Source organism: Oncorhynchus tshawytscha, linkage group LG02 (genome assembly GCF_018296145.1).
Source record: "Oncorhynchus tshawytscha isolate Ot180627B linkage group LG02, Otsh_v2.0, whole genome shotgun sequence".
Classification (NCBI taxonomy): domain Eukaryota; kingdom Metazoa; phylum Chordata; class Actinopteri; order Salmoniformes; family Salmonidae; genus Oncorhynchus; species Oncorhynchus tshawytscha.
The window spans coordinates 13,406,964-13,695,321 of NC_056430.1; the positions used below are offsets into that span (position 1 = coordinate 13,406,964).

The window sequence follows — 288,358 nt, forward strand, 5'->3', positions numbered from 1 at the left end:
GAAGGGTGGGGTAAGCTACATGGGTACCACAGCTCACTGCATCTTGATGCCTCAGGGGAGATGCTCAGCCTGTAGGACTGACTGACTGACTGACTGACTGACCGACTGACTGACTGCCTGACTGCCTGACTGCCTGTGTTCACAAGACTATTATCTATAAACCAATGAGCTAAAATGAGGTAATAGTATCACAATAAAAACAGTAATTTGAGTCCTAAGGTGACTACAAGGACACACTATGAGAGGGATACATTTAATTTTTTTTTTAACCTTAATTTAACTAGGCAAGTCAGTTAACAACAAATTATTATTTTCAATTACGGCCTAGGAACAGTGGGTTAACTGCCTTGTTCAGGGGCAGAACGACAGATTTTTACCTTGCAACCTTTTGGTCCAAGTCCAACGCTTTAACCAATAGGCTACCTGCCAGCCCATGGTTGCTAAACCGTTTGCTTTCTGTACAATTGTGAATAATGGTCTTAGTCTTCATCAATAATTAATTTCTTCATATGCCTTATATTTGTAGAAAGACATTTGGCAGTGGTCATGCATAGCATCACACTTTATTCCGGTCAAGCATGCAGTACGCTACGTGCACCTCACAACCTCCTTGCTTCTCTCTACTTGCTTTGCTCTTCCCCTTAGTGCTAATTAAATGGACTTGATGGAAGTCGAACTCCGCCATCTGAAAACAATGAGTTATGTTTGTTCCTACCCTGGCTGGCTGGACAGACGGCAGGCTGAGCAGGGCTATCCCTGATCACATGCACTGCAGTGTTTCTGGAAGTCTGGAAGAGAGATCCCTACTCAGGCCTGGCCTGTCTGCCATCACACAGTTCAACAGCCAATGGTGCGGCAGGGGTACTGTAAACCAGATTCAGATTGGCAACTGACACGTTTCTTCACATTCTTGGGTAGAATATTCACATTTCCATTTATCACATTATTTGGAATTGTTATAATGTGTAACATTAAACTAATTTAATGGTAGACTCAGCAAAATGACACCATCGTACAACTTCCTTCTTACAGACAACAACAACATTATTCCCTATTAGTTCAGTCACTTATCCAGTTTGTCCTATAGACTTTCTGATGTCACAGGTTCTCGGCCCATTGACAGTCGGATGCAGCTACAGTTGAAGTCGGAAGTTTACATACACTTAGGTTGGAGTCATTAAAACTAGTTTCCATACACTTAGGTTGGAGTCATTAAAACTAGTTTACATACACTTCGGTTGGAGTCATTAAAACTAGTTTGCCACAACTTTGGAAGTATGCTTTGGGTCATTGTCCATTTGGAAGACCCATTTGCGACCAAGCTTTAACGACCTGACTGATGTCTTGAGATATTGTTTCTATATATATCCACATAAGTTTCCATCCTCATGATGCCATCTATTTTGTGAAGTGCAGCAGTCCCTCCTGCAGCAAAGCACCCCCACAACATGATGCTGCCACCCCCGTGCTTCACTCCCGTGCTGCATCCCCCTTTTTCCTCCAAACATACAGGTGGTCATTATGGCCAAACAGTTCTGTTCTTGTTTTATCAGACCAGAGGACATTTCTCCAAAAAGTACAATCTTTGTTCCCATGTGCAGTTGCAAACTGTAGTCTGGCTTTTTTATCGCGTTTTTCTAGCAGTAACTTCTTCCTTGCTGAGCGGCCTTTCAGGTTATGTCGATATAGGACTCGTTTTAGTGTGGATATAGATACTGTTGTGCCTGTTTCCTCCCGCATCTTCACAAGGTCCTTTGCTGTCTATTTTCGCACCAAAGTACGCTCATCTCTAGGAGACAGAACACGTCTCCTTCCTGAGCGGTATGACGGCTGTGTGGTCCCATGGTGTTTATACTTGCGTACTATTGTTTGTACAGATGAACGTGGTACCTTCAGGCGTTGTGGAGGTCTACAATTTTTTTCTGAGGTCTTGGCTGATTTCTTTTGATTTTCCCATGATATCAAGCAAAGAGGCACTGAGTTTGTAGGCCTTGAAATACATCCACAGGTACACCAATTGACTCAAATTACTAGATGTCCTCCGGCTACACCATGGTGCTACCCTACAGAGTGCTGTTGAGGCTACTGCAGACAGTGTTTTTAATCACGTGAAGATATTTAGTATACTTTTATCTAAAAGCTATTGGAGTGGCCATCACAAAGTCCTGACCTCAATCCTATAGAACATTTGCGGGCAGAATTGAAAAAGTGTTTGCGAGCAAGGAGGCCTACAAACCTGACTCGGTTACACCAGCTCTGTCAGGAGGAATGGGCCATAAATCATCCGACCTATTGTGGGAATCTTGTGGAAGGCTACCCAAAATGTTTGACCCAAGTTAAACAATTTAAAGGCAATGCTACCAAATACTAATTGAGTGTATGTAAACTTCCTACCCATTGGGAATGTGATGAATGAAATAAAAGCTGAAATAAATAATTCTCTCTACTATTATTCTGACATTTCACATTCTTAAAATAACGCGGTGATCCTAACTGACCTAAAACAGGGATTTTTTTAAATGTCAGGAATTGTGAAAAACTGAGTTGAAATGTATTTGGCTAAGGTGTATGTAAAACTTCCGACTTCAACTGTATATTCAATATATAATAAATGAATAACACCAAAAGCTTACCTTGACTTGGAATAGTTCCAGTGTTGGATAGCCATAGCCAGCTAGCTAACATAGCATCCCTCTCTGTTTGAGATGGGTGTTTGAGTAAACTAAACTAGCTAGCTGCATTCACTAGTTAAGTAAGTGAAAGTGAAACATTTTGAAAATCTCTCTCTTTCTTGCTTCTTCATTTTTTGAAGAAATGAATTTGTTAAAAACTGTTCAACTATTGTCTTTCTCTTTGAGTCAATTACTCACAACAGTTTATGCACTGCAGTGCTAGTTAGCGGTAGCTTATGCTTTCAGTGATATATTAATTCTCTTATCCTTTGATTCGGTGGACGACATGTCAGTTCATGCTGCAAGAGCTCTGATAGGATGGAGGACGTCCTCCAGAAGTTATCACAATTACTGTGTAAGTCTATAAAAGGTGGTGAGAACCACAAGCCTCCTAGGTTTTGTATTACGGTAATTGTACCCAGAGGAGGCTGGAAACTAGATGTCCTCCGGCTACACCATGGTGCTACCCTACAGAGTGCTGTTGAGGCTACTGTGTTTTTAATCACGTTTTTAATCACGTGAAGATATTTAGTATACTTTTATCTAAAAAGGATAACTTTTTTAATGTTGCACTATTTTTATTTTCATTAAATTCACTGAGGAGGATGATATATAACAAGCACAACAGGCTTCTTTGGTCTTACTTCCACTGAAATAAGTGCTTCAGTGCTTTAAACAAACACTGATTCAGATAAACCAACATATCGTCTCAACACATTTGACCTCTCACCAACCAATTTATTTAAGACAACATTTATGGTCCTCACCTAAAATAGACTAGTAAAGCAATGCCACAGAAAACATACTCTGCACAAGACATTCAGTACAAACGCTCTCCTCTCACCTTATCCACTGTTTGTAAATAATTGCTGTACTCTAGGAAACACTGACCAAAACTAAGGTTCCTTCTTACCCTTACCCCTGACCCTGTTTTGTCTGAAGCAAAACCTTATAATCAGGATTCTGCATTCATGGGAGTGCAGTCATCAATGATAGATTGTGTCTTTACAAACTACTGTGTATAAGACATTGAAGGCAACAATGGCTTAGAGCTACAAGTTGTTTCAACAGCTGGCAACCAACTTGACAATATCGTCATAATGCAGCTCACAGGCTGATCTTCATCAATGTATTGACAACAACACATGGAATATTACTCAAATAGAGTGCCCTACGTGATTCGGCTCTTCATATAGCAGCCAGTGTTCCAGCTACAGTACTTTTTTATGGAAGATAAATACACGGGCATTGGTTTGACCGCCAGCTTCACCATTAGACTTATTACATCGCCTGGGCACAGTGCCAGAGCCTTAAGCAAATGGCAGGCAGGCAGGCAGCCTTCTAGGTCCAGGATGGACCAGGCCATTTCATTGCCTTTAGAGATACCCTTGACGCAGCAGCCATCAGCCCTGGCCTACTGCATTACCAGTGATTGAAACTATGTAACACAGTGTTACACAGCTACATTTGAAACAAAATGGAGTCCCCATTCCACAGCGATCGCCATAGTACATTTTGTGTCTTGAACTAGCTTGTTTCTAAAGGTAAAGTAGGCGGACTCATTTAGGGAAGAGGGAGCACTAGTACAAAACCATTTTAGTGCGTGTGTCAAGGACCTTTCCTTACCAATCAATCATGCAGCACTTTAATAAATAATGTAGCATGTTAGACACTGGCTGAACTGTAATCGATCAACATTAAGATTATCCACAGACATTTGATAGATGAAACCATTTGTTTACCAATCCACTGGTTTATGGTTTTTCTGTTGACATGGGATACAGAGAGAGAGAGAGAGAGATGGTGAGAGAGAGCGGGCAAGAGAGAGAGAGCAAGAAAGAGAGAGAGAACCTCCTTATAGCAGTTGGGGCTGCTGAGGGGAGAACAGCTCACAATAATGGCTGGAGTGGAGTAAATGGAATGGCATCAAACACATGGAAACCATGTGTTTACCATTCCACCCATTCCGCTCCAGCCATTACTACGAGCCCGTTCTCCCAAATCAAGGTGGCACCATCCTCCTGTGCCTTATAGCTCCTTCACAGCGATATAAATAACCTCTGTGCATCTTGTCATTTGCAAGTAAGGACACTAGAGGGAGCTGTTGTAATAGTGGTGCTCTTGTGCCTTCCATGCCTTCAGTCTGGTTCCTTTCCCCCCTGCTACGTTAGGTTAGTCCGGTTGTGAATAAAGACACTGCAACTGCATTCTCTCTCTTCAAATCTCATGAAGACACATTGTCATCCGGCCACTGTGTGGACTGACATCCAAACTCTTCATATTGTTATCGTTGGCAACAATCTACATATCTCTGGCAACACAGCCTCTTATCACTATGCCAATAACTCCATGACTGTGTGATAAGACAGTTACAGGAGGGTCAGTCATACTACACACTGTTGTTTCACTTGTATATTGTTGTGTGTGAGCCAGACAGAGCCCAAAGGCAGGACAAGTTATTCTGCCTCTTGATTTACTGGTTCTATTGCCCTGGTTATTTCAGTTCTCTCAGTTCTACTGTCTGTTACTCTCATGTCAATCCAGCCAAAGTGCCCAGACTGTGTATACTGATATCTGATCATCTTGGATTCAACCTTTCAAATGCCACTCTAATGTCATGTCATGTCATAACCAGCTACCAGCTACAGGAAGGCCATAAAGATCATCAAGGACATCAACCACCCGAGCCACTGCCTGTTCACCCCGCTGCCATCCAGAAGGCGAGGTCAGTACAGGTGCATCAAAGCTGGGACCGAGAGACTGAAAAACAGCTTCTATCTCAAGGCCATCAGACTGTTAAACAGCCACCACTAACATTGAGTGGCTACTGTCAACACACTGTCAATGACACTGACTCTACTCCAGCCACTTTAATCATGGGAATTGATGGGAAATGATGTAAATATATCACTAGCCACTTTAAACAATGCTACCTTATATAATGTTACTTACCCTACATTGTTCATCTCATATGCATACGTTGATACTGTACTCTATATCATCGACTGCATCCTTATGTAATACATGTATCACTAGCCACTTTAACTATGCCACTTGGTTTACATACTTATCTCATATGTATATACTGTACTCGATATCATCTACTGTATCTTGCCTATGCTGCTCTGTACCATCACTCATTCATATATCCTTATGTACATATTCTTTATCCCCTTACACTGTGTATGACAGTAGTTTTTTTTGGAATTGTTAGTTAGATTACTTGCTCGTTATTACTGCATTGTCGGAACTAGAAGCACAAGCATTTCGCTACACTCGCATTAACATCTGCTAACCATGTGTATGTGACAAATAAAATTTGATTTGATTTGATTTGATTTAGTCCATAACTAACTAGTCCTCTCTCACATCAGTAAGTACAGTAGGTTTCCGTCGACAACATTGTCATTTTTACTTCAGGTTAGAGAAGGTTTATTCAACCAAACAAAAACATGAATCAAAATCTTTATTGTAACAAACATTCCGAGGTTTTACATCTGAGTTGTGGACATGGATATGAACTATTTCAGAGAGTAAGTACTAAGGGAAAAAAATACAAATAAAGGGGACACATGTTTAATCTTCATTAAAATAGGATAGGGTGGGATAGGTTAGGATACAGCGGTTGTAGGTAATAACAATTTGATTGTATGTTCTTTCCAGTTATATGTACATGTTTTTCCAGCATCCAGCTCCGTCCTGTAGAAAAACAAGAGGTTTTTATAACTTTCAAACTCACAGAATCTTACCAAAAACCTATTTCACATCAAAAGAGAGAGATAGAGTACAGTTTTAGAGCACATAAAGTGGGCCTCACCTTTTCTTATAAAGGCCTCATTTAGCTTGCTTCTAACTTGGGACTGTAACAGGTGTAAATAACAGAACAGCTGTCAATTCACATGCCATATTTAGCCAACTGTGGTGGCTAGAACTGCAGTAGCAGGCCTACAAAAGGCATATTCCAACAGCTTAAGTAGGCTACTAATAGATAAACAGTGTACAGATGTAGGATCTTAATTTGAGCCTGATTCCTACAAGGGGGAAATAATATTACAGCAACAGGAAATGTGCAGGAAATTCTCAGCAACAAAAGTGATCAAATTAAGATCCTACATCTGTATGACAAAGTAAATATATATTTTGTAAGACTACAGCCAGTATAAATATTGATGATATCACACATAAATTGTTATTTTGTAGTGTCCACTGTGGAAATTCAACACCCTGGGGGGTGACAAGCTGCTTGCATTACAGTGGATCCTGGTAGTAAATCACGCCATCTCGCTGGTCCCTAATGGGCCCCCTGCTGCTGAGTCAAGGAAATGTGATTTAGTTCCCCAACTGAGTACATGTGGAGCCATTACAGGAGTAATTTATGAGCAGCAGCTAGTACTGGCACTCAGACTCTTGCAACGGCAGAGGCTCTGTTTAGGGCTCTCCATGTAAGTCCAGCCTTGGAGAAGATGTACCAGGACACAAATAGACTCTGATACATATTAAAATAAACTTTGGTGCTAAATTCTCAGGTTTCATAGGTATTTTTTTATTACTAAGTGACAATATGATGGATAAATATAAACTTACTCTCCTTACCTCTCTACTCTTCTACATTTACACACACTGTACATAGATTTTTCTATTGTGTTATTGACTGTACGTTTGTTTATGTGTAACTCTGTGTTGTTGTTTTTGTCGCACTGCTTTGTTTTATCTTGGCCAGGTCGCATCAAAGCGCCCTTTATTTGTTGATTCACACTCAACTTCTGAATTCAAGCCAATTTTGTAAATTGAAGCCCATTTTCCATATGAACCTTAAAATATGTCAACAAGAGTGACTGACCTGTATGCATGTTCATTCACTCTGCCTCCTTGTCTTTGTCAGCATCTGCATAAACAGGCTCTGTTGAGGTAAATATCATTATTTTAGTGGTCATGAACCAATGGCAATATTTCCACAGTCTGATTCAAATACAACAAATAACGAGATCTAAATTTGCATGGAAAATGCTAAATGTAAAAACATCACCGAAACGAACGCTAAAGCAGAAATACATTTGATTGCAAAAGCAGTGTCTATATTATAGATGAACTCGGTTCATACTTTGGTGAGGCTTCTTCCTCGGATAAACCCATGTATAAGAAAGGACTTAAGTTACATTGTACATTGTAGTTGTTTAGCAGACACTCTTATCTAGAGTTGCATTAGTCTTAAGATAACAAGGTGAGACAACCAGGGCCTAAAATTGACTTTTTGGTCCACCAGCCACAGTCACTCAGATATTTTACCGGACAAATGTTTTGTAGTTGCCATAATTACACACAAAATAAATAAACGGATAAGCATGCTTTGTAATGTTTCTAAAACAGCAAATGTGTCACTAGTAAGAAGTTTCGTTAAATGTTTTGTGACCTGAGTCTTAATTAATCAAATCAAATCAAAATCATATCAAATTTATTTGTCACATACACATGGTTAGCAGATTTTAATGCGAGTGTAGCGAAATGCTTGTGCTTCTAGTTCCGACAATGCAGTAATAACCAATGAATTAATGAATGTTAAAAAAAACCTCTGGATTATAAAGGGAAAACCAGCCACGTCGCGGATACCGACGCCCCACTCAAAGGCAAGCTTAACACCTTTTTCACCTGCTTCCAGGAAAACAACACAGAGCCTCCGTCGGGGGCCCCGCTGCTCACAAGGACTGCAGGCTCCCGATCTCTGTAGCTGACGGGAGTAGAACTTTTAAACATGTTAACCCTCGCAAGGCTTCTGGCCCAGATGGCATCCCAAGCTGCATCCTCAGTGCAGGCGCAGACCAGCTGGCTGGAGTGTTTACGGACAAATTTAATCTCTCCCTATCATAGTCTGTTGTCCCCACTTGCTTCAAGATGTCCACCATTGTTCCTGCATGCAAGAAAACAAAGGTAACTGAACTCAATGACTATCGCCCAGTACGCTCACTTCTGTCATCATGAAGTGTTTAAACAAGCTAGTCAAGGGCCATATCTCTACCTTGCCCGACACCCTAGACCCACTACAATTTGCATACCTCCCCAACAGATCCATGGACAACGGAATTGCCTTTGCACTGCACACCGCCCTATCCCACCTGGACAAGAGGAATACCTATGTGAGAATGCTCGCTGTGCAACCAGAGACTCTGGGTTCGCGCCCAGGCTCTGTCGCAGCCGGCCGCGACTGGGAGGTCCGTGGGGAGACGCACAATTGGCCTTGCGTCATCCGGGTTAGGGAGGGTTTGGCCGGTAGGGATATCCTTGTCTCATCGCACACCAGCGACTCCTGTGGCGGGCCGGGCACAGTGCGCGCTAACCAAGGTTGCCAGGTGCATGGTGTTTCATGGTTTTCCGGATGCACGCTGTGTTAAGAAGCAGTGCGGCTTGGTTGGGTTGTGTATCGGAGGATGACTTTCAACCTTCGTCTCTCCCAAGCACGTACGGGAGTTGTAGCGATGAGACAAGATAGTAAGTACTAATAACTGGATACTACGAAATTGGGGAGGAAAAAGGGGTCAAATAAAAAATAAATTTAAAAAAAGAGACTAGTGATACATTTATAACATCCAATGTAAAATTCTAAACAAAAAAAAGAATGCTGATAATTGACTACAGCTTTGCTTTCAACATCATAGTGGCTCACTCATGACTCAGCTCAGGGCCCTGGGTCTGAACTCCTCCCTGTGCATCTGGATCCAAGACTTCCTGACATGCTGAGCCCAGGTGGAGAGGGGACTATACTCCCTGTTCACCCATGACTGCGTGGCTACGCACATTTCCAACTCAGTCATCAAGTTTGCTTGACAAACTTGGTGATAGTTTGCCTGATTACCAACAACGACGAGGCAGCCCACAGGGAGCAGGTTAGAGTCCTGACGGAGTGGTGCCAGGGAAATAACCTCTCCCTCAATGTAAAAAAACAAATCGTTGACTAAAGGAGTCTGCTCGGAGAGCGTGTTCACACAGTCGTCCGGAACAGCTGATGCTCTCATGCATGCCTCAGTGTTGCTTGCCTCGAAGCGAGCATAGAAGTGATTTAGCTCGTCTGGTAGCCTCGTGTCACTGGGCAGATCGTGGCTGTGCTTCCCTTTGTAGTCTGTAATAGATTGTAAGCCCTGCCACATCCGACGAGCGTCAGAGCCGGTGTAGTATTCTGTTTCTATACTGTTGTTTCCTCGCTGTGTATGTATATACTGTGTTCACCACATAGCTCATCTTAATATACCTTTCACTGTCCATACTTTACCATTTTATTTTCCAAATTATATTCTGTTTTCTGTCTATACACACCAAGTATTTATATTCTCACACAAATAAATCTACTTGGAATGTTAGTTCTTGATTTCTTGTTTAGATTTTTTTCAATATTGTGTATTTGTGAGACATTTTACTGCACTGTTGGAGTTAGAAGCACAAGCATTTCGCTTCACCTTAACACCTGTAAATTTGTGTATGCGATCAATCAACTTTGATTTGATTTACCAAAATTCATGTCATTGCTTCTTCATAAAATTGCAGGAAATGAGAATCATTTATATATTCTGTTCATGTTTTACGAGAAACTTATGCAAATTAATATTCTTAATTTTGCTCTGTGTGACCACCTGCCAACGTGGCTGCTGAAATAAACATTCTACCTGCCTATACCAAAATCTACCCACATTTGGCGGGTGGCGGGTGTTAATGTTAGACCCTGGAGACAACCACATACCACAGTCGTAGTAAGTACATTTTTTCTCAATAGTACAGAAGTTATCAGCATTACTATTAGGAAAAATATATTATTATTATTATTATTTCTCTTCTTACCACCACTAGTACTTACTTTTGACCTCCAGCTTGCAGCCAGTGTCGACCTTCCCCAGTTGGTTCTCAGCTCTGCAGACATACTCTCCACCGTCATATTGGCCAGGCTTACGGATCTCCAGGGTGCAGATGCCCCCTGTGCTGATCATCCTGTACTTGGGGTTATCCATGTTGTTGAGGATCATCTTGTTCTTCATCCACATAATCTTAGGCTGCAATGACATAGTAAGTACATGTTTCAGATCAATTGTTTCAAGTTTCAAGTTTCATAGTCAGCAGCTATGTTTCCATCCAATCATGCAAATATTCTAAAATCTGCATTACAAATATGCACATTTTCCTGACTTGCTGGGGATAAAAATCAGTGTACCGAATAAAAATCGAATGTTCAATGTTTTTCCATCGCATTTTCAACTCTACCGATAGTTTTGTGAGATAAGAGCGAGAATATTTTTATTTGTCAAATGGCAGTCAAGAATCGATCATCATGTCACCAGAGTAAAGGAGCATCAAGCTCATCACTCTGTACCTTCCCCACCCTATGCAGTTCAACACAACTTATTTCATCTGTAGCCTAATCAACTGCAGGCTTTCCTGAGATGTAGTGGGAGGACCACAACCACCATATCATCATGTGACTCCCAAAATGATTTGTTATGATGGTTATTATATCAATATTTGAGCATTAAGGCATTTCCACAGCCATTTCTCACATCATTCATTTTACCGGCACAAAAAGTGGTATGACTTTAATCATAAAAACTGTGGATAGAAACATGATTACAGTCACAATTGTTTACTTCAGTTTTTGTGTACTTGGAGTATTTTACTATGCACCCTACTAAATCTGATCCGCGCATTGAAAGTGGACATACCTCTATAAAAAATCGAATTCCCCAATAAAGGAACATCACATTTTAGTAAATTATCACCCGGCAGAGCGACTTACAGTAGTGAGTGAATACTGATCCCCATGGGAATGGAACCCACAACCCTAGCTTTGCAGGTACCATGCTCTACCAACAAAGCCACATACACTCACACTCACTCACTTAGCTATATTGGTTTCTAAGGCCTTTCCTTTGATGGTAACAGCTATTCGGAAGACACACTCTGTCTAGGGTACATGAAACAGAGGGTCCAGTTACAGGGGCACCGTTTGACTCCGTGTAAATGACCCCCATGGTCCCCTCAAGGCAGGAATGTCACACATTTGACCCTTCAACCCCCTCCTCTCTGTCATCCACCCACCCAGCTGGCCAGGGGTCCAGGGCTCCGCTCAGAGACTCAGAACCTAATCCTGTACGGAGGTAAATTCCCAACCCCCCTATGCCAAATCCTGCTTTGCTGTGACAACTGGCAACCCAGTGTATCTGGTGGGAGGGAAGGAGACAGGCTGGAAGCCGGAGGTTCAGACAGCAGGCTGACAAGGAGACTAAAGATCCCTCTCATTCCAGCTCTGCTATGAGTAAATATATTGACAGGGATGGATGGACAGGAGTATGTGTGTGTGTGTGTGTGTGTGCGCATGCGTGTGTGACATATATGTATATCCACATCCATTAATATTTTCCAGGGAAAAAGTGAGGGCGCGCAGAAAGGTGTGTAATCGGTCCGCACTCAAAAAGTGGAGCATAAAGCCTACTCCATTATTTAATGTTTTTAAGTCTTTTCACTGCATCAGAGATAGCGTTCACAGACGTTTCAGCTTCACAGCCTTCTTCAGTATGTAGGAGAAGTGAAGGCGCAACTGGCAGCTGTCTGTGTGCATGGGCCTGGCATGTTGAGCCATCGGCATTACAATCTCACCCAACAAACAACGAGTGGGTGGGTTTAGAATCATAGCAGTTTTGCTAGCCTAGCCTACAAGGTCCATGAAGATCCTTCAGTACTGAGCTGGTATGAGAGTTTGAGAGAGGGAAGGTTTACCTTGGGGGATCCCCTCACAGAGCACAGCAGCTTGGTGCTGTAGCCAACAGTGGTGGACCTGTCGTTCAGAACAGTGGTGAACTTGGGAGCCTCGGTGAAGTCACGCTCCACGAACGGGGTAGGTTTATAGTCAATAACTGATGAAAAAAAATTAGACACGAGCATGGATTAGGTCTTAAATAGGGACATCTAGCTAAAAGGAGACTTTACTGTCCCACTCCTTCTAACATTCTCCACATTTTAACGTTGCAGGGGGATATTTTTAGAAAGGGGTGGTGTGGAGAATGTCTCACCCTCCTTCACAATGGTGGCTTCTTCCTTGGTCCTGGCACATTCCTCACTGAGTCCACACTTGTTCTCTGCAAAGATCCTGAAGGTGTAGGTGTTGCCCATGATGAGGTCTGAGATGGTGGCATTTAGTCTGGTGTAGTGCTCCAGAATGTTGAACCAGTCCTGGGCAAAACACCATATGAGAATTAATTATTTTTTAAAGTCTTATTACAGGAATTTTCTTTTCTTTTGGGGTCTATTTTTTGTGTAAAGTGTACTGAGATGTACCTTTAAATAAAGTTTGTTTGAATTGGATGTGATTACGGGCGGTAGGTAGCCTAGTGGTTAGAGCATTGGGCCAGTAACTGAAAGGTTGCTTGATTGAATCCCTGAGATGACAAGGTAAAAATCTGTCGTTTTGCTACTGAACAAGGCACTGTTCCTAGGCCGTCAGTGTAAATAAGAATTTGTTCTTAAATGACTTGCCTAGTTAAATAAAAGGTAATAAATCAAAAATTACAGGGATGTGACAGGTTTCTCACCCCGGTTTTCTTGTCAGCCTTCTGGACGGTGTAGCCTGTGATCTCTGTGTTTCCGTTATCTTTAGGTGCGGTCCACTCAAGGGCAACATTGAATCCCCAGACATCCGCAACCTTAATGCTGGCTGGTGGCCCAGGCAGCTCTGTGGGTGAGCAGACACAGAGATAGAAGGTTCAATATGGGTTGCATCATTAGAATCAATCAACTCACAACAACTCAATCGCTCTCCAGATCAGTTCTTCCTGATCACATGACCTGACCAGGAACAACACCTGGCCCTAGTTATTATCAAAATATACCATGACAGTCAGAGGCTAATGCTACGTCATGATCTGTTTGGAAATGAAAACAAGGTTGGATAGTCTAATACAATTTGACTTACCAATAATCTGGATGATGATAGCAGCTTTGTCTTCAAAGTCTTCCACCTTCACGCACATCTCGTATGAGCCAGAGTCCACTCTCTCTGCTTGACGGACGAACAGGATGCTGTCTGTGTCAGATGTACGGATGTTGGCCCTCTTTGGGTCAAGGGGCTCTCCATCCTTTAACCAGGTAACCACTGGCTTAGGCTTGCCCTAGGACAGTAAAGAATACAAGGTTGGGCTCAATCAATAGCCTTACTTAAAACTGTATGGACATGCTACAACATCAAATTATTTTACATCATCATGCCCAGGAGACTTTAATGACAATGCGATAAAACTCTAGCCCCTAGTAACATTAAATAGTAAATGTGCCTATAGCTAGGGTCCAATTAAAAAAAAAATCCTGCTCAGGTCATGTTGTCTAGACAAACTCCCAGGCCTACTCATCATCTCATAATGCAAACTCACAGAGAAGGGGATGACAAGGTTAATCTTCTCACCGACTTTCTTGACATACCTCTGCCTCAGGAAACGAGGCAGGCGGACTTTGGGGCGAGCTACAGACGGAACAAACATAGTTTATAAATAATAATAATCAACCTGTTCAAATAAGTAAAATGACTGAAACACTTTATGGATAGGACACTTTAGAACAAGCATTTGAATATGTATCAGAAAGAATTAAAAAACAAATCCTCAAAACCCACTCTGTACCTTGGAGACAGATTATCCTGTACTCCAGACCATATCTAGTTGGGAACCAACCACCTGCTGAGTCTAGCAGAGTTACACTCATTAGAGCTCTAAATTGGTCCCATCTGAATTCAGACCATCTCAGAGCTCTAAATTGGTCCCATCTGAACTCAGACCATCTCAAAGCTCTAAATTGGTCCCATCTGAACTCAGACCATCTCAAAGCTCTAAATTGGTCCCATCTGAACTCAGACCATCTCAGAACTCTAAATAGGTCCAATCTGAACTCACACCATCGCATCAGAACTCTAAATAGGTCCAATCTGAACTCACACCATCGCATCAGAAATATAAATAGAACACATGATGGAGATCTATAGTTACCCCAGCTCACACTGTTAAACAGGCTGCAATAAGAATTACACTCAACTTGATACTGTACTGTAGATTCTCCTCGACCATAGGGTTCCCCACAAATACATCAGTCACAGCAAATGGCTTGCTGTATGTCTTAAAACATGGACAGAACGGTTGATATTTGTAACTAACTAATAACAGAACATAGAAACTATAATTGAAAACCCACTACTAAAAAAATCTATGCACTATTGCCATGGGATGTCCAGTGCTATAGGCAGAAATATGTGCTGCTATCAGAAAATGGATGGAAAAAAACAACCAACCCACCGGGTAACGGTCATGATAGAGTTAGGTGTGTTTCTCTGTGGAGCCTTCCGACTTGACACTCCTTATGAGGGGATCAGGTCAATAGAGAACTGCCCTGTCCCTGTCAGAGTCTGTGGCATATTTAAAAATAAACACTGAGTCCATGGTCGTCTCAAAGGACTTAGAAGGCATACAAGACATTAGATCCCTCCCCTGTCCCCACCCACTCTGTGTAGACTGGAACTTTGGAATGTCCCCAACCCCCAATGATTACACTTGTCACCATCGCACTATCGCTGGCTTGACACCTCTCCAGCACACATTCTGACTTGGGAATCAACCCAATGCCAAACCTTCCAAATTGAATCTGTGTTAATTAGCAGACAAATCCTAACAATTTTTCTAAGGATTTGTGGGAAAGTTAGAGGTTTTTCCATTGTGTGGGAAACCTGATGCATCTATTGGTGGACTAATGGCTAATTTTGACAGTGCGACTTGGACATTGACAGTCCTTGTGGTTCAGGTTTCATTCACCTCCACTAAATATCTCCATTACACATTTGATGATCTCTCTTTACATGAATTACTTTTTAATCGACTCAGTCTTTTTTTTGTAGCTCTACCTATTATTTACAATTTTACTGTATGTTTAGACATTTTGACTCTGAATAAAACACAACATCCAGGGCCTACCACTGTATACAGTCAATTAACTTGATTCCATGATGAATGATGAAATTCAGCCAGATCGCACAAGATTGACTTCGAAATTGGACGTCTGTCCATGTCCTGAGGATGTAGGGAAATGCCTTCAAAACCAGTCACTAGGGGCAACAGTGAACGCTATTACCATTAAGGCTTGGGCATTGTGGATGAGGGGTGGCAGATTAATGTAATACCATGACTCCGGATTGTTTGGCATAGGGATTTTTTCCCCTAAACCTTAACCCTTAACTAACGAAACAATGCGTAGCAGGAGAAGCGACCCAGCATGTCAAAAACACTTTGAAATTTGGAGCAACTTTGCAATTTGACGTTTGGAGAAAAGTGCAAGAACATGTATAATTCCGCAGTGAGACTATGAGAGCTTGTTGGTAAATGAAGATGCTTGACTCACCATTAGCAGTTATCATTGAGGAAGACTAAAAATGACTTTTTCTGAATGCACAGTAAGAAGACACCGGTGAAAACATGCATCCAAAAGGTGTCAAAGGTAGTACTTTAGGCACTTAACAACTGGGGAGCTGCTCCATGCTTGGACTGAGGAGTTCTACCACCCTCTTGGTGGGAATAATCTGAGAAGACCACCGTTGCATTACTCTAACAGGCCAGGGAGGTGCCAAGCCAACGGCATTTGGATATCTGAGATGGAAAATATGCTGAGCTGGTTCTCCCTGGCTGTTTCAACGTCTGCTGTTTTGAAAAACTATTTCAACAATAAAGACAGACACCGCCCATCACAAACAGTTTGGACTTGCTGCTATGGCCACCCGGTAATACAGTACTGTCCACTTGAAGTACACTGAAGAAAATCAATTTTGGAATAAAGCTGTGGAAAATGTGGAAGAAGTCAAGGGGTCTGAATATTTCCCGAATGCACTGTATTGTCCATGCTTTGCTTACCCCCAACCTCCTTGACCAGAATGGGATCGGCGATGGTAGCAGGGGGACTGCGGCCACCGGAGTTCACAGCCACCACCCGGACCAGCAGACGGTCGCCGGTAGTCTGGTTCTTGATAGCATAACGACAGGACACGGTCAGGTCCTCATTGACTGCTTTCCAGTCTTCGGCTGTGACAGGAAAGAGGACAATATAGAACAGTGACTGAACAGTTAACACACTGAGGACAATATGGAACAGTGGCAGGAGAATGAAAACAGTGAGGACAATAAGCAGCAGCTAACAGCTGATTTTAAAAATCCTTATTTAACTAGGCAAGTCAGTTAGGAACAAATTCTTATTAATAATGACAGCCTACCCCCGGCCAATTGTGCACTGGGACTCCCAATCATGGCCAGATGTGATACAGCCTGGATTCGAAGCAGTTACTGTAAGGACATCTCTTGAATTAAGCCCAAAAGTTGAAGTCCTGTCATTTTATTGCACCATGCATTCATACATGCAGTACTTATTATCCTATCTGGGCCCAAAACAATATTTGTTATATAGACGAAACAAGAAGATTCATGAATAAAAATATATTCTGTTGTGTTTTCAGGGTGCATTACCGCATGTGCAAGGTCAACTGTGTAGTTGCATAACTTGAGGTATCTTCTCTTCTCTGTCATTTGACTTGAGTCTGTTACTGACATAAGCATTAGGTTGGAATCTAAAAGCAGGCACCAGTTAGTTCATGACACTGCCAGAAATGCCTCTCTCCTTATAGGGAGAGGTTAGGTACGGTATAAATCAACAAGTGACATGCAGGGAAGAGGCGCAACTGATAGGTCTGACCAACCAATAAAATATCATTTACAATTGTACCGGCTTAAAGTGGAACGGAGCCTCATCGTAGGGTGTTAGGTAAAACAATCAATAAATATTTTCATACGGTTGTGAATAATTCTCAATTTTACCTTAGATAATTCTCTATTTTACATCAGAGATGGACATAATCCAATTGGACAACATAACAGCATTCAAGAACTTGGTCACTGGCTTTATCAATAAGTGCATTGAGGACGTCGTCCCCACAGTGACTGTACGTACATACCCCAACCAGAAGCCATGGATTACAGGCAACATTCACACTGAGCTAAAGGGTAGAGCTGCCACCTTCAAGGTGCGGGACTCTAACCCGGAAGCTTACAAATCCCACTATGCCCTGCGATGAACCATCAAACAGGCAAAGCATCAATACAGGGCTAAGATTGAATCACAATACACTGGCTCCAACGCTCGTCGGATGTGGCAGGGCTTGCAAACTATTACAGACTACAAAGGGAAGCACAGCCACGAGCTGCCCAGTGACACAAGCCTACCAGATGAGCTAAATCGCTTCTATGCTCGCTTCGACGCAAGCAACACCAAGGCATGCATGAGAGCATCAGCTGTTCCGGGCGACTGTGTGATCACGCTCACCGTAGCCGACGTGAGTAAGACCTTTAAGCAGGTCAACATACAAAAGGCTGCGGGGCCAGACGGATAACCAGGACGTGTGCTCCGGGCATGTGCTGACCAACTGGCAGGTGTCTTCACTGACATTTTCAACATGTCCCTGATTGAGTCTGTAATACCAATATGCTTCAAGCAGCCCACCATAGTCCCTGTGCCCAAGAACAAAAAGGCAACCTGCCTAAATGACTACAGACACGTAGCACTCACGTCCGTAGCCATGAAGTGCTTTGAAAGGCTGGTAATGGCTCACATCAAGACCACTCCAATTTGACCCACTCCAATTTGTATACCGCCCAAACAGATCCACAGATAATGCAATCTCTATTGCACTCCACACTGCCCTTTCCCACCTGGACAAAAGGAACACCCATGTGAGAATGCTGTTCATTGACTACAGCTCAACACCATAGTACCCTCAAAGCTCATCACTAAGCCAAGGATCCTGGGACTAGAAACCTCCCTCTGCAACTGGATCCTGGACTTCCTGACAAGCCGCCCCCAGGTGGTCAGGGTAGGGAGCAACACATCTGCCACGCTGATCCTCAATACTGGAGCTCCGCAGGGGTGCGTGCTCAGTCTCCTCCTGTACTCCCTGTTCACCCACGACTGCATGGCCAGGCACGACTCCAACACCATCATTAAGTTTGCTGACGAAACAACAGTGGTAGGCATGATCACCGCAACGACGAGACAGCCTATAGCGAGGAGGTCAGAGACCTGGCCGGGTGGTGCCAGAATAACAACCTATCCCTCAATGTAACCAAGACTAAGGAGATTATTGTGGACTATAGGAAAAGGAGCACCGAGCACATCCCCATTCTCATCGACGGGGCTGTAGTGGAGCAGGTTGAGAGCTTTGAATTCCTTGGTGTCCACATCAACAACAAACTAGATTGGTCCAAACACACCAAGACAGTCGTGAAGAGGGCACGACAAAGCCTATTCCCCCTCAGGAAACTAAAAAGATTTAGTATGGGTCCTGAGATCCTCGAAAGGTTCTACAGCCTCAACATCAAGAGCATCCTGACTGGTTGCATCACTGCCTGGCAAGGCAATTGCTCGGCATCCGACCGCAAGGCACTTCAGAGGGTAGTGTGCACGGCCCAGTACATCACTGGGGCAAAGCTGCCTGCCATCCAGGACCTCTACACCAGGCGGTGTCAGAGGAAGGCCCTAAAAATTGTCAAAGGCCCCAGCGACCCCAGTCATAGACTGTTCTCTCTACTACCGCATGGCAAGCGGTACCGGAGTGCCAAGTCTAGGACAAAAAGGCTTCTCAACAGTTTTTACCCACAAGCCATAAGACTCCTGAACAGGTAAACAATGGTTACCCGGATTTTTTGCATTGTGTGCCTCCCCACCCCACCCCAACCCCTCTTTTACGCTGCTGCTACTCTCTGTTTGTCTTATATGCATCGTCACTTTAACTATACATTCATGTACATACTACTCAATTGGGCCAACCAACCAGTGCTCCCGCACATTGGCTAACCGGGCTATCAGCATTGTGTCCCACCACCCGCCAACCCCTCTTTTTATGCTTCTGCTACACTCTGTTCATCATATACTGTATGCACAGTCACTTTAACGATACCTACATGTACATACTACCTCAATAAGCATGACTAACAGGTGTCTGTATATAGCCTTGCTACTCTTTTTTCAAATGTCTTTCGACTTTTGTTTTATTTCTTTACTTACTTACCTACACACACACACACACAAACACACACACACACACACACACACACACACACACACACACACACACGTATACCTTTTTTTTGGCACCATTGGTTAGAGCCTGTAAGTAAGTTAAGGACTGTAAGCTAGTTAAGTTAAGGACTGTAAGCTAGTTAAGGACTGAAGTGGGCTTTAAGGACTTACTTCCCTCCTTGGTGATTTCCACAGTGTATCCATCCAGGCCAGAGTTGGCCGGAATGGTCTTTGGAGGCCTCCAGGTGATGGTCACTGAAGAGTCACTCTTGTCCTCCACTGTCACTTCCAGGGGCTCGCTGGTGGGCTCTGCAGTTTGGAAACGTTAACACAATTCAGACAATGTACAGCTCAAGATGCAACAGGAAATAATTCGCCTTTTTGGATTAGCATTTCAAAGGAAACATGGCAATAGGGCTCAACAGGTTTGAAACGCAAACACAATTCAGACAACGTACAACTTGAGGACATGATATTGGGTTATCATATGAATGATAAAAATGGTAATAGGAGGATGTGTGAAGAGCTCCATAACGGTTTGACCCATTTTTTTTCAGACCGTCGGGTTGATTTACCCTTTGGGGGTGGGGGTGGAGTTGGGGTGGAGTGAGGGTGCTTTGTGCGGGGTTCCTCTGCGCAGGCCACATCAGCAGGAGCAGATGATGTTAAATGTGCATTCATTTAAAGGTTAGAGGCAGCAGGTATGAGAGCAGTGTTCTAGAATCACTTCCAGCCAATCCCATCTCTTTCTGAATACCTCTTGGTTGACCAGTAGAGAGATGAAAACAGTCTACACGTATACAATGCTCTATGGTACACTGTAGTCTTTAACTAGTGCCGGGAGTGTTTCCTGGTACACTGTACTCTTTAACTAGGACCCTGAGTGAGTGTTACCTGGTGCACTGTAATATTTATCTAGGGACCGGATCATTCCCTGGTACACAAATCTTTATCTAAGGCCCGGATTATTCCCTGGTACACTGTTATCATTAACTAGGGCTGCGAGTGTTCCCTGTTCAGGTCAACGGGGACAGGAAAAACCTGTTCCCTATATGTATACCAAACTACATACACCTTAACGTGATCCCATAATGGAATGGATTGGACATATTCAGATGTGAAGGTATCAGTGATCCATTTCACTTGACAAGGTCTACCTGTCGGCAGCAGCAGCATCAGCTAGTGTTAAATGTTAGAGATTCATCTAATGTATTAGTTCAAAAGACATAAGAGCCTGGTCCCAGATCTACTTGTGCTGTCTTTTATGTCAACTCCTATAAAAATGAGCATAGCAATTTTCAAGAAAGAAAGCAACAAAACATATCTGGGGCCAGACTTATAAGGGCCTAACATGATGGTGAAAAGGCTCAAATATCATTGAGATCTTTTAGCGCTATTAAGTTAGGGCTCTATTCAATCTGTAAAGCTGAAGAATGACAAATTCTGCGATATCTTTTTAAAGGTAATTTCCTGACTGAGCCCACATATGCAGCTAAAGCAGGAACATTGCCTTTAACTTAAGGATAAGAACCTTTTTTCAATTTTCGTCTAAAATGACATACCCAAATCTAACTGTCTGTAGCTCAGGACCTGAAGCATATTCTTGATACCATTTGAAAGGAAACACTTTGAATTTTGTGGAAATGTGAAATTAATGTAGGAGAATATAACACATTAGATCTGGTAAAAGATAATACAATGAAAAAAAAATATATATTTTTTCCCCCATCATCTTTGAAATGCAAGAGAAAAGCCACAATGTATTATTCCAGTTAAGGCACAATTTAGATATTGGCCACTAGATGGCAGCAGTGTATGTGTAACGTTTTAGACTGATCCAATGAACACTTGCATTTCTGATCAAAATGTTGTATCAAGTCTGCCCAAATGTGCCCAATTGGTTTATTAATAGATTTTCAAGTTTATAACTTTACACTCTCCTCAAAAGATAGCATGGTATTCTTTCACTGTAATAGCTACTGTAAATTGTACAGTGCAGCTAGATTAACAAGAATTTAAGCTTTCTGCCTGAGAAATGTTCTTGTTACGTACAACCTCATGCTAATCACATCAGCGCACATTAGCTCAACCGTCCTGTGGGGGGGAACACTGATCCCGTAGAGGTTTTTAACCTCTTCACTGTAACATCTTTATCTCTTTACTCACATACCGGCACTTTCTATCCACATACTTTAAGCTTGTCATTTTGTAACATCTAGTAAGATATTTTGAAACCTTTAAAATCAGCTTTTGTTCTAACATCTCTCTAGCATTTAATGAATATCAGCCGCTTTGATGCTGCTGCTGAGGGCGAAGCCCCCACTGCTGGTAATAGTCTCACTACCAATCCACAAGGCGCCAGGTGACATCTCCATCATCATATGCCGCTCAATATGGATATACCTATTTAAAAAAATCGCAAATCACTTTTGGCTAACAACACCTAAGAGCTCTATTCAATCCGCATCGCGGAAGTTCAGCTTTACACCGTGATTGGAATTTAAGTAGCCTAATCAAGACAAACATCTCTTCATCTTGGCTTTACCCTTGACAGGTGCCTCAGCGATGGCTCAATTCTGAATTGAGTTGTGAATTTAATTTGAATTGGCCACCCCACACAACACAGGAAGCAACATTTGAATTGAATTTGAATTAAAGGAAGAATAATTGAATTAAATTAAATTCAAATTGGTTATTTATTATTCTATCACAATCAACAACAAAAAAGGTACATCATATGTGGTTACCAATACCATTTAGCGTAAGATTTTTTTAACTCATTCTCCAAAATAAAAATGTTAAAATTACAGTGGTATGGAAATGCTCTAAGATCATGATGTGGGTTGTCTATAATAATTCAAAATTCCATGAATGTTTTTAAATGTTTTTAAATGTTTTTAAATCAGGAGAAAAATTAAATCCACAGAATGCAATAGGTCAAACACTGCAGAATGGGTGGGAACAATCACTTATAATCGTATAATTAAACAATGCCACTTAATATAATGTTTACATACATATGAGATGAGGAATGTAGGGTATATGTATATACTGTACTCTATACCATCTACTGCATCTTGCCTATGCCGTTCTGTACCATCACTCATTCATATATCTTTATGTACATATTCTTTATCCCTTTACACTTGTGTGTATAGGTAGTAGTTATGGAATTGTTAGGTTAGATTACTCGTTGGTTATTACTGCATTGTCGGAACTAGAAGCACAAACATTTCGCTAAACTCGCATTAACGTCTGCTAACCATGTGTATGTGACAAATAAAATGTGATGTGATTTGAAACTCCATTTTGAAATGGTATGCCTATGTGAATTCTTTGCGTTAATAAGTGGCATATCCTTTTGATAAAATATTTGTCAAATGAATTAGACTTTCATGTTTCATGTCTCAGTTGAATTGCTTTGAATGTAGTTATACTTATTTTTAACTTCCATGGGGGAGCCTGGTGGGCGGAGCTATAGGCTCACAGTCATGGCTTGAATGGAATAAATGGAACTCAGTCATTAATATGGTTTCCATATGTTTGAGATGGTTGATTCTATTCAGTAATTGACTTGGACTGAAATAGTTTCCAGTACTCATTTTGGGTGCCGGCACTGTTTATATTTAGGTGCAGGAGCTCCACAATACTTTTTAGCTAATATTCTATAAGAGGAACAGGAGCTCAAGCAGTAGACAATGTGATGTGCCGGTACTTAGCTCCATTTCCCCATTGATTCCATTCCAGCCATCACAATGAGTCTGTCCTCCTATAGGTCATCCCATCAGCCTCCTCTGTTCTTTAGAGTTACCTTTAAAGAGTAGCCTACTCCTGAACACAATAGTTTATCCAGGGAATCAGGGCAGGCAAGGATGCACAAAGGATGGAGCACTAATATAAACTGAAGAAAGTTAATCAATATCTCTTATATACAGTGAGATATCGAGCAATCAGCATGCAATTGGGTAGAATAAGCAAGCATGGGATACTTGACCCTGTAGTCAGGCTATCAAGTGCCTTACACAACCACTTACACGACACGTTGTAGGCTTGTAGTTAAAGGGCATGAAGCCCGCAAATATTCTTTTACACATTGGCCTCTCCAAAGTAGGGGCTTCAGTGCTTTACTGTTATCTCATATGAACTGACCGTGGACGACTGTTGCTTATTTTCTTTGTAAATGGTGTAGAAAAATAGATTCTCTCAAAATACATGTAAAGGAATGCTTCGCAGGGTTTGGCAGCGCGCAATGGATGCAAGTGAAATTTTGGACCAAAAATGGAGAGGCTATTTATAGAAAGCGGGCCTTGAAGAGATCCAGTGACAAAGGGACCAACATAAGACCCATTATCTCCATCGAAATATTTGATGTATAAAGACCCATTAACAAACAATATCAAAGTTTTGTTATACTGTCATCTTATGAAAATGTCACTTATGCCCCTTGCGCACCAAACAAACGTAGCCATGGATCATCCATCCAGTCCAGAGAGATCAATGATATTGACAAAGTAGCCTACATGTGTTTCTGCAAAAAGCCCAACCAAGACTTATTTTATGAAGCATTATCTCATTACCATCTGGAGGAGGGGGTGTGGGGGCTTTGGGCTCCTCAGGCGCGGGTTCAGCCGGAGCTTCTCCTTCAGCTGGAGCGGCCTCCGCTGGGGCCTTTCCCTCGGCAGGTGCAGTCTCTGCCGGTAGAGCTTCGCCCTCGGCAGTGGAAGTAGCCTCAGCAGGTGCGGCTTCAGCGGGTGCAGCGTTAGACATGGTGGCGGTTTCTGCTGCTACTCCCAAAGTCATTAAGTCCTCAAAGACTCATCACTCTAGAGGAAGTGGCAGGCTATGTAGTCCGTGGTAGCGGACTCCACCCCCTAATGCATTTTATGTAACATATACTTACTTGACTGAATCTTGGATCTTATTATAGGCCTAGTAGGAATACGGACCCCTATATACAGTTGCCTATGTGGTCAGAGAAGTTTAATCTCCGTGTTTCACCCAGTTTCCTTTTTCTGATAAACCACGCTTATGAACACTGATATTCATTACGCATTTGTTTGCATACTTTTTTTATGAAGAGCAAGTAAAAATATATTCGCAATTATGAGACAAATCATATATATTACATTATTTTATTGACCCCGACGAACAGTGATAAGTGTATGGAAATGTTGTTTCAGAAGCATGCCTATATTCCACACAATTCTGGAGGGATAAAGTTATTCATCTTGTAGTAGGCCTATATGGAGTTTTCTTTTCCTGAATGATTGTTGTCGCTTACAGTATGCTGAAGTATTTACAAGGTTTACAATTATGATGTCATGTACAAAATAGATCAATGAGATTTACAAAGGATTCATTAGAAAAAGAAATCTCAAATATCAGCGTATTAAAAAGGAAAAGCTTAATCTATATAGTGAACCCCTAACGATAACGTAATGCTATTACATGTGCTGTTCACACACTCATCTACAACATTTAGAAATCCATCACAATTGCACGTCACTGACATTAGAGACCATTATTACCATTTTTATTTTGAGTCAATAACAAGCTTTGCAAAAATAATTATGACTATTCAGCAACCTGTATTGGCCTTCATCAAGTGGAAATACTTCATTTAGAATCAATTCATATTCGTTACGTTTTTACGAGGAACCTGCTTATATAGAAACATTGATTTATCTTCGATTTCTTGAAAATCTAGTTTCATTTTGAACTATGAACTTTGTTCTTGGATAATAGTTAAATTGTGCCGAACTGCAATTAGGGCCTAATCCGTTTTGACAACAACCTGTAGAACCTCTAGAACCTAGGCTTACACTGTCATATCCCTCTTGTGCCACAAAGGTACAGCCCAGTGATCTAAAGCAGAGGTTCTACCACTTCCAATTCAGTCAAGTGGTGTCTTGTGGGACCAATGATTTCATCACACATATTCTAACAACCTTCACATAGTCAGTGTACTCATAACACAAGGCATCCCTTACATTTTTGAAGGTCACATACTCACTCACTCTCTCTCATAATGCAACACTTGCATCACAATTCACATTAAGGCATAGTCAAGCATATCTGGTAACATTTCATTTGGTCCAACTTACTGCAAGACTGGGGCAATGCAAATCAGAAGTAAACTGTGTCTGTTAGCTTTCAAAACAAATTTAAACTGTTTTTTTCTTTCTTCTGATTGCCAAAACCAGTAAAAGTTGCTGCATAGTCCTGATACACAAGATTGTTATCAAACACACAGCACAGCCACTACAGAGCAACAGCCACAACGACCAGTGAGTGAGATGAAGAACAAACAGAATGGCATTTGTTTACCTGCATACATAGATACAGGATATACTGTACTATACTTTCATACTCTTCTGAATAGTAAAACAATGCAGTGTTTGTACAATGGCAGATTGGGAGCCTACATGATAGTTTTGTTTAAATTAATGAGGCTAATTATTTAGATTATAGAAGGTCCAGATGGGTCTCATGGTGTCATTGTAAAATGGATAGACCAAAGGGGCATTTTCCCCACATATGATTCATCACAGAATTCTTTCAATTTGTAAAAATGTGTCAGGTTGACATTTATTGGGTCTAGTCTTTGTGCCAGAACTGAGAGACTTCCACTAGATGGGCCAGCTGCATAGTCAAAATTGGCTACATCATAAAAATTAATGTACAAATAAAAAATACCTTTTGAATTTAATTTATTAAGGTTAGGGTTAGGACATTAGGTTAGTAGTGTGGTTAATGTTAGAGGTTAGGTTAAACATTAGAGTTAATGACTTTGTGGCTGTGCTAGCTAGTAACCACTCTGCAGAGCTGCCACCAGAACAAGATTCATAACACGAAACGCAAACCTGCATTAATGTGACCACACAGAGAGGCAAAAGCCATTTACTTCAAGTCATTAACAGTTTGATGTCATCAGATTGACTTTGGACTCATTAACAGTTTGATGTCATCAGATGGACTTTGGACTCATTAATAGTTTGATGTCATCAGATGGACTTTGGACTCATTAATAGTTTGATGTCATCAGATGGACTTTGGACTCATTAATAGTTTGATGTCATCAGATGGACTTTGGACTCATTAATAGTTTGATGTCATCAGATTGACTTTGGACTCATTAATAGTTTGATGTCATCATATGGACTTTGGACTCATTAATAGTTTGATGTCATCAGATTGACTTTGGACTCATTAATAGTTTGATGTCATCATATGGACTTTGGACTCATTAATAGTTTGATGTCATCAGGTGGACTTTGGGCTCATTAACAGTTTGACGTCATCAGATGGACTTTGGACTTAGTTTGATGTCATTGATTTGATTAACAGTTTGATGAAAAAGCAAAACAACAAAAAAGTATCATGTTTTAACGTAATCATGGTGGTTTAGTTCCACTTTGCTTAATAATGACCTTTAATGGTTTGCAACATTTCTTTCTGTTGTGATAACTATTGTACAAAGAAAGCAATTGAACATTCATTTCACAGTTTATATACAGGTGACTTATGATCAAGAGATTATACATTATTAATGTGAAGAGACCAAAACAGAGACATTCTCCTACATTGTTTCAGCATCAGTCAGTATGGCTAGATGTATCTTTTGAAAACACTAATGTAACCCACGCTACTTTACAATTTCATTTTTTTCCGATCTTATTTTCATACATTTATCTTCCTATATGTATGACTCTGAACTGGGAAATGGCCCTTGATCATTGCTGATGAGCAAATAGATTTGTCATCCATTTTATGCTGTGTCTGAATGGTCATTAACTAAACCGAAGATGAGCAAAGCAATATTACCAGTCAAAAAGTGGACAGCACCATTGGCAGCTACAATAGATGTAAGATTGTTAACCTGTGTCTGATTACAATGGTTTGTGGGGTGCAACAGAGAACTCATCCGTTCATTCACCCATCTTGGTGTAGGTCTAAAAACATGTTTCTGCAAGGAATGAGACAGTAGCTTTGTAAAACGTCTACATTCAAAAGCACCTAAATGATCTGCAATGTTACATGGCCAACATATTGAGGAAAATATCTACATGTTCATTCTTTTAAGCACTTTTATGCTCTGACCCCTAACCAGACAGTCAATATGCAAGATTACAGTAAAATATTTGGTTCAGCATATAAGATATTTGCACCATGCAACTAGTGTAGATAAAACTGAAATCAATATCTACATAAAGAATTGAGCACAGTAACTATGTTGGATAATTGCGTGGAATATATTAGATGATACCTCACCATCTTAAAAATAGAAGTTGAGAAATATCTAAGCTATAAGCAAATAGCAGTTGCTCAAGCATTATTCATACAAAATAACTTTCTTAGTAATACCTGATTTATATGAAAGTAGTACTGTCATGGCCTTATTTCTTCAAAACAGGTAGTTAGATTTGAAATATATGTTCAGTCAAATAAATATAATGTATGCTGCCTGCAACAAACCAATGAACTAGTACCACAGAAGCTGAGATTAGTATGTACTGATTTTTTCCCCCCTGTTTTAGTAATGAGTATGACAGCGTTTGTAATTTTGCACAGATTTTGCCGTGAATAATAATGAAAGATATTAACCATAGGAAATAATTGTGTGTCTGTGTTCTGCTCTGTTCAACCCTATATTTTCTCACTTGACAAAGAAACCCTGATCATCACCATCTACCCTACCTGCAACATAGTTATCTGTCAAATATATCTTAGATGACATTTAAAATCACCCCGGAACCATGTGACCCCAGAACCATGTGAGGGAGGGACAAGTGAATGTCCTCGCACTACTCTGCTCTGAGGCGATGGTGATGAAAGCAAAGCACCACGATTGAATACTGCTGTCCATCTCGAGGTGACCATCAGGAATAGATGTATTAATTAAGGCATTCAGTTTGTTAGAGCACAAAACAGAGTCAAAACAGTTCACCTGGTTATGTATAACAGTTGCATATGTCTAAGATTTGGCCTTCAAAGAGTGATAGATATGTATTCAGGACCAGGACACTACACAACCTGACATGCCAACAACATGCCGTCATACTCTTTCTAATAAGCCGAAAACAGGTTTCAAACTGACTTGATTTTACAGACACATTGCAGGCCATGTTGCTGTTGTTGAGCAAAAGCAGATAAGCAAGAATGTGTTTTTTTTGTCTTTTAAATGTGCTGTTGGAAGAATCACCTGCTTAGACCAATGAGAGATGAGGATGAATTTCTAAAGAGTAATACTTATTATCTAGATAATTAGCACCTGTTTCTATTGAGGGCAGAAGTGATAGAGATACGTCTTCTGTAAAGAGAAAGACACTTTATACTGTGAATATAACCTCTAGTTCAAGAAAAATCGACAGAAATAGAAAATCTAAACATCGCTATAATGTCTTTTGGAATGACTTGGCATGATTGAATAAAGTTTCAAAACAACATAACAAAACGGCTTCTCAATCAATCAACCATATGGAGTATGATTGTTTTTTGCTAAGGTTCAAGATAAGTTAGAAAATTAGCAGAAAACTATATTGGAAAGTTTTTGTTCCTGAATTTTATACACTGAAGTTCACATAGGGGAAAGAAGTAGGGCTATTTGAAGTGCTAGGTTTTGAGTCTACAGATGAAGTTGATGTTCAAAGTGTAGGGAGGCTGGGGTCCATTGTTTCTCTGTCTGGAGATTCAATGTAGTTGGCTGCCTCTTGCAACTTCAACAACATCGCCATCTGAATCAAAAGACAGAGGAGAGAAGGGTCAGGAAAGATGAATCATTTCAACTTAACGCTACACTACGTTCAGTATGGTGACAAAGATACCTTCCAAGCACATACAGTAATAGAATTGCGACACAGACAAGGCCAGAGAAGGCCTTACAGCAGGGCTGGGAAACAGGTGCCCCACAGTGTGTTTCAGGGTTTTGTTCCAGCCCTGCTCGTGCTGTATTCACCAGACTCAACTAATAATGCTCCTCAAGTGTATCGTTGCTGGACTACAACCAAATCTTGCACACACTGTGGTAGCTTCATGACCACAGTCGCCTACCCCCAGAGTATCTCACCAGAGGGTCCAGGGTGTCCATGGAGCTGGGTGGGGTTTCCTTATTAAGAGGCCTGGCTGAGGCCTCGCTGGGCTGGCCGGGGACTCCAGAGGTCATGCTGGGGGGAGGCAGGTGGAACAGCTTGGCCTGGTCCTGTTGGGCTGAGGGCCAGGGTAGGGTGCCCCTCACCCACTCCACTGGGTCCTCCCACACTGCCTTCTGACCATGCACCTGTGGCACAAAGCCACAACACCGTCATACACTGACCCAACCACTGTCCTATCCACTTTTTTTCAGGACAAATTTGTAATTCATCTTGCCTGGTCCCAGATCTGGTTGTGCCATTATGCTAAATGTTTGACGTGGCAATGACAATAGGAATTGGCAATTACAGCACAGATCTGGGACCAGCCTATAATTGATCTACCGGGATAGTAAAACCTGTCTGACCTTAATGCCATCTTTGGCTCCTTCCTGCAGGTAGGGGATAATGGAGAGGTTCCACAGGTCAATGAACCAGGAGCGGAACTCCTCCACAGTCACAGGACAGGACAGGAAGAAGCACGGGCCTAGAGAGACGGAGAGAGAAGAGAGAGAGAGACAGAAAGAGAGAGAGAAACAGAGACAGAGAGAGAGGAAATAAAAGATAATAAATCATATTAAAGATATCTTTCAATGACCACATCCAATCAAACACAGTCTGTGACCACAGACTACAGACAGATCTCCAATATCTAACTAACTTTAGGCATCACTTGATTTGGATAAGATGTAGATTTAGACCTGTAGACCATCCATAGAGGACTATCCAAATTAAGTGTGACCTACCTTTATATTCCTGTATTACTTCTCCCGTAAAACAAAATGTTTTCCTACCGATGAGGAAGTCAGAGGTGCTGTGTTTCTCCAGGAAGGTGTGCAGGTGGTACCACAGCTTGGGTACCCAGTCCAGCACCCTGAGGAGGTCCTCGTTGGCCAGGCTCCTCTCGTCCTCCGCCTCCATCAACTTCCTATGCAAGTAACGCACCAGGAAGCCATTGGCTGGCTCCACGTTATTGGAGAAGGTCACCATCCTGGGGGTCAGGGGAGGGTCAAAGGTCAGGTCATGCGGTACGTATCCTAAGGCACATTATTTAATGTACTTACATATTAGACGTCCAATATCCCAATTTAAATAACTATCAAAGCATAGATTCATGGCAGGGATATAGCCTTCAATGAGGAGTTTTAAGACTCGGTCAAAACAATAACAAAACATGATTTGTCTGTTCAATTACCTGAAGCTGAGGTGCAGGCCGTGGTTCGGGGTCATCTTCACTGGCTGGTTGGTAGTTCCAATTATGTAAGGACTGAAATAGACACATAATCATCACAGATCAGACTAGAAACATAAATGTACCATAAATGTCGCTATAGATGTTTGATAAAAGGTTCCATTTCAGCTTCTGTTCAGTGTGTTAGTCCGCTCACCATTTGTGGTATTTGCAGGTGAGGGCCCCATTGACAAGCTCACTGATGGAAGTGGCATCATGTATATCATCCAGGATAACCACCAATGGGATATCAGCTGTGCTGGTTTCCCGATCGATCTGATTGGCCAGGTTGGACAGGTAGAGTTGGAGATCCTGTTGAGAGGTATGGGTGTGAAAGAAATAATTCTATGGTGTTAAATCACAAACCCAATGACAGTTGACTGTTTTCTAATATTCTTGAGCTGTAAGGTGTACAGGCTTTTGTGCCAGCCCAGCAATAACACATCTTATTATTAGTGATATTAGTGCCTAAATGATTAGTTCATAATGACCCTGTTCCTGTCCCTACCTTGCATGACTGGCGGTGCATGTTGAAGGTGACCACGATGCTGTCGGTGAGGTCTCGGCCGCTGCGGTCCACCAGGTACTCTGCCAGGTGGGAAGTGAGGTAGGTCTTGCCGGTGCCGCTGGGCCCAGACAGGATGAGGCGGCGGTGCTTCAGCAGCAGGCTGATGTAGTGCTGGCTCATGGGCTTGGGGATGAGCGTCTCAAACACCAGGCTGTCCACACACTTTTCCTTCAGACCTGCAGGACGTAGAGGTCAAACTTCAAAAGTTTAACATAGTAAAGATTTACCGTCTGTTTAGTTTAAACACACAGTATTAAACAGAACAAACATGGACATTGGCATCCTAACAAATAAAGTGTATGACAACACAGGTACAACGATTGGTTGGGTGTACAGCATTCCAAACAGCCCTCCATTCAGCTGCTCACAGAGACCTCAGAGACATACCGTAATTCAAGAGAAACACCAAAACTATCAAGCCATTTCTCCTGACATTGAGAGAATACACTAAACCAGAGTTTGAATGTTTGTAGTTAAAACAAGAAGTCCATCCATGTGAATGAAAATGTTCTGCTCAACGATTTACCACATCACACATCATGTCACCCTTCATAAACAACTAGGAGTGCAGAAATAATGTTCTGAAAATAACTGTGCTCCTCCTTCTCCTCCTCCCTCATGACTCCGCCTCCTCCTCCATTCCTTCTCCCCCTCCATTCCTTCTCCTCCCTCATGCCTTCTCCCCCACCTTAATACATTCTCCTCCCTCATTCCTTCTCCCCCTCCTCCATCCTACAGTGTGACATACCACCCCACATGTATAGGGTATTATGTGTGTGTGGTGTGTGTGTACATATGTCTGAGGCCTGGGCCAGCTGGTCAAAATGCTTCAGCTGCTTGACACACAAGCTGCAACAGGATATTTCTCTGAACCCCTCCTTCTAGCCCACCCATCCCTACTGCATTCCTTCCTAGCCAGGAGGAACAGACTGCCTACCCCTGCACCTCTACATTGGTTTAAAATCACTAATGGGCTTGGATACATATAGATTATAGTGGAAGGGATCTATGTACACCACTGTTCTAGGAAAATGTGCTCCAAGAAAACTAATCGGTCCAAGAAAATCTAATTGCCAAATGCCTGTCTGAGCTTATGTTTTCCTCTGGCTCTCCTGGGGGATGGAGGGAAGCTGCACATTCTCTTATTTCAATAATAAGGTAATCTGGAACATGGCGATAAGGGAGAGGTAGGGAGAGCTAGATACCACAAATCAGTCCTAGCCTGGCCCAGGCTGAGACCCCGACGCTAAAGGGTACCAGGGGTCAGAGACAGGGGGAGATAGAGTTGAGGCGATAACGAGGCAGACAAAATGAATTATGACACTTCACAGCGAAACATCCATCCCACTTGATATTTAACATGACATGTTAGTATTAAACATGACAAGCAGTCCAAATGTCTGGATAGTGTGAGTACCCTGGCCATAAATCATTCTGGATCTTAAGAAAACATCCCTTTCGTCATTGTTCTATGTGGAATGATGTGGATACTGTTTGGTTTCTGAAACAAATGGCATGCTTTGAAAGTGGAATGGGAAACTTCCAAACATAACAGGAGATCAGAAGAGAGTGGACAGAAAATCCAGAGCGGAGATAAGGAGGTGAATGTCCATTAGACCAGATAGACGGACTCAGAACCTAAAACATGTGTTGAAATTACCTGTGGGGTGAACAATAAGTCTGTTGACTGTTTGCTGACCCCAAATGGATCTAAGACAGGCTAGGCACAAGCTGCTATGTATTTTCCGTTCACAAAAAAAAATTGTTGCTCAAAGAAAACACACACACACACACAAAAAAATAACTTCTACTGTGATAATCAGCTAATAGCACATAAACAAATACCCTCTCCCTCAGAGGGATAGTGTTCCTCACCAGAAACAAACTGCAGATTGCAGTTTACCCTTCTAACTATTATTTTGATCGTCACATTAAATATAAAGAGTGATAAAGGGCACCCTTTTCTTACCTACCAATTCATAAATAATGTTTTGTTCCCAGAAATATAAACATTGAGTAAATCCATTTGAGGTCGGTCGGTGGCAGGTCGGTCGGTGGCAGGTCGGTCGGTGGCAGGTCGGTCGGTGGCAGGTCGGTCGGTGGCAGGTCGGTCGGTGGCAGGTCGGTCGGTGGCAGGTCGGTCGGTGGCAGGTCGGTCGGTGGCAGGTCGGTCGGTGGCAGGTCGGTCGGTGGCAGGTCGGTCGGTGGCAGGTCGGGAGAACGTGCTTGTATTAATGACTGGAGCGGAATAAGTGGAATGGTATCAAATACATCAAATACATGGATTCCAGGTGTTTGATGCCATTCCATTTGCGCCATTATGTAAATTATTATGAGCCGTTCTCCTTTCAGCAGCCTCCTGTGCCGTCCATACATGTTTGCCCAAGAAGCGGTCAGAAAGACCTGGACCTGAATCCTAAATGCCAAAACTTTCAGGAGATAAAGGTGCTCAAAGTTGACCCATTTAGCATTACCCACCATACCATGAGACATCTTCACTGGAAAAGATGAATGGTTGAGTGTGATGTCATTTAAATGACACAGGGTTGTCAAACTACTTTAGAATTTCTTGAAAACATTTGTTTCACATTTTACATCATCTAAGGTTTTTGTCTTGTGCCCATCATTGGTTGAGACACAACATGCTCTTGAATACAGGGTGGGAGTCATTTCAATTAGAGAAATAGCAGCAGCGTTGCAGTTCTTGACACACTGAAATCGGTGCTCCTGGCATCTACTACCATACGCCGTTAAAATGCACTTAAAAATGTTGTTTTGCCCATTCACCCTCTGAATGGTACATAGGCACGATCCCTGTCTCAATTCTCTCAAAGCTTAAAAATTCTTCTTTAACCTGTCCCCTCACCTTCATCTACACTGATTTATCGACGGTGCTGAAAGTAGGCAAATTCGAGTAGCGATAATTCATTTAAACCGTCTTCATTTGAATTAGACTTAACAAGAGGGCTTTATGTTGGAGCCTATTCATTCCTATTGAACAAATAAGAGGTAGACTACCTGTTTGACAGATGAAAGTAGGCTATAGGCTTCTTTCTTAGTCAATTCCTCACCCACCATGAACTCTATAAATAGCCTACTGTACCTCTGTGTCAGTGAAGGGCTGTTAAGTTCAAAACAGGACTTGAATTGAGGGTGTATGACTGGATATGCCATAGGCCTACCTTTTATAAAAGAAATGGCAAAAAAGCACAGAACTACCCATTGTTAACTTAAGATTTTGAAGTAAATTCAACAGATTTGATTATATAAAGTGATCTAAGACAACGCTTTGGTCCGCAGTGATTTATGCTAGAAACAAGCTTTAAAATACCTGGGAAATATGTGACTCCGATACAGAAGTGGTATCATTGTTTTGTATCTTTGACATTCAGAAAACATTTACTTTGCTTGGGAAGTAATCTAATTCTGTCACTATCATTTGATTAAGCTATTGACTTTCTGTACAGTACAGTAGATGCTTAAACCCAGGCAGCTTTTAGGGAAACACTTGTAATCTTCTCTCGTTGGGTTGAGCCACAGAAGAAGAGCGGCCAGCAGTTGAAGCTTACATTTTTCACCGTCGGTCGGCCTAATCTGTCTGGAGTGGAAAGGTAGGCCTGACTTTGGAAAGTACCATGCTCAGATTCCTAATGACGTCTCAGATTTAAATTTTTTGGAAACAGGGACAGTTTTGTTGCAAACAAGTCACACTGATTTAGCACTGGAGAAATATGATAAGATGAACACAGGCCTATCTCTCTGTCCATTCTTAGCCTGTCATTTCAGTCATTTGCGTGGTATTAAAAAAGTTTAGCTATTATGTAAAATGACGTAGAATTGTATGAAATGTTTAAAGGCTATTTTTTCTCGGACTTGCAAATACGATGCTAATTTCATCCAATGCTTTTACGATAAAGGAGATCTTTCCACCAATACTCTTGCTCACGGTTGTCTGTGAACCCACAACCTTCTGGCCCGCAGCCATGTGCGCTATCAAAATTCCTGCAATGCTTACAGGACGAAGAACAGTTTCTAAAACTGCATATCTAAGGCTCTGGTCTGTCCAAGAGGTGAGAGTAAGGATTTTCTCTGCTGTCCACTTTATGTTTTAATTATTATTTTGGGGGAGGGGAGGGTCACTTGGGTTTTTTTCACGAGTTCAGAGAAGGTAAAGTATATTTTGATGAAGGGAGGTCCAATATTCTCCATGTAACCCTTATCATAAATAATTATTACCACAAAAATGGCTGCCAGTTCACCCAGTATCGAATGTCAACTTAAATGGTAATTTTGATTATATTATCTATATTACTATGATTTCAATAGGTTCCCTATGGAGGATTGACAGTGCAATTTAAAAGAACAGATATTCCCATTGAAGTCAATATTGTCTGTGGACCTCCAACCATCTTTGTTGTACCATTTGTACCATATATTTGATTACATATATCAGTCAAAACATGACACACACCCTGTATTCAAGAACAACCGATGTCGGGCACAACACCAAAACCTCCGATGGTATAAAACTGACACATTTTATAAAAATGTATTATAAAATAGGTTTGACAACCTTGTTTGTAAGCTTTTAAATTATATCAATCTCAACCGTTGGATGTCTCATGGTATGGTTGGGTATGCAAAATAGGTCAACTTTGAGCACTTCTACAATGGTGATTGAATTAAAATGGATTAGGCCATTATTGATAATTGTACCATTATAATCCTGGTTACCTTTGAGTGTAACAGTGACGCCGCTGGGCCCCTTGGATACACAGTGTGAGGGTTGGCTCTCTGGCAACTCTCCTCCCAGCACCCTCCTGATGTGGTTCATACTGTAGCTGTAGATAGAGTCTGTAGACAGGCCCAGGCTGGAGGTGGGGTCCACCTTGGCTATGTACACCTAGGAGGAGGTGAGAGGAGAAAGAGGAGAGAGCGAGAATAGAGGAGAGGTACATTCGTGGTGGTGAGGAACATTAGTGGTGGAGGGGAACATTAGTGATGAAGGAGAACATTAGTGATGAAGGGGAACATTAATGGTGGAGGGGAACATTCGTGGTGGAGGGGAACATTAGTGGTGGAGGGGAACATTAGTGGTGGAGGGGAACATTGGTGGTGGAGGGGAACATTAGTGGTGGAGGGGAACATTAGTGGTGAAAGGGAACATTAATGGTGAAGGGAACTTAGTGGTGGAGGGGAACATTAGTGGTGAAGGGGAACATTAGTGGTGGAGGGGAACATTAGTGGTGGAGGGGAACATTAGTGGTGGAGGGGAACATTAATTGTGAAGGTGAACATTAGTGGTGGAAGGGAACATTAGTGGTGGAGGGGAACATTAGTGGTGGAGGGGAACATTAGTGGTGGAGGGGAACATTAATGGTGGAGGGGAACATTAGTGGTGGAGGGGAATATTAATGGTGGAGGGGAACATTAGTGGTGGAGGGGAACATTAGTGGTGGAGGGGAACATTAGTGATGAAGGAGAACATTAGTGATGGAGGGGAACATTAATGGTGGAGGGGAACATTAGTGATGAAGGAGAACATTAGTGATGAAGGGGAACATTAGTGGTGGAGGGGAACATTAGTGATGAAGGAGAACATTAGTGATGAAGGGGAAACATTAGTGATGAAGGGGAACATTAGTGGTGGAAGGGAACATTAGTGGTGGAGGGGAACATTGGTGATGAAGGGGAACATTAGTGATGAAGGGGAACATTAGTGATGGAGGGGAACATTAGTGATGAAGGAGAACATTAGTGGTGAAAGGGAACATTAGTGATGAAGGGGAACATTAATGGTGGAGGGGAACATTAGTGGTGGAGGGGAACATTAGTGGTGGAGGGGAATATTACTGGTGGAGGGGAACATTAGTGGTGGAGGGGAACATTAGTGGTGGAGGGGAACATTAGTGGTGGAAGGGAACATTAGTGGTGGAGGGGAACATTAGTGGTGAAAGGGAACATTAGTGGTGGAGGGGAACATTAGTGGTGAAAGGGAACATTAATGGTGAAGGGGAACATTAGTGGTGGAGGGGAACATTAGTGGTGGAGGGGAACATTAATGGTGGAGGGGAACATTAGTGGTGGAGGGAACATTAGTGGTGGAAGGAACATTAGTGGTGGAGGGGAACATTAGTGGTGAAAGGGAACATTAATGGTGAAGGGGAACATTAGTGGTGGAGGGGAACATTAGTGGTGGAGGGGAACATTAATGGTGGAGGGGAACATTAGTGGTGGAGGGGAACATTAATGTTGGAGGGGAACATTAGTGTTGGAGGGGAACATTAATGGTGGAGGGGAACATTAGTGGTGGAGGGGAACATTAGTGGTGGAGGGGAACATTAATGGTGAAGGGAAACATTAGTGGTGGAGGGGAACATTAGTGGTGGAGGGGAACATTAGTGGTGAAGGAGAACATTAGTGGTGGAGGGGAACATTAGTGGTGGAGGGGAACATTAGTGGTGGAGGGGAACATTAATGGTGAAGGGGAACATTAGTGGTGAAGGGGAACATTAGTGGTGGAGGGGAACATTAGTGGTGGAGGGGAACATTAGTGGTGGAGGGAAACATTAGTGGTGGAGGGGAACATTAGTGGTGGAGGGGAACATTAGTGGTGAAAGGGAACATTAGTGGTGGAGGGGAACATTAGTGGTGAAAGGGAACATTAATGGTGAAGGGGAACATTAGTGGTGGAGGGGAACATTAGTGGTGGAGGGGAACATTAATGGTGGAGGGGAACATTAGTGGTGGAGGGGAACATTAATGGTGGAGGGGAACATTAGTGGTGGAGGGGAACATTAGTGGTGGAGGGGAACATTAGTGATGGAGGGGAACATTAATGGTGAAGGGAAACATTAGTGGTGGAGGGGAACATTAGTGGTGGAGGGGAACATTAGTGTTGAAGGGGAACATTAGTGGTGGAGGGGAACATTAGTGCTGGAGGGGAACATTAGTGGTGGAGGGGAACATTAATGGTGAAAGGGAACATTAGTGGTGGAGGGGAACATTAGTGGTGAAAGGGAACATTAATGGTGAAGGGGAACATTAGTGGTGGAGGGGAACATTAGTGGTGGAGGGGAACATTAATGGTGGAGGGGAACATTAGTGGTGGAGGGGAACATTAATGGTGTAGGGGAACATTAGTGGTGGAGGGGAACATTAGTGGTGGAGGGGAACATTAGTGATGGAGGGGAACATTAATGGTGAAGGGAAACATTAGTGGTGGAGGGGAACATTAGTGGTGGAGGGGACCATTAGTGTTGAAGGGGAACATTAGTGGTGGAGGGGAACATTAGTGCTGGAGGGGAACATTAGTGGTGAAGGGGAACATTAGTGGTGAAGGGGAACATTAGTGGTGGAAGGGAACATTAGTGGTGGAGGGGAACATTAGTGGTGGAGGGGAACATTAGTGGTGGAGGGGAAAGCAGACTGAGAACTTACAGTATAAGATGTGAAGGTTAAGTACAGACCCTTGCCAAAACCATGTCCACATGGAGAAGAAAAGTGCTCCCATATTTATGTGTTTACTGTTTGTTGACATTATGATCCTACACAGAACCCCACAACCTACCTTTGCATTACTGTTGAAGGTTAAACATTTGGCATTTTTAGGGTACATTTACAGCAACAATGTATCCACTTTTGAAGGAAGAGCAGGGTTTTTGTCAGTCGAGGTGCCTGTTGAGACTCACCTTAAAAGCCTGGCCGACAGCCAAATCCAACATAGGCCAGTCCATTCTGCCGTTAACCCTCACAGTACCGATGAAGAAGTCCTGCTGTTTCACCTCCTGTTGAACAAGGACCAACAGTACTGGATAGGTTAAAAGGTTAACCATCACTTTTATTATAGAGGTCTACTGAACTGAATAAGTCTGGCACATTCATCATGAATTGTAATAAAAAGGCTCACATCTTTGAAGATGCGCAGGTTGGCCACACGAACCACCACTCTGACACGTGGGTCGTCTCTGTGAGAGGGGAGACTGGCGGCTTCTGTCTGGAACAGGTCTGTTCAGAGAGAGAGAGGCAGAGAGATAAAGAAAGAAATGGAGAGAGAGGAAGGGGGGAACAAAAAGAGAGAGTGAGGTCAAGGAATAATCTAATGAGTGCTTGCCATGACTACTTTAACTACATTGTCCTTGTGTTAATTCTTACAGTTAAAATGAGGTGAAGTGAGATCACTACTGGTTGTGAATAGACTCCTGGGTGGTTGTTGGGTCGTTTTGTAAAAACTGTTAGGTTTCATATACACGCTTTAAGGAGGGTTATTTAGCTGACATGTTTTGTGATAATTATCTCTAGTTTCATATTTAAAATTAAAGCTAATTCATGGAAGTCATTCAGTCTTAAACTTGTTCAGTGATGCCGGTGTTCCTCTAGTTACTGTATACTGACGCCAGCCCTCACCAGGGGAGCTGCCCTCTCCCAGGCTCATGCTTAAGGTCTTGGTCAGAGATATGGCAACAGATTGACGTGGCGAGGCAGTGCCCAGTGATGCCAAGCTGGAGGACTGGGAGGTGGAGGTTGAGGGACCGCCTGTCTTCAACTGGTCATTCTCTGCCTTCAGGTTCTCCACCGTCATCTGCAGGCAGGGACACACAGTGTAGGATTAAGGGGGGATACTAATAAAGATAGCTACTTAGTGAGGGGAGTCCTGTAGGGCCCTAATGGGGTCAGGTTCAGGGGTCAAACCATATCTACGTTACAGTTGACATCATTAGGTAACACAAAAACACAAATACACACAGGCAGACACACACACATACACACACACAGGCAGACACACACACACCTGCATGTTGTTCATGGCCTCCTGCAGTTGCTCCAGCTGGTGGGCGGAGCTAAGGGCTTCCAGGCGGATGTCCGTCAGCTTCCTCTCCTTCTCCCAGAGGGCCGAGCGCAACGTAGACACAACCTTCTCATCCTCCGGGGGATCCTCGCCTCCTTCACACAGCCTGAGGGAGAAAAACACACGATGCAAATACTGAACAGAGGCATCATGTCCATTGAAACTGATGTGGCACATGTCTAATCTATTCCATTAAACTGATGGAGATAAATAAGACACATAAATAAAATAGAGCTAGATACTGATAGATTAAATTAGTGATAGACACTAATACATGATATAGAGATAGATACTGATAGATTAAATTAGAGATAGATACTGATAGATGAAATAGAGATAGATACTGATACATGAAATAGAGATAGATACTGATACATGAAATAGAGATAGATACTGATACATGAAATAGAGATAGATACTGATACATGAAATAGAGATAGATACTGATACATGATATAGAGATAGATACTGATACATGATATAGAGATAGATACTGATACATGAAATAGAGATAGATATGAATACATGATATAGGGATAGATACTGATAAATGAAATAGAGATAGATACTGATACATGATATAGAGATAGATACTGATAAATGAAACAGAGATAGATACTGATACATTAAATTCATACATACCATTTGTTGCCCCTCAATGTTTTAAATATGTATTTTATGGAATAGAAACATGGTTCAGACTAGAGGGGCACCAAGGGGGATCAGGATGTGTGAGGCCTTACCCAGAGGAGGATGCAGAGACACAGGACCTCATCACGGAGGGAGGGTTGTCCCCGTCCCCATCCCTGTCCCCGTGGTGGATGGTGATCTTAGGAGAGGAGGGAGCCGAGGAATCTGGAGTGGCGATCTCCTCGATGTCAGCGTACGAAGCAGAGAGCTTTGAACCCTTCTTACTGAACGCCTTGTTGAAGGAACTCCTCAGCTGTACAACAGGAGTACATAGATAACAGAGAGAAAGAGTGAGGATCCCCTTCTGGAACAGAATTAAAGTTGTAAGAATGATAGAGTACCCAGAGAGAACCACAGTGAACAATTCCTCAGTCTGACCCCTATAACCATCCCGTACTCGTTGATGTGTCTCAAATGGCACCCTATTCCCTGCATAGTGCACTAAATCAAATCAAATCAAATGTATTTGTCACATACACATGGTTAGCAGATGTTAATGCAAGTGTCACATATACATGGTTAGCATGTAAGATTCATAAAAAATCCTACAATGTGATTTTCTGGATTTTTTTCCTCATTTTGTCTGTCATAGTTGAAGTGTACCTATGATGAAAATTACAGGCCTCTCAGAACTTGCACAATTGGTGGCTGACTAAATACTTTTTGCAGCATGTATATGGCATAGCTGTCAGTTTGTTGGTCCTTAAATGAAATTGGTATATGTTTTTATTTATCACACTTTTCTTTAACCATTTATGTTCTTTAATACAGGGCCGACATACAAGTTCCTTACTTTTTTCCCCTTCTACTTGCCTCTTCCATTTTTGTGGTAATGCTGCAATTAATTGGTTGTAATTTTGGGTAGAGCAGACATTTCCATATGTCTGTGTTAGCTGCATGTGTGACATAACTCCACCAGTCCTATTTATGATATTATTCACAAAATTATAATTTTTTTAAACATTTCTTCGAAAAATAGTTTTTTTAATCAATTAGTATATTTGAATTTAACCACAATATTTGTTGTATTATTTATTCTGTCTTTTCAGGTGAATTAAACTGAAATTGCAACCAACTTTCTAAGGCTTGTTTAAAAAATAAAGATATTTTGGAGATTATTTCCTTCCTGCATGTCCCCAGGCACCCTCATTTGTTGACTTCTGTGATCGAAAAAGCCTTGGTTTCATGCATGTCAACATCAGAAGCCTCCTCCCTAAGTTTGTTTTACTCACTGCTTTAGCACACTCTGCTAACCCTGATGTCCTTGCCGTGTCTGAATCCTGGCAAAGGAAGGCCACCAAAAATTCAGAGATTTCCATACCCAACTATAACATTTTCCATCAAGATAGAACTGCCAAAGGGGGAGGAGTTGCAGTCTACTGCAGAGATAGCCTGCAAAGTAATGTCATACTTTCCAGGTCCATACCCAAACAGTTCGAACTACTAATTTTAAAAATTACTCTCTCCAGAAATAAGTCTCTCACTGTTGCCACCTGCTACCGACCCCCCTCAGCGCCCAGCTGTGCCCTGGACACCATTTGTGAATTGATTGCCCCCCATCTAGCTTCAGAGTTTGTTCTGTTAGGTGACCTAAACTGGGATATGCTTAACACCCCGGCAGTCCTACAATCTAAGCTAGATGCCCTCAATCTCACACAAATCATCAAGGAACCCACTAGGTACAACCCTAAATCTGTAAACAAGGGCACCCTCATAGACGTCATCTTGACCAACTGGCCCTCCAAATATACCTCCGCTGTCTTCAACCAGGATCTCAGCGATCACTGCCTCATTGCCTGCATCCGCTACGGATCCGCAGTCAAACAACCACCCCTCATCACTATCAAACGCTCCCTAAAACACTTCTGTGAGCAGGCCTTTCTAATCGACCTGGCCCGGGTATCCTGAAAGGACATTGACCTCATCCCGTCAGTTGAGGATGCCTGGTCATTCTTTAAAAGTAACTTCCTCACCATTTTAGATAAGCATGCTCCGTTCAAAAAATGCAGAACTAAGAACAGATATAGCCCTTGGTTCACTCCAGACCTGACTGCCCTCGACCAGCACAAACACATCCTGTGGCGGACTGCAATAGCATCGAATAGTCCCCGCGATATGCAGCTGTTCAGGGAAGTCAGGAACCAATACACGCAGTCAGTCAGGAAAGAAAAGGCCAGCTTCTTCAGGCAGAAATTTGCATCCTGTAGCTCTAACTCCAAAAAGTTCTGGGACACTGTGAAGTCCATGGAGAACAAGAGCACCTCCTCCCAGCTGCCCACTGCACTGAGGCTCGGTAACACAGTCACCACCGATAAATCCATGATTATCGAAAACTTCAACAAGCATTTCTCAACGGCTGGCCAAGCCTTCCTCCAGGCTACTCCAACCTCGGCCAACAGCCCCCCCAGCTACTCAGCCAAGCCTTTACAGGTTCTCCTTTACCCAAATCCAGACAGCAGATGTTCTGAAAGAGCTGTAAACCTGGACCCGTACAAATCAGCTGGGCTTGACAATCTGGACCCTCTATTTCTGAAACTATCCGCCGCCATTGTCGCAACCCCTATTACCAGCCTGTTCAACCTCTCTTTCATATCGTCTGAGATCCCCAAGGATTGGAAAGCTGCCGCAGTCATCCCCCTCTTCAAAGGGGGAGACACCCTGGACCCAAACTGTTACAGACCTAAATCCATCCTGCCCTGCCTTTCTAAGGTCTTCAAAAGCCAAGTCAACAAACAGGTCACTGACCATCTCGAATCCCACCGTACCTTCTCCGCTGTGCAATCTGGTTTCCGAGCTGGTCACGGGTGCACCTCAGCCACGCTCAAGGTACTAAACGATATCATAACCGCCATCGATAAAAGACAGTACTGTGCAGCCGTCTTCATCGACCTTGCCAAGGCTTTCGACTCTGTCAATCACCATATTCTTATCGGCAGACTCAGTAGCCTCGGTTTTTCTGATGACTGCCTTGCCTGGTTCACCAACTACTTTGCAGACAGAGTTCAGTGTGTCAAATCGGAGGGCATGCTGTCCGGTCCTCTGGCAGTCTCTATGGGGGTGCCACAGGGTTCAATTCTCGGGCCGACTCTTTTCTCTGTATATACCAATGATGTTGCTCTTGCTGCGGGCGATTCCCTGATCCACCTCTACGCAGACGACACCATTCTGTATACTTCCAGCCCGTCCTTGGACACTGTGCTATCTAACCTCCAAACGAGCTTCAATGCCATACAACACTCCTTCCGTGGCCTCCAACTGCTCTTAAACGCTAGTAAAACCAAATGCATGCTTTTCAACCATTCGCTGCCTGCACCCGCACGCCCGACTAGCATCACCACCCTGGATGTTTCCGACCTAGAATATGTGGACATCTATAAGTACCTAGGTGTCTGGCTAGACTGTAAACTCTCCTTCCAGACTCATATCAAACATCTCCAATCTAAAATCAAATCTAGAGTCGGCTTTCTATTCCGCAACAAAGCCTCCTTCACTCACGCCGCCAAACTTACCCTAGTAAAACTGACTATCCTACCGATCCTCGACTTCGGCGATGTCATCTACAAAATAGCTTCCAACACTCTACTCAGCAAACTGGATGCAGTTTATCACAGTGCCATCCGTTTTGTTACTAAAGCACCTTATACCACCCACCACTGCGACCTGTATGCTCTAGTCAGCTGGCCCTTGCTACATATTCGTCGCCAGACCCACTGGCTCCAGGTCATCTACAAGTCCATGCTAGGTAAAGCTCCTCCTTATCTCAGTTCACTGGTCACGATAGCAACACCCACCCGTAGCACGCGCTCCAGCAGGTGTCCCTAAAGCCAACACCTCATTTGGCCGCCTTTCGTTCCAGTTCTCTGCTGCCTGTGACTGGAACGAATTGCAAAAATCGCTGAAGTTGGAGACTTTTATCTCCCTCACCAACTTCAACCATCTGCTATCTGAGCAGCTAACCGATCGCTGCAGCTGTACATAGTCTATCGGTAAGTAGCCCACCCAATTTTACCTACCTCTTCCCCTGTTTATATTTATATTTATTTACTTTTCTGCTCTTTTGCACACCAATATCTCTACCTGTACATGACCATCTGATCATTTATCACTCCAGTGTTAATCTGCAAAATTGTAACTATTCGCCTACCTCCTCATGCCTTTTGCACACAATGTATATAGACTCTCTTTTTTCTCTACTGTGTCATTGACTTGTTAATCGTTTACTCCATGTGTAACTCTGTGTTGTTGTCTGTTCACACTGCTATGCTTTATCTTGGCCAGGTCGCAGTTGCAAATGAGAACTTGTTCTCAACTAGCCTACCTGGTTAAATAAAGGGGAAATAAATAAAATAAAATACAAATTATTTCCTTTTCAAACAATCGAAAGTGGGCCGGTGTAATCTGAATAAAGGGAAAAAGGCCCTTCTTGAACATAGGATGAGACATTCGTACCAATTTACTAGAGAACCAGTTTGGATTTAAGTATAACTTTTGTATGACTGATACCTTTAGTTAGAGGTCTAATGCTTTAATATTGAATAATTTCTGCCCTCCGAATTCATATTCGTTATATAAATAGGCCCTTTTAATTTCATCTGGCTTGCCATTCCAAATAAAATTGAATATTTTATGTTCATATAATTTAAAAAGCAGGTCACTAGGTATAGGCAAAACCATAAGCAAATAGATAAACTGTGATATGACTAAAGAGTTAATCAGGGTGATTTTCCCACAAATAGACAGGTATTTTCCTTTCCAATGTAGCAAGATCTTATCTATTTTTGCTAACTTTCTATAAAAATGTATTGGAGTGAGATCATTTCTTTTGGGATTTGTATACCGAGTATGTCCACATCTCCGTCAGACCATTTTATTGGTAATGTCACGTTCATCATAGTGAGGAGACCAAGGCGCAGCGTGATTTGAAGACATTCTTCTTTTAATAACGAAGAACACAAAGAACACCTAAACAAACTAACCAAAAAAAACAAAACAAACGTGACGCTATATAACACGAGTGCTGAAACAGGCAACTAGACATAGACAATAACCCACCAACTATCCAAGGCATATGGCTACCTAAATATGGTCCCCAATCAGAGACAACGATAAACAGCTGCCTCTGATTGAGAACCAATCTAGGCAACTATAGACATAAAAACAGCTAGACTGGACAAACCCCATAAACATACAAAAACCATAGACAGGACAAAAACACATACATCACCCTCGTCACACCCTGACCTAACCAAAACAATAAAGAAAACAAAGATAACTAAGGTCAGGGCGTGACAGGTAAACTACATGGTGATGTAAAATTTGCATTTTTTAGTGATCCATTACGTAATATAGTAATATTATTTGGTAATAATTTGGTTTTAATCCAGAGAGAATAGCCAAAGTATCCAGATCCTCAATGAGGCCGTGGAGAGACTCTAATTGTGGTTTTAAAAGAAAACATGAATCATCAGCGTACAATGACACCTTAGTTTTTAAGCCACAGATTTCTAATCCCTTAATATTATTGTTTGATCTAATCTTAACAGCTAACATTCCGATGGCAATAATAAATAGATATGCCGATAGGGGACAACCTTGTTTTACTCCTCCAGAGAGGAGTACTATATAGGGTTAATGGTGCCATTTGAGACACACTCCTTTGCTTCATCAAAATATCACAGTCGGGGATCTGGGGGGGGGGGGACTGTTAGCCTGTCGGTTGGGAGCTTTGGCCGATGGCAGATAGGTCGCAGGTTCGGGTCCCAGTTTTTTGACCTTGTGGGAGATCTGTCGACTTGCCCGTGAGCAGGGAATTGACCCTGGTTGCTTCTGTGGGTCGCTCTGGATGGGAGTCTGTTAGATCACTAATGTGATGTAGATGTTGAGCGGCTTCCCTACAAGTAGATTGTATGTTTTAATATTAAAAACTAGAAATAATACAAAAATCACAGCAGTAACTACTGCCTCTGATTTTCTAGACTTGAATATAACCAGTAGGAAAACAATATTGTCCTCAAAATCCCCAAATCTCGCCACCCCTATATTGGTGTTGTTCCTGCTGAGGTGAAGCGGGACAATGTGAGAACCCAAGGCTAATCTGGCAGAGTGAAACAACAATAGTCACGGGCTGCAGCACACACAACATGGAAATAACCTAACAGCTTAGTCTGCAGGGAAACTGTAAAAATTAGCACCCGGTAATGAGACAGAGATTCCCATTAGACTTTGTAAGTATGTTCCAAAGAGGGGCAAGGAATAGAGACGAGCACTGTCAAATAAGGTGGACAGAATGGAGAAGAGCACTGTTCAATGGTGGGAAGAGCAGCTGGAAATTGCATTGATGAGCCTTGAGTGCTGCACAGACCGTACAGATTTGAGTTGCTGCAAGAATAATGATTTTATTTATTGTCAAATCCTAAAGTACACTTATTTTTTACTTTACAGATAGTACAGACACTTAAGAAATGTGGAGAATTCCTCATATAGGGTTTTACTGTCAACAAACCCAAAATAATCATACAAGCCTTGCTCCTTATTTAATGATATTCAAGGACGACCACCAAACAAAACAACACAATGGTTTGGGTGACAATAAATCAATCACAAAAAGTTTATATTGTCATCTGACAGAAAAAAAATCTCTATATCACTTCTCTGACACTGAACCAAACAGAATTCTCTGACACTGAACCAAACAGAATTTAACTGCAGGTTTTGAGAACATCTGAATTCAATTTGTTAACGATTTATTTACTTGTGATTTAGAAATAATTTATCTGGCATATCTTTAATGTAAATGGTATGCTTATGTAACATACAGTTAGTGAATGAAGTGGAGTTAGCTAGGTTTAATATGAGATTAGAAATTAGACAGCTTCCAAATATCTTAACAAGAATACACATCAGTGTACGGTGGGAGGGAGGGATGTAGGGACGGGGGACTTGCAGCTCTCACAATATCTACTACTCACCTCCACCTCAAAGACCTGAGTAAAATACAGAGAGAGAGAGAGAGAGAGAGAGAGAGGGAGAGAGAGAGACAGAGACAGAGACAGAGACAGAGACAGAGACAGAGACAGAGACAGAGACAGACAGACAGACAGAGAAACTCCAGACAGTTTCTGGTACTTGGACTGAATTCGGCAAGACAGTACCACTACCCTGGCCACAGTGAGTGGGTTCTCTCATAGAACCAGGATCTCAATAAGAATCCTAATTCTAATGATATATTCTATTTACAGCAGGCGGTTCTGTGCTCTCACCCAGCTCTTCTTCTTCTTCTTGGCCTCCTGCTCCTTCAGACTGCTCAAGCTGGAGTGGCTGGTGATACTGTTCAGGCTGGAGATGCTCTCGGACGAGTTCTGCCTCTTCATCTGAAGCTCTGGAGAGACAAGAGGAGCTGGTGAGAAGAACTGATCTGGACAGAGGAGAGGAGCTGATGAGAATAACTGTTCTGGAGTGAGGAGAGGAGCAGGTGAAAAGAAGTGTTCTGGACAGAGGAGAGGAGATTGTGAGAAGAACTGTTCTGGAGATAGGAGAGGAGCGAGGGAGAAGAACTGTTCAGGAGAGAGGAGAGGAGCTAGTGAGAAAAACTGTTCAGGAGAGAGGAGAGGAGCTAGGGAGAAGTTCTGGAGAGAGGAGAGGAGCTAGTGAGAAGAACTGTTCTGCAGAGAGGAGAGGAGCTAGTGAGAAGAACTGTTCAGGAGAGAGGAGAGGAGCTAGTGAGAAGAACTGTTCAGGAGAGAGGAGAGGAGCTAGGGAGAAGAACTGTCTGGAGAGAGGAGAGGAGAGGAGATTGTGAAAATAGAGAGAGGAGAGAGGAGAGGAGCTAGGGAGAAGTTCTGGAGACAGGACAGGGCTAGGGAGAACTGTTCTGAGAGAGGTGAGGAGCTAGAGAGAACAACTGTTCTGAGAGAGGTGAGGAGCTAGTGAGAAGAACTGTCTGGAGAGAGGAGAGAAGATTGTGAGAAGAACTGTTCTAGAGAGAGGAGAGGAGCTAGTGAGAGGAACTGTTCTGGAGAGAGGAGAGGAGCTGGTGAGATTAACTGTTCTGGAGACAGGAGCTAGTGAGAAGAACTGTTCTGGAGAGAGGAGGAGCTAGAGAGAAGAACTGTTCTGGAGGGAGGAGAGGAGCTAGAGAGAAGAATTCTTGTGGAGAGAGGAGCTAGTGAGGAGGGTGAATAAGGGTTGGGCGGTCTCCAGATTTTCACATCTTCATACCATCCTTTTCTCTTCCCGGGAGTATCGACTGATGGTCACTGAATGTTGATGCTAGCAAATATGACCAGTTGTCAAACTCAACTCCGCCTCATTATGAGAGAATGGAGTTGAGCACTCATCAGCTACGGGAATATTTTTGACGGTATTTTGACAATAGTTTGACGGTATTGAAAAACCATCCCGTGAATATTTACTGGTGAAAGTAGAGAAGAGAGAGATCAAAATGGTTCTGGAGAGAGAAGAGGAGAGAGAGAAGGTATGTGGGGAGTGATTATGGTAAAATAACTTTGGGCCTTTGGTTGGCTCTCTACCTTCAGGAGGGATTTCAGGGTTGCTGAGGGCCACATGGATGATATCTTGGGCCTCTGTGTTCTTCGTCTTCAGGATCTCTATGGTCTCCTTCAGATCAGTCAGCTCAGAGTCCTATGGGGAAACAGGCTCAATACATAAACACACTGACAAAATGTTAGTTGTCTTTAGGAACTTTCTCAAAATTACCAGATTTTCCAGAAATCCTGGTTGGAAGATTCTCGGAATCAGAAGTGATTAAGCAGGAATCTGGGAATTCTCCAAAACTCAATAGAACAGCGCTGATAGATGAATCCTAATCAAAGCAACATTTATTTGTTGTGTACACAGATAAGCAGATGTTAAAGCAGGTGCAACGAAATGCTCATGTTTCTAGTTCCAGCAGCGCAGTGTCTATAATCCCCCCAAAAGAGAAGAAGAAATTAATGAATATCAGAATGAGCAATATCAGATGGAGATTGACTATGGAATTTCTATGGTGTCTCGGAGGTCCTGAAGGTTTGAAGGATCGTGTTGAGTGGCTTGTGAAAACACAACCTTAGCACCATGTCAAGCTTTGACTAGATTTCATTTCCTGTCAGGAGGACCAATGGCAGCGGTGCTGAGTCCCTGTCCTCTGCTCTCTAACAGGATGACACAGCAGTTAGATGGTGCCCGGGGGGGGGGGGGTCTGGTGGATCAGGCTCAGGGGTTGACTGTCAACGCACATTGATGAGGTCGGACTGTCTACACTCTAGGCTCACTATGCTCTCAGATTTTCATTGAGCAAAAGTAAATTGGGTCATTTGTTTGAAAAACTGTAGGTTAATATGAATTCCCCACACACATTTTTTTAAATGAATTTCTCACAACCAGAAGATACTGAATGTTTGCTACATCTAATTATAGTAAACTAGAAAGAGTTATGAATAATAAACATTTATTTTACATTGATTGGAAATAGCTGGATAGTAAATGAATAGAACAAAACTCAGCTCCACTGAAGTTTCTGAAAGTAAACAAATGTAAGAGACGGTAGCATAATGCAGCTGCATTTACCGGTACCTTCTGCTCCTGGCTGACCGACAGGGTCTGTAGACGTGACGTCATCAGTTGCAGGCTCTGCTCGAACGCTGCTACCAAATTAGCCTTCAGAGAGAGAGAGAGAGAGAGAGAGAGAGAGAGGATGTAGGGTAGAGAGGTGGTAGAGAGGGAGGGTGAGAGAGAGAAAGAGAAGAGGTGGGGTAGAGAGAGAGAGAGAGAGAGAGAGAGAGAAAGAAAGAAAGAAAGAAAGAAAGAAAAGAAAGAAAGAAAGAAAGAAAGAAAGAAAGAAAGAAAGAAAGAAAGAAAGAAAGAAAGAAAGAAAAAGAAAGAAAGAGGTAGGGTAGAGAGGTGGTAGAGAGGGAGAGAGAGAGAGAGAGGACACAGAGGTGAGTCACTGTACCACAGGCATACTACACATCAAGCAAATGGCCTTCTCCAGGAGGAGTGGGAGTGGTGAAGGTTTGGACAGCTGTGGAAGGTGAGGAAGATGAAAGAAATGGAGGAGAGGAGGGGGAGGGGGAGCGAGGGATGACTGGAGTATAGTAATGGGGCACAGGCCTCTCCAACCTTGTGTACAGTAGCATGGGAGACCTTTCTGAACGGTGGCAGAAAGGCTAGCGGTTAAGAGCATTGAGCCAGTAACCGAAAAGTTGCTTGTTGGAATCCCTGAGCTGACTTGTTGAAAAATCTGTTGGTGTGCCCTTAAGCAAGGCACTTAACCCTAATTGCTCCTGTAAATCGCTCTAGATGAGAGCATCTGCTTAGTGACTAAAATGAACTCGCATAGTGGTGTGTGTGGCTGTAATTTAATATGGTAACAATATCTACAGCCAGATGTTTTCACTTATATGGTATTTGTAGATACAGTGTATTGAGAAAGTACTCATACACATTGACTTATTCCACATGTCGTTGTGTTACAGCCTGAAATCAAAATGGATTACATTGATATACCCATCTACACACAACACCCCATAATAACAAAGTGAAAACACGTTTTTAGAATTTTTAGCAAATGAAGTACAGCAATATCTCATTTAAATATGTATTCACAACCCTGAGTCAATACATGTTAGAATCACCATTGGCAGTGATTACAGCTCTGACTATTCCTGGGTAAGTTTCTAAGAGCCTTGCACACCCAGACTTTACAATATTTGCTCATTATTATTTTTTTAAGATTGAAGCTCTGTCAAGTTGGATGTTTATTATTGCTAGACAGCCATTTTCAAGTCTTGCCATAGATTTTTAAGACCATTTAAGTCAAACCTGTAACTACACCACTCAGGAACATTCAATGTCATCTTGGTAAGCAACACCAGTATATATTTGGCCTTTTGTTTTAGGTTATTGTCCTGCTGAAAGGTGAATTAATCTCCCTGTGTGTGTTGGAAAGCAGAGTGAACCAGGTTTTCGTCTAGGATTTTGCCTGTGCTTAACTCTATTCTGTTTATTTTTATCCTTAAAAACTATCCAGTCCTTGCCAATGAAAAGCATACCCATAGCATGATACAGCCACCACCATGCTTGAAAATATGAAGAGTGGTATTTGCCCCAAACATTTTATATTCAGGACATACATTTAATTTCTTTACCACATTTTTTTTATTTTTTATTTTTTAGTCACTTATTGCAAACAGGATGCATGTTTCAGAATATTTGTATTCTGTACAATCTACCTTCGTTTCACTATGTTATTTAGGTTCGTATTTTGGAGTACCTACAATGTTGTTGATTCATCCTCGGTTTTCTCCTATCACAGCCATTAAACTCTGTTTTAAATGGGCCTCATGGTGAAATCCCTGAGCAGTTTCCTTTGTCTCCGGCAACTGAGTTAAGGAGAATGCCTGTGTCTTTCAAGTAACTGGGTGTATTAATACACCATCCAAAGTGCATTTAATAACTTCACCATGCTCAAAGGGATATTCAATGTCTGCTTTTTTTATGCTATTATAGACATGCTTCAAGGTAGATGCCGAGACCTAGCTGGCGGCACCACACAGTGACTCAGACAGGAACCGTATCACCGGGTTAGCCTGTCAGTCAAGCGGGACGGGATGGGCGATCAAAGAGTCATGTGACAGCGAAGAACAGAGAAGGGATCTGGAAGCAACAGACATTCCAACAAACCTGTCCTAGCTGCTACACCCAGTATCCAGAGGTGTGGGTCAGCGGCCAGCAGGCAGGGGGCAGCAGAGTTTCCAGAACCAGCAGTCAATACAGCCAACAGTGGAGGAGAGATGGACAGTGGCATTAGGCGGGGTCACACTATTTGCACACATTCACACACACGCACAACCTAGACACACACAGACACAGACATTGGGCCAGAGGGCTGGCTATTCAATATCAATTATTACAAATTGCAGTAATAATCAACTACAGTGAAGAGCAACATCATACAATTTAACACATGATAAAGATAACAACACAGTGGGTAAGGGCTGAAGGAAAACATATTCAATAATATGATACTATATTTTTTTATTAGTGGTTTATAAATACTGTTAATTAATGTATTATTACTGAACCAAGGTCCGTGTTCATCTCACATTCAATCACACAGTATCAGTAACATACTCAGGTCAGAGGGTTGGAGAATGTTAAAGGGTATTGCCAATGGATAGTGTTAGTACTGTAGTGGCCTTTGACTTGCTAAAACAACATGCAACACATAGTAATCAAGTGAATTTCCTGAAAAGAAGGTTTTGGTTTTAGACTGGTATCTCCACAGCCTTGAGAAAATGGTCTCTTTCAACAAATACAGTGCATGGCGGCAGAATTTCACTCACTCTCTCAACACATGTAATATACTGTAGGAAGCATCTGATAGCAGGAGTGTCAGGCTGAGGTAAAGAGAGGTGAGGAGAGGGGCGGGAAGGAGGTTGATAGGGGTGAGGGGCGGATGGGGTGTGGAGGAGGAGTACGGAGAGAGTAGAAGAGGTTGTGTCAGTACAGGGGAGAGAAGGGCTTGATAACGTGGTGGGGGTGCAGCGTGTATAATGTAACCCCCTGTAATGCCTAGGGTTCATAAATCTCAACCACTATCGCTGGTGTTACTCACTCCCTAGGTATGGGTACTGCGCGGGGGCCACAGCCAGCCTCTAGTAGGGTTCATTATGGCTGGCATGGGCCAACTTTATCCTCCATCTTGTTCAGCTATGACTGGGCCAAGGAGGGCAGGAATAGCCCCTCCAGGAGAGGTTATGGTTACCTACCTGCACAGTGACTACAACTATGGCCAGGGGATTTGTCCTAGTAAGGTCACATGGCCAGGGACAACTCTGGAACCAAACTCTAACTAACCAATACACAACTATAGAATTATTAACATTATCATTCAGTGGTTTTTGGTCAGCGAGTAAGATTGCGTTCTATGCTTTCAACACTGGGCAATAAAGTCACAGATAGATTTATGCCTCTATCACAGCCAGCACCATTTCTGATCCCACCCTCTACGGCATGTTTTCCTATCGTAGCTCAACATCAGAGTAATCAACGCCTGACGATTCAGGCACTCTAAATAGCTTCATAATATCTTTATCAATATATCAGAATCTTTCAGACATGGTTTTTGTGTTGGCTAGTGTGGCAAAAACCCCATCATCACCTCTCATGTTTTACAATTAATAATGTCTGGCATCCAGAGACATCCATCCATCATACTGTATGTCCCAACACAGACATTAAGAAATGTGTTTGTTATGGATGCTGCTACTGGGACAAGTTGTGAGGCTGCTGTTGACGGAGACTCTCACAATCAATCCTAATAGAATCATGGTAGAACATCATGGAATCATGGTAGAACAAAGGTGTGTCATAGGCACATAATAAATGAGGTGAAAATGACAGACAGCCAGGGAGAAATCCAAACCCAGTCTAATAGAAATGATTAGCAGTAGAGGCATAATCCAGATTTGATTTATGCAAGAAAATAAAAGGCATGTGATATATCAGAAATTGTGTAATATAATAATATAATATAACCTAAAATATTGTCATATACAGACCATAAATGTTCAACATTTTGTTTTCTTGGAAAGCTGTGAGTGTTATTATATAATACAATATCAGTACTTGTTGCATTTACATCTTGTCTATTTTTTTAAATTTAATCTTTATTTAACTAGGCAAGTCAGTTAAAAACAAATTCTTATTTACAATGACGACCTAGGAACAGTGTGTTAAATGCCTTGTTAGACTTTTACCTTGTGTGTTTGGGGATTCAATCTAGCAACCTTTCAGTTACTGGCCAAACACTCTAACCACTAGGCTACCTGCCACCCAAGTCCTAAATCTAAGTCTTTTCATCAACTGATTTCAGTCAGTGTATGGCTGCGGATTGACTGCATTGTTTGAATGTTGTTAATTTGAAAAATGTATGGAATTATTCCTCTAAAACTGGCTGCCTAGTTAGCTAACAAACATACAGTGCAGATACATTCTTCAAATTCATGATTTTGGGGAATATCTTATCACAGCACAGGCAAACCATGGTTGACCAACTCCCTGACCAAAATGGCTGCCCTTAATCCCATCATAAGAAGCTGCATGTCCATTCTTGCCAGACCGGTTGCTGCTTTAGCCAACTCCATTGTCATTTAGCCAACAATAAAATAATAGCATACAGTACCATAGTTTTGATTTGTCCAGACTTAGGCTACATAACAATGCAACGTGCGCCTAGCAACTCAAGAATAGATAACCCCAGAAACAAATATGGCCACCATATAGAGGCTCAGAGGTTGAAACTTGAGAAGCATGTTCTACATACGTTGGCAGACAGCTGGGTAGTCAGGTTGGCCACTTTTTCCTGGGAGTTCTCCAGCTCGCGTCTCAGCTTGCGGATTTGCTGTGAAGAAAATGACAACAACAAGGTCCTTTAGACAGGCAGTGCAGGATAACATATAATTTAACATAACTCCATACTGTGCTTTTCCCCACATCTCAAAGCGCCTTACACTGTATGGTGATATATGGCATTGGGTATTGGCTGGGTAAGGTGCATGACACAAAGTAAGCTTATAAAAAATGTACATTTATATAACGTTTTCCGGATGGGAGAGGATGAGATTATAATGTAGGAAACTTGATGAAAAACAATAGGCACATGGTTGCTGTAGAGCAATATCACTGCATGTCGAGTTACTCTGAACATGCTAAATAAATCAATTAAAAACACTGGAAAACAACAATGTTTCAGATCCTAAAGCACCGCTGAATGGATGGACGTGAACAGTACGGATGGACGTGAACAGTACGGATGGACGTGAACAGTACGGATGGATGTGAACAGTACGGATGGACGAAAGCGAATGAGATGATATTTGGAAGATGAAGACAAGGCGAGAGTGGAACAGCAGATCAGCCTTACCTCTCCTTGTATCCGCTCCTCGGTCTTAGAGAGCATAGTAGGACGGAAAGAAGAAACAACAAGAAAGAGAGAGAGTGAACTTGGGAGAGAGAACTTGGGGGCAGTGGATGATACGGTTGGTTAAGTTAGTTTCACAGTAGCTCTGTAAGTCTGGCCTTAGGTTGAAGGCACTATCCTGGGTTTACAGAGGGTAATGGGTTCAGACTGCATCCTATAGGAGTTCAGCAGGGTAAAAGCAGGGTAGAATAGCAGGGTTACCCAAATTCGGCCTGCGGGAATTGTTATAATTGTTTTAATACTTTTCGTTGTTGGACATGAAAGACCGTAAACTCACCAGGAAATCAGGTTAAAGTTATTTTAATTTAGGAAATGTGTTCCCAAGTATTCCTACGCATAAATAGATAGGCATATGTGATCGTATCCCTATAGAACGATATCTGTTTGGGTGTCTTGCGGTCAATTTGCAGCGTACAAATGATTTAAAACTAGGTTCTGCCCTCCGGACCATCCATTCAAGGAAATATCGGCCCGTGGCTGAATGTAATTGGGGACCTCTGGCCTATATTGGGGACCTCTGGCCTATATTGGGGACCCCTATGCTATATTGGGGACCCATGGCCTATATTGGGAACCCCTGGCTTATATTGGGGACCCCTGGCCTATATTGGGGAACCCTGGCCTATATTGGGGAACCCTATGCTATAATGGGGACCCCTGACCTATATTGGGGACCCCTGGCCTATATTGGGGACCCCTGGCTTATATTGGGGACCCCTGGCCTATATTGGGGACCCCTGGCCTGTATTGGGGACCCCTGGCCTATATTGGGGACCCCTGGCTTATATTGGGGACCCCTATGCTATAATGGGGACCCCTGACCTCTATTGGGGACCCCTGGCATATATTGAGGACCCCTGGCCTATATTGGGGACCCCTGGCCTATATTGGGGACCCCTAGCCTATATTGGGGACCCCTGGCCTATATTGGAGACCCCTGGCCTATATTGGGGACCCCTGGCCTATACTGGCGACCCCTGGCTTATATTGGGGACCCCTGGCCTATAGGAATTATATAAGGACACCAATTGTGAATTGTTATCTGGCATGTGTTTGTGTATCAGTAGCAGTCAAATCCCTTTATATAAACATGTATATAATGTAAACATAATGGTAAAGAGCTGGGTAAACAATGAAGTAATCTATAAACCATGGACAAAGTTGGAAAAGGAGAGAAAAGCCCATGTTTTGAGGTAAAAAGTCGTCGTTGACAGCTCTGGAACTCATCAATGACATGGCACAACATGTCACCTCACTTCAGGCATGTTTTTAATCCAAGAGAGAAACACTACATGGTTGTATTTCTACAGTTGGCAGGCCAGGCCTATATCACACACAGTCATGTCATTGTGAATGGAGCAACTGTTATAATCGTGAAAGTATATCCTGTAGGCACACAACAGCTGAGCCCAATAACTGTTTCTGGATGATTTAATAATTCTAGTACTCACCGAGGAATAGTTGGATGAAGTGTTTGATGCCAAGGAGAGGACAGAGCCGTGGACTGAACACAGAAGAGACAGAGAGAGCAGAATCATTTAACATGGTTTAATACTGACATATGCCATATTCACACTTCACAGAATATGCTACAAAGTGATCAATCTATCGTATTCAGATTTGTAAAAATACTTTATAGCCAGTAAACCTGCTACTGTGAGTGTAGATATACAACAAGGTATGAATTACAGTTGACCTGTGGCAGTATATAAGTACTTCATAGAAAACAACATAAAACATAACTCAACGCTGACAATGTTGAAGAGGAGATGAATGATTATAGAGGAGTGACAGAGAAAACTGGGTCACCTCATTACACCTTTACATAACGCACATCTAACATGGAGGCACTCTCTCTTTCTCTCGCTTCCTCTCTCTCTCTGTATTGAGAACCCAGCCTCAAGGAGACCATTAGAGGGTTGTCTAGGCTGGGGGCCTGCAACATCACGGGAATGTGTTCCACAGGGTTGGAATAAGATCAGTTTCCCTTTAGTCGATTCAGGGAGTGAATAAATAGACATTTCAAGTCATGAAAACTCAACAGTCACTCAAATGGAAATGGTGAAGGTGCATAAAGATGGCGGTTCCCATGTACCCACCACAAACGCCACATTTTCTAAGTTCTCCGTATTGTACAGTGCTCTCCGTTACAATGTTGTTGTATGTTCATTAGCACAATATACATAATCCCAATTCAAGCTTCAACACGGGCACAATTTGAATTTAAATAAAAAGTAGATTGTGCTGATTGGGAAATTGAACCACATCGCGCTGATTGTGCTGATAGGCACATTGAACCATATCGCGCAATAGTTTAAAAAGTCTGTGGATAGTGATCAAACGAAGACGTCATATTATCATTTATTACATCTTTATCCACCTTCGCTATTGGAATTTCAATGAATTTCCTGAATTGAAATGGAGCTGACCTCAGACCTGGTTTCTTTATTAACTGAGGGCCTCAATTGAAGAAGGACAAGCCAACATGGGCCAGCCATAGAAATGGAGCCATAGGGCTAGCAATAGAAACGGAGCCATAGGTTCCAGCTTTAGAAATGGAGCCATAGGGCTAGCAATAGAAACGAAGACATAGGGTCCAGCTTTAGAAATGGAGCCATAGGGCTAGCCATAGAAACGGAGCCATAGGGTCCAGCTTTAGAAATGGAGCCATAGGGCTAGCAATAGAAACAAAGCCATAGGGTCCAGCTTTAGAAATGGAGCCATAGGGCTAGCCATAGAAACGGAGCCATAGGGTCCAGCTTTAGAAATGGAGCCACAGGGCTAGCCATAGAAACGGAGCCATAGGGTCCAGCTTTAGATATGGAGCCATAGGGATAGCCATAGAAATGGAGCCATATAGGCCAGCTTTAGAAATGGAATGATATATTTGTATACAGGTTACTTACATGTGCTAGCTGTCTCACAGTCATCCCCAGGCTCGCGGAAGGATCCAGAGCGCATCATGCTCTTGGGCCGGTCGGCCAGTGACATGGTGCTGCCCAGTGGAGAGGTGCCATACAGGTCGAAGGCCATGTCGTTGGTGGGGATACTGTTGGAGCGGGTTATCCTGGGGGCACCGCTCGGGATGGGGGCAACTGGGAGGGCAGGAAGGTTGGCATGAGTAAGAGGCAGGCTGGCACAGAAACTGTATGAGGCACGCACGTACACTACATACTCACACACTCACACATACCTGCACTCACACTCAGTCACTCACACGCACACACCGACACACACACACACACCAACACACACACCGACACACACACACACTCCCGAGGGGAACCTCACCCTGATGACTCAGTGTAAGGAGACACTCAGGTTCCACAAACAGTTAATGATATACAGTATGTATATACATACATAGCATTGCTTTACTCACAGCGTCTTTTATATCTCCTGCTTATTCACGCTTCATCAGTACACATATAAGAGATCATCATATTTTACTGACACAGCCAAATCTCAACTATAAAATAAATATTTAACTATTTAACTTGATTAGTTCTGAATATGATTAGAACAATTTCTGAACTATAACGTCAACAGGGTCTTAATGTACTTCAGTGGATACACATTAACTGTATTCACAGGAACTATAACGTCAACAGGGTGTTAATGTACTTCAGTGGATACACATTTACTGTATTCACAGGAACTATAACGTCAACAGGGTGTTAATGTACTTCAGTGGATACACATTTACTGTATTCACAGGAACTATAACGTCAACAGGGTGTTAATGTACTTCAGTGGATACACATTTACTGTATTCACAGGAACTATAACGTCAACAGGGTGTTAATGTACTTCAGTGGATACACATTTACTGTATTCACAGGAACTATAACGTCAACAGGGTGTTAATGTACTTCAGTGGATACACATTTACTGTATTCACAGGAACTATAACGTCAACAGGGTGTTAATGTACTTCAGTGGATACACATTTACTGTATTCACAGGAACTATAACGTCAACAGGGTGTTAATGTACTTCAGTGGATACACATTTACTGTATTCACAGGCTCATTCTAAATGAGCGTTATGTGTTTCTATAATTCAACACGACCAACATCACACGGACTCAAAGTAAATGCATCCGCTGCTGCCAGGCTGTTACTGCTGCTTTCAACCTGTGCCTTAAACCTTTCAAATGTGTCTGTGTTGAAATACAGACCAGCAGGACGATTAGTCTGAATGAGAGTTTATAGTTCCAGTCAGTCTTCAGACCCGCAGGGCGATTAGTCTGAATGAGAGTTTATAGTTCCAGTCAGTCTTCAGACCAGCAGGACGATTAGTCTGAATGAGAGTTTAGAGTTCCAGTCAGTCTTCAGACCCGCAGGGCTATGGATGGATAAAGGTGCAGTAGACTGAGACTCACCCACGTTAGTGAGGACAGCCTTGCCAGAGGAGAGGTGGGGAATGTGGGTGGGCGATGGCAGCTGAGGGGGGCTCTCGCTCTCCATCAGGCTCACTGCGGTGTGAGAGTGACGCCTCTCCTTCCCCTCCGACTGATCCTCTGACAGACCAGAGCTGTAGCGACTGGAGCAGGGCATGGAGAAGAAAGCAACAATTAAACATGTGCCTCGGACGAGAAAAATATACTACATCATTTGTACATTGGATACAGCAAATGTGTCATAAAACAATGAAAAACTTACTTGACATACCCTAATCCTTTCTTGGGTAAGGTGTTCCTGTCTGTTTGCAAACTTGTAGAGAAAGAACAAGACAACAATAATGACCTTTTCTGCAATCAAACAATCAATGATAGTAGAACATCTTGTTATTAATAATATCTCAGATGCAGTAGAAAGATGGCAACAGTTTGATCATAGTATGTTCCTACATACAGATACTGACTGGTGAAGTACAGGGTTCCGAAACCTATTCCACCTCATCATCAGGGTCTTGCTCCTGTCTAGACCCACCTGTCTGGGAGATTGAGGGAGGTCCTGCTCCCAGCACCCCAGGTCCCCGTGCTCCTCGTCTCCTCCCTGTCCCTGTCTCTGTAGCTGTCCCTGTCCCTGTCTCTGGACTCTGCCCGGATATATCCTCCACTGGGAGGGACACTCATGGTGAGGGGAAGTGACTCCATGCTGCGGTGTAGGCCAGACAGTTTGGGGTAGAGCAGTGGAGAGCCGCCCATGGACAGGGTCTGGCTGGGGTAGCAGCTGGGGGAGTCGAGGTGCAGGATGGGTGCTGGGCTGGGGGTGAGGCCCCGGGGGATGGTGCTGCGTGGCACGGACCCAGCCAGGTCCTGGAGCTTGGAGTAGGGGGGCACTTTAGGAGGGAGGTCCTGAATGGTCACGCACGAGTCCAGGCTGTTGGAGTTGACCTTGTCCAGGTGTGCCAGGCTGGGAGGCCGACCCAGAGATTTGCAGCTCAGCATCCTATGAATTAGACATGAGACACAGAATGTCAGATCCAGCACCATCCAGAACAGCGAAGGCTCCAGAGACCCTGCTTTTCTGGACTTGTTCTCAGGCCTGGCATGAAAAAGACATGAAAACACGGCACGCAAAATGACAGTGACTTGTTTTCTTTCTGTGTTGTTCTCTTATGTCTATAAAGTGGTTTGAGTAGTTAAAAAAATTACACAGTAACTCATCCTAAAATATCTTAGAACATTCAGCTGAGCAAACTGGGTCGACACTAACTGAGTAATATATGTAGCTGGTTCTATAAACCCCAAACCACCGCAAAATGAGTACTGTAACTAAATATTGCACAATTGTAATGTACTATAGGAATGTATCTGGATGGTGACTTTACCTCTGAGTGGTGGGTGATGAGAGCTCAGGGTATTTGCTGCTGCTGGCCCTACGCAGCCCATGCAGTTTGGCGCTAGCCTCCCCAGTAGAATCACCCTGACAGTCTGCCATCTTCAGAGAGCCACACAGGGAGCCCATATCAGACGCCACTGCCTTGGCCTTAGCCCTCTCCTTCTCCTTCTCCCTGTCTGTCTGGTTGACAGGGCCTGTGCTCCCTCCTCGACTGCCCCCCTTAGTGCTTCCACTGCCAGTCTCTTTCCCCCTGGGGCCGGGGCAGGCCATGGAGATAGGCTTCAGGCTGAGCAGGCCGGGGTCCATGCTGCTGCTGGCGGGCCGGGCCGACCCAGGGCGGCCGATCAGGCTGAGGGTGCTGGACTTGGCGGGGCGTGGCAGGCTGCGGTACTGGAGGCTGTTACGGGCGCTGGGCCCCAGGAAGCCCCCCTCCTCACCGCCGGTGGCGTCAAAGCTATTCTTACGTCCCGCTCTTCCTCCTCCTCCTCCAACTCCCAGAGGCTTCACTGGAATGCCAGAAGACTTGGGCATCTTGCCCAAGGTGGCAGAGCCACTAGAGATGGTACTGCCCCCTGCTGTCATTATGGTGGCAGTGCTGGTGGTCGGGAGCCTCTTGTAGCCGAACGAGGCCCCGGCAGAGGGCTTGACCAGGCCGGATGGGGGCTTGCGGAGTTCCCGGTGCTGCGGAAGATGATCCCTCCCTGCGTCAGAACGAGATCGCTGCAGCCCAGCAGCCTTCACAGACATCTTTGTCTTGTCCACCGCCCTGTGGTCACTCTTTGGTGCTGCGGAGAGAGAGAGAGATAAATGTCTTCATTCTTTTGGAACTTTTGTGAATGTAATGTTTAATGTAAAAAAAAGAGCTTTATTTCACTTTTGTTTATTATCTACTTCACTTGCATTGGCAATGTTAACATATGTTTCCCATGCCAATAAAGCCCTTGAATTGAGAGAGATTAGATTCAACCATACCATTGTCATTAGTCATGATTAGTCAGCTACCAGCTGTAATAATGTGTGAAGCTGAAAGTGGACCATTGCATATAGATCAAGAGTGAAAGAAAGCATCAGTCAACTGGCTGGATGTGGATGACAGCATCATTACTAATGTTGGACGACCATAACCATACCCTATGGCTTAATGGCTACTTGGTCACATAAAAGCAGCTGTATATAACAAGAAACATGTGTATTTACTTAGAGATGGTTAATGTTCCCTAGATGAAGACAACTAGTCACCAACATACAGCCACAAACATCTCAGAGGTACTGCAGACATGTCTGTGTGACAAACTGGGCCCTTGACCAAGACGTAATGAGATGCAATGGGCAAATACTTTGGTGACTGACAAAATTAGGGAAAGGCTTAGTTTTTATTAATCGCACTCTGTAACTTGTGCATTCATATTATTCTGGAATTTTGACATGTACAAGTCACAAAAATGTTTCTCAGACACATTTATAAATGCATGCATTATTGGGGGGTCGACTAAGCTAACATATGAAATTGTTTTAAGATGGTCACACCATGGATCATTTTAGGACCCCTGTAGGTATACATTTGTTTTATTTAATGTGGTCTTTATTACTATAGCCCATAGAAACACATTGAATAACAAACACATTCATAAATGGCAATACAGACAGTAAAAAAACGATCATAAGGAAGGATCATAAGGAGTGTCTGTCCTATATTTAGGAGATAGGAAAGCTCAGGAAATATTTTAGTTTTTTAGACACATATTTAACCCCTTTTTCTGTTGTTACAACACTACCTTCATACTCCCACTCGCTTTTTACACGGGTCCCGGGTTACCTTCAGATGAGTCTCATGACATTTGTGAGGGTTGTAAAAGCAGAATATCCCCTTTCCATAGTGGGATCATAATAGTTTGTAGCCCAAACGGTTCGGTACCTGCAGACAGAAGCTGGCACATCGGCTGAACCGACTTCCCACTGTGATCGTGTGGGTCTCCTCTTTCCATAGAGTGGTCATTAGTTTTGTAGGGCAAAATGTTCGGACGCTAAAGACATTTTCATCAGAAGGCAGATTTTCTGGATGTCTCATGGTCTGACAAACATCTCTGTATCCCGGCCACCTTCCACCGCAGGTGTGGAAGGATGATAACGGCGGATTGAGACGCTGCCCATGGAAAATGATTTCTCTAGCTTAAACTGACACATTTTAATGGCTATTTGTTTTTAAATTATGTTACTTAGATTGACGAACGGGCGCGTCAATAGACTCTTCAGGAATAACAGAGGTGTTATAAAGTAACAGTGCATGTCACTCAGTCAGGGAGAAAAGGTGAATGTTAGTTAAGAAAGCAAAAGCAAAGAGCAGTAAAATAGCTGCCAGTCTTTCCCATGTGACATAGCCTCAATTGGACACCGTCAATGGAATTGAAAGCAGCATAACTGATTGGGGAAATTAAAAAGAAAATAGTGTCTGTTTGGGAATATCACAAGACTGCATTTTCAGCCCAGAGAATGATGCCAAAAAACATAGAGCCTCCTAATCAGCCACATTAATCAGACGAATAAGCGGTCGAGTGCATTACAATAAATTGCATCAGTCAGGAAATTGAACTGCAGTTTGATTGTTTCCTCTATTGTTCAATCATAATTAGATTGCGAGGAATTAAATAACCCCTAAACACAACATTATTGATGTGATCAGATGGATGAGTCACTACACATCATTGTAATCCGCTGCATTTCATTACTGGCAAACAATAGATCCATAGAACTGCCTTTAGGCTGAATAAAAGGTAATGCAATACATTGCACACCAGTCTAGGTTGCTGAGAGGAGGACGGCTCATAATAATGGATGAAATGGAGTGAATGGAATGGTATGGAAAGTGTGTGATACCATTCCATTCACTCAATTCCAGCCATTGTACTCTGTTCCAGCCATTATAAAGAGCCATCCTCCCCTCAGCAGCCTCCACTGCTGCACACTCTTGCTACTACATCTTAGTCTGAAAAATATGCATTTTTACTTGAACTATGAATCAGAGAAAAATATAATTAAAAAAAGAGTTAATTAAGAAACAAGTCACACTTGAAATGCCATACTGCACTTTGTACTGTTTGAAAGGAAACCTTATGTTGCTGTTTAAATGTCCTTTTCCTACTGATACTGCCCATAAAGTTTAATGTGGTATCTGTAGTCCTCAAACTCAGGTATGGAGCGAAAATATGTTCAAATTCATTATACATTTTTCCCCCTTCATTGAACCAGGTAGGCCAGTTGAGAACAAGTTCTCATTTACAACTGCGACCTGGCCAAGGTAAAGCAAAGCAGTGCGACAAAAACAACAACACAGACTTACACATAAACAAACGTACAGTCAATAACACAATAGAAAAAATATATGTACAGTGTGTGCAAATGTAGAACAGTAGGGAGGTAAGGCAATAAATAGACAATAGAGGCGAAATAATTACAATTTAGCGTTAACACTGGAGTGATAGATGTGCAGATGATGATGTGCAAGTAGAGATACTAGGGTGCAAAAGAGCAAGAAGATAAATAACAATATGGGGATGAGGTAGTAGGGTGGGCTATTTACAGATTGGCTGTCTACAGGTACAGTGATCGGTAAGCTGCTCTGACAGCTGATCCTCAAAGTTAGAGAGGGAGATATAAGACAAAGAATGCTTCGCAGACAGTGTTTTACAGTGAGTTTGTCTTTGATGAGAAGCATGGGAAGATTAACCAAGAGAGAAACCCAAAGAGATGATCCTTGTTCTGTATGGAATACACTGGCATTTCTTCTCAGTGTTCTTGTACAGTACTAGGCCTTCCAATCAAACTCTGGCACAGACTTTCAACATTTCATTTGGTATCAAGCAGATATCTGCTGGCCGTGGCTACTCTCCATGTGGAATCCATTTAGGGGAGGTTATGGATGACAAAGATATCTTGCAAAACAAGTTAACAATCATGTTTCCTCCCCCGAAGATGTCACGCCATTCATACTTCTACTTTAACACAAACACACTCTTTATGAATGCAAGCAGTAAAAACCCTTTCATGTATAGCAGTCACTTGGAATAATGATTTCAATATAATCATCAAATTGCTAAATTACTCCCAACTCAACAGGACTGGACCGACAACAAGGTGTATAGTGTAGAGAGAGAGAGAGAGAGAGAGAGAGAGAGAGAGAGAGAGAGAGAGAGAGAGAGAGAGAGAGAGAGAGAGAGAGGTTGGCCTTGGCAGTAAACACCCAAAATACTAAAATAATGATTTTCCATAGAAGATCCAGATCTCAGGGAATTAGACCAAAGTTCACAATTGGTACAAAATATATATAGTACTGCACACACTACAATTACTTAGGTTTAAAAATAAGCTAAACTGGGCACATTAATGATGCAGTGAATGAACTGAGAGACAAAACCAGCAGGGCATTCTACGCCATTAAAAAACAAACTCAAATTGAATGTGTCATTGAACCAATTGCACTTTATGGCAGCGAGGTGTGGGGTCAACTTGCAAAACAATATTTCAACCAATGGGACAAACACCCCATTGAAACCCTGCATGCAGAGTTCTGTAATATTCTCCTACGTGTCCACAGGAAAACTACAAACAATGCATGCAGGGCATGGTTAGGCCAATATCCACTAATAAACTCCAAAAAGAGCAATTCAGTTTTAGAAACATCTAAAATACAGTGACCCCCTCTCATATCATTACCAAGCCCTGCAATACCAAGAGCTGAGCAAAAAATATAGTCCCCTCATCCAGCTGGTCCTGGGGCTGAGTTCACAAACCTGTTCTACTAACACACTGAAGCCTCAGGACCAGAACATCCAGTCAATCAGATCAAAACAATTTACAACACAGTCCAAACAAAACCTCATTATTTATTGGGAAACACAAGCACAAAGCAAAATGCTGTGCTATCTGGCGCTAAATCGACTATACACCGTCGCAAACTATTTGACCATGGTTACTGATCAAAATCTTAGAAAACCCTTGATGGGGGCCTCCCAAGTGGGGCAGTGGTCTTGGGCACTGCATAAAAGTTCTAGCTGGCCCTCTATAGATCCTGGTTCGAGTCCAGGCTCTGTCGCAGCCGGCCGCAACCGGGGGGTTTGGCTGGGTCGTGTTTTGGAGGACACGGCTCTCGACCTTTGACTCTCCCGAGAAGCAGCAATGGGACAAGACTGTAACTACTAATTGGATATCACGAAATTGGGGAGAAAATGGGATTAAAAAATATTTAAATTAAACATTTTTAAAAACTTGAGAAAGTACAGGCTTGCCATTGAGAAGGGTAGACACAGGAAAACAAAGGCTGTGCAACCACTTCACTACAGCAGAACCCGAGACAGAGAGTTTAATTTCCCCTCATTCAATGTTTCAAAGACCTCTCTGATAAGGATAGGCTATATGTGCTGTTGGGTCGGGGACACAGAGAGCTGTGGGTTGGCAGCGCACTACATTGCTGCCTGCCATAGGATCAGGGACAGTGTCTGACAGACCAAGCAACCTGGACATGTCCTTTATGCTTATTGTTATTGTTCAATGTATGGTTATTTTGACCCTTGGTTATTGTTGTTACTGTTGATTATTATTATTAATTATGTTAATATTGTAAATCTTCAAAGTAAGCTTTGGCAATACGTACATTGTTACATCATGACAATAAAGCACACTGAATTGAATTGAGAGAGAGAGGGGAGAAAGACCTTAGAGCGAGAGAAGCAGAGCGAGAGAGGCAGAGTGAGAAAGGCAGAGCAAGAGAGGCAGAGCGAGAGAGAGTCAGAGATAGAGAGAGATAACACATGTTATTCAATCTGACCTGCCACTTTGAGCACGCTCTGAGAGGTGTGGGTAATGGGTGAGGTCACGCCCACAGGAGGGTGGCGCCCCTTCTTATTAAAGTTCCCTGGCTGACCCAGGATCTGGGGCTTCCTCAGTTCCCCTTTGACCCCTGCGTCCTCACTAGCACCCTCCATGGGTCTCGAGGACTTCCTCCACTTGCTGGGGGTCTCGGTCTTGAGGCTCCCAGTTTCGTAGCTGCCCCCGTCCATCTTGCGTGCGGCCTTGGCATCCTCACTGTACCAGGACAGGCCACTCTCCACCAGGGAGCGCTTCTCAGCATCGGTGCGGAGCTGTATAAGGACATAGGGACATAACCATTGAGATATGAAGTATTCTGCAAATGGAAAAATTATATTTGTATGGTCACAATGGTAAACACAGTGTTGAAGTTAATTCCATTTCAGTTCAATCAATGAAGAAAAATAATCGAAATTCAGATTTAGGAATTCTTGAATTTTCTGAATTTAACATTTTTATTGTAGGGGTCATGTGAGAGGCAGCCAGGTGTGTGTGCGTGTGTGCGTACATATGAGACACTGTGTTTGTTATCTCTGCCAGAACCTCAGTTTACGCTCAGTAATCTCTGCTGTCCCGTCTGAGTGCCTGTCTGCATTTCAGAGAAAGAGCATGTGGGAGGAACTGATAAGCCTGTACTGTTTAACATCAGAGATTCACTGCAGTCACTATGGTATGATCTGCGGAGTCTTTCAGCGCAGTAGTCACTAATAGAAATAATGAATCAAGGATGAATCATGTTCTCCTTTAAATCCCATAATGGATGATCAGTCTTTTTGACTTGGCGTTCTGAAGCCACATTACATACTCATGACATGCATTGTGGATGACGTGCTACATGAAAGGTTGGTCAATCTGGGCTGATTTAACAGTGTACTCGATTCCAAATGCCCCAGTCTTGCTTCAGCTATTTTCACAATGTTTTTCAACGCCCTCCCCTTTCTAGGCCACTGCTACCATATTACGTAACGCCTGCTCTTTCGTGGTCTGCGGGGCAGGCACAATATTAACTGTCCAATTAAACTAGAACCAGCTGAGAATGATTAACTCTGACCTTTCCTTACAATAACGTTCAGCACGGTGGCCAAGGATGGGAATGGCTAAAACAATATAGTACCTTCCTGTAGGGCACAATTCACCTACTCTATTGAATCACCTCTGCTCTCCTCTTTGTTGAGCAGCGCAAGACTCATTCATCAAAACAACAAGGACACAATGCTGTTTCACCTAACGCGTCCCTGAGCAGAAGTCTGTTAATACAAGGTGGACACTGGTTTAGTGGGTAAGTCCATAGATAGAAACTAAAACAGGACACAACCGTGCTCAGGTCTGTTCAATGCTGGTCTGACGAATCTGATTCCACGCTTCAAGATTGCTTTGATCATGTGGACTGGGATATGTTCCGCATTGCGGCGAACAACAACATTGATGAATACGCTGATTCGGTGAGCGAGTTTATTAGCAAGTGCATCAGTGATATTGTACCCATGTTGACTATTAAAACCTTCCCCAACCAGAAACCATTGATTGATGGCAGCATTCGCGCAAAACTGAAAGCGCGAACCACTGCTTTTAATCATGGCAAGGTGACCAGAAACATGACCAAATATAAACAGTGTAGCTATTCCCTCCGCAAGGCAATCAAACAAGCTAAGCGTCAGTAGAGAGACAAAGTAGAGTCACAATTCTACAGCTCAGACACGAGACGTATGTGGCAGGTTCTACAGTCAATCACGGATTACAAAAAGAAAACCAGCCCCGCCGGGGACACCGACGTCTTGCTCCCAGACAAACTAAACAACTTCTTTGCTCGCTTTGAGGACAATACAGTGCAACTGACACGGCCCACTACCAAAACCTTCGGGCTCTCCTTCACCATAGCCAACGTGAGTAAAACATTTAAACGTGTTATTAACCCTTGCAAGGCAGCCGGCCCAGGCGGCATACCTAGCCGTGTCCCCAGAGCATGCACAGACCAGCAAGCTGGTGTGTTTAAGGACATATTCAATCCATCCCTGTCCCAGTCTGCTGTTCCCACATGCTTCAAGAGGGCCACCATTGTTCCTGTTCCCAAGAAAGCTAAGGTAACTGAGCTAAATGACTATTCATGACGATGCATTCACTTCCGTCATCATGAAGTGCTTTGAGAGACTAGTCAAGGATCAGATCACCTCCACCCTACCTGACACCCTAGACCCACTCCAATTTGCTTTCCGCCCCAATAGGTCCACAGATGAAGCAATCACAATCAAACTGCACACTGTCCTAACCCATCTGGACAAGAGGAATGCCTATGTAAGAATGCTGTTCATCGATTACAGCTCAGCATTTAACATCATAATACCATCCAAATTCGTCATTAAGCTCAAGACCCTGGGTCTCGACCACACCCTGTGCAACTGGGTCCTGGACTTTCTGAAGGACCGCCCCAAGGTGGAGAGGGTAGGAAACAACATCTCCACCCCGCTACTCCTCAACACTGGGGCCCCACAAGGGTGCGTTCTCAGCCCTCTCCTGTACTCCCTGTACACCCATGACCGCGTGGCCATGCACGCCAACTCAATCATCAAGTTTGCAGACGACACTACAGTGGTAGGCTTGATTACCAACAATGATGAAACGACCTACAGGGAGGAGGTGAGGGCCCTCGGACTGTGGTGTCAGGAAAATAACCTACATTACTCATCTCATATGTATATACTGTACTCTGTATCATCTACTGCATCTTGCCTATGCCGCACGGCCATCACTCATCCATATATTTATATGTACATATTCTTATTCATTCCTTTACACTTGTGTGTATAAGGTAGTTGTGAAATTGTTAGATTACTTGTTAGATATTACTGCACAGTCGGAACTAGAAGCACAAGCATTTCGCTACACTCGCATTAACATCTGCTAACCATATGTATGTGACCAAGTAGCTACAACATTATACCAAGCGATAAGATGGAAATACTGTACTTGGCTATTATGTCGAAATATGACCAATTGATTGTAGGTACTATGTCGCTGCTTTGAGAGCACCATACCGTATCTAATGGGTTATCCTGTTGTGAATTGGGGGGCTGCGAGGATAAAAAATTGGGCACAGTAGACCTTGGCAGCACACCTACTTAATGTGATATAGTCACAGATGGCTCAGTCAGCTATACTAATCCCCATGATTCATCACTCTCTTCTCTCTGGGATGAGGACAAGGACAGCAGGAAGAAGCAGTGTTGCCACAGTAACACCAGGAGTGACAAGATGCCTGCAAAGCATTTTTCACCTGTGGACAAAGACCTATGCTACGCATGCCTCTCCCCAATGTCAATATGCCTTGTTCATTGCTGTTTTGGTTAGTGATTATTGTCTTATTTCACAGTGGAACCTCCACCCCTGCTCAATATGCCTCAGCTAACCCTCTTGTCCCACCTCCCACACATGCGATGACCTCACCTGGTTTAATTGATGTCTCTAGAGACAAAACCTTTCTCATCGTCAATCAATGCCAGGGTTTACCACCACTGTATTCACATCCTACCATACCTTTGTCTGTGCATTATGCCTTGAATCTATTCTACCGTGCCCAGAAACCTGCTCATTTTACTCTCTGTTCCGAACGACCTAGATGACCAGTTTTTATAGCCTTTAGCCGTATCCTTATCCTACTCCCCCTCTGCTCCTCTGGTGATGTAGAGGTTAAGCCAGGCCCTGCAGTGCCTAGCTCCACTCCCATTCCCCAGGCGCTCTCATTTGTTGACATTTGTAACAGTAAAAGCCTTGGTTTCATGCATGTTAATATTAGAAGCCTACTCCCTAAGTTTGTGCTATAGCAGTGAATAAAACACTCTGCCAACCGTGTCTCTTCCTAGCCGTGTCTGAATCCTGGCTTAGGAAGGCCACCAAAAACCCTGAAATTCCCATCCCTAACTATAACATTTTCCGACGAGATAGAACTGCCAAAGGGTGCGGAGTTGCAATCTACTGCAGAGATAGCCTACAGAGTTAAGTCTTACTATCCAGGTCTGTGCCCAAACAATTTGAGCTTCTACTTTTAAAAACCCACCTTTCCAGAAACAAGTCTCTCACCATTGCCCCTTGCTATAGACCACATTCTGCCCCCAGCTGTGCCATGTACACCATATGTGAATTGATTGCCCCCCCATCTATCTTCAGAGCTTGTGCTGTTAGGTGACCTAAACTGGGACATGCTTAACACCCCGGCCATCCTACAATCTAAGCTTAATGCCCTCAATCTCACACAAATGATCAATGAACCTACCAGGTACAACCCCAAATCCGTAAACACAGGCACCCTCATAGATATCATCCTAACTAACCGGCCCTCTAAATACACCTCTACTGCCTTCAACCAGGATCTCAGCGATCACTGCCTCATTGCTTGTGTCCGTAATGAGTCTGCGGTCAAATGACCACCCCTAATCACTGTCAAATGCTCCCTAGAACACTTCAGTGAGCAGGCCTTTCTATTCGACCTGGCCCGGTTATCTTGGAAGGATTATGACCTCATTCCGGTCAGTAGAAGATGCCTGGTTATTCTTTAAAAGTGTATTGTTCACAATCTTATATAAGCATGCACGTTTCCAAAAAAATGGATCCAGGAACAGATATAGCCCTTGGTTCACTCCAGCCTTGACTGCCATTCAACTGTTCTGCCTTCGGCTATGGAAACCTGACCTCTTCACCGGACGTGCTACCTGTCCTAGACCTGCTGTTTTCAACTCTCTAGAGACAGCAGGAGCGGTAGAGATACTCTTAATGATCGGCTATGAAAAGCCAACTGACATTTACTCCTGAGGTGCTGACTTGCTGCACCCTCGACAACTATTGTGATTATTATTATTTGACCATGCTGGTCATTTATGAACATAATCTCTACCGGGCACAGCCAGAAGAGGGCTGGCCACCCCTCATAGCCTGGTTCTTCTCAAGGTTTCTTCATAGGTTTTGGCCTTTCTTGTGAGTTTTGCTAGCCACCATGCTTCTACACCTGCATTGCTTGCTGTTTGTGGTTTTAGGACTGGGTTTCTGTACAGCACTTTGAAATATCAGCTGATGTACGAAGGGCTATATAAATACATTTGATTTGATTTGATTGACCAGCACAAAAACATCCTGTGGCGTACTGCATTAGCATTGAATAGCCCCCGCGATATGCAACCAATAGGAACCAATATACACAGGCAGTTAGGAATGTGAAGGCTAGCTTTTTCAAACAGAAATTTGCATCCTGCAGCACAAACTCCAAAAGGTTCTGGGAGAATAAAGAAGTCCATGGAGAATAAAAGCACCTCCTCCCAGCTACCCACTACACTGAGGCTAGGATACACTGTCATCACCGATAAATCCAAGATAATTGGTTTCCAAGATGGTCATGGGTCCACCTCCGCCACGCTCAAGGTCCTGAACGATATCATAACCTCCATCAATAAGAGACAATACAGTGCAGTTGTATTCATAGACCTGGCCAAGGCTTTCGACTCTGTCAATCACCATATTCTTATCGGCAGACTAAACAGCCTTGGTTTCTCGAATGACTGCCTCACCTGGTTCACCAACTACTTCTCAGACAGAGTTCAGTGTGTCAAATCGGAGGGCCTGTTGTTCAGACCTCTGGCTCTCTCTATGGGGGTGCCACAGGGTTCAATTCTCGGGCCGACTCTTTTCTCTGTATACTTCAATGATGTCGCTCTTGCTGCTGGGGATTCTCTGATCCACATCTACGCAGATGATACCATTCTGTATACATTCTGCCCTTTGTTGGACACTGTGTTTAATTAACCTCCAGACAAGCTTCAATGCCATATAACTCTCCTTCCGTGGCCTCCAACTAGAGGTCGACCGATTATGATTTTTCAACACCGATACCGATACCGATTATTGGAGTACCAAAAAATGCCGATACCCATTAATCGGCCAATTGTTTTATTTATTTATTTGTAATAATGACAATTACAGCAATACTGAATGAACACTTATTTTAACTTAATATAATACATCAATAAAAATCCATTTAGCCTAAAATAAATAATGAAACATGTTCAATTTGGTTTAAATAATGCAAAAACAAAGTGTTGGAGAAGTAAAAGTGCAATATGTGCCATGTAGAAAAGCTAACGTTTGAGTTCCTTGCTCAGAACATGAGAACATATGAAAGTTGGTGGTTCCTGTAAACATGAGACTTATATTCCAAGGTAAGAGATTTTGGGTAGTAGTTAATATAGTATTTGTAGGACTATTTCTCTCTATACCATTTGTATTTCATATACAGTACCTTTGATTATTGGATGTTCTTATAGGCACTTTAGTATTGTAACAGTATTGCTTCCGTCCCTCTCCTCACCCCTATCTGGGCTCGAACCAGGAACACATCGACAACAGCCACACTCGAACCAGCATTACCCATCGCTCCACAACAGCCGCGGCCCTTGCAGAGCAAGGGGAATAACTACTCCAAGTCTAAGAGCGAGTGACATGTGTAGTTAACTAGTGATTATGATTGATTGTTTTTTTATAAGATAAGTTTAATGCAAGCTAGCAACTTACCTTGGCTTCTACTGCATTCACGTAACAGGCAGGCTCCTCGTGGAGTGCAATGAGAGGCAGGTGGTTATTGCGTTGGACTAGTTAACCGTAAGGTTGCAAGATTGAATCCCAGAGCTGACAAGGTAAAAATCTGTCGTTCTGCCCCTGAACAAGGCAGTTAACCCACCGTTCCTAGGCCGTTATTGAAAATAAGAGTGTGTTCTTAACTGACTTGCCTAGTTAAATAAAGGTGTAAAAATAATAATAATAAAGAAAATGGCAAAATCAGCGTCCAAAAATATCGACTTCGATTGTTATGAAAACTTGAAATCGGCCCTAATTAATCGGCCATTCCGATTAATCGGTCGACCTCCACCTCTGCTCTTAAATGGAAGTAAAACTAAATGCATGCTGTCCCCCCTTCCAGCATCACTACTTTGGACGGTTCTGACTTATGGATGGTTCTGAATATGTGGACATCTACAAATACCTAGGTGTCTGGTTAGAATGTAAACTCTCCTTCCAGATTCACATTAAGCATCTCCAATCCAAAATTAAATCTAGAATCGGCGTCATATTCCGCAACAAAGCATCCTTCACTCATGCTGCCAAACATACCCTCGTAAAACTACCTACCGATCCTGACTTCGGCAATGTCATTTACAAAATAGCCTCCAACACTCTACTCAAATTGGATGCAGTCTATCACAGTGCCATCTGTTTTGTCACCAAAGCCCCATATACTACACAGCACTGAGACCTGTATGCTCTCGTTGGCTGGCCCTTGCTTCATTTTCATCGCCAAACCCACTGGCTCCAGGTCATCTATAAGTCTTTGCTAGGTAAAGCCCCACCTTATCTCAGCTCACCATAGCAGCACTCACCCGTAGCACTCGCTCCAGCAGGTATATTTCACTGGTCACCCCCAAAGCCAAATCCTTCTTTGGCCACCTTTCCTTCCAGTTCTTTGCTGACAATGACTGGAACGAATTGCAAAAATCACTGAAGCTGGAGACTCATATCTCCCTCACTAACTTTAAGCACCAGCTGTCAGAGCAGCTCACAGATCACTGCACCAGTACATAGCCCATCTGTAAATAGCCCATCCAACTACCTCATCCCCATACTGTTTTTTTCCCCCCTCCTTTGCACCCCAGTATCTCTACTCGCACATTCATTTTCTGCACATCTATCACTCCAGTGTTTAATTGCTAAATTGTAATTATTTTCTATTTATTGCCTTACCTCCCTTGCACACACTGTATATAGACTATTTTTTCCCTTTTGTGTTATTGACTGTATGTTTGTTTATTCCATGTGTAACTCTGTGTTGTTGTATGTGTCGAATTGCTACGCGTTTATCTTGGCCAGGTCGCAGTTTTAAATGAGAACTTGTTCTCAACTAGCCTACCTGGTTAAATAAAGGTGAAATAAAATACAAATTTAAAATAAAGAGAACCTCTGTACTTACCACGCCACACTGATACAGAAGAACATCTGAATTCTCAAAACATAATTGATTCCTGAAAGTTGATGTGATCATTTGTGTTGTAAGGATAAGCGAAGGGGTCACTAAAGGGCTATCAGAAGAGCCGTATGAAGCGATATCAGTGACAGTTTTTCCACCTGAGAGATCACCTACTAAAAGTGTCACCTTTCAACCAAATTGACTTTCAATCCAATGTAGATGTCCACAGACTAAGTTGGATGAATGATTTTGCAGTGTTAAATGAAATGTAAAATATCACATTGATTTCCAGTGACTGGATAATGGGGAAAACAAGTGCTGCACAATGACATCATCATCTTCATCCATGTCTGATTGATTGACATTGTGGTGTTGGCCGTGTGAACTGTTTCTTTGGGACCCAAATGACATATTTGACAAGCTTCTGCAGAGGGTGAATCATACACACAGGCAGGCAGGGAGACAGGCAGGCAGGGGGACAAAGAGACAGGAAATGGGTGCAATGTAAATCATGAAATACAAACCTGAACTATGAGGACAAAGAACTTAGGTAATTGTAATCTTATATAAATAACTTAGCAAGAGTCATACACTGCCCTCACAAGGTAGACTGCTCTCATCTGTTCCCAGTTACAGCAGTGAGACAGTGTGTGTGTGCATGTGCATACAGTAGTTTGTCAAACAAAGCAGGTAGACAGGGAAATAGATTCACTGTCAGTCATGAAATACTGACCTAAACTTATAGAGGAAAAATGGTGTTCTTCCATAACTCACACTGATAAAGATGTTCCTTTTATCTGCTGGAATATGCTTTCAGGTCTTGTCAAATACCAGGTATACTGCTCTGCCATCACAGGGTATCTGCTTACAGCTTCTCCAGTAAGATCTGTGTGTGTGCAGGCAGTGGCCTATATAGTCTACAGAGATACAACAGAAACATCGCTAAGGCTGTTGTGGTTGAATGTGCCCTTCACTCACCATGACAGAGGAATTGCGTCTGGATCCGAGGGGTGTGGTGGGTAGAGAGTTGAGCGAGGAGCTGGCGTTGAACTCCTCGGAGCTGAGGTTGTCTACAGAGCCATCACTGAGCCCACTGCTGATGGAGCTGCTCTCTTCCCAGCTGAGAAGAGAAGGGGTCAAAGGTCATAATAAAGCATGGTACTGTTTAGAAGGGAATATATAGTTACTGTGTATTAACAGTTATAAAGCTATCTAACAGTAAAGGAAAGGGGGATACCTAGCCAGTTGTAAAACTGAAAGCATTCAACTGAAATGTGTCTTCTACATTTAACCCAATCCCTCGTAGTTAAAGAGAAGGTTATTAAAGGATAAGACAAAGGTAGGTCTAAATTGGCAACAGCTTTGACTGTCCATCTGTCCTCCTGTAGGGATACCATGGTAACGGCCAGCTACAAGCTGTTCGATCAGAGAAGGGATGCCTAGGTTACACCACACAGCTGCTTTGATTCTAACACAACTAGGAACTCTTTATCCTCTCAGTCACAAACTACAGCTCCATGAGTGGCACTTTGACTGAAGTTTCCTCAGCACGGGACGTTTATGTTAAATCAAGTTGACTGGGCGAGGCCACGGGTGGCGGTGGGTTGACAAGTAGCTCAGGGATGGCGTGCTCCAAGGAGCGATAGAACAGGGGAGTTAGAGAAGAAGTGGAAATCCCAGTGACAGCTGCCTGTGGGTCTGGGCTGTCATCCCGCCACCCGCCTGCCTGACCTGGCCCGGCCTGTCCTGGGACAGATGATGCTGGAGAGGCCCATACGTGAGAGGAGGGAGGGAGGGAGGTGGACACACAGATGAGCAGTTACAGTATGGTACTGTAACCCAAAAATCTGTTGCTCGCTCACAAGACAGCAACTAATATTTGGACCAAATGGATCCCTGAATAAATCTGAATATGAGTGAATTTGAATTTCACATTCTGAAAATACAGGTCATTGAATTTCACACTGAAAGTACAGGTCATTGAATGTAACTGAATGTGAGAAGGGGTGGAGGATGTAGTCGAAACGATTATTGTCATGTAAGGCTCAGAACAGGACAAAACAGACTTTTTAAATGGAGACCCGGGTTCTAAAGCGAGCTTTGTATGCCTTTATTGTTTCAATAGAAACATCTCAAGAGTGCTGTAATGTTAAGTACCTCTTAGATGTATGTAACTGTTATGTTCTCTCACAAACGTGTCAGATAGCAAAAGGTAGATACTGTAATAAGTCCCTTAGAAACCCGAGTCATTCCTGACTTCTGTTCTCTGTCTGTGCTTTCCTGCCCCGGCTGAGTTGAAATGGCTCTTTGTGGGTTCCTACTCTGCAATTAACAGGGTGATGGAACATGGAATTGCATATGTAGAATACACTGGTAGAAAAAAACGGCCTATAGAAAGTCTGAAGCAGAGGAGGCAATTGGACTTAATCACATGGCTACGGAGAAATGAGTCCCCCCAAAAAAGGGCATTGGGTAAAACTTAGAATCTACCAGTCACTGGAACACTTCAGTATATAATTTTGCGCACTGAAGGGAACTACTACCATAAATGTACAGGACAAAAAGCATATGTTGGTGTCGGTCACAAAATTGTATAAAGTCCCTTAAATTAATCTTGCATTTCTCAGAAGCACCAATCACCTTAAGTGGATACATGAATCTAAAAAGAAGTTTATAAACTAGGGGTTTTATTTCCTTCCCATCCCTCATTAGGTAGACATATAAAACAGACACACAGAACTGTTGGCCAACACAGAGACAGGGTGTTGAGTGATGTTTTAATTGGCGGTTGTGGAGCTAAGAGTTCTAAGCCTGATCTGAGTTGCTGCACTGCAGTGCTCTCCGTAGGTGGTTGTCATACACAACCATCTCATTAAAGATAGCCCACAGAAATGAGTGGCAATTATGAGTTCATATCCTTTCCAAACCTCTAAATATCCTTTTAATATCCTTTCAAAAATAGTAGGAATATTGCATCCGTCTGATCTGTTAGCTTTATGTCTAGCTGGCTTGCAGAAAATAGATATTGAAGATGGCAAGATTGGGGGTTTATATATTGAATGCTAAACAGAGTTTTGTGATGTGCAATGGTTGAAATGTACTTCTTGGTCTATAAACTTTGTACAGAGGACTGAGGTGAGCCGCATTTGTCGCCACTCTAAGCAGCAATGCTATAAACAGCAGTCTTGGAACAACCACAGACCAGCAAGGATTCATCACGGGACTAGGCTGAACAGCATGGATCTCAGCTCACAGTAATACTACAACTTGGCCTAAATGTGTGATGAGTTGATGTCCAAGTAAAGGTTCCATCTTCTACATTGTGATTTGAAAATATTATCCTCATACACACTGGTTAAACCAGCATGTTTGTTACTTGATAAAGATCACATTTTGAGGGAGAGCCTGTTCTTTAAGGCAAGTCATTCAGTGTTCTGGCATTATTGAACTAATTAACAGAGATCCACAGGTACTCACCCCGGACTTTTATATTTGAAAAGTCACACCTTATGCAGTAGTTTATGGACAGTGGTTTGTTACAAAGGAATGACCCTGGCGTGTCCAGTATCTCCCCAAGGGGGTGGCAAATCCAGGAGAGACCAGGAGGGTCTGCAACTCTGAATAGCCTGTAGTCTGTTGATATTGCAACATGTGTCTACTTTGGAGCTTACATTACAGAGTTAAAACTCAGACAAGGATGGGTGGGAGGAACATAACCACTTACTGTACATACTTCATACATCGGGGTGGAAATGAGCTTTTTGTTGTCCGTGGCACTGCTCCAAGCTTATCGGCTGATTCATGCGTTAGTGCTAGTATTTGAATTTCTGTTGTTGAGAAAATGTTTTGCTTTGAAAGATTGAGGGAGGGGTCATGTGGTGGGTGAAGGAGGGAAGGGGGGGGGACAATATGATCTACATTCTCCCCTCCTCCCTAGCGGGGCACAAACTGGGACCAGCTGTGTGCAACAAGAGGACTCTTCTTGGTTACCAAAAGCTTGTCATTGTGTAATGCACTAGATGTTCATGACTAGACTACTAGATGATCTGACTGCTAAAACACAACTTTCTGCATACTGTAGGGATACTAAACCTAACAATGATTTCACTTGATTCAATCAATCATAATACATTGAAAACATCAACAATCATGCAGAGAAATGTGTGACATTTTGCGCTATAATGATTTATGTCAACCATATTCATATAGCTGTGACTACATAAACAAACCACTAGCATTCTCATACAGAGAAAGATCAACACTACCATAAGACTTTGATGTCATTCCTGCAAAGCTAATAAGTGGTCCATTTGGATAAGCACCCAGGCATCACACCTAATAAAACAACATAGAACTTCCTCCACACACATACAGTACACAGGGATACATTGAACAGGTTTAAAGCCACTGTCGCTGCACCACACTATTGGAGAGTCCCACTATTGATGTGTGTGGTAACATGTGGATCGCCTGACCCGATAGATATCACGAGATAGTAAAAGGTGCGTAAACCATTAATGGTCAAGTCCTTGAAACAACCAGACCTGTGTCATATAATCCCAAATACTTTAGCTGCACTTGATTTAGATTGCCCAATATATGGAAACAATGGGAAAGCCCCAAAAGTGCAAACTCCAAGCTAAATCAAGTGCACCTCCAATATTTTCAATTTACAGGGCCTTATGAAAGTATTCACACTCCTTGCCTTTTCCAGATTTTGTTGTGTTAATTCAAGATTTTTAAATGGATAATATTTAGATGTTTTGTCAGTGGCTTACATACAATACCTCATTATATCAAAGTGGAAATATGTTTATTAATTAATAATAAAATTAATAAAAAATGATTCAATAAGTCAATAAGTATTCAACCCCTTTGTTATGCCAATACTAAATGAGTTCAGGAAAAATGTGCTTAACAAGTCACGTAATAAGTTGCATCTACTCATTCTGTGTGGAATGATAGTGTTTAACATGATTTTTTAATGAGTACCTCATCTCTGTACCCCACACATACAACTATCTAAAAGGTCCCTCAGTCGAGCAGTGAATTTCAAACAAAGATTTAACCACAACATTTTCCAATGCCTTGAAAAGGACACCTACTGGTAGATGGGTAAAGCAGACATTGAATATCCCTTAAAGCATGGTGAAGTTATTCATTACACTTAGGATGGTGTATCAATACACCCATTCACGACAAAGATACAGGCCTCCTTCTTAACTCAGTTGCCAGAGAGGAAGGAAACCAAGCCAATGGTGACTTTAAACAGTTACAGAGTATAATGGATGTGATAGGAGAAAACTGAGGACGGAGCAACAACATTGTAGTTACTCCACAATACTAACCTAATTGACAGAGTGAAAGAAGGAAGCCTGTACAGAATATAAATATTCCAAAACGTGCTTCCTGTTTGCAATAATACACTAAAGTAATACCTCAAATAATGTGGCAAAGCAATTCACTTTTTGTCCTGAATAAAAAGGACTGGGGAGTTTTTCAGGATAAAAAAATAAATGTAATGGAGCTAAGCACCTAAAACCTGGATTAGTCTGCTTCCACCAGACACTGGGAGACAAATGCACCTTTCAGTAAGGCCAAATTCACCTAAAACATGAGGCCAAATCTTCACTGGATTTGCTGTTTACCATGAAGACAGTAAATGTTCCCGAGAGGCAGAGTTACAGTTTGGACTTAAATCTGCTTGAAAATTTATGGCAAGACCTGAAAATTGTTGTCTAGCAATGATCAACAACCAATTTGACAGATCTTGAAGCATTTCTAAAAGAACAGTGTGCAAATATTGTACAATCCAGGTGTGCAAAGCTCTTAGAGACTTACCCAGAAAGAGTCACTGTTGTAATCACTGCCAAATGTGATTCTAAAATGTATTGACTCATGGGGTTGAATACTTCTCTAATCAAAATACATCAGTGCTTCATTTATTTTTGACAAATGTTAGAATTTTTCTTCCACTTTGACAGAGTATTAGAGTATTTGGTGTAGATCGTTGACAAAAATGACAATTTAATCCATTTTAATCCCACTTTGTAACACAACAAAATGTGCAAAAAATAAAGGGGTGTGAACACATTCTGAATGCACTGTATGTATTTGGCCTGAAAGAAGGACTGAAAGAAGGACAGCAGACAGTACAGCCAGGCAAAACACAGTTCATGACTCTTGGGAGCGCATACCTGTGGCTGAACGCTCAATGAATCTTCAATTACCCAGATACTGTAGCTGTGGTACTGTTGCCACAATTCCACCATGGAGGGTGTTCTTTTAACCAATCCCATAATTGCTTGTGAAAAACAAGTGCCAACTCTCCATCTAGCAAGACCTCAGTGCTTACTTGCCAAAGTATAGAGCTTTGCTTAATAAGAAGAATGTTGACTGTCTGCCTCTGAGTCACTTGCTCTAGATCCATTTCAACAATTGACCCAGCAGGTAGCCTATATACAGATATATCATTTTTTTTTTTTTGAAAATGTCAGTATTTATATAGCCTATAAGCTAGTAATTGTTATCAAAACTCTATGACATTAGCAGGTATTTTTTTTAAATCAAGATTCGAAATGTCCCATGGGAAAGCTGCTGTGGATAGATAAAATAAACTGATGAGTGTTTTTTTTATTTTAAACTGCAACTATGCATTTCAGTTGATTGATTCAATAACATAACAAAATTCACATAATTTTCAATTAGAAAAAAAACAACATTTTCAATGTCTCTTTTCAATGCTTTTGTTTGTTTTTCAACAGTTGCCAGCCTAATTCCCATCATTTCATCAGGTTAGCAAGCTACAATGGATACATTCTAAAAAGTTCATTGGTCAACTCTTGAGTCATACACACACCTTTCAAATTCAATGCATTCACAGTATTGAGAATAATTTACAGAGCTACGGTACATCGTCTGATGGTGTTACACGCTGTTCTGTATTGTTATAATCATAATCGCTTAGTGCCTACCTTGGACCCGAAGTAAAATGTATTGTCCTTTTCGCACCGGGCGCAGTCCGCTGCCGCATTGGCGGCACTTTCCCAATTAGCACACGTCCGCTCATTTTCCCGCAATTCTGACATAAAAAAGCATTTAGAAGAAAAATAATCACGTAACGTCATGAAGCCTCAAGGAAGGCTCAACGCTCCATTCAAATCTGTATTGCAGCAACCTCCTATTCCCCATACAGTCAGGACTGCGAACCAGTTGGGAAACACCCCCAAGTAAGAGGCTAAAAAGTGACCCCCCTACTCTCCCTCTCCTGATGGCTAACAGCTGTTCCCAAAACTGCCACATGTAAACCCACATCATATCATCAACACCATCATTATAGCTACTTGAATAAACTAATCGTTCGATAACCCTTGAATATTGCCCTCTAGGGTTAACATGGATATGACATAAGATGGCATATATATACATCAAATGTACAGATAAATAATTGTACAGAATGAATCTGGAAGTTAGGGGGGTGCCTTGTCTTGCTGTAGGCCATATATGTCAACATTACATACGCTTAAAATATTCAGAGGATATAAATCTAATCAATATAACCGACTATAAGCTCTTTAAATACTCTCTCTGGGCTAAGTTTTGTTCTCTCTGCTCCCCCTCCTGCTAAGCTGGAACACTGGAGCGGTAAGGGACACCGCCTCACTGTCTGTCTTTCTGTCTTCCAGGAAGACAGCTTGACTGAGTATCCTCCCTGCTTGACCTTCAGTCAGAGGACCACCAGGGAGGAGAGATGAGAATATATATATATATAAATGTTTTTTTAAACATTTATTGAACCTTTCTTTAATAGGCATGAGAACACAGAGAAGCAGCTAAGCAGCTTAGACCACTACACTAATAGGCTACAATAAATACACCCATTGTGTTACTGGAGCTAAATCCTTACTGCTCCACAGCCTATTCCAAGGCTCTACTGTGTTCCTGGAGAGCTAAATCCTTACTGCTCCACAGCCTATTCCAAGGCTCTACTGTGTTCCTGGAGAGCTAAATCCTTACTGCTCCACAGCCTATTCCAAGGCTCTACTGTGTTCCTGGAGAGCTAAATCCTTACTGCTCCACAGCCTATTCCAAGGCTCTACTGTGTTCCTGGAGAGCTAACATCCCGGGTCCGGTTCCTGATAGCATTGGAACTTGGAGTTATGAGTGTTTTGAGGATGTATCATTCTTACAACGGCCAAAGATGGGACATGTGTTTCTCAAAACACGCAGAAAGAACATTCTGTAACACTTAATTTTAAAGTGTACCATCTGGGTAACTTAGTTCAGCTGGTAAAAACATGATCAGTAGGTCAACCTCACTGACTGGGATCGAATAAGAGTGTCATCCCAGATGTAGAAAAATACAGTTTCAAAGCATAGTACATGTAATTACTAGTTTCAAAGCATCTGGAAGTTCCACTTCATTTCTTATTTATTTTATTGAACCTTTATTTAACTAGGCAGGTCAGTTATGAACAAACTCTTATTTACAATGAAGGCCTACCCCGGGCCAAATCCTAACCCGGATGACACTGGACCAATTGTGCGCCGCCTATGGGACTCCCAATCACGGCCGGTTGTGATACAGCCTGGAATCGATCCAGGGTCTGTAGTGACGCTTCAAGCACTGAGATGCAGTTCCTTAAACTACTGCGTCACTCGAGAGCCCAATTGGCATGTCTGCTGTTGGATCAGCTTTCTCCATTCACATCTTACCTTAACACTATAATTATTCCTCAGTACTGACAACAGATCAGCTTCTAGAGATGTATTATCATAATTTCACAATAAGGTACAGAAATTAAGTGAAACTTCCAGAAGCTTTAAATTGAAGGCCAGGTTGAAAGGGTGGGTAATGTATTGTATGAGTACACATTAATAACAAGTAAGTACCCCTCAAGGTACACTTCATTGTAACTAGTGTCACGAACCGGCTCAAAGCCCGTAACAAAAGGGAGACAACGTGGAGATAAGGAGTAACAAAATATATATTTATTAACTAAAGCAACTAAGGAAAATATACAATGGTGTGTGTAATCAGTAATCAGTAGTATAAGTGAGTGTTTTGCATGCATGAATGTGATAATGCAGGGTGTTGAAAGGTGCCAACGCAAACAAACAAAAGGCCACCAAGAACCACAACACAATCTACAAAGGTGTCTGCATGGAGAGAGTCTCCTCCATGAATGTGGAAGAGGTCTATTTATCCTGGGAGACACCTGGCCCAGCTGACGACCCTCCCAACTCCGCCCACCGGCATCCTAATAAGGAAACAAGAACAAAGACAGAATACGGCAGACAGAGTGGGAGGGTCGTCACATTCCCCCCCATAAAACCGGGGACCAATAAGGACCCCGGAACATCATACCAGCCTCTGCGTCCCAAATTGACACAGCCTCTGCGTCCCAAATTGACACAGCCTCTGCGTCCCAAATTGATGAGGGGTTATGTGTTCACACCTCCACCTGCACCAACCAACCTCCTCCTCCCCAGACCTCAGCAACCTTTGCACATAGGAAGCAATATTTAAGAGGAAAGAAGAACACAAGACCAGGAGGGAACAGACAGGAAAGATAGAACATGACAACCCAAAACAATGGTCAGTCACGTAAACATTCAGGAACATGGCACAAAAGACCAACAGCTACAAACTCCAACAAAAAGAACATCAGGGTCCTTCTTAATTTGTACAACTCCCAACAATTCATAGTCACTTCCAACGATTCATAGTCACTTCCAACGATTCATAGTCACTTCCAACGATTCATAGTCACTTCCAACGAAACAGAATTTCACTAATTTCAATCATTTAACCTTGTAGTGTTCAGCGATCTTCAACAGCTGTTCTTTAGTACATAATTCTAACAGGTCCTCTGATGGAAAGCGAATGAACCCGTCTACATGAGACACCATAGTCATAAGTAAATAATCTTGCTCAACAACTCTGCTGAGCCATCAGAGCACAACCAGAGAAATGACAATCACCCTGAGCACCACAGAAGAGAGATGAGATACGGAGCTTCCCCAAAACCTACAATAGCTCAACCCTAGTCTTCGTGCAGATTTGCGGTGGGTATTTACGCACTGTAGCCCGCTGGCAAGGAAATAGAACTCCCCAGCATGCTGGCAAATTCCACCAAGCCACGGATGTGCCCCCGAGACAACTGCTCAGTCCACAGACACCACACAAAAATAAGAAACATTTAACCATGCCCAACATGTCCAAAATCGCTAAGCCTATCAGGGAAAAAAGGCTATAGCTCCGGGTAGCGAGTTCCACTACCCTACACAATCTACACAGCCGATTTACTCACCTCAGACTGACTTCCCAACAGAAAGTAGAACAAGAGTTTCCAGGCTAGGCAGGGCCTGGAAACTAACCATTATCTCTCTCCAACGCAGCACACAAACCAAACAACAAAGGCAACCAATACTGGGCCTATCAAACTCAAACTCAATATGCAAACCAAACACGTACCTCCACGGTCTCCCAAACCAATAGTTCAAAGATCCCGGATGAGCCCCCACTTGTCACGAACCGGCTCAAAGCCCGTAACAAAAGGGAGACAACGTGGAGATAAGGAGTAACAAAATATATATTTATTAACTAAAGCAACTAAGGAAAATATACAATGGTGTGTGTAATCAGTAATCAGTAGTATAAGTGAGTGTTTTGCACACTAGCTACATCCTGTGTAACACCTAGTAATTACACTGTACTTAGGCAAACATGACATGCACTATGCTTTGAAACAGTGTGTTTATTCTGATGACCAAGTTAACCCCGATCGTACACTTTATTTTGGTGGAAAGTGCTAGCAATAACATTGAGTGGAGATATATTTTCAATGATGCACATTCATAGGTCAGTAAAGACAGCCTATTGAACAAAATCTATCGGACACCGAGCTTGACCACCAGGGGTCACAACCTTTGTGACAGTTGTTACTGAATCGGAAGCATCTGAGAAGAAACAAAACAGTAAGTTGGTGAATGTACTGGAAACCTGCCCATTCTTAACAAGCCTGGTAACACTTTTGTAATTACAGACCTCAATTACTACCGGCTACATGCTGTTATTACAGTGTAACTATTGGTTGTTACAGTTAACTACAATACTTGTTTCAGTGTAATTACACATGTAATATAATAATAAGGACCGCTTCAAATGAAGTGTTACCAAACGTTTGCTAATTGTGTCGTGTCAATCGTGATAGGATCGAAAGAAATTGGCATGGCTGTTCTTGGATCAGCTTTCTCCATTCATATCTTACCGTAACATGATAATTATTCCTCAATACTGACGACGGATCAGCTTCTAGAGATATATTATCATCTATATGTATGCAAATATCCAGGCGGCTTATTTGAATGCTTAGCCTACCCTATAATAATGCAGAAAATCAGATTTGGCACATCATTGAACACACTACCCATCATGAAATATATTGAGGCAACAATTACAGACAGTAGCCTACAATTAGCAAAATAGAACTCAATTGAATGAACATGAAAGTGCTTTCAATATGATTGAAATATATAGGACTATGTAGCCTACTGTGTTTACCTTTTAATGCAATCATTCATTATTCATTTAAAGGATCATTTTATCCTCTGCTTGAAACAATTTCCATTTGAGTCATTTAGCAGATGATTTTATCCAGAGCAACTTACAGTAGTGAGTGCAGACATTTTCACCCTTTTTTCCTCCCATACTGATCCCCATGGGAATGGAACCCACAATCCTAGCATTGGAAGTGCCATGCTCTATCAACTCAGCCACGGTGGGCTATTGCGAAGACATATGCTACTTTAAAAGTGTAGTAAACTACGTTCTGAAATGATCTTTGGTCACAGAGAAACAGATAAACAGCTTGTTTCTATGTTTAGCGGAGATCTTCTGTGTATAAATGGATGTGGATGGGCAAACAATTATCTAACGATGCACTTAGCTGTTCTACAAGTGGTCTGAGCCCCTTGATAAATAACAAGCGTTTTCAAGTGAAACAGCTTGGATATTTAAAGATGCTCCTACGAAGGTTTTTATGATGCTTTTGGGAAACCGGGCACTCCAACCCTAATCTAGTGCACCTGATTCTAATAATGAACTGGTTGATAAACTGAATCAGGTTAGTTGCAACTGGGGTTGGACAGAGTAACTTTACAGGAGGGTAGCTCTCCAGGAACAGGGTTGGAGAGTAAACCTACACGAGGGTAGCTCTCCAAGAACAGGGTTGGAGAGTAAACCTACACGAGGGTAGCTCTCCAGGAACAGGGTTGGATAGTAAACCTACACGAGGGTAGCTCTCCAGGAACAGGGTTGGATAGTAAACCTACACGAGGGTAGCTCTCCAGGAACAGGGTTGGAGAGTAAACCTACATGAGGGTAGCTCTCTAGAAACAGGGTTGGAGAGTAAAACTACACGAGGGTAGCTCTCTAGAAACAGGGTTGGAGAGTAAACCTACACGAGGGTAGCTCTCCAGGAACAGGGTTGGAGAGTAAAACTACACGAGGGTAGCTCTCCAGGAACAGGGTTGGAGAGTAAAACTACACGAGGGTAGCTCTCCAGGAACAGGGTTGGTGAGTAAAACTACACGAGGGTAGCTCTCCAGGAACAGGGTTGGAGAGTAAACCTACACGAGGGTAGCTCTCCAGGAACAGGGTTGGAGAGTAAAACTACACGAAGGTAGCTCTCCAGGAACAGGGTTGGAGAGTAAAACTACACGAGGGTAGCTCTTTAGAAACAGGGTTGGAGGGCCCTGGCCTATTCTTTTTAACCTATTTTAAAACATTATTCACTTTCTGAGACCAGGGTGGAAAGTCCAGGCATGGGCTGAGTAGACTAGCATCCAGTAACTCTGTGTACTGAATGACTCACAAGGCTAAGTCAACCACAACATAATCTAACCTCCAGCAGGGCATGAGGAACCTCGGAAAATGTTATCCTGGTCCCTCCCCTCATTAGTAACAGAGCATTCTCAACGTGATGTCATCAGGTCAGAAGAGCGACGGGCCAACAACTTTGGGAGGTGCACTGTGCGGGCCAAGAAGTTTCCTCCCCAACAAAAGGGCTTACCAAGAAAAACTTCAAAAATGACTAATTTGAGACAGAAAGAAGTTGGAGCACTGAACAAAAAAGCCAGAGATTCATGTATTATTTGTTCAGGCTTTAATCTAGGCATGGGCAACTGGTGGACTGTGGGTCGGGATCAATTATCCCTCCTACCCATTTTTTTGAAATACAAAAATATGAATACAGTCTCGGGGATCATCATCATCACATTAACTAAGCTAGCTAGATATTTTTGCATGCAACCTATTTCCACATGTTTTTTTTTTCATTGTGACAACCTTCGAGATTTTACACATAGAAGGAGCAAGCGTGTGTAAATAAATGTCATGGGTACACAGTGGGTACACAAGATATCTGCCATGGTAGTTCCTGAGTTGAGACAGACTAAACAGTGATCTGTTATCAGCTAGCACCAGCCACACAACAGATCTGTTATCAGCTAGCACCAGCCACACAACTGGCAATGGGAAGATTTCTGTCCAAAGAGAAAACAAAAGATATGTCCCAAACAGATGAACTGTGGTGATGATAGTAGAATAGGAGACTGTTGTCTCCCTGGATCTCTTGATACTCATACCCTGATCTTTAAGTACAAATTATCTGATAAAAAAAATCTGTTTCCCTGTTGCTGTTTTTGTTTATTCAGTCAGCGACCATCATCCCTTCCTCATCCATAACGACTGTAATGACTGTAACGACTGTAACGACTGTAACGACTGTAATCAAATTGAATTTCTATTGTAATAAAGATAATAACTGTATTTGTGAAGTGCTTTTCAAACATTATGCTCATACAGAAAGCCCTTCCCAGGAGACATATTTCCTGCTTCCTTTGAAAGGTGCTGCAGTATAACAGGCATGAATACAAGTACTATACATGCTTTCTGTCTCCTGTTTATCTGAGCATTTCAGAGTGCTGTGAAACAAACTGTCAACTATCCTCTACGTAACCTTTACTAAGGTGTACGTGTGACTACTAATATTGTCATTACCTCTTGACCAAATGGCTGAAATGTGTGTCTGAAATAACCTCTCCAAAATGTTTGCTTAGGTCATAACTCACCATTCAATAACGTAGCGGTATTGACTGGGATATGTACAAGCTGTTTGAACACTGAATTCCACTGTCAGTGAGAACGACCGTGTAGGCAACGGCCGTAACAAACAACATGTGCTGTTCTCTCTTTGCTTTGGTTAACTGCTGTTCTCTGTAGGTTGCATGAGAGCAGACAGGAAGCTGCATTCATATCCTGACCTTCATATGGCTGTGGCCTTTATCTATCTGTGTCTGTCAGCTCTTCCTGCTGGACCAGATCAAAAGGTAGAGAGCAAAGCTCTCTGTTCAACTTAACATTTTTGCAAATCCAAGTTTGATGTTTCGTTGAAATTAGTAGGTATACCCCCTGCCTTTAATCGTCTAAAAAGAGAGACTTTAATGTTGTTCTAAATGAAACGGTACAGGGGTACAAGAGATAGAGCGCTGTACTTCCTTCCCTCAGAATGATTCTTAAATATTAATCTAGAATTGGCATTGGCTGAGATAGTGCATTAAAGCACAGCTAAAATATTGATAGGTGGCAGCTGAGCCTCTTCATCTACACTGTACAGTACTATGGAATAAAACCTTTCATCTTCAGCCCAGTCCAGAGTAAAAACCAGGTATCCAGACACTGTTGTAGATCGCTATAGAAAGCTATATCCACTGCTCTTTGACAACACTTTGATTTGATTACCCTGTGGAGTACCATTCAGTCATCCAGGAAGCGACTGCTACTTAAAAAGACTTGACTCAACAACCTGGATAAAGATCATATGAGCTCAATCCATTTTCCTAAATAATAGAATTGTTCACATCTCTACTCCATAATGACTCCCAAGCCTAATGGTGCAACGACACAATCATTCCAGCAGACGGCACAATGAGTCCAGAGTGAGGGGGATTGATATGGCATGGACAATGCCACGGATTGGCACAATGGCTTGGGTCTCATTGCTGTATTTGTCTGCAGATGGTGTCTAGCCAGTACAGTCTTTCTATATTGTATTCTATTTGTGCACAATTTGTCCACACACTTTATTTAATCAGTTTATATTCAAGAACTTCATCATGAGGAGTGGAATAATTTAATGCATTAGAAAAGGCATAAAAGTGTCTAAGAGGTGCTCGGAGGATCAAAGTCAGTGTCCGGAGGCTCACCCTGCAGTTCAGTTAGTGTATTATGTCCATTTATCCTCTTATTCAATCAATAGATGAATGAGAAAGACAGTGATGCACTGCACCAGTAGATCACTGATCTTACATTAACCCTGGCATAGCTAACAGGATTGTTTTGGCATCGGCAAGTCAAGACAAGGCAAGGAGGTACAGCTCAGCAAAGCAGGTCCATTAACAGTAGCAGTAAAACAGTAATGGTTCTGAAATGCATCAGTGAGTCCATCTGAAACTGGAACCCTGTAGCTATATCCCTGTGGAAATGTCCTCTGTCCAACCACTGGGCTGGAAAACAAGAGCAACACAGCAGTCTCCATGAGTCAGACTAGACCTCAGACAGTACAGGAGAGTTCCCTCACCTAACATCCACATCACAGGGACACACGGCTTGTAAATATTGGGTTTTTATGTTTTTGCTACATTGTATTTGTAAATGTTATATGATTGGTGTACATGCAGGGCTTCCTTGCAACAGAGGTATTGGTCTCAATGGGATATCCTTGATAAAAAAATATTAAAAATATGTCAAATAAATAAACCTAGCCCTGATATGCTAATGAAGACTGTCTGCCTTCTTTATTTTTCATTTAATTAGGCAAATCAGTTAAGAAAAAAGTCTTATTTACAATGATGGCCTAGGAACAGTGGGTTAACTGTCTTGTTCAGGGAGCAGAATGACAGATATTTACTATGTCAGCTCAGGGATTTGAATAGCAACCTTTCAATGACTGACCCAACGCTCTAAACTCTAGGCTACCCGCCACCCCCTTCTGTGAGTAATATACATAATTTAGTAGACTCTTTGATTCAAAACATACATTGTACGTATGGGTTGCCCCTGTGGGAATTGAGTTACGACATGACATCATTGACATGATACAGAGACGGTTCACAGTCATATCGTTAGTTACTGGTCTGTTTATCAGACATGCCCCCAGGGCTACAGTCATATCATTAGTTACTGGTCTGTTTATCAGACATGCCCCCAGGGCTACAGTCATATCATTAGTTACTGGTCTGTTTATCAGACATGCCCCCAGGGCTACAGTCATATCATTAGTAACTGGTCTGTTTATCAGACATGCCCCCAGGCCTACAGTCATATCATTAGTTACTGGTCTGTTTATCAGACATGCCCCCAGGGCTACAGTCATATCATTAGTTACTGGTCTGTTTATCAGACATGCCCCCAGGGCTACAGTCATATCATTAGTTACTGGTCTGTTTATCAGACATGCCCCCAGGGCTACAGTCATATCATTAGTTACTGTTATGTTCATTAGTCATGTATGTGGATGTGATACTGTAGGGGTTGTCTTCTTGATCCTGTTAAATATACCTTTACTAGTGACCCCTCCAGTGATGGAGGCCTCCCACATTGTCCACAGCTTGCATAAATTATCTATTTATTTTTCAAGAGATTTTGTGTGTGTGTGTGTGTGTGTGTGTGTGTGTGTGTGTGTGTGTATGTGTAGGTCCTCCTCTGTTCACATGTGGCCCCAGACTCGTCCTGGCCTTGGTGAGGATATATAGAATAGAGTACCCCTCCCTCTTCACTGAGCCGTGACCCATAAAGTCTTGACCCCGAGAAGTGGTCCTACAAAACTATAATCCCTGCAGGACTTTTTGAAGGCCCGGCCAACCAGGCCCAGACCCAATCACTCTGCACATGCTTTATGTGGGTCAGGAAGGCATTGCACTAGGCTGGCCAGGAAAGCAGAAACTGACTGTGGAGAATTGTCCAATGTATGAAGGAAAGATAAATTGAAGGCAGAGGACCAGTATTAGATGACTAAAGGCAAATACACCTACTGTACTATACGCGTTCCCTTACGGGTGTGTAGATGCTTAGTGGGGGGATGCAATAATAACTTATTGCATTCTAATGACCTCAATCAATTTAAATTGTAATGACCTCCTGCAAGTCTTTGTGCCGCGATTATTGATAGCAGCTCAGAAACCATCAAACATGTCTGCCATAGAGGGATTCAGAGATGATTTCTATCAATAGCCACTTCATCCTCCACACACACAGCCACATACAGCTACACACAGCTACACACACACAGCTACACACACACACACGCTCACTACCGCACACTGATACACAATGCACAGCCGAACAGTGGGTCAGAGGAGGAGGGTTGCCATGGCAGCACATCCTGATCCATGTGCCGCATGATGAGAGGCGTGTTGCTGCACCAGCCTTCCTTTCCCCTTATCTTTCCTGAACTGCTTTCACTCACACACGCACACGGACACACACACACACACACACACACACACACACACACACACACACACACACACACACACACACACACACACACACACACACACACACACCTAGCTGGCTATAGTCCACCAGCCCTGCACCACCACGTTCCCACACACATGACATTACCTAACCTTACACAATGGGAAAGAGTGTGTGTGTGTGTGTGTGTGTGTGTGTGGGGGGCATAGATAGCCTTATATTTACTCCTGTTCCACACAATAGTCTTGTCTACTCATTGATGCTGGTAGGCACTGCCATAATCGATACCATGCTGTGCAGTCAAGTGCTTTAGAGCTGGTTCTGTAAACAGGGCAGAATCTGAATCCAAATAAAATGCTGACAGTCATTAGTTTTCTGTCTGAAAGTCTAAATAAGCTTTCAGTAATGTTTTGAGTTAATCAACATCTGCCAGGAAAAGAGAGTAAATCCCTTGGTCGTGATAAACAGAGAGCATTCTGGGTGGGCCTCCTTTAGAAAATCTCCATGTTTGCATGTCCTGTTTAAAGCATTAAACCATTCGCTTCATCAATCAAAGAACGAATGACCAAACAGATTATTCTCCTTTGAAATGAAGCGATTGGACATGAGAAAGTACCCATCAGGTTGCAACTGAACACTGATGGCGCCACTTGGTGGGTCCGAGTGTGTAACCATAATTGACAGAGGGGTGCACCACGTAAATCTATGTTTGTTGAGATGGCATTGAATAGTGGGACCTTGATCACTTCTCTATCGGCTTTGGAAAATAAAAACAAACACATATTCAATAATAATGTCATTATTTATGTGTAACCCAATCAGTGGAATATGATTCACGGAGACCAAAACATGTAGAAAGTGTTTCAAATGGCTGCTAATACTATAATACGATACTGGTAACGGTTAAACCACCTTAAGCCTCCATTATTATCTGGTGTGAAGAGGATAACTATTCTGTCATTATAAAGACATTATGATTGTACCATACAGATTCCTACAGACTTAACAAAGAGAAGCATAATTCAAATGGAAATGTATTTTGTAGAACATAGAGTACCTTCCTTGGGGAATAATAGAGCCTGTCAGCTCTATGCATCATATTTCTATCTGAACTTCACCTGTTCTGAACACACCCCTGTGTGTTACACCCTTCCCTTCCATCTCTCTCTATCCTCATCACACAGAGGAACATACGTCAGTAAAGTGTAGACCAGCTGTAGATATCAAACAGCCATCAATCAGTAAAGTGTAGACCAGCTGTAGATATCAAACAGCCATCAATCAGTAAAGTGTAGACCAGCTGTAGATATCACACAGCCATCAATCAGTAAAGTGTAGACCAGCTGTAGATATCACACAGCCATCAATCAGTAATGTGTAGACCAGCTGTAGATATCAAACAGCCATCAATCAGTAAAGTGTAGACCAGCTGTAGATATCAAACAGCCATCAATCAGTCAAGTGTAGACCAGCTGTAGATATCAAACAGCCATCAATCAGTAAAGTGTAGACCAGCTGTAGATATCAAACAGCCATCAGTCAGTAATGTGTAGACCAGCTGTAGATATCAAACAGCCATCAGTCAGTAATGTGTAGACCAGCTGTATATATCAAACAGCCATCAATCAGTAAAGTGTAGACTAGCTGTAGATATCACACAGCCATCAATCAGTAAAGTGTAGACCAGCTGTAGATATCAAACAGTCATCAGTCAGTAATGTGTAGACCAGCTGTAGATATCAAACAGCCATCAGTCAGTAATGTGTAGACCAGCTGTAGATATCACACAGCCATCAGTCAGTAATGTGTAGACCAGCTGTAGATATCAAACAGCCATCAATCAGTAAAGTGTAGACCAGCTGTAGATATCACACAGCCATCAGTCAGTAATGTGTAGACCAGCTGTAGATATCACACAGCCATCAATCAGTAAAGTGTAGACCAGCTGTAGATATCACACAGCCATCAATCAGTAAAGTGTAGACCAGCTGTAGATATCAAACAGCCATCAGTCAGTAATGTGTAGACCAGCTGTAGATATCAAACAGCCATCAATCAGTAAAGTGTAGACCAGCTGTAGATATCACACAGCCATCAGTCAGTAATGTGTAGACCAGCTGTAGATATCAAACAGCCATCAATCAGTCAAGTGTAGACCAGCTGTAGATATCAAACAGCCATCAATCAGTCAAGTGTAGACCAGCTGTAGATATCAAACAGCCATCAATCAGTAAAGTGTAGACCAGCTGTAGATATCACACAGCCATCAATCAGTAAAGTGTAGACCAGCTGTAGATATCAAACAGCCATCAATCAGTAAAGTGTAGACCAGCTGTAGATATCAAACAGCCATCAATCAGTCAAGTGTAGACCAGCTGTAGATATCACACAGCCATCAATCAGTAAAGTGTAGACCAGCTGTAGATATCACACAGCCATCAATCAGTAAAGTGTAGACCAGCTGTAGATATCACACAGCCATCAATCAGTAAAGTGTAGACCAGCTGTAGATATCACACAGCCATCAATCAGTAAAGTGTAGACCAGCTGTAGATATCACACAGCCATCAATCAGTAAAGTGTAGACCAGCTGTAGATATCACACAGCCATCAGTCAGTAATGTGTAGACCAGCTGTAGATATCAAACAGCCATCAATCAGTAAAGTGTAGACCAGCTGTAGATATCACACAGCCATCAATCAGTAAAGTGTAGACCAGCTGTAGATATCACACAGCCATCAATCAGTAAAGTGTAGACCAGCTGTAGATATCACACAGCCATCAATCAGTAATGTGTAGACCAGCTGTAGATATCACACAGCCATCAATCAGTAAAGTGTAGACCAGCTGTAGATATCAAACAGCCATCAGTCAGTAATGTGTAGACCAGCTGTAGATATCACACAGACATCAGTCAGTACATTAAGGGTACAGTAGTTAGTGTAGCAGTAATCAATAGACATTAGGCCACCAGCAATGTGCTGTAGGTCCAGTGGCTCCCTAGAACCCAAATCCCACAGAGACCATCCACAGCCACATGCTCTGAATGTATGACTAGACCATCTGGATTGGTAGCATGTAAACTATACATACAAAAGTTTATACACACCATCAAATTAAGCTCACAGAACCGGACCACAGAGTGGTGAAGTGCATAGCACCAAAAATTGTCTGTCCTTGGTTGCAACACTCACTACCAAGTTCCAAACTGCCTCTGGAAGCAACTTCAGCACAAAAACTGTTCATCAATAAAAGGTTAAAATCCTTACAGCCAACCAGGAATCAGAATACAGAACCACCAGAATAATAGATGTGAAAATTATATTTAATTTCAAGAACCATTTTAGCTCAACATTCCCATGTTACCCATGCAAGTCAAACTTCCCTTTGGATATGATTGACATTATTACTATAGCTTCGATTCAGATAAAGAAGACTATACTAGGGATGATGGTGGAAGAGCTGGAGAAATGTTCCCTTTCCCCACCATCACATTGGAGCTGGTTGCTATGGTGACGCAAGAGAGGCTTGCAGAAATGATCTATTTTCAAGAGATGGGTGGAGGCTAATGGTTTCCAAAGAGCTCAACTGTGTGTGTGTTTGATTGTGTGTGTGTATTTAGAGTGCTGTCAGCATTGTGGATTCTTTTTGCATTTGAGTGTACAGTACCATTCAGATTAAATGAATTAATGGTTGCCAACAAGGACAGTAGTGTTACCAAAAAATGCTAATGTGTTCAGAGGTATGCTGAGCAGTGTATTATAGAGGAAAACTAAAGCATGAGTTATCTCTTCCATTTTTCAGACCTGGATTAGCTTCTCTCCTGGTAGATTAGCCTCTCCCCTCAATTAAATTCTGACAGATAAAGAGTGTGTGCTAGTGTGTGTGCTAGTGTGTGTGTGTCCGTGTGTGTGTGTGTGTGTGTGTGTGTGTGTGTGTGTGTGTGTGTGTGTGTGTGTGTGTGTGTGTGTGTGTGTGTGTGTGTGTGTGTGTGTGTGTGTGTGTGTGTGTGTGTGTGTGTGTGTGTGTGTGTGTGTGTCTCTCTCTCTCTCTCTCTCAGTTGGTAGAGCATGGAGCTTGCAACGCTAGGGTTGTGGGTTTGGTTCCCATGGGGGACCAGTATGAAAAAACTTTGGAAATGTATACACTCACTACTGTAAGTTGCACTGGAGAAGACTGTCTGCTAAATTACTAAAATGCCCTTAGTCCTGGGTATGGACTGACCTTGGAATAGGTGGCACAGCACAGGAGGTATAGGGACTCTCATCATGGTCACCTTGAAATACTCACCTAGTGATTATTATTTCATTTTTGTTTAACCTTTATTTAGTGATTGAGGACATGGGTGGCCCAATGCTGAGCACTCACTATCAAGTATTTCTAAAATCAGACATACTATCTCACTCTCACGCTCTATTTTACTTCAATCTGCCCAAGAAGCTGCAGATTAAATCCCAGTGCATGTGGAGCAGAGATAAAGCTGCTCACATCACACCAGAGAACTGGCCTGGATTCCCTCAGCCTTTCCTTTCCCTGCCTACTGACTGTCAACTTGGGAGAGGGAATTAAAGAGAGGATGTGACACAAAGGAAATGAGGAGAGAGAGAGAGATGGATGGGGGAGAGTGAGAGGGAGAGAGAGAGATGGATGGGGGAGAATGAAAGGGAGAGAGATGGATGGGAGGTAAGAGGGGGAATTCTAAGAGGGCGAGAGAGAGAGAATGAGAGAGTTTTGAGTTTGAAAGAGAGTGAGAAAGAGATATTAAAGGAGAGAATGCTGCAGCTGGCAGACAGAACACCTGACAGCCTGACACAGCCTGACACACATTGACGACACATCTTCACACACCTTGACATCGTGACACACCCTGACCTAGGATCTGACTGATGCCGTACCATGGCATTGATCGTTAGGCTACTGTTACTAATGGGCAGTTAGTATTAGTAAGTTAGTGGGTTATGACTCTGTTAAAAATGTAGGGGAGTACTTTAAACCTATGTCAGTACTTTTTGCTTCTGTTTTTTTTTGGTAGCACCAAGGGACTTGCTAAAACACATTTAGTGCAGGGGCAGGCAGTGATTGGCTCTGTGTGTGAGTTTGTGTAAGTCACACCGTCCTCGGTTTCTGCAGTGGGATGTGGGTGTGAATGAATGAATGCCCACAGCTGTCTGTGACATGGCCAGCTCTGCAAGAGGCATGTAATGAATGTCATTACTGCACAACTCAGACGTGATCTGCACTCATTTAGAACCATTTAGAATTCCAGCTCTGGTTTCCTGCCAATCGGCCATCTTGGTTTACTATCACTATAAAATGGAAGATTCCGTTGAAAAACGGGTCAGGCAAAATGTCTGGTTTCAGCACATCATTTCCCTAGTTCTTGGAGTGGCTAAGAACAGAGATTAAATAGTGAAGCTGAATCTTTGGAATTACTCTGGATTCTAGACGATTTTTTAAACCTTGTGTTTGCACATGTGTTCATTCACTAGTTGCCATATCCACCCAAAAACAAACAACCACAACATATTTCATAGAACAATGAGTTTCAGCCAGAGGGGGATCCACATTACTAATACCAGATAACTCATCTGAGAATAATAGCTGATGATTCACATGCAAGTCAATACTCATCACAGCTACCCTCAAGGAATACTGCAGGACTTTATTGCCAGGGTCTCTACTCAGCAGAAAGGTTTGAACAAAATCCAGATACGTCTCAGCAGAATCAGCCTGAGATGGTTGCTGCATGAAGCATGAAGCCCTGACAGACCCATGAAGCCCTGACAGACCCACAAAGCCCTGACAGACCCATGAAGCCCTGACAGACCCACAAAGCCCTGACAGACCCATGAAGCCCTGACAGACCCACGAAGCCCTGACAGACCCACGAAGCCCTGACAGACCCATGAAGCCCTGACAGACCCATGAAGCCCTGACAGACCCACGAAGCCCTGACAGACCCACGAAGCCCTGACAGACCCACGAAGCCCTGACAGACCCACGAAGCCCTGACAGACCCATGAAGCCCTGACAGACCCATGAAGCCCTGACAGACCCATGAAGCCCTGACAGACCCACGAAGCCCTGACAGACCCACGAAGCCCTGACAGACCCATGAAGCCCTGACAGACCCATGAAGCCCTGACAGACCCATGAAGACCTAACAGACCCATCCAGGAACAAAAGTTACACTAGATAGACTGCTGAGGACAGCTCTATGAGAGGGCTACTCCAAGCACAAGTGCCAACGCAAAGCCATTTTTTCTCATCCAAATGTATGCTTGATTGATGATTGCTTTATAACATGCTTTATGTTTTAGGATAGTTATGGTCCAAAGAACAAGTGACCACAACTACCATAGTATTCACAAGGACTACATTAAATATCATTTAACAGTAGGATGCAAAGTGAGTGTTACTGCAGAACTGTTACTGCAGCCTTCACCACGACTAGAGTAGGAGAACCCCCCCACACGCACGACCAGAGTAGGAGGAACCATACCCACACACCTACGACCAGAGTAGGAGTCCCCCCCACACACCCACGACCAGAGTAGGAGGAACCCCCCACACACCCACGACCAGAGTAGGAGATGCCCCACCACGACCAGAGTAGGAGAACCCACCCCACACCCATGACCAGAGTAGGAGAACCCCACACCCACACCCAAGAACAGACTAGGAGATGCCACACCATGACCAGAGTAGGAGAACCCCCACGACCAGAGTAGGAGAACGCACACCCACGACCAGAGTAGGAGATGTCACACCATGATCAGAGTAGGAGAACCTCCCCACAACCAGAGTAGGAGAACCACCCCAACACTAGAGTAGAAGAACCCCACCATGACCAGAGTAGGAGAACCCCCCCCACGACCAGAGAAGGAGAAACCCTCACAATCAGAGTAGGAGAACCCCCCACAACCAGAATAGGAGAACCCTGAGTTAGACAACATAATAGACCACAGGTGTCGAACTCATTCCATGGAGGTCCAAGTACTTAATTGATCAATAAGGTCACTGATTGGTTAGGAACTCCCCTCACCTGGTTTTTCTAGTTCTTATTTGGATACTCGGTCATCTATGGAATGAGTTGACACCCCTGGTATAGACTCTTACCCATTGGCCAGGTTGTCGTCGTCATCCTCTGGCATGCTCTTGCCCAGCAGGTCGGTGTCGCTCAGGTAACCAGACTTGAGGTCCGCATCATCCACATCCAGCCCTTCGATGAGCTCCATTCGGGAGGAGTGGCTGAAACGGCTGGAGACTCGGGCAGGCATTGTGTGGGCCGTGTACTGGGACCCGGCCTTGCCCCCCTGGTACCCACCGCTGCCTGTGGAAGAAGGAGCATCTCCAGCCTGCATCCGGGGGCTGGATTGGCCGTGGCGCCAGGAGAGAGGAGAGGAGCGGTTGGACTGACTGGACATGCTGCGGCCGTTCGTCTCGTCACTGTCGTAGCAAACAGTACTGCTGTCCAGACAGCTGGGGAGAGAAGGTGAGGGAGAGGTTATAGAATTGTAGAAATGGAATGGGTGAGAGAGGACAGAAAGGGAAGGAAAATGTAGAGTTTGAGGGACTATGATATTATTATTATATTATTATAAAGAGAAAGAATTCTAGAGAGAGAAAAGCTACTTTTTCTATATTTTTCCCTCTCTGTCAGTCGGCATTTAAAGGAATCCATCCAGCCATATAGTCTCTGCTGACCTAGATACGACTGTAACATTCACTCTCAGCCTTCAGCCATGACAGCAAAGATCTCAGAACTCAAGTCACTAGCTACAATGTAAGGATATATTATCGTTGCGTGAAAAGAGAAGCGTCTAGTTTCTCCCCTCTCTCCCTTTGACAGGATCATTCATAACCCTCAGCATATGTTCACAACATCATTACCAGCTGGGATTTACAGACCTAGGGCAATCAGTGCTTAATCACACACCCCAACTGAAAAAATGTATGATTGCTCAAGCGGGCCAGAACTTTTTCATGACTACTCTGGACCGGTGTCAGCTAGTGAAAGGTGAGCCAATGTGTACATGTAGAGCGAGAGCTCAGACTAGACAGTAGTTCTAGATTAGAGACTAGTTCTAGTTTAGATTAGAGAATAGTTCTAGTTTAGATTTGAGACTTGTTCTAGTTTAGATTAGAGAATATTTCTAGTTTAGATTAAAAAGTAGTTATAGTCTAGACTAGAGAGTAGTTTCTGCTGAGTCTGGCCATGACATAACCATATTCACCAACCAGCCCAGATGAATAATGCAATGCCTGCCTGAGACCATGTGGGTGTTTTTTCCTCCTGCTATTTCTGTACTTCTGTAGATGGATAATTAATCAATAGACACTGTTAATTCTTTAGAGTCTAAGGGTGGGGGGTTCTAAACTGACATACAGTTGACTTGTTACACATTTTGTTAAAAAAAATGGATTCAATTAAATGTTTTCCTCATCAATCGCCATCAAGGTTTTGAGAAATGTTTGCAAATGTATAAACGATACATGAACAGAAATACCTTATTTACATAAATATTCAGACACTTTGCTATAAGACTTGAAATTGAGCTCATGTGCATCCTGTTTCCATTGTTCATCCTTGAGATGTTTCTACAATTTTATTGGAGTCCACGTGTGTTAAAATAAATTGATTGGACATGATTTGGAAAGGCACACACCTGTCTATATAAAGGTGCCACACTTGACAGTGCATGTCAGAGCAAAAACCAAGACATGAGGTCGAAGGAATTGTCCGTAGTGATCCAAGACGGGATTGTGGCGAGGCACAGATCTGGGAAGGGTACCAAAACATTTCAGCAGCATTGAAGCTAAGTTAAATTGATTGGATCTGGGGAAGGGGGACCCTGGTACCCTGGGGAAGGGGGACCCTGGTACCCTGGCGAAGGGTACCAAAAAATGTCTCAAGCATTGAAGATCTCCAAGAACACATTGGCCTCCATCATTCTAAAATGGAAGAAGTTTAGAACCACCAAGACTATTTCTAGAGCTGGCCGCCTGGCCAAACTGAGCAATCAGGGGAGAAGGGCCTTGGGCAGGGAGGTGACCAAGAGCCAGATGGTCACTCTGACAGACCTCCAGAGTTCCTCTGTGGAGATGGGAAAACTTTCCAGAAGGACAACCAGCTCTGCAGCACTCCACCAATCAAGCCTTAATGGTAGCGGCCAGACAAAAGTCACTCCTCAGTAAAAGGCACGTGGCAGCCCACTTGGAGTTTGCCAAAAGGCACCTAAAGGACTCTCAGACCATGAGAAACAAGATTCTCTGGCCTGAATGCCAAGCGTCAAGTCTGGAGGAAACCTGGCACCATCCCTACGGTGAAGCACGGTGGTGGCAGCTGGAAGACTAGTCTGGATCAAGGGAAAGATGAACAAAGTAATGTACAGAAAGATCCTTGATGGAAACCTGCTCCAGAGTGCTCAGGAGCTCAGACAGGGCCGCAGATTCACCTTCCAAAAGGACAACGACCCTGACATTTAAGCCTAGTACAAATTCCCTCTCTGGTCAGTTAGGATCACCACTTTATTTTAAGAAAGTGAAATTTCAGAATAATAGTAGAGAGAAAGATTTATTTCATCTTTAATTTCTTCCGCCACATTCCCAGTGGGTCATAAGTTTACATACACAGAATTGATATTTGGTAGCATTGCCTTTAAATTGTTTAACTTGGGTCAAACGTTTTGGGTAGCCTTCCACAAGCTTCCCACAATAAATTGGGTGAATGTTGGCTCATTCCTCCTGACAGAGCTGGTGTAACTGAGTCAGGTTTCTAGGCCTCCTTGCTCGCACATGCTTTTTTAGTTCTGCCCACAAATTTTATATAGGATTGAGGTCAGGGCTCGGTGATGGCCACTCCAATACCTTGACTTTGTTGTCCTTAAGCCATTGTGCCACAACTTTGGAAGTATGCTTGGGGTCATTGTCCATTTGTAAGACCCATTTGCGACCAAGCTTTAACTTCCTATCTAATGTCTTGAAGTGTTGCTTCAATATATCCACATAATGTTCCTGCCTCATTATGCTATCTATTTGGTTAAGTGCACCAGTCCCTCCTGCAGCAATGCACCCCCACAACATGATGCCGCCACCCCCGTTCTCCATGGTTGGGATGGTGTTCTTCTGATTGCAAGCCTCCCCCTTTTTCCTCCAAACATGACAATGGTCATTATGGCTAAACAGTTCTATTTTTGTTTCATGAGACCAGAGGGCATTTCTCAAAGTATGATCTTTGTCCCCATGTGCAGTTGCAAACCGCAGTCTGGCTTTTTTATGGTGGTTTTGGAGCAGTGGCTTCTCCCTTGCTGAGCTGCCTTTCAGCTTATGTCAATATAGGACTCATTTTACTGTGGATATAGATACTTTTGCACCTGTTTCCTCCAGCATCTTCACAAGCTCCTTTACTGTTTTTCTTGGATTGATTTGCACTTTTCGCACCAAAGTACGTTCATCTATAGGAGACAGAACCCGTCTCCTTCCTGAGCGGTATGATGGCTGCGTGGTCCCATGGTGTTTATACATGTGTACTATTGTTTGTACAGATGAAAGTGGTACCTTCAGGCATTTGGAAATTGCGCCCAAGGATGAACCAGACTTTTGGAGGTCTACAATGTTTTTCTGAGGTCTTGGCTGATTTCTTTTGATTTTCTCATGATGTCAAGCAAAGAGGCACTGAGTTTGAAGGTAGGCCTTGAAATACGTCCACAGATACACCTCCAATTGACTCAAATGATGTCAATTAGCCAATCAGAAGCTTCTAAAGCCATGACATAATTTTCTGGAATTTTCCAAGCTGTTTAAAGGCACAGTCAACTTAGTATATGTAAACTTCTGACCCACTGGAATTGTGATACAGTGAATTATAAGTGAAATAATCTGTCTGTAAACAATTGTTGGAGAAATGACTTGTGTCAACTTTATAGAAATGCATTGAATAGCACATGGCAAAAATAAATACATATATTTTATAAGAATCGTAACAAACAAAGGTATTGAAGTAAGTGTCTGTCCTATATCTAGGAGATATTAAAAAAACATTTTACACATATTTAACCCCCTTTTTTTGGGTCGGCACAAAACTACCTTCGTACTTCCATTGGTTTTTGTAAACCGGTACCAGTTACCTTCAGACAAGTCTCCTGACACTTGTGGTCGTAGATCACAACGGAGAACACCGTAGTGTTCATGACAATCTCCCCTTCCCACAGTTGGGTCCCATTAGTTTGTGATAGAGACAGTAAACAGCAGCCAAAATGGCAGGCATACAGTCTTTGAATGCAGAATGACTTTTTGTTTTTAAAAAAAATGGTTTCTGCCAGTTTCTCCGGTATCCTGTGGGGCTAAACTCTGGTGTTTTTGTTATTGTTTGTGTCTCATCGTGATAGAGACAGTCTGAAACGTGTACCGAACGTGATTGTCTTGAAAAATAAAGTCTGTTTGAGAGGGATTGACAGAACATGTTAGCCCAAATGGTTCGGACGCTACCAAACAGAAGTTGGCACATCCACGGTACCGACTTCAGACGAGTCTCCTGACACTTGTGGGGGTCGTAGAACAAAACAGAGGATGCCTCCATCATGTTCATGAGTGTCTCTCCTTTCCATAATAAACTAAAAGATTTATATGAATATTTTTTTGTTATGTAACTTAGTTTGACGAACCGGTGCATCAATCGACTCTAGGGGGTTAAAGACATTCTCTGGTACATTTGAATACTTTTTACCTGGTAGTTCTGAAAGTAGTGCCCACAAGCCAAAAGTAACTACGTTACATACAGTATGTCCAGATATGTGAAGCACATCTTGGCTCTCTCTCTCTTTTGCTCTGCTGTTTGTGCATCTTGCTAGCTGTCACTTATATGGCGAGGGGCTGAAGCTCATTGGCTGGACCTCTAATTGCTACGCGGCTGGCCCACATGGGGGAAAACATTTGGGAAAATAGCACAGCACAGTTTCCAGAAAAACAACCCCTTTCAAACTAGGGATTTCGGGGCTAATTGAGGTAAAACAGTCATTCTGCTCATAGATTATGCATGTATGAACTACACAAAGCATAAGGTTTAAAAAAGACAGGTCAACTCTCACAATGCTTCGGTGAAATGATAAACTATCTCACATTAGTACAGTACTTCCTTGAGAGTTTTTGAAATGTAGCTTCAATTGAGGTAGTTTAAACGTATAGATGCACATCAAACAATTCCATACATTAGGGTATATGTTTGGGAGTTATGACAGGGAGCTGAACTATTAAAGTCATTAGAAGATGAGGATTAGTAGTAGCACTGAATGTGGGTGTTACCTATAGTAGATTTTGATCAGTGCCTAGAAGTTCGGTGGCCAAGGTCAAAGTTTTTGTGTAAAGTCACTGAACAGTCTGTCAGTCTCTAGAGGCCAGGGCTGTGGAAATTCAGAGCTCATGTGTGGGATGGAATCCCCTAGCACATCAACAGTACACACCTCACAGAGAGACCTAAAGGCAAGGAACATTGGTAGGCAGAGCACATACTGTTGAGCTGGGGATAAGCAGCAGCCAAAATGGCAGGCATACAGGCTTTGAATGCAGAATGACTTTCTGTTAACAAATGTTTCAGTTTCTGCCAGTTTCTTCAGTATCCTGTGGGGCTAAACTCTGGTGTTTTTTGTTATTGTTTGTGTCTCACGGTGATAGTCTGACAGTCTGAAACGTGTACCGAACATGATGGTCTTGCAAAATAAAGTCTGTTTGAGAGGGATTGACAGCACATGTTTACCAGGTGGCAGGTTGCCAAGATGACAGAGGATGAGAATTAACATTGAGTGTAAACATTGATTACGTGTGTACCCCATCAATCTGTCCACTGTGTTTCATGTGTGTATGATTATATTACATGTCTCAAACAAATCCACAGCTTTCTTCTAAGTTTACACACATATCTACTTGTGATCAATGCAACTATTATATATACAGTGGGGCGAACAAGTATTTGATACACTGCTGATTTTGCAGGTTTTCCTACTTACAAAGCATGTAGAGGTCTGTAATTTTTTATCATAGGTACACTTCAACTGTGAGAGACGGAATCTAAAACAAAAATCCAGAAAATCGCATTGTATGATTTTTAAGTCATTCATTTGCATTTTAAAGCATGACATACAGTAAGTATTTGATCACCTACCAACCAGTAAGAATTCCGGCTCTCACAGACCTGTTAGTTTTTCTTTAAGAAGCCTTCCTGTTATCCACTCATTACCTGTATTAACTGCACCTGTTTGAACTCGTTACCTGTATATGTGTGGGTGCGAAGTAACGTTTGAGCAGATGGAAAGAGATGGAAACAGATGGAAAAAAGGAGAATGCTTTTTAACATTATGCCCCACTCACACCAGTACATAACATCAGAAACACCCCAGTATTTATTGTCTATTATAAAATGGGTGGTTGGAGCCCTGAATGCTGATTGGCTAAAAGCTGTGGTATATCATACCGGATACCACAGGTATGACAAAACATGTATTTTACTGCTCTAATTACGTTGGTAACCAGTTTATAATAGTAATAAGGCAGCTTGGGGGGTTGTGGTATATTGCCAATATACCACCGCTAAGGGCTGTATCCAAGAACTATGCGTTGCGTCGTGCATAAGAACAGCCCATAGCCATGGTATATTGGCCATATACCACACCCCCTCGGGCCTTATTGCTCAACTATAATCTATGAACTTAGTGTATGGTAAAATACTCACCCATGGCTGAGTTGGGCTCCCCGTAGACTGGACATGGTATCTTCCAGGTTCTGTCTGAGGTCAAGGACGTTCTGCACCGTACGTTTCCTCTGAGACTCTGGGTCTGTTGGGACATTACATCAGTCACTATGGTGAGACTCTGGGTCTGTGGGGACCTCACCCCAGTCACTATGGTGTGACTCTGGGTCTGTGGGGACATCACCCCAGTCACTATGGTCAGATACAAAATGAATTCACATATCCCATGTATCACTGTTAATCTGTTGTGTCTTTATACCTTGAGATATCCCAAATATTCGAGTTCCAGTTATTGAATATATTAAACATAACGTTGATTTCCCAAAGATTGAATTAGACTGTACTGAATAAATGGCACTCATTAAAAGCATAACCCATCAGAGTCTAAGCCCTGTCTTAGCCAGGGGAAGGGTGGGGTTCTTCTAAGCAATATGGATTTGATTTAAGAAGGTCATACACAGAATATTTTAGCTATTTGATTTTGAATTTTAAGACCCCATTTTCTACTATACAGTAAAATAGCTACAGGCAAAACCTCACGACAGTTGAAAAAATGATCATCTATTGAATTAATTGGAGGTGTTGGCTGAGAGTCAACCATAGCAGAGGAAACACATCTCAAATAATGGGCCATATACCGTATTCATTAGTTCTTCACTCTGAGCGGAGTGCTAATTACACTGTGATTGCATGCATGCACAATTTCCTTTATGGGCCTAATAGTGAAGATGTAATTCATTTTTTTACCGTTAAATGACCTTTAATTATCTGATTGCCATCAAAAAGTAGGCTGCCTGGTGCATGTTTGTCTACTACAAATTAATGGATGATATCAACTGTTAGAAAACACCAAAAAGTGTGCTTAATGACATTCGCCGAATGCCATTGATTCGACCTACATTAATTGATGCGTCTTGCTAACAAATTGCCCTTTTTTTAGCCTGAAAAGTAGGGACTCGGTATGGTCACCATAACACACACAGTCAATGTAATAGACTAGGCTACATGACAATGTATATTATCATGGACCAAACAGGCCCACCTGTATCCAGTCATGTAGCCTAGTGTGCTAAAAAGAAAAATGGTGGGTAAACTCTGATTGCAGGTCGCGGTGGAAAAAGTTACACTCCCTATACTTTCAATGCATTTTCAGAAAAAGGTGGGACTGCACCACTGGCGGTAGCCTACCCTATCAACCGAGGCAATGCTACACACACACACACACACACACAGGCTTCATATAAAGCTGCTTATGCCGAGTTCAAAACAACTGGGAATGCAGAAATGTCCGACTTCAGAGCGTTCAAGACAACTGGGAATGCAGAAATGTCCGACTTCAGAGCGTTCAAGACAACTGGGAATGCAGAAATGTCCGACTTCAGAGCGTTCAAGACAACTGGGAATGCAGAAATGTCCGACTTCAGAGCGTTCAAGACGACGGCAAAAAAACGAGCTACGTTTTAAATGGTCATCCAACTTGGAATTCCAAATCGGAAACTTGGGCATCTATCTAGAACTCCAACTTTCCGACCTGAAGATCACTGACGTACTGTAATGATTCCCAGTTGTCAGTTGAAAGCTCCGTTAAGATATCACATTGTTTGTAGTTTTTATCCTGTCATCACACAATCACCGTGTAGAAACAGAAACAATGAATTGCATTGTAAACAGTAAAATATGCTTAGAGCCTTCGCAGATCGTGTGTCATAAAACACTACCTTTATTTCCTTACATTAATGACATTTATGGCCGCATTATTTGTCAAGTGAAGCATTAACAATTGCATTAGAACACTGAGCTTATTTAAACTCTGTAGGAATCCTGGATCTTGGAGATCTCAGAAAATGTCATGTAAGTAACTATGCCTACATAACATTTCATTATGTTTTGCTGTGAAAACATGTCTCATGGGCACACAAATCCAAAATAATGAAGGCCTATGTCATTGAAAAATCAAATGATCCTAACCCGAAAGAGTCAATTATAGCCAATATAGGCCTACTGTCATTAACTTATAGCCTACTTATTGGATGTGCATTGAGGTCTAGGCTAGGTGTCTAGTAATTATTGCCGACCTTCATCAGCTGATCCAGGAAAGAAAACAAATATCGATAGAAAATAAAAAAGCTAAATATATGGTTTACTTCTTGTGGCGACAGAAAGCATGGAGAATACCAATAAATGCACGCACCTGAAAAACAAAACAACGAGCGCTCTACACAGCTGACTGACAAAAGCAAACAATGATAACTCAACCAATACATCTAATGCATTGGAATAAAGCCTTTTTTTAATCAAGGACGCATGGCCAACAAATTGGGAACATGTGGAAGTACAAAGTAAAATCTATCCGTTTAAGGTATCTCAGCTGGGGCCGAAATTCAGCAACCTATAGGACGTATACCATTCCTGAACAGGGTGACGGTTTGTCCAGCCACGTAGAAATACATATTTTAAACCAAATCAAATCAAATGTATTTGTCACATACACATGGTTAGCAGATGTTAATGCGAGTGTAGCGAAATACTTGTGCTTCTAGTTCCGACCATGCAGTAATATCTAACAAGTAATATAACCTAACAATTTCACAACAACTACCTAAAACACACAAGTGGAAAGTAATTAATACAAATATGTACAGAAAAATATATGAATGAGTGATGCCCGAACGGCATAGGCAAGATGCAGTAGATGGTATAGACTACAGTATATACATATGAGATGAGTAATGTAGGGTATGAAAACATTATATAAAGTGGCTAGTGATACATTTAATTACATCAAGATGGCAAGATGCAGTAGATGGTATAGCGTAAAGTATATACATATGAGATGAGTAATGTATGGTGTGTAAGCATTATATAAAGTGGCTAGTGATAAATTGATTACATCAATTTTTCCATTATTAAATTGGCTAGAGTTGAGTCAGTATGTTGGCAGCAGCCACTCGATGTTAGTGGTGGCTGTTTAACAGTCTGATGGCCTTGAGATAGAAGCTGTTTTTCAGTCTCTCGGTCCCCACTTTGATGCACCTGTACTGACCTCGCCTTCTGGATGATAGCGGGGTGAACACGCTATCATGGCTCCGGTGGTTGTTGTCCTTGATGATCTTTTTGGCCTTCCTGTGACATCGGCTAGTGTAGGTGTCCTGGAGGGCAGGTAGTTTGCACCCGGTTTGCACTACCCTCTGGAGAGCCTTACGGTTATGGGCGGAGCAGTTGCCGTACCAGGTGGTGATACAGCCGACAAGATGCTGTCCCGTGGATGTGGATAGGGGGGTGCTCCCTCTGCTGTTTCCTGAAGTCCACGATCATCTCCTTTGTTTTGTTGACATTCAGTGTGAGGTTATTTTCCTGACACCACACTCCAAGGGCCCCTCCCTGTAAGCTGTCTCGTCGTTGTTGGTAATCAAGCCTACCACTCTTGTGTCGTCTGCAAACTTGGCCACGCAGTCATGGGTGAACAGGGAGTACAGGAGAACACTGAGAACGCCCCCTTGTGGGGACCCAGTCTTGAGGATCAGTGGAGTGGAGATGTTGTTACCTACCCTCACCACCTGGGGGCGGCCTATCAGGAAGTCCAGGACCCAGTTGCACAGGGCGGGTCGAGAGCCAGGGTCGAGAGCTTATTGACAAGTTTGGAGAGTACTATGGTGTTAAATGCTGAGCTGTAATTGATGAACAGCATTCTTACATCGGTATTCCTCTTGTCCAGATGGATTAGGGCAGTGTTCAGTGTGATGGCGATTGCGTCGTCTGTGGACCTATTGGGGCGGTAAGCAAATTGGAGTGGGTCTAGGGTGTCAGGTAGGGTGGAGGTGATATGGTCCTTGACTAGTCTCTCAAAGCACTTCATGATGACGGAAGTGAGTGCTACAGGGCGGTAGTCATTTAGTTCAGTTACCTTAGTTTCTTGGGAACAGGAACAATGGTGGCCCTCTTGAAGCATGTGGGAACAGCAGACTGGGATTAGGATTGATTGAATATGTCCGTAAACACACCAGCCAGCTGGTCTGCGCATGCTCTGAGGATGCGGCCGGGGATGCCATCTGAGCCTGCAGCCTTGCGAGGGTTAACATGTTTAAATGTTTTACTCACGTTGGCTACAGCGGAGGAGAGCCCGCAGGTTTTTGTAGCGGGAGCGAGACATCGTGGTTTTTCTTTTATAGTCCGTGATTGACTGTAGACCCTGCCACATACCTCTCGTGGCTGGGCCGTTGAATTGCGACTCCACTTTGTCTCTATACTGACGCATAGCTTGTTTGATTGCCTTGCGTAGGGAATGGCTACACTGTTTGTATTCGGTCATGTTTCCGGTCACCTTGCCCTGATTTAAAGCAATGGTTTGCGCTTTCAGTTTTGCGTGATTGCTGCCATCAATCCACGGTTTCTGGTTGGGGAATGTTTAAATAGACACTGTGGGTACAACATCACTGATGCACTTGCTAATAAACTCGCTCACCGAATCAGCGTATTCATCAATGATGTTGTTCTCCGCAATTCGGAACATATCCCAGTCCACGTGATCGAAGCAATCTTGAAGCGTGGAATCCGATTGGTCGGACCAGCGTTGAACAGACCTGAGCCCGGGAGCTTCTTGTTTTAGTCTGTCTGTAGGCTGGGAGCAACAAAATGGAGTCGTGGTCAGCTTTTCCAAAGGGAGGGCGGGGGAGGGCCTTATATGCTTCGCGGAAGTTAGAATAACAATGGTCTAGGGTTTTGCCGGCCCTGGTAGCACAATCGATATGCTGATAGAATTTAGGGAGCCTTGTTTTCAGATTAGCCTTGTTAAAATCCCCAGCTACAATAAATGCAGCCTCGGGATATGTGGTTTCCAGTTTACTCAGAGTCGAATGAAGTTCTTTCAGGGCCATCGATGTGTCTGCTTGGGGGGGATATACACAACTGTGAATACGATCGAAGAGAATTGTCTTGGTAGATAATGTGGTCGGAATTTGATTGTGAGGAATTCTAAGTCAGGTGAACAAAAGGAATTGAGTTCCTGTATGTTATTATGATCACACCACGTCTCTTTAATCATAAGGCATACACCCCCGCCCTTCTTCTTACCAGAGAGATGCTTATTTCTGTCGGCGTGATGCGTGAAGAACCCAGGTGACTGTACCAACTCAGATAGCGTGTCTCGAGTGAGCCATGTTTCCGTGAAACAAAGAACGTTACAGTCTCTGATGTCTCTCTGGAATGCTACCCTTGCTCGGATTTCGTCTACCTTGTTGTCAAGAGACTGGACATTGGCGAGTAGTATGCTCGGGAGCGGTGCGTGATGTGCCCGTCTATGGAGCCTGACCAGAAGACGCTCCGTCTGCCCCTTCTACGGCGCCGTTGTTTTGGGTCGCCGGCTGGGATCCGATCCATTGTCCTGGGTGGTAGGCCAAACAGAGGATCCGCTTCGGGAAAGTTGTATTCCTATGGTATTGGTGGTGAGTTGACTTTGCTATTACATCCAATAGTTCCTCCCGACTGTATGTAATAAAACCTAAGATTTTCTGGGGTAACATTGTAAGAAATAACACATAAAAAAACAAAATACTGCATAGTTTCCTAGGAATGCGAAGTGAGGCGGCCATCTGTCGGTGCTGGAAGTACTATAGAAAGGTGAGGGTGTTCAATTAATTTGGAAGCTTTCAAAAAAACATTTACCACTGTAAAACGTATTTAGCACTGCATTTTAAAGACATAGGAGAATAGTTAAATTAGCATGATTTAGAGACCCCTCCAAGTTTGACTTTTGTTGCATTTAGAGGAGCTGATCCCCCTGGCCCCCTCCTATTTTGCACCCTGACTCTGAGGCAATGCAGTAGAACAATGCAGTAGAACAATGCAGTAGAACAATGCAGTAGAACAATGCAGTAGAACAATGCAGTAGAACTTGAAGAGTAAATTAGTGTGCAGCATTAAATAGAAATACATGGCCTTTCACACCTCTTTCACTGTCATGAAAGACTGTATACAGAAAAATGTCTGTCATGTTAATGTTCTGAGAAGTGCTATTGTCTTGTGCAATTACACTGTCTGATCCTTTTCACCATCACTGAATTGAAAATAAGCATCTCTGCAGCTCTCAGTATTTCAAACATTTTAAGGTTACACCTGGGTTCATATCAGCTTACATCACCTCAAACTGATATAGCCTAGCTATCTCCTTAAAAACCAGTTTAGATGGACTTCACCACCATTTTGCAAATAGCTGTGACAAGCACCTTTCCATAGCATTCATCCATCCTCCTTAGTATTTAGCCTCACAACAGACACACCCTTTAAGAAGGCCCCATTAGTCTGACAGAGCATGAAGAGTTATTTATTTACTTTTAACCCTACAAAGCCTGCTGATATATTGGATCTTTACAGTAAAAATAACGATTATGGAAATGGTGAATGTGATCTAAAGGGGATTATAAACTGGGAGGTTCGAGCCCTGAATGCTGTTTGGCTGAAAGACGTGGTGTATCCGACTGTATACCATGGGTATGACAAAAAATGGCTATGTACTTCTCTAATTATGTGGTAATCAGCAATAAGGCACCTCGGGGTGTTGTGGTATATGGCCAATATACCACGGCTAAGGGTTGTATCCATTCACTCCACCCTGCATCGCACATAAGAACAGCCCTTTGCCATGGTATATTGACCATATACCACACCCTTATTGGTTAATTCTAGCTAGCATTATAGTTTTGATATTATTTCCACTCATGGCATGTATAGTCAAACAAGGTAACATTGAAATGTATTTGCCAATTTAATCTACGATGCCATTTGATTTAATATCATCCTAACCATAAAATGTATGTACTTCATGTCATCAATCACTTTTCACAAACTCAGAGCACCAGTGCCATGGACCTACTGTCAAGATGTGATCTACTGTCAGTGCCTCCATCATAGAGCTATAAGGAAAACATCCATCTCTTTGTAGTGGCAGACACCAAAGGGGGTAGATGCTAGTGACCTTCATATAGGCCCAAAACAGGAAGCTGAGGCAGCCAGCAAACCAAATAGCAGACATGCATGCAGGCAGGCAGGCTACGCACCACATCTGCTGAGGAAATACATGCTAAAGTGATTGACAGGTCCCTGGTGCCCTGCATTGCAGTGATCTGTGAGAGGGAGGGCAATCCACCTCACTCACACACAGACAGATACAACGCTAAAGCAGATCTCAATGCAAAGACCACGGACATTATGAATGTCATATAAATCTCCACAACTCTTCACCTACTGTTTAAATGATTACTTTTCCGTAAAAAAAAGAAAAATGAGGGAGGAGAATAATTAACAGATTGCTAAATTCATCTGTTCAGTGCTCTCGGGTCTAAGACAGACAGGATGAAGGTGTATAGATTAGTTAATCAAGACTTATGTGACAGTTCGTCCCTTTAAGGTCCACTCAATAGATTAGCCTGTTCACTGAGAAGAAGATAGAATGGCAGTGAAAGGCCTTTATATTGTTTCCCACAGCAAACACCCCACTCCAACTCTACAAACACCCCACTCCAACTCTACAAACACCCCACTCCAACTCTACAAACACCCCACTCCAACTCTACAAACACCCCACTCCAACTCTACAAACACCCCACTCCAACTCTACAAACACCCCACTCCAACTCTACAAACAGCCCACTCCAACTCTACAAACACCCCACTCCAACTCTACAAACACCCCACTCCAACTCTACAAACACCCCACTCCAACTCTACAAACACCCCACTCCAACTCTACAAACACCACTCCAACTCTACAAACACCCCACTCCAACTCTACAAACACCCCACTCCAACTCTACAAACAGCCCACTCCAACTCTACAAACAGCCCACTCCAACTCTACAAACAGCCCACAAACACCCCACTCCAACTCTACAAACAGCCCACTCCAACTCTACAAACACCCCACTCCAACTCTACAAACACCCCACTCCAACTGTACAAACAGCCCACTCCAACTCTATAAACACCCCACTCCAACTCTACAAACACCCCACTCCAACTCTACAAACAGCCCACTCCAACTCTACAAACAGCCCACTCCAACTCTATAAACACCCCACTCCAACTCTACAAACACCCCACTCCAACTCTACAAACACCCCACTCCAACTCTACAAACAGCCCACTCCAACTCTATAAACACCCCACTCCAACTCTACAAACACCCCACTCCAACTCTACAAACACCCCACTCCAACTCTACAAACACCCCTCTACTCCAACTCTACAAACAGCCCACTCCAACTCTACAAACAGCCCACTCCAACTCTACAAACACCCCCTCCAACTCTACAAACACCCCACTCCAACTCTACAAACACCCCACTCCAACTCTACAAACAGCCCACTCCAACTCTACAAACACCCCACTCTACAACTCTACAAACAACCCAAACAGCCCAGAGGATCCAACTCTACAAACACCCCACTCCAACTCTACAAACACCCCACTCCAACTCTACAAACAGCCCACTCCAACTCTACAAACACCCCACTCCAACTCTACAAACAGCCCAGAGGATAGGAAATAGGACACTAGCATTTGGTTATCGCACAATATAATGGTACCTTCTTCCAAACTCGATGAGAGCAAGGGTTGAGAAATCCTACAGCAAAATAAATCCCATCACTTTCATCTATTTCATCTGTGTGTACACACTCTTCCATTATCAATCTTCTCCAGTGCCATGAGAGTGTTTTAAATGTTCTCCTAGTGGAACAGCATGACCAGATAGGTTTGCCCAGTGGTGGAAAAAGTACCCAATTGTAGAAATAGAAAATGAGTCAAGTCAAAGGCACCCAATAAAATACTACTTGAGTAAAAGTCAAATAGTATTTGGTTTTAAATATAATTAAGTATCAAAATGAAATGTAATTACTCAAATAAGCTTACATTAAGTATCCAAAGTAAAAGAATAAATCATTTAAAATTCCTTATATGAAGCAAATCAGATGGCACCATTTTCTTTTTTTCTTTTTATTCATAGATAGCCAGGGGAACACTCCAACACTCAGACATAATTTACAAACGAAGCATGTTTGTTTAGTGAATCAACCACATCAGAGGCAGTAGGGATGAACAGGGATGTTCTCTTGATAGGTGTGTGAATTGGACCATTTTCCTACCCTACTAAGCATTCAAAATGTAACCTTTAAATTAGTAGTTTTGGGTGTCAAGTAAAATGTATGGAGTAAAACATACATTACTCTCTTTAGGAATGTAGTGAAGTAAATGTAAAAGTAGTAGTAGTACTTTAAAGTATTTTTATTGAATTACTTTACACCACTGGGTTTGCCGCACCCATTATACCCTACATACCTATTTCACCGCTACTCTATGGCAGTGAATTCTATTGTCACAGTCATGGAGGGCTTGCATGACGGTTCACATCCAATGGGCTCTATGGCAGCGTTTCCCAAACTCGGTCCTCGGGACCCCAAGGAGTGTACGTTTTGGTTTTTGCCGTAACACTACACAACTGATTCAAATGATCAAAGCTTGATGATTAGTTGATTATTTGAATCAGCTGTGTGGTGTTAGGGTACCCCGAGGACCAAGTCGGGGAACCCTGCTCTATGGCGACCGTGACATAGCGAAACTGCAAAACTTTGTTGTTTACTTCTGGCGAAGACGTGCAAAACTCTGAGAATCTCTTTTAGTAAATACGGAAGTAACGTTCTGCAACAAGCCAATTACTGCAATAATTCATGGATGCTGCCTCCGCCCCGTCAGCTAGTTCTCTCGCAGTAGTCGTAATAACCCAGAGCTCTGCTTACCAACCTGACCTGCTGTCCTCGTGGACTTGGTTATTAGAGGAATTCATATTGAATCTGCCATACAGAACGAGTCAAATCTCCCTTAGTTATGTTCATGTGCACTTATTCTCCAGCCCCCTTTATGCATAACAGCATGTCCACATTACTATATTCCTCTTGAATAAGTTGAATCCTGGCAATTGTCGATTGCTATTGAGGTTCCTTCCGCTTGCTTGTCCATTAGAGTTGCACTCTGTACAATAGAGGTAATATAGTGGGAGAACCAGTCTATCTCCAGCTCTTATGATGAGTTGTTCCGGTAATTGAGCGAGGTTGCATTACACAAACTGACTTCATAAATAAGTCTATTATGACATCCAGAGGACTATTGTACCACCGAATCAGAATGAAGTCATAGGATGTGTCCCACAAATAGAGACTATATTTATGAATCAAAACAACAGTCCTTTCATTATTCCTGTAATGAGCAAAAAAAATAATGAATGAAAAGTGGGTTACTGCTGCATTATGCAGAATATGAATGCACAAGACCATGAATAAATGTATCTGTCCAATAAGGAGGGCTATTGTAGTATACCATGCAGTAGGGAAGGGGAATTGTCTCAAAGAAAGACATTTTCTGCAATGAATGTTATGACCTGGAATAAGGAGAAGTGTGCTGGACCATAGAATGTGAATGCTATCTGTATGTGCTGGACACTCATAGACGATTGGCTACCCCTTATAGTCTGTTACATCAATGAAGAAAATTCCTCCTGCAAACAGCTTGCCTCTGCACATTTATTTGTTGACGTTTCGGTCAAGCTGCCCTTTATTGTAAACATGCAGAGGTAATCGCCTGTAGCTTTAATTCCCAGCGCCACAAAGAGAAATAGTTTTATGTGTGTGTGTTATAATATTTGCTCTCATGGGCTGTTTGATATTACATGGGAAGGCGAGTCATGACTCGTATATGATAGTTCATCCTGTCTGAAATTCTGCCTGGTTTTACCATTCATGAAACAAAGCTGTTTGTTCATTGCAATGCTGTCTCATGAGGGATTATAAAATCCTGTAAAATAATAAATCCTGTAAAATAATAAATAATTCATTAAGCAGATGTTATAAATGACATTACCTCATTTTAAAATAATTACTTCAATGGATTTTAACTAAAATCTCCATTCCTTAGAAAATCTAGGAGGGTGAGAATTGAGTGCATTTCTGAAAATGTGTCACAAGTGGTTGCTATGCAACCAAATGCATGATTGTAAACACACATACACACACAATGGACTCACAATGTTCACAATGTGATTGTTTACTGACACTGTTTACTTGGTTCTAAGCGTGACAGGCACAAGAGGTCAACCTCCCGTCATATAAACTAATGAAGCATGGCCATGAAGTCGGATCAGCGAATATGTATCCATTAAGTTGAGATAGGGGATGTCAACAAAATATATCTCTACGGGTGTGTTTCGTAAATTTAATCTGGAGTGCCAGTGCTCTGGGCATTCGTAAATTCATCAGTTATTCTGCGCTCTGGCACATTCAGATGAGAGTGCTCTGAAGTTGGAATAGATAGCCAGAGTGAATCTACAAACACACCTATATTGCCTAGCTGGGATGTCAACAAAATACAGACTTCTTTGATATTGGCTAGCTGGAATGTTCATTGACTGGCTTGTTCATAAAACCTCTTGATATCAATAACGGCCATTCAGATACATATTGAAATGCTATAGAAATGAAGCGATTCTAAACAGCAAGTATGATTATTGTAGTCAACAATTGTCTTGTTTGAATCAGTCTCTAGGCTATATGATTCAGGACAGAGCTCACTAACATTAGACTTTAACGCCCTTGGAGCAATCTCTAGATCCAGTCAAAGCAATGGCCTAATCTTCTCAAACCATCCAGTACCATCTTAAATTACTGTCCAGAGAAGAGCTGACCCTTTCAGAAGCCTGCAGAGAAAAATACACCCCAAAATGAGCATCCTATGAAACAACAGTGACGGTCTGGCACTGAGGTCTCTACATCCAAGATGTCCGACCATTGTTTTCAACGTAATCTACAGTACTCACACTAGCAAAAGCAGATTCATGGACTGTCTATATCCGGGTTGCATCCGGTTTACATGGCCCAACTTCACATGAGCATTAGCACACAATGCATACAGGGATCAGTGTGAGCAGCGACAACATCACACCACCATCATCACCGAAAACATAGCAGACATTGAAAGAATATAGAATGTGAATATAATGGGCTGTGAGTGATGGAGAAAAACAAATCAGCCTCAGCGACAAATATTTGAATAACTCAATGGTTGTTTTGTTTTGTGCACGAAGGTGGTGACTAAAGTCTCTTTCTTATGAGTTAGAAATGTTCTAATCTAACTTCTCTATAGAACCCCACAGTAGAGGTGTCATAATACCCCTAAAATCTTGCGATCAGGGAAAATAATAATAATAATAATTTTTCCTATAGGGGTTTTAGAAACACTTAAAATAATGGCTGTGTTTCATTTATGCTTACCCTGGCGTGATGTTTTGATAACCGTGTAAATCTCTCTCAGACAAGGTGACTTTCAATATATTTTGCTCTATTTACTCTCAGGTTCGAAAACGCTAATTAGCATCAAAGTAGACATCATGCAAAACTACAAATCTCTGCTAGTTTCTGCATGCCATCTCTTGCTGACACCTTTGCTAACAGGTACAGTGTTTCCTCCTTTAAAAGTTGCGAGCTTTCACCGCGTGACTTAGAGGTACTCAGCGCCACGCCTTTATTGCTCCAGACCACCACAAGGGGGAGTTAGAGAACTCATTATGCTTTTGGGTCCCAACGTTTTTATATGACCAATCATATTGAGTGGTTACAATGACAAAATTGACGTGAACCAACCGTCCCTGGTGACTTTGTTCAGCAAAGATGGCTGACAAAACATTACAGAGGAAGCAAATGTAAGTACTTATAACATCATAACAAGTCAAGCAAAAAATGTACAATTGAGAGGAATATGTTAGTTAATGCAGAGAAAAACATATGCATATTTTTTTGTCATAAAGTTCATTTGTGAAAATTGCTATTTAGCAAGTTGTTTTTCAGTCATATCCAATACCAGGTGTATCAAACTCCATTATTTGAATGATGCTGTGTCTGCATGTATGTATTACAATTATACACTTCAACAGTGTTTACCACTCCTGCTCCTGGGACATCAATGATTACACATTGTAACAATGCAATAAACTTGAATTAAGTAAAGGCTGATTTGTAATTCATATATATAGAATAAAAAACAGTACATCCTCCCAGCACGCCCACAATCATGCTGAATGACGCGTGGAAGAGAGCGAGGGACGAAATGGGAGTAACAATCCAGGCTATTTGCTCTGAGACCACCATAATAATTTAATTAAACAAGTGAAGTCCAGCACGCTATCGATTGTGCCCAAATGTATCAATTGTGGTTAACGCGATTGTGGCTAAAAACACTTTATCAATTGAAGTTAGAAGCAAAAGCCTACAATTACTTTAGCACCGTTTTGTGCTGCTCTGAGACAAGCATGGGGACTCTGAGAGAAGTCTACTCCTTCCTCCCCACCGGGGATTTGAACCCTTGTCTCTCGTCTGCACGACACAGGGATTTTCTTTAGCTAAATAGCCCAGTACTGTACTGCTGACCGTCACGTGGTACAGCGACATATTTTCCATTCCATCCTAACAGAAACCCAGAGGGTTTTTTGGTTTTCATTGAAAAGAAACGCCATAATATTAATCAAATGAATTAAGCAAGGACCAGTCAAAAGATGGGACACACCTACTCATTCCACGATTTTTCTGTATTTACCATTTTCTACATTGTAGAATAATAGTGAAGACATCACAACTATGAAATAACACCGGTCTCCCGCATGCCCTGCATTCTGTAGTACAGACATGGCCTGCTCTCCCTTATGTAAGGAATTAGGCACTGTCCCATGTTAACTACGGTATGTATTGTAGACTGCACAATAGCCTAATAAACAAATAAATACATTTTGTTAATAAAATAATGATAAAAAATACTCTTTCAGAATGAAAATGTTTATTTAGTTATGGATCCGTAATGAATTACTATGGGAATAAATATCACTGATCTACAGAAATATTGTAACAAAGTTGTCTTATGAAGGTAAATAATTTAGAATCCTCCAATCCTGTAGTCACGTTGTACAGCGCCATATTTTCCATTCCATCCTAATGGAAACCGTGAGGGTTTGTTTTTCATTTTTCTCTGAATAGAAACACCATAATATTATTCAAATTAATTAAGCCAAATTTCTTAAAATCAATCCCATATACTATGTTATTATAAAAAAGGATTTAAATTCTCTGGTAATGCCCATACGGAATACTATCAAATGCTTCTCAAAGATGCCCTCTGGTGGTCAAACTATCAATAACTGGCAGTAACAGAAAAAATGGCTGACAATTAAATGACTTGCCACAGAATGCTGCGGCAGCACACAAAGTGTGCCACAGTATGACGCAACTTTTAAAGGAAGAATTTAAAACTTGCACAAGACAGTTCACAGAATTGTCCATTTTGAGAAACTTTGCCAATGTATTATTTACTACATTTAGGTAACGTTAGATAGTTAATCCAGAGATTCTTACCTTTGCCTCGATTCGGCAGTCTCGTCCAGATCATCATGGCATTTTGTAGTTCCTTTTGATAGCCCCATTAGCACATTAGAAGCAAATATATTGATAAAACTCACCTTGTCCTAGAGAGATTTACATGGTTATGAAACATTTACGTCAGGGTAAATCTGTACGAAATGCAGCCCTTATTTTAAGTTTCTAAAATCCCTTATGGGAAAATGTTATGTTGGAAAAATTATTGGAACCATTTCCCTGTTTGACTGCTTTATGGGTATTATGACTCATACTGTGGAACTCTATGTGGCCGTCTATAGAAATTGTCATTCTGGGCCTTGTGTCAGCAAGACTTTAGGAACAGTAGAAACCGTGCTTCAAGACTGGATCCCTGGTCCCTTGGGGTGTGGTACTTAAAATTGGCAATCTAATAAAGCCAGCGGCACAATTTAAAATGAGGTCAACAATTCAGCAGCTGATTCACAAACTAGAGTACAGTGGGATGTATGACAGTCAAGGTTTGAGTTGGATATTTGGTTCTTGGTCTTAAGCTAAAACTGATGTGCTCTTGTTTCTGATCAATGTCAACGTCAATTAACCAATTAACTCAACACACTAATCAAATGTACTCATTTGGGATAATGAGATGCATATCCAGAGGCCAATAAATATATTTCACAGGAAGCAATCCAGTGATCAACCTATACCTCTGGTCAGTGTAAAACCTGCCAGAAACATTACACTGCACTGTATGTTTCAGAAAAATAAAGCTATTCTGTTCAAAATGTGCTGTATTCAGTCAATGACATTCACACATTATATCATGCTACTCTATCTTCTTTATACACCTGGTTGAAAACAAAGAGCTTATAGTTTTACTGAGATACCTAGAGTACCAGAGAAGCCCAGCCACTCCTGGCTATTTTACTTCCCATATAGACAGTGTGGGCACCATCTGTCAATGGCCACGGATGAATGGGGCTGGAAGGAGTCCAAATATGTCTCACAGGGAACTTAAAATCAATTCAATATGGCTCAGTTTATTTCCCAGGTCCTATTTTCTGGAACCATTCACATATATCTCTGCATGGAGCATAAAGAGAGCTGCAGGATCACTGAGGGCCTAGCTGGTTGGTCAACCCACTGCAGCAGACTAGAGCTGAGACGGAATAGAACTCAGGAAACAACCTTATACACACAATCAATGACATCATGCTTCACACGCCAGAGAACAGCCCGTAGGATATTAGAAACAATAACCTAAACGCATTGCAAACAATGGAGGTATTGTCCACCACCACCTGCAGTAACTGATCAAAACCCATGCTTCACAATAATCAGGATATGGCTTTAAAACAAAATGCTAAATCTGGGGCAGCATTCAAGAGAAAGCTTTTCAAGTGCATACAATATGAACACTGAGAGACGGTATACAACCCCTGGAGTTCATCTCAATCGATACCCAGCAAGATTAGCTCCATTCAGGGACAATGAGGACTGCAGTAGCAAGCAGGTGTTAGTGACAGCTGTAGTAAGGGGGCGTGCTGATGGGGAGAGGCATCGAGAGGAGAGAGGGGCGTTTTTGTTTTGTGCTGTAGAGAGCAACAGACACACAGCCAGGCTCGACAGAGGGGTAGAGGTCTGCAGGAGAGAAAAAGTTGGTTTTACTCACCCAGCATCTGGCTGAAGAGAAGTTGCTCCAGGTCACCCAGGACAGTCACTACCAGCTCTGGATCCACCTTGAGGAAGGAGGATTGGCTCCCATCACCTTGGCTCTTGGCCTCTGACTCCACAGAAGCTCCCACTGCCTGCTTCTTGCTGGCAGCCTTAGCCTTGCTGGAGAGGATCTCATCATCAGATTTTCCGTCCTCAGGGGCTTTACTCAGGGGCTTCACCTCTGCATACGGCGCCCGGGGGATCCGGCTCTGACTGGGTCTGACCAGACCAGAAGGAGCCACCAATGGGCTGAAGGTTTTGGGTTTGCCCTGGAAGAGAGAGTGCTCTGACTTGGAGAGGTTGCGTGAGAGTGGCGCGCCCCCTCGTCCGCCACCCCCACCCCCTCCTGCCAGCTTGGGCTTGCCTGCCTTGAGGGGTCCTGCTCCAGGTTTGGCCATGTCATCACACCACTTGGGCTCGTAGAGGTGTATCTTTTTCTCTGCATCGGTGAGCACGGCCAGGTTGGTCATGGACCTCTGCTTGCGGAGGTTGGAGGACACTGGAAGCCGCCCCTCAGAGCTACCTGCACGGTACACCCTCAGTTCCCCTCGTTGGGCGCTCTGGGGCACCCCCGACTTGCCCCTCTTGGCTGCCATGCCAACAGCTTTGCCCTCTGCTTGGCCGTACGTTTTGGTGCTTTCCGCCCTTTCCATCTTTAAATCTCCTTCTCTGCCTCCTTTCACGCTACTTCTGCGCATGCCTCCTGCATGAGAGCATTTCAAAAAGCATCAGCAAGGAGAGAGAAAAATAGTCTTCCTTTCAGTCCCCTTATCCTTTCAGGAGAAAACAAGAAAAGGCTAACAAGGCACAGTCCTTGGATCTTTGCTCTTCTTTGCAGACAGATTATTCATTTTTTCCTCTCCTCATTCCCTCTGCCCCTCTCTGTCCGCCTGACAGACTGCTGCAGCAGCTGTTGCAGTGCTGCTCAGGCTCTCCTTTCTCTTCTTTCTTTCCCTGTCCTCTCTCTCTCTCTCTCTCTCTCTCTCTCTCTCTCCGTCCTCCCTGGCTCTGTTTTCTACTCCTCCTTTCAGCAGACCCTCCTGCCGCTGAAGCGCACAACAGCAGAATGACAATAGCACCAGACGCAACCACAATCCCTCCTCCTTCCTCTGCCTGTCATCTATCCTCCTCCTCCTCCTCCTCCTACCCCCTTTCTCCATCCCTCCTCCCTTACTCCTCCTCTGTTGCATTTAAAGATGCTTCGCTCTGCCTCAGCAGAATGTGTGAAATGTAAGGGGGTGATGAGAAATTATAAATATGACATTTCTTAAAAACTGGACAGCATTATTTTGATCACAGGCTTGTTATCACATGCTCTCGTCTCTCTCTAACCCTTTGTTCTTCCCACCTCCCTTTCTTCAGGCACATTCTTTGCACACACAATTGTGCATGATTTACTGGTGTGGAAATGTGGAAATGGTGAGGAAATCTGTGTCCAAAAGCTCTCAACAACTGGAACATCCAGCTTATCTGTTTATCCTGTCTGAGCTGCCTTATTGCCTAACCCTTGTTTTAATCAACATAAATCATATATTTAAATCTACTGAGTGTTTTATCAGCTTTTTACTTAAATGGAACACTAGTCTAATGATGTTTCTATGATATAATAGCAATGCTGTCCGATAGGTTTCACAGTGCATCACTACCACATCAGTATGTCCCATACTGTACCAACATCATATGGAAGTCATCATTTAATATGGACATTACCTGCTTATTCACAAAACAAATTGAATAAATAGATTGATAATATTACACATGAATCAAAAATTATTGATTGTAAACAAACAAAACAACGTGCTGATATTTTGGCAGCTGTATACAGTATGGAGGTTTTCAAGTCAGATCCTCTTTCACTATACAGTATCCCGCCTGGATGAGTGTAAATGGGTCTCAGCAGTGTGAAAGAGTACACACCCTATACCACGAGGCAGCACTTTATTTTACACTACAGAAATAACTAGGTAATGGCGTGGTAAAATGTTAATTACACAGTTAACCTGTTAATTACTTGTTTGTTTCTCCTGGATTCAATAAAATAAGCACAACTCGGCACAATCTGATTCAACAATATCCAATTGAATATCAGGTACATACCAGAGGTAATACTATAAGATGTGTTAGCACACTTTGGAAAGAAATGCAGGCAGCATAAGCACTAAACCCAGGGAACAGCATCCAAACCAGACTCTCTTAGTATGCAAGTTAAGTATAGCACTGCAATTACTCAACCAGCATAATTACTGTCTGTTTCATCCCCTCCCCTTAGATCATGTGTACTTTCATTTACTCTGAATGCTATTTTAGCTCCACTAATTGTGCTTCTCGATTATTTAATTAATGTATTTATTTTGTCTTGAGACAGGTCTCTAAAATAGATATTTTGAATAGTATAATTTGTATGAATAGTGAATAAATAAAATAACACAGAGTGATGAGCTCTTTTAAGACCCTCCCTTACTGCAGCATCTTTAATGATATTCCACACGCACACATATCTCTCAAGAGAACTCTGCAATGCTCCACAGCACATGTATGCACCATGGAAAATGAGGGCCGCTTCACCAGCCAGGAGGCTTTCTGATCACACATGCCCCGATTCATTAGCCTCTCCACGTTCTATAACAGTAACATAGTACAATATATTTGGCATACATACTCATGATTCTTTTTGCAGACATATGTATGTCTATAGTATGTGTGTATGATGACTCTTCACAATTGTGCTTCTAGTGTTTGAGAAATCAAGGAAGCATTTCTAGGTTGTGCTCAATTGTTCTCATCCAGGATAACCAATCAACTACTGGTAAAAACACTGCATGACCTGGTTTTCTTTGCTTTGATGCAACTGACCAGTTTGTTACAATGCCTTGAGGGCCCTTTCCCACTCTGCTCTCCCACTGTGCCTACACGCTCCACTGGCCTGATATGTGGGTCCCGGGGCGCCTGGGGTTCTTCTGAGACCCATGAAGTCATTTGATGGGTCTTAGCGAGGTGGCCTGAAAACAATGTAACGTCTTGTTCTGGCTCGTCAAAAGCAATACCCCCACGCTCCAGTCCATTGATGATGACCTCACTCCTCACTCCCAAGCTGCTCTGACAAGCTTGGTTCCTGTTGTGTCGACATTGTGGATGGGACTAAGTTGATTACCACATTTTGAAAGTATTTTTTGTGTGAACATATTTGTAATATGTAGATGAAAAAAAATGCAATTACATCAAGTCCTTTCAGCAACACTGGTTAATAACCAACATATGAACTGTGCATGAGTCCTCGTAAAGAGAAAGTTAGCACCTAAAAGTAGCCGTATAATTAGCTAGAGCTTAAGCTCTAAGTAATTTCCTGATTGTTCTGGACATTGTAACATGTCTGAGTGCTGGGCTAATGAACTAAGACATTGTAACATATCTGAGTGCTGGGTTAATGAACTAAGACGGTGCTTAGAAAACTTTTTATAGTCCCATACCCCTTCAAACATTCAACCTCCAGCTGTGTACCCCCTATAGCACCGGGGTCAGCGCACTCTCAAATGTTGTTTTCTGCCATCATTGTAAGCCTGCCACACACACACACTACAAGATACATTTATTAAACATAAGAATGAGTGTGAGTTTTTGTCACAACCCGGCTCGTGGGAAGTGACCAAGAGCTCTTATAGGACCAGGGCACAAATAATATAATAATAATCAATAATGTTGCTCTTTATTTTATTTTCAGATATTGGTAAGTGGACTGGAGGCAAGGCATGAAAGGGAAAGGGGTTTCGGGAAAGTACCTGCGTAATTGCACACCCAGCTCAATCGTCACCATGCAAGCGGCAGACAAGTGAAAATTATTGTCCGAAAAGAAAGCTTTAAGCTCATCTCTCAATGAAAAAAAATGTGTCAATACTTCTTGATAACCAGCGCACTTCTGTATGTTGTAAAAATACACGAGAGTTCAGGGGGCCTTAACATTTTTAATTGTAGTGTCCAAAACATATTTCAAACTGTCAGCCATTCCCTTGGCAGCAAGAGCCTCTGGGTGGATGCTGCAGTGTACCCAAGTGGCGTCGGGAGCAACTGCTTGCACGCATGTTACCACTCCACTATGTCTCCTTGTCATGGATTTTGCCCCATCAGTACAGATACCAACACATCTTGACCACCAAAGTCCATTTGATGTCACAAAGCTGTCCAGTACTTTAAAAATATCCTCTCCTGTTGTGTTGATTTGCAGTGGTTTGCAGAAGAGGATGTCTTCCTTAATTGACCCCCCATAAACGTAATGGACATATACCAGGAGCTGTGCCAGGCCCGCCACGTCTGTTGACTCATCCAGCTGTAACGCATAGAATTCACTGGCTTGTATGCAAAGCAGTAATTGTTTCAAAACATCTCCTGCTATGTCACTGATGCGTCATGAAATCATGTTGTTTGATGAAGTCATGATCTGTGTATGTTTTTTTGGTCTTTTCCCCAGCATGGTCCCAGCCATATCTGAGGCAGCAGGAAGAATGAAGTGCTTCACAATAGTATGGGGCTTGCCTGTCCTAGCCACTCGGTAGCTCACCATATAAGACCGTTCTAGCCCCTTCTTATTAATGGTGTCTGTTGCTTTTATACATGTCTTACTACTCGAAAGTCGTCTTAATTCTCGCTCAAAAAACTCCTGTGGCTTATTTTTCAAATTGGAATGTTTGATTTCTAAATGTTTGCGCAAGAGTGAAGGTTTCTCGCGAGAGAGTAACGGTTAATTTGATTGGATGTTAATCATTTGACTAGGCTACCTGTATTTGAAATTGTGTTGTTATTTTGCTGAACAGTAGATGGTTTAATTTTATACTTGGCAGTGAAACGAGACCATTCAGGCGCTAGAAAAAGCTCACCCAACTGTATATCCCCGTTGGAAAATATAAATGGACTGTTTGAAAATGTGACAAATATTTTTTTATTAAAAAAAAATATATATATATATATATGTATATACAGTATATATTTTAAATTGTGAATCACATTTTTATTTGGCCTACCCCCAACAGCATTGCGCTTACCCCAGTTTGGGAATATCTGAACTAGGACATTGTAACATATCTGAGTGCTGGGTTAATGTACTAGGACATTGTAACAGAACTAGGACATTGTAACATATCTGAGTGCTGGTTTAATGTACTTGGACATTGTAACATACAGTGCCTTGCAAAAGTATTCATCCCCCTTGGCATTTTTCCTATTTTGTTGCATTACAACCTGCAATCTCAATAGATTTTTATTTGGATTTCATGTAATGGATATACTCAAAATAGTCCAAATTGGTGAAGTGAAATGAAAAAAATAAAAATACAAAAAACGGTTGAAGTGGTGCGTGCATATGTATTCACCCTCTTTGCTATGAAGCCCCTAAATAAGATCTGGTGCATCAAATTACCTTCAGAAGTCACACAATTAGTTAAATAAAGTCCACGTGTATGCAATCTAAGTGTCACATGATCTGTCACATGATCTTAGTATATATACACCTGTTCTGAACAGCCCCAAAGTCTGCAAAACCACAAATCAAGGGTCACCACCAAGCGAGCGGCACCATGAAGACCAAGAGCTCTCCAAACAGGTCAGGGACAAAGTTGTGGAGAAGTACAGATCAGGGTTGGGTTATAAAAAAAATATCTGAAACTTTGAACATCCCACGGAGCACTATTAAATCCGTTATTAAAAAATTGAAAGAATATTGCTCCACAACAAACCTGCCAAGAGAGGGCCGCCCACCAAAACTCACAGACCAGGCAAGGAGGGCATTAATCAGAGGCAACAAAGAGACCAATGATAACCCTGAAGGAGCTGCAAAGCTCCACAGCAGAGATTGGAGTATCTGTTCACACTTTAAGCCGTACACTTCACAGAGCTGGGCTTTACAGAAGAGTGGCCAGAAAAAAAGCCATTGTTTCAAAGAGAAAAATAAGCAAACACATTTTGTGTTCGCCAAAAAGCATTTGGGAGACTCCCCAAACATATGGAATAAGATACTCTGTTCAGATGAGACTAAAATGTAGCTTTTTGTCCATCAAGGAAAATACTATGTCTGGTGCAAACTCAACACCTCTTATCACCCCGAGAACACCATCCCCACAGTGAAGCATGGTGGTGGCAGCATCATGCTGTGGGGATGTTTTTCATTGGCAGGGACTGGGAAACTGGTCAGAATTGAACGAATGATGGATGGAGAAAAATACAGGGAAATTATTGAGGGAAACCTGATTCAGTCTTCCAGATATTTGAGACTGGGATGGAGATTCACCTTCCAGCAGGACAATGACCCTAAGCTTACTGCTAAAGAAACACACGAGTGGTTTAAGGGGAAACATTTAAATGTCTTGGAATGGCCTAGTCAAATCCCAGACCTCAATCCAATTGAGAATATGTGGTATGACTTAAAGATTGCTGTACACCAGAGGAACCCATCCAACTTGAAGAATGTGAAAAAATCGCAGATGCTGGATGTGCCAAGTTTATAGAGACATACCCCAAGAGACTTGAAGCTGTAATTGCTGCAATAGGTGGCTCTACAAAGTATTGACTTTGGGTGGGTGAATAGTTCTGTACGTTTTCAGTTATTTTGTCTTATTCTTGTTTGTTTCACAAGAAAAAATCTTCAAAGTGGTAGACATGTTGTGTAAATCAAATGATACAAACCCCCCCAAAATAAATGTTACTTCCAGGTTGTAAGACATCAAAATAGGAAAAATGCCAAGGGGAGTGAATACTTTCGCAAGCCACTGTATCTGAGTGCTGGATTAATGCACTAGGACATTGTAACATATCGGAATGCTGGGTAAATGAACGAGGACATTGTAACATATCTGAATGCTGGGTTAAAAACTTATTTGGGATCGGTGTCCCATCCGGGTTGAGTTAAAGAAGGCTAATGCGATTAGCATGAGGTTGTAGGTAACAAGAACATTTACCAAGACGTAGACATATCTGATATTGTCAGAAAGCTTAAATTCTTGTTAATCTAACTGCACTGTCCAATTTACAGTAGCTATTACAGTGAAATAATACATTGCTATTGTTTGAGGAGAGTGCACAGTTTTAAACATAAAAAGTTATTAATAAACAAATGAGGCACATTTGGACAGTCTTGATACAACATTTTGAACAGAAATGCAATGGTTCATTGGATCAGTCTAAAACTTTGCATATACACTGCTGCCATCTAGTGGCCAAAATCTAAATTGCAGCTGGGCAGGAATAATACATTATGGCCTTTCAAACATGAAGAAAATATAAAAGAACAGTTGTTTTATAATTTGTATTTCTATTGTGTTCACATTTCCACAAACTTCAAAGTGTTTCCTTTCACATGGTACCAATAATATGCATATCCTTGCTTCAGGGCCTGAGTTACAGGCATTTAGATTTGGGTATGTCATTTTAGGCAAAAATTGAAAAAACGGATGGATACTTAAGAGGACATTGTAACTCATATCTGAGTGCTGGGTTAATGTACTAGGACATTGTAACATATCTGAGGACTGGGTTATTGAACTAGGACATTGTAACATATCTGAGTGCTAGGAGGGAGACACCCTTCCTCAGGAGAGGCCAGGGTGGACCAGCATCCAGAATCCAGCCGCTGCTTTCCCACACATCTGGAGACTAATCTGACTCTACGATTCACCAGCTGTGTGTGTGTGTGTGTGTGTATGTGTGTGTGTGTGTGTGTGTATGTGTAAGTAAAGAGGCTATGGGGTGGACAGCTCCACAGCTGCCAGTGAACTGGAGAGTCTGTGTAATTATTCTGTGACGGCTCAGCTGCTGTGGCAAAACCATGATGATGTTGCAACATATCAAAGATACAAAGGAACGTTCTTGCCCAATGTGTGTGTGTGTGTGTGTGTGTGTGTGTGTGTGTGTGTGTGTGTGTGTGTGTGTGTGTGTGTGTGTGTGTGTGTGTGTGTGTGTGTGTGTGTGTGTGTGTGTGTGTGTGTGTGTGTGTGTGTGTGTGTGTGTGTGTGTGTGTGTGTGGTGTCAAAGAAAAGCAGAAGGATCCTTGATGTCCTAGCATAAAGATACAACTCCTTTCAAACATTAATGAAATCATTGTGCTGAGTGGAATGTTCGCCCGAGGGTCCAGGATATTGTAAAAACCTGAATAGTAATGTGAGTGCATTTTCTTCTCCCAACTTTCCCCATATGCTGAATATTAGTATATTCCTGCTGAGCTCAATATGCTGGAGACCTGTAGAGGAAGGAAGATGAAAACTACTAAGTCATCTTGCTTGTTTCAAGTCTCACCAAAGTGATTATCTTTCTTCCTTTTTTTAACCTGGGAGTGTTTTGTGTGCTGTCATAGAAATAATACTATTATATTGTTCCTGGACATACCACCATCAATTTCAAAATGTTCACAGGTGTTGTTTCTAAAATGGCTGCCATAGATCAGCTGGTTTAACCTGGTGGTAAGGGTAGGCAGCAACACATCTGCCACACTGATCCTCAACACCTGGGCCCATCAGGGGAGCTACCCTCCTGTACTCCCTGTTCACCCACATCATTATGTGTCCTGACGACAAGGATGAGACAGCCTATAGGGAAGTTTTTTAAAAACTTTAGTTTATTTTGTAAATATTTTCGATTTCTACTCTGTTTCTTGTTGGTTAAGGGCTTGTAAGTAAGCATTTCACGGTAAGGTTGTATTCGGCACATGTGACAAATAAAATTTCATTTGATGAAGCTACACACTGATTACACTTATGAAGCCACATACTGGTTACACTGACGAAGCCACAGAGAAAACATTCTCAATATGTAATAAACATATATCCTCTCAATAGAGAGCGAACCTCTCTTTACCCCTTTATCAATACTGTCTAAGACACAGTGATGGGTTGGAAGAGACCCCAGGGCTGTCCTGAGGGGATGTGAGGCACTCTCTGACAGGAGGCGAAAGTGCGTTCCAGATCAAATCACTGGGTCCCTCAGTCCTGCATCTGTCCATTCGGCCCTAAAGACCACTCAACCACTCAACCTCCCACCACCCTCTACTAGGGGAATATAGTGAGGGGCCATCACCCTCTCTCAGAGGAATATAGTGAAGGGCCACCCACAGCCTCTCTCAGGAATACAGTGAGCGGCCACCACAGCCTCTCTCAGGAATACAGTGAAGGGCCACCCACAGCCTCTCTCAGAGGAATATAGTGAGCGGCCACCACAGCCTCTCTCAGAAGAATATAGTGAGGGCCCACCACAGCCTCTCTCAGAAGAATATAGTGAGAGGCCACCACAGCCTCTCCCAGAAGAATATAGTGAGGGGCCACCACAGCCTCTCCCAGAAGAATATAGTGAGGTGCCACCACAGCTTCTCCCAGAAGAATATAGTGAGGGGCCACCACAACCTCTCTCAGAAGAATATAGTGAGGGGCCACCACAGCCTCTCCCAGAAGAATATAGTGAGGGGCCACCACAGCCCCTCCCAGAAGAATATAGTGAGGGGCCATCACAGCTTCTGTCACGCCCTGGTCAAAGTATTTTGTGTTCATCTTTATGTATTTGGTCAGGCCAGGGTGTGGCATGGGGTTTTTGTAATTGTGGTGTGTTTGTCTTGGGGTTTTGGTGGTGGTATTGGGATTGTAGCTTAGTGGGTTGTCTAGCAAAGTCTATGGCTGTCTGGAGTGGTTCTCAATCAGAGGCAGATGCTTATCGTTGTCTCTGATTGGGAACCATATTTAGGCAGTCATATTCTTTGAGTTTGTCGTGGGTGATTGTCCTTAGTGTCCTATGTGTACTCGTTGTTAGTTTGCACCAGATAGGCTGTTTCGGTTTCGTTTATTGTTTTTTGTAAGTTCGTGTTTTTTTTTGTTATATTAAACATGGATCGCAATCGACACGCTGCAGTTTGGTCCGACTCTCTTTCATCACCACTAGAAAACCGTTACAGAATCACCCACCACCAACGGACCAAGCGGCGTGTCAACAGGCAGGAGCAGCCGAAAAAGGAGATGCTCACCAAGGATTTCTGGTCATGGGAGGAGATCTTCGACGGGAGAGGACCCTGGGCTAAACCAGGGGAGTGTAGCCGCCCAAAGGAGCAACAGGAGAAGAGGCAACAGAGGCAGCAGCAGCAGGAGCAGCAGCAGCTACAGTGGGAGAGGTTGCACCACCTGGAGTTATGGACATGGGAGGAGGAATTGGACGGTAAAGGACCCTGGAATGAGCCTGGAGATTATTGTCGCCCCAAAGCCGAGCTGGAGGCAGCAAAAGCAGAGAGGCGGCATTATGAGGAGCTAGCACGGCAGAGCGGATGGAAGCCCGAGAGTCAGCCCCAAAAATTTCTTGGGGGGCTTACAGGGAGTATGGCTATGCCAGGTAGGAGACCTGCGCAAACTCCCTGTGCTTACCGGGGGCTGGAGAGACCGGGCAGGCACCGTGTTATGCTGTGGAGCGCACGGTGTCTCCAGTGCGGGTGCACAGCCCGGTTCGGTATATTCCAGCTCCGCGTATCGGCCGGGCTAGATTGAGCGTCGAGCCAAATGCCATGAAGCCGGCTCTACGCATCTGGTCCCCAGTGCGTCTCCTTGGGCCGGCTTACATGGTACCAGCCTTGCGCTCGGTGTCTCCGGTTCGCCTGCATAGCCCAGTGCAGGCTATTCCACCTCGCCGCACTGGCAGGGCAACCGGGAACATTCAACCAGGTAAGGTTGGGCAGGCTCGGTGCTCAAGAGCTCCAGTGCGCCTGCACGGTCCGGTCTATCCAGTACCACCTCCACACCCCAGCCCTCCGGTAGCAGCTCCCCGCACCAGGCTTCCTGTGCGTGTCCTCGGTCCAGTACCACCAGTACCAGCACCACGCATCAGGCCTACAGTGCGCCTCGCCTCTCCAGCGCTGTCGGAGCCTTTCTCCTCTCCTGCGCTGCCGAAGTCTCCCGCCTATCTAGCGCTGTCGGAGCTTTCCTCATCTCCAGCGCTGCCGGAGTCTCCCGCCTGTTCAGCGCAGCCAGAGCTGCCAGTCTGCATGAAGCAGCCAGAGCTGTCAGTCTACATGAAGCAGCCCGCGCTGCCAGTCTGCATGAAGCAGCCAGTCTACATGGAGCAGCCAGAGCTGTCAGTCTGCATGGAGCAGCCAGAGCTGTCAGTCCGCATGGAGCAGCCAGAGCTGTCAGTCCGCATGGAGCAGCCAGAGCTGTCAGTCCGCATGGAGCAGCCAGAGCTGTCAGTCCGCATGGAGCAGCCAGAGCTGTCAGTCCGCATGGAGCAGCCAGAGCTGTCAGTCTACATGAAGCAGCCCGAGCTACCAGTCTGCATGAAGCAGTCAGTCTACATGGAGCAGCCAGAGCTGTCAGTCCGCATGGAGCAGCCAGAGCTGTCAGTCTACATGAAGCAGCCCGAGCTGCCAGTCTGCATGAAGCAGCCAGTCTACATGGAGCAGCCAGAGCTGTCAGTCTGCATGAAGCAGCCAGAGATGTCAGTCTGCATAGAGCAGCCAGTCTGCATGGAGCAGCCAGTCTGCATGGAGCTGCCAGTCTGCATGGAGCTGCCAGTCTGCATGGAGCTGCCAGTCTGCACGGAGCTGTCAGTCTGCACGGAGCTGTCAGTCTGCACGGAGCTGTCAGTCTGTAAGGAGCTGCCAGTCTGCAAGGAGCTGCCAGTCAGCACGGAGCCGCCAGAGCGGTCAGTCTGTAAGAAGCCGCCAGAGCTGTCAGCCTATATGGGGCAGCTAGTGCCGCCAGTCTGCCCAGCGCCGCCAGTGCCCCCAGTCTGCCCAGCGCCGCCAGTCTGTCCAGCGTCGCCAGTCTGCCCAGCGTCGCCAGTCTGCCCAGCGTCGCCAGTCTGCCCAGCGTCGCCAGTCTGCCCAGCACCGCCAGTCTGCCCAGCACCGCCAGTCTGCCCAGCGCCGCCAGTCTGCCCAGCGTCGTCAGTCTGCCCAGCGCCGCCAGTCTGCCCGGCGCCGCCAGTCTGCCCAGCGTCGCCAGTCTGCCCAGCGTCGCCAGTCTGCCCAGCACCGCCAGTCTGCCCAGCACCGCCAGTCTGCCCAGCGCCGCCAGTCTGCCCAGCGTCGTCAGTCTGCCCAGCGCCGCCAGTCTGCCCAGCGCCGCCAGTCTGCCCAGCGCCGCCAGTCTGCCCAGCATCGCCAGTCTGCCCAGCGCCGCCAGTCTGCCCAGCGCCGCCAGATCTGCCAGTCTGCCCAGCGCCGCCAGATCTGCCAGTCAGCCAGACTCTTCCAGATCTGCCAGTCAACCAGACTCTTCCAGATCTGCCAGTCAGCCAGACTCTTCCAGATCTGCCAGTCAGCCAGACTCTTCCAGATCTGCCAGTCAGCCAGACCCTTCCAGATCTGCCAGTCAACCAGACTCTTCCAGATCTGCCAGTCAACCAGACTCTTCCAGATCTGCCAGTCAACCAGACTCTTCCAGATCTGCCAGTCAACCAGACTCTTCCAGATCTGCCAGTCAGCCAGGATCTGCCAGTCAGCCAGGATCTGCCAGTCAGCCAGGATCTGCTGAGACCACCAGCCAGCCAGGAGCTGGTAGATCTATTTACCGGCCTGAGCTTCCTCTCACTCCTGAGCTTCCTCTCACTCCTGAGCTTCCTCTCACTCCTGAGCTTCCTCTCACTCCTGAGCTTCCTCTCACTCCTGAGCTTCCTCTCACTCCTGAGCTTCCTCTCACTCCTGAGCTTTCTCTCACTCCTGAGCTTTCTCTCACTCCCGAGCTTCCCCTCAGTCCCGAGCTGCCTCGGTCCCGAGCTGTCCTTCAGTCCCGATCTGCTCCTCAGTCCAGTGGGGTTCTGGGTGAGGACTACTAGGCCATGGTCGGCGGCGAGGGTGGACTATCCAGGGACGAAGGGAGAGGGGACTAAGACATTAAAGGAGTGGGGTCCACGTCCCCGCGCCGGAGCCGCCACCATGGACAGACGCCCACCCGGACCCTCCCTATTGTTTTGAGGTGCGTTCGGGAGTCCGCACTTTAGGGGGGTTCTGTCACGCCCTGGTCAAAGTATTTTGTGTTCATCTTTATGTATTTGGTCAGGCCAGGGTGTGGCATGGGGTTTTTGTAATTGTGGTGTGTTTGTCTTGGGGTTTTGGTGGTGGTATTGGGATTGTAGCTTAGTGGGTTGTCTAGCAAAGTCTATGGCTGTCTGGAGTGGTTCTCAATCAGAGGCAGATGCTTATCGTTGTCTCTGATTGGGAACCATATTTAGGCAGTCATATTCTTTGAGTTTGTCGTGGGTGATTGTCCTTAGTGTCCTATGTGTACTCGTTGTTAGTTTGCACCAGATAGGCTGTTTCGGTTTCGTTTATTGTTTTTTGTAAGTTCGTGTTTTTTTTTTGTTATATTAAACATGGATCGCAATCGACACGCTGCAGTTTGGTCCGACTCTCTTTCATCACCACTAGAAAACCGTTACAGCTTCTCCCAGAAGAATATAGTGAGGGGCCACCACAGCCTCTCCCAGAAGAATATAGTGAGGGGCCACCACAGCTTCTCCCAGAAGAATATAGTGAGGGGCCACCACAGCTTCTCCCAGAAGAATATAGTGAGGGGCCACCACAGCCTCTCCCAGAAGAATATAGTGAGGGGCCATCACAGCTTCTCCCAGAAGAATATAGTGAGGGGCCACCACAGCTTCTCCAAGAAGAATATAGTAAGGGGCCACCACAGCTTCTCCCAGAAGAATATAGTGAGGGGCCACCACAGCTTCTCCCAGAAGAATATAGTGAGGGGCCACCACAGTCTCTCCCAGAAGAATATAGTGAGGGGCCACCACAGCCTCTCCCAGAAGAATATAGTGAGGGGCCACCACAGCCTCTCCCAGAAGAATATAGTGAGGGGCCACCACAGCTTCTCCCAGAAGAATATAGTGAGGGGCCACCACAGCCTCTCCCAGAAGAATATAGTGAGGGGCCAACACAGGTTCACCCAGAATAATATAGTGAGGGGCCACCACAGCCTCTCCCAGAAGAATATAGTGAGGGGCCACCACAGCCTCTCCCAGAAGAATATAGTGAGGGGCCACCACAGCCTCTCTCGGTTATTACCATAATTAAGAGACACATCAAAGACTTTATAACTACTTACAAGGCTTTTATAACTACTCAGAAGGCTTTTATAACTACTCAGAAGGCTTTTATAACTACTCAGAAGGCTTTTATAACTACTTACAAGGCTTTTATAACTACTTACAAGGCTTTTATAACTACTCAGAAGGCTTTTATAACTACTCAGAAGGCTTTTATAACTACTCAGAAGGCTTTTATAACTACTTACAAGGTTTTTGTAACTACTTAAATCAAATCAAATCAAATTGTATTTGTCACATACACATGGTTAGCAGATGTTAATGCGAGTGTAGCGAAATGCTTGTGCTTCTAGTTCCGACAATGCAGTAATAACCAACAAGTAATCTAACTAACAGTTCCAAAACTACTGTCTTATACACACAAGTGTAAGGGGATAAAGAATATGTACATAAAGATATATGAATGAGTGATGGTACAGAACGGCATAGGCAAGATACAGTAGATGGTATCGAGTACAGTATATACATATGAGATGAGTATGTAAACAAAGTATGTAAGTTAAAGTGGCTAGTGATACATGTATTACATAAAGATGCATTAGATGATATAGAGTACAGCATATACATATACATATGAGATGAATAATGTAGGGTATGTAAACATTATATTAGGTAGCATTGTTTAAAGTGGCTAGTGATATATTTTACATCATTTCCCATCAATTCCCATTATTAAAGTGGCTGGAGTTGAGTCAGTGTGTTGGCAGCAGCCACTCAATGTTAGTGGTGGATGTTTAACAGTCTGATGGCCTTGAGATAGAAGCTGTTTTTCAGTCTCTCGGTCCCAGCTTTGATGCACCTGTACTGACCTCGCCTTCTGGATGATAGCGGGGTGAACAGGCAGTGGCTCGGGTGGTTGTTGTCCTTGATGATCTTTATGGCCTTACTGTAACATCGGGTGGTGTAGGTGTCCTGGAGGGCAGGTAGTTTGCCCCCGGTGATGCGTTGTGCAGACCTCACTACCCTCTGGAGAGCCTTACGGTTGTGGGCGGAGCAGTTGCCGTAACCGGGCGGTGATACAGCCCGCCAGGATGCTCTCGATTGTGCATCTGTAGAAGTTTGTGAGTGCTTTTGGTGACAAGCCGAATTTCTTCAGCCTCCTGAGGTTGAAGAGGCGCTGCTGCGCCTTCTTCATGATGCTGTCTGTGTGGGTGGACCAATTCAGTTTGTCTGTGATGTGTATGCCGAGGAATTAAAACTTGCTACCCTGTCCACTACTGTTCCATCGATGTGGATAGGGGGGTGTTCCCTCTGCTGTTTCCTGAAGTCCACAATCATCTCCTTAGTTTTGTTGACGTTGAGTGTGAGGTTATTTTCCTGACACCACACTCCGAGGGCCCTCACCTCCTCCCTGTAGGCCATCTCGTCGTTGTTGGTAATCAAGCCTACCACTGTTGTGTCGTCCGCAAACTTGATGATTAAGTTGGAGGCGTGCGTGGCCACGCAGTCGTGGGTGAACAGGGAGTACAGGAGAGGGCCCAGAACGCACCCTTGTGGGGCCCCAGTGTTGAGGATCAGCGGGGTGGAGATGTTGTTGCCTACCCTCACCACCTGGGGGCGGCCCGTCAGGAAGTCCAGTACCCAGTTGCACAGGGCGGGGTTGAGACCCAGGGTCTCGAGCTGGATGACGAGTTTGGAGGGTACTATGGTGTTAAATGCCGAGCTGTAGTCGATGAACAGCATTCTCACATAGGTATTCCTCTTGTCCAGATGGGTTAGGGCAGTGTGCAGTGTGGTTGAGATTGCATCGTCTGTGGACCTATTTGGGCGGTAATCAAATTGGAGTGTGTCTAGGGTGTCAGGTAGGGTGGAGGTGATATGGTCCTTGACTAGTCTCTCAAAGCACTTCATGATGACGGAAGTGAGTGCTACGGGGCGGTAGTCGTTTAGCTCAGTTACCTTAGCTTTCTTGGGAACAGGAACAATGGTGGCCCTCTTGAAGCATGTGGGAACAGCAGACTGGGATAGGGATTGATTGAATATGTCCGTAAACACACCGGCCAGCTGGTCTGCGCATGCTCTGAGGGCGCGGCTGGGGATGCCGTCTGGGCCTGCAGCCTTGCGAGGGTTAACACGTTTAAATGTTTTACTCACCTCGGCTGCAGTGAAGGAGAGGCCGCATGTTTTTGTTGCAGGCCGTGTCAGTGGCACTGTATTGTCCTCAAAGCGGGCAAAAAAGTTATTTAGTCTGCCTGGGAGCAAGACATCCTGGTCCGTGACGGGGCTGGTTTTCTTTTTGTAATCCGTGATTGACTGTAGACCCTGCCACATAACTCTTGTGTCTGAGCCGTTGAATTGAGATTCTACTTTGTCTCTATACTGACGCTTAGCTTGTTTGATTGCCTTGCGGAGGGAATAGCTACACTGTTTGTATTCGGTCATGTTTCCGGTCACCTTGCCCTGATTAAAAGCAGTGGTTCGCGCTTTCAGTTTCACGCGAATGCTGCCATCAATCCACGGTTTCTGGTTTGGGAATGTTTTAATCGTTGCTATGGGAACGACATCTTCAATGCACGTTCTAATGAACTCGCACACCGAATCAGCGTATTCGTCAATGTTGTTGTCTGACGCAATACGAAACATATCCCAGTCCATGTGATGGAATCAGTCTTGGAGTGTGGCATCAGATTGGTCGGACTAGCGTTGAACAGACCTCAGCGTGGGAGCTTCTTGTTTTAGTTTCTGTCTGTAGGCAGGGATCAACAAAATGGAGTCGTGGTCAGCTTTTCCGAAAGGAGGGCGGGGCAGGGCCTTGTATGCGTCGCGGAAGTTAGAATAGCAGTGATCCAAGGTTTTGCCAGCCCTGGTTGCGCAATCGATATGCTGATACAATTTAGGAAGTCTTGCTTTCAGATTAGCCTTGTTAAAATCCCCAGCTACAATGAATGCAGCCTCAGGATGTATGGATTCCAGTTTGCAAAGAGTCAAATAGAGTTCGTTCAGAGCCATCGATGTGTCTGCTTGGGGGGGAATATATATGGCTGTGATTATAATCGAAGAGAATTCCCTTGGTAGATAATGCGGTCGACATTTGATTGTGAGGAATTCTAAATCAGGTGAACAGAAGGACTTGAGTTCCTGTATGCTTTTGTGACCACACCACATCTCGTTAGCTATAAGGCATACGCCCCCGCCCCTCTTCTTACCAGAAAGATGTTTGTTTCTGTCGGCGCGATGCGTGGAGAAACCAGCTGGCTGCACCGAGTCTGATAGCGTCTCTCCATTGAGCCATGTTTCCGTGAAGCAAAGAATGTTACAGTCTCTGATGTCCCTCTGGAATGCTACCCTTGCTCGGATTTCATCAACCTTGTTGTCAAGAGACTGGACATTGGCGAGAAGTATACTGGGGAGTGGTGCGCGATGTGCCCGTCTCCGGAGTCTGACCAGAAGACCGCTACGTTTCCCTCTTTTACGAAGTTGTTTTTTTGGGTCGCCGGCTGGGATCCATTCAGTTGTCCTGAGTGAAAGGCAGAACACAGGATCCGCTTCGCGAAAGTCATATTCTTGGTCGTACTGATGGTGAGTTGACGCTGCTCTCTAAGATGACCTGGGGTACTAATGTAAGAAATAACACGTAAGAAAACAAAAAACTGCATAGTTTCCTAGGAACGCGAAGCGAGGCGGCCATCTCTGTCGGCACCGGAGTTAAAAAGCTTTTATAACTACTTACAAGGCTTGTATAGTAAAAGTGGTTTTCTGAGTTCCTTTTCTCATTATCTGCACGCTGGGTGTTCCTAAAGAGTACTAATCAGGGCAACACTTAGACCCCTCTCTCTCCATTACAGGCTCAGAGTGACTTTTGTATTCTCCTTTCATATTCTCCTCTTACTGTAGGTCCATGTTAGTTAAACTGTAGGTTGACATTGTGGTTTGTTGTAGACAGGGATGTTTCAAAATTGATATTTTTGCAGAATGACTATTCCAATGTCCAATCCTCATGTCCCCCAGCAGTCTGAAAACTTGGTACTAAACATTTTCACAGACATGTCAATGTGAAATTAATCGCTATGTTCCTATTCAACATTTGAAGATGTAAAACATATACATTCTCTGGTAAGAATAAAACAGACAATGGAGTTTAAAGTTAAGATCTTCGAATGGCTTTTTAAACAGTTTTGACATACATTTCACGGCAAGTGTACTCCCGAGATGTAGAAACATTTTGGAAACCGTCGTATGCTGTATGGGTTTTAAGATTGATTTTGACAGTCGAGAAAACATATTTTCCCACATGTGCGTTTACGAAAAACGGTATTTATATAACAGCAGCAGTGAGATGCAGTTGTGACAAACTGCTGGAGGAGATCCTAGGTCCTGATGTATTAAACAGGTGGGGAGTAATGAAGTGTTTACTGTACTGTATGTTGGCAGTCACTGTAGTGAGAACTAGTGAAAGGGGCGGTGCCTACTAACACTGGAATACTATAACAACCAGTACATATTTGCGTGGCATGCTGTCCTGTTTACTGAAAGACAACTGCTTGTCAATATGTCCTAATTTGCTGTGTTGCCAAGACTGACAAAAAGATAGGGTGTGATCTGTTAGCAAAATAAAAGATAGGGTGTGTTCTGTTAGTAAAATAAAAGATAGGGTGTGATCTGTTAGCAAAATAAAAGATGTGTGATCTGTTAGTAAAATAAAATATAGGGTGTGATCTGTTAGTACAATAAAAGATAGGGTGTGATCTGTTAGTACAATAAAAGATAGGGTGTGATCTGTTAGTAAAATAAAACATAGGGTGTGATCTGTTAGTACAATAAATTATAGGGTGTCATCTGTGATATAAAGTAGCTTACCATGGTTGAATCATCTGATAAAAACTCTTAAGGATCGTCCCCTTTTTTCAATTTTCGCCTAACTGCCTGTAGCTCAGGCAATGAAGCAAGGATGTGCATATTCTTGGTACCATTTGAAAGGAAACACTTTGAAGTTTGTGGAAATGTGAAAGGAATGTAGGATAATATAACACATTAGATCTGATAAAAAGATAATAAAAATAAATAAAAATGTTTATTTAAAAAATAAATTGTACCATTATCTTTGAAATGCAAGCGAAAGGTCATAATGTGTTATTCCAACCCAGCTGCAATTTAGATATTGGCCACTAGATGGCAGCAGTGTATGTGCAAAGGTTCAGACTGATCCAATGAACCATTGCATTTCTGTTCAAAATATTGTGTCAAGACTGCCCAAATGTGCCTTGTTTGTTTTTTTTATACATTTTCATGTTGAAAACTGTGCATTGTCCTCAAACAATAGCATGGTATTCTTTCACTGTAATAGCTACTGTAAATTGGACAGTGTAGTTAGATTTAAGAAGAATTTAAGCTTTCTGCCAATATCAGATATGTCTATGTCCTGGTAAATTTTCTTGTTACTTACAACCTCATGCTAATCACATTAGCCTACATTAGCTCAACTGTCCCGCAGGGCACCCACCAATCCTGAAGAAGTTTTAAAACATGGTCAGGGGACAGAATTGATCCTAACCATAGAGTGAAATGTGAATAGATTCCTGTTGAAAATGAACATGGCAAAACAACATTATTGGACAGCATAGTTGGAAACAATCCCACCACCTGCATCCTGCAAAATCCCAATTCAACCTGTGATCACAAGCAACAACAACAAAAGATTGTCTAGAAACATTTTCCAATGGTTTTATGTTTCCTCAAGGATACCAGAGTACAATTGACCATAGTTTCTACTATTCCTGGTACATGCAAAATCATGACCAAATGTAAGGCTGTTTCTTTGTACATGTGGCCTTGATGCCTCAGATGAGAGCTCCAGATCAGAGCGGATGCATACACTGTATATACAAAAGTATATGGACACCCCTTCAAATGTGTGGATTTGGTTACTTCAGACACACTCTTCTCAGAAGAGTGGAGGCTGTTATAGCAGCAAAGTGGTGACTAACTCCATATTAATGGCCCTGATTTTGGAATGATATATTTGACAAGCAGATGTCTACATACTTTTTGCCAGTTTGTCAGGATGGATTTAGACAGATAAGTGGCTACAAATACCCATAAAGCCTGCTCAGATAACCTACTACAGCAGGAGGACTAGATTTGGTACCAGACCCTGGATCTGGAGATTTGTGTAACACCTTAATCACATTGGTGTAGGACTGGGGCAGTAAACCCTATGACATATTTTCATTGAATTGGTTAAAAAGAATGTCTACAAGATGTTTAATGGAAGTCGAACCGAATGTGGTATCCAAAACCAGTTTGTTCTTCAATCCTCAAGCAGTAGTATACTTTGTCGTTGAGTTAAATAGGCCAAACCTAATACTAGTACTGTACAGTGAACGTGGTGAGACAACGAGTGAATGTGACTCACCCAGGTCATCACAGCACACCTCCATGGAGTCAGAGGAGCAGTCACTCAGGTCCTCCAGAGAAGAGGCATCATCATCCTGGACATTCAACCTACATGCACAGCATGACCATCAATTTGCACCACCATACAATTCTGTCAGTGTAACAGAACAGGGACATTCATATAATACATTTTTACACTACAATATTTTGTACTGAATAGCCTATATAATAATGTGTTCCCACTAGGCACCTGGTTGACTCAACATTGTTTCCATGTAATTTCAATGATATTACATTGAACCAAGTGGAACAGATGTTGAATTGACATCTGTCCCCAGTGGATTGTCTTAAACGTATTCCAGACATACTCCCAGTGAGTATACATTAAAGTAGAGCTGATGCTATCAGTGTACCCTCACCTGAACCTGAAAGGTGCCACAGTGGCCATGTTACTACGGGCAGGCTCACTCCCTCTGCGTGGCACACTGACTGTCTGCCTGGTACCACCACCACCACTCTGGCTCAGATGGGCCGCTCTATGTTTGTTGGTGGACATGTCTTTTTTAGGAGCGATCATGCCATGGCAGGAGAGGTTCCTCGGCTCCCTCTGCTCCTGACGGGTGGTCATCAACACAGCGCTGATCAGATTCCCGTTCCCTGCTTTAGTGTTGGAGAGCCTGCTTTGGCCTGAGTGGAGATCACCACCAGAGAGCTTCGACAGGGCATCCTGCGCATCTCCATTGTCGTCCAGACGGCTGTGGCGAACCCCGCCTGAGGCCCAGTTCCCATTGACATTTCTCCTGGTGGGAAGTTCTCGAAAAGCCTTCTGGGATAGAGCATTGCTGCTGCGGAGGTCCAGGGTGTCCTTGGAGCGTGGTGGTGGTGTCTGTCTCTTGGGGACCTGGGGGCTGCTGTAGGCTGACCGGCTGATGGTGCCTCTCTCTGGGGCATAGGAGACTCTGGAGGAGGAGCCAGTGGGACAGATACCACCCCTCAAATCTGCACCACTCAGCAGCTCGTTTGAAAAGGATGAAGATGATGAAGTGTAGGAGGGATGCATTTTGGTGCTGAGTTGAAACTGTGCTGTGGGGTTAGATAGGGCGCTGCCCCCCTGATGTTTGGGGTCCAGTTTGGAAAGGGGGGTTATCCTCTGGGGAAGGGGGATACCAGAGACCAGACCTGAGCTTGGTTGGGCCTGGGATATGGTCTTGATGTTCACACTGCCGCTCATGGTTTTCTGAAAGACAAATAAAACAAAAATGACATGATGCTCTTCATATTTCATATTTCAGCCTTTGTTTACATGTGGATAAGACCAAGTGAAAGTCTCCAAACTATTACCATGCTACAATTGATTGATTCTAAATGGTTGCCTTTTTCATGGTGTTTTCTTGACTACAAATGTCGGATCTTAATTTAATCCCTTTCAAATCAAAGCAATTTTTGTTGATCACATGCTTTGATAACATCAGGCGTAGTTTCACTAACAGTGAAATGCTTACTTACGGGCCCTTCCCAACAATGCAGAGAGAAAGAAAAATGAGAAATAATAGAAAAGCAAATTAATAAAAGTCATAATAAATACACAATGAGTAACACAACTATATACACGCGGTACCAGTTCCGAGTCGATATGCAGGGGTATGAGGAAATTGAGATAGATATGTACATACACACTAAGATTAAAGATTAAAGTGACAGATAATTTAGTCACAGGAGGAAAATAATCCTGCGTTAGGTGTTTGTACACAATGCAGTTTTCTTTTCTTTGACTTAGTTTTTTCAATTGAACCTTTATTTAACAAGTCAGTTAAGAACAAATTCTTATTTACAATGCCGGCCTACACCGGCTGTCACTGGCAGTACCGTGCCTTCTGTAGGCTTCGTGCAAGCTAGAGAGTCTTGTGCGAATTCATATGTGGATTATAATACATTGACATATATGTAAGGGTGAAATGTTTTTGTTATGCTTTTTTTTAATCAATTGTTTTATTATATGTTGAAGGCAAGCAATAGGCAGAACAAATGATTTTGGTTGCCTCAGTGCCTGTGTGGGCATGCGGTTAAAAGCCATTGACCCCAGCACACAAATGCCAGAGTCGACATAGCTTCGACATAGCTTCGAATTCGTCCCACTGCCCTTAGACTCATGGATGAATGCAATCGGAACAGCGTTTTATAACAGGCAAGCATTCTGTACAGTAGAAATCAAGTATTTCCTTGTTCAACACGGCAAATCTACTCTGGCAATTTACCAGATACCTTTTATGAATGGAAACTAATGTTGGTGTAGCCTACTGTTATTATTTTATTTATCTATTTATGTTATCCAAAAGTGTCTGGTATGGTCATTTCTTATCAGAATCGGGGGTAAAATGTCCCTGGACTGTCCATGTTTGAAATGTGTAAATAAATCAGGGCAATCGGGGGATTGAGTTATTTGTTACAGAAGGGCGTGGGTCAGAATTGAACTCACACCGACATTGTAAGCCTATATGTGCACTCTGAAGGCAGTGTTCCTAACTACTAGACCCACCCCAGGCCACTATTGAACTACATTTTGACCCTAGTATGCACTTGACACTTGTCGTAGCCTAGTGGAGACCAATATCAATCCTGTGTTATTAAGCTATATAAAACCATAGCTGTTGATATGTATGGCTGCATTTCAGATACATTTTTGAGCATTTGAAGGGTGTAGAACTAGGACCTAGGCCTATAGCGTTTTAGCGAGAGAGAACATTATTTTGATAGCAAGCCCAGATCACACTGACTTGACTGCCTTCGCGTGGAGAGGAAGAGAACTGCTCATTTTCAGTCAACTCACGGGGCTCATTTCAATTTCCTGATGCAGCAGGTAAATTCTCTGCGACAACAGAGGGATTATGTTAAGATCTGACATCTGTCCTTCCTGAATATCAAATATCAGTAGTTAGGTTACTGAACATATCATATGGACTCAATCAGAAACAAATTGAGGGGTGTTGTAGAGCTCCATGTGTGTGGTCCTGCTTCGTGGGAGACTAGGGAGAACACGTGCATGTGTTTATCTCATACAAAATATACTGTGGATCATATTCTTGCAAGCCGTAGGAGACGGAAAATGGCATGCTTCTTGTAACATTTGTTCTACACTATACTGGACAACAGGTGTACCTACCAGTCTGTCTGTCTGACACACAGAGAAAGAGAGTGGGTTACTGTCTACAGATTCACTGTATGTGCTGTCAAATATGATTTAAACAGAGGCTCGGGAATGCGTGGGGACGTGGGTACTTGAATTGAGTGTCATGAAAGTCACGTCAAATAAAATAGAATTGTGTTAATATTTTAATTCTCATCATTTCGGTTGGAGCAGCTTTGCCACAAACATATTCCATCATTCCCCTTTTCCCTCCAGTGAACTGCATGCTGGGAGAGTCAGTGACAGACTGACATCGTTACTGACTGACATCATTTGGCACACGCAGCAGGACTGCTGGCCCTTTAAGGTAGTGCCAGCAGCACCCCACCCCTCCCCAACTCACGGTCTGGTCATGTCCCTGGTTCATGCTACATCTTAAAATCTATTTGTATAGGTTGCGTACACATATTTAGCAGATGTTATTGCAGGTGTAGAGAAATGCTTGTGTTCCTAGCTCCAGCAGTGCAGTAATATTTAACAATTCACAACAATACACACATATCTAAAAGTAAAATAATGGAATTAAGAAATATATAAATATTAGGACGAGCAATGTCGGAGTCCGGAGTATAAAAATATATATGTGATGGGATGTACATTTTAGACATTATGGACTCCACCCTGTACTACGGTAACCATGGCCTCCCCATCAACACCCAGACCCTGTCTATCACCCTCATATCAAAACAAAAGAAAACAGCAGCATCTTTGTCGTGGGGGACTTGTTGACATGTTCTGCTGCAGCTGCACAGTAGATCGCCAGAGGCAATCACTATAAGATACTCAATGTAATATATAATTGGACCTGTAGTTAATTTAGTCCTATTTGCCCTCCTGCACAACACATAGCTCCGTGTCTCTGTTCCAGATGACCCATTCAGTAATCATCGGAGTGGAGATAAACACAACAGGCCAGTGCCTTGAACAACCTGGAGGTACGGCTAGTAAGGCCTGCATTTACACATGTAATGTAGGCATAGTAGGAGAGCAGCAGATGTTACCACACGCACACACTGTATGAACTAATGCATGTGGACATGCAAGCACACACACACACACACACACACACACACACACACACACACACACAGAAACTCACAGGTACAGACACACACACAGAAACTCACACACACGTACATGTCTGCACATGTGCATGCACACACACACATACACACACACCACACAAACACACACATTGATGAACATTAATAGATTTGACATTAATGACAATGGAGTGACTGGGTGGTTCGAGCCCTGAATGCTGATTGGCTAACAGCTGCGGTATATCAGACCGTATACCACTGGTATGACAAAACATGTATTTTTACTGCTCTAATTACATTGGTAACCAGTTTATAATAGCAATAAGGCACCTCAAGGGTTTGTGAAATATGGCTAATATACCACACCTCCTCGGGCCTTATTGATTAAACATACACTGCTAGCCTATAGTCTGCTGATTTGGTTTAAACTAGTCAACGTGATAGTGTTTGTTTATCAACATTTACGAACCCACTGCACCTCTGAAACTTGCCACAGATTATTATGACATCCAGTAGAATGCAGCCCATATCTACAGAGCACACCACACACCAAGATGTTAGATTGACAAGATGTCTCCTGTTAGGACACACAGAGACCTAGAACCAGACAGGAGTGGAGTAATCACACAGAGACCTAGTACCAGACAGGAGTGGAGTAATCGCACAGAGACCTAGAACCAGACAGGAGTGGAGTAATCACAAAGAGACCTAGAACCAGACAGGAGTGGAGTAATCACAAAGAGACCTAGTACCAGACAGGAGTGGAGTAATCACAAAGAGACCTAGAACCAGACAGGAGTGGAGTAATCACACAGAGACCTAGAACCAGACAGGAGTGGAGTAATCACAAAGAGACCTAGATCCAGACAGGAGTGGAGTAATCACAAAGAGACCTAGAACCAGACAGGAATGGAGTAATCACAAAGAGACCTAGAACCAGACAGGAATGGAGTAATCACAAAGAGACCTAGAACCAGACAGGAGTGGAGTAATCACAAAGAGACCTAGAACCAGACAGGAGTGGAGTAATCACAAAGAGACCTAGAACCAGACAGGAGTGGAGTAATCACAAAGAGACCTAGAACCAGACAGGAGTGGAGTAATCACACAGAGACCTAGAACCAGACAGGAGTGGAGTAATCACAGAGACCTAGAACCAGACAGGAATGGAGTAATCAGACAGGAATGGAGTAATCACACAGAGACCTAGAACCAGACAGGAGTGGAGTAATCGCACAGAGACCTAGAACCAGACAGGAGTGGAGTAATCACAGAGACCTAGAACCAGACAGGAATGGAGTAATCACAAAGAGACCTAGATAGAACCAGACAGGAGTGGAGTAATCACAGAGACCTAGAACCAGACAGGAGTGGAGTAAAAAGAGAAAGGACTATTTTTGCCATAAAACTAGACTTACATGTGTAAAATTGTAAAACAGTAATATGAATCTGTTCTGAAAAGGCTTGACAGACTTAAATAGAGAGGATGGTTATTTTCTTACCGAACTGCAGATTTCCTCTTTCAAGCAAAGCCAGGATAATTCCACTGTAAGTCCTAAGCAGTCGTGCATATGTCAGTGTTCCATATCAACTGCTAACCACTGCAATGGGATAAACCTATGATGAAGAATACAATTGAAGAGCCACATGCTGCATTGGAGAGAGTGTGTGAGTGGGGGTCAGAGGATGCTGTACACAAAACGAGCCAATGGAAGAGCTAAAAAGGAGGATTAAATGTATTGTAACAGGATGTTTGTAACCTCTCTCTTTTTCTCTCTTATTTAATCTCTCTGTCACACACACATTCCACACACATGTCACACCAACCCCCACACACACACACTGACATGCACACACACACATACACATGAGCGTGCTCATACACAAGCGTACATGCACATGAGCACACACACACACACACACACACACACACACACACACACACACACACACACACACACACACACACACACAGTGACTCATATTTTTGTGTGACATCATGCCAAGCTGCAGAGGCGGCATGCTCATGGCGTGTACAGGGGCACGTGCCCCCTCAGATTTGTCATGTAAAAATATAATATTTATTTTAGATTTTTGTTGTTGTTTTCCTCTGTAATCCAACTAGGCACTAGCAATTGTATGAAGTTGTCTTTAGCTAGCCCAGATAGGTTCCCAATCTCCCGACCTCATAACTAGCTACCAAGAAGCCCTCTTCAGGCTATTCTAAATGTTCTGCCTAAAATACAAAAAGGCTAAATTCATTTTTAATTGCTAGTTGCAGAGCCCTTACCATTCAGGGCCGAGTCTTACTATCAAAGGGGCGGCAGGGTAGCCTAGTGGTTAGAGCATTGGACTAGTAACTGAAAGGTTGCAAGTTCAAATCCCTGAGCTGACAAGGTACAAAATCTGTCGTTCTACCCCTGAACAGGCAGTTAACCCACTGTTCCTAGGCTGTCATTGAAAATAAGAATTTGTTCTTAACTGACTTGCCTAGTTAAATAAAGGTTAAAAAGTTGAGGGCATTTCAAGTTTAGTACAGCCTGCACGCTTATGCATTATCTCTTTATGTTGAACCTGAGTCTTGTAAATGCCATTGATTCACTCTTGTTTCAGGGAAAAACTCACCTGAATAGTCAAATGTGAAAAGAAAACCTGTTGTTAGGGGATGTTCAAATTCAGGTTTTAATGTGCTGGATTTACAAACAATCAATCATCTTTAAGTTGAACTAGATTGAACATTGTGAAATTACAAATAGCTCTTTATATACAGCAATAAACAGAGTTTGTGCTCTCAAATCAGTGCGATTACTAACATTCTTCATTAACAATATGGGCAAAATGAATTGTTGACAATGGAAAAGGTGGGAATGTTGTTCCCTTGTCATATACATTTCTACATTTACTTTCAATATAGCATAAAAATAGCTTTCCAGATGGCATCCGCGATGCAAATAATGAGTGGTGACTAAAACAGCCTGGTCAAATCTGGGTCCCAAGGCCAAACTATTTGAGAACCGCTGCACTACAGCTGACCACTACACTCTTATAAAATAAGGTACTGTCTCGAACATAAAAGGGTTCTCCGGCTGTCCCCATAGGAGGACCCTTTGAAGAACCATTGTTGGTTCTAGGTCGATCTCTTTTGTTTCCAAGTATAACTGTTTTAGGTTCCATGTAGAACCCTTTCCACAGAGGGTTCTACATGGAACCCAAAATGGTTCTACCTGGAACAAAAAAGGGGTTTTCCTGGATTCCAAAATGGTTGTTCTACGAGGACAGCTGAAGAACCCTTTTGGAACCCTTTTTTCTAAGAGTGTAGGAAGAAGGAGAACAAGCTTTATATAACAGTCTCGTCCTCATATATCTGTTAAATTTAGATCAGAGTCCCAGATTCCACATTTCCACTGCCACTTCCTGTGCTGTGTGTTCTGGGTCTGTGGAGCTTATCAGACAGGGGCAGAAACAGGGGGGCAGAAACAGGGGGCAGAAACAGGGGGACAGAAACGGGGGACAGAAACAGAGGGGCAGAAACAAGGGGGCAGAAACAGGGGGCAGAAACAGGGGGCAGAGACCGGGGTCAGAAACAGGGGGTCAGAAACAGGGGGCAGAGACCAGGGGTCAGAAACAGGGGGCAGAAACAGGGGGCAGAAACAGGGGGAAGAGACAAGGGTGTGCACAAACACACTCACAGATGCACAGTCAGACACAGACACTCACACACACAGATGCACAGTCAGATACAGTCACACACACAGACACAGAAACAGAAACAGACAGTCACACACACGCACACGCACACACACGCACACACGCACACACACACACACACACACACACACACACACACACACACACACACACACACACACACACACACACACACACACACACAGAAACTGACAGTCAAACACACACACACACACACAAACACAAACACAAACACAGACAGACAGGCAGGCGTGTGGGGACAAGAGGGAGCAGCAACACAACACTGTGGCTCGTCTTCCATATGACCAAAGGACCCCAGTGAGAAGACGACACGTCTATGTGTCTCCATGACAGAAAGCTCACAGCTCTGATTTATCTTATAACATGGCCTCCAGCAGAGAGGCATCAGCATCCTCCTTCCCTTTAACATCTCTGTCTCATGACGATCACCATCTTGAGTGATTGGAAAATGAGCTGGTTGACAAGAAACACCTATGGTGTGTTTCACATATTTTCACATATTTTGAACGTTTTCCATCATTTTTATATTGTTATCTAGAAATGATCATGTTATTTATGGTCTAATGTTATTGTAATATGATCATTGTAATCCTTTGTTCTGCTGTTTAATAACCATGATGAGGATTTACAGATAAAGCTCAAAATGATGAAACTGGATCTAGAGTCGGATTAATATTCCATATGTTCACTAACCGAAAATGGCTATAATAGGATTAATACAATACTTATCTTAGTTTTTTTGCCTGCACAAAGTTGCAGGCAATGGAGTGTATTGTATGTACATTGCATGTATGTATAGCTTACTTTCTGAATTATTCACAATACTGTAAATAGAACATTCAAATAACTCCCTGTCTTTATTCCCTGGGCTGTGGACTAGACAAACCTGATGTGACATCCATGTCCACAGAAGGGAAGAGGTGACATGCCTTGAGACTCAGAGGTCAGTGTTTAAAACAGGACAGGACAAAGTATATCACTAGGTCACCCGTCCAAAGCTGGGTCCCAGTGTTAGCATCACAGCCACCTGGATAACAGCCTGGGAAAAGCCTGGGAGCCAGGCCTTCCGTTTCCCAGAACAGATCGCTACTAATCACATTGTTCCTCATTCACTCAAGCTAGTCAAGCTCACTCCTCAATCCGTCATACAATCTAATACAATTACGGCAGCTATGCAGCAGCCACTCTCCTGAAGGAATGTGTGTGTGTGTGTGTGTGTGTGTGTGTGTGTGTGTGTGTGTGTGTGTGTGTGTGTGTGTGTGTGTGTGTGTGTGTGTGTGTGTGTGTGTGTGTGTGTGTGTGTGTGTGTGTGCGTGCGTGCGTGAGTGCGTGTGTGTGTGTGTACACAGTATGTGTGCATGTGTGGGATACAATAGGTTGGCTGAAATTGCTATCTTGTGAAAGCAAAAGGAGTCAATCTTAAAAGTGAGAGTTGCAGCTATACTTTACCCACTTGTCATCCATTTAGCTGTTATACCTTTGTCTCCCACTACTGAGGCATATAATGTAGAAGCACGTCTATGTAAGCAGTTATCAAATTAGCTATTGATTAAAACAGCCAGGTCACACATGATACAAGTCCGTAATTCGACATCCCTCCATGTCTGAGGACGTCAGGCGATGACATGGAAACCGGCCACTAGGGGCAACAGTGAGTACTGTTACCTTCAAATAGGTTTCAGTTTTGCATTGGTTATGGAAGATGGGTGTAAGCACCTGCCGCTGGTGCCAAAGGTTACATGTTCAATCCAGTAACAGGAAGCAGTTTTTGCCATTTTTGTTTTAAACCTATCCCAAACTTTAGGCCCTCATTGTAAATTAAGTATTTGTTCTCAACTGACTTGCCTAGTTAAAACTTGTTGGGGATAGGGGGCAGTATTTTCACTTTGGATGAATTGCGTGCCCATAGTGAACTGCATCCTACTAAGTCCTAGATTGCTAATGTATGCATATTAGTATTACTATTGGATAGAAAACACTCTGAAGTTTCTAAAACTGTTTGAATTATGTCTGTGAGTATAACAGAACTCATAGGGCAGACAATCTTCCAAACAGGAAGTGAAATTCTGAATACATGTCTAATTTCAAGTCATCGCCTATTCACCTGCAAATAAGATATGGATCTGGTAGCACTTCCTACGCCTTCCACTAGATGTCCTCATTCAGTAGAACGTGGAATGGAGCTTCTGCTGTGAACTTTGACCGAATGGGAGGGGAAATAGTCACTGTCTTGGCAGAATGCAATTTCCCTGTGGCGCATTTGTCTGCTGATGTCACCGTCGTTCCATTTGGCTGCAGATGAAAATGTATGATCCGGTTGGAAAGTTATTGGATATATATGAAAATAACATCCTGAAGATTGATTCTCTACTTAGTTTGACCAGTTTATTTGACCTGGAATATATTTTTTGAAGTTTTCGTCCGAGTTCTCCTGGACCAGCGTCAGCTGTTGGGCACGTGAGCTGAAAGTGCTAGCAAATGCAGCTAATTGGACACTAGTATTGGACATTATGGAACAAAACAATGATTTATTGTGGAACTGGGACTCCTTGCACAGCATTCTGATGAAAGATCATCAAAGGTAAGGGAATATTTATGATGTAATTTCGTATTTCTGTTGACTCCAACATGGCGGAGAAATATTTTTACGTCTGAGCGCTGTCTCAGATTATTGCATGGTAGGCTTTTTTCGTAATCTTTTAAAAAAATCTGACACAGCGGTTGCATTAAGAACCAGTGTATCTTTGATTATATGTAGAACATGTATCTTTAGTCAAAGTTTAGGATGAGTATTTCTGTTATCTGGCGTTTATGATGAGTATTGAGTATGAGTATTTCTGTTATCTGGCGTTTATGATGAGTATTGAGTATGAGTATTTCTGTTATCTGGAATTAATGCCTTAACTGAACCTTAAAAACTTTGAAATGTGACATTGGGAACAACTTTGAAATTTGACGTTTGAGAAACATGGATGAACATCTAATTCTGAAGTGAGACTGTGAGAGCTTGAGAGAATCCCCACAATACGGTTTGTTATCATTTTTGGTAGCGATCTGGTCATCCGGAATCACAACAACTCAAGGGCTTCTGCCTCAGCAAAGCGTGAAACGTTGTCACTAACCCATCTCTTAACCAATTTACCGCATGGAAAGCCGAAACTGCCGCCAATGCAAACCTGCTGTGTAGAAAGTCCTATGTAGATAGTATTTTTAACTAGCAACTATCAGGGAATATCACTGATCACATTTATTCACACTTTTACAGTGTTAGTGTTCATCAGCTGTTGTACAATATGATACAAAACACAGGAAAAACAGCAATTTAAACACTAAATTCTGAGTGTAAAGCGAAGCTCCCACAGTATATATAGGATTATTCCTGAACCTTTGTCTTTCTCTGCCACAGCCACTGTAGGTTAAGGGAGGGTGTGTTACTAGTTTGGCGCAGAAGGGACATTTTTTGTCAGTTGACTCCTTTTACACATATATTTTCTGCTTAGTCACAAACAGGCATTTTAAAAGAACAGACTTGCCAAATCCAAAATGGCCAAACCTCGAAGACAGTCGTCACAGCAGGGAAAGTACACCCTGCCAGCGCCAATCAACCCTGTGCCATCCCACACAAACAAGGAAGACCCCTGCAGTCAAAGTGTTATGTAACTGACACAGTTTTCTCAATTGAACTCTGACTATTACTGCAGGAATAGAAGGATGAGGCTGTAGTGAAAAGACCATTGATGCAGCCAAGAGCGTAGGAGTGGGACCATCATTCTGAGCTGCTTAGCCTATAGATCTACAGACAAGTAGGTCAGTAGAATGCAGAATGGTATAAAAGTGAAGGAAGAAGCACTGGATATTGAATAACTGCCGTTTTGCAGCTATTTTACCTTAAATGGCGCAGTGGAAGTGAGATTCAGTTCATGCATATGAAATCCAAACATTAATTTCTACTTGTCCTCCTGGTGCAGGTGGAGGTGGATGAGACTCTTCATGGTTGTCTTGAATCATTTCCCTGGAGTTTCTCTTTGCATTGTCTACATACGTAATGTGACAGTTCATATGGAGTTAATGCATTAAGTAATCCTTAAAACCCTGTCAGTCTTGAGACCTGGGCAAAAATCAGCCTTTCATTTATCTGACTTTCATTTATCTGCGTACCCATGTTTAACCATTTTCTTTTCAGGACATCTAAGTAGAATACAAATTTACAAGTAGAATACAAATTTACAAGTAGAATACAAATTTGACATAATCAGTTGTATTCATGAGTGTTATTGACACATGCCATTTTTAAAAAAAGAAGGTCCCCAGAGAAAAAACCTGATAAAAATGAATTTATATAAATTCTGTAAGCACATGAATTGTTTGCTCAGTGGGAAATGAATATTCAACTAGTCAGTGACAGTTTTGTGAAGTTTGTAGTTTGTGACAGCAACTATTTAAGCTTATTACAGTATTATAGACACTATGTCCTACGATTTCCTACGATCTTCTATGTAGAAGAACCACTTACCTTCTAACGACACTTGTGTAGCTTGTGAGCATCATAGAGCAAAACATGTTACACGTGGGTGTTTGTGAGAGTCGGATTAACTTATAGACGTGTCCGTTCGTCTTGACAACCTGCTGGCTGCCCGCGGGCATCCGGAGCAGGCCCTGTTGTTTCCACCCCCCGGCCCTCCTGCTCCTATCCCCATGGAGTTAGGGGGGGCTGCATCAAGGGGGACCAGAGAAGGAGTCTCCTCCTGCACCAGTTGTGGTCAGCGAGGACACACGGCCGACCGGTGCTGGAGGAGCTCGTCTGGGAGTCGGGAAGGCAGGCGGAGCAATACTCGGTCACCCCAGGTGAGTCAGCACCAGACTCAACCAGAGCTTCTTGTCGGTTATATGTTTGTGTTAACCCAGGAAAATAGGTTTTCTCCCTCTCCACAGCATAAGGCGCTAGTCGATTCAGGCTCAGCTGGGAACTTCATGGATCGTGGGCTCGCGTTAAGGCTAGGGATTCCCCTGGTGTCGTTAGACCTACCTTTCCCCGTGCACTCCTTAGATAGCCAACCATTAGGGTCAGGAGTGGTCAGGGAGGCCACGGTCATAAGGAGCGGATTAGGATCGGATTAGTCTGTTCCTTATCGATTCACCTGCGTTTCCAGTGGTGTTGGGAATTCCCTAGCTAGCTCAGCACAACCCGGTGATTTCCTGGCGACAGGGAGCTCTTAGAGGGTGGTCAGGCAGGTGTAGAGGAGTTGCCGTTGGTACGATTACGGTGGAGAGTCCAGACCTGGTTTCCACCGTGCGCATTCCCTCTGAATATGCCGATTTGGCTATCGCCTTCAGTAAAAAGAAGGCAACCCAATTTACCACCCCATCGTCGAGGGGACTGTGCGATAGACCTCCTGGAGAACGCTGTACTTCCTAGGAGTCACATGTATCCATTGTCCCAGGAGGAGACAGTAGCTATGGAGACATATGTTGCTGAATCGCTGGGACAGGGGTACATTCGGCCCTCCGCATCACCCGTCTCCTCGAGCTTCTTTTTTGTGAAGAAGGAGGGAGGTCTGCATCCGTGCATTGATTATCGAGGTCTAAATTCCATCACAGTGGGGTTTAGTTACCCACTACCTCTCATCGCTACGGCGGTGGAATCATTTCACGGGGCGCGCCTCTTCACAAAACTGGACCTGAGGAGTGCGTATAATCTGGTGCGTATCCGGGGAGGAGATGAGTGGAAAACCGCATTTAGTACTACATCTGGCCATTATGAGTACCGCGTCATGCCACATGGGTTGATGAATGCTTCAACCGTCTTCCAATCCTTCGTAGACGAGATTCTCAGAGACCTGCTCGGGCAGGTATTGGTAGTGTACATCGATGACATCTTGATCTATTCTGCCACACGCGCGGCGCACGTAAGGTACTTGGACGACTGCTGGAGCATGACCTGTATTGCAAGGCCGAGAAATGTGTGTTCTTCAAACAGGCCGTTTCCTTCCTAGGTTATCTTATTTCCACCTCCGGGGTGGTGATGGAGTGTGACCACGTTACATCCGTGCGTAATTGGCAGACTCCGACCACGGTGAAAGAGGTGCAGCGGTTTTTAGGGTTTGCCAATTACTACCGGAGGTTTATCCGGGGTTTTGGTCAGGTGGCTGCTCCCATTATCTCACTGCTGAAGGGAGGACCGGTGTGCTTGCGTTGGTCAGCAGAGGCTGGCAGAGCTTTCAGTCGTCTGAAGGAGCTGTTCACCAATGCGCCCGTGTTGGCGCATCCGGAACCCTCTTTAGCGTTCATAGTGGAGGTGGGCGTATCTGAGGCTGGGGTCGGGGACGTGCTGTCCCAGCACTCGGGCGTGCCACCAAAGCTCCGCCCTTGTGCCTTCTTTTCGAGGAAGCTCGGTCCGGCGGAGCGAAACTATGACGTGGGGGACTGAGAGTTGTTAGCTGTAGTCAAGGCTCTGAAGGTGTGGAGACATTGGCTTGAGGGGGCTAAACACCCTTTTCACATCTGGACTGACCATCGCAATCTCTAGTATATCTGGGCAGCGAGGAGACTAAATCCGCGCCAGGCTAGATGGGCCATGTTTTTTACCAGGTTTCGTTTCAACATCTCGTACTGGCCAGGCTCCCAAAACACCAAAGCCGACGCGCTGTCCCGCCTCTATGATACCGAGGAGCGGTCCGTTGAGCCGACCCCCATCATTCCACCTTCATGTCTCGTGGCACCGGTAGTATGGGAGGTGGACGCGGAGATAGAGAGGGCATCACGGTTAGAGCCGGCCCCCCCTCAGTGTCCAGCAGGGGCTCAGTACGTGCCGAGGGGGGTCCGTGATAAACTAATCCGTTGGGCTCATACTCTACCCTCCTCGGGTCATCCTGGCATCAAGAGGAGAGTGCAGAGTCTTAGGGGGAGATACTGGTGGCCCACGTTGGCCAAGGACGTGAGATTTTATGTCACCTCCTGCTCGGTGTGAGCTCAAAGCAAGGCTCCTCGACACTTGCCTAGAGGGAAGTTACAGCCCCTCCCCGTTCTACCATGGCCGTGGACACACTTATCGGTGGACATTCTTACCGACCTTTCCCCGTCCCAGGGAAGTACTACGATCCTGGTCGTTGTGGATCGGTTTTCTAAGTCCTGCCGTCTCATCCTGTTGCCCTGTCTCCCCACGGCCCTGCACACTGCGGAGGTCCTGTTTACGCATGTCTTCCGGCACTATGGGGTGCCTGAGGCGCTTAAAGGACACCTGGAAAGCCGTCCAGGAGTCGCTGAGACTGGCGGGGGGGATGGCAGAAGAGGAGCACTGACCAGCACCGCAGTGAGGCCCCCGTGTTCGCACCGGGGGACCGGGTCTGGCTCTCGACCCGAAACCTGCCCCTCCGCCTGCCCTGCCGAAAGCTGGGGCCGCAGTGTGTGGGGCCATTTAAAGTCCTGAGGAGAATAAACGAGGTGTGTTACAGGTTACAACTTCCTAGGTATAATCGTATTATCCCCTCGTTTCATGTGTCTCTCCTCAGGCCGGTGGTGGCTGGTCCCCTTCAGGAAGGTGAGGTGCTTGAGGTCCCTCCGCCCCCTCTGGACATCGAGGGGTTCCCGGCGTACACAGTACGTGGCATTCTGGACTCGAGACGCTGGGTGAGGGGCCTACAGTACCTCTTATTAGTTGCACCTGTGTCTATTTGTGTGCCTGATGGGCTTCCTTATTTAAAGTACGTTTACCCGCCCTTGTTTCGTGCGGGATTACTCATATGTTACGTCTGTATGTTTTTTTGGTGTTCGTGCTCTGGACCTGCTACCCTGTGTGTTGGGTTGGTCCGCTTTTTCCGCACCCTGTGTTGTTGGGAATTATTCTCAGTACAATATTAAAGTGCTTAAAGTCTTCTTGTGGAACTATATGCTCTCTGCGCCTGATTCTTCCCTCAAGCCCCAAGTTTCTCGTGACAACATGTGTTTCTCCACTCACTACTTGTAGTTTTATAGTATATTTGTTTGTGTTTTTGGTCTCAATGTTCCGGTCGGTAGCTAGCTAACACTCACTCACGTGGCTGCTAGCACCATCATGAAAAGGGGCATTTAAGTAGTGAGAACGCCTGAGAGCAGGCACTGTTGAAAGTTATCTTTAGACATGTTGGACTTTTCTTAAATGTAATTTTGTTATTGACTAAAAGAAGCAGACAACAAGAAAATTGCATTTGAAAAAGGTTTTTGCTGTGACCCAATGGGGTAACCAAGGTAACCATGGGTTGGTTTCCCCCAAGGCAGGTGGGACCGCATCGTTCTATCTAATACAGACTGGGAGTATGGATGCATCCCAAATGGTGTCTGTTCCCCATATAGTGCACTACATTTTACCAGAGCCCTATATGTGTCCTGGTAAAAGGCAGTGCACTATATAGTGAATAAGGCACCATTTGGAATGCATAATGTGAGAGTTCCAAAAAAAAACACCACATACCAAATGGATGCAGGGTTCCAAGGCAAACACGTGTCCAGACTCTGGGTTTGTCAGACTGGAAATACTACCACTGGAGCATGTCTGTGGACCAGATGGCACAAACCAGAGTCCACATTGGCCAGGATACACACACACACCACTGAGACGTGGCAGACAGAGAGGCTTATGGTGATTTGCTTACTGTGTTTTAAGAATGATACACTCAGTAGCACAAGCAACAACAACAAAAAATCAATTTTCAGACATAAGTGCATAAGAAATACAGTCTAGTTTTCCCTTGAGGATATTGCTTGCCTCTGCAATACTCTAGATCAGTGGTATTCAAAGTTGGGGTCAAATACCTTTTTGGGTAGGGGTCAACGACAAACAATAAAAAAAAAATACTGATTATTGTATGGGACAACATACAAATGTTTTTTGAGAAAGAAAAATGCTTGACCAATTTTAAGTTTGTGTCATTAGATTTGGAGTTGGGTCGCTAGAAATTCTAGGGTCCTCAGAAATTCTGGCTAAATAAATGGGTTCCCCACTGAAAAGGTTTGAAAACCACTCCTCTAGATGTTGTAATACCAGGTTACTATTTCAGTCCATCCATCCCATAATCAGAGTTGTCATTGACATTATTTCTGAAGTTCAGTAAGTGCAGTGAGATATTGGTCTCTGTGTGTGTGTGTGTGTGTGTGTGTGTGTGTGTGTGTGTGTGTGTGTGTGTGTGTGTGTGTGTGTGTGTGTGTGTGTGTGTGTGTGTGCGTGCGTGTGCGTTCAGTCTGTTCCACTGGGGATGACATCACCAGTCATTAGTGGTATTCCCTATGCATTCCAGGGCCAGACTCTTCACATCACATCACATGGTATTGAATTACGTGGGTGTTGGAGGAAAGGTGCATCTGAATCCTGACAAATTATCACAACATCCAACACACGAACACAGACACGCAGGGACACACACAGACAAAGGAAGCATGCACAAGCACACGCACACACAACCAAACAGATGCTTACTTACATTAAGTACATTCTCAGGCCCTTTTCCATGGATCTGACCAGTCCTGCAGATCACAGAGTACATCTCCTTTCCTGCTGTGTCTAACTGATCCGTTTTTCATTTGTTATATGATTACATTTAGCTTAACATAGCAGAGAGTTTATATGCCTGGCTTCCATTTGGAGACAGACATTCGCCCGAGTGAAAAGAATGACAGAATTTCACAGCAGATCAGACTCCCCACTGGATGCAAGATTTATAACAGCCAGAGAAGGACCACATTTGTTTTTATAACATCCAGAGAAGGACCACATTTGTTTTTGTAACAGCCCAGTTCTGATTCCCACTTAACATTGGGGTTTAGAAAATGTCATAGCTATATTTCACTCCCTCACTCAGCTCCCCAATCGGGTTGCCTAATGGGAGCCACAACCAATGAAAACAAAAGGCGTAATGCATCTCATGGGGTCATACAAAAACATGCCTGATGTTACTGTAAGCGTTAGAAGTCCACCTCTACCCTTACCTCTTCAAATTGCTGGATGTCAGTGGCATTGGGTAAAATTCGAAGCCGTTTTAAGATGGTCATACCATGGGTCATTTAGCTATTGGATGATAGCGGGGTGAACAGGCAGTGGCTCGGGTGGTTGTTGTCCTTGATGATCTTTATGGCCTTCCTGTAACATCGGGTGGTGTAGGTGTCCTGGAGGGCAGGTAGTTTGCCCCCGGTGATGCGTTGTGCAGACCTCACTACCCTCTGGAGAGCCTTACGGTTGTGGGCGGAGCAGTTGCCGTACCAGGCGGTGATACAGCCCGCCAGGATGCTCTCGATTGTGCATCTGTAGAAGTTTGTGAGTGCTTTTGGTGACAAGCCGAATTTCTTCAGCCTCCTGAGGTTGAAGAGGCGCTGCTGCGCCTTCTTCACGATGCTGTCTGTGTGAGTGGACCAATTCAGTTCGTCTGTGATGTGTATGCCGAGGAACTTAAAACTTACTACCCTCTCCACTACTGTTCCAGCGATGTGGATAGGGGGGTGTTCCCTCTGCTGTTTCATGAAGTCCACAATCATCTCCTTAGTTTTGTTGACGTTGAGTGTGAGGTTATTTTCCTGACACCACACTCCGAGGGCCCTCACCTCCTCCCTGTAGGCCGTCTCATCGTTATTGGTTATCAAGCCTACCACTGTTGTGTCGTCCGCAAACTTGATGATTGAGTTGGAGGCGTGCATGGCCACGCAGTCGTGGGTGAACAGGGAGTACAGGAGAGGGCTCAGAACGCACCCTTGTGGGGCCCCAGTGTTGAGGATCAGCGGGGTGGAGATGTTGTTGCCTACCCTCACCACCTGGGGGCGGCCCGTCAGGAAGTCCAGTACCCAGTTGCACAGGGCGGGGTCGAGACCCAGGGTCTCGAGCTTGATGACGAGCTTGGAGGGTACTATGGTGTTGAATGCCGAGCTGTAGTCGATGAACAGCATTCTCACATAGGTATTCCTCTTGTCCAGATGGGTTAGGGCAGTGTGAAGTGTGGTTGAGATTGCATCGTCTGTGGACCTATTTGGGCGGTAAGCAAATTGGAGTGGGTCTAGGGTGTCAGGTAGGGTGGAGGTGATATGGTCCTTGACTAGTCTCTCAAAGCACTTCATGATGACGGAAGTGAGTGCTACGGGGCGGTAGTCGTTTAGCTCAGTTACCTTAGCTTTCTTGGGAACAGGAACAATGGTGGCCCTCTTGAAGCATGTGGGAATAGCAGACTGGTATAGGGATTGATTGAATATGTCCGTGAACACACCGGTAGCTGGGCGCGGCTGGGGATGCCGTCTGGGCCTGCAGCCTTGCAAGGGTTAACACGTTTAAATGTTTTACTCACCTCGGCTGCAGTGAAGGAGAGTCCGCATGTTTTCGTTGCAGGCCGTGTCAGTGGCACTGTATTGTCCTCAAAGCGGGCAAAAAAGTTATTTAGTCTGCCTGGGAGCAAGACATCCTGGTCCGTGACTGGGCTGGTTTTGTTCTTGTAGTCCGTGATTGACTGTAGACCCTGCCACATACCTCTTGCGTCTGAGCCGTTGAATTGAGATTCTACTTTGTCTCTATACTGACGCTTAGCTTGTTTGATAGCCTTGCGGAGGGAATAGCTGCACTGTTTGTATTCGGTCATGTTACCAGTCACCTTGCCCTGATTAAAAGCAGTGGTTCGCGCTTTCAGTTTCATGCGAATGCTGCCATCAATCCACGGTTTCTGGTTAGGGAATGTTTTAATCGTTGCTATGGGAATGACATCTTCAACGCACGTTCTAATGAACTCTAATCAACTAATGTTGTTATCTGACGCAATAGGAAACATATCCCAGTCCACGTGATGGAAGCAGTCTTGGAGTGTGGAATCAGCTTGGTCGGACCAGCGTTGGACAGACCTCAGCGTGGGAGCTTCTTGTTTTAGTTTCTGTCTGTAGGCAGGGATCAGCAAAATGGAGTCGTGGTCAGCTTTTCCGAAAGGAGGGTGGGGCAGGGCCTTATATGCGTCGCGGAAGTTAGAGTAACAATGATCCAAGGTTTTTTCAGCCCTAGTTGCGCAATCAATATGCTGATACAATTTAGGGAGTCTTGTTTTCAGATTAGCCTTGTTAAAATCCCCAGCTACAATGAATGCAGCCTCAGGATGTATAGATTCCAGTTTGCAAAGAGTCAAATAAAGTTTGTTCAGAGCCATCGATGTGTCTGCGTGGGGGGGAATATATACGGCTGTGATTATAATCGAAGAGAATTCTCTTGGTAGATAATGCAGTCGACATTTGATTGTGAGGAATTCTAAATCAGGTGAACAGAAGGATTTGACTTCCTGTATATTTCTGTGATCACACCACGTCTCGTTAGCCATAAGGCATACGCCCCGCGCCACTACTTACCAGAAAGATGTTTGTTTCTGTCGGCGCGATGCGTGGAGAAACCCGCTGGCTGCACCGCCTCCGATAGCGTCTCTCCAGTGAGCCATGTTTCCGTGAAGCAAAGAACGTTACAGTCTCTGATGTCCCTCTGGAATGCTACCCTTGCTCGGATTTCATCAACCTTTTGTCAAGAGACTGGACATTGGCGAGAAGAATGCTAGGGAGTGGTGCACGATGTGCCCGTCTCCAGATTCTGACCAGAAGACCGCCTCGTTTCCCTCTTTTACGGAGTCGTTTTTTGGGTCGCCGGCTGGGATCCATTCCGTTGTCCTGGTTGAAAGGCAGAACACAGGATCCGCTTCGTGAAAATCATATTCTTGGTCGTACTGATGGTGAGTTGACGCTGATCTTATATTCAGTAGTTCTTCTCGACTGTATGTAATGAAACCTAAGATGACCTGGGGTACTAATGTAAGAAATAACACGTAAAAAAAACTAAAAACTAAAAACTGCATAGTGTCCTAGGAAGCATAGTGTCCTAGCGAAGTGAGGCGGCCATCTCTGTCGGCGCCGGAAGTAGCTTTACTCATGCCTTGAGTAAAGCCAGTGTGTCTGTGTATGTGGATGACTCAACACTATACACCTCAGCTCAAATCAAAGTTAATTTGTCACGTGCGCTGAATTCAACAGTGAAATGCTTACTTACAGGCTCTAACCGAAAGTGCAAAAAAGGTATTAGGTGAACAATATTTAGGTAAAGAAATAAAACAACAATAAAAAGACAGGCTATATACAGTAGCGAGGCTATAAAAGTAGCGAGGCTACATACAGACACCGGTTAGTCAGGCTGATTGATGTAGTATAGTAGTAGTAGTAGTAGTAGTAGTAGAGAGAACAGTCTATGACAGGGGTGGCTGGGGTCTTTGACAATTTTTTGGGCCTTCCTCTGACACGCCTGGTATAGAGATCCTGGATGGCAGGCAGCTAAGCCCCAGTGATGTACTGGGCCGTACGCATTACCCTCTGTAGTGCCTTGCAGTCAGAGGCCGGGAAATAGCCGTACCAGGCAGTGATGCAACCGGTCAGGATGCTCTCAATGTTGCAGCTGTAGAAACTTTTGAGGATCTCAGGACCCATGCCAAATCTTTTTAGTTTCCTGAGGGGGAATAGGCTTTGTCGTGCCCTCTTCACGGCTGTCTTGGTGTGTCTGGACCATTCTAGTTTGCTGTTGATGTGGACACCAAGGAACTTGATGCTCTCAACCTGCTCCCCTACAGCGCGGTCGATGAGAATGGGGGCGTGCTCGGTCCTCCTTTTCCTGGAGTCCACAATCATCTCCTTAGTCTTGGTTACGTTGAGGGCAGTGTGGAGTGCAATAGAGATTGCATCATCTGTGTATCATCTGTGTATCATCTGTGTATCTGTGCAAGTTGGAGTGGGTCTAAGGTTTCTGGGATAATGGTGCTGAGGTGATCCATTACCAACCTTTGAAAGCACTTCATGGCTACGGACGCGGGTCTGTAGTCATTTAGGCAGGTTGCCTTTGTGTTCTTGGGCACAGGGTCTATGGTGGTCTGCTTGAAACATGTTGGTATTACAGACGACTTAATCAGGGAAATGTTGTTGAAAATGTCAGTGAAGACACCTGCCAGTTGGTCAGCACATGCCCGGAGCACACATCCTGGTAATTCGTCTGGCCCCGCAGCCTTGTGTATGTTGACCTGTTTAAAGGTCTTACTCACATTGGCTATGGAGAGCGTGATCGCACAGTCGTCTGGAACAGCTGATGCTCTCATGCATGCCTAAGTGTTGCTTGCCTCGAAGCGAGCATAGAAGTGATTTAGCTCGTCTGGTAGGCTCGTGACACTGGACAGCTCGATGCTGTCCTTCCCTTTGTCATCTGTAATAATTTGCAAGGCAGGATTTCTTGTAAGCTTCCGGGTTAGTCCCGCACCTTGAAAGCGGCAGCTCTACCCTTTAGCTCAGTGCGAATGTTGACTGTAATCCATGGCTTCTGGTTGGGGTATGTACGTACAGTCACTTGGGGACGATGTCCTCGATGCACTTATTGATAAAGCCAGTGACTGATGTGGTGTACTCCTCAATGCCATCAGAAGAATGCCCGGAACATATTCCAGTCTGTGCAAAACAGTCCTGTAGGTTAGCATCTGCTTCATCTGACCACTTTTTTATAGACCGAGTCACTGGTGCTTCCTGCTTTAATTTTTTCTTGTAAGCAGTAATCAGGAGGATAGAGTTGTGGTCGGATTTACCAAATGGAAGGCGAGGGAGAGCTTTGTACGCATCTCTGTGTGTGGAGTACAGGCAATCTAGAATTTTTTCCCTCTGGTTGCACATTTAACATGTTGATGGAAATTTGGTAGAACTGATTTAAGTTTCCATGCATTAAAGTCTACGGTCACTAGGAGCGCCGCCTCTGGGTGAGTGGTTTCCTGTTAGATTATTTCATTATACAGCTGACTGAGTGTGGTCTTAGTGCCATCATCTGTCTGTGGTGGTAAATAAACAGCCACGAAAAGTATAGCTGAAAACTCTCTAGGCAAGTAGTGTGACCTGCAATTTATCACAATATACTGTACTTCAGGCAAGCAAAATCTAGAAACTTCCTTAGATTTCGTGCACCAGCTTTTGTTTACAAATGTGCACAGACTGCCCCCCCCCCCCCTCGTCTTACCAGAATGTGCTGTTCTACCTTGCCGGTGCAGCGTGTATCCCTATAGCTGAATATCTATGTCATCATTCAGCCACGATTATGTGAAACATAGGATACTACAGTTTTTGATGTCCTGTTGGTAGAATATTCGTGATCGTACCTCGTCTAGTTTATTGTCCAATGATTGCATGCTGGCGAGTAATATTGACGGTAACGGCAGCTTTCCCACTCGCCTTTTCCGGGTCCTAACCAGGCATCCGGCTCTTTCTACCCTGTACCTGCGTCGCTTCCTCTTGCAAATAACGGGGATGTCGGCCCTGCCGGGTGTTTGGAGAATGTCTTGTGCGTCTTGTTTGTTGAACAAAAAATCTTTGCCTAATCTGAGGTGAGTGATCGCTGTCCTGATATCCAGAAGTTATTTTTTGCCGTAAGATACGGTGGCAGAAACATTATGTACAAAATAAGTTACAAATAACGCAAAAAAAACAAACACATGATAGCACAATTGGTTGGGCGCCCGTAAAACTGCTGCCATTTCTTCCGGCGCCATTTTTAGAACATTTTTAGAGCTACTACATGGAGTGAAATCACCGCAACACTTAACAAAGAGCTGCAGTTAGTTTCAGAATGGCAAGGAATAAGTTAGTCCTAAATATTTGTATTTGGGACAAATCACTCACTAAAACCTAATCTCAACTAAATCTTGTAAAACATCATGTGGAAATTGAGTCAGTTGAGGTGACTAAACTGCTTTGAGTTACCCTGGATTGTCATGGTCAAAACATATTGATACAAAGTAGCTAAAATGGAGAGAAGTTTGTCCATAATAAAGTCCATACATATACCCGTAGCATATTCGCTGTCTAGACACACTAGGTAAGACCTGGGCGGACCACCCCTTGCATTTTGGTTAGGGCACCAGGTGGTGCTAAATTAGGTAAGTAGTGGGTAGGCAGGTAAGATAGGAGAGGGGGGGGGCTTTGAGATTTACTTTCTTTGCTTTGGTTCCGTCCAGCCCCTTTTCCCCATATTACCGTGTAAAGGAATAAAGTCCTTGTAAACGGTACCACATTCTGCCTGTTGTCATTCTTACTTGCACCTACAGTCCATACCTTTTTCGCTTCACAGAGTTTAGTTGTAGCAGGGTGTTGCGTTCCCTCTTCATAGAGGCGTGCGTAACAACATCTTTCATGGCTCAAAGTGGAGGGACTGACTTCACTACTTGTTTTTGTAAGAAGTGTTGACATGCTGAATGCACCGAGGTGTCTGTTAGAACTACTAGCACACAGCTCAGACACCCATGCATACCCCACAAAACATGCCACTAAAGGTCTCTTCATAATCCCAATGTCAAGAACAGACTATGAGATGGAAAGAGTACTATGTGTATGTCCCAGGCTACACAAAAACCAACAACGTGTGTATGTGTCCCAGGCTACACAAAAACCAACAACATGTCTATATGTCCCAGGCTACACAAACCAACAACATGTGTATATGTCCCAGGCTACACAAAAACCAACAACATGTGTATATGTCCCAACAACATTTCGGGTTAGATTTTCACTGATTCCTTTCTTTGCAAATTGAACGAGTGGAAATACAAAATCAATTGTGCATGTTATATGGACCTTTTTAGGATATGAAAGGATTTTATCCCCAAAAAATTACACTTCATTCTGTCTCTGGAACCCTTTGCATGATAAATCAGAGCAAGATTTCAGAATGTAAGCACATTTTTCACCTTCAGAGGTGAATTTCTCAAACCTATCGTGTTGAAAAAGTGTTTTGTTGTCAGGAGCTCTCAAACAACAGCATGACATTTTTTCGCAGTAATAGCTACTGTAAATTGGACAGTGCAGATATATTTGCAAGAATTTAATTAAGCTTTCAGCCGATATAAGACACTTATATGTACCGACATTTGTTGTTCCTCTAAAATCTGCAATCGTGACACAAGGCGCTACATGATTTACAATTGTCCCATTGACGGGACAAGTCAGTTAAGAAAAAAGTATTATTTACTGACGGCAAACCCCAGCGACGCCAATTGTGCATCACCCTATGCGAATCCCAATCACAGCCAGAAGTGATACAGCCTGGATTCAAACCAGGAACTGTAGTGACATCTCTTGCACTGAGATGCAGTGCCTTAGACCGCTGTGCCACTTGTGAGCATGACACGTTGTTGTGAATTAAATTCTCTGATAAACAAGGTGAAATCAGGCAAATGAAAGTGTATCACTCAGAAAACCAGTTGCCTTGATTGATGATCTGTTTTGTCTGCTCTAAGTTGTCTGGATAAAAACAGCTCTAATTGGCCCCACAAGGAAAATGTACAACTTTCTATTGCAGTGTTCACTTGATGTTTTAGTATCATAAAAACTTTTCCCTCCCTGTGAGACCTGTTAAGAATACAGATTGATGAATAAGCTTATTATGAACTAAACTAGGAGGGAGAATGCAAACTGCTGATATTAAGCAGAATGGAGCTAAGATGTATTTTAGAACTTGGGAAAACACATTATTTCAATTTGGACATGATGAATGCAGAGGACTATTCAGCCAACTGTAGTCTACTATATTCTACTATAACCTCTATAGAACAATTCTGACTGTACTGTAGTCTACTATATTCTACTATAACCTCTATAGAACAATTCTGACTACTGTAGTCTACTATATTCTACTATAACCTCTATAGAACAATTCTGACTGTACTGTAGTCTACTATATTCTACTATAACCTCTATAGAACAATTCTGACTGTACTGTAGTCTACTATATTCTACTATAACCTCTATAGAACAATTCTGACTGTACTGTAGTCTACTATATTCTACTATAACCTCTATAGAACAATTCTGACTACTGTAGTCTACTATAACCTCTATAGAACAATTCTGACTGTACTGTAGTCTACTATATTCTACTATAACCTCTATAGAACAATTCTGACTGTACTGTAGTCTACTATATTCTACTATAACCTCTATAGAACAATTCTGACTGTACTGTAGTCTACTATATTCTACTATAACCTCTATAGAACAATTCTGACTGTACTGTAGTCTACTATATTCTACTATAACCTCTATAGAACAATTCTGACTGTACTGTAGTCTACTATATTCTACTATAACCTCTATAGAACAATTCTGACTGTACTGTAGTCTACTATATTCTACTATAACCTCTATAGAACAATTCTGACTGTACTGTAGTCTACTATAACCTCTATAGAACAATTCTGACTGTACTGTAGTCTACTATATTCTACTATAACCTCTATAGAACAATTCTGACTGTACTGTAGTCTACTATATTCTTCTATAAATAAAGGTTAAATAAAAATAAAATATGTCCCCGTGTCCAGTGATATTCTGCTAGAATGCTAAGCTCTCCCAACATCTGCTGCTTTTCAAAGCCTAACAAACCCAGACATAGTTTTATTCCACACAAATTGGAGCACGGGAAGGTCTGTCCAAAACAAAGTATGCGAAACGGAGGGCACTTATCAAACGTTTTCTCCGTATGTACATATTTTGAAGCAACCTTCAATGGAAAGTATGCACGGAAATATGATGCAACCACGTAAAATAATCTGAAAAATGTCTTGAAACCAATGGGCTGGGCTTAAGCGAGAGAAAATACACTCTGACTTCGGAATGAAAGGTTGTCTATTCGCATCTTATATTGCTAATTGACATCATTTACATCATTTGAGTCAATTGGAGGTGTACCTGTGGATGTATTTCAAGGTGTGTCTGTGCTTGACATCATGGGAAAATCAAAATCAATCAGCCAAGACCTCAGAAAACAAATTGTAGACCTCCACAAATCTGGTTCATCCCTGGGAGCAATTTCCAAATGCCTGAAGGTATCACATTCATCTGTACAAACAATAGTATGCAAGTATAAACACCATGGGACCACGCAGTTGTCATACCACTCAGGAAGGAGACGCGTTCTGTCTCCTAGAGATGAACATACTTTGGTGCGAAAAGTGCAAGTCAATCCCAGAACAACAGCAAAGGACCTTGTGAAGATGCTGGAGGAAACAGGTACAAAAGTATCTATATCCACAGTAAAATTAGTCTTATATTGACATAACCTGAAAGGCCTCTCAGCAAGGAAGAAGTCACTGCTCCCAAACCGCCGTAAAAAAGCCAGACTGCGGTTTGCAACTGCACATGGGGACATTGATGATACTTTTTGGAGAAATGTCCTCTGGTCTTTTGAAAGAAAAGTAGAACGGTTTGGCCATAATGACCATCGTTATGGTTGGAGGAAAAACGGGAAGCCATGCAATCCGAAGAACACCATCCCAACAGTGAAGCATGGGGGTGGCAGCATCATGTTGTGGGGGTGCATTGCTGCAGGAGGACTGCTGCACTTCACAAAATAGATCATGAGGATGGAACATTGTGTGTATATATTGAAGCAACATCTCAAGACATCAGTCAGGAAGTTAAAGCTTGGTCTCAAAGGGGTCTTCCAAATGGACCATGACCACAAGCATACTTCCAGAGTTGTGGCAAAATGGCTTAAGGACAACAAAGTCAATGCATTTGAGTGGCCATCACAAAGCCCTGACCTACAGAAAATTTGTGGGCAGAACTGAAAAAGCATGTGCGAACAAGGAGGCCTACAAACCTGACTCAGTTACACCAGCTCTGTCAGGAGGAATGGGCCAAAATTCACCCAACTTATTGCGGGAAGCTTGTGGAAGGCTACCCGGAACATTTGACCCAAGTTAAACAATTTAAAGGCAATGCTACCAAATACTATGTAAACTTCTGACCCACTGGGAATGTTATGAAAGACATAAAAGCTTAAATAGATCATTCTCCTACTATTATTCTGGTTTATTTTACATTCTTAAAATAAAGTGGTGATCCTAACTGACCTAAAACAGGGAATTTCTACTGGGATTAAATGTCAGGAATTGTGAAAAACTGAGTTGAAATGTAGTTGGCTCAGGTGTATTAGGTGTATGTAAACTTCCAACTTCAACTGTAGCTAACTGAAAATTATGAAGTAAAATGTTTGCTTTGTGTATATCTTGTTCCGTCTCTATTGTTGCCAATGTCCTTGCTGGAAGGAGGTCCCGTGAATGGAGAGGTGCAGTGTGAGGTAATACAGTAGGGTGAGTGTGAGTGCTTCTCAAATGTAATGTTTTATGCGTTCTCCACACTCTCTTCCTCACAAGAAAGTACTCAAGACAAGGTCCTTGGAGAATGCACTAGGAACATGAAAGTGTGGAGCACGGTAGTATGCATATTGAGAAACACACATACTAGTAATGTCATTAAATAGTTGACCAAACAACACCTACAACTTGCCTCCACTACTGTAGCACCTGAAATATTGGTATGAGCTAACCTGTTGTCAGTTAGGTGCAGAGAAGCTTTGAACATCAGAGAACATCAGAAACGCCTATTCAGGTGTGCCTCACCAACTCATTTCTCTTCATCATCTCAAGCTAGTGGAAAAACAGCCCCTAATAATGGAATAATCTAACACCGCACTTTGATCCAGTGTGTCCTCGATAACGACCCCGTTACTCCGCTAACACCTCAGTCAATACGGTCATCTGAAAAAACTGTGGTCGTCTCGACCCAGAGTGGTCGGGCAGTCTGGAACAGTCCTGTTTGCCCTCTGTTCGATGTCTGGTTCTATGAGGACGTCTGCCTTCTGCTTGCGTAACAATTCTCCATCACAAATATTCTCCTGCTACAGTACACTCTGCAGCAAGGCTTCTCTAACCTCCCTGCAAATGGACCTGCTGGCGCCGGTCCAGCATCTAGGCATCTACTCTCTAACATACAGTATCGTAGCCTACAGCAAAGGAATGTAAAGCTTTACCTGTTGGGAAAGATGCTCTTAGACTCCATTTTGAACTGTGACTGAAAACCCTGTCAGCTATAGAGCCACTTACTCAGGAAGTAGGACATCTTTCCTCTCTGATTCCTGCTCTTAATCCTGAGTAATTGACAGAGTCGGAGTAGCGGAGAAAATAGGGCTGATTCTCATTGTCACTGTGTGTTTTTAGTTTTCTGCCAGAGGGTCACACACTCATCATCATCAAATCACATCAAAATCAAATCAAATCAAATGTATTTGTCACATACACATGGTTAGTAGATGTTAATACGTGTGTAGCGAAATGCTTGTGCTTCTAGTTCCGACAATGCAGTAATAACCAACGAGTAATCTAACCTAAGAATTCCACAACGACTACTTTATACACACAAGTGTAAAGGGATAAAGAATATGTACATAAAGACATATGAATGAGTGATGGTACAGAGCGGCATAGGCAAGATGCAGTAGATGGTATCGAGTACAGTATATACATATGAGATGAGTAATGTAGGGTATATAAACATAAAGAGGCATAGTTTAAAGTGGCTAGTGATACATGTATTACATAAAGATGGCAAGATGCAGTAGATGATAGAGTACAGTATATACATATACATATGAGATGAGTAATGTAGGGTATGAAAACATTATATTAAGTGGCATTGTTTAAAGTGGCTAGTGATACATTTTGTACATCAATTTCAATCCATTTCCATTATTAAAGTGGCTGGAGTTGAGTCAGTATGTTGGCAGCAGCCGCTCAATGTTAGTGGTGGCTGTTTAACAGTCTGATGGCCTTGAGATAGAAGCTGTTTTTCAGTCTCTCAGTAACTGCTTTGATGCACCTGTGCTGACCTTGCCTTCTGGATGATAACGGGTGAACCGGCAGTGGCTCGGGTGTTTGTTGTCCTTGATGATCTTTATGGCCTTCCTATGACATCGGGTGGTGTAGGTGTCCTGGAGGGCAGGTAGTTTGCCCCGGTGATGTGTTGTGCAGACCTCACTACCCTCTGGAGAGCCTTACGGTTGTGGGCGGAGCAGTTGCCGTACCAGGCGGTGATACAGCTCGATTGTGCATCTGTAGAAGTTTGTGAGTGCTTTTGGTGACAAGCCAAATTTCTTCAGCCTCCTGTGGTTGAAGAGGCGCTGCTGCGCCTTCTTCACAACACTGTCTATGTGGGTGGACCAATTCAGTTTGTCCGTGATGTGTACGCCGAGGAACATAAAACTTACTACCCTCTCCACTACTGTCCCGTCGATGTGGATAGGGGGGTGCTCCCTCTGCTGGTTCTTGAAATCCACGATCATCTCCTTTGTTTTGTTGACATTGAGTGTGAGGTTATTTTCCTGACACCACACTCCGAGGGCCCTCACCTCCTCCCTGTAGGCCGTCTCGTCGTTGTTGGTAATCAAGCCTACCACTGTAGTGTCGTCCGCAAACTTGATGATTGAGTTGGAGGCGTGCATGTGTAACAGTTGTTAAAGTACTATGTGAATTTCAGCAGGTTCATATAATCAATATGTTGTGTTGATTTGTTATGCATGCCTGCATCCTGGGAGAAGGGGAGTGTGTACTTACGTTTTGCCCTGCGTGCTCGTGCTCAAATCATTTTGAAGCACTGAGAGAGGTAGGCACGCTTTTTCTGTCTTCAGAAAAGTTTGATTCTTTTAAGTACAATGTCGTACACACAGTGTTTTGTTCATGAATAATGATGTATATTTAGAGGTTACTCATAAGTGGATGGTATTGTTAAGATGCACTTGTAATTGGACTTTTTAGGATGATATCAACATTGTGAATTCAACATGTGGTTAATAGCTAGCTAAGGTATTAGCAGGCTATTGTATGTGTGAACGATGGCTAGCTCCTCGAATGATCCCAGTCCCTCCTATTATGCATCTGTTGTAGAAAGAGGCGACGATTCTCAGAACATATGTGCTCTACAAATGTTTTATTTCCTTTTGGATGCAGATGCAGGATGCAGAGAGTGAGTTCTGCTTGATTAAAACTACCTTATCTCCAAAGTCCACTTCTATAGTCTCAATCAACCACACACAGCGCAGAGTTACAGCGGTGCAGTATAGCACCGGTTACACATGGCCACGCAGTCATGGGTGAACAGGGAGTACAGGAGAGGGCTCAGAATGCACCCTTGTGGGGCCTCAGTGTTGAGGAACAGTGGGGTGGAGATGTTGTTGCCTACCCTCACCACCACCCGGGGGGCAGCCCGTCAGGAAGTCCAGTACCCAGTTGCACAGGGCGGGGTCGAGACCCAGGGTCTCGAGCTGGATGATGAGTTTGGAGGGTACAATGGTGTTAAATGCTGAGCTGTAGTCGATGAACAGCATTCTCACATAGGTATTCCTCTTGTCCAGATGGGTTAGGACAGTGTGCAGTGTGGTTGCGATTGCGTCGTCTATGGACCTATTGGGGAGGTAAGCAAATTGGAGTGGGTCTAGGGTGTCAGGTAGGGGGGATGTGATATGGTCCTTGACTAGTCTCTCAAAGCACTTCATGATGGCGGAAGTGAGTGCTACGGGGCGGTAGTCGTTTAGCTCAGTTACCTTAGCTTTCTTGGGAAAAGGAACAATGGTGGCCCTCTTGAAGCATGTGGGAACAGCAGACTGGGATAAGGATTGATTGAATATGTCCGTAAACACACCAGCCAGCTGGTCTGTGCATGCTCTGAGGACACAGCTGGGGATGCCGTCTGGGCCTGCAGCCTTGCGAGGGTTAACACGTTTAAATGTTTTCCTCACATCGGCTGCAGTGAAGGAGAGCCCGCAGGTTTTGGTAGCGGGCCGTGTCAGTGGCACTGTATTGTCCTCAAAGCGAGCAAAAAAGTTATTTAGTCTGTCTGGGAGCAAGACATCCTGGTCCGCGACGGGGCTGGTTTTCTTTTTGTAATCCGTGATTGACTGTAGACCCTGCCACATACCTCTTGTGTCTTAGCTGTTGAATTGTGACTCTTTGTCTCTATACTTACACTTAGCTTGTTTGATTGCCTTGCGGAGGGAATAGCTATACTGTTTGTATTCGGTCATGTTTCCGGTCACCTTGCCCTGGTTAAAAGCAGTGGTTCCCGCTTTCAGTTTTGCGCGAATGCTGCCATCAATTCACAGGTTCTGGTTTGGGAATGTTTTATTCGTTGCTGTGGGTATAACATCGCTGATGCACTTTCTAATGAACTCGCTCATCGAATCAGTGTATTTGTCAATGTTGTTGTTGGACACAATGCAGAACATATCCCAATCCACGTGATCGAAGCAATCTTGAAGCGTGGAATCAGATTGGTCGGACCAGCGTTGAACAGACATGAGTGCGGGAGCTTCTTGTTTTAGTCTCTGTCTGTAGGCTGGAAGCTTCAAAATGGAGTCGTGGTCAGCTTTTCGAAAGGAGAGCGGGTGAGGGCCTTATATGCATCGCGGAATTTAGAATAACAATGATCCTGTCACGCCCTGACCTTATTGTCCTTTGTTTTCTTTATTATTTTGGTTAGGTCAGGGTGTGGCATGGGTGATGTATGTGTTTTTGTCCCTGTCTAGGGGTTTGGGTTTTGTATGTCTATGGGTGTTTACTAGTCTAGGTGTTATGTATGTCTATGGTTGCCTAGATTGGTTCTCAATTAGAGGCAGCTGTTTATCGTTGTCTCTGATTGGGAACCATATTTAGGCAGCCATTATTGTCTATGTCTAATTGCCTGTGGCTTCAATATTATATTATAGCGTCACAGTCGTTTTGTACGTTTATTTAGTGTTTTTGGGGGTTTTACCAGCCCTGTTAGCACAATCGATATGCTGATAGAATTTAGGGAGTCTTGTTTTCGGATTAGCCTTGATAAAATCCCCAGCTACAATGAATGCAGCCTCAGGATATGTGGTTTCCAGTTTACATAGAGTCAAATAAAGTTCGTTCAGGGCCATCGATGTGTCTGCTTGTTGGGGAATATATACGGCTGTGATTATAATCAAAGATAATTCCCTTGGTAGATAATGCGGTCGACATTTGATTGTGAATAATTCTAAGTCAGGTGAACAGAAGGACTTGAGTTCCTGTATGTTGTTGTGGTCACACCACGTCTCGTTAATCAGAAGGCATACCCCCCCGCCACTCTTCTTACCAGAAAGATGCTTGTTTCTGTCGGTGCGATGCGTGAAGAAACCAGCTGGCTGCACCGACTCGTTAGCGTCTCTCGAGTGAGCCATGTTTTCGTGAAGCAAAGAACGTTACAGTCTCGGATGTCTCTCTGGAATGCTACCCTTGCTCGGACTTCATCAACCTTGTTGTCAAGAGACTGGACATTGGCAAGTAGTATGCTAGGGAGTGGTGTGCGATGTGCCCGTCTCCGGAGCCTGACCAGAAGACCGCTTCGTTTGCCCCTTTTACGGCGCCGTTGTTTTGGGTCCCCTGCTGGGATCCGATCCATTGTCCTGGGTGGAAGGCAAAACACAGGATCCGCTTTGGGAGAGTCATATTCCTGGTCGTAATGATGGTGAGTTGACGTTGCTCTTATATTCAGTAGTTCCTCCCGACTGTATGTAAAGAAACCTAAGATTACCTGGGGTACCAACGTAAGAAATAACAAGTAAAAAAACAAAATACTGCATAGTTTCCCAGGAACGCAAAGCGAGGCGGCCATATCTGTTGGCGCCGGAAGTATCATGGCCCTCACTTTGAATTCAGGCCAACAAGGATGTACTGTACACACCATGTCATATTCAGCCTTGAAGGGAGGATCTACATGCCACACTGTGTCTCAGAGGGGGGGGATGTTGAAGGGTGGATCACCGAATCACTGAATCAGGGAATCCTAGAATCCCAGTTTACCAGAATCCATGAATCATGATACAGAGCAGATTTTGTCACATGAATGTGGAGGATGTTATAGACCACATAATAAACTCAGTATCACAGGTGTAATTGTGAGCAATAACAGAACAGACATATTGTGGTGAAAATAATTAGATGTTGGGTTGGATAGTTAAAGGCTAAATATGTTTCCTTCACTGGAGAGAGAACAAGGCTGTCAACTGGTTTGTGGATTGACTAACATATATGTCAGACGTAGAGATGCTGTGGTAATTACTGTGGTCCTCTTCCTCTTTTCTGCGTTGGAGGAGAAGTGAGTCAGAACAAGAGCCGTGATTAGAGTCAAAGCTATGTCAAGGGGGAGGACACAAAACAGACACACATGAGAATACACACATACAGTGCATTCGGAAAGTATTCAGACCCCTTGACTTCTTCCACATTTTGTTGCGTTCTGGCATTGTTCTAAAACTGATTAAATAAAAACATTTCCTCATCAATCTACACACAATACACCATAATGACAAAACAAAAACAGGTTTTTAGACATTTTTGCAAATGTATTAAAAATAAGTAACAGAAATACTTTATTTACTTAAGTATTCAGATCCTTAGCTATGAGACTCGAAATTGAGGTCAGGTCCATCCTTTTTTCATTGATCATGCTTTGAGATGTTTCTACAACTTGACTGGAGTCCACCTGTGGTAAATTAAATTGATTGGACATGATTTGGAAAGGTACACACCTGTCTATATGAGGTCCCACAGTTGACTTTCCATCTGCATTGATTGCTGTTTGGGGTTTTAGGCTGGGTTTCTGTATAGCACTTTGTGATATCGGCTGATGTAAAAAGGGGTTTATAAAAAACATTTGACTGATTGATTGATTGACAGTACATGTCAGAACAAAAACCATGCCATGAGGTCAACGGAATTGTCTCTAGAGCTCTGTGACAGGACTGTGTCGAGGCACAGATATGGGGAAGGGTACCAAAACATTTCTGCAGCACTGAAGGTCCCCAAGAACACAGTGGCCTCCATCATTCTTAAATGGAAGAAGTTTGGAACCAATAAGACTCTTCCTAGAGCTGGCCGCCCGGCTAAAACGAGCAATCGGGGGAGAAGAGTCTTGGTCATGGAGGTGACCAAGAACCCAATGGTCACTCAGACAGAGCTCCAGAGTTCCTCTGTGGAGATGGGAGAACCTTCCAGAAGGACAACCAGCTATGCAGCACTCCACCAATCAGGCCTTTATGGTAGAGTAGCCAGAAGGAAGCCACTCCTCAGTAAAAGGCACAAGACACTCCACTTGGAGTTTGCCAAAAGGCACCTAAGGAACTCTCAGACCACGAGAAACAAGATTCTCTGGTCTGATGAAACCAAGATTGAACTCTTTGGCCTGAATGCCAAGCGTTACGTCTGGAGGAAACCTGCCACCATCCCTACGGTGAAGCATGGTGGTGGAAGCATCATGCTGTGTGGATGTTTTTCAGCAGCAGGGACTGGGAGACTAGTCAGGGTTGAGGGAAAGGTGATTGGAGCAAAGTACAGAGAGATCCTTGATGAAAACCTGCTCCAGAGCACTCGGGACCTCAAACTGGGGCGAAGATTCACACCTTCCAGCAGGACAAGAACCCTAAGCACACAGCCAAGACAATGCATGAGTGGCTTCGGGACAAGTCTCTGAATGTCCTTGAGTCAGCCAGATCCCGGACTTGAACCCGATCGAACATCTCTGGAGAGACCTGAAAATAGCTGTGCAGCGAAACTCCCCATCCAACCTGACAGAGCTTGAGAGGATCTGCAGGTGTGTCAAGCTTGTAGCTTCATTACCGAGAAAGCTCAAGGCTGTAACCACTGCCAAAGCTGCTTCAACAAAGTACTGAGTAAAGGGTCTGCATACACATATGGAATCAGGTAGTAACCCAGAAAGTGTTAAACAAATCAAAATACATGTTATATTTTGGATTCTTCAAAGTTGCCACCCTTTGCTTTGATGACAGCTTCAAATCAAATGTTATTGGTCACATACACATGGTTAGCAGATGTCAATGCAAGTGTAGCGAAATGCTTGTGCTTCTATTTCCAACTATGCAGTCAAATCTAACAAGTAATCTAACAAATTCACAAAAACTACCTTATACACACAAATGCACACAAATGTAAAGGGATGAATAAGAACATGTACATGTAAATATATGGTGCGGCATAGGCAAGATGCAGTAGATGCTGTAGAATACAGTATATACTTATGGGATGAGTAATGTAGGATATGTAAACATTATTAAAGTGGCATTATTTAAAGTGACTAGTGATATCTCGATGTAAACATTAGTAAAGTGGTGTTATTTAGACCAGTGATACCTTTATTAAGTCAGTTTATTTAAGTGGACAGATTTGAGTCTGTATGTTGGCAGCAGCCTCTCTATGCCAGTGATGGCTATTTAACAGTCTGGTAGACTTGAGATAGAAGCTGAACCCCAGCCTCTCGGTCCCAGGCTTGATGCACCTGCACTGAATTCGCCCTCTGGATGATGGCGCGGTGAACAGGCAGTGGCTGGGGTGGTTGTTGTCCCCGACGATCTCCTTGGCCTTCCTGTGATATCGGGTGCTGTAGGTGACCTGGAGGGCAGGCAGTCTGCCCCCGGCAATGTGCTGTGCAGACCGCACCACCCTCTGAAGAGCCTTGCCGTTGAGCGCGGTGCAATTGCCGCACCAGGCGGCGATACAGCCCGACAGGATGCTCTCGATTGTGCATCTGCAAAAGCCTATGAGTGTTTTAGATGACAAGCCAAATCTCTTCAGCCTCCGGAAGTTGAAGAGGTGCTATTGCGCCTTCTTCACCATGCTGTCTGTGTGGGTGGACGACTTCAGTCCGTCCATGACGTGTACACCGAGGAACTCAAAACTTTCCACTTTCTCCACTACTGGGGTGCTCCCTCCGCTGCTCCCTGAAGTCCACGATCATCTCACCTGTTCTGCTGACGTTGAGTGAGAGGTTATTTTCCTGACACCACACCCCAAGGGCCCTCTCCTCCTCCCTGTAGGCTGTCTCGTCATTGTTGGTAACCAGGCCTACCACTGCAGTGTCTTCTGCAAACTTGATGATTGAGTTGGAAGCATGCATGGCCATGCAGTCATGGGTGAACAAGGAGTACAGGAAAGGGCTGAGAACGCACCCTTGTGGGGCTCCAGTGTTGAGGATCAGCGGGGTGGAGATGTTGTTACCTACCTTCACCACCTGGAGGCGGCCCGTCAGAAAATCCAGGACCCAGTTGCACAGGGCGGGGTCGAGACCCAGGGTTGAATATGTTTGGTTGAATATGTCCGTAACACACCAGCCAGCTGGTCTGCGCATGCTCTGAGGAAGTGGCTCGGGATGCCGTCTGGGTCGGCAGCCTTGCGATGTTTAACACGTTTAAATGTTTTACTCACGCTGGCCACAGAGAAGGAGAGTCCACAGGCTTGGTAGCGGGTTCTGTCAGTGGCACTGTATTGTCCTCAAAGCGAGCAAAGAATTTGTTTAATTTGTCTGGGAGCAAGATGTCGGTGTCTGTGAAGGGGCTGGTTTTCTTTTGTAATCCATGATTGACTGTAGATCCTGCCACATACATCTCGTGACTGAGCTGTTGAATTGCGACTCTACTTTGTCTCTATACTGACACTTTCCTTGTTTGATTGCCTTATAGAGGGATTAGCTGCACTGTTTGTATACGGTTGTGTTTCCAGTAACCTTGTCATGATTAAAAGTGGTGGTTCGCGCTTTCAGTTTCACGCGAATGCTGCCATCAATCCATGGTTTGTGGTTAGGGAAGGTTTTTATGGTCATAGAGGGTAGGACGTCTCCGATGCACTTGCTAATAAACTCGCTCACCGAGTCAGGATATTCATCAACGTTATTGTCTGAGGCTATCCGGACCATATCCCAGTCCACATGATCGAAGCAATCTTTAGCGTAAAATTAGATTGGTCAGACCAGCATTGTATTGACCTGAGCATGGGCATTTCCTGTTTTAGTTTCTGTCTATAGGCTGGGAGCAACAAAATGGAGTCATGGGCATATTTGCCGAAGGCAGGGCAGGGCAGGTTTTTGTATGCATGGCAAAAGTTCGAGTAGCAATGATCCAGAAAGCTACCAGCTCTTGTCACGCATATGATGTGCTGATAGAATTTAGGAAGTATGGTTCTTAGGTTAGCTTTGTTAAAATCCCCAGCTACAATAAATGCAGGCTCATGATGTATGGTTTCCAGTTTACATAGAGTCCAGTAAAGTTATTTCAGGGCCGACGAGGGATCTGCTTGGGGGGGATATACACGGCTGTGACTTTAATCGAAGAGAATTCTCTTGGAAGATAATCGGTCGGCATTTGATTGTAAGGAATTGTAGGTCCGGTGAACAAAAGGACTTGAGTTCCTGTATGTTGTTGTGATTACACCATGAGTCGTTAATCATAACGCATACACCCCCGCCCTTCTTCTTACCAGGGAGATGTTTGTTTCGGTCGGCGTGATGCGTGAAGAAACCGGGTGGATGTACCAACTCTGACAACATATCCCGAGTGAGCCATGTTTACATGAAACAGAGAATGTTACAATCTCTGATGTCTCTCTGGTAGGCATCTCGTGCCCTAATTTTGTCCACCTTTTAAATCTCGAGATTGGACATTGGCGAGTTATATGCTTGGAAGTGGTGGATGGTGTGCTCACCTTCTGAGTCTGACCAGTAGGCCACTCCGCCTGCCTCTCCTACGGCGACCGCATTGTTTTGGGTTGGCCTCTGGGATAAGATCCCATGTCCAGGGTGGAGGTCCTAACAAAGGATCTGCTTCGGGAAAGTCATATTCCTGTTCATAATGATGGTAATTTGACATTGCTTTTATATCCAATAGTTCTTCACGGCTGTATGTAATAACACTTGAGATTTTCTGGGTTAACATTGTAAGAAATAATACATAAAAAACAAATAACTGCATAGTTTTCTAAGGACCTAAAGCGAGGCGACCATCTATGTCGGCGCTTCTTGCTGAATGCACACTGTTGGCATTCTCTCAACCAGCTTCATGAGGTAGTCACCTGGAATGCATTTCAATTGACAGGTGTGCCTTATTAAAATAGGCACACCTTCTTAATACATTTGAGCCAATCATTTGTGTTGTGACAAGGTAGGGGTGGTATACAGAAGATAGTCCTATTTGGTAAAAAAAAAAAAATTCTGTATTATGGCAAGAATATCTCAAATAAGCAAAGATAAATGACCGTCCAATTAAAACATGAAATTCAGTCAACCTGGAAAGTTTCAAAAACGTTGAAAGTTTCTTCAAGTGCAGTTGCAAAAACCATCAAGTGCTATGATAAAACTGTCTCCCATGAGGACAGACACAGGAAGACCGACAGTTACCTCTACTGCAGAGGATACGTTCATTAGAGTTAACTGCACCTCAGATTGCAGCCCAAATAAATGCTTCACAGAGTTCAAGTAACAGACACATCTCAACATCAACTGTTCAGAGGAGAATCAGGCCTTTGTTGTCAAATTGGTGCAAAGAAACCACTACTCACACCAATAAGAAAAAGAGACTAGCTTGGGCCAATAAACACGAGCAGTGGACCTTAGACTGGTGGAAATCTGTCCTTTGGTCTGATGAGTACAAATCTGAGATCGTTTGTTCCAACCGCAGTGTATGTGTGAGATGCAGAGTATGTGAATGGATGATCTCCGCATGTCTGGTACCCACCTTAAAGCATGGAGGAGGTGGTGTGATGATGTGGGGGTGCTTTGCTGGTGACACTGTCTGTGATTTATTTAGAATTCAAGGCACACTTAACCAGCATGGCTACCATCCCATCTCCCACTTAACCACCATCCCATCTTGTTTGCACTTTGTGGGACTATCATTTGTTTATAAACAGGACAATGACCCAAAACACACCTCAAGGCCGTGTAAGGGTTATTTGAGCAAGGAGAGTGATGAAGTGATGCATCAGATGTCCTGGCCTCCACAATCACCCAGTCTCAAGCCAATTAAGATGGTTTGGGATGAGTTGGACCACAGAGTGAAGGAAAAGAAGCCAACAAGTGCTCATCATATGTGCGAACTCCTTCAAGACTGTTGGAAAAGCATTCCTCATGAAGCTGGTTGAGAGAATGCCAAGAGTGTGCAAAGCTGTCATCAAAGCAAAGGGTGGCTACTTCGAAGAATCTAAAATCTAAAATACGTGACTCAACACCTGGATTTGGTCTTACATATATAGCAAAATGTGAAATTGTGTTTTTTGCATAGGAGACTCAGAGCTACAAAATGGTATATCATACACTGCATTTGAGGAACAATGTGAAAGTAATTCTGATTTGAAAGTTTATCAACTTGTAAACTCACTTTTGAGAAACTCACCTTTAAATGTTTTGGAATCTAGTGAAGAGCTCTTCTTTGTCTACACCCATTCAGCATTGTTCACACCTTCTTAACTTCTTGGCGCACCCATCCCTTTAGCGGGATAATTTTCGTCAACATCCGCTGAATTGCAGAGCACCAAATTCAAATAAAATTTCTAAAAATATTACATTTTCATGAAATCACAAGTACAATATAGCAAAACACAGCTTAGCTTGTTGTTAATCCACCTGGCGTGTCAGATTTAAAAAAAGCTTTTAGGCGAAAGCAAACCAAGCATTTATGTAAGGACATCTCTCTCAGCAGACAAAACATTACAAACAGCTAGCAGCAAAGTAGATTGGTCACGAAAGTCAGAAAAGCAATTAACTGAATCGCTTATCTTTGATGATCTTCGGATGTTTGCACTCACGAGATTCCCAGTTTCAGAATAAATGTTCCTTTTGTTCCATAAAGATTATTTTTATATCCAAAATACCTCCATTTGGTTGGCGCGTTATGTTCAGAAATCCACAGGATCGAGCGGTCACGACGGGGCAGACAAATTCCAAATAGTGTTCGTAAAGTTCGTAGAAACACGTCAAACTTTTGTTATAATCAATCTGCAGGTTGTTTTTGCAATAAATAATAAATAATATTTCAACCGGAACGTAGAATTTTTAATAGGGGAGAGAGAGAAAATGTCTGCCCCAAGCTGCTTGCGTATGCAAAACCCTGCTGGCCCCCAGCCATCCACTGACGCGATGTGGTCTTTCTCGTTCATTTTTCAGAATAAAAGCCTGACACTATGTCTAAAGACTGTCCAGACCATGTGGAAGCAATAGGAAAAGGAATCTGGTTTATATCCCTTTAAATGGAGGGAAGGCATGCAATGGAACAGGGAGCTTTCAAAATAGAAGGCACTTACTTCCTCTTTGGATTTTCCTCAGGTTTTCGCCTGCAATATCAGTTCTGTTATACTCACAGACAATATTTTGACCGTTTTGGAAACTTTAGAGAGTTTCCTATCCTAATCATATTCTAGATTCTGGGCCTGAGAAATAGGCAGTTTCATTTGGGTACATTTTCAGCCCCACCCGTCCTGTTTCGCTCTCGGAGTGCACACTTGACGCTCTGGTCAATGATTTGTTTACCCCTGGATAACATGAAAACAGCCTAACCAGCCCTGCTGGCAAAAATATCATTACGCTTCTTGGCAGATGTTTATGGACCAAATGTAACATTTTTATTTGTATTTACAGATGGTGTATAAGTTTGTATTTAAGGCACAAAAACCTAACATGTTTGAGAAGGTATTTCTGCCCCCAAAAACACATTTGATTAAAAAATAAAGTTTCACGTTCAAACGGCTCTCCTGTGAAGCTGTGACTTGCGACATACGCCTACTATCCTGAATCTGTTCACATATATTTACATTTGTTTAACACTTTTATTTTTTTATTTTTTTTTACCTGATTCCATATGTGTTATTTCATAGTTCTGATGTCTTCACTATTTTTCTACAATGTAGAAAATAGTAAAATAAAGACAAACCCTTGAATGAGTAGGTGTGTCCAAAATTTTGACTGGTACTGTACATTTGCCAAGATTTCTAAAAAACAGTTTTTGCTTTGTCATTATGGGGTATTGTGTGTAGATTGTTGAATGGAAAAATCGATGTAATAATTTTTGAAGAAGGCTGTAACTTAACGAAATGTGGAAAAAGTCAAGAGGTCTGAATACTTTCCGAATGCACTGTATAGGCCTAGTACCTACACACATGTGCACACACAGCCACACACACACGCATTAACACCTCCAACTGAATGGCTAATGAGTTGCCTTGATCAAGTCAAGCTGTGTTTACAGGTACGGAAGGAAACTAAGACTTGGTAGGCTACCAGACACTCCATAACCGACACTCGTCAAAACCCCTTGCTGAGCTGAGACCCAAGAAGGTGTTTCATCCCCACCGCAGCTTCACCTGCCTACACTGGACGTAAAATAAGGCACATTTCAATCTAGATCTGCAATTTTGAGCATTTAAAACAACTAACATAAACATCTACCAGACAATAGTCACAATACACTGGAAGTAGGGTCCTTACTGTCCAGCAAGATAAGGTTAACGGTTAAATAATGTATGTGACTTCGATGATAACTCCTATTATGTCATAATGCATGCCTTGCCTCATAGTGTTGATATCAGTGAGAGTTTTGTCATCTCATCTGGATTGCCAGACAAAAGACGCCTGCCAATGGATTTTTATACCTCTTAACCTTCAAAAATGAGAAAGAGGGAAAGACAGAGCGAAAGAGAGGGAGAAAGAAAGAGAGAGTGAGTGAGTGATAGAGAGAGAGAGAAGGGTGTGTCTCAAGAGGCAGTGCTGTTCAAACTGCAGCTTGTGTCCTCTCACACAGTAGATGGGGCCCTCTACTGGTATGTTAGTGAAACTGCTTCCCTCCACACCTGGCACACACACAACAGCCATCATCATATCCTATCCTCCATTCAGTTGGAGTGTGTGTATTCACTAGGAACCAAACAGAAAGGAAATGGGAGCAACTACCTAAACCTGTCAAATAAAAAACTATTATTTACATTGCTAAACCTTTTCCATTTCAAAACGTTTCGCTACGGAGTGCTCTAATGAATACCCCCTTGAACAGGAGGCTGAGTGATGACAGAATAGAGCTTCTGGCCTATTGAATGAGAGAGGGTCTTCCATGCAGCACTATAAAGACCTGCCAACGACCCCTTCTGGAATCAATTAAATTATCTAATTTCCCCCCTGAAATTCATCTAATGGCGTATTATTGGCCCAGAAGATAGAGGAGAACTGTTGTCATTGAAGGAAATGAATCTTAAAATGGATATCCTTATTTAGACCCTTTATGTGACATGACATCATCACATAAAGCCGATGTGAGCATTTAGTAAATGTATTCATTTTTCAATAATTTGTTTGTTTGTTTACTGTTGTTGTTGTTTTAATCACCAAACATTGAAATCCAACACTGGAAATGCTGAGTTTTAACATTAGTTAAAGCAGACCATATATTCTCTAGGGAACAAAAGCAGTACTGTTGAAAAGTACCGTGTGTTGGGAGGAAGGGTCAGCTGATTGCAGAGATGTCCTAACAACAGACAAAGACTAGGCATTATACCCTTCTGACAAAACAGCCCATCCACTTTCACATCATTATCACGTCTTCCAGTGCAGTTGTCAGTAATCATAAAATTATATACCTTTACTCTATAGCGTTTCCCGGCAGAGGACATAGCACCTCTGAACAGAATACCAGCCATAATTTGTGTTTGTGGTAATATTTGTTTGTGTGGTAATATTAGAATTAAGGCCTAGTTAAATATTTTAACTAAATATCTATGACACTGGAACACATAGTTAATTCTACGTTATATTATTATTAGACTATGTGTTATTATTAAGCAATACGGCCTGAGGGGGTATGATATAGCCAATATAGAATACCTCGGCTAAGGGTTGTTCTACACTCCACGCAACGCGTAGTCCCTGGATACAGCCCTTCGCCGTGGTATATTGGCCGTATAGCACAAACCCCAAAGGTGCCTTATTGCTATTATAAACTGGTTACCAACATAATTACAAGAGTAAAAATACATGTTTTTTCATACCAGAAAGCCGTGATATTCCACGGCTGTCAGCCAATCAGGATTCAGGGCTCGAACCACCCAGTTTATAATTATTATTAGAAAACATGGCAATTGTAGAATATCTCAGAAAGCATTTGGTCTATGTGCGTTGACGTTCAGATAATTGACATATTTTCCATATAATTTTGAGACCACCTTCAATGTCAAAATATCCCATAGCAAAACTAGTCCAATTTATACCTCAATCAATTGCTTACTTTAAAATGGCTATATAAAATATAATCCAAACTACTTAAAAAGCATCACAGAAGACACTGCAATCCAGTGCCAAGCACATTGTTATTATGAGGTCAGAAGCTAACCTCCCTGAGCTCTAAGCTCTGCCTTCCACACCTGAGAGGGAATCTTGGCAAAGCTGCTTTCAAGAGCAGTGCCAAAAGGAAACACTCACCAGAAAGAAGACTTCTGGCTACCAGTCAAGATCTTCTGGGCTACATGTAAATAGACTGGATTGGACCAACACTCCCACTCCAGGTCTCCATTCGAAAAAGGTCTTCTGATCTCAATGGGTAAAAAAAAATATCCAATGATTAATCACAACTCTTCCTCTTCTTCACAATGTAACAATGTAACAATGGACCTCAGACCAGTTCCTTCCTCTCTTTCGTATGTCTTAATCCACTGATCTATGTATCTCTCTCTCTCTCTCTCTCTCTCTGTCCCTCAGTCTCGTGGTCTCTCAGTCTCTGCCCCCTCCCAACATACACACAGACAATCCCGTAGCCTACTACACTACAAGTCAGAGAGGATGTCCAGGGGCCTAGCTATAAATAGGTTTCTTCGGTGTAGAATGTCTCTTCCTATGAGAGTGAGGAGCATGGAGGCTGGAGGAGCCTGTTAGACCAAGCATCACTCTCTCCAGCCTGATCCAGGCTGTATCACAAACGGCTGTGATTGGGAGTCCCATAGTGCAGCGCACAATTGGCCCAGTGTCGTCCGGGTTTGGCCGGTGTATGCCGTCATTGTAAATAAGAACTGACTTGCCTAGTTAAATAAAGGTATAAAAAAAATACAAGTAGGAAAAAAAGTAGGAATAAATTAGAAAGCAGTTGCTTATCAACAAATTGCTTATCAACAGATAGTTTGTTGATACTATGACCATCTGTAGAGCATCTACAAATGGACTATCCGGACTATCCAAATAAAATGCGACCTGGGTTGTTAACTCATATAGCTAGATAATGTAGCTAGTATATTTATATATATATATATATATATATATATATCAGGGGATAATATAGCTGGTCCATACTGAAGCAATTTCTGTGAAGAGAGTGCAGTCTGCTGGTATGAAAGTAGCATTAAAGTTGGCCTAGGCGTACTTCACTAACATATTTAGTTTGTGCTCCTCCATCCCGCAATGCAAATTTAAAACCAAATAACATTTTATGCCACATGCGCCAAATACAATGGGTGTAGACTTTAGCATGAAATGCTTGCTTAGGAGCCCTTCCCAAAGATACAGAGTAAAAACAAATATATATGTAGTAACACAAGACAAATAAAATTCACATTAATGAAGCTATATACAGGGAGTACCAATACCAGATCAATGTGCAGAGGTACGAGGTACTTCAGGTAGACATGAAGGAAGGGTAAAGTGTCTAGGCATCAGAATAGATCATAATAAGAGTAAAATAAAGAACAGAGTAGCAGGAGCATATGATGAGCAAAACATCTGTCACTCAGTCAGAGTCTAGGTATTTGGGGGGCTCAAGATGGCGGCATGAGAGGTCATTACATTTCTAGCTGAGGAACAATTTTAGGCTGTAGTTGCAACAAATCAAATTGATTTAGCCATACAATGTAGCCATTTTGAATTGTTTTGTAATTAATCAAGCCATTGAAATATATTTTTTGATGATTTCCAAACAACAAGCTAGCTATCAAAAAGTTTCAGCGTGTTTAGCTAACATTAGCTAACTAACATCTTCATATAAACTCAGCAAAAAAAGAAACGTCCTCTCACTGTCAACTGCGTTTATTTTCAGCAAACTTAAACATGTATAAATATTTGTATGATATTTGTATGGCTAACAGAAATTGAATAATGTGTCCCTGAACAAAGGGGGGGTCAAAATCAAAATTAACAGTCAGTATCTGGTGTGGCCACTAGCTGCATTAAGTACTGCAGTGCATCTCCTCCTCATGGACTGCACCAGATTTGCCAGTTCTTGCTGTGAGATGTTACCCCACTCTGCCACCAAGGCACCTGCAAGTTCCCAGACATTTCTGGGGGGAATGGCCCTAGCCCTCACCCTCCGATCCAACAGGTCCCAGACATGCTCAATGGGATTGAGACCCGGGCTCTTTGCTGACCATGGCAGAACACTGATATTCCTGTCTTGCAGGAAATCACGCACAGAATGAGCAGAATGGCTGGTGGCATTGACATGCTGGAGTGTCATGTCAGGATGAGCCTGCAGGAAGGGTACCACATGAGGGAGGAGGATGTCTTCCCTTTAACACACAGCATTGAGATTGCCTGCAATGACAACAAGCCCAGTCCGATGATGCTGTGACACACTGCCCCAGACCATGACGGACCCTCCACCTCCAAATCGATCCCACTCCAGAGTACAGGCCTCGGTGTAATGCTCATTCCTTCAACGATAAATGCGAATCCAGCCATCACCCCTGGTGAGACAAAACCGCGACTTGTCAGTGAAGAGCAATTTTTGCCAGTCCTGTCTGGTCCAGCGACGGTGGGTTTGTGCCCATAGGCGACGTTGTTGCCGGTGATGTTTGGTGAGGACAGTAAAATTGACCAAATTCCATAAGCAGGCACTTTTAACTTGGATGTTGGCATTTAAACATAATTTTTCCCCTCACAGATACTTTCTATGGAACAACAAAGATATACGATTTAAAAATAAGTCTCTTTTGTTTCGTAACTGGTTTGAGAATACAATTACTTTGGTTGGTCAGTTACTGAATGAGAATGGATATCTACTCTCATATGGGGAATTTCTTGATAGGTTTAGAATTCCAATAACCCCTTAATGAATGAGGATGGATATCTACTATCATATGGGGAATTTCTTGATAAGTTTAGAATTCCAATAACCCCGAAAGAATATGCAATTGTTTTTGATGCACTTCCAAAGCGGGTTGTATTTCTTTTAAATTCCTCTGTGGTTGATGTAAGAAACAATGGGGAAAAGCATGGAAAATTCCTAACAAAGAATGTATCAGTAACAAGGTAAAGGAAGTTTCATTTAAAATGTTACATAGAATTTATCCTGTTAAACATGTTTTGGAAAGATTAAAGCTGAATATTGACTACAATTGTGATTTCTGTGGAATGAAGAAGGAGAACATTTGTTTTTTTACCTGTATTTATAGTATACATTTTGGATTGACATACAGAACTTTGTTACAGAACAACAGGCCAGTGGGGCACTTAGAACAGCAGCAGGCAGGGGCAACTGGTACGGAAGACGATGATTTAGGTGACCCAGACACAGGCCCAAAACAAGTTAAGATGCCCTTGACCGTTCTGGATTGCAAAACTAAAAATACACCCAAGACACAGCAACAGAAGAGTAGAGAGAGTCAAGACACAGAGGAATAGGATATTTAACTAGGCAAGCCAGTCAAGAACAAATTGTTATTTAAATGACGGTCTACACCCGGACGACGCTAGGCCAATTGTGCAACACTCAATCACAGCCAGTTGTGATACAGCCTGGATTCAAACCAGAGTGTCTGTAGTGACACCTCTGAAACTGAGCTGCAGTGCCTTAGACCGCTGCGCCACTCAGGATATGATGGAAAAAGACACCAGACAAGACACAGAAACAGCAACAGAAGAATAGGATATGATGGAAAGAGACACCAGACAAGACACAGAGACAGCAACAGAAGAATAGGATATGATGGAAAGAGACAGCAGGCAAGACACAGAGACAGCAACAGAAGAATAGGATATGATGGAAAGACACCAGAAGAACAGAACAGGCCATAACAGAAGAGGATATACAAATGAGATAGTAACAAACAACAACCTATGACAACAGCAGACAAGACACAGAGAAAGTGACAGAAGAGGGCAGATGGAGAGAGAACTGAGGTGGGTTGAGCACACAGAGGACTGTATCACTTCAAGCTGCTCTTTAGATTCTAATTCATTGTATTTATTTTCACAAATTATAAGTGACGCAGATGCAGGAATGTCCACATGCAGGAATGCCCCAAATTGCGGTCCGTAATCACATTATTGGTATTGGTACACTGTGTTGTTTGGTTTGAGCCTCATGTATAAAATGAGCTAATAAATTGTTGGTAACAGTATTCACAGGTATGTTGAAAGGGGGTTTACCTGGTATATGGTCTGCTGTAGGCGTATGGTTGTGATTGTTTTTATTGAGGTATTGTGCCTGTGTCTTTTTAAATAATTAGATTTGTCCCCTGACTAGTTTGTGGGCCACTGACATTGGTATGCTCAATGGGCGGACTGGCCATCTGGCATTTCGGGCAATTGCAATTATCTGGCTAACACTGAGTACCTCAAGTGAAAAAATGGGCCAATGTGTTAGGGGGCTTTCATATCAAATTGGTTTGAAGACGTATTTCCCAACTCTGGAGTGTTTATGCTTCTTGATAATCATAGATGGATTTAACATGAACATTTTTCTCCGATAACCAAATCACTTGCATGAACACATAGTTTTGTTTAGGCATTTAGTTTGTTTGACATTTGGCCATTTAAAACCAACTGGACAAAACATTTTTTTTTAAATATAATGTAACAAATAATCTAACTCTGATTTTAATTATAGCTCAGTACTATGTGTGAAAACGCCTTTAGAAATGCCAAGGCCGATTTCTGGCCCCAGTCCGGCCCTGGTATGCTCAAAGTTGTGTGCTCCTATGCCTGTGTTTAGACAGGCAGCCCAACAATTAAGACCTTTTTTCACAAATGGGTCTTTGTTCCAATCAGATCTGATGTGAAAAGATCTGATGTGACAGTTCAAAAGACCCAAAAATATCTGAATCGGGCTGCCTGACTGGGAGAGGTGACTATATTTTGCACAGGCTGGTGTCTGATTTTGCTCATGGGGAGGCTGAACAGAGCCAGGAAGACACTACTTGTTAGTTATATTGTCAGGAATGCCTGCTTAGGGTTTTCAGTGTTTCTACATTCTTTTTGTTCATATTTGTAAATATTTTTGCCAATTTTGCTTAATTTTGTATCACCGTTAATTTCATCAACCTTCACATCAATTTCCCTACTTTCATTTTGCCTCCTACTGTGTCATGCATGCCCTTTTCACAGAGCTATTGAGTCAATGTAACTTCTCTCTTGCTCTCTAAAAATGTCTCTCTCATAGCACGTTTGTCCCAACAACCATATTTAGGCTAGGTAACATTATTTATCTTCGTGCTCCAAAATTCCCAAATAATTGTAGGCTTACTTTTAAACTTGAGCTTCACCTAATAGCCCCGCCCCTGGAGAAAGTGAGTAATCCTTTCAGCAAACATGCCTGCAGTCTGCAATCATCATAACAAACACCTTGTAAGGCAGTGGCCAGCACTCAGCACTTCACTGACTGGAGAACTCCACAAACCAATCTAGTACTGCAGAAGCTGTTTTATCTTCAAGCCATAAAATACTACGTTTTGCTTTGCATATCATAGCTCGCTCTTGGTAAGAAGAAGTCCTTACAACATGAGTCTCACATGCTGCCTGGGAAAATCATCTTGGCTGTGTTATACCTTAGTAAATGTTACCAGACCATTGTGGATGTGACTGATTGGAGGTTATTGGATTTGAAGAAGATACAGTAGTTAGGTCATTTAATGGTGCTGCTACCCATCACAGGAAGAGGGCAGTAAAACCAGATTGTAGAAGGAGGCTGTCTTGGCTTCACTGGCCTGCTGGTCTAGATTATGTCTAATCTCCTCTTTCCATCATACCATCCCCTTTCCTTCCCTCTCTTTCTGCCTCTTTCCCTCTCTCTCTTACCTCGTTTACACCATGCCCAAACGTGACTTTCGTGATCTAATCAATAAGGTTTGACGTGCCTACACCCATTATTAAAATGTGTCTTATCCGTCAGCTGTGACCTCATTGTGACCAGATTATCTGATGCCTCCCTGTATGCAAATTATTTGACAGACATTCTTTCAAAATAATATGAATGTATTTATTTTAAGACTATTACTGATGCCATAAGTCAATAGTGCTTACTCTCAATGATTTTTGAGGCCATGATAATGATTTCAATGGTTTGACCATCCAGGTCTGTTTACACTTGATTGATATCCGGACACAATGCGTGCCTGACTACCTCTGGAGTTAGTCAGGAAGTCACAATCAGACCACAATGTGTCTTTTAATCATTTACTCCTGTCTAAAAATGTGGGCACAATCAGAATGTGGACAAGATCAGGACAAAGGGCTGCATGTCAGCACCATATATAAACGGGGCTTCTCTCTCTCTCTCTCTCTCTCTCTCTCTCTCTCTCAGCCTCTCTCTAACCCTGTTTCTGCATTTCTCTACCTCTCTCCCTATCTCTCTCACAAACCTGCTTATCTCTCATGTCTCTTCCTCTTTTCCTTTGTCCTCTCTTTCTCCTCCCGATCTCCATGTCTCTCTTTTAGTCTACGTGTGTATCCAGCAGACTCCTCCTCCCTCAGTCCCAGCCTGGCTTCTTTCTCTGCTGCTGTCTTAGACTGAAGCCTGTCCTGAACTCGTCTGAGCTCCACTCATCAGAGATCACTCTACGACCAGGGTGTATCTGCCAGGCCACACAGACACACAAAAAAACAACAGGTAAGATGGGACCATCTTCAACATCTACGGGCTACTGTAACCACTGCTTTCATGATGTATAGAATACAGTTACAGTTCACAGATAACACATTCAAAACTTTTATTCCTATCTGGGACTGCACATTCTTCTGCTTTTTCACTTTCAAAGCCTGTAGTGTGGGTGTGTGAGCAGTGAGTGTATTCTGAAACTTTTTCAGACTGCGGAGTTTCTGCCAAGAGTATAACTGTGAGAACTGTATCTATGTGAGTTTGAAGGGTAGATCACATCTGTTGCTCTAAAAACAGCATTTTAAGGGATCTATTTCCTGAGAATCTGCAGGAAAGAAGTCTCAGAACTCAGGATGTGATATGATGAGTAACATTCGTGTAGAGTACTGTACTGTGTGTACAATACAGATCTTACAGATCTTAAGATCAGTAAGATCTTAATTTGATCACACTATAGTTGCTGAGAATATTTCTGCACAGCAGGAAATGCAGACGTGTAGTGTATTCAAGGTTTTTCATTTAAATATTTCAGACTTGATTTACCCTAATGACAAATGTACCATTAATTATAATCCACATAATATTTTACATTTCCTATTGCTGCAGGATCACTTTCCTGCTGTAGCAAACTGTCTCAAATTAGGATACTACATCTTTATGTCGCAAGACCAGCTTCCTATGCAATGTGTTGATCAAAATGATCTCTGTTTCTCAGTACTCAAGTTTCACTTTTAACCTTTTATACAGGAAAACTGATGTTGCAATAAATGATCTTGTTATTGTGGTAACCAGACGATTAGTGTGATAGAGGTGATGTCGGATAATACTCTAAATTGTCAAATGCAGTTGTTACAATAGACATTTTTCAGCATTTGAATTGTTCTATTGCATTAATCTCTGTTGTCTAATGCCTGCCCGGGTCAGTGACTGTCTTAAGGCCATGAAGTGGCTACTAACATGGTGGTGTAATTAAAAAAATGAAATGCAGACCATTTCCTGTTTACCCAAATGGCAGATTAGAGCCTGTATGTGTGACATCATAGGATTCATATTTCAACAAGATGGAGTCGAGTACAATACACTCAACAGCAATGTATTATTTAAATTCAGCAGTAGTTCTCTATTTAAAGCACAGGAGGTTGGTGGCACCTTCAATGGGGAGGACAGGCTCATGGTAACGGCTGGAACAGAATTGGTGGAATGGTATCAAATACATCAAACCCATGGTTTCCATGTGTTTGATTCAGTTCCATTTGCTCCGTTCTGGCCATTATTATGAGCCGTCCTCCCTTCAGCTGGTACAATGAGTGTTCTGTATGAGTGGCCTGGAACCTCCCTAGCAGTTGTTAAACAGGAGGAACTTTGTATTTCCTGATAAAAGATAATAAAGTACTGTAGTCAAGCCCTGCAGCAGTTTTGACTCAGAAGGAGTACGCTATAAAAATAGAGTAGCACAATCAATATTTAAACTCCCAGTAATTTATTGGATAAATCACCAAGGTTTATTGTGAAGGCACCGTGTGATGCTGAAACGTTGGTGATTTACTCAATAAATTACTGGGAGTTTGACACGTGTGCTCCCTCTCCGGCCTATAGGTCATCAGACTGCTCATTATCCCACACACCTGTCACCATCGGCAAGTGCACCAGCGCCTCATGACACTCACCTGGACTCCATCACCTCCTTGATTACCTACCTTATACATGTCACTCCCTTTGGTTCCTTCCCCAGTTGTTCTTGTTTCTGTTTCATGTCTGTGTGATGTTTGTGGGTTGTATTGTGTTTTGTTTATTAATTAAATCACTCACTCCCTGAACTTTATTTTTATAGTTTATTCACTGTTAGTCAGCACCTACTGTATACACAAAATCATTTTCTCTGGGTGTGCGCCAGCTCATGCTTTATATTTAACTCAGAGGAGTACATTTTCTGAGTAAATTCCTGAGATACTACACATTTAGAAAGGGTCTCTACAATGGATAACCAGGCTCTGTTGTGTAAATACTGTATGTTCACTCATTTGAAGAGTTCTTGATCACCTGACCAGAAAAGCCCTGGGCCCTAGGTACCGTAAAGTCTATAATGGGTTTGCACACAGTTTTTTTGTGGTCAAATCACAAGGTCTATAGGTCTCCTCCCATCCAATGCGTGTCAGGGACTGTAGATCTAGACTTAATTTCTATGTAAGGGTCTATTCCCATTGAGTGAGTGTCAAAACACAGGAAGTACAAACCTGCTGCTCTTTTTCTATGTATGGAACTAAGTCTCCACTGTGACTCCGCAGGATGCCTTTGGGAGGAGGAAATAAGTGCGGCTGCTGCCGGAAGACGGTGTACTTTGCTGAGGAAGTGCAGTGTGAAGGGAAATTTTTCCACAAGTGCTGCTTTCTGTGCAGTAAGTGGACGGAGTGAGGTCCTCCCGTTCTTTCATAAACCCCACTGTGACTACCAATGCACCAATTACTCTGAGCTGATATTCAGAGCTCAGGGTGGAATGTGAAGTATTCTGGTACTGAGAGAGGAAGCAGAGCATCCAAACATTCTCGGTTCTCATTTGTGTGCCCTTATTTGGAGAGAGAGAAATGGATGTGTCGCAGGCCTTGTAGCCCTTCTATGGGAGAAAAGGTACACAGCATGTGTTTGTGTGAGCTAACGAGGCTCATCTCTCACCCACAGAGTCAGAAGATCAAATGTTAACTAACACAGACTGTGGTGGTCACAGTGTCATTTCAATGTCATAAAAGGACTGAAACATTAAACTGCAAGGTCTGTTTACCTACAAAATGACCTAAGATTGTTAGTGTTGCACTGTAGTGTCTAAACTGCTGGTGTTGCTGCCGATATGGCACAGCATTGACCACTTTAAGGCCAAGCACAGTCCAAAACTTGATTTACCTGTGTTTTAAATATATTTGTAATAAAAAGCTGTTTGAAATGACCACCTGCCATTTCTGCTTGTTTTGGTGGGATGGAGTTTCATCCTGCCTAGTTACAATCACCAGGTGGTAAATTAGTTATGTAACCTTTATTTAATGACAGCTTAGCAGGGAACAGTTGGTTAACTGCCTTGTTCAGGGGCAGAACAACAGATTTTTACCTTGTCAGCTTTCGGTTACTGGCCCACTGCTCTAACCACTTGGCTGCCTGCCTCCCCAGGAAAAGATAAACGGTTGAGTTTCATGTCATTTGAAACCTTACAAACACACTGTCAAAAATTATTCAGGTTGTTAGTAAATTATACTTGAAAATATATTTATATTGACATAAAAATGTAGTTGTCATTTTTTCTTGAATATAATTAGTACTTTACTTGTCCAACCAACCCCCTCCACCCCCAAAAAATTAATTCAATATAAGATAAAAGTGTAATCTAAACAACTATGTGTGTTTTAAAACAACTAGAAGGAAAAATGTTTAACTTACTACATTTTCATATTTCCCATAAATGTAAGAATTTGTTCTGTTATCAGAGGATTGTGGGTATTTTTTACTTTACGATACTTTTACACAATGTTGTAAGCATGTTTTGAAGAACGAAAACCACATTTATATATTAGTATCAAAAATGTGTTGTGCTATGAGGTTTAATGGATCATCATGAAAGGATATATAAACCATTGAACAAATTGACGTTCAATGATGAGACCACCCATTCTCACAATGTGTAAGATCATGCGTTCCACTCTTGACAGAGCCAAGTACATCAAGCTACAATGTTTGCAGCTTTATCTCCAGTTAGTGCATGTTGAAATGAGCACTGCGCTCAACAATTCCTGCTAAAGTGGATAAAAATGTCAAGCTATGAAATACATAAAGCCTTGTTTAACACTAAGACACGATCAATGAAAGTAACTAATCAACTCATATGTATTCAGACATTCATCGCGGTACCTATAGATGCATGTTAGCACTAATGCTAATGCTAAAAAGGATTTGCAAGTCTTCTTCTCATAATGCACTGATTGTACTTAAAGGAAGATTTATTTTTTTATTTTTTTTATTTCACCTTTATTTAACCAGGTAGGCTAGTTGAGAACAAGTTCTCATTTGCAACTGCGACCTGGCCAAGATAAAGCATAGCAGTGTGAACAGACAACAACACAGAGTTACACATGGAGATAGTTCCTACATGATAGTGATTTGCTTTGTTATCCAACTGATCTTGTGTTCTTTCTGTCATAGTTTGAACCCTGTTCATTGCTGCTCTAAACTATATTTCTAATTATATTACCTCCTACTCTACTCTTAGTGGCATGTAAGAAGAACCTGGACAGCACAACAGTGACCTGTCATGTGGATGAGATCTACTGCAAGTCCTGCTACGGCAAGAAGTATGGGCCAAAAGGCTATGGCTTTGGCGGAGGAGCAGGCACCCTGAGCATGGACACGGGGGCACATCTTGGAATCAGACCTGAAGAGTAAGGAAGGAATCTCAGAGAGTTTAATATTGTATACACTCTATACGAGGGGTGTATTCATTACGTCAATTCTGTTGTAAAACGTTTCTTAAGCAAAAGCCAATGGAATGAGATTGGAAGGGACCTGCCTGAATTTGTCCAATAGAAACTCTTGTTTTGGTAGTGTTTGGATTAATGATTACACCCCAGGGCTTTCACTGCTGATGTTCATCCTTCCCTTCTAATCAGACCTGGGAAACCAGGTGAGTGGAATCTGGTCAGTGACATAGGTCTACCAGGGAGGTCTACCAGGGAAAAAACAGCAGTACTACAGACATCAAAGCCTGAATATGTAGAGTAATCATAACAAACCTGTCTTGTCATCCACAGGCCAGCAGCCCACTGTCCCACCAACAACCCCAATGCCTCCAAGTTGGCGACCAAGTTTGGCAGTTCAGACGTGTGCCCGCGCTGTGCCAAGGCTGTGTACTCTGCCGAGAAGGTGCTCGGAGGTGGAAATGTAGGTCTGAGTTTTGGGCTAATCAGGTTGTTTTGAGAGGAAGTAGCTCATAATCTTGCCAACTCAAAACCCTGCTTCTACTAAACGTTGTATACCGTATGTAAAAGTACTAAATGACTACATGTATCTTTGGCTTTAGCGTTCATGTCAACTGAAATAGATGCAGGAGGATTTGCTGTCTGTGTTCTAATACAGAACAACACTTACTTCTCCTTATCTCTCTCCTTCAGTCCTGGCACAAGAGCTGCTTCCGCTGTGCCAAATGCGGCAAGGGGCTGGAGTCAACCACTGTGGCCGACAAAGATGGGGAAATCTACTGCAAAGGTGTGTATACTCTATTCATGTAAAACAAATGTGTACAATAAATAGCAAAGACACAATTGCCTAAATGCATTCAATTAAAGTATTAGAGTTAACATGAGAATTGCACATACTGTAGTGTATGTAAATACTCTGTTCTGAACTTCTACTTGTTTTAGAATTATTGATAAACACGTGTAGACAACTCGTGGATTGCCTAGCTAAATAAATTTACCAAAACGGAATGTAAATATACTGAAGAAAAAGCAAAACTTTAGCATCTGTTATAAATGTATATGCCTTTGTATGTAAATACATTCTTATATAAAGTTCATCACCTTTTCATCCACAGCATGTTATGCCAAATCCTTTGGTCCGAAGGGCTTTGGGTTCGGCCAGGGGGCAGGGGCTCTGGCACATGCTCAGTAGAGCTATGGCCTCCTCTGATAGACACCTAGACATTTGGACTGCAAATCCCAGGATTCCCAAATCAACCTCTATTTAATACTGCCATTTCACTCCTGCTTCAGTCACAGAGGCTCAACAGCAACACACAGTGCACAGCTTACCTAAACGCTTATCTTGCCAGAAGAGTAAGTTGCTGATGTTTTCTATCTAAGCTCTGGTATTGATGAGGTTAATTCTCTGCATGAGAAATGTTTCCTAACCACTATGAGAAAAAAAGGACTTATTAGCGTGTTAATTTTGACCTAATAAACTCCATTCACAAGAGCGTTCCTTTTAGAATTTTGAATGTACACAAAGTGAGTCAGTGATATGTACAGTCAGATGGACACACCCTGGTTTTGTAGAGTTGTTTGGCTGTTGGCGAGTTTACTTAACAGAGCAAATTATCAGCGGCAGAATGAAAGAACAAAGTCATCATGTACAATTATTGTCCACGGCTATAAATTCTGGAGAAAACTGGCACTGATATTGTCCTATGATATTTACAACACAGTGGATGTGCTGTATCAAAAACTGTGCACATTTAAACACCAAATAAAAAACTAATAGAAAAAAACATTGTATTTAGTTCAATTATGGTAATGTGAGGAAATTATGTGTTTGAGACATGACAACAGCACATTTGGAAACAAACTAACCCAATTGAAACAACCTGCCAGGGTGTTCCTTGCAGGGATGCAACTTTGGTTTTAGAAGTGGGGGGACAACATAATATACACTGCTCCAAAAAATAAAGGGAACACTAAAATAACACATCCTAGATCTGAATGAATGAAATATTCTTATTAAATATTGTTTTCTTTACATAGTTGAATGTGCTGACAACAAAATCACACACAAATTATCAATGGAAATCAAATTTATCAACCCATGGAGGTCTGGATTTGGAGTCACACTCAAAATTAAAGTGGAAAACCACACTACAGGCTGATCCAACTTTGATGTAATGTCCTTAAAACAAGTCAAAATGAGGCTCAGTAGTGTGTGTGTGGCCTCCATGTGCCTGTATGACCTCCCTACAATGCCTGGGCATGCTCCTGATGAGGTGGCAGATGGTCACCTGAGGGATCTCCTCCCAGACCTGGACTAAAGCATCCGCCAACTCCTGGACAGTCTGTGGTGCAACGTGGCGTTGGTGGATGGAGCGAGACATGATGTCCCAGATGTGCTCAGTTGGATTCAGGTCTGGGGAACGGGCGGGCCAGTCCATAGCATCAATGCCTTCCTCTTGCAGGAACTGCTGACACACTGCAGCCACATGAGGTCTAGCATTGTCTTGCATTAGGAGGAACCCAGGGCCAACCGCACCAGCATATGGTCTCACAAGGGGTCTGAGGATCTCATCTCGGTACCTAATGGCAATCAGGCTACTTCTGGCGAGCACATGGAGGGCTGTGTGGCCCCCCAAAGAAATGCCACCCCACACCATGACTGACCTACCGCCAAACCGGTCATGCTGGAGGATGTTGCAGGCAGCAGAATGTTCTCCACGGCGTCTCCAGACTGTCACGTCTGTCACATGTGCTCAGTGTGAACTTGCTTTCCTCTGTGAAGAGCACAGGGCGCCAGTGGCGAATTTGCCAATCTTGGTGTTCTCTGGCAAATGCCAAACGTCCTGCACGGTGTTGGGCTGTAAGCACAACCCCCACCTGTGGACGTCGGGCCCTCATACCACCCTCATGGAGTCTGTTTCTGACCGTTTTAGCAGACACATGCACATTTGTGGCCTGCTGGAGGTAATTTTGCAGGGCTCTGGCAGTGCTCCTCCTGCTCCTCCTTGCACAAAGGCGGAGGTAGCGGTCCTGCTGCTGGGTTGTTGCCCTCCTACGGCCTCCTCCACGTCTCCTGATGTACTGACCTGTCTCCTGGTAGCGCCTTCATGCTCTGGACACTACGCTGACAGACACAGCAAACCTTCTTGCCACAGCTCTCATTGATGTGCCATCCTGGATGAGCTGCACTACCTGAGCCACTTGTGTGGGTTGTAGACTCCGTCTCATGCTACCACTACAGTGAAAGCACCGCCAGCTTTCAAAAGTGACCAAAACATCAGCCAGGAAGCATAGGAACTGAGAAGTGGTCTGTGATCACCACCTGCAGAACCACTCCTTTATTGGGGGTGTCTTGCTAATTGCCTATAATTTCCACCTGTTGTCTATTCCATTTGCACAACAGCATGTGAAATGTATTGCCAATCAGTGTTGCTTCCTAAGTGGACAGTTTGATTTCACAGAAGTGTGATTGACTTGGAGTTACATTGTGTTGTTTAAGTGTTCCCTTAATTTTTTTGAGCAGTGTATATATACTTTTTTTTATCCAGATGGATAAACACTCCAAACAGCCTACGCGACCATGCATGGTCCTAAAGCACAGCCCTGGTACTGCCCTCTCCCGGGGGTTGGCACACTGGGCAGCTGGAATGGGGGTATGGGTAGGACTTGCAGGTGGCCAATCTGTCTTTTGTATCTCCATACAAAACTATGCCATGCACACGCCATCTCATCTCAACGGCCAGTAGGTGGCGTGTGACCTGGCTACTGGGATGTTAATTAGTGTTTGTATACAAACTGCTGCTCACACACATGCTGGTATGGAATCAGGAAGCAACCGTGAGGAGAGTCAACCAGGTAGTAGTGTTTTTACAGTATCCAAAATTATTCTGTATTTGATTTGATTTTTGTTAGTTACTAGATCTATTTTCACCTGCTGCAGAATGCCACAAGAGGGCACTAGAGAATTCCATTGTTACAAGAAGAAGAAAAAAATTGGACACAATGTTGCTGTTTCAGTTTTACAGCTGAACAGCAGGTCTTGCATCTCACGCTGAACTCTCCCATCCATACTGACAGAGTTAGATACAATAGCAAAACAAATAATTAACTGATCCTCCTGCCATAGATAGGTGGGAATGAACTGATCCTGCTGCCATATATAAGTGGGAATTAACTGATCCTCCTGCCATATACACGTGGGACTTAACTGATCCTGCTGCCATTTATAAGTGGGAATTAACTGGTCCTGTTGCCATTTATAAGTGGGAATTAATTGATCCTCCTGCCATTTATAGGTGGGAATTAACTGATCCTGTTGCATATATAAGTGTGAATAAACTGATCCTCCTGCCATATATAAGTGGGAATTAACTGATCCTCCTGCCGTGTATATGGCAGTAAATGGGAATTAACTGATCCTGCTGCCATACATAAGTGGGAATTAACTGATTTTGCTGCCATATATAAGTGGGAATTAACTGATCCTCCTGCCATATATAAGTGGGAATTAACTGATCCTGCTGCCATTTATAAGTGGGAGTTAACTGATCCTCCTGCCATATATAAGTGGGAATTAACTGATCCTGCTGCCATTTATAGGTGGGAATTACCTGATCCTGCTGCCATTTATAAGTGGGAATAAACTGATCCTCCTGCCATATGTAAGGGGGAATTAACTGGACCTCCTGCCATATATATAGTGAATGGGAATGAACTGATCCACCTGTCATATATAAGATACGTGGGAATTAACTGATCCTGCTGCCATATATAAGTGGGAATTAACTGATCCTGCTGCCATATATAAGTGGGAATTAACTGATCCTGCTGCCATATATAAGTGGGAATTAACTGATCCTTCTGACATATATAACTGATCATGCTGCCATTTACAAGTTGGGATTAAAATGAACTGTCATGCCATCCATCAGTAGTTCTCAAGTGTCACATCACAACTGACAATCTTCCTATTGTACCAACAGGTAACCATAAACGTGATATACTTGCTTCGGTAAAACTTTATTTGTGTAGTCCACATGTCAAACTCATTACACAGAGTTCTGAGTGTCTGCGGGTATTCGCTCCTCCCTTGTACTTGATTGATGAATTAAGATCACTAATTAGAAAGGAACTCCCCTCACCTGGTTGTCTAGGTTTTAATTGAAAGGAACAACCAAAAACCTGCAGACACTCAGCCCTCCGTTGAATGGTTTTGAAACCTCTGGTATTGCCCAACTGCAGGTGCTCTACAGCAACGTTTTCCAACCCTGTTCCTGGAGCGCTACCATCCTGTAGGTTTTTGATCCAACCCTAATCTAGCACACCTGATTCTAATAATTAGCTGGTTGATGAGCTGTTGGATTGAAAACTTCAGGAAGGTAGCTCTCCAGGAACAGGTTTGGATTGAAAACCTTCAGGTTCTCTCTCCAGGAACAGGGTTAGAGAGCCCTGCTCTACAGACTATCAGTAACATTTCAACTAACTATCTACTAAACCTAGCCCTTATCCAAACCCTAAACTTAACCCTTACCCTAAGCCTTTTTATTTATTTTTATTTCACCTTTATTTAACCAGGTAGGCTAGTTGAGAACACCTTTATTTAACCAGGTAGGCTAGTTGAGAACAAGTTCTCATTTGCAACTGCGACCTGGCCAAGATAAAGCGTAGCAATTTGACACATACAACAACACAGAGTTACACATGGAATAAACTAAATATAGTCAATAATACAGTAGAACAAAAGAAATAAAAAAGTCTATATACAGTGAGTGCAAATGAGGTAACATTAACCTTTTCCCCTAACCCTTATTCTAAACCTAACCGTAACCTTAGCAAGCAGTTGCTTATCAACAGATAGCTTGTTGATAGTATGACCATCTGTAGCGCATATCTGAAGAGCATCTACAGATGGATTATCCGGACTATCCACATAAAGTGTGATCCTTGCTTCTTATCTGCACAAATAAAACAAAAATAAACCAAAAAAAGGTTGATCTGAGCACTCAGACAGTACAACCGTAATCAAGCACCCAAGCTAACATTCTAAAGTTGGCTAGCTTGCTAGCTACTTCCAGACACAACTGAGAAAACACCTCACTCTGACAATTTTACTGGCCCAAGCAGAGCTGGTTAGGCTGTTTTCATTCATGTAGGACGTTAGTGACTGTAACTGTGCTGCTGGCAACAATTGAATTACATGTTTTGTTTTTTACCTAGGTTTACTGACACCGGTCATATTCAAGGGGTGTTGTGAGTTCATAAATTCATCAGTTATTCTGCGCTCTGGCACACTCAGAAGAGAGTGCTCTGAAATCGGCTTAGATCCGCGGAGTGAATTTACAAACGCACCCATAGTTGACATGGTGACACTACAGTCCAGAATGTCAGCAGCTGTTTCATATGGCAGGGTGCGCCAGTGACAACAGGCCTAGTTCGTTATTGACTCTGGACAGTAACCATGGGGGGCATCATGGTTTAGAATTTGGTTCATGAGAACAAGAGCTCAACTGTGAATTGAACCACAGCAATGGCCACTGATTCAAATGGCAAGATAGAGTGTTGTGGTGTTAGAGAATATACCTGTCCAAACAAGCTTTTTATGATTTAAACAGAGGCTATATTAACTTGGATAAACATCTTTAGACTTAAGACGTTGAAGACTGTCATTAATGGCCTCCTCACAGTTTTAATTTACTTCAATTGACCATGCCATTCTATTCAAAACTACTCTCAGTTGAATTATAATTCTGTCTCAGAATCCCGGCAGGGCCAAGCACAAACCAGTCCAATCTGATTTACTCAATTAAGTACCTTGGGGATTTATTGTCCTTGTGAAGCACACACACCCACACAAATGCATGCTTGCACACATGCACACGGACACGACCACACACACACCCACACACACAAACAAGCACATGCATGCAATAACCCGATCAAAGAGTAGCAGGATCAGATGGTGGTACAATCCCATGCTATTGTATGGTGGATATGATCGCATTCCTTTAATCAACTCCAGGGCTTAACATTGTCTGCAGTTCATTTTCTAATCAGGCCATGGGGGGGGTTGCTGTTCTCAGGGGGCAGTGCCTGTCTGCAAAACCTCTCTCATTACCAGCCAACAGAGAACACAGCAACCAGTGCTTAATTTGAGGCTCTCATTTTCGGACTGTATCGTTCCGGAACCCATTTACCAGGATCTGGTACCTCAAGTGGCATGAAAAATAATTGTCACTGTTTGCAATGTAAAAATTATAGTAAAGGCAATCAGAGTTAATTAATGTTGACTCCTCTGTAATGCTCCTGCCCCTTAAATTATTTATTTATTTTTTGTTGGGCTGGCCCAGGGTCACGGTTTGTGCAACATTGTAGGCCATATAGACCAATGAGTGGCCATTGCTGTGGTGAGAGAGCGTGCCATTCTATGATCTCGCTCTATCTGCTCTGATGTACAAGAGCCTGCAACTCTCTCTCTCTCTCTCTCTCTCTCTCTCTCTCTCTCTGTCTCTCTCTGTCTCTCTCTCTCTCTCTCTCTCTCTCTCTCTCTCTCTCTCTCTCTCTCTCTCTCAACTCTTTCTCTCTCTCTCTCTCTCTCTCCTCTCTGTCTCTGTCTCTCTCTCTCTCTGAACTCTCTAAAGTCTCTCTCTCAAAAATCTAACTCTCTGTCTCTCTCTCTCTCTCTGCAACTTCTCAAAACAGTCTCTCTCTACAAATGTCTATTATCTATCTCTCTCTGTCTCTAACAATGTCAAATGTCTAAAGGACACAAGATCTCTAAATAAGCTAAATATCTGTCTGGTGTTTGTTCTTCACTCTCTCTCTCTGGTCTCTCTTGCTCTCTCTAGATATGGGAGTCTTTTCAAAATCTGTCTTGTTTTCAAATCTCTTTGTGGATCTGTGTCTCTGAGGGAAATATGTCTCTCTCTATGGTCATACATTGGGCTTAGGAAGTGCAGCTCTTTCCACCTCATCTTTGTGGGCTCTCTCACATCTCCTGTCTCTCTCTTGAGAGCTCTGTCTCTCTCTCTCTCTCTCTCAATCTCTATGCTCTCTCTCTCTCTAGTCAAGGCTCTTCCTCTAATTTTCTCTCTCTCCCTGTCTCTGGTCTTCTCTCTGTCTCTCTCTCTCTGCAACTCTCTCTCTCTTGCTCTCTCTTTTCTGTCTCTCTCTCTGTCTCTGCAACTCTCTCTCTCTCTGTTTCTCTCTGTTCTCTCTGGGTCTCTCTCTCTCTGTCTCTCTCTCTCTCTCTCTGTCTCTCTCTCTCTCTGTCTCTCTCTCTCTGTCTCTCTGTCTCTCTCTCTCTCTCTCTCTCTCTCTCTCTCTCTCTCTCTCTCTCTCTCTCTCTGTTTGTGTTTGTGAACAGAGCCCCAGGACCAGCTTGGGGACTTTCTCAGGTTCATCTCTGTAGGTCAATTCAATTCAATTCAATTCAATTCAAGGGCTTTATTGGCATGGGAAACATGTGTTAACATTGCCAAAGCAAGTGAGGTAGACAACATACAAAGTGAATATATAAAGTGAAAAACAACAAAAATTAACAGTAAACATTACACATACAGAAGTTTCAAAACAGTAAAGACATTACAAATGTCATATTATATATATATACAGTGTTCTAACAATGTACAAATGGCTAAAGGACACAAGATAAAATAAATAAGCATAAATATGGGTTGTATTTACAATGGTGTTTGTTCTTCACTGGTTGCCCTTTTCTCGTGGCAACAGGTCACAAATCTTGCTGCTGTGATGGCACACTGTGGAATTTCACCCAGTAGATATGGGAGTTTTCAAAATTGGATTTGTTTTTGAATTCTTTGTGGATCTGTGTAATCTGAGGGAAATATGTCTCTCTAATATGGTCATACATTGGGCAGGAGGTTAGGAAGTGCAGCTCAGTTTCCACCTCATTTTGTGGGCAGTGAGCATATAGCCTGTCTTCTCTTGAGAGCCATGTCTGCCTACGGCGGCCTTTCTCAATAGCAAGGCTATGCTCGCTGAGTCTGTACATAGTCAAAGCTTTCCTTAATTTTGGGTCAGTCACAGTGGTCAGGTATTCTGCCGCTGTGTACTCTCTGTGTCGGGCCAAATAGCATTCTAGTTTGCTCTGTTTTTTTGTTAATTCTTTCCAATGTGTCAAGTAATTATCTTTTTGTTTTCTCATGATTTGGTTGGGTCTAATTGTGCTGCTGTCCTGGGACTCTGTAGGGTGTGTTTGTGAACAGAGCCCCAGGACCAGCTTGCTTAGGGGACTCTTCTCCAGGTTCATCTCTCTGTAGGTGATGGCTTTGTTGTGGAAGGTTTGGGAATCGCTTCCTTTTAGGTGGTTCTAGAATTTAACAGCTCTTTTCTGGATTTTGATAATTAGTGGGTATCGGCCTAATTCTGCTCTGCATGCATTATTTGGTGTTCTACGTTGTACACGGAGGATATTATTGCAGAATTCTGCGTGCAGAGTCTCAATTTGGTGTTTGTCCCATTTTGTGAGACAAAATCTCTCTCTCTCTCTTTCTCTGTCTCTCTCTCTCTCTCTCTCTATCTGCTCTGATGTACAAGAGCCTGCAACTCTCTCTCTCTCTCTCTCTTTCTCTCTCTCTCTCTCTCTCTCTCTCTCTCTCTCTCTCTGTCTCTCTCTCTCTCTCTCTGTCTCTCTCTCTCTCTCTCTCTGTCTCTCTCTCTCTCTCTCTCTCTCTCTCTCTCTCTCTGTCTCTCTCTCTCTCTCTCTCTCTCTCTCTCTCTCTCTCTGTCTCTCTCTGTCTCTCTCTCTCTTTCTCTCTCTCTCTCTGCAACTCTCATCTCTCCAGCGTTGAACTTCATAATGTATTTCCTTATAGAGTCATAGCCGCAAGAAGAGTGCTGGAGGTGCTGCAGCACCTCTGATGAATTGAAATACTTTTGCTACAGTTACATAATTACTGCTGTCTGTTCAGAAATAAATGAAATAATTCAGAATACTATACCAGGAGTAGGCCAATAATTTAGCCACAGAGGATCAATAGTTTATAGCCAAGCTGTGGATTGTGTGTAGCCCAATCACAAGGCATTCCTACATTCGGGAACACGCTGTAAATCTGTCAGTGAACAGCATGAAGCCAAAATAGGCCTTTGGAATATTTCAAATACAATAGCGTGAAAACACAGGTTGGAAAGCAATGTCTCCTGCTGAAAAGAGAAAACTCTTATCTGTCTGCTGTAGGCTACCAAGTTATCAACTTCCAAATAGGCCTATTGAGGGAACAGCAATGTAAAACAAGAGAGAGATACGTTTTTGTTACTGGCGCATCGGCCAATTGCCGGTAAGTGAGCTGCACATCATTTGGTGAGTCAGTGAAACTGGAAAGCTTTTTAGAACTATAATTTCCTCCTCATATTGTACAATATGTGTCCTCACACAAACCTAGAACCGGGCTACTGATGTATTGAAGACAAGGTAATTTTTATTCATCTCAGATTGTCAGTTTGTCAGTGTCAAAGTATCCTGTCATTTCGATCATTTGTGAGGTATTAAAAAATATTCTCCTAAAGTCTGCATCATCAAAAATGATCTAGAAGTGTATGAAATGCATTTATAAAAGGCCAACATTTTCCCAGACACTAGGCTACAATTTTTTTCCCCCATGTGTGCAACTTCTGCAAGCACCTCTACTCTACTGTTCTATGCCTGTACTCAAAAGCGGTGATAACGCATGCAATACTATATTATAAAGATGATTTGTTTTTCTGATTTCTGGTACATCAAAGCCCCCGCAGGTCACCACCCTCCCGGGCTCATTTTTTGTTCCGGCACCTCCCAATTTACAAATGAAGCACTGACAGCAGCCAAACTGCCTGAAAACCCTCTCTCATTACCAGCCAACAGAGATCACAGCAACCAAACTGCCAGCAGAATCTCTCTCATTACCAGCCAAGAGAGAACACAGTAACCAAACTGCCAGCAGAATCTCTTTCATTACCAGCCAAGAGAGAACACAGTAACCAAACTGCCTGAAAACCCTCTCTCATTACCAGCCAACAGAGAACACAGCAACCAAACTGCCTGAAAACCCTCTCTCATTACCAGCCAACAGAGAACACAGCAACCAAACTGCCTGAAAACCCTCTCTCATTACCAGCCAACAGAGAACACAGCAACCAAACTGCCTGAAAACCCTCTCTCATTACCAGCCAACAGAGAACACAGCAACCAAACTGCCTGAAAACCTTCTCTCATTACCAGCCAACAGAGAACACAGCAACCAAACTGCCTGAAAACCCTCTCTCATTACCAGCCAACAGAGAACACAGCAACCAAACTGCCAGCAGAATCTCTCTCATTACCAGCCAACAGAGAACACAGCAACCAAACTGCCTGAAAACCCTCTCTCATTACCAGCCAACAGAGAACACAGTAACCAAACTGCCAGCAGAATCTCTCTCATTACCAGCCAACAGAGAACACAGCAACCAAACTGCCTGCAGAATCTCTCTCATTACCAGCCAAGAGAGAACACAGTAACCAAACTGCCAGCAGAATCTCTTTCATTACCAGCCAAGAGAAAACACAGTAACCAAACTGCCAGCAGAATCTCTCTCATTACCAGCCAAGAGAAAACACAGTAACCAAACTGCCAGCAGAATCTCTCTCATTACCAGCCAAGAGAGAACACAGTAACCAAACTGCCAGCAGAATCTCTCTCATTACCAGCCAAGAGAGAACACAGTAACCAAACTGCCAGCAGAATCTCTCTCATTACCAGCCAAGAGAGAACACAGTAACCAAACTGCCAGCAGAATCTCTCTCATTACCAGCCAAGAGAGAACACAGTAACCAAACTGCCAGCAGAATCTCTCTCATTACCAGCCAAGAGAGAACACAGTAACAAAACTGCCAGCAGAATCTCTTTCATTACCAGCCAAGAGAGACATAGTAACCAAACTGCCAGCAGAATCTCTTTCATTACCAGCCAAGAGAGAACACAGTAACCAAACTGCCTGCAGAATCTCTCTCATTACCAGCCAAGAGAGAACACAGTAACAAAACTGCCAGCAGAATCTCTTTCATTACCAGCCAAGAGAGAACACAGTAACCAAACTGCCAGCAGAATCTCTTTCATTACCAGCCAAGAGAGAACACTGTAACCAAACTGCCAGCAGAATCTCTTTCATTACCAGCCAAGAGAGAACACAGTAACCAAACTGCCAGCAGAATCTCTCTCATTACCAGCCAAGAGAGAACACAGTAACAAAACTGCCAGCAGAATCTCTTTCATTACCAGCCAAGAGAGAACACAGTAACCAAACTGCCAGCAGAATCTCTTTCATTACCAGCCAAGAGAGAACACAGTAACCAAACTGCCTGCAGAATCTCTCTCATTACCAGCCAAGAGAGAACACAGTAAACAAACTGCCAGCAGAATCTCTCTCATTACCAGCCAAGAGAGAACACAGCAACCAAACTGCCTGCAGAATCTCTTTCATTACCAGCCAAGAGAGAACACAGTAACCAAACTGCCAGCAGAATCTCTCTCATTACCAGCCAAGAGAGAACACAGTAACCAAACTGCCAGCAGAATCTCTCTCATTACCAGCCAACAGAGAACAGAACAACCAAACTGCCAGCAGAATCTCTCTCATTTCCAGCCAACAGAGAACACAGCAACCAAACTGCCTGCAGAGCCAACCTATTGGATCACTTAGGTCTGAAGAACACATCATATGGTCTGAAGAGAATAGAATACAGAGCTATGTTCATTTGAACAACTTCCTTGACATACTTTTCATTGCTGGCTTGTCAGTCACCGTGACTGTGATAAGATAACAATGTCCAACCCCCAACATCCCTAACCAAAAGGTAGGACTGGAAAGTTCAGCATTATAAGCAGTGGATAAGAGAGACCAGCCCTAGGGTGTGTTCTATTCTGAGGTCCCAGTGACGGGCAGGAAGGACAATGGGAGACAGCTAAATACTCTGGTGCATTCTACTTCCCAGCACTCTGAGCCTCTACGGAACATCTCCCTCAGCACAGGAAGGTAAGACAGGACTCCTCTCTCATTCTGATATTGAGGAGACAATACTTTTCTGTATTCTTTGAATTTGAGGTTCAGGTATAATTGCAGAACATTATTAATTGTTTTATCATAATTATCTGTGTATTTCAGTATGTAGAAAATCGGCCATTATTGAGTAATTTACTATTTATTTTACTTTTTAGATTTTAGACAATTTACATAAGGGCAAAATTAAACTGTAAATCAGAAGCAAATCTAAAGAAATCACATTTTAAGGATAGGCCTATTAGAAAAATCTGGAATTAAAATATAGTTTTTCCTTATTTTCCTTTTACAATTCATTTGTTTGGGAAATGTATTTTTGACTTTCAGGTTTCCAACTGATTTGAGTTTTCCAATTCATCTTTTGTTCCAATTAATTGTATATTCTTTGTGGGATTTGACTATGACATTAAACATTTGACTCAGACAATAAATTCCAACAGAATTAAAGAAGTTGTACAGGCTTTTAATGTTTAACAGTTATTTCCATAACCTCTAAGTATTCCACATTGTTTCATATTACTAATAATTCAAACTGGGTTGCCATCTAAACTGGACACCTCGACATTCCTCATGGAATTGGAAATTCTAAAAAATAACCTCTTAATCCCAACCTCCTGGTCCCTTTAAGGAGAATGCAGCCTGACAGGTCTATTTGTGGAGCGTTATCCAGTGGAAATGAGCAGGAGAAAGCTGGGATTGTTATCTGTCTGGAATAGTTACCACGCCAGAGACGATGAACGCCTCTCCCTCTGTCTGCCATCACTTTATTTTCTGGGGGAGAGCCATTGTCAGCAGAAGGGGGATGGGCCGCGGTCTCCAGGCTCCAGACCGCTGACTCCATACACCAGGCTCCATAACCCAGGCTCCAGACACCAAGCTCCATAACCCAGGCTCCAGGCCAGAGGGTGAGCTGTAGTAGTAGGGTCTGGTGAAGTAAACCACTTGGAGCCCTGAGTGACCACTTTTAACCTGTTGATAATGTACTGTAGTAGGTGGAGAATATAAAACCATGATAATATACTGTAGTTGATGGAGAGTAACAACCATCATAATGTTCTGTAGTTGGAGAATAACAACAATGATAATGTACTTTAGTAGGTTCTCGATTAACAACCATGATAGTGTAGTAGGTGGAGAATTACAACCATGATAATGTACTGTAGTAGGTGGAGAATAACAACCATGATAATGTTATGTAGTTAGTGGAGAATAAAAACCATGATAATGTGCTGTAGAAGGTGGAGAATAACAGCCGTGATAATGTAATGGGCTTTTTTATCTCGCCTGAGTAACCTCGTTTCACTGCCAAAAATAAAATTAAACCATCTGGTGTTCAGCGAAATAACAACAATGTCAAATACAGGTAGCTTAGTCAAATAATTAACATCCAATCACATTAACCGTTACTCTCTGGCGAAAATTACACTAATGGTCCGTATGTAGCCAAACGTAGCTGCTGCTCATTCCGTTTGCTCGAAAATTTATAAAAATGGTTAAAAAAAGGCCCATGTTCATAGAGACACATACCAGCCCTACTGGTAGTACTGCTGTTACCAGCAGTACTGCACCTGTCGACGACACAAGTTGTTCTGCTTCCATTTGTTGTTAGCCCAGCTAGCATGGACACTGACAGTTGTGAATCTGATGCAGCCGAGGAGCTACTGCCCCCTTACCCAGGAAAGCACCGAACAACAGACAGGGACATTGGACCATTGAAGAGGCGCAAATATGTTGAGAACTACATTGATTTGGGGTTCACTTATATTGGGAGTAGTGCATTTCCTCAGCCGCAGTGTGTTATATGTGCAAATGTACTATCTCACAACTCAATGAAACCTTCACTCTTCTGCAGACATTTAGAAACGAAACATGCCAATGTGAAAAATAAGCCACAGGAGTTTGAGCGATAATTAAGACGACTTTCGAGTAGTTAGACATGTATAAAAGCAACAGATAACATTAATAAGAAGGGGCTGGAAGTGTCTTATATGGTGAGCTACCGAGCGACCATGTAACGCTATTACAACATACAGAAGTGCGCTAGTTATCAAGGGGCAAAGTATTGACATGTTTTTTTTTTTAATTGAGAAACAAGCTTAAAGATCTCTTTCCTGAGCATCATTTTCACTTGTCTGAATCCTTGCATGATGACGAGTTTCTCACAAGACTGGCCTATCTGGGTGAGGTTTTTTCTCGCCTTTCTCTATTCAATGTGCAGGACAAAATTGAGGCTATGATTAAGAAGTTGGAGCTCTTCTCTGTCTGCATTAACAAGGACAACACACAGGTCTTTCCATCATTGTATGGTTTTCTAGAGCTCTTTGTCACTTCCCATGAGCCGGGTTGTGACAAAAACTCACATTCATTGTTATGTTTAATAAATATATCTTATAGTGTGTGTGTGTGGCAGGCTTACAATGGTGGCAACAAAAAAAATCATTTGAGAGTGCGCTGACCCTGGTGCTAGAGGGGGTACAGCTGACCCTGGTGCTAGAGGGGGTACAGCTGACCCTGGTGCTAGAGGGGGTACGCAGCTGGAGGTTGAATGTTTGAAGGGGTACGGGACTATAAAACGTTTGGGAACCACTGCTGTAGATTTGTGGTCTCTGTCACTTCAGAAACAAGAAGTTGTATTGTTGTCTTCTAGGGGAATCTACATTTTATTGTTGTCTTCTAGGGGAATCTACATTTTATTGTTGTCTTCTAGGGGAATCTACATTTTATTGTTGTCTTCTAGGGGAATCTACATTTTATTGTTGTCTTCTAGGGGAATCTACATTTTATTGTTGTCTTCTAGGGGAATCTACATTTTATTGTTGTCTTCTAGGGGAATCTACATTTTATTGTTGTCTTCTAGGGGAATCTACATTTTATTGTTGTCTTCTAGGGGAATCTACATTTTATTGTTGTCTTCTAGGGGAATCTACATTGCCAAGATGCCGGATCAAGTGTAAGTATATCATGTTTCCGTTTTATTTTCCAGCAGTGCCCTTTAAGAGAAGAGTCAGACATCACACGGCAGTTATCTTAAGAAACACTAGCAATGACTGCCTGATCAATTCTGTCTGCCACATCAGGAAGTATTCCAGATACTTTATCTCTAATGCAAAATGATGTTTACACTAAAATGTGTTTTTTCTTTACAGACAAGAGGTAAGAGCTCTAATTGTATTACATAAATGCTGATCAACTCTGGTTAATTGAGACATACTGTCAATCATAATTTGACTATAACTAAATTAATCAAATTGATTTAATATTTTTGAAGCAAAAGTCGAAGATCTCTGCCTCCCGTAAGCTCATGCTAAAGGTGAGTCTATAGCCACACTATGACTACAGCAATAACACTTGAATGTTTGACAACTACCTGTCATATGTGGCAATACATTTTCAAACTTAAATGTATTTTCAGAGCTTAATGGTGGCCAAGGCGAAGGAGGAGATCGAGCAGGAGACAGTGGATAAAGAGGAGGAGAAGGAGAGGTATCTGGCTGAGAGAGCTCCTCCCTTGCAGACTGGTGGCATGTCGTTTGCTGAGCTCCAGGTACTCCCACCCATGCATACGTTCAATAAACCTGTTGACTGTTTATGATCCTGGGTGCTGGGTAGCTCATTGCTGATTCTAATTTCCCCAACAGGAGTTATGTCAGGAGTTACATGCTAAGGTTGATGTGGTGGATGAGGAGCGATACGACATTGAAGTCAAAGTCATGCACAACACCAGAGAGGTAACGTAGCCTACATGGTGCTGCTTGAATCATACACTACCTGACCAAAAGTATGTGGACACCAGCTCGTCGAATATCTCATTCCAACATCATGGGCTTTAATATGGAGTTGGTCCCCCCCTTTGCTGCTATAACAGCCTCCACTCTTCTGGGAAGGCTTTACACTAGATATTGGAACATTGCTGCGGGGACTGGCTTCCATTCAGCCACAAGAGCATTAGTTAGCTCTGGCACTGATGTTGGACGATTAGGCCTGGCCCTCAGTCTGCGTTCCAATTCATCCCAAAGGTGTTTGATGGGGTTGAGGTCAGGGCTCAGGCCAGTCAAGTTCTTCCACATCAATCTTGACATACCATTTCTGTATTGACCTCGCTTTGTGCACGGGCATTGTCATTCTGAAACAGGAAAGGGTTTTCCCCAAACTGTTGCCACAAGGTTGGAAGCCCAGTATCATCTTAAATGTCATTGTATGCTGTAGATTTCCTTTCAATGGAACTAAGGGGCCTAGCCCGAACCATTAAAAACAGCCCCAGACCATTCTTCCTCCACTCAACTTTACAGTTGTAACTATGCATTCAGGCAGGTGGAGTTCACCTGGCAACCCTGATTCATTCGTCGTACTGCCAGATGGTGAAGCGTGATTCATCACTCCAGACAACGCATTTCCACTGCTCCAGAGTCCAATGGCGGCGAGCTTTACACCACTCCAGCCTACACTTGGCATTGCGCATGGTGATCTTAGGCTTGTGTGTGGCTGCTCAGCTATGGAAACCCATTTCATGAAGGTCCGGACCAACAGCTGTTGTGCTGATGTTGCTTCCAGAGGCTGTTTGGAACTCAGTAGTGAGTGTTGCAACCGAGGACAGACAATTATCCACTGTGTTCTCGGGGACCTTCAATGCTGCAGACATTTTTTGCTACCCTTCCCCCAGATCTGTGCCTTGACACAATCCTGTCTCGGAGCTCTACGGACAATTCCTTTGACCGCATGGCTTGGTTTTTCATCTGACATGCACTGTCAACTGTGGAACCTTATATAGAAAGGTGTACCTTTCCAAATCATGTTCAATCAATTTAAATTACCACAGGTGGACTCCATTCAAGTTGTAGAAACATTTCAAGGATGATCAATTGAAGCAGAATGCACCTGAGTTCAATTTCGTGTCTCATAGCAAAGGGTCTGAAAACTTATGTAAATAAGAAAAAAATTGCAGAGATTGCACATAGTCTGATACTTATTTCCATTGTGGTCCCAGATGCCTGTTGTGTAGCCCATAAAGATTGAAGCAACTTTAGTTTTATTTCTATGATTGTCCACCTCTTCTGTCCCACAGATCAAGGACCTGAACATCAAGGTTCTGGACCTGAGGGGGAAGTTCAAGCGGCCCAACTTGAGGAGGGTGAGGGTCTCTGCTGATGCCATCCTGCGCTCCCTTCTGGGCTCCAAACACAAGGTCTCCATGGACCTCCGGACAAACCTGAAGTCAGTTAAGAAGGAGGACACAGAGAAGGTATGTTTTGTTTGCCGTAGTATGGTTAGCGGGTCCTCATCAGACCAAAGGTAGCAAGCAATAGTGCTGCTCAGTCCTGCTCCTCTCCTCTCTACCTGACTTTCCCTCACAGTCCCTTCAGTTTCCCTTAAATCATGCAAGTTTGGCTCGCAACCAAGTTTTCAGTGTCTATTTTAAAGAAGTGATCTTTGTGTGTACTAATGTGTGCTGGTGAACTATAGAATAAAACTATGGATTTGGAACATCTGACTGGTTCTTGCCAGACCGGTTGTAGTGGGGTTTGACCAAAGATAATGATAATCACAATCTCTACTGCACCTGCTGTCTAGAGAGTTGAAAACAGCAGGTCTGGGACAAGGTAGCACATCCAGTGAACAGGCCAGGGTTCCATAGCCGCAGTCAGAACAGTTGAAACTGGAGCAGCAGCACAACCAGGTGGACTGGGGACAGCAATCAGTCATCAGGCCAGGTAGCCCTGAGGCATGGTCCTAGGGCTTAGGTCCTCCAAGAGAAAGAGAGAGAGAGAATTAGAGCATACTTAAATTCACACAGGACACCAGATAAGACAGGAGAAATACTCCAGATACAACAGACTTACCCTAGGCCCCAGACATAAACTATTGCAGCATAAGTACTGGAGGCTGAGACAGGAGGGGTCGGAATACACTATGGCCCCGTCCGACGATACCCCCGGACAGGGCCAAACAGGCAGGATATATCCCCACCCACTTCGCCAAAGCACAGCCCCCGCACCACTAGAGGGATATCTTCAACCACTAACTTACCATCCTGAGACAAGGCCGAGTATAGCCCATGAAGATCTCCCCCATGGCATGAATCCGAAGAGGGGGGGCGCCAACACGGACAGGAAGACCACGTCAGTGACTCAACCCACTCAAGTGATGCACCCCTCCTAGGGACAGCATGGAAGAGCAACAGTAAGCCAGTGATATTTTTTTACGTTCAAACGACTCTCCCGTAAAGTCGTGACTTGCGACATAAGCCTAGTTTCCTGAATCGGGTCACATATTTCCATAAGATATATTGTGGTGGCTGTATAAAAAAAAAAGACTTTCCTGCTCCTCTCCTCTGTACCGAAGTTTCCCTTATAGTCCCTTCAGATTACATTAAATCCTGTTAGTTTGGCTGTTCAGCCTACCTTAGTTATCCCTCACCCATCATGGCCCTGCCATTCCCAACCAATCAGAGCACTTGGAAATGAGCATCTGGACACTCAACCCGTCCACTCAGGTCAGGGTGTTATCGTCATCTGAAGGGAGAAGACACATTTTCTGAGGATTTTTTATTGTCGACAGTAACACCAATGTCTGAATGTTTTGCATGAATAGAAATGTAAGTTGCAGAGGGGTTTATTGGTGGGTCTACATGCTGTGTTATAATAGGTAATTACCACTAATTACTTAAAGTTCCTTTGATAACTTTCAGCCAAATATTCTACTGTATGGCTGTAACTATTATTTAATGTCATTCTTTAATGCCAATACTGCATTGTGTATTATTTATCCTATGTGGTATTATTCTGTACTGCCATCAGTGTTGTTATTACATTGGTTGCACAAGTTCTTTCACAGAAGTGGTTTAATTGTTTTATTGGTAAACATAGTATTTTGCATGCACACGCTACAGCAACATGTTCCATAGTGGCCTTTATTTAAGGTGTTTTATTGGTAAACATAGTATTTTGCATGCACACGCTACAGCAACATGTTCCATATGTAACGGCTCTCTTCTATCTCCTCCTCTGACGAAGAGGTAGAACAAGGATCGGACCAAAATGCAGCGTGATGATGATTCATGATATATTTTAATGAAAAAAACCTATACATACAGAAACTACAAAACTAACGAAATGAAATAATGAAAACCGAAACAGCCTATCTGGTGAAATACAAAACACTCAGACAGGAACAATCACCCACGAAAACACTCACAGAATATGGCTGCCTAAATATGGCTCCCAATCAGAGACAACGATAATCACCTGACTCTGATTGAGAACCGCCTCAGGCAGCCATAGACTACGTAGACACCCCACAAAACCCCTAAGACAAAAACACACCACAATAACCCATGTCACACCCTGGCCTGACCAAATAATTAAAGAAAACACAAAATACTAAGACCAAGGCGTGACAGAACCCCCCCCCCCCTAAGGTGCGGACTCCCGGACGCACCTCAAAACCATAGGGAGGGTCCGGGTGGGCGTCTGTCCATGGTGGCGGCTCCGGCTCGGGACGTGGACCCCACTCCATAAATGTCACAGTTCCTCCCCCTTGCGTCCTGGGATAATCCACCCTCGCCGCCGACCATGGCCTAATAGTCCTCACCCAGAACCCCACTGGACTGAGGGGCAGCTCGTGACTGAGGGGCAGCTCGGGACTGAGGGGCAGCTCGGGACTGAGGGGCAGCTCGGGACTGAGGGGTAGCTCGGGACTGAGGGGTAGCTCGGGACTGAGGGGCAGCTCAGCACTGAGGGGAAGCCCAGCACTGAGGGGAAGCCCAGCACTGAGGGGAAGCCCAGCATTGAGGGGAAGCCCAGCACTGAGAGTAAGCTCAGCACTGAGAGGAAGCTCAGCACTGAGAGGAAGCTCAGGCAGGTAGTAGGCTTTGGCAGATCCTGGCTGGCTGGCGGATCTGGAAGAGTCTGGTTGACTGGCAGATCTGGAAGAGTCTGGTTGACTGGCAGATCTGGAAGAGTCTGGTTGACTGGCAGATCTGGAAGAGTCTGGTGGACTGGCAGATCTGGAAGAGTCTGGTTGACTGGCGGATCTGGAAGAGTCTGGCTGACTGGCGGATCTGGAAGAGTCTGGCTGACTGGTGGATCTAGCTGCTCTGGCTGCTCCATGCAGTCTGACAGCTCAGGCTGCTCCATGCAGACTGACAGCTCTGGCTGCTCCATGCTGGCTGGCAGCTCTGGCTGCTCCATGCAGGCTGGCAGCTCTGGCTGCGCTGAACAGGCGGGAGACTCCGGCAGCGCAGGAGAGGAGAGAGGCTCTGGCTGCGCTGAACAGGCGGGAGACTCCAGCAGCGCTGTAGAGGAGAAAGGCTCTGGCTGCGCTGAACAGGCGGGAGACTCCAGCAGCGCTGTAGAGGAGAAAGGCTCTGGCAGCGCTGAACAGACGGGAGACTCCGGCAGCGCAGGAGAGGAGAAAAGCTCTGGCTGCGCTGAACAGGCGGGAGATTCCGGCAGCGCAGGAGAGGAGAGAGGCTCCGGCAGCGCTGGAGAGGCGAGGCACACTGTAGGCCTGATGCGTGGTGCTGGTACTGGTGGTACTGAACCGAGAACACGCACAGGAAGCCTGGTGCGGGGAGCTGCTACCGGAGGGCTGGAGTGTGGAGGTGGCACAGGATGGGCTAGACCGTGAAGGTGTACTGGAGAGCCTGAGAGCAGGGCTGGCACAGGACGTGCAAGGCTAGGTAGGTACACAGGAGGCCTAGTGCGTGAGGCTGGCACAATTTTCACCAGCCGACTAACACGCACCTCAGGACGAGTATGGAGCGCTGACCCAGGTGCCATCAAATCCCCGACTTGCTCCGTCGGACGAATATCGTACCTAAAGCACCAAACTAGCAACTCCCTCATTACTCTCTCCTCCAATTTCACCATTCACTCCTTCACAGTCTCTGCTTCACTCACCTCTAACACCGGCTCTGGTTCTGGTCTCCTCCTTGGCTCCTCACGATAAACAGGGGGAGTTGGCTCAGGTCTGAACCCTGACTCTGCCACACTCTCCCTGAGCCCCCCCAATAAATTTTTGGGGCTGACTTTCGGGTTTCCCTCTGCGCCGCCGTGCTTTTCTCTTCAACTCCATTCTCCTATAGCCTGCTTCGCACTGCTCCAGCGAATCCCAGGCGGGCTCCGGCACTTTCTCTGGGTCGACAGCCCACCTGTCTATTTCCTCCCAAGTAGTGTAGTCCCGATATTGTTGCTCCTGCTGCCGCTGTTGCTTCTCCTCATACCAGCGCCTCTCGGCTCTCGCCGCCTCCAGTTCTTCTTTGGGGCGGCGATATTCTCCAGGCTGATCCCAGGGTCCTTCACTGTCCAGTTCGTCTTCCCATGTCCAGTCCCTCTCTCGCTGCACCTTGGTGCGGCTACACTCCCCTGGTTTAGCCCAGGGTCCTCTCCCGTCGAGGATTTCCTCCCAAGTCCAGAAATTCTTGTCGCGCTGCTCCTGCTGCCGCTGCCGCTGTTGCCTGTTACCACGCCACTTGGTCCGGGTGTGGTGGGTGATTCTGTAACGGCTCTCTTCTATCTCCTCCTCTGACGAAGAGGTAGAACAAGGATCGGACCAAAATGCAGCGTGATGATGATTCATGATATATTTTAATGAAGAAAAACCTATACATACAGAAACTACAAAACTAACGAAATGAAATAATGAAAACCGAAACAGCCTATCTGGTGAAATACAAAACACTAAGACAGGAACAATCACCCACGAAAACACTCACAGAATATGGCTGCCTAAATATGGCTCCCAATCAGAGACAACGATAATCACCTGACTCTGATTGAGAACCGCCCCAGGCAGCCATAGACTACGTAGACACCCCACAAAACCCCTAAGACAAAAACACACCACAATATTGGTAAACATAGTATTTTGCATGAAAACGCTACAGCACCCATGTCAGAGTCATCCCAGACACTACTGATTTGATTTGATTTTCTGGAAGCTTGCTCATGCGCAAACTAATATACGACCCTGTGGGGAAGATCAGATAAGATCTCATCCCTGGAGATTCTCACAACACCCTGGCCTGACCAAATAATAGTTAAAGAAAACACAAAAAATACTTCCAAGACCAAGGCGCAGCTGTGTCCATGTGTGTGTGTGCATGTGTGAATGTGTGTGTGTGTGCACATGTGTGTGTGTGTGTGCACGTGTGTGTGTGTGTGTGTGTGTGTGTGTGGTGGTGACTATCAAGAGAGAAATGGGCCTCAACATGGTGTTCTAACCGGACAACACTGTAGTGAGCAGAACCTAAACAATCACCATAAGTTAATAATGGGTAAGGTCATTCACAGTCGATCACTCTGACGAGTTCCTGCTAGATGTTTTTACAAATAGTGTGATGCAACGATAACTTTGGTTGTTGTTTTTTTAATAATATACTGTCTGGAGTTTTGTTTGGAGTTTTGTTTAAATTGTCAGGTCAATGTTTCCCTGAGTCTGTACATAAATGACACGATCTAACAGTTTGTTTTTGTACCTTGAAGCTGACCAGCCGTGGGACTGACAAACTGAAATCCTACTGTCATGATAGTGACTGCCAATGTCTGTGTGCCTGCAGGAGAAGACAGTAGAGGTCAGTGACTGGAGGAAGAATGTGGAGGCCATGTCTGGCATGGAGGGCAGAAAGAAGATGTTTGATGCAGCCAAAGGCCCCGCCCCATAGACACAGAAGAGAATACTAAACATTTGGTTACCTTGTTTCGTGTTTCTTTCATTTTTATTAGTCACGGACATTCAAAATGTACGAATGGTAATCCTTTTCATCTCTTGTGAGTGTATCTGCTTTGTCTTTCAGTGCCACTAATACAACTGTGTTATTTTTTGTTCAGCATGGTTAATACAACACAAGCTGTAGGCTAATCACAATTTTACGTTATTTTGTTATGGGTGAAAAAGAGCATGAAGACAATTTCTGCTCCTTACTGATAATATTGGCCTGAGAATAAATGATAAAGTAAGGTAAGCCAGCTTTACTTTAAAGCTGAAGATGCTTTAGATGTTTTGCTTGCTGTACATTCATCGTGGCATATCCTTCTACTCCAATAAAAATATTATTATTTATGCAAATGTCTTATTTAGTTCATCCGACAATTGTTGTTAGCGTTCAATACCAAATTATAACTGTAAAGTATCTACTAGAGTGCATACCATTCACACAACTACACTCTCCTGATGGTGTCCTTATGAAAGTAACAACCAGTTCAGAAAGAAAACATTCATGGGAACCTGTGGGTCAATTACGATTGTCGTGAAATGACTGATGTAAAAAAATATAACTAAATATTTCAAAACCTTACTCCAATCATCAGAGAGCAATACTGTAGGACATTATACATACATTATACATACATTATACATACATGATACATACATGATACATACATTATACATACATTATACATACATTATACATACATTATACATACATTATACATACATGAACAAACATGGACTTTGAGACATGGACTCAAACATGACATCATTATTTCAATAGACAGATGGTACTCCTTTATCAGAGTCAAGAGAGAAAATGAAAAATATTACCATAGCTCTTTGTCTACTGAGAACTTTTTGTAGACCAGGGTACTAAACATTGCCCCTGTCCGGAGACAACCCCGAGTTTAGATCTGAAATAATTTGATAGGTATAAGGAATATGGTAGTACCTCTACCTTTCAATTTGATAGGCCAGGTGGAACATTAAAAAAGGTAGCTTTTTCAGAACCAAATCTCTTTAAAAAAAAATGTTAATGGTATTTTATAGATCCAGACTTACCCCAATGAACGATACCTTTCCTCATCCTCGTTGTGCAGTACAGGTGCTCTGGAAGAAAAAACACGAGCAAAGGCTCCAAAAACACCCAAATAATGAAACATAGTCATAACATCGTCATGATGATCGTCACCGTCATGACAGGGTGTGCTTTGTTACAATTATTGTTACCAGGTATTAGCCTATTTACCAACCCCAGTATTACTTGTGGAATATTGCTCAAACCCATCCACTCCTCTCATATCTCTACACAAGTGCAGAGGGAGTTTGATTAGGGTTAAGGGGTTATGTCTCGACAGGGCCCACCTCAGTCTCAGAGCAGTAACTGCAGTGAGGGTAGAGGGCAGTGTTACCTAAGTGCGGAACGAACGATCAATGCTGTCTGTGTTCAGATTTCCATTCAAACTTGTAGTAGGCCTGACAATGTTGCATTAGTAGCTGAAAGGAATTAATTAACTATGGATTGCATCCTAACTTGAATCGTCTGTAACTTGGACTTTTTCATTCAATGGGATATTTCTGTGAAGAGTACATGGCTTTCCAGTCAGGCTTTGTCCCTGGAGTTCTCAAGTCCTTCAGTACAAGTATGGAGGGATATGCAGTATCACTAAATACTGTAATATCACTTGTATCTAATTTAGCATTTAACCTCATGTCTGTCATGATAAGGCCAGGTATGTATGCATGAGGGCAGTTTTATTCAGGAAGGTTATTATAAAGTGTTACCCAGTTCAGTTACAAAAACCAGAGGATTGTTTTTCTATAACCACATTAGCATATGTGGATGTTCATTTACTGTAGTGCTGATCTCAGTTTTATTACCACGGATCAACTCCACCATATAAGTCTAACAATTCTCTGTAAAGAAGGTGTGACAGTATTCTCGAAAATACCCTTTGGATACTGGTTCCCTAATAACGGGTTGTGTGTTGTTGCATCCATAATTCGAAATTAACGTTATTGTTTGAATTAAATAGTTTGGATTGTTTCAAGAGTTCATAAAGAGCTATGCATTTTGATATGTTTAGTTGTACTATAAATGCTATGGATTTAATGTTTCAGAAACACTGTGTTATTCTTTAGACAAAGGAATTTCAGAAAGGAGCAACACACGGGGTGCTCCTATCATAAAGTGTTGAGGTGTGGTGGGTGATTAGATTGGAGAATATATGTTAAGTTTTATTTATTTTGTTGTAATGTTTTGGAGTGATTTTAACTAGATAGTAGGACATACTCTGAGTTGACGCTCTTGGAAGAATAATAGCAGGGTATAAACTTAGATCATGGAGTCATTAGTAAACATTTCTATGTCTTAGAGGTGAATTTTCTATGCTGTTAAGATTTAAGATATTTTGTATTATTTTTATTGTAAAGACTTCTGGTACGTACCATCTGTTAATTGTATTTTTATTTCTGGTACATACCATCTGTTAATTGTATTTTTATTTCTGGTACATACCATCTGTTAATTGTATTTTTATTTCTGGTACATACCATCTCTTAATTGTATTTTTATTTCTGGTCCGTACCATCTGTTAATTGTATTTTTATTTCTGGTACATACCATCTGTTAATTGTATTTTTATTTCTGGTACATACCATCTGTTAATTGTATTTTTATTTCTGGTACATACCATCTGTTAATTGTATTTTTATTTCTGGTACGTACCATCTGTTAATTGTATTTTTATTTCTGGTACATACCATCTGTTAATTGTATTTTTATTTCTGGTACATACCATCTGTTAATTGTATTTTTATTTCTGGTACATACCATCTGTTAATTGTATTTTTATTTCTGGTACATACCATCTGTTAATTGTATTTTTATTTCTGGTACGTACCATCTGTTAATTGTATTTTTATTTCTGGTACATACCATCTGTTAATTGTATTTTTATTTCTGGTACATACCATCTGTTAATTGTATTTTTATTTCTGGTACATACCATCTGTTAATTGTATTTTTATTTCTGGTACATACCATCTGTTAATTGTATTTTTATTTCTGGTACATACCATCTGTTAATTGTATTTTTATTTCTGGTACATACCATCTGTTAATTGTATTTTTATTTCTGGTACATACCATCTGTTAATTGTATTTTTATTTCTGGTACATACCATCTGTTAATTGTATTTTTATTTATGTAACTGTAATAAATATGATTACTTTTAAATGTACATGATCCATTGTCTTCACATTTCTGAGTAATATTCCTTGAATTATTATTTGGTGAAATGTTGTTCATAATATACATAGCATATATGCTCGGTCTCTAACTGTGCATCTCTGAGCTATGGGTAACTCATCTCATTTAATGCTAGGACATTGATTTCAAGATATTGGTTCTTTGATCCTTAGCCTCTTAACCCTCCTGCTGTGTTCCGGTCGAATTGGACCGAAGTTTTCTCTCTGAAAAATGTAGTTCATTTAGAGTTCCATGACTCTGTCCACGCAGGCCATCTGAAAACACAAGATACATGATGATTTTCATGACATTTTGGGTGTTTTATTGAACTTTTGTACACCTGTGGTGTTCCCAGCCAAAAATGACCGGTCATTAGACATTAATGGGTGAGACTACAATTAGTGTATAAAATTGAGTTCAGGCACATGCCCATTCATCAGATGGACACACTTCCTCTCCCAGAGCTCCCACATGCATTTGGGACGGCAGGTAGCGTTGGGCCCTTAACCGAAAGGTTGCTGGATCGAATCCCCGAACTGACAAGGTAAAAATCTGTCGTTCTGCCCCTGAACAAGACAGTTAACCCCCTGTTCCCTGGTAGGCTGTCATTGTAAATAAGAATTTGTTCTTAACTGACTTGCCTAGTTAAATAAAGGTTAAACAAATAATTAAAAATGCATGTGTGTTTGAGCGCATGCACACACACATTTCACTCCCCTTCTTGGCTTCCATGGCAACTCACATGGGAACCATTCCCCCATGGGAACCACACCTGTCAGCATTTTCACAAACAATTGCAACATGGTTTCAATAATATATAGATATACTGTATGTGAGGCTCTTGATCATATCTTTGATCATGACACTGGTGAGGAGGAGAGAGTCCTTGTTAAACTTTGACAGAAAGTAGTCTGTCATAAATAGCACAATATGTTTCATCTGAGTATTTGTTATAGTCAAAATAAGCCATACATGATGCATTTTTTACTCAAAAACGAGTTGTATGAGCTCAGGTCAATGAGGCCTACAGGCCATCAATAGAAAATAGAAGTTCAAAACTTAAAATAGAAGTAATGTTCACAAGAACTGAAGTTGATAAAAAGATCTAACACAACATTAGGTGATAATATATGTATTATTATGGATTTATAATCAGCTATAATGGGGCGATCATTTTGGACCGGGAACACAGAATTAATTAACATGAAACGAACACAACAGGAGGGTTAAAAACTGCAAAACGGTAAACTTAGACACATGTATCTTATAGTATTCCGAGTGGTGACGCATGGCTCACAACCTTGGCTATACCCACTGGCTATGATTATGGACATAATACACATAGTAATGGAGTCTGATTGATAACCGTTGTTTATTATTATTCAACATCATTTTTACACGTCTACATAATGGAGACCCCGTCATCCTCAATTGATGGGAATTTCCACCAACTAAATAATGGTTGGGCAATTTCCACCAACCCATCCACCAACCCACATAATGGTTGGGCGATTTCCGCCAACCCATAATGGTTGGGCAATTTCCACGACACTATAAATGGTGACTCATTCAGTTGATGGGGGTGTTCTATATTACACTACATTCACAGGCCAGAAACACACTGTAAATATTTGGGGCAACATGGGTAGCTAGAAAAAAACATTGAAAGGCTGTGGAGGCATGTTCTGAATCATAATGTCACATCAGATCTGATATGTGTGGGGATCACATTAATAGAGAACGCTGGGGTGTATTAACAGATTTGCAGAGAGATAAAGAGTGCTGCTAACATGCTGATGCAAGTGAGGCCAGAGGAATAAGACACTGAACAATGGAGGTGCAGTGTGAAAAATGTAAATAGGCCCTACACCCTTCAACTGTAGTGTATAACAATACTTTTATATCCAATGGGAATATACAGATGTAGGATTGACATTTTCCATCACTAAGCACATTAGAGGATGCTGCCTATATACGTAGACTTGAAACCACTATCCACTTTCATAATGGAACACTAGTCACTTTAATAATGTTTACATATTTTGCATTACTCATCTCATATGTATATACTGTATTCTATTCTATTCTACTGTATGTTAGTCTATGCCGCTCTGACATTGTTCGTTCGTATATTTATATATTCTTAATTGCATTCCTTTGCTTAGATTTGTGTGTATTGTGTGTATTGTTGCGAAATTGTTAGATATTATTGTTAGATATTACTGCACTCTCGGGGCTAGAAACACAAGCATTTGGCAACACCCACAATAACATATTCTAAACGTGTATGTGACCAATACATTTTGATTTGATTTGGAATTTGAGACAGTTTGCTCCAAAATAATCCTGTAGCAACAGGAAATGTGATTTATTACATGGATTATAGTTAATTAACGTTTTTGCAGGGGTTGATACATTTTCCGTGAGGGAAAATGTATCAAGGAAGGAAGGCAAAAAAGATCAACCACGGCCTGTTCTCACCGCTATCATCCAGAAGGTGAGGTCAGTACAGGTGCATAAAAGCTGGGACCAAGACACTGAAAAACAGCTTCTATCTCAAGACCATCAGACTGCAATTTAGAGCCTGCTGCCCTATATACATAGATGTGGAATCACTTGCCACTTTAATAATGTTTACATACTGCTTTACTCATCTCATATATATATACTGTATTCTATTCTACTGTATTTAGTCAATGCCACTCCGACATTGCTCGTCCTAATATTGATATATTTCTTAATTATTTTCTTTTACTTTTAGATGTGTGTGTATTGCTGTGAATTGTTAGATATTACTGAACTGTTGGAGCTAGGAGCTAGAGACTGTAGAACTGGTGTTATAGTGCTATTAGTCCAGAATAGGGGACCCTAGGGAAAAGATGCAGGTTTGTTGATGTGTTTCATGTTTCCCTCTAGGGAGAGTCACAGAGTTAGTGTTGCCGACCACTGCACTGTCACTGGCACAATGACTCGGGAATCAATGGTGACCTTTGATTTTCAGCCTTGAAATGCACAATGAGAGAGCTGTAGCGAGCTGTATCACTCGCCCTGGAGTGCTGCTCACATTGAGGAAACCAATCCAATGAGGAGATACATTTCAGCTGTGCTGTTACACTCAATCAAGCTGTGTGAGAAAAGGGCTGACACACTAAATAATTGCTTTGATCCATTGCTTGAAACATAAAAATAGAATGCTGTATAGAATTATTAGAATTATGACTTTGCTCTTCTTTTAGTACATTAGTTAGCACCCTACTGTCTTGGTTGGAGAATGCTTTGCTGTCTCACAATGTGCGCTATTTTTGCAACAGAGGAGGTGGAGGAGGCCATGGAGGAGGAGGTTGCAGAGGAGAAGGAGGAGGTAGAAAGAAGAGGTTGAAGAAGAGGTGGTAGAGGAGGTAGTGGATAAGGAGGTTGCAGAGGAGGAGGAGGAGGTAGAGGAGGTTGCAGAGGAGAAGGAGGAGGTAGAAAGAAGAGGTTGAAGAAGAGGTGGTAGAGGAGGTAGGGGATAAGGAGGTTGCAGAGGAGGAGGAGGAGGTAGAGGAGGTTGCAGAGGAGGATATAGAGGAGGAGGAGTTTGCAGAGGAGGAGGAGGTAGAGGAGGAGGTAGCATTTGCATATTTCTATTACGGAACGCCTACTCTGTGAAGTGCGTGTAGCAATAACTCAATTTGCTTTTGCATTTCTTCTAAACAACTACATTTTTTAAAACTTTGGCAAAATGTAAAGACTACACATCTTAGTCCACTCTGTTCATAACAGATTCGAGTTTTGTGAACAGAAAACTACATTGAGATCGAATGTTTCATCGATGAGAACATTAGTTCCATTGCGTTCTCCCACTGCCGGCCACTCGGCTCCCTCTCTTTACCATATTTGGTAAATCCAGTAAAATATCTGTCTCTGGGTGATTTGAAAAGTCATAGTCAATCAATCAATAATTTAATAATAATTTTAACAAAATGTTTATCTTTAATTTACAATCTGTAGAAGATATGAGAATAGAGAGGTTCAGTATTTTTGTGAAGTGTCACAGCACAGTTGAAAAATATATGGCAAATAGAAATCCAAAATGGATGATGTTAAGAAATAGATGGGAGGGGTTGAATGGAGCTGAAGGGTGGGACTAATAACAACAAGATAACCAATGTAAAACATATGGGGTCTGTAAAATGTATTTAGGTTCAGAAATGTTGTGAAATAGCACAGTTACAAATAGAAATCAAACTGGATGGACATCAGAAATAGAGGAAGGACTTAAAAACAAACAAAATATAACTAATGTAAAATAGATTGTGTTTGAAAAATGTGTATAATATGTATAAGAAGGTAGAAGCCTAAGTGTTATTGTTTATTAGTTTACTCCAATTGGGGGAGGGGTGGTAGGGTTTGTGGGGAATAATAAAGGTATATTCAAAGGTCTGGTTAAATTCAGCATAACAAAGTGAGCACCAAAACCTTATCTAGAAAATGGAAGCTACTGTATGTGGTGTGTTGTTAAAAGTGTAACTTTTTTGTCGTGCTTCTACACATGCATTGCTTGCTGTTTGGTGTTTTAGGCTGGGGTTCTGTACAGCACTTTGAGATATCAGCTGATGTACGAAGGGCTATATAAATACATTTGATTTGATTTGATTTTGTCAGGCAGGTGTGTCCCTATATTAATTGAATCTGCCCTGAGTTGAAAGAGAGAGTGTATACAGTGTGGAAGAGAGTGTTTAAGCAGAATGGTAAAAGACTGGAGAATCTGTTTCTGTCCCTAGGGGCTCAGGAAGGTAAAAGCGATACAGGTATGGACACACCTAAACCACACCTGCACACCTTCCTTATGTAGTATGACTCACACAGATTCAGGCTGAACCAGACAATGCAGTGTTGTTCAATACCACGGTCTCATGATTATCTAAAACAACATGGCGAGTCATAGGTCTATAACCCGTGGGTTAAATACCTCACTGGCTAACTCCATCACTATTGACAGCAGCTGCTTGACATGCATGACAGAGCCTGTGTTCGAAAAGCATGTATATGGACAAGGGACAGAACATCCAGAAGAGGAGAGAAGTAAGCTGGGGGTAGTAGGACTGGCTGGGGGTAGTAGGACTGGCTGGGGGTAGGGACTGGCTGGGGGTACTAGGACTGGCTGGGGGTAGGGACTGGCTGGGGGTAGTAGGACTGGCTGGGGGGTAGTAGGACTGGCTGGGGGTAGTAGGACTGGCTGGGGGTACTAGGACTGGCTGGGGGTAGTAGGACTGGCTGGGGGGTAGTAGGACTGGCTGGGGGGTAGTAGGACTGGCTGGGGGTACTAGGACTGGCTGGGGGGTAGTAGGACTGGCTGGGGGGGGTAATAGGACTGGCTGGGGATAGTAGGACTGGCTGGGGGGAGTAGGACTGGCTGGGGATAGTAGGACTGTCTGGGGGTAGTAGGACTGGCTGGGGGTATTAGAACTGGCTCGGGGGAGTAGGACTGGCTGGGGGGAGTAGGACTGGCTGGGGGGAGTAGGACTGGCTGGGGGAGTAGGACTGGCTGGGGGGGAGTAGGACTGGCTGGGGGGTGTAGGACTGGCTGGGGGGTAGTAGGACTGGCTGGGGGTAGTAGGACTGGCTCGGGAGGGGAGTAGGACTGGCTGTGGGGGAGTAGGACCTCTGGGGGTAGTAGGACTGGTTCGGGGGGAGTAGGACTGGCTGGGGGAGTAGGACTGGCTCAGGGGGTAGTAGGATTGGCTGGGGGAGTAGGACTGGGTGGGGGTAGTAGGACTGGCTGGGGAGTAGTAGGACTGGCTGGGGGGTAGTAGGACTGGCTGGGGAAGTAGGACAGGCTGGGGGTAGTAGGACTGGCTGGGGGGTAGACTGGCTGGGTCGGTAGTAGGACTTGCTGGGGGGAGTAGGACTGGCTGGGGGGGGAGTAGGACTGGCTGGTGGGGGGCTGGGGGGAGTAGGACTGGCTGGGGGGAGTTGGACTGACGGGGGGGGGTAGAACTGCCAGGGGAGGTGGGTAGTAGGACTGGAACAGTTGTTAATCAATACCTTGTTATGAGTGGAGGGGTATATTTTCGTGTGAAATTTAACAGATATTGTTGGGTTGTGGAAACCAGTTTTGCAATGTTCTACCTAACTTTAATTGTGTCAATAACTGAATCCTCCCTTTTCCCACCTGGGAAGAAAATGGAGCAAAACCTAAACCAAAGTAAGTATCTTGAACCAAAATTATATTCAATAAATTGAACTCAGAAAAGGTTCAGGAGCACATTTCAAACACCATTACAGCGACAGTTTTTATGAAGTGTTATAAGAGTTCATGTCTGTTCTTTTTATTATAACTAAAGAAAGAAGAGAATGGCAGGCCAAAAAAGAAAACAGTGAGAGAAGAAGAGAGCGATCTTAAGTGGACGACGAAAGGAGCTGAATATTGATATCTCAAAGAGGACAAACTAATGTAACTGGGTTCAGTTAGAATTCAACCCTCCCTATGTCACTGGGTTCAGAAGAACTTTACACAGGCATGTCGTTCTGATAACAGTATGAGGGACATTCTCCAATAATTAATGTTAAAATCTTACTCTAACCAGATGAAAGACTACTCTCTCATTATTAATTATACACACTTGTATATGTGTGAAATAGGACAAATATAAGCCTCCCAACAAATGATTATTATTATTATGCTACAGATGTTCAGTTAACCACTGAGCAGAATCATAGGGTGTTCCTAATTTCCCCTTTGTTCTATGATGTCCACTCTCTCCCTCATATAGAGAAAAGGCTAGTGAACTGTGGAAGTGGATAGATCTTGAAGCAGAGAAAATGGATCTGCAGTACCAACACTCACGGCAGAAATATGGTGTAAGGTTGACACTTACTTTTCTTTCGATACTTTAGGCCATAGTGTCAAACTGAGTAAACAGCATGTGCATACGATTCACATGAAAGAGAAAGTGGGGGATCTAAGATCAGTTTTCTTTTTACAACAGCATTGCTAACACATGTACTATAAAGTGACATGAGTACATAGATTTATATACTGCTTTCTCATAAAATGTACACGCTTACACAATACCACAAAACCACACCCTCTTCATTACTGGAACTACTGTATATCTCACCTGAATGGACTTGACAGGGAGACATAGAATAGTCTGTTGGCTATCCAAGAGAAATACATAGACATGCAGTGCGTTCGGAAAGTATTCAGACTCTTTGCTTTTTCCACATCTTGTTACATTTACATCCCTATTCTAAAATCTATCTATCTACACACCACCCAATAATGACAAAGCAAAAACAGCTTTTTAGAATTTTGCACAAATGTATAAAATAAATAAATATCACATTCAGATAAGTATTCAGACCCTTTCCTCAGTACTTTGTTGAAGGACCTTTGGCAGCGATTACAACCTTGAGTCTTCTTGGGTTTGACGCTACAAGCTTGGCACACCTGTATTTTGGGAGTTTCTCCCAATCTTCTGTGCAGATCCTCTCAAGCTCTCAGGTTGGAGTGTTAATGCACAGCTATTTTCAGGCCTCTCCAGAGATGTTAGATCTGGTTCAAGTCCGGGCTCTAACTGGGCCAGTCAAGGACATTCAGAGACTTGTCCCGAATCCACTCCTGCGTTGTCTTGGCAATGTGCTTAGGGTCGTTGTCTTGTTGGAAGGTGTGAGGTCCTGAGTGCTCTGGAGCACTCAAGGATCTCTCTATACTCTGCTCCATTCATCTTTCCCTCGATCCTGACTAGTCCCAGTCCCTGCCACTGAAAAACATCCACACAGCATGATGCTGCCACCACCATGCTTCACCGTAGGGATGATAGGTTTCCTCCAGATGTGACGCTTGGCATTCAGGCCAAAGAGGTCAATCTTGGTTTCATCAGACCAGAGAATCTTGTTTCTCATGGTCTGGGAGTATTTAGGTTCCTTTTGGAAAACTCCAAGTGGGCTGTCATGTGCCTTTTACTAAGGAGTGGCTTCCGCCTGGCCGGCGTACCATAAAGGCTTGATTGATGGAGTGCTGCAGAGATGGTTGTCCTTCTGGAAGGTTCTCCCATCTCCACAGGGGAACTCCTGAGCTCTGTCCTGTCAGAATAACCATTGGGTTCTTGGTCACCTCCCTGACCAAGGCCTTTCTCCCCCGATTGCTCAGTTTGGCCGTGCGGCCAGCTCTAGGAAGAGTCATGGTGGATGCAAACTTCTTCCATTTAAGAATGATGGAGGCCACTGTGTGCTTGGGGACCTTCAAAGCTGCAGAAATGTTTTGGTACCCTTCCCCCAGATCTGTGCCTCGACACAATCCTGTCTCAGAGCTCTACAGACAATCCCTTGACATCATGGCTTGGTTAATGCTCAGACATGCACTGTCAACCATCGGACCTTATTTAAACAGGTGTGTGCCTTTCCAAACCATGTCCAATCAATTTAATTTACCACAGGTGGACTTCAATCAAGTTGTGGAAACATCTCAAGGATGATCAATGGAAACAGGATGCACCTGAGCTCAATTTTGAGTCTCATAGCAAAAGGATTGAAAACTTATGAAAATAAAGTACTTACATTTTATATTTTTAATACATTTGCTAGAATTTCTAGAAACCTGTTTTTGATTTGTCATTATGGGGGTTTGGGTGTAGATCGATGAGGATTTGTATTTATTTAATCTATTTTAGAATAAGGCTGTAACGTAACAATTGTGGAAAAAGTTAAGGAGTCTGAATACTTTCCAAATGCACTGTATGTTATAAATATGATATGTGTATGTAGTCACTGTCAAAACTCATTATGTAAGTCACTGTGCTGAGGAATCGAGTCAGTGATCATCAGAAAGTGTGAGTACAAAGACTTGACCTAGATTTAAGGTAACTCCCAAAATAAAGGAAACACTTGATTAAATGAGGTATATAAAGCATATTGAAAGCAGGTGCTTCCACACAGGTGTGGTTCACTAAGCAATTAACGTCAGATCATTCTTAGGGTCATTTATATAAATGCCCAGTGGCCCATTATTTTGTGGTCAGTGCTATCCGCGATTCTTGGGGCATCCCTACACAAAATCCTTACCCTAACCTTAACCCTTACGTAACCCTAACCTTAACTGTTTTAAATGTCAACTTCAATGGTGTAAGGACATCCCAAGGATACCACAGAACATTATTTTGGCTACCATGGCTAGATCTCAGTGACTTTGAAAGAGGGACCTCGAAGTACAAAGATACTGTATGGCCTATATAAAAAAATATAAACGCAACATGCAACAATTTTAACAATTTTACTGAGTTACAGTACAATCAATTAATATAAATAATTGAATCAGGCCATAATCTATGGATTTCACATGACTGGGCATGTGCAGCCATGGGTGGGGATAGGCCCACCCACTTGGGAGACAGGGCCACCCACTAGGGAGCAGGCCCAGACAATCAAAATGAGTTTTTCCCCACAAAATGTGTTTATTAAAGACAGAAATACTTCTCAGTTTCCTCAGCTGTCCGGGTGGCTGGTCTGAGTTGATCCCGCAGGTGAAAAATCCGGATGTGGAGGTTCTGGGCTGGAGTGGTTACATGTGGTCTGTTGTTGTGAGGCCGGTCGGTTCTATATCCTCTGAAACAACATTGGAGATGGCTTAAGGTAGAGAAATTAACATTTAAATATCTCGCAACAGCTCTGGTGGACATTCAGACAGTCAGCATGTCAATTGCACGTTCCCTCAAAACTTGAGACATATATGGCATTGTGTTGTGTGACAAAACTATCCATTTTAGATTGGCCTTTTATTGTTCCGCGCAAGGTGCAAGCGCAAGGTGCACCTTTGTAATGATCATGCTATTTAATCAGATTCTTGATATGCCGCACCTGACAGGTGGAGGGATTATCTTGGCAAAGAAGAAATGTTTACTATCAGGGATGTAAACAAATTTGTGCACAACATTTGGACAAAAATAAGCTTCTTGTGCATATAGAACATTTCTGGGGTTTTTATTTAAGTTCGTAAAACATGGGACCAACACTTTACATGTTGTTTTATATTTTTGTTCAGTATAGATCATTCCTATACACACACATCCCTATAATCTTAATTTCCTCCTACACTGTATCTTGTACATTTTATCAATCCTATCAATCTATCATTTATTCCCTGAACCCTCAATCCAAAATATTGGGACTCGTTTTCATCCAGTAGTGTTTCTTCCATTGATAATACCCGGCTAGTTTTCATCCAGTAGGGTTTCTTCCATTGATAATACCCGGCTAGTTTTCATCCAGTAGTGTTTCTTCCATTGATAATACCCGGCTAGTTTTCATCCAGTAGGGTTTCTTCCATTGATAATACCCGGCTAGTTTTCATCCAGTAGGGTTTCTTCCATTGATAATACCCGGCTAGTTTTCATCCAGTAGTGTTTCTTCCATTGATAATACCCGGCTAGTTTTCATCCAGTAGTGTTTCTTCCATTGATAATACCCGGCTAGTTTTCATCCAGTAGGGTTTCAGCCATTGATTACACTCTGCTAGGTTTCCTCCAGTAGTGTTGCAGCCGTTGATAACACTCGGATGGTTTTCCTCCAGTAGTGTTGCAGCCGTTGATTACACTCTGCTAGGTTTCCTCCAGTAGTGTTGCAGCCGTTGATAACACTCGGATGGTTTTCCTCCAGTAGTGTTGCAGCCGTTGATTACACTCTGCTAGGTTTCCTCCAGTAGTGTTGCAGCCGTTGATAACACTCGGATGGTTTTCCTTCAGTAGTGTTTCAGCCGTTGATAATATAATATTAGTTTTCCTCCAGTAGTGTTGCAGCCGTTGATAACACTCGGATGGTTTTCCTTCAGTAGTGTTTCAGCCATTGATAATATAATATTAGTTTTCCTCCAGTAGTGTTGCAGCCGTTGATAACACTCGGATGGTTTTCCTTCAGTAGTGTTGCAGCCATTGATAACACTCTGCTAGGTTTCCTCCAGTAGTGTTGCAGCCGTTGATAACACTCGGATGGTTTTCCTTCAGTAGTGTTTCAGCCGTTGATAATATAATATTAGTTTTTCTCCAGTAGTGTTGCAGCCGTTGATAATACCCTGCTAAGACTGATAAGCCTGTCCCAGTGTAAAGGCTCGCCTTGAGCCTCATCAAGTTTCTGCCCCCTCTTGAATTTCCATCCTCTCCACTCTCTGCCCATTCCCAGTTGTTTGAAATGAATCTGCTGACAGCTGCAGGCTGACCCTGAGAGGGGTTGAGAGGTGCTGAGAGGGGCTGGCGCTGTGGCACAAACGGCCCACCACAATCCAGACAACCAAGGCCTGGGGCTAAAGAAAAGTGTATCAGAAGAGACCAACCTATAGCTGAACAACCAAAACAACAAATGCATGCACACCAACATGCACACAACACTCACACCAGTGTATGCACACACAGAAACACACACAGTGGGTACAATGGAACCGCAACGGCTGAAAGGCCTCAAATCTGCCTGTGAGGTCACCACTAGTATTACACCCTACAATAAAATACAGAAGACCCAACACTGGTATTGTAAGCACGTCAGCCCTACCGTCAGATACCTCATGTAGGGTATCTAATACATTCTATCTTTAGGTCTTATCTGACGGTTTAGCTCCCAGGCTCTAGCCTGAATATTGACTAGCCTGAGCATGTCGGTAGTGTATGTACTAAGAATGACATGAAACAGTTATTATAAGTCTGTGGGCCATACACTGTTGGAATCGTAAAATAACGGTGTTATACATCAAATTATTTCTCACTGGTTTCAGACCTGCACAAACATTCCGGACTCAGTCTCACTTCAATATGGGTGTAAACCACGTTAATACTATCAATATTGCCTAAAACATCAGTGTGTAGCAAATATCTGGGGAGGTGAACCGTATGCTGAAATCCCACATTGTAGCATATTACATGTGGCATAATGGGCTGGCTGGTAGTCAGCATTTAGCAACAGGATCACTCACCGGATTAGCTACATAAAATAACTATGTAGTTATTCTCACAGGCAGAGTCAAACACTAGGAATTTGCCCAATCCCTGTCCCATGGCACATTTCTTTCAACAGCCTTCACTAGCTTCTCTCTGTAAACTTCACTAGCTTCTCTGCAGCCTTCACTAGCTTCTCTCTGCAGCCTTCACTAGCTTCTCTGCAGCCTTCACTAGCTTCTCTTTACAGCCTTCACTAGCTTCTCTCTGCAGGGCATCACATTCAAACACCTACTGATAGGGTAGGGGACATGATCTGCACCATGCTACACATGCCGCTAGGGGGCTAATCATCACCAAATCACTGACCGGGCACGCAGGGCATGTGCTCTGGGGAGTGACCTCCATGGGGCCCCCCATTCATTTTGTTAGTCATACTCTCACAGCTGTCATGAACATGGCATAAGTAATGGCAAATGTGTCGAATTGGCACTGTCATAGGATGCCACCTTTCCAGTGAGTAATTTCGTCAATTTTTTTGCCCTTCTAGATCTGCCCCGGTCAACTGGTGTTATTGTGAAATTGGAAAAATCTACGAGCAACAACTGCTCAGCCGCAAAATAGTAGACGACACAAGTTCACAGAAGAGGATCGGCTATGAAAAGGTGTTGACTTGTTGCACCCTCGACAACCAGTGTGATTATTATTATTTGACCATGCTGGTCATCTATGAACATTTGAACATCTTGGCCATGTTCTGTTATAGCACCTGCATTGCTTGCTGTTTGGGGTTTTAGGCTGGGTTTCTGTACAGCACTTTGAGATATCAGCCAGCTGATGTAAGAAGGGCTATATAAATACATTTGTTTTGATTTGTGCCGGTTCCTTGCACTCGCCCTGAAGAGAGTGCATGTGTGCCTCCTCAGCCCGGTACGTCCTGTGCCTGCTCCCCGCACTCATCCACCAGTGCGTGTGCATGGTCCGGAAATGCCAGTGACGGTCTACGGTCTGGAGACTGGACGGTCGGCTGAGCTGAGGAGAGAGGAGTTTAATGAGGGATACCGGAGAGAGGTGTTGGCGAGGACTATGCTGCAGCGCAGGCGTGCTGAAGAAAGTGTCATTAGTCCGGTGCCGCCTGTGCCGGCTCCACGCACCAGGCCTCCAGTGAGCCTCCCCAGCCTGGTACATCATGTGCCGGCTCCCCGCACTCGTCCTAAAGAGCGTGTCATTAGTCCGGTGCCACCTGTGTCGGCTCCACACACCAGGCCTCCAGTGCACCTCCCCAGCCCGGTACGTCCTGTGCTGGCTCCCCGCACTCGTCCTCTGCGCCGGTGTCCAGTCCGGGCACCATGTCCATTCCTGCTCCATGGCCGGAGCCTTCCTCTGCACCGATGCCCAGTCCAGGCACGGTGTCCAGTCCCACTCCATGGCACGAGCCTTCCAGTCCCACTCCATGGGCAGTCCCGCTCCAGCCTTCCTCTGCGCTTGCCCATGCCGGCATCCAGTCCTGCTCCATGGCACTTCCTCGCGGTGCCCAGTCCAGGCTCCAGTCCTTCATGAAAGGAGTCCTCCTCTGCCCGGCTCCATGGTTCCCAGCCCAGGCACGGTGTCCAGTCCCTGCTCCAGGTCAGGTGACTCGGAGCCTTCTATGTTGGTGTTTTAGTATGGTTCCCAATCTGATTATCGCTGGTGCCCAGTTTTGTGGGATATTGTTTGTGTTAGTGTTTGTGCCAGGCACGGCATCCAGTCCTTGGAAAAAGTACTTTGGAACTCCATGGCCTTGGTTCATTCCATTGACAATCTGACAAACACTCTACCTCCACGTCTCAGTAATGACCAACACATCTGGTTGCTGTGAACCAGATCCATTTTAGGCTGGTGTTAACACCCAGAGCAGAAATCAGTGAAGCAGATATCAAAGCACAAGTCAGAATTGGGGCTAGCAAGAGTAGATGGGCCGGGGTGTACATGCACATTTCAACGTGGGTTCAGTATGGATTAACTTGGAGATATACTTGCCTTGTTGGCTGGTTGACATAACAGTGCTAACATTGAGAAGATAGACAGTACCAAGTAGAGCATGAGCAAACAGAGTATGAGGAAATAGTGTTGCAGATCAGAATGGGGAAAATGAGAGTCTTGCCCGATGGACATCCTGCTACTCTACAGACAAGGAAGACTTGTGTGACATTTTTCTTTAATTTGATAAAATAATAGTAACTTATGTGGATTGTTATTTCAGGGGGAAATGTATCATCATAAACCAAAAAAATGTGTGATGAGCAACAGCATAGATGACTAAGAAAGTTAGAGGGTGTTGCAATGGAGGAAACAAAATGCTAAACATTGTTATGACCACCCTTACAACTTTTAAATCCTTGATCCTTTCAGTAAAGAAAATGTGACCTCACATTATAAACATGCAGCCCTGATACACATATCACACAATGCCAAATAAAGACGATTAACTCACAATATTTTTTTTAAAAGTGAGAAGTAAGCATAATAAAGGAATGTTCTGTTACAATCTCCACCCGGCACAGCCAGAAGAGGACTGGCCACCCCACATAGCCTGGTTCCTCTCTAGGTTTCTTCCTAGGTTCTGGCCTTTCTAGGGAGTTTTTCCTAGCCACCTTTCTTCTACACCTGCATTGCTTGCTGTTTGGGGTTTTAGGCTGGGTTTCTGTACAGCACTTTGAGATATCAGCTGATGTAAGAAGGACTTTATAAATACATTTGATTTGATTTAAAATAATGTTTTATTCCTCATCTGGGATTTCACTCGTATTGAATTTGTAAGCATTAACTCAACCAAGTTAACCAAGATGCTACGCTTTATTTTGGGGCCAAGTGCTAGCAACAATGTTGACTAGAGATATATTTTGAACAGTGCACATTCATGGTTAAGTAATTAGAGCCTATTGAGCATAGGCTATAATCTCTCAAACACCCAGTGCATCCACAAGGTATCCCAACTTTTGTCACAGTTGTTAATGAATCAGACGCAGCTGAGAAGAAGCGAAACAGTTGAATTTAGTGGAAACCATTAGTAACAAGAATGGTAACGAGCAATTACACATGTAATTACACTGTAATAAGGACCCCTTTAAAATAAGTGTCATCAAGATGGATAGAGTATCTCTCAATTTTAAATCAGGTGATCCCTGATTAGGGTTAGGGTTAGGGTTAGGTAGGCATGCAAATTACAGGTCCAATTCAGCCATTCTTATCTCTATATTAAATTATTTCTGGGTAAAAATGAAATACCTCTGTGTACATATTTTCAATTAAAATAGTAAAAAAGCAACAAAAATAGCTTCTTGGTAAAGGGACATTTCTCAAACAGGAATTAATTTAGCTAAGACTGTATGGGAGTGATCTGAGTGGGGAAGGAAAAGCTGTTATTGGCAGAGAGGTTTGGAACTATCTTTCTTATTGGTCTATTATCTAATTTACCGCATGGTGATGTCACCATGGAAGGCCAAAACTCCATCCCACCAATACAGGCTGAAATCTCAGGCGTTCTACTCAAAAAGCTCTTACTCTGAAATCTTTTTCAAAATGTCACAGTATTATTCCTACCTCATAGTGTGTAAATATACATATAAACCACCGGAAAATCACGTTTTTCACTGCACTGGGCCTTTAACATTGGGTTGGCATATCACTTTCTGACACCCTTCCTTTTCTGCCAGTTAATTATACACTTTCATAATTAGATAATGAAACATCGTGGAGGTAGAATAATTATGTAACAGGTTGGTGCTTTACAAGATCCAGACAATACAATGCTCTGCCTCTTCCTGATGTACAGTATCCATGGCTCTATACCAATGGCTATGTTGGTGGGAACCTGAAGTATCTATGTTAATGATGATTAATGCCATGGTCATTAAAAAAACAACCACACCTTCCTTGAAAACCACTTATGTGCCGACCTGGCTAAGTGCCAAGTCTCAGTAGTGTCGATGATCTGGGATTGTTTCACACTGTGGCTCTATACCATGTGACAGAGTAGATAATGTGTTCTTTGGTGGGTGTAGTCATCCTCAAAATTAGTTGTAAGCAAAGAATATATCTCAAGTTAAAAGGTCAAACATTACCCAACTCCATTCCCTATACATCCCTCTTAGGAAAAAAGGTGCTATCTGGAACCTAAAAGTGTTCTTCTGCCGTCCCCATATCAGAGCCCTTTGACAAACCGTTTTGGTTCCAGGTAGAACCCTATCGCATTCCATGTAGGACCCTTTTCACAGAGAGTTCCACATGGAACCCAAAATAGTTCTACCTGCAACCAAAAACGGTTCTACCTGGACCTAAAAAGGGTTATCCTATGAGGACAGCCGATGAATCCTTTTGGAACCCTTTTTCTAAGAGTGTATACTGTGTATATTAAAACAATTGCAATATTCAAACGGGCCAACAAATCTGTACACACCATTGTTTGTTGTTACTTGCTAATCCCAGAGCCATAAATCAGTAAGGTACAGTAAATACTGGGTGAAAGACATAAACTGGTATTGTGCCCACACAACATTTTTTATTTAACCTTTATTTAACTAGGAAAGTCCGTTAAGAAGAAAATCTTGTTTACAATGACGGCCTAGGAACAGTGGGTAAACCACCCGAGCCACTGCCTGTTCACCCCGCTATCATCCAGAAGGCGAGGTCAGTACAGTTGCATCAAAGCTGGGACCGAGAGACTGAAAAACAGCTTCTATCTCAAGGCCATCAGACTGTTAAACAGCCACCACTAACATTGAGTGGCTGCTGCCAACACACTGACACTGACACTGACTCAACTCCAGCCACTTTAATAATGGGAATTGATGGGAAATGATGTAAATATATCACTAGCCACTTTAAGCAATGCTACCTTATATAATGTTACCTACCCTACATGATTCATCTCATATACATACGTATATACTGTACTCTATATCATCGACTGCATCCTTATGTAATACATGTATCACTAGCCACTTTAACTATGCCACTTTGTTTACATACTCATCTCATATGTATATACTGTACTCGATACCATCTACTGTATCTTGCCTATGCTGCTCTGTACCATCACTCATTCATATATCCTTATGTACATATTCTTTATCCCCTTACACTGTGTATAAGACAGTAGTTTTGGAATGTTAATTAGATTACTTGTTGGTTATTACTTCACTGTCGGAACTAGAAGCACAAGCATTTCGCTACACTCGCATTAACATCTGCTAACCATGTGTATGTGACAAATAAAATTTGATTTTTGATTTTTTTTTGCCTTGTTCAGGGGCAGAACGACAGATTTTTACCTTGTCAGCGCAGGGATTTGATCTAGCAACATTTTGGTTACTGGCCCAATGGTCTCACCACTAGGCTACCTGACACCCCATGAGACAAGACAGGCAGGGTAAGTAAAACAAATCAAAGTGAGGTAATGGGTGTAAACCAGGGCACAGGGTGTGTCTGCTGCTGCACCACCTGCTGTTATTCAGGTGTAGCTTTATCCGTCCTTGTATGACCGAGTGGCTATCAGGAGTCGTGTCTGTTTCTGCAGCATTTACCGTGAATGCGATCTCCGTGAACGTCGGAAACATTGCCTTTAAAAGAATGTAAACATTTAGACAGGCAGCCCAATTCAGATTTTTATTCTCTCACTATAATTATTATTTTAATCAATCATATTAGCTCTGAAAAAGGTTACATGCAAAATGATTTGATGTTTGTCTAAATGCATTCCACATTTACTGATCTGCTGCCTCTGGTTGATATGGTTCTGTTATTCAGGGTTTCCCAAACTCAGTTCTCAGGGCCCCAAGGGGGACACAATTTGGTTTTTGCCCTAGCACCACACAGCTGATTTAAAAAATCCACGTTTTATTTTATTTTATTTTATTTCACTAGGTAAGCTAGTTGAGAACAAGTTCTCATTTACAACTGTGACCTGGCCAAGATAAAGCAAAGCAGTGTGACACAAACAACAACACAGTGTTACACATGGGATAAACAAGCATACAGTCAATAACACAATAGAAAAAAAGTAATTACAATTTAGCAGATTAACTGGAGTGATAGATGAGCAGATGATGATGTGTAAGTAGTGATACTGGTGTGAAAAAGAGCAGCAAAGTAAATAAAAACAATATGGGGGATGAGGTAGGTAGATTGGGTGGGCTATTTACAGATGGGCTATATACAGCTGCAGCGATCGGTTAGCTGCTCAGATAGCTGATGTTTAAAGTTAGTGAGGGAAATGTATGTCTCCAGTTTCAGCGATTTTTGCAATTTGTTCCAGTCACTGGCAGCAGAGAACTGGAAGGAAAGGCGGCCAAAGGAGGTGTTGGCTTTGGGGATGACCAGTGAGATATACCTGCTGGAGCGTGTGCTACAGGTGGGTGTTGTTATCGTGACCAGTGAGCTGAGATAAGGCAGAGCTTTACCTAGCATAGACGTATAGAATACCTGGAGCCAGTGGGTCTGGCGAAGAAGATGTAACGAGGGCCAGCTGACTAGAGCATACAGGCCGCAGAGGTGGTTGGTATAAGGGGCTTTGGTAACAAAACGGATGGCACTGTGATAGACTACATCCAATTTGCTGAGTAGAGTATTGAAAGCTATTTTTTTGATGACATCCCCGAAGTCGAGGATCGGTAGGATTATCAGTTTTAATAGGGTAAGTTTGGCGGCATGAGTGAAGGAGGCTTTTGTCACGTTCTGACCTTAGTTCTTTTGTTATGTCTTTGTTTTAGTATGGTCAGGGCGTGAGTTGGGTGGGTTGTCTATGTTAGTTTTTCTATGATTTGCTATTTCTGTGTTTGGCCTATATGGTTCTCAATCAGAGGCAGCTGTCAATCGTTCTCCCTGATTGAGAACCATATTTAGGGAGACTGTTTTCTATTGTGTTTCGTGGGTGATTGTTTTCTGTTGTCTGTCAACACCAGCCAGAACTGTTTTCGGTCGTTTCTCTTTGGTATTTTTGTTATTCTGTGTTCATTTTAATAAATATGGACACATACCACGCTGCACCTTGGTCCTCACCTTCTTCCACCAACAACGGCCTTTACAGCTTTGTTAGAAAGCCGTAGAAAGTCGATTCTAGATTTGATTTTGGATTGGAGATGTTTGATATGAGTCTGGAAGGAGAGTTTATCGTCTAGCCAGACACCTAGGTATTTGTAATTGTCCACGTATTCTAGATCAGAACCATCCAGAGTAGTGATGCTAGTTGGGCGGGCGTGTGCGGGCAGCGAAGCATGCATTTAGTTTTACTAGCGTTTAAGAGCAGTTGGAGGCCACGGAAGGAGTGTTGTATGGCATTGAAGCTTGTTTGGAGGTTAGTTCACACAGTGTCCAAAGAAGGGCCAGATGTATACAGAATGGTGTCATCTGCATAGAGGTGGATCAGGGAATCACCCGCAGCAAGAGCGACATCATTGATATATACAGAGGAAAGAGTCGGCCTGAGAATTGAACCCTGTGGTACCCCCATAGAGACTGCCAGAGGTCCGGACAACAGGCCCTCCGATTTGACACACTGAATTCTGTCTGCGAAGTAGTTGGTGAACCAGGCGAGGCAGTCATTTGTGAAACCAAGGCTATTGATTCTGCCGATAAGAATACAGTGATTGACAGAGTCGAAAGCCTTCGCCAGGTCGATGAAGACGGCTTCACAGAACTGTCTTTTATCGATAGCGGTTATGATATCCTTTAGTACCTTGAGCGTGGCTGAGGTGCACACATGACCAGCTCGGAAACCGGATTGCACAGTGGAGAAGGTACGGTGTGATTCGAAATGGTCAGTCATCTGTTTATTAACTTGGCTTTCGAAGACTTTAGAAAGTCAGGTCAGGATGGATATTGATTTATAACAGTTTGGATCTAGAGTGTCGCCCCCTTTGAAGATGGGGATGACCGTGGAAGCTTTCCAATCTTTAGGGATCTCAGACGATACGAAAGAGAGGTTTAATAGACTGGTAATAGGGGTTGCAACAATGGCGGCGGATAATTTTAGAAAGAGAGGGTTCCAGATTGTCTAACTAATCAGCACGCTTTGGTCATTTTAATCAGCTTTGTAGTGCACCCCTTGCAGTCCCGAGGACAGAGTTTGGGAAGTGTTATTTGAAGTAGACCATGCATTCACACGGTATTGACATTGGCACTGTTAAGACTGGTAACGCCCTGCGATAGACTAGCATCCTGTCCAGGGGGTGTATTAAAGATGTATCACTCTATAGAAACAGGCTCCTGCTCCTATGAGCCAAGACTCGTGGAAGGCTACTTACTGGTATCATCTTAGAATTTGTGAACTTGGGGAAACAACACAAAAAGCTAACAACACAAAAAGCTAACAACACAAAAAGCTAACAAGCATGAGTTCTCAAGAACAAATGTTTTGAAAATATTCTTTATCCATTATCCATTGAGATCATACAAACAGAATAACAGAAATTATCTTTGGCTAAACATTACATATACAATTTCTCATCTGAATTTAACCCAAGTGTGGAGGTTGGGTCTGTAGGATCCATTTTCAATGTTTACTAAATTAAAAATTATACAATGAAGAGAGACAAGCTAGCAGAGAAACAAGCTTGCTGCAATCAGGTCAGTGTGGGACAAGCGGGTGGACCGCCTTCCCCTGTTTTTCAACCCTGGGCCCAATGTTACTGTTGATGTGCAGCTTATGCCATTTAGGAGCCGCTGCCCTTTCAGGCAGTACATACCGTCGAAATATGGAATCAAGATCTGGGCTGACTGTGATGCTGCTTCATCATATGTGTGGAACTTGCAAGAGTGTACAGGGAAGCTCCAACCTCAGCTGTTGAATACATGGAATAGGTCTATCAATTCCTCTAAGTTTGTGTTCACAGCTGACGCGTGCCTAGTGTCCTACGTGCCAAAGAAAGGCATACATGTTGTACTCATGAGTATGCTTCATAGGGATGGGAGAATCTGTGGCCAGGAACATCAAAATACAGAAATCTTAATGGATTACAATGCATCAAAGGAGAAGTGGACAATTTAGACAACCTGCTGACTGGCTACAGCTGCAAAAGAAGAACCCTACGCTGGCCACTTGTGATATTCTTCAACATCTTCGACGTCTCGGCTTACAACACGTTTGTCATCTGGATGGCTTTGATCCCAGAATGGAACAGAGGGAAGCTCCAGAGGAGACAGCTCTTTCTCGAGGAGCTGGGCAAGGCATATCCCAACGACCCCAGCTTCTGCAGCCATCGTGAGGAGGATTCAGGAGGAGGATGCTGGTGCCCCATCCGCCCGACCCACAGAACCAACAACTCCAATACCGGAAGTAAGTGTGAGTGATTTTGTTGCTTGTGTGTGTGTCTGACTCTCCTACCTTGGCCTGCTGTAACTATATATGTGAGTGAGTGAGTGAGTGAGTGAGATGTTAGTAAAATTCATGAACTAAGTGTTTTCATCATTCTAGATTGCAGTCGGTAGCAACAAGAAGAAGTGCTGCGATCTGTGTGGACCCAAGAAGGGCAGGAAGACACAGTTCACATACATCAAGTGCAAGAAATACATTTGCAACACTCACACAGTAACACTCTGTCCCTCATGTGGTGTGTAGACCGGCCTTAATTTGTGTTCAATGGGGCTCATTTATAATTTCCATAAAATACTGTATGTAAAATTTGTCCTTCTAATTTGTTCAGTTCAAAGCAATAAACATCAATAGTGATAACCGTTATATTTGTTCAAGATTAACATGATTTATTCCACCCATGTCTTGATTATAATTGATTTTTGTTTCCAAAAATCACATTTTATTTAAAAAACGAATAGAGCATTTATTTCTGAATGTGATCTAGCATAGGTAAATGGCAAATGTATAAAACCTTTATTTAACTAGGCAAGTCAGTTAAGAACAAATTCTTATTTACAATGACGGCCTACCCCGGCCAAACCCGAACGACGCTGGGCCAAATATTAACCATGTATGCGGTCTGTATTGCTTGCTTAAGTATTAAGTATTTTTACGTAAATTCTTATGGCTGTATTGTTTTCAAAATAATGTTGTGGGTCCATCAGAAAAACATGTACACCACACAAGGGTTAAATACACAGAATTGACTAAAATGTCAAGGTTAAACATTTGTGACAAATACAATATGTCAGTTACAACATCTGATCATGTCATTAGCTTATAGCCTAGATTCAGTCCGGACCGCGGAATATCCATGTTATAGAGCTGTTGATATTTAAAGGCAACGTTGTTCATGGAGACTGTAATAAACCATCATTTTCATGCAAGCTAAGGGGTCCTATTCAAGCAAATCCCTTATCCTTTCAGTAAAGATACAATATTCTAAACATTCATCCCTGATACACAATATCACCCAATGGCAAATAAAGACCATTGGGTATCAGAGCACAAAAGTCATACATCCTTATGACATAACCGGATCATTCATACAATATAACAATATAACACTTCATTAAGGTTGGGTTTAGTTAAGGTATATCTTTAGTGATGTTAAAAAAAAAGAGAAAAGAGAAAAGCATAAAAGCATAAAAGAGTACCGCCATTAATTTTCCTGCCAGTTAAATAGACTGCCCAGTTCATAATTAGACAATGAAAAACTGTGGATGTAGAAGAAAGATGTCACAGATTGGTGCTTCACAAGATCCAGACAGTACAATGCTCTGCCTGACCCTATCCACAGCTCTATACCCATGGCTGTGTTGGTGGGAACCTGAAGTATCTACTTTAATGAGAATTAATGCCATGGTTGTCACGCCCTGACCATAGAGAGCCCTTGTTTCTCTGTGGTGTAGCAGGTCAGGGTGTGACTAGGGGGTATTCTAGTTTAATATTTCTATGTTGTGTTCTAGTTTAATTTTTCTATGTTGGTGTTTTGAATGATTCCCAATTAGAGGCAGCTGGTAATTGTTGTCTCTAATTGGGGATAATATTTAAGTAGCTATTTTTCCCACCTGTGTTTGTGGGATATTGTTTTGTGTTTGTGCATGTGCACCACTTAGTCACATTTCTTTGTTCGTTTATTGATTTATTGATTTTTTGCTTTAAGTTTCACTTTGAAATAAATATGTGGAACTCAACATTCGCTGCACCTTGGTCCCGTTCTTATGACAAATGTGACAATGGTTATTACTTGAGTCCCACAATCACACCGGCGTGATTTAGTGCTTCAAAACCCTTTTAAACCATGTGTATTTACAGATTATTCCATTTCTTCTGCATCCATAGATACCAACTATTAGTATGTGTGATTAATGGTGGCTGAGCTAGAGCGTTGTTTGTGAGACATCGGTGGATCCCGAAGGGGCCCGGGCCGGGTCATTTGACAAAAGCGTCTGTAGAGACTGAATGGTTTGCACAACAAGCTATGAAAAGCTGAGACTCTCACAAACACGCAGATGTAATCTCTATGACGCTCACAAACAACATAAGAGTCGTTATAAGATAATGGGTTCTTCTGCATAGAAGGTCATAGGAAATCCCAGGACATAGTGTCTATAATACTGTAATTAGCTCACATAGTTGCTGTCATAAACTCCAAACAGTTGTCACTGACCAGTTGGATATTCATTTCCCACTGAGCAATTATAGCATTCATCAAATTCATTTTTAGCGGGTTTTTGCTTGGCTGACTTTTCTTTTTAAATTGCACACCGTTGTTTGTTGTTACTGTACTAATACCTCTTGCTAATCCCAGAGCCATGAATCAGTAAGGTAGAGTAAAAACAGGGGGAAAGACATAAACTGGAATTGTGCCCACAGAACAGTTTGCGTCTTATGTCCAGACCAACCACAACATGAGACAAGACAGGCAGGGTAAGTAAAACAAATCACAGTGAGGTCATGGGAGTAAACCAGGGCACAGGGTGTGTCTGCTGCTGCACCACTGGCTGTTATTCAGGTGTAGCTTTAACCGTCCTCATATTTCACTCACCATTTGTCTTCAGGCCTCACAGAGTTGCATTTCCCATTTACTGATTTGCTACCACTGCCAATGGCTGTTAGAGTTGTGTTAAGTAAAGCATGCATTCACATCAGAAGTTCCTGTGATATACTAGTGCATGTCCAGGAGGTGTACTTGTACATCAGGCTGCATCACACTACAGAAACAGGAGATCATAGGCTCCTATGATCATAGGCTCCTGCTCCTATGAGCCAAGACTCATGCAAGGCTACTTACTGGTATCATCTTAGAAAACAGCACAGAAAAGCTAACAAGCATAAAGAGTTCTCATGAACAAATGTTTGGAAAATATTCTTTATCCATTATCCAATGAGGTTGTACAAACAGAATAATAGAATAGAATCACAGGTACAGACGACTGTTCTCTTTCTATACTCAACACTTCTCTGTCTAGTGACATCATAGACAGTTGACAGTTGGCAGACATATGCACCAGTGTGTGAATGCAAGCGGTTATGAAACACGCTTGTGTTGCTTTCTGATGCCAAAATGTGCATATTTAAATTGAAGGGGCAATCTGCATTTTCTGCATCCATTTTTGGACATCTAAATGAATGATATACCTTTGATTCATGAAGAATATAACTTATAGATGCGTCATGAGCTTAGTTCAACTGTCGTACCTTACAACTGTCGTACCTTACAAACACAAACAGAATAATAGAATAATGTCTTTGGCGATACATACAATACATCATCTGAATTCAAATACACAGAGGTGACTAAAACAAACAAAAAACTCAATTCAGCCGTAGACAGAAAATTGACCGCAAGAAGCCCAAACAGATCAAATAAAAACGGAATAATTTCATACCTTGCTTATGTTTGTATACAATCAAATACTGTATGTCTCTCTATTATTCATGGGAATACTTGGGAACAGATTTCCAAAATTAAAAAATGGTACAGTATTTTATGGACAAAAATGGAAAAAACAACAGTATATATTGGAAGATCTAAACCATACAGGCATGGACAAAAGGACACATGTATCAAAAATAATTACAGTATGGCTGTACTATACAGAAGAACATAGTAGGTAAAACATTAGTGACAATCACAATATTTTTGTTTTGTGATGTGCTTTGTGTATGCTGTGGCAACTGTTACTTAGTGGACTATTCTAGCTTAATAAATCTAATGAAATGAGTTACAACATCTGATCATTAGCTTTCAGTAGCTTTTGGGTAATCAACCATAATTGTCATGCAAGCTAAGGTGGCCTATTCAAGCAATCCCAGTAACCAGCCATTACCAAACAACATCTACATGTTTACAGTGCAAAAGAAAAACAAATGATAGCAAAAACAGCCCAGAAACCCCCCAGAAATACAAGATTACAAACCTTTATACGGATGTAAGATGGATAAGACAATTTAACATAACAGATGGACAATCTGACTAACTTGAATGTGTTTTGATATCTAAAGTAAACATTTAGTAACCATATAAACTGGACACAGTCTGACATATACTGTAGTAGGTGTATAGTCCATAAGTACATTGGGAGGTGATGTGAGATCCATGCCAGCTGTCTTCTTGTTACTCAACGACCTGCACAGACCTGTGAGCCACGCTGGTGATGTCATTCACAAAGGAACCCTTATTCATCCCTTGCTGTAGGACAAATGATTAAATAGACATTAGAATCCCCCCCTTGATACGGATTGTTTTCCTAAATAATGTCATGGTAACAGTTTCTAGCTCACAGCAGGTTTCTCACTAAGTGAAACTGAAATGTCAAGCAACTGAGGTAAGAGAGCTAGGCAAAACTATGTTCAGTATCAGGTAAGCATTCAAATACAAGGGATAAGATGTCCTGCGTGAACAGATAAGAGTCTGACACTGTGGTGTGAACCTGCATCCTTAGATTCATTGGCTGTACGATTGCAGCAGCTCTACAGCTCCTGTGTACATACCATTGTTCAGGTGTACTGTATACTGTATTCACCCACCAGACAGAACATAATCCCTCCATTCATTCTCCACTGTTGTCAACAAATGCCTGATCGGGGCGTGGACTAGGTTCTTACTACTGAGGACACAAATGGCACACCTCACTTAATACAGACAGATACCAGGGATCTCTACAGCTATAGAAACAGCAAGTAGAGACAACATCAGCCAGCCACACTGAGTCATCCTCCTCTGGGGAAGGAAGGGGTGGAGAGTGATCATAAAGACACCTATCTTTGTCCTGACTGAGCCAGCCTATTCAGATCCTCCTTTCCTACAAGAGCTATTGCCTCCATTGCATTTTTCTCATTTTTCAAATGCATTGAAGCGTAAACTGATAGATAAAATGCAATAGCTCTCAACAAACAAAAAGGTACATATCTGCAACAGGGATATTCCATATTAGTATGACAGAATTTGTTTGAATTATAGGCTCTAAATTCTTACCTTTTTTAGGAAACTCTGTATGTCCTTCTCTGACCAGAGGCTGTAGAGGAGCACACCTGCAGCTTTGCTTGCCTTTGGGAAAAGCCTACCAAGAGAAAGAACAATCCCTGTAAGGCTGGAGTATTCTGAGCCATTAACCTCAGTCAAAGCTCTGTTATCTGGCTTCTTTGGAAAGTCCCCAAAGAGGCTGTCCACAATTGTTAGATTTTGCAAATGTTTTCTTTACATAGAGCAGATCTTGTACTTTTTTGTTATAAAATATAATGAGCAGGCCTTACCTGTTCTTGCTCAGGTCGTTGAGTGAGTTGACCAGGTTGTTGCTCAGCAGGCGTTTCCCCAGCTCAGGCTCCTTCATCAGAAGACTGTGGCTGGTTTGGCACGCCATAGCCAGGGTGTCGTCAGACTCTGTCCCTTCCTTGGTCCATGAGCTGAGGATGCCAACCAGCTCTGGGAAGGTCTGTCGGGCTTCAAGATACACCCCATTAGGTCATTCACTTCCCGCAAACACACTCTATGAAGTGTTGCTAACTTGACAACAAGAACAAAATTTTAAAACTAACACAAACAGATCAGGTATAAATTAAATGTTTAATCCTCTCTTGTTTAATCCTCTCTGAAAATAGAAGTGGCAAAATTGTTTAGCTAACCTGACCCTGCTGGATGTTTGCTCTCCATGCAAACTAAACCATTATTGAAACAAGGTAGCCTAACATTCTAGGTTCCATCCATTTCACTATGAACATGGTTAAGATTGGTGTCCATGCTCACCCATGATGCTCTGAAGGCGTTGGTTCTTGGCTAGGTTTCCCACCAAAGCCACAGCAGTCTTCTGTAGGCTGGGGTTGGAGGATTGCAGCAGGGGAGAGATTTCAGGTAAGCCGTTCAGCTTCTGGACAATGGTCTGGCTCATCACTCTAGAAACCTGTGAACACAGAGATGAGGGTCTTATAACGGGGTCTATGAAGCGTTTCTAATAAGTTTTTGGGAGGACCATGATTTTAATCGTTGTTTTTCTACACACATTTGGTGCATGTTTTTGTCTATACATTTGGTGCATTTAAAATACATTTTTGTGTGAAAATAATTAATTAGATAAAGAGTAAAAATGCTGTGTCGTTCGTACAATGCCTTGGTTAGCGGTGAGGTTCTGCAGGGCTCCACAGCAGGCCTCCAGGGTGTCTTCTCTCTGGCTGGACCTCAGCAGAGACAGGTAACTCTGCATAGTCTTGGAGTGGAAGAGCCAGCCCGCTCCTTTAGGATGCTGCTCCTCCATCACGGGGTAGTCAAAGTGATTCTACAGGAGTGAACGTTAATCATCAGATTTTTTTAGGTGTTCAGATCTATGATGGAAGTTGATGTACACAACATTTGTGTGTTTTAAAACATTCAATACTGTGCAGTACACGATGATGTCATTGTGTATCTATGTACAGTTTCCACCCATCTCTCTCCTCTCTCCCTTGATGTCATTAGACCTATATGCCTGTCTCACCTCCTGCTCCTGGACCTTGCTGCTCTGTTGGCTGAAACAGCCGATGGGGCCGGTCTCAGCTGAGGCGTTGGCCCGGCTGATGGTCCCGGCCAGGGCAGTGATCCGGCTGAACAGGGCCGGGGCCTCACTCTCCAGCTGGAAGCTCAGGTTGTGTAGGACACAGACACAGTTCTCCACAGACTGGCACAAACAGAGGCAAAATAACTGGTTTGGTTAGTTTGCATTAATCTGTACCTACCATACACATGTCCATAGTATTATTCTTCAAACACCAAGTTAAAAAGTAGGTATCAAGTAAACGTAAGCAATGGAGAAAATGTATCCCATGATATTTTCACATGCAGGTAGAACTTATATTATTTGGAATTCTGAAGAATGGCATTCCATAAATGCATCATCACTTGTTTCAACGTTATTTTAAGATATTTAATGTTGCACGCCCACCTTGTCATCTGGCCTCTCTGATGCTACACACTCCTGGACATAACTGCCCAGAGAGTCGATGAGGCCTCGACAGTTACGCATGGCCTGCCTGTTGCTTTGCGTCGCACAGCTCAGATTTCTGTTGGAAAAGTTAAACTAGTATTGTCATGCATCAGGTAAAGGCAGGTCAGCATTGTGTAGTCTGACAGTGGAGACATGACAGACTAGAACAAAACTGTACTTTATCGTCCATTTGTGCCATTCATTCAATCCTCTGAGACAGCACCAACAAGTTGTTGGCTGGGAGCAGTCTAGAGTAGGCTACTGGTTCAGTCAGTGCAGTGCCCCTGGAGCAATTTTGGTTAAGTACCTTGCTCAAAGGCGCAACAGCAGTAGATAGTAGATACTCCTCCACTTGCCAGTTCATAAGTTTGTCTTTGTAACCTCTGGGCTAACTGATAGTATACAGTAGATCTGTGCAGTGTGCACCCCTGGTCTACAGTATTGATCGATGTGTCTCACCGTAGACATGCTGTAGCATGGTAGAAGACCTCTGGGTCCAGGTTCTTGTTGGTCTCATCTACTCCTCCTGTGTAAGGTACTACCACAGTCTCAGTCAGAACAGGCAGAGCGCTACGCACAAGCTCCGGCTTCAGACTGTCTGCAGACGACAGGTTCCAAAGGAGACCTGGAGAGACAAGACAAAGTTCAGAACTTCTGAGTTCAGTGGCAGTAGAAACAGCAGTTGTTCAAATATCTGATTACCTCTAATGCTACTACTGTGACATGATCATGGATCTTAGCCAGCTCAACTCAAACACAAAAATTCAACAAAAGCAATACTAGTTAGCCACTCAGTGCACTTTGATCAAACTGTCATGACATGGGCATGGCATGTACTTTTTAATGCATAACTAGGAGAGAGAACAAAAACAGGCAATCCCTGTGAGTCTCCAGGACCAGGGTTGACAGGCAATGTGAGGTGTTTCAGTGCTTCAATCTACTACATCTCTGTAATTGTCACTGTACAGCACAGACACTGTAGCTACGTCCTGTTGCTATTCAAGAACCAGGGTAAATATTTGATAGCATTAGAGCCAATTCATAGAGCACGGCTTCAGGGAGACAGAACAATAGAGAGCAGGATGCTCTATCCTCCAGAACAGCCTACTGTGAGACATCTCACATATCAAGTTTCTCTGGTACAACAGCACACCATATATCATTTGTGTGACTGACAGCAAGAACTGATTAGGATTAAGGTGACAGGGTTTAGTGAGTGTTACCCTGTGCTTTTTGGCATGAATGCACTTAAAGCAGAAATTAGCAGTTGAAACAATAACGAAGCGTACTTCCCACCCCTGTTTCGGTAAAAAGCAGAGGGATGGGCTGGGAAATTATGACCAAAATAATAGACATAATAGAGCTATGGATACAAGGACTGTTTTAACTATGTTTTGAGGCTATATAGTGATTGTTTTACTTTGTTCACAAACACTGGAGTAAAACAAGCATGCATTTTTGGTTATGATAAGGTACGACAGTTGAACTAAGCTCATGACGCATCTATAAGTTATATTCTTCATGAATCAAAGGTATATCATTCATTTAGATGTCCAAAAATGGATGCAGAAAATGCAGATTGCCCCTTCAATTTAAATATGCACATTTTGGCATCAGAAAGCAACACAAGCGTGTTTCATAACCGCTTGCATTCACACACTGGTGCATATGTCTGCCAACTGTCAACTGTCTATGATGTCACTAGACAGAGAAGTGTTGAGTATAGAAAGAGACCAGTCGTCTGTACCTGTGAGTTGTTTCTGTGTCTCGGTAGAGTCTGTGTCTCGGAGCAGGGCCAGGGACTCAGTGATGCCCCCACAGCGCTGGACCTCCTCCTTGTTGCCCGCATCTTTAAAGGCAAGGTTCCGCAGGGCGGCCGAGGCTGTCTGTTGGACCTGGGGACTGGGACTCCTCAGCAGGTTCACCAGAGGAGGGATCCCTTTGAGCCGCAACACCTGAGAGACAGGTAAAGCTGTTAGACGTTCTAACAGGACAGTGTTGTTGAGTCCGGGTCCTGGAGACCCACGTCTGTGTCCTCACCTCCTGCTTGGCCTTGTCCTCTGAGTAGGTAGAGTGTTGGATGAATGAGGCGCCATAGTGCTGGTAGTTCACATCTCCACTGGACAGGTACTGCACCGCCTCCGCCATGGTAATATCAGCAAGCTGGCCATAATCATTCATCCTGTTGGGAAACCCCATATAGGTACACTACATGACGAAAAGTATGTGGACACCTGCTCGAACATCTCATTCCAAAATCATGGGCATTAATATGTAGTTGGTCCCCCCTTGCTGCTATAACAGCCTCCACTCTTCTGGGAGGGCTTTCCACTAGATGTTAGAACATTGCTGCAGGGATTGGCTTCCACTCCAACGGACACATCTGGGTTTAGCGGATGCCAGGAGAACGCAACCTGCATTAGTGAGGATCAGACACTGACGTTGGGCAATTAGGCCTGGCTCGCGGTCGACCTTCTAATTTAACCCAAAGGTGTTACATGGGATTGAGGTCAGGGCTCTGTGCAGGCCAGTCAAGTTATTCCACACCGATCGACAAACCATTTCTGTATGGCCCTCACTTTGTGCACTGGGGTATTGTCATGCTTAAACAGGAATGGGCCTTTCCCAAACGGTTGCCACAAAGTTGGAAGTACAGAATCATCTAGAATGGCAATGTATGCTGTAGCATTAAGATTTCCCTTCACTGGAACTAACGGGCCTCTCCCGAACCATGAAAAACAGCCCCAGACCATGATTCCTCCTCCACCAAACTTGACAGTTGGCACTAACCATTGGGGCAGGTAGAGTTCTCCTGGCATCCGCCAAACCCAGATTCATCCGTTGAACTGCCAGATGGTGAAGCGTGATTCACCCCTCCAGAGAATGCGTTTCCACTTCTCCAGAGTCAAATGGCAGTGAGCTTTACACTACTCCAGCCGATGCCTGGCATTGCACATGGGATCTTAGGTTTGTGTATGGCTGCTCGGCCATGGAAAGCCATTTCATGATGCTCCTGATGGACAGTTCTTGTGTTGACGTTGCTTCCAGAAGCAGTTTGCAACTTGGTAGCGAGTTTTGCAATTGAGGACAGACAATTTCTACGTGCTACACGCTTTAGCTACCGGCGGTCCTGTTCTGTGAACTTGTGTGGCCTACCACTTCGCGACTAAGCCGTAGTTGCTCCTAGACATTTCCACTTCAAAGTAACAGCTCTTACAGTTGAATGGGGCAGCTCTAGCAGGGAAGACATTTGATGAACTGACTTGTTGGAAAGGTGACATCCTATGACGGTGCAATGTTGAAAGTCAATGAGCTCATTCTACTGCCAATGTTTGTCTATGGAGATTGCATGGCTGTGTGCTTGATTTTATACACCTGTCAGCAAAGGGTGTGGCTGAAATTGCCAAATTCACTTATTTGAAGGGGTGTCCAGATACGTTTGTCTATACAGTGCATTCAGAAAATATTTAGACCACTTTTTCCACATTTTGTTATGTTACAGCCTTATCCTAAAAAAATATACATTTTTTATTTCCTCACCAATCTACACAGAATACCCCACAATGAAAAAGCGAAAAGAGGTTATTAGATTAATAAAAACAAAATGTATAAAAATAAAAAATGAAATATTTTATTTACATAATTATTCACACCCTTTGCTATGACACTTGAAATTGAGGTCAGGGGCATCTTGTTTCCATTAATCATCCTTGAGATGTTTCTACAACTTGATTGGAGTCCACCTGTGGTAAATTCAACTGATTGGACATTTTTTGGAAAGGCACACACCTGTCTATATAAAGGTCCCTTAGCTGACAGTGCATGTCAGAGCAAAAACCAAGCCATGAGGTTGAAGAAACTGTCCATAGAGCTCCGAGGCAGGATTGTGTCGAGGCACAGACCCGGGAAAGTGTAACAAAACAGTTCTGTAGCATTGAAGGTCCCCAAGAACACAGTGGCCTCCATCATTCTTAAATGAAAGAAGTTTGCAACCACCAAGACACATCCTAAAGCTGTACGCCAGTCCAAACTGAGCAATCAGGGGAGAAGGGTCTTGGTCAGGGAGGTAACCAAGAACCCGATGGTCAGTCTGACAGAGCTCCAGAGTTCCTCTGTGGAGATGGTTGTCCTTCTGGAAGATTCTCCCATCTCTGCAGCATTGGGCGGCAGCGTAGCCTAGTGGTTAGAGCATTGGACTAGTAACCGAAAGGTTGCAAGTTCAAATCCCCGAGCTGACAAGGTACAAAATCTGTCGTTCTGCCCCTGAACAGGCAGTTAACCCACTGTTCCTAGGCCGTCATTGAAAATAAGAATCTGTTCTTAACTGACTTGCCTAGTTAAATAAAGGTCAAATAAATAATTCCACCAATCAGGCATTTATGGTAAACTGGCCAGATGGAAGCCACTCCTCAGTAAAAGGCACATGACAGCCCACTTGGAGTTTGCTAAAGGGATGTTTTTCAGGGACTGAGAGACTAGTCAGGATTGAGTGAAAGATCAATGGAGCAAAGTACAGAGAGATCCATAATGAAAACCTGCTCCAGAGCACTGAGGATCTCAGACTGCGGCGAAGATTCACCTTCCAACAGGACAACGACCCTAAGTACACAGCCAAGACAATGCATGGGTGGCTTCATGGACAAGTCTCTGAATATCCTTGAATGGTCTAGACAGAGCCTGGACTTGAACCCGATCGAACATCACTGGAGAGACCTGAAAATAACTGTGCAGCGACACTCCCCATCCAATCTGACAAAGCTTGAGTGGATCTGCAGGGAAGAATGGGAGAAACTCCCCAAATACAGGTGTGCCAAGCTTGTAGCGTCATACCCAAGAAGACTCAAGATTGTAATTGCTGCCAAAAGTGAATCAACAAATGTGATATTTCTAAAAACCTGTTATTGCTTTGTCATTATGGGGTCTTGTTTGTAGATTGATGAGGGGGAAAAAACTATTTGATGCATTTTAGAATAAGGCTGTAACGTAACACAATGTGGAAAAAGTCAAGGGGTCTGAATACTTTCTGATTGCACTGTATAGTGTTTCAACAGCTGTTCAGAAACATTTGAAAATCAACTCATCATCAAACCCCCAAAGCAGCATTTACACAATATCTCACATTCACTCATTTCACTCACCCTGCTTCAATCTTGCTCTTGACCATTGATATCTTGGGCTCGGCCATGGAGGGGTTCGATGGTGCCCTCTCAATACGAGTGTGGCTGCTGGTAATCTGGCCGCTGCTTTTCGTCTGACGGGTGCCAATCAACTGGCTGTGCCTTTTCTGCACATCGTTGCTGTTGACAATGACCTGAGAGGGGCCGTTGTCATTGGAGATGAACTGGCTGTTACCCCTCTCAGTAAGGAAGAAGCTGGATCTGTTGGATTGGAGCTGCCGGGCGGGGGCTGAGGACTGAAACTGCTGCAGGGCTGAAGCCGGGGCCTGGGCAGGGCGCTGTGTAGTGGTGGGGAAGGGGAAGGGGTCTGCATCAGGCACACTGTGGCTGCTGTTGCGCTGACCCCTGGCTATGGGGGGACTGAGAGGTAATCGTCTCTCCCACTGGCTGGAGCTGCTCATGTTTCTCTGAACAGTAGATCCCTTGGAGGACAGTACCATTCGCTTGGTGCTCTGCTCATGGCTAAGCTGCAGAATAAAGTCATTTTAGTAAATGCTAGCAGACACTTTGGGATCAGGAATATTGCAACACTTTCACCAGCACCTGGCAAGCAAGTAGCGTAGCTACTTGACTGCAGTGTAAATGTAGCACTTACAACTTCATTCGAAAATCATAATATACACAAGGTGGCCCACTGTGAGTGAAGATAAATATCATGTACTGCATATAATCAATCTATTGTTATTGATAACTATTGATTTGTCTAATTGGCAGAGAGCAGTGGGAAACCAGAAACTCCAAAGCTGGTTGGAAACTTGGCTTGGACCAGAGTTCAGTTCAGAGTACTCATAATGCCTCATCTATGTGAAAGTACATGATTAAGACAGAGGTGTGTGTTACAACAATGAGTCAGATGCCACTATGAGAGGATGCCTCTCTCTGGAGTTGTGCTGGAGGGAGAGCTGCTTAGAAAGAGCAATATTCCCCATTCTTCTGGTGACTGGGCAGAAACTCACATGTTGACTCCCAGTCCTGTGGTTAGTCAGTCATCTGCAACACCTGCTTCTACCTGACTACACTCATGACATAATGTTCACATAAATCTAGTAGCTGGTCACAGTGGATATAGTTCTGGGTTCCGAGATTAGTCTCAGACAGACTACCCCATCATGATGGCATTGCTTTCATATTAAAAGCCATCACTCATTAGGAAATCATTTTATGAGATGAATACTGATGCTCACTATAGTATCCAAACTGTATACTGCTAAATACAACTGATAAACCTAGCACAGTTATCAAAATCATGGGGCAATGTATTCTATCTTCGTATGTATGTGATGTGAAAATTAAAATTAAAATCTTCATACCGTTCTTGAGAGGCCATTTGTACCATTCGAGAAGACAATTCCATTGGGACTGGTAGGTGACTTAATGGAGTCAGTGAATACGCTGACGTACATAGGACCTGTGGAGAGAAACATGAGAGATCCTAAATGACTCTTAAAAGCTGTGTAAATATGAGTTATCACGGTAAAATATTGGGTGTAACACTCTTAATTACTTTGATTTTTTTACGTGACTGAATAGACGCCAAGAAGCAAGTCTCCAAGCCGTAATGATTCATGTTAATGCATGTGAAATCTTAAATTGTCTGTGTGAACTGTTAACCTGCCGTTCAGGGGCGGGTTCTGCTAAGCTAACAAATGGAATTGTTTTAAGATGGTCATACCATGTCTCATTTAGCTATTTGATTTTTAGGACACATTTAGGTATATATACAGTATTTTTGTATTTTATCATTATTTAACCAGGCAAGTCAGTTAAGAACAAATTCTTATTTACAATGACAGCCTAGCCCGGCCAAACCCAGACTACACTGGGCCAATTGTGCCCCGCCCTATAAGACTCCCAATTACGGCCGGATGTGATGTTCCAGTCCCTGGATTCGAACCAGGGACTGCAGTGATGCCTCTTGCACTGAGATGCAGTGCCTTAGACTGCTGTCATCAAGGCAAAGGGTGGTTACTTTGAAGAATCTAAAATCTATTTAGATTTGTTAAACACTTTTTTGGTGATTCCATGTGTGTTATTTCAGAGTTTTGATGTCTTCACTATTATTCTACAATGTAGAAAAGTTTTTTTTAAAGAAAAAAAAAAATATATATAACTTGAATGAGTAGGTGTGTCCAAACTTTTGACTGGTACTGTATATTTTTTAAAATATAATATTTAATTTGGCCTTTACTACTATATCGCATAGAAACGCAGTAAATAGCACATTAATAAATAGTAAAACAGAGAGTCAAAAAAATGTATCATAAGGAGGTTTTGAAGTATCTGTCCTATATCTAGGAGTTATAAGAAAGCTCAAGAAATATTTTTTCATTTGTATGAGTCCCGTTACACTAGTGTGACACTCCCCTTTCCATAGTGGGATCATATTTCTATGGCCAAACCGTTCTGATGCTAGAGACATTTTCGCGAGAAGACAGATTTTCGGGATGTGACAGCATAGACTGTCCTTTAGCCTATGTTTACTATATTAAAATGACACATGTTGCACTTTGTTTACTTAACAGAGTTAACAACAGTGGAGTTAATGATATCTAATGTATGGGGGTTATTAATTTACTCATTAATAAATCATTAACAACAATGCATATCTAATGGGGGTAAGTCAGAACATTAAACCATAACCTGATTAGGCTTTAGGTCAAATGAAATAGCATACAAATAACGTAATACGTTTTTATTCTAATAACGATGCTTACTCGTTGGCGACTTCGTTGGCGACGATAAAGATCCATTTTTACTGTACTTCGACTTGCCCCTCTTAATGGTTTGCACCTGATCCAAGACACGCTGCTGTTTGGACCGAAGTTTGTTATCGGACGGCAAAGCAAGAGATGTCTCCTCCACATTCCCAATGGATATGGCCGATTTCAACGGGTCCATTGTCATCATGAAGGTCTGTTTCCAGTTGTAAATCCAAAGTGGTATGGTTCGTAGCCTACTATACCTTGCTCCATACAGGTGGCGTTTGTACAGGCAATCTAATATATGAAATGCGCACTTTGCCCTGCCCTCAACAATGAACCACGCCCATTATGAGTAATATGTGTCTGATATGAATGTTCATATTACTAGTAATGATTGGTCTTCCTGTGCAGCTACTGTCCAGTGATTCTTTAGAAGACTATAAAATGTAAATGACTCAAACCCGTACGAAGTCAGTGCTCAGACCCATCATAGCCTGCTCTGACAGGTAGCCTAATTCTCCTCAGACATTCCAGCTGAGCTCATGTCATGTAGCCACTGAGGGAGCTGCGGAATCCTTTCAAAACCTCTTTGGGATTGTCTACCTCTCCGGCACATGCTCTTTTTTTGTAGCCCTTTTTGACCCAGTGGCCTCATGGGTGTAATTATATTCATATTTTTAAGAATTTCATAATTAATAAACATTTAAAAAAAGCTGCGAGTCAAACGGTTTTGTTATATTTCAGTCTTCTGTGATGTATATAAAGTGTAATATTGGGATGCAAACTCAAAATGTAATACATTTCAACTCTACATCTGACATTGTACAGATGTCTTATTTTTTAAGCCCATAACCATGTGTGTGAGGAGTATATTTTTGTTTCAAAATAGATTGGTTTAAGACGGCAAAGAATCACTCAGTGTGAACTTGATTTAGCCACTGCAGTAAAATTGACCTCTGATGATCATTGACCTATTGTTTTGTATTTTCTTGTGTGCAAATATTTTTGATATATTTTACCCTACAGCACTGTTTCAAATGTTTTTTTTTTTAAATACAGCTTGAATGACCCTACAGTTGTAGGCCTATAACAATAAAATAATAAAATGTTGAGATTAAAATCACTGTATTGAGAAATTGCATACAAGGTCCAACTGAAGTGTAACTTCCGCTTTTAACCCAAGACATACAATACAGTGTCTTCAAAAGTATTCACATCCCTTGACATTTTCCCCATGTTGTTGTGTCACAGCCTGATTTTAAAATGGATAACATGTTGATTATGTGTCACTGGCCTATACACAATACCCCATAATGTCAAAGTGGAATTATGATTTTAGAAATGTTTACAAATGAATAAAACATTTAAAGCTGAAATGTCTTGAGTCAATAAGTATTCAACCCTTTTGTTATGGGAAGCCTACATAAGTTCAGGAGTAAAGATGTGCTAACAAGTCACATAAGTAGTTGCATGGATTCACTGTGTGCAATAATAGTGTTTAATGTGATTTTGGAATGACTACCTCATCTCTGTACCCTACACATACAATTATCTGTAAGGTCCCTCAGTCGAGCAGTCAATTTCAAACACAGATTCAACCACAAAGACCAGGAATGTTTTCCAATGCCTCGCAAAGGACACCTATTGGTAGATGGGTAAAAAAAATTAAAAGGCATTGGATATCCCTTTGAGCATGAAGTTATTTATTACACTTTAATGGTGTATGAATACACCCAGTCACTTCAAAGATACAGTCATCCTTCCTAACTCAGTTGCCTGAGAGGAAGGAAACTGCTTAGGGATTTCACCATGAGGCCAATGATAACTTAAAAACAGTTACGGAGTTTATTGCTGTGATAGGAGAAAACTGAGGATGGATCAACCACGTTGTAGTTACTCCACAATACTAACCTAAATTATGATTGAAAAGAAGGAAGCTTGTACAGAATAAAAAAATATTCCAAAACATGCATCCTGTTTGCAATAAGGCACTAAAGTAAATCTGCAAAATATGTGGCAAAAAATGTACTTTATGTACGGAGTACAAAGCGTTAGGGTTGGGGAAAATCCTACACAACACATTACTGAAAACCCCAATTCATATTTTCAAGCATGGTGGTGGCTGCATCATATTATGGGTATGCTTGTCATCGGCATGGACTAGGGAGTTTTTTAGGATAAAAATAAACGAAATAAAGCTAAGCACAGGCAAAATCCTCAAGGAAAACCTGGTTCAGTCTGCTTTCCACCAGACACTAGGAGACAAATTCCCCTTTCAGCAGGACAATAACCTAAAGTCCAAATATGCACTGGAGTTGCTTACCAATACAACATCGAATTAAACCGGCTTGAAAATCTATGGCAAGACATGAAAATGTCTGTCTAGCAATAATCAACAACAAACTTGACAGAGCTTGAGGAATTCTAAAAAGAATCATGTTCAAATATTGTACAATTCAAGTGTGCAAATCTCTTAGAGTCTTACCCAGAAAGACTCACAGATGTAATCGCTTCCAAATCCTAATATGTATTGACCCAGGGTTGTGAATACGTATGTAAATGAGATATTTCTCAAATGTTTTCACTTCGTCATTATGAGGTATTGTGTGTAGATGGGTGAAAAACATCTATTTAATCCACTTTGAATTCAGGCTGTAACACAACAAAATGTGAAATAAGTCAAGGGGTATGAATACGGACTGAAGGCACTGTATATACATACATATACATGTTCATATTATTTTACTGTTTTTGAGGTATGGGGGTCTGCCAGACTAGGCCCTGGGATCTGTTGTTGTGATAATAACAATATGCTCAATAATAACATTTGATAAATACAATTGCTGAATTCACCATGGTGATCACTACATTCATCATAATACCAACATCCATGACGAACTGTGATTTCCACACCAGACCAGAGGCTAGACAGCTGAGTCACCATGGCAGGTAGCCAAGTGGTTAGAGCGTTGGGCCAGCAATTGAAAGGTTGATGGATTGAATCCCTGAGCTGACAAGTTAAAGAAATCTGTCAGTTTGCCCCTGAACAAGGCAGTTAACCCACTGTTCCCCGGTAGGCCGTCATTGTAAATAAGAATTTGGTCTTAACTGACTTGAATAGTTCTCCATTTTGAAGAATAATAGCCGTAAGACTACCCTGGGAAAATACCAAGACCGTTTAATTAAATTGTCAGATTTGATGGTGTTAACCCAGCCGCTCATCATCAATGCACTGGTGTAGACAGAAACAACAAGCACCACACCCATGGGTATTGGCATAGCTTGGCACCACAGTCAAAGTTACAGCTTTTGGTGGCGTCCAACCTACACTTGGCAATCTGCACCAAGCATTAATTTCCCATTTTGGTGAACCTTTAGATGGAATTAGGTGTTGATGTTCAGGCATGTTTAAAGATTCGTCAGAGCAGAGTTTTACTTTTGTATTGAAGTCACAGAACTTCTGTCATTCATCATGCTTTCGATACAGACTAACAGTTTGTAGTTTACAACAGTCAGCAGTAGACCTAGGCTACATTATAATCAAAACCCAATGACAATGTAAAGAGGGGCAGACAACAAATACTATTTAAATAATGGAAGTGAATGTACAAACTTATAAATAATGGCATTCATAATCTAGATTTCACTTGACATTTAAATGTCCCGTTTAAGTGCATTTCCTCCAAAGACTACACCACAGATAGGATACATCACATGGTTCATATTTGAAATATGGATCACCTTACATTCCCAATTTGTTTAGATTTGAACGTGATTGCAATCCACAGATGGTCAGTATCTGTTGGCTACTGTACATGTGCAGCATTGCTCTCTAGTGGTGAACAAGAGACACATGTAGAAATGGAGAGATCTTCATACTGCATGATCAATCAATCATTCACATTTATTCAGAGAGCAGATGTCACAAAAGTGCAATACGGAAAACCCAGCCTAAAACAGCAAACAATGCAGATGCATCACTCTGAATTTACATTTAGGTCACAGAGTTCCCACATATGCTGAGCACTTGTTGGCTGCTTTTCCTTCACTCTGCATTCCAAATCATCCCAAACCATCTCAATTGGGTTGAGGTCAGGTGATTGTGGAGGCCAGGTTATCTGATGCAGCACTCCATCACTCTCCATCTTGATCAAATAGCCCTTACACACCCTTGAAGTGTGTTGGGTCATTGTCCTGTTAAAAAACAAAATGGTAGTCCTACTAAGCGCAAACCACATGGGATGGCGTATCGCTGCAGAATCCTGTGGTAGACATGCTGGTTAAGTGTGCTTTGAATTCTAAATAAATCACAGACAGTGTCCCCATCAAATCACCCCCACAGCATCACACCTCATCCTCCATGTTTCACGGTGGGAACTACACATGCAGAGATCATCCTTTCACCTGCTCCGCGTCTCAAAAATACGCAACCAAAAATGTCACATTTGGACTCAGACTAAAGTGGTATTATGTGTATGTGAATAACTCACGTCGGAGAGTTTGGTAAAAATGCAAGCATAATCGTTTACATTCATAATGCATCTGTTTATATATCCTAGATAGGTGCCCCACTAGCACCATCTCTGGATTGGCATTATGCCGATTATCTTAATCATCTTCCTTTTCATATATAATTAGTTTGTGCACTTCATGCCATTTTAATACCACAGTGAAAATTCTTATTTACATTATCAACAGGTTTAAGATAAAAAATGAATTGTCCATCTCTTAAGGGACATGGTCTTATGTTATCCCTTGTCCTAGTGTGTCACAATGGTAGCATATTTAGCACCTCTGGGATGTTGGGCACCACTGGGAGCCTCAGGGCCTCTCCTTCCTCTTCCACAGCCTCCTGAAATTGTGGAGGCACAGTCTGCAGAGATAACATGCCCTGGTGGGGTCTACCCCGTCTCCTCATTTTGTGTCCTGCCCACACCATCCAGAGGATATTCACAGTCTTCCCTCGTGGCCCTCCTGTGCCCTATGTTCTCCTGAACATGGGCGTATGTCCTTCGATACTTTCGGCCCTTTACTTCCACTTCGCGGGCGGCAGGGTAGCCTAGTGGTTAGAGCGTTCACCTAGTAACCAAAAGGTTGCAAGTTCAAATCCCTGAGCTGATAAGGTACAAATCTGTCGTTCTGCCCCTGAACAGGCAGTTCAGGCTGTTCAGGATGTTTTCCTAGGCCGTCATTGAAAATAGGAATTTGTTCTTAACTGACTTGCCTAGTTAAATAAAGGTTTACAAAAATGACCTTGAGCTGATATGCCCTATGCATGTGCCAAGACACCATGTGGCATCCCTGGTGTGAGGTGACCGGAGCACTGACAGCCTGGCCTTGTTTTATTACAAGCAGATTTTTTGCATGCTGGTCAAAGTAATGTTTTGACTTGTCCTGACGTGCACGCTTGTGTACCTGAACATCCCTAATGACCTTTAGTGCGAGGAGCTTGGGAGCTGTTGGCAACAGAGCGTGGGTGCGTCTTGACATTAAGCTCTGTACAGGACTGCTGCCGAAACCCTCTGTGGGAGAATTTCTCCACGCCAAAATGGCTTGCCACACATATGTGCCTTCCTTCATAGCCTGTGATGAGAGTCTTCGCTATTTTCACTCCTGACTCCGCCTTACCATTACTCTGACTGTGGTAGGGTGAGGAGGTCACATGATGGAACTCCCAGGCTTTTGCAAACAAAGCAAAGTCTTGACTCGTGAAATGTGGCCCATTATTCGTAACTCCACCACTGTCAGGTATGCCAGATCTGCTAAACTGCTGCGTACAACAGTCGATGATGTAATCGGCAGTTGTGTCAATCACTTTCTCCACCTCCCAAAAATCTGAATTGGAGTCCACTTCAATCAGAAAAGGAACGCTCTTGACTGTGAACAGATCCAATCCCACTTTAGGATGTGTTGGTACGTCATGTGGGAGCAGCGTTTCCTTTTGCTGCTTTCATAGATTTGTATTACATATGTTGCACACAGCCACAAAATGTTTGATTTATTGGGTCATGTTGGGACAGAATACTGTGTCGGTAGCTTTCCTGAGACTGACTTTGGCCCCTGAGTGCCCTGCATGGATATGAGAGAGAACTTTTGTAGACGACCTCTTCCTGCATTGTGAGTTCGTCTCTGTATGTTCAGTAGTCCCTTGCCAGGATAGGTGTACTCTTTCTTGTGTCCGGCCAGCCTCTCGGGATAAAAGACTGACGTCTGAAGTCTTGTCCTCTGCTGAATGAGCTTTAATAGTATCCCGTGTCTGGGGAGATGTTTTGATCAGTAGCATGGTTCATATCTTCAAACTCAGCCTGTAGAGCATGTACAGTCTCATTTGACCGATATTGCGGCTGAATAATTGTTGGTAGTGCTGCTGTAGACAAGAAATCTGTAATGTGAAGCTCGACTTTCTTGTATACGACCTGTAGTTGATAAAGTTGAAGCTTTAGCGTCATCCTTTGAAGTCGCTTCGGGGCAGACAGAATAGTTTTTTTTAATATAACCTCAAGTGGCTTGTGATCAGTGTGCACTGTGATAAAGTCCCTACCATGGAGGTATTGATCAAAACGGTCACAGACGAACACCATGGCACTTTGGGCATATCCTTGATCCATGAGTGTCAATGTCCTTGAAGCAAATGCAATGCGCTGCGCCTTCTGCAGGAACACTGCCCCTAGGCCTTTGTCACTTGCATCACATTGTAGGGTTACTTCCTCAGAGAGGTCAAAGTTCCTCAGTATTGGTTTGGTTGTTTACCAATTTCTTGATTTTCTCCAATGCATCATCATGTTGAGGAAGCTATGCCCACAGCACATCTTTATTGGTCAGCCGATGCAATGGCTCATGTCGGGGTAGGTTCCTTGTCAATCATTGGCTTATTGGTGAAAACAGCAGTCAGACAATATCTTCTTTACGTAAATCAATCAAACCTTTATTAATGCAATTGCAGACAGAAGTTGACAATGGAAACACAGCATGAATGTTTCAGAGTAAGTTCTGCAACCAACCAAAGGGTGCAGCTGATTATATACTTGTGATCACTTCCCTGATGGTGAGATCATCTACGTCAGTGTAATTGTGCAGCAATAAGCTGAGGCTACCTTATGAGGTAACCTAGTACAGTAGCTTCTCTGAATTCATTAGCATTGTCCACTGTCACACAAGATCAAAATGTCAAAACCAGACAGTGTTTACTTCTCAGCACTTTACCTAGTTCTGGTCTGACTCATACCTAGCCTGCAGGCACGTTCTTGCAACAGCTAGAGCATAACCACAAAGACTAATATAGATGGTTTGTACAACATATAGTGGCAGAGTTTTAGACACACAGTATCTATCTTTAAGGCCTGCAGCAAAACATATGAATCTTAAGGTTCCCTTAATCAATAATGGGGAGGGGTTTTGGGACCCTACCCCCCTACACTCACATACGTCAGACAGGTAGGGTAAGAATTTGGCTAAGTAATTTACAAAACCAAGCAGTCGCTGCACTGCTTTTGCGTTTTTAGGTCGCTGCATTTGCTGTACTGACTCCACCTTCTTGGAGTCTGGCTTCAGGCCTTCAGGTGTCAAAAGATGTGCCATGTACGTGTATGTAATACTTGTGAGCCTGAGCTTAACTTTGTCTTTATTCAGCTTTATATTCATCTCCCTTTCTCTTTGTAAGAGCTGAGTCAGGTTGTGGTCATGGTCCTGCACTGCTTCTACCATTGTAGCACCACAGACGTATACCAGAATGTCATCAGCTATGATGCTTATTCCTGGCAGTCTCTGAAGTGCCTCATGTTGCCTTCGCTGATATTCCTCTGCAACTAGTTTCACTCCAAAGGTAACCTTGTCCACCGGTTTCTACCATTACGTGTCCAAAATGTGGTGAGGTAACTACTCTCTTCATCCAAACGTACCTGCCAGTACCCATTTTTTGCATCCATAACCAAAAAGATTTTAACTTTTTCCAAGCTTGGCAATACCTCTTCAATGGTAGGAATGTGGTAATGTGCCCTACATAAGGCTTTGTTTAGGGCACTTGGATCGAGGCAAACTCTTATTTTGCCAGACTTTTCCACCACATCAATGTTGCTTATCCACTTAGTAGGTTTGGTGACCTTCGTAATGACACCCTGTTCCTCCTTTGAATCAACCTTTAGTATATTTTCCTTGAGTGGAATGGGAATTCTGCGGGGAAACTGTTGAACTGGCCTAACAGACTCATCCCCCACCAGGTGAAGCTCACCTAGGAGAGCACTCATCCCTTCCATCCTCAAACTGTTTCAGTATTGCCTCGGAGGTGTTCAATTCTGGTGGGATCTTTGGTTTTTCTTTAGTGCTGACATGATGAACAGCATGTTGGTGGTTGAGCCGTAGCAACTTAAGCTTTTCACACGTTTCTGCTGAAAGGAGAGGCTTTTGCAAAGTTTTCACCACTTGGAACTTTAGCACATAAGTTTCCCCATCATGATTGGCTTGTAGTCCACACTCCCCTACTGGTGTAATACCCGAGCCATCGTACAGCCTTCGCCTTGCTCCATCCTGTACGATGGCTTTGCATCTCACTCCTGCATTACTTGCATAAAGTCTCTGTCGCTGAGTATATTAACAGTTGAGCCACTGTCTAACTGGCGTATGATAGTGCTGCTTGGATCATAATCACAGTTACCACATGTTAGTGGGGCAAGCTATACGTTTGTAAACCATTTATCTTTGCCACTTCTGTCATGTATAGCATGCCAGCTTCTTCATCATCATTATGATCACTGCATGTATCCTGTTCTGGCATGATTGACAGGCTTTCTTTGTCTTTGTCTAAACACTTTAACAAAATTGTTATTTTGGGTATTTGACTCCTGCGTGTGTTGATCCACAGTACATGCACCCATCTTTAGTATTTTTCCGCCTTGCATCACTGTCCGATTAATTATATTTCCATTTTCTATCGACATGGTCTCTGTATTTGTTCTGAGTGGCATAATTGACAGATTCTGCCTGTTCAGGGACAGTGTTAATCTTTTTTAATTGGATCTGCGTCTGTTTGATTGCTCTGCATATATCTGTGGCTTTAGTTAGCATAAATTGTGGTTCGCGCAGCATACTTGCTCTTACTCTGTTATCTTTACAGCCAATCACAAGTCTGTCTCTGATAATTTCATCACTCATTTACCTGAAATCACATGAATGAGACAGTTGATGCAGCCTCACAACATATTGACCAGACATCTCTGCTTGAGTTTGTTCACATGTTAAAAATGAATCTTTCATAAATCACGTTAGGAGTGGGTTCAAAATGTCTTTGTAAAACGTCAAGGATTTTCTAGGTGACGCTGAAGCATATGGCACTCTCTTTCAATATCACTGAACAGTGTTGCCAATCGCATATGCAGGTCTTTTTAATCTAAGCCTGTAGCGATTTCATAATTCTCCCTCTGATATGACTGAAACAACCAGCTTTGATACAAATCGCCTTTCATGTCCATGGCGCTAGGCACCGGAATTTGACTGAGAGACATTACAGGCTCTTCGTCCTCGCTCATCTTTTCCACTTGTTTGCGTTTATCCGACAGCGATTATATAATCCACATACCTTATTTTCTTTTCCGTAGTGCTTGGCTTGGGTTCATAGCTCTGACCCCATGTTTTTATGTGTATGTGAATAACTCACATCGGAGAGTTTGGTGAAGTTCAAGCATAATCCTTTAATCGGGTATTACATGTTACAAGACGCGACATCTTAATCAGACACTCATAACGCACCTGCTTATATATCCTAGATAGGTTCCCCACTAGCGCCATCTCTGGATTGGCATTATGCCCATTATCAGATTTCCAACGGTCTAATGTCTAATTTCCGGTCTAACGGTCTAATGTCCATTGCTCGTGTTTCTTGGCCCAAGCAAGTCTCTTATTATTATTGGTGTCCTTTAGTATTGGTTTGATTGTAGCAATTCGACCATGAAGGCCTGATTCAAGCAGTCTCCTCTGAACAGTTGATGTTGAGATGTGTCTGTTACTTGAACTCTGTGAAGCATTTATTTGGGCTGCAATTTCTGAGGCTGGTAACTCTAATGAGCTTATCCTCTGCAGCAGAGGTAACTCTGGATCTTCCTTTCCTTTAGCAGTTCTCATGAGAGCCAGTTTCGTCATCGCGCTTGATAGTTTTTGTAACTGCACTTGAAGAAACTTTCTAAATTTGTGACATTTTCCGTATTGACTGAACTTCAAGTCTTAAAATAATGATGAACTGTTATTTCTCTTCGCTATTTAAGCTGTTCTTGCCATAATATGGGCATGGTCTTTTACCAAATAGGGCTATCTTCTTTATACCACCCCTACTTTGTCACAACAAAACTGATAGACTCAAACCCATTATGAAGGAAAGAAATTCCACAAATTAATTTTTATGAAGGCACTCCTGTAATCCAGGGGACTATCTCTGTCACGACTTCCGCCGAAGTTGGTCCCTCTCCTTGTTCGGGCCACCGGTTTTCTAGCCGCCACCGGTCCACATTTTCCATTTGTTTTGTCTTCATTGTACACATCTGGTTTCCATTCCCATAATTATATGTTCCTTATTTAACCCTCTGTATCCCCCATGGTTTTGTGTGTGTTTGTTCATTGTAAGTTGGTCTCATTTGTGAGCTTGATTATGTTCCTTCTTGGAATATTTGTTATTTTAAGTAAAGTTACGTTTATTATTAATCTTTGTGTCCTGCGCCTGACTCCTCCTTACCTGCTACACTTAGACGCCTTACAATCTCATAAAGCTGGTTGAGAGTTTGCCAAGCGTGCAAAGCTGTCATCAAGGCAAAGGGTGGCTACTTTGATGAATCTCAAATGTAAAATATTTGGATTTGTTTAACACTTTTTTGGCTATTACATGATTCCATATGTGCTATTTCATAGGGTTTTTTTGTCTTCAATATTCTACAATGTAGAAAATAGTAAAAGAAAAAAAAAAACTTGAATGAGTAGGTGTGTCTGTGATGAACACGATGAGAACAGAGAGCTGTTTCAAGCCCAAGGCGCAGCAGATGTTTATTGGTAAAGGACCACAGGAGACAGGTAGCTGGGTTCAGGGGCAGGCAGGAGGTCATACACAGGAAGAGGCAGGTAGCTGGGTCTAGGGGCAGGCAGAAGGTCATATACAGGGGATCCAAAAAGGCAGCATTACCGTCAGGGAAAAGGTTAGTAACGTCTCCAGGGAGATCAGGCAATAGGTTGATAACAGGAAATCCAATAGGCTAAAGTACAGGCAGGGAATAGGCAAAATGCATCATTAGTGAGGCAGCCAAAAACTATCATACACGGGAGGATAAAATTAAAGTAAAAACAGAGCTCCAACTAGAAGTGTGTCACAAAACAAATAATACCTCACAATGATGGGGTGCAAAGAACTGAACTAAATAGTGTGTGATAATAACATACAGGTGTGTGAACAGGTGATCAGAATTCAAGTGATTGGGATCTGGAAAGTGAGCTGCTTTCAGGGTGTTTGAGAGTGTGAGTTGGAAGTAGACGTCACAGTGTTCAAACTTTTGACTGGTACTTTATATATAAACATATATCACTTAGTCTTTTTCCATCATTCATTTAGGAATGTACTATACAAAAAATATATATATATTTTTCCATTATTTGTTGCACTAAACTGAACCCCTGACAAAAGCATGACAGGGTTACAGTTCTGTTATTTTTAAAATTGCATATTATATTTGCATATGCGGCAATGGTTGCACTGGTCTTCATTTTACAGTACATTCAATTACAAGCTAGATACATTAAAAGTGTTATCTTCTTAATGAAGTGCAAGTACCCAAACAACTTGATCTTATCAGATATTGTGAATCTTTATACAAGTGTGCATTGATTGGTTACCATAAAATGTGTTAATTTCAAAAATGATGATTAGAGCAAGTGACTTGATAAATCAATGGTTTCTAAACACTGTATGAAACAAGCAAATGCATCCAAATCTCTCCCTTTGGGACAGTGCACCAGTCAGCGATCTGATCATCTCCTCCAACACGTCTACGTAATAAAAGCCTTCTGTACAGGTTAAGAGGGGAACTGTGCATCTTCCCCAGTTGTTTTGTCCATTTTAAACTGGCCATGTCACAGGATCTCTTGTCCTGCAGGGCACTCTAATGCTGAATTACTCACCCTTTACGCTGTGCCCATACTGGACGTGCGTGTGCATACATTTATTTTGTCCCCCTACACCAAACACGATCACGACACGCAGGTTAAAATATCAAAACAAACTCTGAACCAATTACATTAATTTGGGGACAGGACGAAAAGCATGAAACATTTATGGTAATTTAGCTAGCTAGCTTGCACTTGCTAGCTAATTTACCCTATTTAGCTAGCTTGCTGTTGCTAGCTAATTTGTCCTGGGATATAAATATTGAGTTGTTATTTTACCTGAAATGCACAAGGTCCTCTACTCCGACAATTAATCCACACACAGAACGGTCAACCGAATCGTTTCTAGTCATCTCTCCTCCTTCCAGGCCTTTTCTTCTTTGGACTTGATATGGCAATTGGCATCTAACTTTCATAGTACTACCAAGACGACGACCGACCGACCTCAGTTCTTTCAATCACCCATGTGGGTATAACCAATGAGGAGATGGCATATGGGTATCTGCTTCTATAAACCAATGAGGAGATGGTAGAGGCAGGACTTGCACCACGTTCAGCATCAACAAATAGAACTGACTTACATTTTAGCACTTGGCAAGGCAGACGCTCGTTGGCGAGCATGAGCAGTGTGGGTGCAATGATTGAATAACGTGCGTGTACATTTATTTTGCAACGCGAGCGGTGTGGTCAGCATGTTGACCACACTGCTCGTAGAAGGAGAACTGGAAGAAGGGCTGGTCGGCTCCCAGGACCAGCCAGTGGACAGCAGCGATGGCCAGCTCCAACAGCAGCAGGGCCAGACCCATCCTCCCAGTACGGGTTTCCAAGTAGCTCATTCTCTCAGCACAGTGCAGGCCCACCTTAACCTCAGTATGGGCCTCTGTCACTATGTCCACTAGCTCAGCTCATGTGAGGGAAGCACACTGGAATGGTGTGTTGTCCATAGAGAATTTTAGAAAGTAGTGTGGTGAATATCGATTATCTTGAAGCTGTTAGAATCAAAATGACAATATAAAAAATATAAAAAAGTTCTATATTAAATCGTTATGGACCACATCTGGATTTACAATGAGTACCTGCAACAAATTCCTGCTCTCCCCTGTGTTGTCCCTCCAGCCTGCAGTGTCTTCGTCAGGGTCTGCAGCTGCAGCTCAGTGCCTCGTGGTCAGAGGAAGGGAGGGGATGGTCAGGGACAGAACCCTTGGTGGTGGAAAGAGACTTCCACTGGATAGACATGCTACTTGACCCCTGGGGATGATACAGCACATATTTTAGTGTATAAGTTTACTATCAACACAATGATCAATGTCTATTTTATTTTGTAAAAAGTAGGCACATTTATTGTTCAGTACACATTGGCAGGCTTTAGTCAAATATGAAAGTTCACATAAAAAAAAAGCTGCATATCCAACTATCTGTCCCACTCTGTCACCTTGTAGAGGATGTAGTCTATTTGGATGTCCTTTCTTAAAAGGACAGAGCTCTTTGGGATTCATGAAAGGGTTATCTGCTTTTAGAGTGATGCCATCCTCATAGCCCTACAGAGAAAGGATCATTAACAGCATTTCATTCCAACACAACATTATAATGAGTATTAGAAGCATGTCCACAAATGTTTATTTAACTAGGCAAGTCAGTTAAAACCTCTCTGGGATATGTGGGATGCTAGCGTCCCACCTCGCCAACAGCCAGTGAAATTGCAGGACACCAAATTCAAACAACAGAAATCTCATAATTAAAATTCCTCAAACATACAAGTATTATACACCATTTTAAAGACAAACTTCTTGTTAATCAAGCCACAGTGTCTGATTTCAAAAAGGCTTTAATGCAAAAGCACACCATGCGATTATGTTCAGCGCCTAGCCACAGAAAACCATACAGCCATTTTTCCAAAGAAGGAGAGGTGTCACAAAAGACAGAAATAGCATTAAAATGAATCACTAACCTTTGATGATCTTCACCAGATGGCACTCCCAGGACTGCATGTTAGACAATAAATGTGTGTTTTGTTTGATAAAGTTCATCTTTATGTCCAAAAACCTCATTTGAAATTGGTGCGTTATGTTCAGAAATGTCTCAAACAAACATCAGGTGAAAGTGCAGAGAGCCACATAAAATTACAGAAATACTCATCATAAATATTGATGAACGATACACAGTATATTGGATAGGCAATCACTTAAAAAAACTACAAACCTCAGATTTCCCACTTCCTGGTTGGATTTTTCTCAGGCTTTTGCCTTCCATATGAGTTCTGTTATACCCACAGACATTATTTTAACAGTTTTGGAAACATTAGAGTGTTTTCTATCCAAATCTACTGATTACATGCATATTCTAGCTTCTGGGCCTGAATAGCAGGCAGTTTACTCTGGGCACCTTATATATCCAAGGTACTCAATACTGCCCCCTATTCCCAAAGAAGTTTTAAGAACAAATTCTAATTTACCATGACAGCCTATGGGACTCCAAATCATGGCTGGATGTGACACAGCCTGGATTTCAACCAGGGACTGTAGTGACATCTCTTGGACTGAGAAGCAGTGCCTTAGACCGCTGCACCATTCGGGAACCCTGTGCATTAGAAGCATGCAGCATAAGGTTTGGCTTAATGAGCTGAAGTAATTCATACAAATATCATTCCCAATTCACCTCTCCTACAAGACATTTCAGTTACTGTACATTTGAAATAAAAAATAATGACACTGGACATTAGTGTGATTATCATACATCAAACTTGGGAGTCTCAGTAACTGTCCCAGAGGCCGTTGTATGTCCATAGCAACCGGTTGCCAAGGTCCTGGGGAAGCGTGTTCAGATCTTTGCGGCAGGTAGCTTAGTGGTTAGAGCGTTGGATTTGTAACCGAAAGGTTGCAAGATCAAATCCCTGAGCTGGTAAAAATCTGTCATTCTGCTCCCGAACCAGGAATTTAACCCACTGTTCTTAGGCCATCACTGAAAATAAGAATCTGTTCTTAACTGACTTGCCTAGTTTTAAATAAATGTGAAATTTGTTAAAAAATAAATCCCCAAAATCACCAGGTCTGCTCCACTGAAGGTATAACTAACACAATAAATAAAAACAACATCTGTTAAAATTACATTGGAATTAAAATGTCAAGAGAGGCAGTGTGCATTGAGTTTAAGCCTTCTTACAATATGAACTGCTGTAGCTCCCAGGCCTGTACCACTCTATGAGGTTGGTAGGAGTCCTCCTCCCCGCGGTTACTCAATTCTACACATTTTAGAAGCTGCTGCCCTATACACATAGACATGGAATCACTGGTCACTTGAATAGTGTTAACACACTGCTTTACTCATTTCATGTCTGTATACTCTATTCTATTCGACTGTATTTTAGTCAATGCCACTCCAACAATGCTCGTCCTAATATTTATATATTTCTTAATTCCAGTCTTTTACTTTTAGATGTGTGTATTGTGGTGAATTGTTAGATACTACTGCATTGTTGGAGCTAGGAACACAACCATTTCACTACACCTGCAATAACATCTGCTAAATATGTGGGTGACCAATCAAATGTGATTTGCATCTCATATACATGTGTCGGCTACAGGTAGAGGCTGCCCTTAGTCACAGATCTAGGATCAGTAAACTCCCCAAAATCCTAACCATTATTATCCCCACAGCTTTTCCTCTAAACCATTCTGCATGGTGGACCTGGAAACAGAGGACAGGAGACAGTCAGGTCTGAAGAGAATGTCTAACTAACAAAGATCCAACCATCAAGCTGTATATACAAATGTATAAAAATGAATGACCATGTATGGATAGCTGTTTCATGAATAGCGTATTGGGATACATCTGTGCGCTACCACGTGTGTGTTTTATCACACTTTAGATTAAAGCTGCAATATGTAACATTTGGGGGGAGATACGACCAAATTCACATAGAAATGTGAGTTATAAATACAGTGCCTTGCGAAAGTATTCGCCCCCCTTGAACTTTGCGACCTTTTGCCACATTTCAGGCTTCAAACATAAAGATATAAAACTGTATTTTTTTGTGAAGAATCAACAACAAGTGGGACACAATCATGAAGTGGAACGACATTTATTGGATATTTCAAACTTTTTTAACAAATCAAAAACGGAAAAATTGGGAGTGCAAAATTATTCAGCCCCTTTACTTTCAGTGCAGCAAACTCTCTCCAGAAGTTCAGTGAGAATCTCTGAATGATCCAATGTTGACCTAAATGACTAATGATGATAAATACAATCCACCTGTGTGTAATCAAGTCTCCGTACAAATGCACCTGCACTGTGATAGTCTCAGAGGTCCGTTAAAAGCGCAGAGAGCATCATGAAGAACAAGGAACACACCAGGCAGGTCCGAGATACTGTTGTGAAGAAGTTTAAAGCCGTATTTGGATACAAAAATATTTCCCAAGCTTTAAACATCCCAAGGAGCACTGTGCAAGCGATAATATTGAAATGGAAGGAGTATCAGACCACTGCAAATCTACCAAGACCTGGCCGTCCCTCTAAACTTTCAGCTCATACAAGGAGAAGACTGATCAGAGATGCAGCCAAGAGGCCCATGATCACTCTGGATGACCTGCAGAGATCTACAGCTGAGGTGGGAGACTCTGTCCATAGGACAACAATCAGTCGTATATTGCACAAATCTGGCCTTTATGGAAGAGTGGCAAGAAGAAAGCCATTTCTTAAAGATATCCATAAAAAGTGTTGTTTAAAGTTTGCCACAAGCCACCTGGGAGACACACCAAACATGTGGAAGAAGGTGCTCTGGTCAGATGAAACCAAAATTGAACTTTTTGGCAAAAATGCAAAACGTTATGTTTGGCGTAAAAGCAACACAGCTCATCACCCTGAACACACCATCCCCACTGTCAAACATGGTGGTGGCAGCATCATGGTTTGGGCCTGCTTTTCTTCAGCTGGGACAGGGAAGATGGTTAAAATTGATGGGAAGATGGATGGAGCCAAATACAGGACCATTCTGGAAGAAAACCTGATGGAGTCTGCAAAAGACCTGAGACTGGGACGGAGATTTGTCTTCCAACAAGACAATGATCCAAAACATAAAGCAAAATCTACAATGGAATGGTTCAAAAATAAACATATCCAGGTGTTAGAATGGCCAAGTCAAAGTCCAGACCTGAATCCAATCGAGAATCTGTGGAAAGAACTGAAAACTGCTGTTCACAAATGCTCTCCATCCAACCTCACTGAGCTCGAGCTGTTTTGCAAGGAGGAGTGGGATTAAATTTCAGTCTCTCGATGTGCAAAACTGATAGAGAAATACCCCAAGCGACTTACAGCTGTAATCGCAGCAAAAGGTGGCGCTACAAAGTATTAACTTAAGGGGGCTGAATAATTTTGCACGCCCAATTTTTCAGTTCTTGATTTGTTAAAAAAGTTTGAAATATGCAATAAATGTCGTTCCACTTCATGATTGTGTCCCACTTGATGTTGATTCTTCACAAAAAAATACAGTTTTATATCTTTATGTTTGAAGCCTGAAATGTGGCAAAAGGTCGCAAAGTTCAAGGGGGCCGAATACTTTCGCAAGGCACTGTATATCATTCCCATTGAACCCAAGTCTAAGAAGTGGTTCTATATGTTCTATATGTGCTATTTCTATGTGTCCCGTTCTTAAGGTTAGTTTTTCCATTTATTTTAGGTTTTGTACACCAGCTTCAAACATCTGAAAATACACTATTCTTGGTTATGGAAAATATATTTCACAGTGGTTAGATTCAGTGGTCACCAACCTTTTCTGAGTCAAGATCACTTTCGCAGTCAAAAAGCAAGCTGAGATGTACTGCTCAGTATCAAGGCACAAGGCGAGACCCAAATGCAGACATAGGAGGCAGATAGTTGGAGTCTTACAATGTTAATGAATCCAAAGTGGTAGGCAAGAGAATGGTTGTGGACAGGCAAAAAGGTCAAAACCAGATCAGGAGGTAGAGAGTGGCAGACAGGCTCATGGTCAAGGCAGGCAGAATGGTCAGGCAGGCAGGTACAAAGTCCAGAAACAGGCAAGGGTCAAAACCGGGAGGACTAGAAAAGGAGAATGGGAAAACGGCTGGTTGACTTGGAAACATTCAAGAAGAACTGGCACAGAGAGACAGGAAACACAGGGATAAATACACTGGCCCAGAGACACAGGAAACACAGGTATAAATAGACTGGCCCAGAGAGACAGGAAACACAGGGATAAATACACTGGAGAAAACAAGATACACCTTTAGGGGGTGGAGATAATAACGAGGACAGGTGAAACTGATCAGGGTGTGACACTCAGATGTTTTTTTTTTACATTAACCTCACACAAACAGTTTTGTAGGAATGAGGTTTGGGCAGCAGGCCTAATACATTATCACAGCATATTGGCTATATGATTGGCCTAACCAGACCATACTATATTTCAAAACTGAAGCTTCGATAACAAAATAGATCAGTTGGTTTAGCACTTGTGAGGCACTGTGGAGCATGAATTGAAATATGTTGCTTTTCTATTTTACTGGACTGATGGTACCTGCATCTGATGGTCAACGAGGTCAAATCACGACGTTAGTGATCTTCAGGTCGAAAAGTCGGAGCTCTAGAAAGATGCCAGAGTTTCTGACTTGGATGACCGCTCAAATAGATTTTTCCCAACCGCCTCTCACGTTCCCTAATCTCTCCTTCCTTTCATCCGGTGAGACTGACCAGAGAGAGGGGACACTGTCTTCCACCTGCTCTCTCCTTCCTTTCCTCGGGTGAGACTGACCAGAGAGAGGGGACACCGTCTTCCACCTGCTCTCTCCTTCCTTTCCTCCGGTGAGACTGACCAGAGAGAGAGGACACCGTCTTCCACCTGCTCTATCCTTCCTTTCCTCCGGTGAGACTGACCAGAGAGGGGACACCGAGTTCCACCTGCTCTCTCCTTCCTTTCCTCCGGTGAGACTGACCAGAGAGGGGACACCGTCTTCCACCTGCTCTATCCTTCCTTTCCTCCGGTGAGACTGACCAGAGAGGGGGGACACCGTCTTCCACCTGATGGTGAAACTCGAGTCGCACCACATCTGCCTCAGGCACAAATTCATGTTGTTCCTTTGACCAAAGAAAGTTAAATATTCCTTCATATTAAAATCTACACGACGAGCTGCTAATAATTATAAAATGCAGTTAACAGTAACAGCTCAACACGATTTTATAAAAGGAGCGCAACCCTTTATAGTTTGTTGGCTTTTCTACAGTAATATTTGGTGATCGTCTAGGAATGCCTTGAAGATCGACCGGTTCGAGACCACTGGTTTAGATGGAACAATGATTCTCTGATACAATGATGGAACAATGATACTATACTTGCTTGTTTTGTCAGATAAACTGAAATTAGGCAAACTATTCGAATTTTAGCAACCAGGAAATGTTAGAGCGATTTCTGCATAGTGCACCTTTAAGGGTATGCTTCCTACAGAAGAACTTTATAACACATTCATAACTGATATACCTATGTACTGCTTATGAATGTGGTATGAGTCATAATGTCCTAATGTGGGTATCGTTCAAGTAAAGGGTTTAGGCTAGTCCTATTTGTCTTATGTCTTACATCTGCAAACCTCTAGTGATAAGACTGCAAACTACACCAGTTCAGATATAGTCAATGTGCTGCAAAGTGTATGTGACTTCTGAATAAACTGTAAGAACGAACTGACTACCATTTGCCCCACTCTTTTAGAGAATTACTGAGTGGAGTAGAAATGTAATGCCTTTGAACTAATCTCCATCTTGTGCCTTGGTACAGAGGTCAAACAAGTATAAAACAAAAATAACCTAGCTAATCTTCCTGCTTTGAGGTCATTCTATTACAAACTAATTACCTCACACATTAATAGTAATGTTTCTTGTGGTTGACATTAGACTGCAGTGTACAATACAGATCAGAGATCACTGTGTGTATGCTGGGTTCTGATTAACATAAGGCCTTAATATCACGTTGTTCGTAATAATGGTCGGCTCAAGGCGCAGCGTGCACAGAGTTCCACATGTTTATTCAAATGAAACTCACCAACAAAACAATAAACTGCAAACGAGATGTAACGACTGGAGTGCTCACAGGCACTACACAAAAACAAGATCCCACAAACTATGAGGTGGAAAAAAGGCAGCCTAAGTATGATCCCCAATCAGAGACAACGATAGACAGCTGCCTCTGATTGGGAACCATACCCGGCCAACAAAGAAATAGAAAAACTAGAATGCCCACCTAAATCACACCCCGACCTAACCAAATAAGGTCAGGGAGTGACACTTATAGCTGGGATCCGCGAAAGGTTAAACAGTTTTTGTTTTACAACGAGAAGATGAGCATCCAGCAACTTAATAATGATTAAAAATATCAAGTGCTGAAAAGCTTGCTCAATAGAAAGGGATTGCTGTGGGGTGAATTTGCAGTATGGATGTGGTACATGTATGTACATGTATACAGTACATGGTATGAATGTAAGGGTGATTCTACAGCTTTGGCAGAATGCCCAGACATTGTAGACAGTTGTGAGATTAGTGGAATGGGGCGTAACATAGTGGACCTCCCTCACCAAAATATGAATACAACAGTGTGTGTGCTCAACAGCTCTCCGATCATGGCGTAGCGCTGCAAACAGTGCTTGCTGAGGTAACGAATACCCCTGTGAAGAGGAAGGACAGACATCACAACATTCGAAGCCTAAAAGCCTATGTGTGCCATGCAACATGAGATGCATACTCTCAAAACAACACTCCCCAGCAGTTGAGGAAAAAGGCCTGGTGGTGTTGCTGTCAGCCATGCTTATAGGAATGAATGAGCTGATGGCAAACAATAGCAAAGTTCAGTATCTGCATGTGTGGTTAGAATAGTCCCATTGTGGTTAGAATAGTCCCAGTGTGGTTAGAATAGTCCCAGTGTGGTTAGAATAGTCCCAGTGTGGTTAGACTAGACCCAGTGTGGTTAGAATAGTCCCAGTGTGGTTAGAATAGTCCCAGTGTGGTTAGAATAGTCCCAGTGTGGTTAGAATGGTCCCAGTGTGGTTAGACTAGACCCAGTGTGGTTAGAATAGTCCCAGTGTGGTTAGAATAGTCGAAGTGTGGTTAGAATAGTCCCAGTGTGGTTAGACTAGACCCAGTGTGGTTAGACTAGACCCAGTGTGGTTAGACTAGACCCAGTGTGGTTAGACTAGACCCAGTGTGGTTCGATTAGCCTCTGTGGCAGTGGAGGTTATAGTCCCTGCTGTGTGAGGATGGAGCCACGTCCCTGGTTAGGATCAGCAGTGAGCACTGAAAACTATGACTGGAACTCCTTCAACAAGACATTCACAGAGCAACTGAGTGAAAGCTCACCACTGTCTTTAGCCAGCCTAAGCTAATTTTATGGTCACAGTCTATGCTCAAAGTCCTATGTGAGATAGAGGTGAGAACATTATACAGAGGTTCAATAAAACAGCTATGAAGGCACCTGCCTGTCACCTGGCAGCACTATAAATCATGAATCCACATAGACTAACAATGCAGAGGGCCACCACACTGTCTATATCCTCTCTTGCAGTGGGCCATAGCAGACTGACCCTACTAACACACTGCTGACATAGGACACACTGAAACAGGACAGAGGAATGGGGGCTGGTGGAAAGACCAGGAGGGTCCCAGTCAGAATGAGGGTTCCTCCACTGAATAGAAAGGGTGAGCCTAAGCTTTACCCAGTGTCAATACTCACTGCCTTAGTCAACAAAAGTAAAACACATTCCTAAAAGAGGCCTTTAGTTTACAGGTAGGCCATACAAACATCAGGTGAATACAGAAAACTGTTCTGGCGTTGTCAATACCCACCTATGGTTTAATACATGTCAATACCCACATTTGACCTATGGTTTAATACAATTGGAGATCAAACACTGGAGTAAAATTCTTAGCTAGGCACTAAGGAGCTCGAGTGAGATTATTCAGGGAGGACTGGCTTGAGACAAGCTTGCTAACAGTACTCTTAGCTGGAGATTGACCACTATAGAATATATCGATGTCAGTGTACCACAACATAAACAAACTGCACCAAAAAAAGGTTTTTGCTAACGTTGACTTTCACAACGACAAAGAAACTGCCCCTATAAATGCTAGCTAATAGCTAGCTACATACATTGAGGCGCTGGGTGTCAATATGGTGCTAGTAAACTTGAACAAATAGCTAGGTAGATAATAATCACACTAGCTGGCTAGCTGGTCATTGGCCAGTGACTTCAATGAATTTGGCCAGTGATTTCAATGAACTTAGCCAGAAAGGAAGAGGGAAAGCGAGAGGGATAACTGGGCCCAAAATCTGTCTTCTCCAGCAGGTGCATTTTTTCCTTTTGTTTTTTGCTCACCAAGCGAAGAGTTTTTGTATGGAGATCAACTCGTGTCGAAAAAAATGTAGTGGCTTTTTTTCTAGTTGTGGCTTATTTGATCAAATAGAAGTTTTGTAGTGATTAGGTGGCTAAACGTGTACTAATATATGGTCCAGAGAAGACATATGAATAATACAATTATTCCCTCGTAATGTCAAGATCACTATTTATGTGTCTCATGATCGCAACATAGCAAAGCTTGTTTTGTCAATCTTTGAATAGAAGTGGAAGTATTGATGATAGTGTAATGAAACAGCAGGGAGCAGGTCTCGAGCCCAAGGTCCGGCGCGCTATCGAATATGCCGCAAAAACATGCTCCAGCGGCATAGTCGATTTCCGCTCTTATAAACCCAGGGTCGTTACCATAGATTGACAGTATTGGCCAAGGCGGCAGAGCCCACAGTGGATCAGTGCATACGTTTTTATTGACTGCTACACTAAGGAATAGTACAGTTTATGCTAACATCATGCTTTAATTTGTGTTTGGAGCTCATTATAAGTTAGAATGATAGCAAGCTAAATGTCCCTTACCTTAAGCAAGAGCTCATGGGACAGCTAAACCCTTGGGTGCACCGATTGGTATCACCTCGTTAGTAAGTATGCTGGCTTGTCCATCTCATTAATCGGGGAGTGTTTCACCTGTGCTAGCCCAGGTGATATTTAAGAGTGGCTGGCCCAGTGTTCCATTGGAGCTTGAGAGATGTTGGGAGCGCAAACCTTTACGTCAGCTCAGGTGCAATTTTGAGCTCAAAGCCTGAGTTTTAGGTTCCCTTGTTTGTTTTGTTGCATATTCTTTTTGCTCCCTATCCTAAATTGGGGTTTTTCTTTTAGTTTGTCTTTTCGGAGGCAAACCTAGTGGGCATCCATGGCGATATTTCACAATTTCGTTCTTAAAATTTGTGGGATTTATGTGTATTGTTCGGTGTTACGTTTCCAAAAGACAAACTCAAAATGTCTCTCGCAACAAAGGGAACTAAAAAAGAAAAGCACTTTCACAACCAAAACAAAGGGGTTCAAAAGGGGTTCTGAAAGGCACCCATTTGTGTACCCACTGAAAGATGGCAAATGTTTTTGAAAGAAAAGTACATTTTTTGTCCATTAAAACCTGTTACAGATAGGGGGCAGTATTTCCCCTTTGGATGAATTGCGTGCCCATAGTGAACTGCATCAAAATCTGTCCTAAATTGCTAATATATGCATATTATTACTAATATTTGATAGAAAACACTCTGAAGTTTCTAAAACCGTTTGAATTATGTCTGTGAGTATAACAGAACTCACAGGGCAGGCAGTTTTGAAATCCTGAAAGTTGGGGCAACTTTGACGTCATCGCCCCCTCCCTTCCCAACAAGTTATGGATCTGGAAACACTTCCTATGTCTTCCACTAGATGTCCTCATTCAGTAGAAAGTGTAATGGAGCATTTGCTGTAAACTTTGACCTAATGGGAAGGAAAGTAGTAAGTGTCGCAAAAGATTTCCATGTGCTTGAGGCGCGTTTGTGTTCGAGTGCTTCGGCTGTTCCAATCAGCCCCAGATGAACATGAATGGTCCGGTTGGAATGCTTTTCGATCTGTATGATTATAACATCCTGAAGATTGATTCTGCACTTAGTTTGACCAGTTTCGTCGCCCTATAATATGTAATATGGAAGTTTTGATGCAAAGTTATCCTGGACCAGAAGTCATTTTTTGGGCATTTGAGCTGAAAATGGTAGCAAATGCTGCTACTTGGACACTAGAATTGAACATTATGAAACAAAACGATTTATTGTTGAACTAGGACTCCTTGCACTACATTCTGATGGAAGATCATCAAAGGTAAGGGAATATTTATGTTGTAATTTTGTACTTCTGTTGACTCCAACATAGCGGAGAAATATTGTTACGGCTGAGCGCCGTCTCAGATTATTGCAATGGTAGGCTTTTTCTGTAACGTTAAAAAAAATGTGACACAGCGGTTGCATTAAGAACCAGTGTATCTTTTTAATTATATGTAGAACATGTATCTTTAGTCAAAGTTTATGATGAGTATTTCTGTTATCTGGCGTAGCTTTCTATAATTCCTCCGGATATTTTGGAGAATTTTCTGAACATGGCGTCAATGTAAACCGAGATTTATGGCTATAAAATGCATATTATCGAACAAAACATAAATGTACTGTGTAACATGTCATATGACTGTCATCTGATGAAGATTTTCAAGAGGTTAGTGAATGATATTTTTTTTTTATCCTGCTTTTGTCAATTCATATTTTGCTGTACAAAATGGCTACGTTTTTTCTTTGTTTTGGTGGTGGTCTAACATAAATATATGCTGTGTTTTCACCGTAAAACATTTTAAAAATCTGACATGCTGGGTAGATGAACAAGGTGTTTATCTTTCATTTGAGGTATTGGACTTGTTAATGTGTGAAGGTTAAATATTTCTAAGAATATTTTTGCATTCCCTGCACCACCGTTTCAGCTGAACGGGGGGGTGGAGTTCCTGTAGGGGAACCCATAGCCTTAAGAAGTTTTTAATTAATTAAAATAACATCAAATGTGTGAGTTTGATTACAGGCTCAAAATGGCCAGAAACAAAGACCTTTCTTCTGAAACTCATCGGTCTATTCTTGTTCTGAGAAATGTAGGCTATTTCATACGAGACATTTCCAAGAAACTGAAGATCTCTTACAACACTGTGTACTACTCCCTTCACAGAACAGGGCAAACTGGCTCTAAACAGAATAGAAAGAGGAGTGGGAGGCCCCGGTGCACAACTGCGCAAGAGGACAAGTACATTAGTGTCTAGTTTGAGAAACAGACGCCTCACAAATATATATATCATAAGGATGTGGTACTGGTGATGTTGAACACTTCTCCAATCTTTGTTGAAATCTGATATTCTGCGCAAGGCGAGATGTAAAGGCAAAGTTTGCAATGTAAAATATCATCAACCATTCACAATTGTCAAATCCTTTCGGTCTATATTCCAGCAAAACTTGAAGAGGACCTTAACTACTTACAAAAAGCATGCTTCTGATGAAGAGCTACAAAAGTAAGTAAATAACCGTATTAGACTGAAAATGTATAAGGTGATTAGACTGAAAAGATATACGGTGATTTCGTTAAACTTGTGAGGCTCTCCATGCTCATTAGTTGCTCATTCAACATCATTTGCCTCTACTTCACTCAATCTGTTTTTCAAGGTCTTCCTTCCTAACTATTTTATATCCAACCAGAACATTTTAATTGGCCAAGAATTCACAGATTTTCATAAAACAGCCACACATTTCATGTCTTGTTTCTGCATGACCAAATTTTGCGCAACGCAAATGAGTAGCCTATATCTCTTGATACTACCCATCCCGGATCCGGGAGTGTAATCATCGACTGACCCTAATTAGCATAACGCAACAGACATAAATATTACTAGAAAATATTCCTATTCATGAAAATCACAAGTGAAATATATTGAAACACAGCAGCTTAGCCTTTTGTTAATCACCCTCTCATCTCAGATTTTCAAAATATGCTTTACAGCCAAAGCAAGACAAGCATTTGTGTAAGTTTATCGATAGCCTAGCATAGCATTATGTCCAGCTAGCAGCAGGTATCTTGGTCACGAAAATCAGAAAAGCAATCAAATTAAATCGTTTACCTTTGATGAGCTTCGGATGTTTTCACTCACGAGACTCCCAGTTAGATAGCAAATGTTCCTTTTTTCCAAAAATATTATTTTTGTAGGCGAAATAGCTCCGTTTGTTCTTCACCTTTGGCTGAAAAATCGACCAGAAATTGCAGTCACGAAAACACCGAAAAATATTCCAAATTAGCTCCATAATATTGACAGAAACATGGCAAACGTTGTTTATAATCAATCCTCAAGGTGTTTTTCAAAAATCTATTTGATAATATATCCACCGGGACAATTGGTTTTTCAGTAGGAGCGAAAGGAAAAATGGCTACCTCTGTATTTTATCAGAGAATCACTCTGAGAGCCTTCAGGTGACCACTTACACAATGTAGCCGCTTACGGGTATTCTTCAACATAAAGGCATAAAACTACGTCACAATGCTGTAGACACCTTGGGGAATACGTAGAAAAAGTAATCTGGTT

General features: G+C 42.9%; 5 protein-coding genes and 1 long non-coding RNA gene across 20 annotated transcripts; 3 read left to right on the forward strand and 3 right to left on the reverse strand.

The window, feature by feature from the left end:
• Positions 1–6,123: 6,123 nt before the first annotated feature.
• On the reverse strand, positions 6,124–24,625 carry LOC112221430 (myosin-binding protein H). 2 transcript variants are annotated; one of them, XR_006084696.1, is made up of 12 exons: positions 24,371–24,625; positions 19,965–20,102; positions 16,583–16,750; positions 14,069–14,157; positions 13,615–13,810; positions 13,235–13,374; positions 12,716–12,875; positions 12,423–12,559; positions 10,513–10,705; positions 7,513–7,572; positions 6,490–6,532; positions 6,124–6,371 (listed from the first exon to the last, which is right to left on the reverse strand). XR_006084696.1 is itself a non-coding variant. In XM_042330678.1 (11 exons), exons 1-10 carry the CDS (start codon positions 24,591–24,593, stop codon positions 7,529–7,531), a joined length of 1,488 nt encoding a protein of 495 aa, XP_042186612.1. In that variant the 5' UTR covers positions 24,594–24,625; the 3' UTR covers positions 6,124–6,371; positions 7,513–7,528. The 2 variants fall into 2 exon arrangements, 1 of the variants encoding a protein (XP_042186612.1); XM_042330678.1 differs by lacking the exon at positions 6,490–6,532.
• A 684-nt stretch (positions 24,626–25,309) lies between these two features.
• Positions 25,310–149,648, reverse strand: LOC112263105 (neuron navigator 1). 11 transcript variants are annotated; one of them, XM_042330664.1, is made up of 33 exons: positions 149,429–149,648; positions 144,119–144,936; positions 143,719–143,807; positions 123,268–124,014; positions 107,157–107,259; positions 100,550–100,912; positions 76,866–77,007; positions 67,848–68,160; positions 62,016–62,811; positions 61,172–61,633; positions 60,902–60,952; positions 60,622–60,782; positions 59,144–59,332; positions 57,689–57,741; positions 56,181–56,204; positions 55,581–55,658; positions 52,937–52,945; positions 50,822–50,911; positions 49,786–49,897; positions 48,517–48,635; positions 41,311–41,510; positions 40,511–40,673; positions 40,126–40,300; positions 39,629–39,726; positions 39,411–39,506; positions 36,454–36,622; positions 31,660–31,895; positions 31,309–31,463; positions 31,116–31,187; positions 30,715–30,911; positions 30,289–30,407; positions 29,860–30,057; positions 25,310–29,527 (listed from the first exon to the last, which is right to left on the reverse strand). In XM_042330664.1, the coding sequence occupies exons 1-33, from the start codon at positions 149,495–149,497 to the stop codon at positions 29,438–29,440; spliced, it is 6,756 nt and encodes a 2,251-aa protein (XP_042186598.1). In that variant the 5' UTR covers positions 149,498–149,648; the 3' UTR covers positions 25,310–29,437. The 11 variants fall into 11 exon arrangements, with proteins under 11 accessions (XP_042186598.1, XP_042186595.1, XP_042186594.1 ...); XM_042330661.1 differs by having other exon boundaries at positions 29,860–30,069; positions 60,911–60,952; positions 149,429–149,647; XM_042330660.1 differs by having other exon boundaries at positions 29,860–30,069; positions 50,828–50,911; positions 149,429–149,647.
• Positions 123,764–124,854, forward strand: LOC121847833. The gene is made up of 2 exons (XR_006084698.1): positions 123,764–123,841; positions 124,674–124,854. It is a non-coding gene; the product is annotated as an uncharacterized LOC121847833 (long non-coding RNA).
• A 44,261-nt stretch (positions 149,649–193,909) lies between the features above and the next one.
• On the forward strand, positions 193,910–200,103 carry LOC112221415 (cysteine and glycine-rich protein 1). 2 transcript variants are annotated; one of them, XM_024383573.2, is made up of 7 exons: positions 193,910–194,166; positions 195,751–195,791; positions 196,440–196,549; positions 198,404–198,572; positions 198,942–199,071; positions 199,302–199,395; positions 199,724–200,103. In XM_024383573.2, the coding sequence occupies exons 3-7, from the start codon at positions 196,441–196,443 to the stop codon at positions 199,798–199,800; spliced, it is 579 nt and encodes a 192-aa protein (XP_024239341.1). In that variant the 5' UTR covers positions 193,910–194,166; positions 195,751–195,791; position 196,440; the 3' UTR covers positions 199,801–200,103. The 2 variants fall into 2 exon arrangements, with proteins under 2 accessions (XP_024239341.1, XP_024239332.1); XM_024383564.2 differs by lacking the exon at positions 195,751–195,791 and having other exon boundaries at positions 193,911–194,166.
• Positions 200,104–211,067: 10,964 nt separating this feature from the next.
• On the forward strand, positions 211,068–222,701 carry LOC112221398 (troponin I, slow skeletal muscle). Of its 3 annotated transcripts, none has more exons than XM_042330703.1 (8): positions 211,068–211,619; positions 214,291–214,593; positions 214,790–214,796; positions 214,912–214,953; positions 215,056–215,187; positions 215,282–215,371; positions 216,706–216,882; positions 222,199–222,701. In XM_042330703.1, the coding sequence occupies exons 2-8, from the start codon at positions 214,580–214,582 to the stop codon at positions 222,301–222,303; spliced, it is 567 nt and encodes a 188-aa protein (XP_042186637.1). In that variant the 5' UTR covers positions 211,068–211,619; positions 214,291–214,579; the 3' UTR covers positions 222,304–222,701. The 3 variants fall into 3 exon arrangements, with proteins under 3 accessions (XP_042186637.1, XP_024239324.1, XP_024239317.1); XM_024383556.2 differs by having other exon boundaries at positions 214,531–214,593; XM_024383549.2 differs by having other exon boundaries at positions 214,561–214,593.
• A 27,058-nt stretch (positions 222,702–249,759) lies between these two features.
• Positions 249,760–262,047, reverse strand: LOC112221386 (plakophilin-1). Its single transcript, XM_024383540.2, has 13 exons — positions 261,752–262,047; positions 260,348–260,445; positions 258,999–259,504; positions 255,901–256,042; positions 255,608–255,815; positions 254,320–254,485; positions 253,819–253,936; positions 253,375–253,554; positions 253,006–253,176; positions 252,651–252,804; positions 252,161–252,347; positions 251,883–251,967; positions 249,760–251,096 (listed from the first exon to the last, which is right to left on the reverse strand). Exons 1-13 carry the CDS (start codon positions 261,942–261,944, stop codon positions 251,022–251,024), a joined length of 2,283 nt encoding a protein of 760 aa, XP_024239308.1. The 5' UTR covers positions 261,945–262,047; the 3' UTR covers positions 249,760–251,021.
• Between the last annotated feature and the right edge of the window lie 26,311 nt (positions 262,048–288,358).

Bases quoted from the DNA above. Each gene is read 5' to 3' on its own strand.
- LOC112221415 (XM_024383573.2), top strand. From the start codon at position 196,441: ATGCCTTTGGGAGGAGGAAATAAGTGCGGCTGCTGCCGGAAGACGGTG. The intron at 196,550-198,403 runs GTAAGTGGACGG...CTCTACTCTTAG, and splicing joins CAAGTGCTGCTTTCTGTGCA to TGGCATGTAAGAAGAACCTG. The intron at 199,072-199,301 runs GTAGGTCTGAGT...TCTCTCCTTCAG, and splicing joins AGGTGCTCGGAGGTGGAAAT to TCCTGGCACAAGAGCTGCTT.
- LOC112221386 (XM_024383540.2), bottom strand. From the start codon at position 261,944: ATGATGACAATGGACCCGTTGAAATCGGCCATATCCATTGGGAATGTG. The intron at 253,555-253,818 runs GTGGGCGTGCAA...TGTTTGTGCCAG, and splicing joins CAGAGAGGCCAGATGACAAG to TCTGTGGAGAACTGTGTCTG. The intron at 251,968-252,160 runs GTAAGGCCTGCT...TTCTCTTGGTAG, and splicing joins AACGACCTGAGCAAGAACAG to GCTTTTCCCAAAGGCAAGCA.
- LOC112263105 (XM_042330654.1), bottom strand. From the start codon at position 149,497: ATGCACGACTGCTTAGGACTTACAGTGGAATTATCCTGGCTTTGCTTG. The intron at 124,015-143,718 runs GTGAGTCACATT...GCTCTCATGCAG, and splicing joins GGTGTGCTGTGATGACCTGG to GAGGCATGCGCAGAAGTAGC. The intron at 30,408-30,714 runs GTAGGAAAACAT...CCGTCTCTCTAG, and splicing joins CACCTCTGACTTCCTCATCG to GCCCGTGCTTCTTCCTGTCC.
- LOC112221430 (XM_042330678.1), bottom strand. From the start codon at position 24,593: ATGACTTTGGGAGTAGCAGCAGAAACCGCCACCATGTCTAACGCTGCA. The intron at 16,751-19,964 runs GTAAGTCCTTAA...TTCCTGTCACAG, and splicing joins GGAAATCACCAAGGAGGGAA to CCGAAGACTGGAAAGCAGTC. The intron at 13,375-13,614 runs GTAAGTCAAATT...GCTCACCCACAG, and splicing joins TATCATCATCCAGATTATTG to AGCTGCCTGGGCCACCAGCC.
- LOC112221398 (XM_042330703.1), top strand. The intron at 214,954-215,055 runs GTGAGTCTATAG...ATGTATTTTCAG, and splicing joins CCCGTAAGCTCATGCTAAAG to AGCTTAATGGTGGCCAAGGC. The intron at 215,188-215,281 runs GTACTCCCACCC...TTTCCCCAACAG, and splicing joins TGTCGTTTGCTGAGCTCCAG to GAGTTATGTCAGGAGTTACA.